Source organism: Nycticebus coucang, chromosome 4, assembly GCF_027406575.1.
Source record: "Nycticebus coucang isolate mNycCou1 chromosome 4, mNycCou1.pri, whole genome shotgun sequence".
Taxonomy (NCBI): domain Eukaryota; kingdom Metazoa; phylum Chordata; class Mammalia; order Primates; family Lorisidae; genus Nycticebus; species Nycticebus coucang.
Genome location: NC_069783.1, coordinates 120493467 through 120737259, shown reverse-complemented (window position 1 = coordinate 120737259; position 243793 = coordinate 120493467). Strand labels below are relative to the sequence as shown.

The 243793-nt window shown below is 45.2% G+C and overlaps 5 protein-coding genes, 1 long non-coding RNA gene and 1 pseudogene across 9 annotated transcripts; 5 read left to right on the top strand and 2 right to left on the bottom strand.

The window, feature by feature from the left end:
- The first annotated feature begins 576 nt into the window (after positions 1-576).
- Positions 577-20280, top strand: HRK (harakiri, BCL2 interacting protein). The gene is made up of 2 exons (XM_053587466.1): positions 577-908; positions 18312-20280. The coding sequence occupies exon 1, from the start codon at positions 577-579 to the stop codon at positions 850-852; it is 276 nt and encodes a 91-aa protein (XP_053443441.1). The 3' UTR covers positions 853-908; positions 18312-20280.
- Positions 20281-26900: 6620 nt separating this feature from the next.
- Positions 26901-104131, bottom strand: RNFT2 (ring finger protein, transmembrane 2). The gene is made up of 10 exons (XM_053587461.1): positions 103964-104131; positions 103406-103464; positions 96467-96933; positions 93612-93688; positions 89456-89556; positions 77789-77942; positions 39538-39687; positions 37433-37498; positions 37176-37277; positions 26901-27960 (listed from the first exon to the last, which is right to left on the bottom strand). Exons 1-10 carry the CDS (start codon positions 103985-103987, stop codon positions 27826-27828), a joined length of 1335 nt encoding a protein of 444 aa, XP_053443436.1. The 5' UTR covers positions 103988-104131; the 3' UTR covers positions 26901-27825.
- On the top strand, positions 28050-28817 carry LOC128583315 (small nuclear ribonucleoprotein Sm D2-like). The gene has a single exon (XM_053587465.1). It carries the CDS (start codon positions 28461-28463, stop codon positions 28815-28817), a length of 357 nt encoding a protein of 118 aa, XP_053443440.1. The 5' UTR covers positions 28050-28460.
- LOC128583317 (uncharacterized) lies at positions 48030-55086 on the top strand. Its single transcript, XR_008379443.1, has 3 exons — positions 48030-48601; positions 54371-54522; positions 54835-55086. It is a non-coding gene; the product is annotated as an uncharacterized LOC128583317 (long non-coding RNA).
- A 1889-nt stretch (positions 104132-106020) lies between the features above and the next one.
- SPRING1 (SREBF pathway regulator in golgi 1) lies at positions 106021-131527 on the top strand. 3 transcript variants are annotated; one of them, XM_053587462.1, is made up of 5 exons: positions 106024-106252; positions 125359-125515; positions 128417-128568; positions 129001-129114; positions 130974-131527. In XM_053587462.1, the coding sequence occupies exons 1-5, from the start codon at positions 106139-106141 to the stop codon at positions 131055-131057; spliced, it is 621 nt and encodes a 206-aa protein (XP_053443437.1). In that variant the 5' UTR covers positions 106024-106138; the 3' UTR covers positions 131058-131527. The 3 variants fall into 3 exon arrangements, with proteins under 3 accessions (XP_053443439.1, XP_053443437.1, XP_053443438.1); XM_053587463.1 differs by having other exon boundaries at positions 106062-106316; XM_053587464.1 differs by lacking the exon at positions 125359-125515 and having other exon boundaries at positions 106021-106316.
- On the bottom strand, positions 110959-112972 carry LOC128583313 (dual specificity protein phosphatase 1-like; annotated as a pseudogene). Its single transcript, XR_008379442.1, has one exon. The product of XR_008379442.1 is annotated as a dual specificity protein phosphatase 1-like (transcript).
- Positions 131528-187100: 55573 nt separating the features above from the next.
- On the top strand, positions 187101-187959 carry LOC128584515 (high mobility group protein B1-like). The gene has a single exon (XM_053589445.1). It carries the CDS (start codon positions 187159-187161, stop codon positions 187804-187806), a length of 648 nt encoding a protein of 215 aa, XP_053445420.1. The 5' UTR covers positions 187101-187158; the 3' UTR covers positions 187807-187959.
- The last annotated feature ends 55834 nt before the right edge of the window (positions 187960-243793 follow it).

Below are 243793 nucleotides of genomic sequence, written 5' to 3'. Positions count from 1 at the left end.
GGCCCTTCCATAAGATCTTGAATCCACCCAACTCCCCAAACAAAACAACGCCTCGGAGTATTTTTGAATAACGCAACCGAATTCGGTATCAGCTCCATCCAAAACCGCAAACAAGCTTGCTTCCCTCGCCAGATCGGAACTGGAGCTGAATTCAGGAAAAGAGGAAGGAGAAAATCTTCACTTCGCGCTCCTCCGGGGCCCCTCAAGACCCCCAAAGCCGAGGACCTACGCCGCGGGGCGCCTTCTCCATCCTAGCCCGCCGCGCACCTAGTCTCCCAAACCGCGCGCCCCCTCGCTGCCGGCGCCGTTAGGGTTAAAAGTTACCTCTTGGTTTCTTCTGCCTGCAGCCCCCCCACCCCCGCGGGGCCGGATGATGTAACCCCCCCCGCCCCCCTCCACCATGTGACACTTTAATTAATAATAGCGCCGTCAGCACAACAAACGCACAACACAAGGAGAAACTTGGTGTCCAGGGGAGGCCCCCGGCGGCTGGAGAGCGGCGGCCGCGGGCGCTGAGGCCGGACGGAGAGGAGGCGAGGGGTGCCCGAGCGCGGGGAGGGAGAGAGGTCAGCGGTCATGTGCCCGTGCCCCCTGCACCGCGGCCGCGGCCCCCCGGCAGTGTGCGCCTGCAGCGTGGGTCGCCTGGGTCTGCGCTCGTCCGCCGCGCAGCTCACAGCCGCCCGGCTCAAGGCGCTCGGAGACGAGCTGCACCAGCGCACCATGTGGCGGCGCCGCGCGCGGAGCCGGAGGGCGCCAGCACCCGGCGCGCTCACCACCTACTGGCCCTGGCTGTGCGCGGCCGCGCAGGTGGCGGCGCTGGCGGCCTGGCTGCTCGGCAGGCGGAACTTGTAGGAACGCGGGGCTTCTTGGTGGGGCCGGAGCCGAGACTCAGCCGGAGCGAGCAACAGGTACGCGAGCGAGCGAGCGAGAGCCAGGGCGCGGCATCTGGGCAGTGGAGACGCCGGGCTGACCCGGGAGCGGGAGAGTGGCAAGTTTGGCTTTCTTCTCTTCTCTTCTCCGTCTCCCCTCTCCGTCTTCCTGTTCCTTCTTTTGCAAAGATCTCAGTCCTCCTCTCCTGCCTAGTCACCACCTCTCCTAACAAGTGCCAGGCCCACGGTTTCTGACTTCTCCGTCTGACTTCTTCAGCGCTCTTGCCAGCGCTCCCCCCACCCCAGCGCAGTGGCTTGGAGAGGACCTCAGCTTCCATAATCCTCTCCAACCCCACGAGTAAACAAACACGCAATGCAAGTAAAATAAAAATTGTTTGTTATTAGAACCTAGTTATAAATCATGCCAAATAATTATAATCTGTTGGGGTTTCAAGAGAGGTTTCCCCTTCCAAGCAACTTGCCGTTCTTGAGTCACTACCGTCTCCATCGCCTCTGCTCCCAAACCCCCTAAGTGTCACTTCTCGCGTTACCGGTCCCAGTCCTCTGGCGCCCCAAGCTCATCTCGCGACTTCTTCTCCCACTAGGTTTCTGGCCCATTCTTTCTCCCCAAACTCCACCCATTGGCAGTTTTCTTCTGCCCTGCCAACTTTGCTACTTCTCTAGAGAGGTGTCCTGTTTAAGGAGCTTGGCCTATTCGGCCCCCTACGGTTGTCGCTGCGATGAAAAGGAGTGGGCTGAGATAAGTAAACTCCAAGGAGAAGTCTTAATGAAGGAGCATTTTCTGAGCTCCTTCTGGGTTCTGGGCACGGTTCAGGGAGGCAGTGTTTCCAGAGCTTGCTGTACGCTAGAAACCGCGCGCAGAATGGGGGAATGGGAAGTGGCTATTGAGTTCCTAGTGAGTTTGATATCTGTAGGAGAAAGTTGCTAGGCTTTTGCGGTGGGGGGTGGATTATTGAGCACTCGGTGTGTGCAAGGCACTGTTCTAGGCACTTTGGGGAAGCAAAAATGTAAGGATCGTCTTTTCGGGTTCTGTACTAGAGAGGTAGCTCTGCAAAGAGTGAGAGAGTGGAGAGAATCAGGCTGTGTCCACCTTAGGTGAGGGTAGTACGGGAAGGTGAAGATCTGTGGTGACTTAGCCAGCCGCGCTGGGTCCCTGTCGCCCCGGGCCGGGCCGTGAGCCGCCGACACCCTGGGAAGCTGGCGCGGCGCCCGCAGGCGAGGCCAGAGCGTCTGCTCCCGCTGGGAGAGGCGGCAGCCGGAGCGTGGGGGGTGACAGCGCCCAGGGAGCTGCGGGGGTGCGCGGGGTGTGAGCCGGGAGCGCAGGCGACAGATGTCGCGTGGGCCTCGCAGCCTAAGCGCTGGCGAAGAGAAGCGCGCGCTTTGGAGTGCTGTTCGCCCTACTCTTGGGCTCCGGAGGTCCCATCAGCTGCCCGAGGCTTCCTGGTCTGGAAGAAGCCAAGCTGGGGCTGCCGAATACCAGGCGAAGGAAGAACAATTTGCAGGAGCGCAAGGAGCAGAAAAAAGGAGTCGAGAAGCCCAGAGGCGAAGCTCAAAGCGCGGAATCTGGGAAAAGGCAGAAAAAGGTGGGAGGAGAGGGGACCACACACACACACAAAACGGACGATGAAATGGGGCGGGCGGGAAAGGATGAAAAAGAGAAAGCGCCTAGAGAACAAGTTGCAAAACAGTTGGAAGTGAATTATAAGAAGAGATGGGGAGTAAGTTCCAACAGAAATGGGGAGAGGGCTGAGACACAGCTTCCTCCCGGCTTGGGGTCCGGGCGAGATTGGAAAAGCGCTCCCTTCCCGGGCCCAGGCGGGGCGTGATGTCGGGCGCCTGGCGGGAGGCAAAGGACTCCGGGCCAGAGCCCGACTGTGTGCGCCTGTGTAAGTGTGTGAGTGTCGGGGCTGGGAGTGCTCCGGGATCTAGAAGAGGAGGCTGTGGCAGGGCGAGCAGAGTGCACCCCTCAGCACCCCGGGTGAAAGCTGACAGATAATTGTCGAATTAGAGTTTATCCTCCGCCCTTACCTTGCTTCTGACGCAGAGTTAGTTGCATGCTGCGTCTACACTCCGGGACACCGCCTCCCCACGCCTCTGGGCGCTTCTCCCGCCTGCGAGCGTCCCCCGCAGCCACGCCCTCCGGGGTTCTCCGACCTCTGGCGCCCTGACCTCAAGATGCCCCAAGCGCACCGCTTTCCTCCAGCGCCTCCCCTCACGCCCTCGGGACACCGGTAGAATTACAGGCCATCCCCTTCCAGCGCTCCCATCCCGGGCTTCTCCATACTCCGGGGCTCCCATCCCTAGCCGGGATAGGTTCTCTCCCTGAAGCCTACGTCTGCCCTCAGAATACTGGTACTCTGAGCAGCTCCAGCCTGTCTTGGGCTTTTTTGGCTTAATTTCCATCTTTTCCCATCTCTGGAAAGTTAGGTAGAAGTGAAAGGAAGACTACTGGAGAAAGACAATTTGTTGAATTCCAAGCTGGAGGTTGGACACTCTCCACTTTCCCTGCCCTGGAGGAGAAATGGGAACCTCACCTTCCGCTTTCAGCTCTTCTTTTAGGTGTTCGGGTGTGCTCAGCTGTATGTAGGACCAATCCCTCCAGCCAACTTGTTTTGAGCCCCTGCTGTGAGCTAGCAGTACTCTTCTTAGAAGTCATCATTTTTAAAAAAGGAACAAAACCTGAGATTCACTATTCCCATACGTAGAACGGGGACGATAATTAATGTAGGTGCTATTGAGAGGGTTAAGTGAATTCATATACAGAAAGCTCTAAAACAGTGCCTGATGCATCAGAAGTGGCTATAGATGTGAGCCATCGTGATTATTATTGCGCATTTCAATATCTCTCTTTCCCAAAGTAGTCAACATCTTACCATTTTTATGACTATCAGTTCCTCGCCATTTCTACCTTTCCTCTTCAGAGATCACTATCAGACATGTCAGTATCTTATAACGGATAAGATGCTCTTAAGTGCCCAGCCACTTGCTGACAGTGTGAACTTGGGAAAGAACCGGCACTTCTCTGAACCTTTATCTGTCATCTGGAGCTGTATTCTTCTGGGGTTGCTGGGAGGATAATAAGAGAGCATCTGTGTAAAGTGTCCAGTGCAGTGCCTGGCTGTTAGCTGACTCAATAGAGGATGCTCTAAGATGATTAATGCCATTCTTATTATTTCAAAGGGGAAACTGAGGCAGGAAGCATCCACCAGCAAAGTCAGAACTGGAATTGGAACTTCTGGCTCTGAGGGCATGCAGCTCTCCCCACTTGGGGGCACAGGGGAAGAGGAAATGTGGGGCAACAGGCAGAGGGGGTGGTGGACAGTGAATTCCTGCGCTAGTGAGATTACCTTCTGGAAAGAGCCCCAGAGGAGGCTGGGGAGGCCATGAGGCAGGAAGGGTGTGATTTAACCAGGCTCTGCTCAAAGATACAGGAGAGAGGGAACAAGACTCTTTATGGTTAACGCTGGCTGGTGGGGGAGTGGGAGGGAGGGAGCAGAGCATCTTGGGAGGGGCAGGAAGGGAGAATGGAGCTGTGGAATCTGCTTGGGTGAGAGGTTGGGGGCGGGCAGAATCCTGCCTCGGGATCAGGGGCAGGGGAGGAAGGAGGACTCAGCAGGCCCACGAGGTGAGAAGGTGGTCAGAGGCAAGGAAGATAATGGGCCAGCGGGAGCCTACTTTAATGAATTAATGACTGCCTGGCCTGCCAGCCACACATGCTAACTGGTTCTTGGCAGGTACTTTGGGGATTAAGTGGTTAAACCTGGAGGCGCATCCCTCCCAGCCTGCGGCACCCCTGCCAGAATTACTTTTAGAGCTAGAAAGCTTGGCCTTCTGCTTGTAGAGGAGAGAGAGCCAGCTAAGCCCAGGGAGGACAGCTGTTGGGGAGGCACCCCCTGGGAAGGGGCCAGATGTGCAGGACGAGGCAGTCTTCCTGCCACATGGTCCCTGTCTGCAGTCATGGGCTTGCCTACCGAGCGAGCGGCCATAGCACAAGTGACTGAGCCAGAGATGTAAAACAGCCACACCCGGGGATAATTAAATGTGCCCCCAGATGTGAGCTGGGAGGATTTGGCAATCACACTTCTGTTTTTTGAAAAGTCAATTTTTCAGACCTACCTTTGGCAGGTAGGGTGGGGTAGGGGGTTCTGTTTCCTCAGTGGTCATTACCAGTGACCATGTGATGAGATTTCACAGGAATAGTGAAGTAATCCAGTGTCCCTGGCCCATGGCAACTTGCTTGTCACATAGTAAGTGCGCGATAACAATGTGCTGAATTAAAGAATGCACAAAGGAACTGTGCAAGATAGCTACTAATGTTTCCCAAATCCAGATTCTTTCACTTATTCAACTACTAATTATTGAGTGCCTTCTGGGTACTGTGAATGTAGGAAGGACCAAGACACAGAAGCCCTGACTCTCGGGGAGTTTACATTTTAGTGGGAAGAGACAGACAATAAATAAATAAAGATCATTCTGGTTACTATTACTATATAACAAATTACTCCACAACTTAGTGGCTTAAAATAATTATTGCCATCCCTCAGTTGGTTCAAGGACCTCTTCCCCCAAGGATACCCAAATCCAAGGATCTTCAAACTCCTGATATAAAATGGTGTTGTATTTGCATATAATCTAAACACATATCTTCCAATATACTTTAAATCATCTTTAGGTTATTTATAATGTTTAATACAGGCTAGGCCTGCACCTCCTGCCTATAATCTTGGCACTTTGGGAGGCTGAAGTGGGAAGATTGCTTGAGGTCAGGAGTTTGAGACTAGCTTGAGCAAGAGTGAGACCCTATCTCTACAGAAAATGGAAAAATTCACCAGGTGTGGTGGGTCCCACCTGTAGTCCCGGCTACTGGGGTGGCTGAGACAGGAGGATCATTTGAGCTCAGGAGTTTGAGTTTGCAGGGAGCTATGATAATGCCAGTACACCCTAGCCTTGGTGACAGAGTGAGATTCTGTCTTGAAAACAAACAAATAAATACAATGTAAATGCTATGTAATCATTATACTGGGCGGTGCCTGTGGCTCAAAAGAGTAGGGCATCAGCCCCATATACCAGAGGTGGCGGGTTCAAACCCCAGCCAAAAACTGCAGAAAACAAAAACAAACAACAAAAAAAGTCATTATACCATTTTGTTTTGTTTGTTTGTTTTTTGCCAGGACTGGGTTTGAACCCACCATCTCTGGCATGTGGGGCTGGTGCCCTACTCCTTTGAGCCACAGGCGCCACCCTTGTTTGTTAGTTTTTAGAGAAAGAGTCTAGCTCTGTCACCCTGGCTGGCTTGCAGTGGTATGATCATAGCTTATTGCAGCCTCAAATTTCTGGGCTCAAGTGATCCTCCTACCTCAGCCTCTTGAGTAGCTGGGACTATCGGTGCCCACTACCACACCTGGCTAATTAATTGCTTTTGTTGTAGAGGGAGTCTTGCCATGTTGCAAAGACTGGTCTCAAACTCCTGGCCTCAAGGAGATTGAGACCAGCTTTTCCTGCCTTGGCTTCCCAAAGTGCTGGGATTACATCACCTAGCCTGTATTTTTTTAATGTGTGTTATTTTTTATTGGTGTATTATTTTTTAATTTGTTTTTCCCAATGTCTTTGATCCAAGGTTGGTTTAATCTATGGATGTGGAACCCATGGATACAGAGGGTTGAGTGTGTTTTATTGTGCTTACACATTCTGTGAGTTAGGAATTTGGTTAGGGCATATTGGGGGTGATTTCCCTCGTCCAGGATGGCTGAGGGCTGGAATCATGGGTGAGGAGGCAACCTTATGTATACATCTGGCTGTTGATGCTGGGAGTCCACTGGTGCTATCAGTTGGATCACTTATACCCAGCTTCTTGTTGTAGCTTGGGCTTCCTCACAATGTGGCAGCCTCAGAGTAGTTGGTTTCTGACATGGCATCTCATAGCTTCAATCAAGTGTCCTGGGAAATCAAGTAGAAACTGCTTTGTTTTTTCTGACCCACCTTCAGAAGTCATTTTGGTTAGAAGCAGGTTATGGTGCAGGGGAACAGAATTAGACCCCACCCCATGAGAGAGGGCAAAATTCTAAAATTCTGGAATAGCACATGGGTCTAGAGATATTGTGGCCATCTTCAGATTATGTAATCTAACACATAAATAATTTCAGAAAGTGCTAAGGGCTCTGAAAGTAATACAGATATACTTCCCTGACCCATTCTGAGGGAGCCCCTCCCTGAGAAATTCATCTATACAGATGAATAGAAAAATTGGCCAGGCATGGTGGTGCACTCCTGTAGTCTCAACTACTTGGGAGGCTTAGGCAGGAGGATCACTTGAGCCCATGTGTTGGAGGTTGCAGTGAGCTATGATGATGACCTTGTACTCTGGCCTGGAGAACAGAGGGACATCTTGTCTCAAAAAAAAAAAAAACAAAAAAAAAAAACAAAAACAGATTGCTGCACTCCATGCTTTTCCACTGGATCTGATGTGGCCCTTTGTGGTGTGATTTTCCTGACCACCACTTGTTAGCACCATAGGCTCCCTGACTGATAGCTGATCGCTTTCCCCACGTGGTGTACCCTTTCTAACTGGAGGAGAAATGTGGAGACCTGATCCCTTTCTGTGTCTTCCCTTTCCCATTCTGAGGGAGCTCCATCCCTGAGAAATGCTCTCTAGAAACCTCTAAGTCTCCTAAGCATACCACTGACAGTGCCAAGTTGACAAAACCACATATAGAAAACTCATTCTGCAATCTCACTAGACTTTTGATCTCTGAACAGTGATGGGTTCAGAGTTAAACATGATAAATACTATATTTTGTATTGTTTAAACTGCGTCTCCTAGGTAATGTGCAAATGTTCCAAGAGAAGACAGCTTTCCTGGATGCAGCATGCTTAAAAAAAAAAAAAGTGCCAACTCCTTTTGAGAAACAACAATTTCTACTTTGAAGTCATGTCAATGAAAAGATGCATAGGCACTTATAATTTTCCTAATGAAGATCAATAATTCAGATTTTTTTTTTTTTTTTTTGAGACAGAGCCTCAAGCTGTCACCCTGGATAGATGCTGTGGCATCACAGCTGACAGGAACCTCCAACTCCTGGGCTCAAGTGATTCTCTTGCCTCCGCCTCCCAAGTAGCTGGGACTACAGGCACCCACCACAACACCCGGCTGTTTTTTGGTTGCAGCCTTCATTGTTGTCTGGTGGGCTGGGCTGGATTCGAACCCGCCAGCTCAGGTGTATGTGGCTGGCACCTTAGCCGCTTGAGCCACAGGTGCCAAGACAATAATTCAGATCTTAAAAAATCATTTTTATCTTATTACCCATTAATAGTTTGGTCTATTTCTTTCTATAACAAAATGCATGGATAGGTACTTAAACAAATGGAATCATCCTAAATCTGTCAGCTGCCGTTCTCAGTATATCATAGACATTTCTCTATACCTTCTAATATTTTTCTTTGACACAATTCTTGGGATTGATTGGTTTTGCATTATTTGGCTATTCCATTATGTGCATTCCCAATCTGCTGTTGTTGGGCATTGAGATTGTTTCCAACTTGGTGAAGAACATCTTTGTGAATAATTCTTGGTGCACATCACAAACGATCTTCCTTCCCTTCCCTTCCCCTTCCCCTTCCCCCTCCCCCCCTCCCCTCCCCTCGCCTCCCTTTTCTTTCTTTCTTGACAGTCTCACTTTGTCACCCTCAGTAGAATGCCATGGCATCATAGCTCACAGCAACCTTAAACTGTTGGACTCAAGCCATCCTCTTGCCTCAGCCTCCTACATAGCTGGGACTACAGGCTCCCGCCACAATGAGACGGGGTCTTGTTCTAGCTCAGGCTGGTCTTGAACTCCTGAGCTTAGGCAATCTGCAAGGTTCCATTTTCAAAGACAACCCTGACTTGAAATATTTCAACCTGTTGGCTGACTATGGAACCTAATCCTTGATTTAGAAAATTGAACCACTGGTAACTGTTGATCTTATTCACCAATATTTTATGCTGAGGCATGGCAGCCGGGTGGAAAGTGATATCAATTTTGGAGTCAGGATGACTTTTGGATAAGGTCCCCATCTGCCATTTATGAGTTGTATGACTTTACACAGATCCCTTTACCTTCTTAGCCTCAGTTTCCTTATCTGGAAATTTGGAATAACAATAGCATCTGGGCTGAGTGTGGTGCCATCCCAGCTACTTGGGAGGCTGAGGCAGGAGGATCGCTTGAGCTCAGGAGTTGGAGGCTGCAGTGAGCTAAAATCATGCCGCTGCTCTCCAGCCTGGGTGATGTGGTGAGACCATGACTCAAAAAAAAAAGAAAACAAAAAGACAATAATAATAACATCTGTGTTAAGAGAGCCTTAATTATAAGGGGGCTGCCACAGCCTCAGCCCTCTCTATGTGTGAGTGGCCTGGAGAACCAACTCTATCTTATCTCAGTAATGAGCTCCTTATATAAAGCAAACATTCTATAATCTAGTCTAGCACAGTACAAGACTTGTCACTGATGTTCAGAAAATGGTGAATGACAACATGTGATATGCGGATATGTGTTATATTGTATTTGGTGTAAAATACAATGGTGAAGATGGTGGGCCCATCTTCAGCTCCCATGGTGGGAGCTAGGGACTTTTCTGAGCCTTTTTCTTAAAGCAGTTAATCCTGTCTGCCCCAGTCTATGACTCACCATTGAGTCAATGCCTTACTGCTTAAAGCACTTCATCAGGGCTGGGAGAACCTTCAGGCTGGGGCCTCTCAGCCTGACAATGCTGACCTCTAGGTCCTGTAAGGTGCAAGCCACATCTGTTTCATCCATGATTGCATCCCAGCACCTGGGCATGGTGTCGGGCACAGAGTGGGGTGTTCACTGAGTACCGAATGGAGGAATGAACAAATGCGTGCATGAATGAATGTTGGAGAGGACTGAGGGAATTTGTGAACTCTCAGAAATGAGACCAATAATGCCAGCTGATTTCATACTCCCGTGCTTCCCCCTCCTTTAGAGAGAACCCATAGTTTGTGTTCAATTCTCATCTTCGTGAGCCAAAAAGGTTACTATTGTAGAAACATAGCCAGACCTAGATAGGACTTTACAGACCACCTAACCCATTTCCCTCACTGGACAGACAGGGAAATTAAGGCCCAGAGACAGCCACTGAGGGTTAAGAAGGGGCCAGCTTAAATGCCATCTTACTAAGAGTATCTGAGTACCTAAGGCAAAGGTTGAAAACAGGAGATCTCCCAGCTGAATTCAGCCTGTAGTTGAGTTTTGTTTGACTTGCATCTTTTTTTTTACCCTGACACTTAAAACTCAGGCATGTTAGCCAGGTGTGGTGGCATGCACCTACAGTCTCAGCTACTTGGGGGAGGCTGAGGTGGGAGGATCACTTGAGCCCAGGAGTTCAAGACCAGCCTGGGCAACAGAGTGAGACCTGTCTCAAAAAATATTTATATATACCAGACATTTTGATGTGGAAGTCTGAATTTCCAGGTTTTTCTTGAAAAATGGAAAGGTCTAACAGCACTGAGCCTGTATTCCCATGTGGTAGCAAACAGGATGGAGATGAATGTCAGAAGCTCCTTCAGATGGTACACAAACACTCCAGTGACACCAGCCCTTCCTGGGCACACTTGACTGTTGTGTTATAGCTCATGCCCCCTGATTTAGGGGACCCCCTCTATACCAGACTTCCTTTGATGTACACACCCACCCACACACGTATCCTATTTTAAATACATGAGCTCATACTGTTCATGCTGTTCTGTAACCCGCTTTTCCCCCTTGCTAAAAATAGATGGTTGAGATCTTCCCATCATCCTTTTCAATGGCTGCAAGGTGCTCTGCTGCTTGGGTGGACCAGGATTTCCTTATTAGGTCACCTCCCCCGGGACATTGACATGGTTGCCCATTTTCTGACAGTGGAAACAGGTTGTCTTGAAGATTCTTTTTTGGAGACAGAACCTCAACCTATTGCCCTGGGTAGAGTGCTGTGGCGTCACAGCTCACAGCAACCTCAAATTCTTGGGCTCAAGAGATTCTCTTGCCTCAGCCTCCCGAGTACCTGGGACTATAGGTGCCTGCCACAACGCATGGCTATTTTTTGGTTGTGTTGTCGTTGTTTGACAGGCCCGGGCCAGATTCGAACCCTCCAGTTCTTGGTGTATGTGGTTGGCGCCTTAGCCGCTTGAGCTATAGGCACCATCCCAGCTATGTTTTTGTTGCAGTTGTCATTGTTGTTTAGCTGGCTTCGGCCAGGTTCAAACCCACCAGCCTCGGTGTACAAGGCAGGTGCCCCATGCACTGAGCAACAGGCGCTGCCTGTCTTAAACATTCTTGTTTGGACAACTTTGCAAATAAAAAGTGAAGTTGCTAGAGGTGAAATTGTTGGGTCGAAGAACATGCATATTATAACTTGATACGTGTGGGCAAGACTGTTTCTATAGGCTGCTGTTCAAGAAGGGTCTGCTCCTTTTATTTGGTGTTGATTCTGTGCTGAGCTATTTTTCCCCAACTCCCAGTGGTTTTGCCTTCTGCAAAGTCATGTCAGTTGGGCGTCCAAGGCCCACATGCCCTAACTTTTGTATTTGGGTGGGAGCTATGAGTTCTTGAAACTTTGGGTAATCGATGACTATTCACTAATAGCAGGGGGGCTGGGTCAGGGGGAGCAAATAAACTTCTTCCAAAGGTTGTCAAATGGCCTCTTCCTTTCCCTCGCACCCAAAACCTGGCCTTCTCAGCCGGGCATGGTGGCTCACACCTGTAATCCTAGCACTCTGGGAGGCAAAGGTGAGTGGATTGCTTGAGCTCACGGGTTTGAGACCAGCCTAAGCAAAAGAAGGACCCCATCTTTACTAAAAAATAGAAAAACCAAGGCAAGAAGATCACTTGAGCTCAAGAGGTTGCTATGAGCTATGATGTCATGTCACTCTACCCAGGCGACAGCTTAAGACTCTGTCTTGGGCGGCGCCTGTGGCTCAGTCGGTAAGGCGCCGGCCCCATATACCGAGGGTGGCGGGTTCAAACCCGGCCCCGGCCAAACTGCAACCAAAAAATAGCCGAGCGTTGTGGCGGGCGCCTGTAGTCCCAGCTACTCGGGAGGCTGAGGCAAGAGAATCGCTTAAACCCAGGAGTTGGAGGTTGCTGTGAGCTGTATGAGGCCACAGCACCCTACCAAGGGCGATAAAGTGAAACTCTGTCTCTACAAAAAAAAAAAAAAAAAAAAAAGACTGTCTCAAAAACAAAACAAAAAACAAAACCTAGCCTTCTGCTCTCTTCAGGTCTCTTACCAGACTTTCCTAAGTCTCCAGATTCATAACTGGCCAATGTGAGCTAAACACATGGAAATTTAAGTGATAACACAGATCAGAGCAACCTTGGAGGATTCTTCATGGAGAACTTTTACTCCAAATCTTAGGCACTAGGACCACTGGTGCCATTTGAACTTCTTGGTCAAAATCAACCTGTTGAAACCAAAGATGGAAAAGCTGAGAGACTGCCATCTTTATTGTCTCTTATCCACTGTCACTCAACAGACATTTAATTGAGCACCTACTATGTGCTGGGCATTATACTGGGTTCTGGGGACATATGGTAGGAAAAGATAAAAAATGTTAGGGTGTCTGTCGGCGTACAGAAAATATTCTGGGAAGCTACATAATGAGCTGTTTAACAACAGCTGCCTCTGGGAAGAGGAGAGGGACTTAGAGGTAGAGTGAAAGGGGCTTTCCTTTCATTTTTATATTCCTTCCTGTTGTTTGAATTTGTAACTTATTTGTGCCAGTAATAAGAGCATAGAAAATGTATTTTAAAAAATTGAAAATTGGGGCCTCTTAGGAGGGAATCCAAGAGTCCTAGCTATTCTGAGAGACAACGGAAAAAGGGGGATGAGCGTCCTGCCCCGTCCAGTGCTGCAGTGGGGTTCAACCTTCCACAGCTTCTGCCTTCTGTGACTGGAGCAGTGTGATGTCACTGCAGCCAGGAGGCGGCACTGTGAGGGTTCCTGTCCTCCTCTGCCCGCCTCCCCCTCCAGTGATCGCGAAAAAAATGGAGTGTTCTTTGGGCGATAAGAGGAAACAGGGATACCTTTTCAAAGGCATTTTATGAATCTCTTTACTTGTGAGCTTTGGTTGTGAGTCAGCCTCTGAGAAAGTTCTTTATGAGCCAGGTTTGAGAGAAGGCATCCCAGGGGCAGGGCAATGGCTCATAGTGGGTGGTGAACTTGATGTCTTTAAATTACTTTTAAAAATTGTACAAGCACTACTTACTGCTCATTAAAAAAAACACTATATACATGTAATATAAAATAAATTATATGGAAGTAAAGCATATATAAAGTAAAGCACTGCAGGTGTCCTTATATTCTGGATTCCCCCACATCCTCTCCCCTGTGGGAACTTATAGTCTGGGCTATAGTAATAATAATAATAATGAAAAACAACAAACGCAGACCTTACTATGTGTCATTACTTGTAAGTGCTTTGCATCTGTTAACTTTGCATCTGTAAATACTTCTTCATATCAACACTATGAGATTTGCACTATTACTGTTACTGTCTTTTTTCTACCTACAGAAACTAAGACCCAGAAAAGTTAGCTAACTGGCCCAAAGTCACACAGGTTTTATGTGTCTGGATCAGGACTTCTTTTTTTTTTTGAGATAGAATCTTAACTTTGTCACTCTGGGTAGAGTGTTACAGCTTACAGCAACCTCAAACTCTTGGGCTCAAGTGATCCTCTTGTCTTAGCCTCCCCAGTAGCTGCAACTGTAGGCACCCACCATAACCCCCAGCTATAGTTTTTCTATTTTTAGTGGAGATGGGGTTTTGTTCTTGCTCAGGCTGATCTTGAACTCCTGAACTCAGGTGATCCACCCACCTTGGCCTTGCAGAGTGCTAGGATTACAGGTGTGAGCCACTGCGCCCAGCCTGAATAGGGACTTTGATTCAGACATCTGGCCCCAGAGTTTGTGTTTGTAACTATTACATGATTTGGCTTGTCTACCACTTCTTTTTTTTTTTTTTTGAGGCAGAGTCTCTCTTTGTCACCCTGGGTAGAGTGCCATGACTCACAGCAACCTCAAACTCCTGAGATCAAGTGATCCTCCTATCTCAACCTCCCGAATAGCTGGGACTACAGATGCATACTCAACGATGACCAGTGAATTGTTCTATTTTTTGGTAGAGAAGGGGTCTCGCTCTTGCTCAGGCTGGTCTCAAACTCCTGAGCTCAAGCAGTCTACCCACCTTGACCTCCCAGAGTGCTAGGATTGCAGGTATGGGACTTGGTTCTGGGGCGCCCATGCGCAGGAAACACGTGCTCGTTGGTGCTCTCCACAGGTCTGTTTCCAGTGTTCACGTTTCCCTGTAGATACCAACCTGTAACCTATATGTAAATGGATTCAGGAATTCATCCACTTAGTAGCCCCAGGAAGTCTTTCGAAAGATTCACTGTAGGCTCAATGATTTACAGGTTGGAAAAGTGAAAATTAGTTGCTAATCTTACCTATTTTTTTTTTGGCAAGAAAACGCCATTTTTTCCATGATCACAGCTTAAAAAATAGTTTCTCTCCTCTCTCTCACGCCATCATTATTGTCCCTTCATCATCGCAATCAACTAGCACACCCTACACAACCTCAATTCCTATAACTTTCTGATGCAATTTCCTGCTCATCATGCTTCTCTGTCTGAGCTATGCTTGTCTCTGCCTTTGGCTTTGCTTAGGCCCTTTCCCCACCTAACCTATCCTTCCTTCCTCCAAATATGAAAAAAAAAAATATGTGTGTATCTTCAAGGCCCAGTTCAAATCCTGTGCCTGCTCTGGAGCTTCTTTGGTGATGTTACCTCCCAACCTGACTTCTGGGCTATTCAATACACCTGCTGACAAAGGTTATTTACAGTGCTGGCCTCCTGTGTGACAGGTCTTTGCAGGAAGACTGGAGACAAATTGAGGGCAGGCACCTGGTCTTATCTGGTCCACAGTGGCAACACTTAATAGCACATAGTGGGTGCTTAATAAATGTTCCTCTCTCTCCTTCCATCCTTCCTTCTTTGCACCCATGCTTAAGGCAGCTTAATTATCTTAGGCTGATGCTGCTGATTCCCACTGACTTTTATTCTGTCTATTTGTGGCTACAAACCAAACAAGTGAGCCTTTTTAGTGGTTACAAAAGCTGGTTTTCATAAACTAAGACAAATGTGTTTATCAATTGAATAGATTGATGATTCTAATTTAGTATTCTATGAAAATACAGGGAGCCTGTGCAACAGTGCAGAATTCCTCGTATGCTCGTGCCCCCATGAGGTAGCGGGGAGCTGGAAAATGGGCAGGGCGCAGAGGTCTTTTGTCTTCACAGGTCAAAAGCAAAGCGTTCGAAGTCACCGATTTGGATCCTTGTGCCTGTTTGCTCACACAAGTCTATGTGTTTATGACGTACCTCTTTCACGCAGTCAGATACGTTGGTTAGGGCCCAGAAAAAGTCAGGGAGTATCCCTAACCTGAGTAATCGGAGTTTAGTAAAGTCAATGGCAAAGGTGTGGGCAGGGTCTAGGAAACCAGCAGGGATGGTGCAGCACCCCAGGGTTGGCACTGGAGGGGAGCTGTTACCACCCTGGCCTGAGGGAGGCAGGGAGGGAACAGGACCCAGAGCCTGAGGCAGGCTGTAGGTGTACCAGAATCTCCAGGCAGGGGCCGTGGCCGATTTCTGACTCACAGGAAAGGAGCTGGAAAACAAATACCTGGATTTCATTTTCCCATTCGTGTCTCCTGTTCAAACCCAGCTGGAAGCCAGATCTGGATCAAGGGGACCTGTAGGTGCAATTCAAACAAGTCGACATCACAGACTTTCTCCACCTTGGTCGTAATGAATTGATATCTCCTTCCCACTTTCTCTCCTGTATCACTTGGTTTGTATTAGCCACATGGTGTTTCTTTTTTTTTTCTTTTTGAGACAGAGTCTCACTCTATCATCCTGGGTAGAGTGTCATGGTGTCTTAGCTCACAGCAACCTCAAACTCTTGGGTTCAAGTGGTCCTCTTGCCTCAGCCTCCTGAGTACCTGGGACTATAGGTGCCCGCCATGATGTCCAGCTAATTTTTCTTTTCTTTTCTTTTTGCATTTTTTGGCCAGGGCTGGGTGTAAACCCACCACCTCCGGTATACGGGGCTGGTTCCCTATTCCTTTGAGCCACCCCAAATTTTTCTATTTTTAGTAGAGATGGGATCTCGCTCTTGCTCTGGCTGGTCTCAAACTCCTGAGCTCAAGCAGTCCACCCACCTCAGTCTCCCAGAGTGCTAGGATTACAGGTGTGAGACACCACGCCCAGGCCCACGTAGTGTACTTCTTTTTTTTTTTTTTTTGTAGAGACAGAGTCTCACTTTATCACCCTTGGTAGAGTGTCGTAGCATCACACAGCTCACAGCAACCTCCAACTCCTGGGTTTTTTAGGCGATTCTCTTGCCTCAGCCTCCCAAGTAGCTGGGGCTACAGGCACCTGCCACAATGCCCAGCTATTTTTTTGTGTTGTTGTTGCAGTTTGGCAGGGGCCGGGTTTGAACCCGCCACCCTCGGTATATGGGGCTGGGGCCCTACCCACTGAGCCACAGGCGCCACCCCACATAGTGTACTTCTAATATGACCTGCTTTAGATTAATGTGTGAAATGTTTCCAGTCTCCTCTGCTAACTTGTAAACATAAAATCCACCCACCTTTCAAAGGTCAATGGCTTTTTAGTATATTCACAGAATTGTGCAACTGCCTCCAAAATCAATTTTGGAATATCTTCTTCTCCCTACAAGAAACCCTGTACTCATTTTCCCAATTCCTTCCACCTTTCCCCAGCCCTAGGCAATCACCATTCTACTTTCTGTCTCTAAAGATTTTTTTGTTGTGAACATTTCATATAAATGGAATCACACAATATTTGGCCTTTGGTGTCTTTCTTTAAGATTTATCCCTCTTGTAACAAGTATTAGTACTTCATTGCTTTTGATGGCTGAATAATATTCCATTGTTTGGATATATCACATTTGACTTATTCATCAGGTGATGGACATTCGGGTTGTTTCCACTTTTTTGCTATTAATAGATTATGCTGCTATGGACATTTATGTACAAGTTTGGGGTGTTTTGTTTTCAATGCTCTTGGATATGTGCTATTTTTCTTACCATGTCTGGGGTGTCTCATGTTCTTTCCTGGCTAGTGTCCAGGTACCCCTCAATACTTAGCAGGGTCTGCCTCTTTCTCTCAGGAGGAGCCTTTTCTGTCCCCCTGTCTCCCTCATGAGCTTGCCTATGCCCTGGACTTCCATAGCATATGCTGTTTGCATATGCTGTCATGATCAATTTCTTCTCATCTCCCTCTGTTGGCTCTGAGCCCCTCAAGGGCAAGAATTATGTCATTGGATCTGTAGCACCTGGTGTGGCTTGGCATGCTTGGGAATGAATGAATGGATAAATGGATGAGCAAATGAATGAAAGGGAGCAGAGACTGTCCTACAACTCTTGATCCTAGGTTTAGGATGAAGGTCTTGTTCCTAATCTGGAGGAGCAAAAAGATAGTGTGGCTCTAGAGTCCTTTTTCTGAATCTCAGAAGATGCCTATGTAAATACCTAGGTCTGAAAACAGAGAGAGATGCCTGGGTATCTCTGACAATTAGGTTCTCAAACTTGCCTCTGTGTGCAGAACTGATAATAATGTTGCAGAAGTTCATTGAATTGTGTGCCAAAATCGTCAACTAACTGTGAGAAGCAATGGCAGACCAAATAAACATTGATGCAGAAATAGGAAAATCTTCACCGATAATGTTGGTATGAGAAAGGTGTGGCTCTGGCCTCACGACAATGCACCAGCTCACACAGCATTGTCTGTAAGGGGGTTTTTAGCCAGTAAACAAGTAATTGTATTAGAGCACCATCCCTAACTCACCTGGTCTGGCCCCCAGTGACTTTTCTCGTTACCCAAAGATAAAGGAAATAGTGAAAGGAAGACATGTTGATGACATTCAGGACATCGAGGGTAATATAACTACAGATGTGATGGCCTTTCCAGAAAAAGAGTTCCAGCATGGCTTTGAAGGGTGGACTAAGCACTGGCATCACTGCATAGCTTCCCAAGGCAAGTACCTTGAAGGTGACTGTAGTGATTTTCAGTAATGAGGTATGTAATACTTTTTCTAGGAGGAGTTTGTGAACATACTTGTCAGACCTCATATATATGTGCAAATATCTATTTAGGGAAGGGTGCTACACGGACAGTGCTACATGGGGGAAGGAGCACTGCAACTAGCTTTGGGGGTGACCTTTCCTTCAAAACCAGAGGTTTGCATTCTGCAGCTCCCTGCTCCTCTCCTCTCCCTCTCCTCCCCCTCCAGACTTCGGGCCCACTGCACTGACATCACCCTCAGCAGCTGTCTGCACTGACCAAAATACAAATCTCTATTTCTGCAGGTTGGTGAAAACCCTGTGTCCTTGGAGAAAGCTGGTTCCCGTTTTCCAGAGGGGGAGCCCAGAGCTTGAAAGGCCGTGGTTGGCACTTCGAGAAGGAAGTGGAGAATAAAGACGGCGCCTGGAGCAATAGTAGAAACACAGAATGGGACTGGGGAAGCCCTTTGGAAATCCAGCTGCAGAAACAGACACCCCAATGCTATTTACATACAGCTCTCTCTCTCTATATATATAAAAAAAGGAAAATATGAATATTATTTATCAGTGCATGCCTTGTTGAGGACGTGGTCCCCTTCCCTTTCTGCACCTTGCGATGTGAACTTTGATACTCTGTAGTGTCTGGGGCACCAGAAGAGAGATGCCTGCTGTGTACTTAGAAAATTTGCAAAGACTGGTGGGAATTAGCCCCAGCGGCAGCCAACTGCCTGGGGATAGACACTGGTGGAGTAAGAGGTCAAATTGCAAAAAGCATGATAGGAAAAAAAAAAAATGACTTAGGGCTAATTTTGTAGGGGCAGTCTGGGACATCCTCATTTCTTGACACATCCTGGCCTCTATCTCTATGCCTGTTTAGATAGATTGCTAGATCCCACCGTCACCTCAAGAGAAGTGGGATTTTGTTTTTCCTACCGATTTGGTGTCTTTGGTGCTTCACTTAAATCTTGCTGGTGCTATGTGTGTTCTTGCTGGTGCTGCCATGGTATTCTGTTGACTGACCTGGAAGGCCAGGGGACAAGAGAAATTTCTATTTTGCTGTTTTGGATTCTTTTTTTTTTTTTTTAAGGGATGAATTGCAAAGTGCCACCTGAGAGTGTCTCCTCTTTCTCTATGTGGGGATGACTATCCAGAGGTCTTTGGTAGCAAACCTTGGGGTCCAAGAGTGGGGCTGGGAGGGGATGGCACTGAGGGGCATGTGGTTATGAGATGGAAAGTTGACCTCATGCATGACTCGGTTGCTCTCCTCCATCCCCACAGAAGTCCCCTGCGGGTTGAGCCCATGCCCTCCCCCACTCCCCAAGGGGATTTCAGGGTTTAGGTTTTATGGATTAAAGAGCCAAGAAATGGCTACATTCTGGTCAAGGGTGATTTATAAGCAAGGGATGTTGGGGGAGGTAGCGGGTCATTTAAATGAAATGCACCAGCATCTTGCTGATTGACAGAGGTCTGATCCCCCCCCCCCCCAGGATAAGCTATTTTCAGAAGTTTCTAGAAGGGCTAAACAAAGATGTGTGCTGGACTGAGACTTGGCTGCAAAGACTCTTCAGGGAGTAGTGATTATTTTTTGCTTTCATTAAAAAAAAAATCTAAATAAACAGGTATTATCCCTCCATGCAGGGTACCACACACTGCCATTTTCAAAGCTGAGGTGATGAGGTGTCAGGCTGCAGATTTAGATAGGCGTTCTCCATGGCTGGATTTTCAGGTCACCCCCCAATACCTATGGACAGGGGGTCCAGTGAACTAGTTAGCAGGTACCCCTCCGGGTCTAAGAAGCCAGCAGCACCGTCAGCAGTTGTGAAGGTACATGGGGCTGACATGGCAATTACCCCACAACCCCCATATGCTTTGCTGAAAATGACCAGGTGCTTTGAAATGTACAACCTCTCTGTGCTTCTGCAAGCCGGGGGCTGGGTTTCTTTGTTCCTTCTTTTTCTTAATCCATACCTTCCTTATGTTTTCCTAAATAGCCCTTTAAAGAAAAATGCAGCCCATAACTACTGAAGCCAAGGGAAGGCCCCCCGCACCATCCCCCAGCTTTGAAGTAAGCAAAGCAAATAAATAAATAAATAAAAATCTTATTTCTAGAGAACTTATTTCCCCTTGTGGCTTGCACCCTGCCCTCCAGGTTGCTGTTTGCAGGGGACTGTCATTTAGGTGGGGGCTGTGGAGAATAGCAGGCAATATCCCCACCAAACCACGAACTTAGAAGGAGAAGTTATTAGAATGGTATGAAATACTGTCTCTGCTTCTATTTGATCACTTTCCTAGCCAGAGACTAGAGTCTTTCCAGCTCATCTCATTTTCCAGGGAGGGGTTTCCTTTACTACGGCTGTATACGATCATAGTTCTCTGCTTCTTTGAGAGCCATGCCTTCAAAATCGTGGGGTCGGTCGTACCGACCCACCTAGACACAAGAGAAGGATAAAGGTGAGAGGATCCCTTTTTTGACCCTGCCTTGCCTACTAGCTTTATGATATTTCCCCCTGGAGGATCCAAACTCCAAATGCTGGGGTTGGCATTTCAGGGCGATTTTGATTTCAATGAAGCCACTTTGCTGAGAGAACTGAGCACCCGTGACCTCCCGATGGAGCTTCACAGCCAAGTCCCTTGTACATATTCTCATGTATTACTAGAAACCGTGTATTTATCTAAACCTGGCCTTTTCTTGCACATCATTCGAGTGCACTTCTCAGCTGCCCCGATTTTTGACAAGGGGTTGTTTTTAATGCTTGTTTTTATATGAGATTTGACTTCTTGATGGACATTTGTATTAGGAAATTGAAGCATGATATATATGTATATATTGTCTCCACTATCTCTCCTGTTGCATTACTTGGATTGCATGAGATAGTGGGGTGGTTTTCTTTTTTTCTAAATATTTACACAGTGTGCAAAGTGCTGGCAACGTCCCTCCCTCTCTTCCCCTCCTTTTCTCCTGCTGCCAAGGAGTCATTGATTTTGATTAGCTTCACTGCAGAGCGTCTGGGAAGAGAGAGAGAGAGAAAAAGAGAGAGGCTGGTTTTGAAATAAATTTTAAAAGAGACCTCATATCAGGTTTCAGCAGACAGCAGTGTGTGTGTGTGTGTGTGCGCGCGCGCGCGCGTGTGTGTGCCTGCGCGCACACAAAGCAGGGGGAGGCCTCTGAGATCATCGTTTAGGTGGCTCACTGCATAATGAGGTGGGGAGACTTTGCCTATTTATTCCTGATGGTGTTGCTTGCTCCAGAGGGTGAGGGTCCAAAAGCCACAGGGGCTGGAGCCCCCTGGGGCCTCAGCATTCCAAATTAGATCCATTCCCATCTGGAAGCTTCTCACCCCCAGAAGTGAATAAGATCTCTTTTCAAATTTGGGGTTCCATTTCCTAAAACCTTTGTCATACACTTTAGCTTGAGCAGCCATTTCTCTGAGGAGCCCATTAGCTCCCCTGGCTGCTGTCCATGGTCCTAGGCTGTGAGCACCTTGTAGCCTGGAGCCCAATGCCTGGTTTTATTGTTGTTGTTGTTTTTTTTTTTTTGTAGAGACAGAGTCTCACTTTATGGCCCTCGGTAGAGTGCCGTGGCCTCACACAGCTCACAGCAACCTCCAACTCCTGGGCTTAAGCGATTCTCTTGCCTCAGCCTCCCGAGTAGCTGGGACTACAGGCACCCGCCACAACGCCCGGCTATTTTTTTTTGTTGCAGTTCAGCCTGGGCCGGGTTTGAACCTGCCACCCTCGGTATATGGGGCCGGCGCCTTACCGACTGAGCCACAGGCGCCGCCCTATTTTGTTGTTTTTTTTACCTCCCTCACTGAGATACTGGAGACCTCTTTTCCACTTCTTCCAGTGATCTCATTTTTCTTTCTTTCTTTTTTTTTCTATTTTGGTGGAAAACATAAAAGGTGATTTCAACAATACTATCACAGAACAATAAAACTGTGATGGGTTTTTAACAATTTGTGTAGCCGATCTCAATGTACCCCTAACTCTATTATCATGTTTCTGATAGTGACAAAATATCACTCTCTCTTGCTGAGAAATGGGGGAGTCCTCTCCCACCCTCCCACCTCCTACACAGTATCTTTTAGTGATACCAGTTCACCATTGTGGTCTTTCTTGAGTGTCTATCCACCTGGTATTAGAAGCTGCAGAGACCAGAACAAAGTCTTGTTCCTCTGTGTTGATACCAATTTCTTTTCTGACAGTTTCCTTAAGTCAGTCCAAGCCAATCAGAGGATCAGAAGTTGGTTAGAGGGTAAGGGCAACCGTCTGGACACTCTGGCCTAGTCCCATGAGAACCGATTGGAACTCCCATGAGGGAAGGAAGTTGATGTCACCATTTGTCATTTTAAAGCTTCTTTTTAAAATTTTAATTCATTCACATAACATTATTGAGCACCTACAATGTGCCAGGTTGTAGAAATCTGTCTCAGAAGAGACTTTCTTACTCATTGTAAAGGAGCAGCCCTGCTTGGAACCAGATGATGGGAAATGTCCCTTTTCCAGTCTGGTTTGTAATTTTTAACAGATTTGCCCGGTCATCAAGTGACCCCTAGCCTCACTGGCAAATTGTTTGGTATATAGTATTTACTGAGAGCCATGCTATCAGCAGAAGGTGATTAAAAACCCTTTAATTTAGACTCATTCCCAGCATGAAAAGATTGGTCTTTGCTGCTGTATGCAATCATAGAGGCTGCCTTTTACTGTGTGCTCACCACTCCCAAACACTGAGGAGCGCTTTACACATCTGCCCCTCGGTGAGTCCTCACGCCTGCCTGAGCAGATAATATTGTTGTTATTCCCGTTTTACAGCTGAGGAAGCTGAGGCTTGGAGACGTTGAGCAACTTAGCTGGAGGCCACACAAATAGTGAGTGGCTGAACCAAGATTTGAACTTGAGTTTGTGTGACCCCCAAGCCCATAAGCTGACTGTGACACTGGATCCCTTCATGAGGAGGTCCCATGGCATTACTGTTTCAAGGGCAAACATGGGCATGTGGCCCAGCAGGAAGCTGGGGAGCCTGACTTGGGTCCACTAGAGAGTGTCACATTTGGGGACATTTGAGGATGGGTTAGATGATTTCCTTGGGGAGTTTATGTATTCATTCCCTCCCCTGTGTTCCTGGTTTCTATAAGGTCCGGGGGAGGAACATCTAATTTGCAAAGATAGCTTATCCTACTTACTTCCTAGGGCATGGGAAGTTTTTCTTACCTCCTTCCTGCCCTCTGCCCCCACCCGAACCCCCAAGTTCCCCTTCCTCCATGGTCTTTTGCATTATAAGCGGCAAGGAGCCTGCGTGCATGGCAGGGATGGCTGTGAGGGTATCTGGAACCTTGAGGAGGCCTCTGGCCCAGCCAGAGAGGCAGTAAACTTGGAGCCATTCTATGCTGGATTCTGACATTGTTGACTCATTGTGCTCTTTTCTAAGAGGAATTTCATACCTTGGAGACGCTTTGTACATATTTATAATAACTTTATTAAAAAATTGGTTGTGCACTTCTAGCCAAAGGTCTGTGTGTTTTCATTTTCTTTTTGGAAGGTTGGGCCTCAAAGACTATGGAAGTATCTGGCTGTAGGGTAGAGGGAGAATCCCTGCCCCTGGACCCTACACACCCCCCAACCTTCCCTGGGAAGAAGGCCGCACACTTAGCTCCCCTCCACTAATGCTTAAGTACCTTCCCTAAGGGAAGGACTGGCCTAAAACATACCCATGTGTTGTGCACCAGGTTTGGAGAACTTGTTTGGTAGTTCAAGGTCAGTGCACAAAACCATAATTTATGTAAGGCATCACATAAATAAGCTAATGAGCCTACAGATTCATTTCTCCAAAAGTGGTCAGATAAGCCACTCTGGGTTGGGTAGGTTCCCTGCCTTTACCTGGCAGAGATATACAAAGCAACCAGGTCTATTCTCTTCTTAGTATAATCCAAGGTTGAGTACAGGTTGTTTTTTTAGATAATAATAAACCTTCCCTTTTCCTTTGGACACCTGCCCCTCCCCCACACTCAGCCCTACTTAGAGGGTCTGATCCATCCTCTCCACCACCTCCATCCCTGCTTCCAGGGCTGCACACCCAACCCAGGCCTCGTCAGTGCTCCACATCCCACAAGCTAGAGCAGCTGGTTTGGAAACAAATAAATGAGCTCCCTGCTGGAGCTTTGGGAATGCTGATGCTCTTTGCTGGAGTTGATAAACCGGTAGAATGGACAGGGAGATGCTGGCAGCTATCTCACCACCACATGGGATGCAACCACCTGAAACCACACTGTCTCCAAGGGATGGGGAGAGAAAATTCCATACTGGAGCCCCTGAATCCAGCTGTACCTGAAACCCACACTGTTCCATGACTCAAATAAAGTCATTCTTTTGTTTAATCCATATTTGAACTAGTTTTCTAGCAACAGTAACCAGAAAGGTGTGCCTGACAACGTATTCACGGCTGGTGCCTTAATGTTGCCCTGAGAGGATTAGTTGTCACCTGATGCTATTAAATTTGAGTCTGTTTCATAGACTGGTGCTCAGGCAAACCCTTCTTGAATCAGCCGACACACATTCTGGCCCCTGTAACAGGCACCTTTCGGATCCCTTTTGCCAGGTCTGTGTTCCCATCCTGCAGCTTTGTGTGCTTTGCTGGCACCTGAGACACACAGGGGTCTCCTCAGGGGAGAGCCTGTAGTGCCTGGAAGGTCTAAGGCTTGACTTGTGTGTTCGTCAGCACAAATGCTCCCAGTGCCACAAACTGTGGGGCTGGGACTTCACCAGACATCACCCACTAATTTGGCTTTGTTCTCTTCCTTCTCTGGTTCACTCATGATGTCCTTACTGGTTTTTCTGGTGAGCAGTTACAAACAAAGCAGGTGCACCTCCACAGGCTCTGCTTTAGCAGAAACCAACGTTCAGATAACCACTCACTCTGCAAAGTGCTTCTTCTCATTTGATCTAAAATAGTTACACTTGGCTTCAAGAGGGGGCAGGAAACTCAAGATCACAAACATAAGTGGCATCAACTGATGATATTTATTGGCAGAATAGGACTTAAGGAAACATGAAAACACTGAATGCAGCTGCATGTTCTAAAGCAAAAATCCTAAAAGATTCCAGAACTTGCATTAACATTTCCACCTTCCAATTTCAAGTCTTTGGCAGCGTGGCTGCTCCCCTAATGCACTGTGTATTCTCTTTTGAAGGTGTGGAAACTATTATATCCAGGCCCAGAGCTCGCCTCTTACTCTCTTACATTTAGTATTCCCAGGATCTTTTACATGAAGTGGACCATTTCTAAGGACTTTGTGGAACTTGAGTCAGTGAATCATTAAATATTAAGAACAGGATACTTTGAACCAGATGCTCATGAATCTTGTTTATAAAATGCCATTGTTCTTTTCCAGTGAGGACTCTTGCTGCTTTCACACTAGTGTTAGGGGATTTATACAGCCGGGGCTGGGAAAATTCTGTATTAACCAATGTTCCCTGCCAAGCAGAAGTTAAATCCTCCCACCCAGGAGAAAACCTCATAGGGGATGTTCTCCCAGAGGGGGAGAATAAAATCCTAAACTGTCACATCTGCCCTGGAAATGTCCCCCACATGTGACATTCTTTATAGTATCAGAGACGTGGTTCATTGTTTGCACAATGCTAGAGAATGTTTTTTTGGGAGGGTGGAGGAGTGGTTTGGGAAAAACCATTGGCATATTTGCCAGTAAATTACATTGTTCATTTCCTTGGTTCCATTAGATTATACACCAGGTTTTGTCACCCCAAAGGTGGCTACTGGGAGATAAAGTGACTTCCCAAAGTCACACAGAGTTTGGAATCAGAATTCCAGGTCTGACTTTCCATGGATTTCTCTATCTGCTCCATCACACACATGCACTTTAATCTGTCTTCTCCAGCACCAATTTCTTGTGCCTGCCTCTTTGATAGACTCCACAGGCAGGATGCTCTTTCTGATAAAAACCAGCTGCAGAAGTTCCTGTTGTCTCCCTTCTGTTCTTCCTCAAAGCAGGAAGACAGAGCAGCCACATGCACCTGACCCGGTTTCCTTCCACTTCGCCTTCCTACTTGATTATCCAGACAAGTGGGATTGTAACATCATGGCCATTGCCATAGTAACAGAGCTTGAAAGATGCCACAATGCCCTGGAAGAGAAGCCTTGCTGGGTACCAGGAAAGAGGCAGGGATGCCAAGCAAAGGAAAGAGTCCTGGCTCAGCGGCACACAGGGGCAGGGGTCCTGAATCTACAAGGGGGAGGGGACGCATTAATATTGGCTAAGAATGAGGTGGCAGGGAGGCCACTCCATTTCTCCTGGAGCTTGCCTGAGAATCTGTTCACTAGCCACATTCATTGTTCTCTCTGGAAGGCTGCCAATGCCGCCCATTGTGCTGAGGTTGACAATAAGAGATCAGAGTCCAGACAGGGATAGGGCAGACAAGATTCTGGTGGCTTCGCTATGGTCCCCTGAGCCATCTCATCCCAGATTTGAGAGCTTCCCAGGTGGAGAAGCAGCTTTGCCATAGAGATTACAGAAGCACCGGTTGCTACTGGACTCTAGGCCATCACCCTGGCTTGCGGAATAATCCTTAACACGGATCATCCTTTTTGCTCTGAAGGCTACCAGGGGAAATGGCAGTGTCCACAGGAGCCCATGGCAGGACTTAGACTTGAGTGAGGGAGCAGAGGGAGAAAAGTGGCAGACCAAGTGGTGCTCACATCTGACACCCACAAAGCTGACCTTTTCTGATTTCCAAATGGCATCAAGCACCCCAGCCAAAACCCAGGAAAATAGCCATTTTAAAGGCCAAGTTTTTCTGCAGACCCAGCCACAAGTTGAGTTCAGGAGCTGGAGTTCACTGTTCACATTCCCAACACAGTCTGTATCTAACATACTATGTGCCTGAGTCCCTCATTCTTAACCAGGGAGGGGCATCGAAATCACCTTGGGTGCTTTTAAAAACCATGTCTGCTGGGCACCATGCCTGGAGTGTCCGCAGGGCAGGTCAGCATGGTGATCGAAAGTGCAGGCTCTGTCAGGCACGCTGGAGTATACCTGTAGTCCATCCCATCTACTCAGCAGGCCAAGGCAGGAGGATCACTTGAGCCCAGGAGTTCAAATCCAGCCTAGGCTACATAGTGAACTCTCATCTCTTAAAAAAAAAAAAATAGAAGAGTACTAGCTCTAATGTGTGACCAGGCCTTTTTGGGGACTCAGTCCCCCACAACTAGCTGGGTGACCCTGGGAAAGTGACCATACCAAGCTCTATGCCCCAGTTTCCTCACCTGTACAATGGGGAACCCAACCGTACCTCCATCACAGGGCTGTGGTGAGGATGGGAGGTGATCTGAGCAGGATGCGTGATGCAGTGCCTGGCACACACTAAGAGTTTGGACCACTGAGTTATTATAGGTATATGGTGGGACCCAGCATCTGTGTTCTGAACACACTTCACAGTGATTCTAACCTGCCTGGGCCATTGCAGGGAGGCCGTGATCTCAAGCCTCCCCCCCAGGCTGCAGCGTCAAGCACCAGGTACTGGGTTAAAAGAACCAACAGGTGGGAAGTTCATGTATTACCAGGTCCTCGACTTGAAGAGGGGATGGGAAACCTCCCTGGGAGGGGACCAAGTCTAATTAGGAGGACTTCCCCACGTGTAGGGGAAGGATGCACGAACTACATTGCAGACGAGGGAGGAAGGAGAAGGTGGAGAGGACAGGCAGGGGCCAGGCTTTGTGGTCAGAGGTGGTGCACGGCAGGAGGCAGGATGTGTAGTCCAGGAAGCCCCCTGACCCTTCAGTGCCCCCCGGTGTCCCTGGCATTTGGCCCTAATACACCTGGAAGTGTGCTGACGTGGCGCCGTCCTTCCAGCAGCGCAGGGTGTCCACGGCGACCGAGCGGCAGAGCGGGCAGGTGCGCTCGCGGTCCAGCCACAGGCAGAGGCACTCCTCACAGAACACGTGCTGCGGGGACAGCAACCAGCACGATCAGGACTGGGGACCAGGTGTCTGCCTTGGGCGCAGGAGCTAGAGACATGCAGCGAGCAAACCAGACAACTCCTGGCAGACAATCCCTGCCCTTGTGGAGCTTGTGGGACAAGTGGCAGCCCGAGTCTCTAAGATGTCCAGTCTATCAGTAGTTAAGCACCAAGATGAAAAAGCAGAGGAGGAGAAGTGGGGCGTGCTTGGGAGGGTCATCATGGTGACAATTGGGAAAAACTTGCAGGAGGGTGAGGCGGGAGCCCTGAGGCTGCAATGTGAACAGCAGCAGAGTGTGGTGAGCCTGGGGCAGGGGAGAGGGAGAAGAGGTCGAGAAGCAATGTGGGGTGGAGGCCTTGTAAGGACTGTGACTTTTATTCTGAGAGAAGTAGAGAGCCATGGCAGGACTCTGAGCAGAGGAGTGCTCTAATGTTATCTGCCATTTAAAATGATCCCTTTAGGGACTTGAGAGCACCGCCACCACCATGAGCCTCCTTAACAAGCCCAAGAGTGAGATGACCCCAGAGGAGCTACAGAAGTGGGAGGAAGAAGAATTTAACACTGGTCCACTCTCTGTGCTCACACAATCAGTCAAGAACAACACTCAAGCACTTATTAATTGCCGCAATAATAAGAAACTCCTGGGCTGGGTGAAAGCCTTTGATAGGCACTGCAACATGGTGCTGGAGAATGTGAAGGAGATGTGGACTGAGGTCCCCAGAAGTGGCAAGGGTAAGAAGAAGTCTAAGCCAGTCAACAAAGATCGCTACATCTCCAAGATGTTCCTGCGTGTGGACTCGGTCATTGTGGTCCTGAGGAACCCACGTATGGCTGGCAAATAGGGCCCTCTTCCCCGCTGACAACTTGCTCCCCCCCCGCCCCACCGTCCTGTGAAGGCCTGCTCTTTGTGATGGGAATAATAAAGCCCTGTGGGTTTTTTTTCTAGTGAAAAAAAAAAAAAAATGATCCTTTTGGGCGGCACCTGTGGCTCAAAGAGATAGGGCGCCAGCCCCATATGCCGGAGGTGGTGGGTTCAAACCCAGTCCCGGCCAAAAAAAAAAATAAATGATCCCTTTGCCTGCTGGGTTAAGAACAGGACGTGGAGGGGAAGAAAAAGGCAGAGAGATTGGAAAGACCAACAGGTCCCACCACTCTCTGTCTGTGTAACTTGGACAAATGACTTAACCTCTCTATGCCTCAGTTTCCTCATCTTTAACATGAGGATTGGAAGTTAACTAATATGTTAAAAGCATTTAGACATGACAACCAAACACAGCACACAATTCTTGACTGGGTCCTGGATATGGGGAAAGACCGTAGCTATCAAGGACATTTTGGAGGCCTCTGGAGTAATTTGAACATGTATCACATATTAGATGATATTTTAAATCAATTTTAAATTTCCTTGGAGTGATAGCAGAACTGTGGTTATGGTAAAGTATGACCTTGTTCCTGGGACATGCACGCTGAAGAATTTACAGATGACAAATCAAAAATGTCTGCAACCTACTCTCGACTAGTTTAGGGGAAAACATTCCTGTCAAGAAAAGGCAAAAGTGGTAAAACGTTAATGATTAGTAAACCTAGCTGAAGAATAGAAGGGCATTTATCCTAATACCCTTTAACTTTTCTGTAGGTTTGAAATTTTTCAAAATAAAATGTTTGAGGAAAATGATCATATAAAAATCTAAGCAATATGTTTTTTGAAAAGTAAAAAAAATAAATAAATAATAAGAAAGAAGGCACTTGGAACAATGCCTGGTAAATAGTAAGTGCTATATAGGTATTAGCTGTTATCATAGTAATATGTATTATCTTTTGCCTGTTTATTATTTATTATCTGTCTCTCTATCACAGGCTATAAGCTCCTTATAAACCCATTCATTCCTAGCACCGTGTACAGTAGGGGCCTCATTGTAGACAGTGCTCTGAAGGAGAGTTCCACAGTGCTACGGTGACAGAGAGACCAGTCTGATCCAGGGAGAGGGACATAGGAACTGAGGCCTGAAGGATATTTAGCATTTAGCTGGGTGAAAAAAGGGGGATGGAGATAGAACATTCCAGGCTGTAGTAAGGTGGATGTAGAGGAATGGGGAGAAGAGATTCATCCACACAGAGCTCTGAAGAGCTTACCAGATTCTCACCATGATCTGAAGGGCAGGACCCAACCATCAGCAGGTCCAGCAGCTTCTAGAAATTCCTACCACAGCATCCAAAGCCTTCTATGATAGTCCTTCTCCCACTTCGGCCTCATCATCCTGGGGTACCCAGTGTCACTGACATGCCTGTGACCTTCAACTAAGGCTTTGTCACAGCCTTTGCACAGGTGTTACTACCTGCCTGGGAGGCCCTTTCTCTGTCCTCACTTGCCAGCTGGGTGGAAGCTGACTCCTTCTAGAAGACCCACCCAGGCAGTCAGCCCTCCCTGCTCTGCGATGTCTCCCAGCCCATCCTCGTGCTATCTCCTGCAAATACATCTTCTCTTCTACTGTATTCCTTCTTGTGAAGACCTCTCGCACTGCACTGTACTCAAGTTTCTAGAATTTTCTGAAAACTCATTTATTTTGTTCCTTAGATTAAGAGGTTTCTATAGGCAGGGACCAGGTTTTATTGCGAGCACGGTTCTTGCTCAGATGCTCAGGAAATGTCTGTTGAATGAACGAATGAGGCCTAATTATGCTACCCTGGACAGAAGAGGTACTTACATAGAAGAATGGAACACAAGCTCTGCTCAGCGGAAGCTGTAAACTTGAGTTAGGTGTGTGGGAAACAGTCACTGAACATACTGGTTTGTTCATTCATTCATTCAACACATTCACTGAGGCAATTATACCTCTAATTCAGTAGTTCCCAAATGTTTTGGTTCCAAATCCCCTTTATAATCTTTAAAATCAGTGATGACCTCAAAGAGCTTTTGTTCATGTGGGTTGAATTTGTCCACGTTGACCATATTAGAAACAGAAAACAAACATAGTTAAAACATAAGAATATACAAGCACATATTCATTGGCCACCAGAGCGAGGACTTTGGCACAGGTTGTCTAGCCTCAGGAAAACTCCATTGTATGCTCATGAAAGAAATAATGTGAAAAAGGCAAATAATGTCTTAGTATTAGTATAAAAATACTTTTGACCTCATAGATCCCATGAAAGGGACGCTCAGGGGTACCATGGCCAATGGCCATACTTTGAGAACTGCTGCTCTAACTGCTTGTTCAACATCTCTGCCCTGGGCATCTCAGGGCACCCTGTCCTCTGGGTGGTAAACTCCATGAGGGCAGCAATTGCTATTACTGTATTTTCACTGCCAGCCCTGAGCAGGCACACAGTAGGGGCGCCCTCCACGGCACTAATGAATGAATGCAGATCTGGGAGTTCCCAATCTCCTCCGAGGACTGGGCAGGACAGCAATGTCAGAGTTGAAATTAAACACTGACCCTGAATATAGGTAGAACATGCTGATTTTCAAAACCCACACAAATTCATCTCATTTGACTGTATTTAAAACCTGCAAGCTGGCTTGGTGCCTGTGGCTCAAGCAGCTAAGGCGCCAGCCACATACACCTGAGCTGGCAGGTTTGAATCCAGCCAGGGCCCGCCAAACAACAATGACGGCTGCAACCAAAAAATAGCCGGGCATTGTGGTGGGCACCTGTGGTCCCAGCTACTTGGGAGGCGGAAGCAGGAGAATTGCTTGAGCCCAGGAGTTGGAGGTTGCTGTGAGCTGTGATGTCATAGCACTCTACCCAGGGCGATAGCTTGAGGCACTGTCTCAAAAAAAAAAAAAAAAAAAAACCAACAACCTGCAAGCTGCCCAGGGCAGGGGCACAATGAATTGTGTTGCTCAGAGTTACAGGCTTAGTGCTTGGGATACTTTCAGTGTTTGATAAACACCAGATGTGTAAATGAGTGAACAGTGGAAAGAGAGGCAGCTGCCAAGAACTCTGATCCCAGCTCAGGCCTTCTTTCATTCCAAGGAAGCCATGTGCACAGGCCTATCTGTCCAGAGCACAGCATATTCCCAGGAATTCCTGGGAATCAGCCTTTGGGAAATTTCTTTCTTTCTTTTTTTTTTTTTTCTTTTGGAGACAGAGTCTCAAGGTCTTGGGCTTAAGCGATTCTCTTCCAACACCCAGCTATTTTTTGGTTATAGTTGTCATCGTTGTTTAGCAGGCCCGGGCTGGATTTGACCAGCTCTGGTGTATGTGGCTGGTGCCCTAGCTGCTGAGCTACAGGTGCTGAGCCAGGAAATTTCAAAGTAAGAAACCAAGCCATGTGGAAAGGGCATGGCCTATGGCATTGTGGATCTGCTGTCCAGGATCAGCAGGACCTCAGGCAAGTCCATCCTGTCACCTTTCTGAGCCTCCTTGTCTATTAAATAGGGTTTTCCCTACCAAGTTGTCTATAAGGACAGGAATAGACAAGGAATATAAAGCATCAGGTGTGAGGAACTTGTAAGCACAAAATCAATAGGAGTCACCAATCTCTTGCCCTCCCTCCTTTATATCATACAACACACAAAAAACCAACCCCTAGTAACCAAGAAGTGGAAAGAAGTTTGTACTCTAAAGAGACTCTTGCAAAGGACCCCTTTAAATAATTGAAGCTTCTCATTCTGTGTGTAGAATGCCCTTTCCCTGACCTGCAGTATCCTGGCAGGAGGCATATCCCATAAATATGTGTTCAACTAGGCAAGTGTGCTCTATCACAGAAGGGAGTTCTCACCTTGAGACATGCTCAGCATCTGCTTACGTAGCTTCAATCAACAATCTGCTTTTCAGGCTCTAGCTTGGTGTGGGATGGGGAACAGTGACACACTGAGCTTAATTTGATGACTCTTAGAGGAGATAAGATGTTGCTTTAGCCTAGTGGGCTCTTCATCCACTCACTCACCCATTTGTCCTTCTTTGTTCAGCCATTCATTTATCCACCCATCTATCCATCCCCCATCCATCTGTCTATTCACTCACCTGCCCATCTGTCTATCCACCCATCTGTCTGTCCATCCACCCACTCATCCATCCATCCAATATTTACTGAGCCAGTACTGTGGCTCTGCTAAGCAAGATAGATGTGGTCTCCACTCTCAAGATGCAGAGGGGCAACAGCTACCCAATGAACTATTCAGGAGGAAGCAACATTAAAATTTGAGTTATTCAGGGTGGTGCCTGTGGCTCAAAGGAGTAGGGTGCCAGCCCCATATGCTGGAGGTGGCTGGTTCAAACCCAGCCCCCGCCAAAAACTGCAAAAAAAAAAAAAAACTGAGTTATTCATTCATCCTTCATTCATTCAATGCATTTAGTAATCGGCAAGGTCCTTTCACCTGTGCAAGTCCTCTCTGCCCTTCCAGGCCCAGCTCAGAGCAGCAGAGCAAAGCTGAGTTGTATGCTTAGCCTGGTCATGTTTCTGGTCTTCTACCAGCACTGTTCATGGCTGTTACTCACTGTTACTCTGAGATCAGGAACAATGGTATCTTGTCTGGTCCCTCCCAAGAATCTCTCAGCCAGCTTTGGGAAGATATGATGGTATCAAGAGGACAGAAGAGAGGTAGACAGACTGAAGCTTAGAGAGATTGCCACACTTTCACCTTCACATCTTGTTCATATAATCCATGCTACTGAGAAGGAAATACAGATGGCTCTGAGACATATGAAAAGATGCTCAACCACGCTCATCATTAAGGAAATGCAAATTAAAACCGTGCTGAGATAGCGTTTGTCACCTGTCAGATTGGCAAAGCTCAGAAGTGGCTTGATAATGCCGTGTGTTGGTGAGGGGGAGTGAGGGGCTGTGTCACGCTGTGCACTGGGAATGTAAGTGGATACACTCTTTATGGAGGGCAATTTAGCAATATCTGTCAAAACTGTGTACCCTCTGACCTAGTAATTCCACTACTAGGAATTTATCCTTCTAAGAGCTTATGCCTTAGAAATGGAATGCGTATCCATAAGAACTAATATTTATTGAACCCTGACCATGTGCCAGGTGTAGTTCTAAATGCCTCACTCGAATTAACTTATTTAATCAACCTGATGGGCCCAGGTAGGTGCCATTGATTTCTCCATTTTTCAGATCATTTGTGACAGCCATATTGGTAAAAATAGAAGATTATAAGCTACTAAATGCCTCTCTATAGAATGGTTAAAGAAATTGCGGTCTATCCATAAAATGGCATGTTATATAGCTATAAATTAGGGTAAAGAGAATCTCTATGACAGATTTTCAAGTTTCAAAGGCAAGGTGCAGAAAGCAGTGTGGGTAGAACATGCTATAACTTATGTTTTCTAAAAGAAGTGGCCGGGTGAGGTGGCTCACAACTGTAATCCCAGCCCTTTGGGAGGCTGCGGCAGGAGGATTGCTTGAGCCTAGAAGTTCAAGACCAGTCTGAGCAACATAGAGAGAACCTGTCTTCTACAAAAAATAAGAAAAATCAGCCAGGTGCATGCTTATAGTCTCAGCTACTTGGGAGGCTGAGATAGGAAGATCGCGTGAGCCCAAGAGTTTGAGGTTGCAGTGAGCTATGATCTTGTGCCACTGGACTCCAGTCTGGGTGACAGAGTAAGATCTTTTCTCCAAAAATAAATGAATAAATAAATAAATATTTAAATGTACACACACAGTGACAGGCCTCCTTTTAAAAAATATTATATTTATTTATTTATTTTTTGGAGACAGAGTCTCACTCAGTTGCCCTGGGATTGAGTGCCCTGGCATCATAGCTCACAACAACCTCAAACTCTTGGGTTCAAGTGATTCTCTTGCCTTAGCCTCCTGAGTAGCTGGGATTACAGGTGCCCGGCACAACGCCTGGCTATTTCTTTTTTTTTTTTGGCCGGGGCTGGGTTTGAACCCACCACCTCCGGCATATGGGACTGGCGCCCTACTCCTTGAGCCACAGGCGCCGCCCAATGCCTGGCTATTTTTTATAGATGGGGTCTCACTCTTGCTCAGGCTTGTCTTGAACTCTTGAGCTCAAACAATCCACTCGCCTCAGCGTCCCAGAGTGGGATTACAGGCATGAGGAACTATACCTGGCCTATTATTATTAATTAATTTATTTGTTTTGAGACTGAGTCTTGGTGGTGCCTGTGGCTCAAAGGAGTAGGGCACTGGCCCCATATGCCAGAGGTGCCGGGTTCAAACCCAGCACCTGCCAGAAACTGCAAAAAAAAAAAAAAGAGAGACTGAGTCTTACTCTATTGCCCAGGCTATAGTGCTGTGGCTTCTGCCTAGCTCATAGCAACCTCAAACTAATGGTGACCCATGACTAATAAAACTAATAAACCTCAAGCTCCTGGGTTCAAGAGATTCTCCTGCCTCAGCCTCCTGTGTAGCTTTAGACACCGACCACAATGCCCAGCTAATTTTTTCTATTTTTAGGAGAGAAAAGGTCACTTTTGCTCAGGCTGGTCTTGACTCTTAAGCTCAAGTGATCCTCCTATCTCTGCCTCCACAGTGCTGGGGACACGCCTGGCCTTTTAAAAATTATTATTTTTTGAGACAGAGTCTTACTTTGTCCCTCTCAGTACAGTGCCATGTGTCATAGGTCACAGCAAACACGAGCTCTTGGGCTCAAGCAATTCTGTTGCCTCAGTCTCCCAAGTAGCTGGGACTACAGGCACCTGCCACAAGGCCCGGCTACATTTTTTTTTTTTTTTGCAGTTTTTGGCCAGGACTGGGCTTGAACCCACCACCTCCAGCATATGGGGCCAGCGCCCTACTCCTTTGAGCCACAGGTGGTGCCCTAGCTATATATTTTTTCAGAGACAGGGTCTTACTCTTGCTCAGGCTGGTCTCAAACCTGTGAGCTCAGGCAATCCACCAGCCTTGGCCTCCCAGAGTGCTAGGATTACACACTGGCAGCATGAGCCACCACACGCGGCTTAAAAATTATTAAAAAAAAAAAACTTTTATTTTGGAATAATTTTAGGCTTATAGAAAAGTTACAAAGATAGAACATAAAAGCCCTATATGCCTGCTCACTAGGTTTCAGTTTCCCCTAATATTATCCTCTTGCATTGCCATGGTACATTTGTTGAAGCTAAGAAACCAACACTGATGGATTACTATTAACTAAACTCTAGGCTGTATTCGGATTTCATCCAACTAGTTTTCTATTAATGTCCTTTCTCTACTCTGGGATCGGACCCAGGTCCATATTGCATTTAGTCATCTTGTTTCTTTAGTTTCTTTTTTGAATTTTGATTCATGCAAATGTATTGTCAATTTAAAAAGAAATAAAATTATAAACAACTCTTCCCCTCAAATCCCCAAATAGCAATAACAAAACAATTTTTGCTGATGCTTTAACAGGGACCCCACCTCCTGTCTCCTGACCCATGCACTATGCTTATGGCTCCTGCAGAAAGCGTCCCCAACCTGGAATGCACTGCTTTCTGTGCCAGTCCCCCGGGACATTGCATGAATCTCTCTTATACAGCACTTATCACTGCCTGCCTTGTTTCATAGTTATTTATGTATGTGTCTGTCTCCCCAAGGAGAGTGTGATCTTCCAAAGGACGGGACAGAATCTGTGTGCCCTCTGTCTTTTCTCCCCTGTGTCTGAAAGGATGCTTTGACCCCATACACATTTGCTGAATTGACACCTACACTCTGATGTTAGGTGGAGGAGGAGGGAGGGATGCATTTAGGGAGTTAAAGAGGATGGACAAGTACTTCCCCCATGGACTGGTGACCGATGACTAATAAAAAAACAAAGTGGCAACAATAATTACCTTGATAATAATAATCATAATACCAGAGACCTTTATGGCCAAATCAAATTTTGTTCTTTCCGTTGCTGACTGCCTTTAGTTGCAATAATAGCTCTGTGAAGTAGGTATTATTACTAATATATTTTATACATGAGAAAAAAACAAGGCTTACGGAGATACAGTGACTCACTCGAGGCTCAAGAATGCTGCTAAAATTCACACTTGGGATATCCTGACATTGCACTGCACTGCATTTGGCATTTTTACATTTTACCAATGAAACTGAGGCTCAAAGAGGTGAAGTGATCTGCCCAAGGCCACCCAGCCAACAAGAGATAGAGCTGAGATTTGAACTTGGGTTTAGCTGACTCCAGTCTTGACCAGATTGCTCCCAAAGACCCATGCCAGTGCCTGAGGGCTGGTCATGGGAAGGGTCTTGTTGTGCCCCTGCCTCAGTCACCAATGGCCCAGCCCGAGCCTGCTCACCTGGCAGGGGAGAATCAGAGGATCTCGGAACTCAGCCTGGCAGATGGCACAGATATCGCCTGCTTCTGTGCACTGCTGCCCGGTGGCTCGGACTCCATAGTTCTGTTTCAGGGAGGGAAAAGACAAACACAGCTATGGATCTTTGTGGGAGCCATACCCTCAGAAGCACTGCAACTTGTGGGGTAGGGAAGGGGGTGCTGCTGTTTCCAGCTCCGGGTTCCTGTGACCTCAGTGAGGACCACCCGAAGTCAACTCACCTGAGAGGTGCAGAGAAGCTTCAGGGCTTTCCTAACTCCACCCACTCGGCCACAGATGTCGAATGACTGAAAGAAGAGCAGGGTAGTGGCTGAAAAGTATCCAAGGATCTCTCATGACCTCTGCACAATCTCCCCCACTATCCCCTCATCCCTGTCTTGACTCAAAACATTTTCAGGTCTCTTCTTCCCATTTGAAACTCTTCAGTCCCTTCGGCTTTGCTTGGCTTTTGTCTTGCTGCCTGACAGCAGTAGTCTGCCAGCTACCTCGACTGGGATGGCAAATGCATGGCACGCGTACTGCCCCTTCTCCCTCCCAAGCCCAGGGCAGGCATTGCTAATCAATCACAGCACTCTTCCTTTGAGCTCAGCCAGGGCCCGATAATGCTTCTCCATATAGCACTCAGTCAGCCACTGTGTCAATCAGAATCAGGAAGCAGGATAAGCCCAAGGGTTGACATTGCATGGATGGCTTGGCTAGTCCTACTGTGAGAAATGAAAGAGAAAAAGACATGCAATTCCTCCAGGATTCTCTAAAGCCAGAAATAGAGAAGGAAAAAGAAAGAGAAGGATGTGTTTACTTTTAGAAGGTAAAAAACCCTGGTTTTTACTAATGATGAAAAGAAAGCACTGCATGCTGATTTGAGGAGTTGAGGTGATTTAAGAGGATATTCTTTCTTGTTAAATTTTTGTTAGAGACAAGGTCTTGCTCTGTCTTTGAGGCTGGAGTGCAGTGGCATGGTCATAGCTCATTGCAGCCTTGAACTCCTGGGCTCAGAGGATCCTCCTGCCTCAGCCTCCTGAATAGCTAGGACTACTAAAATTTTTCTGTGTTTTTTTTTTTTTTTCTGTTGTTGTTTGATTGTTTATTTGTTTGTTTTAGAGTCAGGATTTCACTAAGAGATCCTATCCAGGTTGGTCTGGAACTCCTGCCCTCAAGTGATGTTCTAAGAGGGATACTATTTTTGAGGAAAGAGGGATAGAAAACAAATTCAGCAAAAGTGTAGTTAAAAGCTCCTGTTTTAGAGGCAGCCCACCTGAATTTGATGCTTGTTCCGTAATCTTTAGCTGAGTGACCTTGGGCAAATAACTTCATCTCCCTGAGCCCCAGTTTACTCACCTATAAAATAGGAATAATCACAGTATGTACCTTGAAGCATTGCTGTGATGATGACTATGTGCAAGAACACCACACGGTGAGCTTCATAGGGAAGAAACTAGGGTGGATTCAACCATAAAACGTACTGATATCTACTACAATGTGGACGGCCCTCAAAAATACTATGCTAAGCTAAAGAAGCTAGACACAGGCCGGGCGTGGTGGCTCACGCCTGTAGTCCCAGCGCTGTGGGAGGCCGAGGCGGGTGGATTGCTTGAGCTCAAAGGTTCGAGACCAGTATGACAGCAGTGAGCCAGGATAAGACCCTGTTTCTACTAACATCAAAAACAGCCAGACGTTGTGGTGGGCGTCTGTAATCCCAGCTACTGGGGAGGCAAAGGGAAAGAGCATCGCCAGAGGAAGAAGAAAATGAACAACAACAACAAAAAGAGTACTTCAAACGAAGAAGAATGAACAAGCAAACTGAAATTTAAAAAAAGAAAGAAAAATAGCCGGGCGTTGTGGCGGGCGCCTGTAGTCCCAGCTGCTCGGGAGGCTGAGGCAAGAGAATCGCGTAAGCCCAGGAGTTGGAGGTTGCTGTGAGCCGTGTGACGCCACGGCACTCTACCGAGGGCGGTACAGTGAGACTCTGTTTCTACAAAAATAAATAAATAAATAAATAAAAATAAAAATAAAAAAAGAAGGAAAGAAAGAAGCTAGACACAAAAGGTCACGTACTGTATGATCCCATTGACATGAAACCTCCAGAAGAGGGAAATTCATAGATAGAAAGCAGATGAGTGGTTGCCAGGGCCTGGGGGGAGATGAGGGGAAGAGGTGGTTGCACAACACTCTGAATCCGCTGCATGCTGTGCCATTGCATCCTTTAACACGGTCAGTGGTTAATTTTTATGTTGTGTGAATTTTACAATTAATAAAAAAGAAATGACACCAGCAGGGGGATTCAGGCTTCCCAGTGGCGTAGCCCCTCTCCCCCAGGCTGCCTCACCTTGCAGAGGCTGTAGAGAATGATCAGGACCCCTCCCAGGAAGTAGCTGTTGGAGGAGTCATCACCCATGATGTATTTGTACCACAGCTGGATGGGGACGAGAGAGCGGAACAGCTGGCTCAGCTCCTCGATGACCAGATAGAACTTTCCCTGCAACCACATGGAGAGCATCAATTATTATTAGCAGTAAAGACCCAAAGGACCAAGCTGTGGGGCCCTGGCCCCAGGCAGTAATGACATTCCAGGTCACAGGCAGGCCATTAATCAGCTTTGGAAAGCACTCAGGCCAGCTCCTAATGGGGCTGTGTTATGGCCTGGGAGACCAGGCCCTCTGCCCACTGCCCTTGCCCCCTGCCTGCTGCCCTCACCCGCCACCCGCCAACCCTGGAAGACCAATGTGCTGAAGGTCAAGTTTCAGGGTAGGAGGGACTCTACACCTTTGGCACAGGGCTGCAGGGTGGTCTTGCTATGGCTGGGAGGGCTCAAAGCCAAATGTGGGGACATAACCCCTGCCCTTATACCCAGATCACCCTTGTCATTAGAGGGCTGATTCAGGCATCACAGGCGACTGCTTCAAGGCCCCAGCAAGAGGGGCACAGAATGGAGGTAAGAGTGAGGCCAACAATGGGGAGATAAACGTTTTCCCCAGCTCTGTCACCTACTGTCTCCAAGGAGACAGAATGAATACGTGGTGGGTACTCACATTGGGCCAAGTTTGAAGCATCTTTTTTTTTTTGAAACAGAGTTTCATCTGTTGCCTGAGCTAGAGTGACATGGCCTCAGCCTAGCTCAACAGCAACTTCAAACTCCTGGGTTCAAGCAATCTTCCTCCTTCAGCCTTGCAAGTAGGTGGGCCTACAGCCGCTCACCACAATGCCTGGCTAATTTTTCTGTTTTTAAGTAGAGATGGGATCTCACTTTTGCTGCGGTTGGTGTTAAACTCCTGAACTCAAGGGATCCTCCCACCTCAGCCGCCAAGAGTGCTAGGATTACAGGCATGAGCCATCGTGCCCAGCCTGAATCATCTTTTAATGCGTGTTTGTGAGTCTCAGTTTCTTCATCTACAGAATGGGATCCACAACCCCCACTTCATGAGGTTGCTTTGATGGTTCAAGGAGATGAATAGGACAAGTACCCAACACTGTGCCTGGTGACAAATTCCATTTTCCTTCTTCCCTTTGCCCTTGGCCAAGTCCTTCGAGCTTTCTATGGCCTGTACACAGAGATGTTAATAATCCTGGCCTGTCCTGTCTAATAAAGTTGAACACACACCTACCTAACAACCCAGCAATTCCGCTCTAAGATATTTACCTGAGAGAAATAAATACATTTGTCCTCGTGTATACAAATGTTCTTAGCAGCTTTATTCATAAAATTCCCACACTGGAAACAGCCCAGACGTCCATCAAAGGAAGAATGGATAAACAAATGATGGCATATTTATACAATAGGATATTACTCGGCAGTAAGAATCAACAAATGGCTGAGATATGCAGCAATGTGGACGAATCTCACACACATTATGTTGAATCAAAGAAGACAGTCATAATAGTACTTATTGCATAATTCTGGTTTATGTAAACTCTAGAATAGGTAACGTTTACCCGAGGAACTGAAACCAGACCTGTGGTTGCCTGGGGTAGGGGTGGGGGAACTGACTTCAAGGGGCACCAGGGAATTCTGGGAAGCGATAAAAATATTTTATGTCTTGACTGGGATCGTGGCTACATGGATGTGTACATTTGCCAAATTCACTGAAATATATGCTCCAAATCTGTCCATTTTATTGTATTTGAATTATATCTCAATAAAGCTGATTAAAACAAACATACAAACAACCCTGCCCCAGGCATCTGTAACCATAAAAAGGTGAATGATCTTTGTGCCAACAATTCTATTTCTAGCAGTTTATCCTAATAAAAAAATCAGGGATATATGCAAAGATGTATCAATAGAAATAGTCACTGTGGCATTCTTTATAATAATAATAAAAAAGTAACAACAATGCACAAAAGAGGGTCTGATTATGTTCTAGATCTTTAATGGAAAGCCATACAGCCATTAAAAATTATCCTGAAAAATTGCTGGATGCAGTGGCTCATACCTGTATTCCTAGCACTTTGGGAAGTGAAGGTAGGAAGATCATATGAGGCCAGGAGTTTAAGGCTGCAATGAGCTATGATGGCACCACAGCACTCTAGCCTGGGTGACAAGAGTGAGACTCTGTCTCTTGGGAAAAAAAAAAAAAAAAGAAAGAAATTACTGTATTCTAAAACATAGCAACTTTATGGTGTAGAAACCAACCACACATCATGTTACCCAAGTGATCAAGGTTAACATCCCCAGTAAGGAGTTATACTGACATTCTGAATGCCTTAATATGATGACTTAATGAGGACACAATATCACTTGTGTGGTCTTCTGGCCCAAAACCTCATAATTTCAATCTAATCATGAGAAAACAAGAGATAAATACAACAAATTGAGGGATAGTCCACAAAATAACTGCTCAGTACTCTTCAAAGGTATCAAGGTCATGAAGCATGAGGAGGCCCTGAGTTGAGGTGTGGTGTGGGCATGGAGGGCTGATGAGGAATATCCAATAAAAGGGATCTCCTAGGCTACCTAAAGTGTGGTCCATGCACTGGCAGCCATTCCAGCCATTTGTTGGAAATGCAGACTCTCAGGCTTTGTGCCAGACCTCCTGAATCAGAACCTGCAATTTAACAATGTCCCCAAGTGATCTGAGTGCATGTTCATGTTTGAGAAGCACTACTTTAATGGATGAATAATAGCTAGACTAGTGAAGGGAAGGATCGTTAGCTGGTTGAGAGCCATCTTGGTAGAGAGCCTCCTGCTCTGTCTACCTGGCATCTTGGTAGGTGAGGACACAGCCACCCCACAGAAGGTCCCTGTTATCTCTGGGAGCCCCTGCTTGCTGGAGTCTGGCTAACTGGTCCCTTCTGTGTTCTTCAGCAGCTTGGTTCGGTGGTTAAGAGCACAGCTGTAGGACCATGAGAGCCTAGATTCAGACCCAGAATCATCACCTACCAACTTTTGTTTAGTCTGGGTCACTGTCTTTTGATCCTCAAATTCTTAGGCCCCTTAGCTATGGGCTGGTCTCTGGTCCAAACTCCAAACTTCCCATCTGCTCTTGGGTAGATCTAGAATGTGGGTCAGTAAACTTTCTCTACAAAAGGCCAGGGAGTGAATACTTTGGCTTTGCAGGACTTTTGTTCTCTGTGGAAACTACTCAGTTCTGTGGCTACAGTGGGAAGGCAGCCTCAGACAATAGGCAAGTTAATGGGTGTGGTTGTGTGCCAATAAAACCTTATTTATAAAAAACAGGTGGCAAGATGTTTTTCCCCCAGTTTGCTGACTTCTGGTCTAGACTATCAGAAGCTGATATGTCAAGTCATGATGGGGTCTCCAACACATCCCAGAAGTTCCCAGGAGGCATGGGTACCAGATTCTTTGCCCTTCTTTCAGAATGACACCAAGCTCTTCCCTTGCAGATGGAATAGGGATGCCTCTACTCTTTGTCACCTCCTACAAGAAGCCTTCTCTGACTCCTTAACTAAATCAGGTGCTCCTGTTAATCCCTTTCAGACTACCCTACATCACTCCTTCAGGGCATGTTTCACCGTTTGAAAAAATTGTTTTAGTATCTGTCTCTCCCACTAGACTTTAAGCTCCTTATGGGAGATTATTCAGTTCTGAGTGTATCCCCAGCATCTAGCTTATAGTTGACACTCATTCAATAATGGAAGAATCTCTTTTGTTTTTTCTTTTTCTTATTGAAGAGGCGGTTTGACTCAGTTGCCTACACTTGAGTGCAGTGGTGCGATCATAGCTCAAACTCCTGGCTTCCAGTGATCCTCCCACTTCAGTCTGCTGAGTAGCTGGACTACAGGCACATACCACCACTCCCAGATAATTTTTTTGTTTTTTGTATAGATGGAGTCTTGCTATGTTGCTCAGGCTGGTCTTGGGCTCCTGGCCTCAAACAATCCCCTGGCCTCTGCCTCCCAAAAAGCCGGGATTACAGGTGTGAGCCACTGTACCTGGGTGATGTGGGGGGGCAAGGGGCTCTTGCAGCTAATGATTCTACTCTCATCACTTACACCAACTTTCTCGAGTTTGCTGATGGAGAATAACAGCTGGAAAAAGGAAGATCAAAGAGAGAATGTCTCTTTATAAGGAAGCACTCATGACACAGAAAATAAAACTAAGGGAGTGAGCGTCTATGAGGCGCCACATTAAAGGTAGCAATTAGCTGCTGGGAGCGGGGCGGGCCACTTTGAGAAGGAGATTAAACCACCAGGGAAAACTGGGCATATTCCAGTGAAACCATCTCTCACTAATTAAGCAGTTTTATAATTCCAGCTTTCTTAAGCGTGTTATTTCTGACGACCACCAAATGGAATGTGTGGTTTCTCTAGGGTGTCAGAGAACAAGGAAAGCAATCAGATCATGAATCGTCATGCCCCCTGCCACCATGAAGGGGGAACAGTAGCAATTGTTGCAGGACTTGCCTGGGTACAGATGGTTTTCTGCTTGGCTTCTGATAAAGGGGGCGGAGGCAGTTGCATTGGGAAGGCAGATTCTATTCTGACTTCCTCCTTGCTAGAATGGAGGGTGGGACAAAAAGTGAAATGGGAAACAAGGAAACAACAGAGGGCTGGCTGCAGAAGAGGGTGGTAAATGAAGGAGAGTGGGATACCGAGAAGCAGAAAAAGCGAACAGAGAAGAAGAATTTTTTAGAAGAATGCAGCCACACCGTAAAGACTTCTGGGAGTGAGAAGATGGACATAATCGGATACTTGTTTGCAGCTTTGATGTACAAAGAATGTAAAGAAATTAAAGGTCTTTATTTCTATATCAAGATTAATAATGGATATTTATAAAGTTTTGCCTGTTTATGAATCTCTTTCATACATATTTTTTCCTCTATGAGGCAGGACAGCCTGGAGGTTAAGAGAATGGGATTTGGGATTTCAAGGTTAGATCTACTACCTAATAAATTGGTGTAATTTTTTTGGTACCTAATTTTGGGGCAATAATTTAACTTCTCTGAGCCTCAATTGTCTCATCTGTAAATGGGGTTGAATATATACATACATATCTACACACATACATATAGATAGATATGCATGCGGGGGTATGCTGGCAAAGCAGGTCTCCCAATTTGTGTGTTTGCCAAGTTTTGTTGGTCCAAATATTTCCACAAGCTACCAACAGTTTAATAACTGCTTGCTAATTTCTTGAAAATTTAACCATTCCTCTGAGCATGGTGGCTCACACTTACAATCTTAGCTGAGGTGGGAGGATCACTTGAGGGCAGGAGTTCGAGACTAGCTTGAGCAAGAGCAAGACCCCTGTCTCCACAAAAGATATAAAAAATCAGTCAGGGCTCGGCGCCTGTTGCTCAAGTGGCTAAGGCGCCAGCCATGTACACCTGAGCTGGCGGGTTCGAATCCAGCCCGGGAGGCGGCGCCTGTGGCTCAAGGAGTAGGGCGCTGGTCCCATATGCCGGAGGTGGCGGGTTCAAACCCAGCCCAGCCAAAAACACACACACACACACACAAAAAAAAAAAAGAATCCAGCCCGGGCCCGCCAAACAACAATGATGGCTGCAACCAAAAAATAGCCAGGCGTTGTGGGGGGTGCCTGTGGTCCCAGCTACTTGGGAGGCGGAGACAGGAGACTCGCTTGAGCCCAGGAGTTTGAGGTTGCTGTGAGCTGTGATGCCACAGCACTCTACCCAGGGCAACAGCTTGAGGCTCTGTCTCAAAAAAAAAAAAAAAAAAAAATCAGTCAGGCATGCTAGTGCACGCCTATAGTCCCAGCTGTTCAGGAGGCTGAGGATCACTTGAGCCCAAGAGTTTGAGGCTGAAGTGAGCTATAATCATGCCACTGCACTCTAGTCTGAGCAATACAGCAAGACCTTATCTCTAAAAAAAATAAATAAAAATAATAAATAAAGGGGGTGCCAGTAAAAAGAGGCTAGAGGCTGGGCCCAGTGGCTCATGCCTATAATCCTAACACTTTGGAGTTGAGGTAGGGGGATTGTCTGAGCTCAGCCTGAGCAAGGGTGAGACCCTGTCTTTAAAAAAACCCAAAAACTAGCCAGGCATTGCAGCAGGAGCCTGGAGTCCCAGCTACTTGGAGGCTGAGGCAGGAGGATCTCACTTAAGCCCAAGAGTTTCAGGTTGCTGTGAGCTAGGACAACTAAATGAGACTCTTTCTCAAAAAAAAAAAAAAAAAAAGAAAAGAAAGAAAAAAGCAAAGGAGGCTACCAAAGCTAGCACAGGGCCAGAAGGAAGTCTGCATTTCAAAGCCCCACTTCAACACTTCCTTTCCCAGGAAGGTAGGCTGTAGGTCTAAATTTTGATAATGATGGGGCTACAAGAATACTATAGCTGACAGAGCTCCGCAGTAAAGGGCTGAGCTGAGGAGCAGAGAGGTCCATGCTAGGTCTTCTCCATCTTGAAAAGGCTGAGAATGAGGTGTGGGGACCTGATCGCTTCACAGCAGCACGGCCAGGAGTGATAGGAGGAGAAAGGAGTGTGATGGGGAGCAGGCTGAAGACAGAAAGAAGGCTAGAGAGGAAGGCAGGAAGAGAGGGAGGGAAGAGGACAGAAACAGGAGGGGGAAATGGGGCTACGGGCAGAAGAGAGAAATGACAGAGTTAGAGGTCAGGGAAAAACAAGACATTCAGGAGTTAAGAGTCTAGGCCAGAAGGATGGAATCACAAAGCACATACCGTGCACATCAAATGCTCTCCTGGTAGGTAGTTATGATCAATTCCCATTTCTCAGGTGAGAAAGCTGAAACACAGAGGCAGGGGAGGGTAGGACAGGGTGAGAGCCTAAGCAAGTGAGAGAATGACAAGAGAGAAGAAACTAGCAGAAAAAGGGAAGGACTAGAGGTGGCTCACAGTTTAGTGCTGAAAGTTTCTCTGTAGAACACTCGGTACTTGCAGGCTGTCCTAAACTCTGACTCTGCAATTATTAAATCCAGTTAACAGGAGAGGAAAGAGAGTCTCAAAGAGGTAAAGCACATTGTTCAAAGCTGCTAGACAGCAGTAAAGCCAGAATTTAAATTCAGCCTGATATTCTGCTTGCTGCTTTGAGCTACTGTGAGCAACAGAGAAATGGAGACCCTAGGAGATGAAGTGATATGTGAGGAGAGAGAAAGAAAAGGCACAAGTTCGGGGAAGAGAGGGAGGGAGAATGAAAGAGGGATGATAAAATTCAGAATGATGGATACCCTTGGTTAGGGGTACTGACCAGAAGGAAGGACAAACCAGCTTTCCTGGTGCTGTAATGCTGTACATCTGTGATGCCCAACCCAGTAGTCACTCTTCAATGTCGCTATTAAGCACTTGAAATGTGCCTACTCTTAACCAAGATGTACTGAAAGAAAAACAAGTAAAATATCTCTTTAAAATTTTTACATTGATTACATGCTGAAATGATAAATTTCACTTCATGAACATACCAGGACATAAAATACATTATTAAAGTTAGCGTGACCTGGGGCGGCGCCTGTGGCTCAGCGGGTAGGGCGCCGGCCCCCTATGCCGAGGGTGGCGGCTTCAAACCCAGCCCCGGCCGAACTGCAACAAAAAAATAGCCGGGCGTTGTGGCGGGCACCTGTAGTCCCAGCTACTTGGGAGGCTGAGTCAAGAGAATCGCCTAAGCCCAAGGATTTGGAGGTCGCTGTGAGCTGTGTGACGCCACGGCACTGTACCGAGGGCAATAAGGTGAGACTCTGTCTCTACAAAAAAAAAAAAAAAAGTTAGCATGACCTGTTCTTCTTGCTTGTTTAATGTGACCACTGGCAAATTTAAAAATTATCTATGGGCAGCTCAGCGCTTGTGGCTCAAGCGGATAAGGCGCTGGCCACATACATCTAAGCTGGAGGGTTCAAATCCAGCCCTAGGCCCTCCAAACAATGACGGCTGCAACCAAAAAATAGCCGGGCGTTGTGGCGGGCGCCTGTAGTCCCAGTTACTTGGGAAGTGGAGGCAGGAGAATCGCTTGAGCCCGGGAGTTGGAGGTTGCTGTGAGCTGTTATGCCATAGCACTCTACCCAGAGGGACAGCTTGAGGTAGCTGGGGGACAGCTCAAAAAAAAAAAAAAATTATCTATGGGACACCCATTATAATTCTTTTGGATAGCACTGTTGAGATACTGATTTGGACGATTACACATGTTTGTAAAAATTCATTGATCTTGTATATTTATAATTAGAGCACTTTACAGGATGTCAGTTTTAGCTCAATTAAAAATAAGAAAGAAGGAAAAAAAAGGAAAGAGAAGACCAAGCTGGGATCAACAGAGGTTGAGCGCGCAGCAGGTGGGGGGCGGGGCTCTTGGGGGCGGATCCGGCGACTACACGTTGCCGGGCAACAGGCTCTGTCGGTGACGTCACCACCCGGCGGCCATTAACCACCCCCACCCCCCCACAGTCGCCCCGGGCACCGCGGGTGGCTGGGCTGCCCGCCTCCTCCTCGTCCTCCCCTGGGCCTGGATGAGATCACCGTGTCGGGCCGCCGGCTGTCCCTGCGCTTCCAACAAATCGACTCCTCGGCGAGCGTCGGCATCTCATGATCTCATGGCCCCGCGGGACGGCGCCGGCCGATGAGGTCACATCCCCGCGCCCCGGGCTGCCCCGCTCTGCACGCCGCCGCCTCCCGGTCAGGTCTCCTGGCGCCCTGCGCCAGTACCGAGCCTCCTAACCGAAGGCTTTTCGACCTCCGCGGACAAAGAAGGTCGCAGCTTGCGAAAGGCACAACTGCCTTTTCCATTCTTGTGACGCGTCTTCGCGCGCCCACTGCTCGTTCTCTTGTTTGAACATTTCACCCCTAAGGCCACGTGTCCAGCAGGAGGGACCGCACCAGCGCCCCCAGACTTGAGGTCAAGAGCTATGCGGACTTGCCCGCATGATTTCACAGCCGCTGCGTTAAGAAAGTTCTACAGCTAGCCTTGTCTTACAGAAGAGGGAACCGCCCCAGGTTACTCGTCTAGTGAAGGGTGGCACAGGGACTGGAACCGAGGTGATGTGAAACAGCTTTTCGACTCTCCTTTCCTTCTCCCGAACCTCAGCACCTTTTCCCCGGTTCCTCCTTGTGTGGTGGGATCAGTGGTAATGGCCAGGCTTTCTGAGTGCCTGGAACGTGCTGGGGACTGAAACGCCCATTAGAGAGGGTATTATAAGGACCATTTCCCAGATGAGAACACAAGGCTCAGAGGAGTGCAGAAGTGACTTGCTGCAAAGTTGGGATTTGTACCCAGGTGACTTTACAGCACAGTGCTTCCATTCCTCTACACCACCTTCTGCAGAAAAAGATGAAGCCTTCCTTTTGATAGTGGACAAATATGCCTTCCCTTCCCCAGGCTCAGCCATCAAACAAGTTAAAGAGGGTCTAGTGAGACCCTATTAGAGGGCTTCACAACTCATTTGACAGCAGCAGATTCTCCATCACTTAGAGACAGCTCACTCACAGTGATCCTCAGCCGATCTCCAGTAAGATACTTACTCAGCCAGGAGCCACCACACTTACTGCAGTGCCTCACCGGCCTGTTTCTAAGGGCAGAGCTGGGAGGGGGGTTTTGCTAACTCCACTTTGCAGATGCAAAGTGGAATTTTTGGTTTTTGTATTCAGAAGCAGATGGCAAGGAAGTACAGGTTTCAGGTTTGTCCCAGAGAAATCCCTTTCCCATTTCCCTAAATGAGTCTTCCATGAATTCTTTTTCTTTTTTTTTTTTTGTAGAGACAGAGTTTCACTTTATGGCCCTTGGTAGAGTGCCGTGGCATCACACAGCTCACAGTAACCTTCAACTCCTGGGCTTAAGCGATTCTCCTGCCTCAGCCTCCCTAGTAGCTGGGACTACAGGCGCCCACCACAATACCCGGCTATTTTTTTGTTGCAGTTCGGCTGGGGCCGGGTTTGAACCCACCACCCTTGGTATATGGGGCCAGCGCCTTACCGACTGAGCCACAGGTGCTGCCCTGAAATCTGAAATTTTATATTTTTGTGTATTTTTGTTTAATGGTGATCTCCCCAACGAAATGAGAGCAAGGACTCTGTTTTGGTCTGTTTCATTTGACATCATATCCCTACACCTACACAGTGCCTGTCATAGATACAGTATGACATGAAAATATTTTTGGAGTGAATGCGAAGAATTAGTGACTTAGGCTGTTGGGCAGTGCTGATATTCAAAACCCAGGTTTGTTTGAGTATAAAGTTTGGGCTTACCCTGTACTATGTGGAAGCCCAAACCCCTTGCTACCTTATTTTACTCATAAGACCTTCTGATGCTTATCCAGAGCTTATTAATTTGAAGTGTACTGTAGTACACTGACAAGCATCATGTCTGGTTTTCCAACAAGTCTTTGTTAGCAGAGAGGAGACAGAGGTAGGGGAAACTTAGTAGGAAACTTGGTATGGAAGGGAGAAGGTTATACATGCTTATGCCAATGCCTGCCCTAAGAAAGGAGACATAAAAACTGAAACAAGCAGACGAAAGGGAAACAAAGGAATGGTAACCATAACACTAATTTCTTACAGGCAAAGGGAGAGAAGGAGATGAGCAGAACCCAGGAGGTATGAGGGTTTCTAAGAAACTAGTAATTGTCTACTTTTTAAGCTAGATACAAGGGTATTTTGTTATTTATTTTGGGTTTTATACATTATATGTGTTATTTAAAAAAAGCCACAAGCTGAAAGTTTGCCAGCTCACTTTTAAAATAGACTATAATAATCCCATGAGGCAGGGGGAAAATTACCGTTCTTACCACTTTGCAGATGAGGGAAACTGAGGCTCGGTTTCATAGAAGTTCACCATTTTGCCTAAGATTACAGAACTCATATGTGGCAAAGCTGGGGTTTGAATCTGGTCTATCTGATGTCAGTGGGGCTGCTCCTACCCATTACCACCTCCCCCATCTGCTAGCTGGACACCATTAAAGATCAGAGCTGATGAAAATGTGTGTCACCCTCTCCCACCCACCTCCAAGTTTCTACAAAAGTTTTCTCTCTGTTCTTCTGGCTTCCAAGCCTAGGATTATGATAAGGTCAGAAAGCATGCTGATGGCTGGGATTGGCCTCTGATGCTGTGGCCCCAGGGGTCAGCTGACAGAAAGCCCTTGGGGCTGGGCTGAGGTTTCAGAGTAGTAGCTAGGCTGTGAGTAGAAACCTGCCATGAAAGCAGCAGTCAGGTGCCCAGTTTCATTGGGGGTGGTCTCCTTGATCTAAGAAGATTGGCCACATGAACGGGAAAGGCCCAGTCCATGTGCCCCAGCAACTGTGCTTTAGAAGTTTTCTTACAAACAAGGCTCTGCCCCCCAGGACCCAGAAGAAGCCTAATTATAAGATGTTGATGATTAAGCCCAAAGTGGCCTGGGATCCTGTCAGCTTTGGAAAGGCAGCCTCTTCCCTCTGTCCTGGTCTCAGGTGGATGGAGAATTTCTATGTCTCCGTGTCAGCTACATGTTAGGCACAAACATTCTGGGCTGAAACTGCCCCAGCCTAGCTGCCTCCCAGAACACCGGGGGTGGGGTGGCAGGGCAGGGGGACGGAGGAAGGGTAAGAGACTTGAGATAGGCAAACAGTGTCTCTTTTCCTGGTAGTCCTTTAGATGGCTTTGAACTTGACAGATAGGGGCCCTAACTGTGGATATGTCCTTTTGTTGGGAGGGTGAATTTCCCCAAGTCACATTACCTTTTTGGACCTCAGTTTCCTCATCTGCTAAATGGGAGATGTGGTAGGCTGAATAATGGCCTCCAAAAGATGTCCATGTCCTGATCCCCCGAACTTATGAATTTGTTAACTTACATGGCAAAAGGAATTTTGTGTTAAGTGCAGATGTGATTAAATGAAGGCCCTTGAGATGGGAGATTATCCTCAGTTATCCCAGTAGGCCTAATGTAATCACAAGGGCCTTATAAGGGGGAGGCCAGTGGGAAGGGTGAAGGAAGAAGGTAATAGGAACAGAATTAGGAGAGATGGGCTTTGAAGATGGAGGGAAGGGGCCAGAGCCCAGGAACACAGAAGAAACCACTCTGCTGACATAATGACTTTAGCCCAGTGACACTGACTTTGGACTTCTGATCTCCAGAAGTGTAAGATAATAAACTTGTCTGTTTTTTTTTTTTTTGTAGAGACAGAGTCTCACTTGTTACCCTTGGTAGAGTGCCGTGGTGTCACACAGCTCACAGCAACCTTTAACTCCTGGGCTTAGGCAATTCTCTTGCCTCAGTCTCCTGAGTAGCTGGGACTATAGGCGCCCACCACAACGCCCAGCTTTTTGTTGCAGTTTGGCGGGGGCTGGGTTTGAACCCGCCACCCTGGGTATATGGGTCCGGCGCCCTACTGGCTGAGCCACAGGCACCTCCCCCCCTTTTTTTAGAGTCTCACTTTGTCACTCTTGGTAGAGGGCCACGGCATCATAGCTTACAGCAACTTTAAACTCTTGGGTTCAAGGGATTCTCTTGCCTCAGCCTCCCGAGTAGCTGGGACTACAGGCACCTGCCACAATACTTGGCTATTATCAGAAACGGGTCTCCCTCTTGCTCAGGCTGGTCTCAAACCCATGAGCTCTGGCAATCCATCCATCTCAGCCTCTCAGAGTGCTAGGATTACAGGCATGAGCCACTGTGCCTGGCCCTAAACTTTGTTGTTTTAAGCTACAAAGTTTGTGGAAATTTGTTACGGTACCACAGGAAACTAATAGTGCTCACTGTCACCAGGATAGTCTCTGAATGGAATGGGCAGAGCATCCCTGAAGGCTGGCTTCCATGCAGGATGAGAGCCCCACTCCCTGGGGCTGGGAGTGGCCTCTGCTTCTGTAGTCCCTGCCACCTCTCTATGTCCCTTACCACCAGGACAGGCTACATAATTGGCAATGCCTGGTATACAATTAAAATGCAGGACTCTATGTTAAAAAATTAAGAATTTTAGACAGTGATAGCAGAGCATTAAGCCAACCATGGGGTCCCTCTGCATAGGTTTCACATCCATGAAGCCACCTGCCGACTCTTCTGCTCCAGCCATGCTGGCTTGCTATTCCTTGAACTTGCAAAGCATGTTTGCACTGCAGGGCCTTTGCATATGCTATTGCCCCTGCCTGGAATACGCTCCCCCAGATATCTGCACAGTGCACTCCCTGGCTTCCTTCCAAGGCTTTTCATGACTGTTACCTTCTCAACAAAGCTGTCTGTGGCCACTGTCTAAAAGAACAGCCCTTACCCTTTCTTCTATTCCTTGTTTTTTCTCCACCTGACATATTGCTCATTTATTTCAGCATCTTGTTTATGCAAATCCCTTGGAAGTAGATACTCTGCTTATTCACTGACCTAGTTCTGGGCCAGGCACAGAGTAACAAACAGGTAGTTAAAAAATACTGAATGAATGGGTGAATGGATGATTGTAAAGAGCCCAGGACAGTGGCTGGCACATAGTGTGTGCATGTGATTGGCTTCTGCAATGCTGCAATGACAATTACTATCATCATTTACTCCTGGGAATGACAAGGTAAGGAGTGGGGTCATGATTTCCAGGGTGCTTCTTCCTCTGCTTACCTTGCTTTTTCACTAAATAATAAATTGATGCTACCACTTGCTGAACTGCAGTGATCAAAAGCCTTCATTCACATGCATGATCCCGTTTAATTCTCACTTCAATACAATTACTACCCCCATTATACAGATAAAGAAATTGAGGCTTTGAGAAGTCTCCTGACTCACCCCAAGTCCATGGCTAATAAGTAAACAGCCATCATGGAACCTGTTTTGTTTGACTCCAAGTCCAGTAGATCTTTTCAATTGAATTCACACTACCTGTTTCAGAGGAAATATGTTTTTGCAACACTCATTAATTAATTACTTTAAGTGTATTTGTTTTGAGCATCTACACTGTGCCATGTACCCTGCTGGGAGTAAAATAAAACATACAGCACACCTGATCTCTATTCTCACCAAGTGTGAAGTCTGGGGGGTGGGGAGGACAAACCAGCAATCACAACATCACATGATGCATTCAAAACAGAAGTAGCCTAGGGGCCATGGGAGCACACAGATGAGTCACCCAACCCCACCCCACCTGGGGCCAGGGATAGGTCCAGGCTTCCCAGTAGAAGTGACATCTAAACAGAGGCCTGAAGATGATGGAGTTGGGGCCAGGAGACTGTTCCCAGCAGCAGAGAGAACAGCCACTGCAAAGGCCTGGAGGGAAGAGGACAAAAGTGTGCTTCAGGTGCTTCAGCAAGGCAGGGCAGGCACTGAGAGAAGTTCAGAACCTCTGCTGACAGATGGAATGTCAGGCTGGAAAGGGGGAAGAGCTAGCCAGGTGTCCAGAAGGACTCCCTTGCCTCTGAATGGCTGCAGCATGATAGACAAGGTGCTGAAATCCTTAGGATGATGGTTTCTTCATCTTAAAATGGAAATAGCTCTAGACACAGGAGCCTGGCTGTAGGAACACCCTTGCTCCGTGTCACCTAGTGTGGGGACAAGTCTGTTCTCAGCAACACCAAGTCCCAGGGGCCTGCAGCAACCTGGTCAGTCTGCAGGGGAACAGAGAGCTGCTCTCCTCTGCCACGTCCCCTGCCTCGGCACACCTCTGTGATATTCATCAGCATACATTGTAGATAAGGATGCAGCAGGCAATAAGTCTGGGTTCCCTCTGTCCTGTCCTTGTGCTTTGGTGTGTCTCTGTTCCCTTCCACAGGAGGCAGGGTCTCTGGTATTATCTCAACAGCTAAAACTGAGCAGAGCCTGAAAGCTCTGTGCTAACCCTTCTCATGACCTTGTTTGCTCCTTGCAGGGCTCCTCCTTGATGTGGTGATGTCATCTGCATAGAGATGAGGCCACCGAGCTCAATACTGCAACCTCACTCCCCTGAGGATCCACAGCTAGTGGCAAAACCAGGATTTGAACCCAGGCCACCCCAAGACTGGGTCTGGGGCTGACGCACAGGTAATTAGTGAGGACAGCGCTTCCTTTCTTCTTTTGTGCTTTTGAGGTTCTGACCTGGGCACTTCTGGGGCCTGAGAAGAGCCAGAGACTTGCAAAGCCTCAGTGGGCTGCTCAGCTGTGGGCAGTGGGGCCAGGGGTTGTGAGAAACAATGCAAAAAAAAAAAAAAGAGCAAACATACACCCAGTGAGTGTCAGCATGTGCCAGAGACTGCTGAAAGCACCTCCATCTGCATTGCATCCATTTATTTTTTAGCTCACCTCCCATCTCTCCAAGCCCTGACAGGTAAACAGGATTATTTCCTTTCTTTACAGATGAGGAAACTGAAGCTCAGAGAAGAGAGGCCAGAGCCGATGCTGATGGAAATGGCAGAACCAGGATTCAATCTCAGATCCACCTGGCTCCAGAGTGCAAGCTCTTTCCAATCCACTCCTTTTTAGAAAAGCTGAGAGTTAGGGTGGCGCCTGTGGCTCAAAGGGGTAGGGCACCGGTGCCATATGCCAGAGGTGGCAGGTTCAAACCCAGCCCTGGCCAAAAACCACAAAAAAATAAATAAAAATAAAGAACACCATTCTAAGAAAAGCTGAGAGTTAAGAAATGTCATCAGTGGGTTCCTGTGGGCCACGTCTCAGTTCTGACCCTCAGGGAAGAAGGAACATGTGGGGGAAGTGTGGTAGCAGGGCATCCCCACCCACCCCGGTGGGAGCAAATAGCATGAGGCTCACCGAACTCCACTCCCTTCTCTCCTCCAAGGCCACCTCAGGGAGCACTGCTGCCTGGCTAATCGCTGAGCTGAAGAAAAGCAAAGTAATCAGCAGTGAGCTGGCTAATTAATCCCCGCAGCACTCCAGAGTAGGGGTTGCTGCCGCAAACCTACCATGTGGTTTGGAGAGGTGGGCTGGTGGGGAGGGAGGTGTGTCTGAGAACCACAGACTTGGGCCTCCTGACTTCACACTAACCACTAGCATTTGCTCAGCCCTTCATTTTTGAGTCACTGCAGGCCTACTATGTGCCACCGCGCATAGCATGAGCATGGCAGATGTCCTCCCTGCTGTCATTTAACTTAGAATCTAGTGGGGAGGAGGCATTCAAGAATAACCAGGAAAAATGCACCCAGCAAACTGTCTCCCATCTCTGTGCTGTCGCTGTGGCAGTCCTTTCTCCCTGGCGTGCCCTTTTGGCTTCACGTTGCCTGGCCAACTCTGGCAACTGCTTTAAAACTCACTTCTGGGCGGCTCCTGTGGCTCAGTCGGTAAGGTGCCGGCCCCATGTACTGAGGGTGGCGGGTTCAAACCCAGCCCCAGCCAAACTGCAACCAAAAAATAGCCGGGCGTTGTGGCGGGTGCCTGTAGTCCCAGCTGCTTGGGAGGCTGAGGTAAGAGAATCGCTTGGGCCCAGGAGTTGGAGGTTGCTGTGAGCTGTGTGAGGCCACGGCACTCTACCGAGGGCCATAAAGTGAGACTCTGTCTCTACAAAAAAAAAAAAAAAAAAAAAAAAATAAAACTCACTTCTGACGTCATCTTCTCTAGGAAGACCTGGCCGGGGTTAGCGTAGGTGCCCCTGCTCTGCTTCCCCAGAGGGACCCGTAGACGCTGCCTTCCTGCCTGCTCCCCCTGGACTGTGAGCTGCGAGCTGGAAAGTCCTGAGTCGCCATGCCTGCCACCCTGTTGGTGTCCAATAAACATCTGCAGAATGAATACATGAGAGGATAAATTGTGTGACTGGAACAGGTGACCTTGAGAGCCTGGCTTCCTCAGCAGGTCATTCTGGTTGAAGAGTGTGTTAACAAGAGATGCAAAATGTGGAGAGGCCTCTGCAATGTCCAAACTTTGCATTAAGCACCTCACGCAGGCCAAAGCCTTTCCCCAGGAGGCTGGTAATGCATTAAAGTTCTCTTCACCTGCAAGAATGGAAACTGCCTCTGGCCTGATTCAGCTGAAACAAAAAGGGGGACGTTGGGAAGATTCTGGATTATCTCAGACTTCAGAGAGATGCTGGCCACAGGAAGGGTCAGAAACCTCAAAGTGCAAGTAGAGGGACCTCCCCTTTCATCAGTGCTTCTGCACCTTTTGTAGGCACATGAATCGCCCAGAAATCTGGTTCCAATGCAGACTCTGATTTGGCAGTACTGGGACATAACAGTGATTCTGCTCCCAGGTTCGGAACAAACGAATGCTTGGCTCTAACCTCCCAGCTTCCACATTCCTCAGCTCCTGGCAGTGGGTACCGAGGGGTCCAGCTTAGGTCAGGTGCCTGCCCAAGACTGTCAGCCACCACGAGCAGGGGAGGAGGGAGAACAGTAAGGCCCCAGCCATCATCCTGTGTATCCAGTTTTTCTCAGAAAAGGGGTGGCCTCAAGGATGGGGCAGCCATCCTCAGAGGGGTTGATGGCAGCTAAGATGGAGCCAGCCCAGCTCTCCAGACAGGGACTCCTCTGAGCTGGAGAAAGGTATCATCTTTCAACCTGGAAATCGATTCCAAAAGCCCCCAGTGCTGGGGGGAATAGGTATGGGGGATTGGGGGTGGGGGACAGGGGGCAGGAGAGAGGGAGGGAGGCTTTAACTAGCAGCTGTGTTCCTAATTTCCCCTGGAGGAGGCCTGGCTGCCCCTCCTCCGTGCTGAGTGTTTGCCATTAAAAACAAACAGTATCATTTGGTTCAATATAAAATGAATTAAAGGAAATTAAACTGCGAGGGCCATGTGGCAATCCTTGTCCTCCATTGTCTGAGGCCATTTTTCATCTTCCCCAGTGGGAAACAACAGCTTGTAGGGTGTGGAGCTGGAAAAGCCTAGATAAATAAATAATGCAGCCCTCTCTTTTACCCTCCCCCCTGTGGAGGGCGGGTGGGGTTTGGGAAGTCCCAGGTGCCTGCTGGGGCTCAGTCCCTTGCTGTTTCCCCTCGGCCTGCGGAATGCAGCCTTTGAGAGTCTCCCAGGGAACAGAGTGAAGGGAAAGGCACAAACAAAACAGGGACAACATCACGAAATGATGTGCAGGCCCTGGAGACACAAGAAGGAGGGTGGCTGGGTGCCAACGGTGTGGGGTACCTGGGTCAGCGAGGAGCAACTCTGGGGTCCTTGGGCTCACAGAGAACAGCTGCTGCCACCATGTGAGTTGGGGTCACCAAGTCGGGGATGTGGGGGTGAGGGTGGTGGGCAGACAGGTAGGACTACACAAAGGTTAAGGGTACGGCTTCTGCGCCCAGATGGCCAGCATCCAAGTGCCTGCCCTGCCACTTACTCACCCTTGACAAGTTACTTGCCTCAGTTTCCTCATCTGCAAATTGGCGGTAATAGGACTATCTGCCTCATGGGCTCATTGTGAGGATGAAAGGAGTTCATGTATATGAAGCACTTGCAACAGTGCTAGGTACATCAGCTGAATTATCATAGAATATCAATTATTCTGTTATTATCATGGATTCCTGGGAGGGGCACCCCTCTGTGGCCTCTGGAAGACCTGGCTCTTTAAGTTATAGCTCTGTGACAGACTTGCTGTGTGACCCTGGGTATGTGAACACACCTTGCTGAACCTCCCGTGAGGGATAATCACCCTGGGACAGAGACTGCTAGTGACTCTCATGATCCTTTCTCCCTTTCCTCTTTCAAAATAAGAATCTGGATTTTTCCTTTGGGCCATTGGCACCAGCTGCAAGACGATGCTGTCAGTCTGCCAGGCAGCGTATGTGACTGCGTGGTGGCCCATGACATCTCAGTGAAAGTGACTGGAGCAATTTCTGGGAAGTCACTGAAAAAGGGAGTGGAACACTCATGAAAGAAGATGCAAAAATCCTTATGAAATAGTAGTGCACAGAATCCAGAAGCATATTCAAAGGCTAATACATCATGATCAAGTGGCATTCATTCCCAGGAATGCAAGGATTAATAGGAAGTCTAATAACACAGCCTTCATAGTGACAGATTGAAGGAGAAAAATCAAATGCTTTTTGATCAAATTCAACAGCCCTTTTTGATTTTAAACATTTTAATAAGTTTGACTAGATGGGTACTTTCTTGACAAGATAAGACATCAGCCTCGCCCCAAAGCTGGCATGTCATTTAAAAGGGGTCTATGATGGTTAGTTTTAATTGTCAATTTAACTAGAGAGGCTATAGTATTCAGTTAGAGCAATCGAACACTAACCTAGGTGTCGCTGTGAGGGCATTCTGTAGATGTGATTAACATCTATAATTAGTTGACTTAAATAATGGAGACTGTCCTTGATACCCTGTGTGGGTCTTAACCACTCAGCGAAAGTCCTTAAGAGCAAAACTGCAGCACTGGGCCAGTTGTGGTGGCTCACGCCTGTAATCCTAACACTTTAGGAGGCCGAGGCAGGAGATCACTTGAGGCCAGGAGTTTGAGACCAGCCTGAGCAAGAGCAAGACTACCTCCTCCCTCAGCCATCTCTACTAAAAAATAGAAAACTTAGCCAGCCATGGTGGCACACACCTGTAGTCCCAAGTACTCTGGAGGCTGAGGCAGGAGGATCATTTGAGCCCAGGAATTTGAGGTTGGTGTGAACTATGATGATACCATTGTACTCTAGACTGGGTGAGACTCTATCTCAACAAACAAACAGAATAGGGCACCGGCCCCATATACCGGAGGTGGTGGGTTCAAACCTGACCCGGGCCAAAAACTGCAAACTGCAAACAAACAAACAAACAAACAAAAAACCCTGCATCATAGGCTCCTGCCTGAGAGTTTCCAGCCCCCACAATCATGGCTGCCAACTCCTTGCAATAGTAGCTTCATGTATCCATATCCTACTTTTTTTTTGCAGTTTTTGGCCGGGGCTGGGTTTGAACCCACCACCTCTGGCATATGGGGCCAGTGCCCTACTCCGTTGAGCCACAGGAGCCACCTTTCATATCCTACTTGTTCTGTTTCTCTGCAGCACCCTGTCTGACACAGGGATCCTACAGGCATTCCTGTTAAGATCAGCATGAATACAAAACTGCTCACTCTTGCTTCTGTTAGGCAAGGAAAAATCAAATAGCACCGAGTGACCCGCCTGGCAGTGAGCAATGGAAGAAGCGATGGAGCCTGGCTATGCCCCACATTTAAAACCAGAACCTCTAAAAAAGATCATTTCTTAATCTTTCTTTTTTTTTTTTTTTTTTTTTGTGGTTTTTTTTTTGGCCGGGCTGGGTTTGAAACCGCCACCTCCGGCATATGGGACCGGCTCCTTGAGCCACAGGCGCCGCCCTTAATCTTTCTTGATAATGTTCACATGGCCCTCCTTGAAGACAAGGGATTTCAAGGTAATGCTAAACACTTAAAAACAGCAACCTGTATTCAGCCCTGGAGAAGTGTAAATTGCTATAGCCTCTAGAAGAACTGTCTGAATTCGCCAGATAAAGCTAGAGGTACTCAGTGCTAAAATCCGGCAATTCCATTTCTAGGTGGCTGTGTTAGAGAAATTTTTGTGCACGGGGACATTATTGTACTATTTATAATGGTAAAAAAAACATAATCTAGGGCGGTGCCTGTGGCTCAAAGGAGTAGGGCGCCGGCCCCATATGCCGGAGGTGGTGGGTTCAAACCCAGCCCCGGCCAAAAAAAAACTGCAAAAAAAAAAAAAAAAATCTAACTGCTTATTAATGGGAGAATGAATGAATAAACAAAGGAATGTTATACAGCACCAAAAAATGAATAGACTGGGCGGCGCCTGTGGCTCAGTCGGTAAGGCGCCGGCCCCATATGCCGAGGGTGGCAGGTTCAAACCCAGGGCCAAACTGCAACAAAAAAATAGCCGGGCGTTATGGCGGTGTCTGTAGTCCCAGCTACTCGGGAGGCTGAGGCAAGAGAATCTCCTAAGCCCAGGAGTTGGAGGTTGCTGTGAGCTGTGTGATGCCACGGCACTCTACCGAGGGCCATAAAGTGAGACTCTGTCTCTACAAAAAAAAAAAAAAAAACGAATAGACTGAGAGTGGGAGCTACACACATTAATAAAGATCAGAGGTCCTCCACCTTCAGTGTGCATCCAAGCATCTGCAGGGCTGGTAAAGCACAGGTTTCCAGTCATGGCTCTGGGGTGTGGTCTGAGGATCTGCATTTCTAACAAATCACCAGGTAACACTGATGCTTCTAGTCCAAGGACCACACTTCACGAAGCATGAATATACACAAACCTCGAAAAGACAACCTTATGTAACAGTACAAGATGCAAAAGGATGTCATTGATGTGAATGTGTTACACACAAAAACCAATACCATACTTTGTTTCTGGCCATACATGTGTGTAGTAAAAGAACAAGCAGAAACCTCTACAGTGGAAGACAGAATGCATAGATTTTAAAGGAGGTGGCAGAGATATTCCCCAAACATCATTTAATTTTCCTCCAGGCCCACAGGAAGACAACTGTTTCCCACGTTCTCCTGCTGTTAGGTGCCTGATAAAGTCTCAGCCAATGGAGGAATGCGTGCACAAGTGATCCACACAACTTCTTTTTTTCTTTTCTTTCAGGTTTTCTTTTTTTTTTTTTTTGGCCGGGGCTGGGCTTGAACCCGCCACCTCCGGCATATGGGACCGGCGCCCTACCCGTTGAGCCACAGGCGCCGCCCGATCCACACAACTTCTTCGTGCCAAAATTCTTTCTTGAAACCCTCCCATCTCTCTTCCCTTCTTGGCTCCCTGGGTGTTGAGGATTTACTGGAGTCTGTGTGGTCTCAACCCCCAGCTATATTAGCAACACCTGGGAGTTTATAAGAAATCAGAATCTCAGGGTCTCACCTGGATCTAGTGAGCCTGACTATCTGAGGGTGAGGCTCAGGAATCAGTGTTCGAGTAAGCTCTCCAGATGACTTTTATGTCCATTTAAAGTTGGGATACACTGTCGTAGGGCAACATCCTGGGGCATGGTGATTTCTTTCCATGGAAGAAGCCTGGATCCGTAAGTGATCACATGAAACAGAACACCTCAGTTGACTTGCAACGGACTAAGGTGAATTAGAAATAAAATTCTCAGCTATGCCTTTGAGGCTTGGTGTGGTATCCTCTAATTAATAGAGGGGAAAGCAATTAATACAGAGGACGTAAGCGTGGGGGCACTTGATGGGCTTAAATTTCTTTAAAAGGGGAAGATCTGGGCATTGCCTGTGGCTCAGTGAGTAGGGCGCCGACCCCATATACCGAGGGTGGAGGGTTCGGACCCAGCCCTGGCCAAACTGCAACAAAAGAAAATAGGGTGGCGCCTGTGGCTCAAGGAGTAGGGCGCTGGTCCCATATGCTAGAGGTGGCGGGTTCAAGCCCGACCCCGGCCAAAAATCACAAAAAAAAAAAAAAAAAATAGCTGGGCATTGTGGCAGGTGCCTGTTATCCCAGCTACTCAGGAGGCTGAGGCAAGAGAATTGCCTAAGCCCAAGAGCTGGAGATTGCTGTGAGCTGTGACACCACCACACTCTACAGAGGGCAAAAAAGTGAGACTCTTATCTCTACAAAAAATAAAAATAAATAAAAGGGGAAGATCTGAAGCAAATATGGAAAAAGTTAACATCTTTTAACTTTGAATGCTAGGTAGAGATCTTTGTTATATATTATTTTCTGCACATGTGAAATGTTTTATATAGTAATTAAAAAATATTCAAAAACAACCTAAACATAAACAATTTCAGATCTATACAGGTAAGTACTGACAACTGAAACAAAGAGGGAGAAGACCACAAAGTGCCACCCAAGAGGCAGGTGGTGTTAGCTGCACCCTTAGGACTTTATTTGTCTCCCCTGCTGGAATAATTAAACCAGGTGCTTCCTCTGCTGTTGTGGACATTTCTGATGAGAGTTGGACTAGCTTCCTTTTCTGACAACTCCAAGTGGTATGATCGTCTGTGTATTAGTTTCTTATGGCTGCTGTAACAAATTAGTCCACTCTGGGTGGCTTATTCTCTTACAGATCCAGAGGCCAGAAGTCTGAAATCAGTTTATATGGGCCAAAATCACGGCTGGGCCATGATCTCTCTGGAGACTCTATGGAAGAAGTTGTTCTTTGGCTTTTCCAATTTCTAGTGGCTGCTGGCATTGTTTGGCTTGTAGCCACACCACTCCCATATCTGCTTCCACCCTCATGCTAACTTCAGGGTTAGTAAACTTTTTCTTAAAGGAATAGACAGGAAATATTTTAGGTTTTGTGGGTCATGCAGTCTCTGTCACCAGTAATCAACTTGGCCATTGTTGCATGAAAGCAACCATGATGTATAAATGTGGCTGTGTTTCAATAAAACTTTATTTGCATAACTAAGAACTGAGCCCACAGATTGTAGTTTGCTGACTCCTGAACTAGATTCTGCAGTGCATTATGCATCTCCATAAGAGGGCTCTATGGTTAATAAGTTGGGGAAATTGGGCGGCGCCTGTGGCTCAGCGGGTAGGGCGCCGGTCCCATATGCCGGAGGTGGCGGGTTCAAACCCAGCCCCAGCCAAAAAAAAAAAAAAAAAAAACAAAAAATGTTTTTAAAAAAAAAAAAAAAATAAGTTGGGGAAATTAAGCTAGAGAACACAAAGAGAAAGGAGTTTCTTGACTGCAGGACTTCTCACAGCCTTTACTGTTATTTGTGTGTGTGTGAGTGGGTGTGAACGTACAAAGCATTTCCCAAAGGTATTTGACCATGGAACACCTTCTTATAAAATGCCTATTAACATCTCCCTGAGGGCCCAGAATCATAGTTTGGTAAATGGTATTTTTACTACCTCTTAGAGCATTAGTATTTTTACCCTGGTTTTTTATGATCATGATAAAAAAAAAATGGTACTTTTATTACCATTTATGGCATTCCAAACATTACCAAATTATAATTTAATAAATGATGTTGCTTGTCTTTCTTGTTTACATGCTCTAGAATTTTGGTTAGATTCTGACTTTATCACTCACTTTAAATGGATGACTGCTATCACCCTCTGTCTTCCTTAGAATAACGATAACTAACCAGCTAGGACTTGATGTGTTATTTTATTTAATTCTTACCACAGTATTATGAGGTAAGCCCTGCTACAACGCTATTTTTATTTTTATTTATTTATTTATTTTTTTGTAGAGACAGAGTCTCACTGTACCGCCCCCGGGTAGAGTGCCGTGGCATCACACTGCTCACAGCAACCTCTAACTCTTGGGCTTACACGATTCTCTTGCCTCAGCCTACCGAGCAGCTGGGACTACAGGCACCCGCCACAACACCCGGCTACTTTTTTTTGTTGTTGCAGTTTGGCCGGGGCTGGGTTTGAACCCGCCACCCTTGGCATATGGGGCCGGCGCCCTACTCACTGAGCCACAGGCGCCACCCTACAACGCTATTTTTAAAGATGGAAACACTAAGGGTCCGTGGGGCTAATAAAGTTCCAGAGGCAGAAAGAAGGTGGTGGAGCTAGAATTTGAGTCTAAGTTTTAGAGTGTGTGCTCTTTCCCTTCATGCTGCCAAGAAATTGCTGTCTACATGTTCTAGAATCTTCTTGGCAACATCAGAGAGGAAGATAAATTTTGTAAAAGCATAAAACCCACCAAACATTAGATAATATTAATATTGCTAATGAGTAGAATCTTTGTTGCTCGCTTTCTGTTCTGTTCCAGTAAAACTCTTATAATGAGTAAAAAAATCAATATCTTCACTAACAGCTATACGCAGGCAGAGCACACTACTATAAAATTAACTGGCTTCTCTGCTCACCTGCCAGGTGGCTTTACTTTGTGGCCCTCAGTTTTTTCATCTGTACAATGGGAATAATAACAGTATCTATGTCACAGTGTTGTTAAGACCAAAAGAAATAACATATGCGGAGTACTTCACACATGGATAAACACCCAAGATGCATTAGCTATTATTCTTATTGTCTCAAGTCACCCCCTTTAGACCAGATGTGAGTCCTACTTTATCACCTATCAGCTCAGTGACCCTTCACAAACTAGTTAACTTCCCTAAGCTCAGTTTTTGTTTTTTTGTTTTTTGAGACAGAGTCTCACTGTCACCATGGGTAGAGTGCTGTGACATCAGCCTAGCTCACAGCAACCTCAAATTCCTGGACTCAAGTGACCCTCCTGCCTCAGCCTCCCAAGTAGCTGGGACTACAGGCACCCACCACAATGCCCAGCTAGTTTTTCTATTCTTTTTAGTAGATCTTGCTTTGCTCAGGCTGGGCGAAGCAAACTCCTGAGCTCAAGGGATCCTTCTCATAGAGTGCTAGGATTATAAGCATGAGCCAGCACACCTGGCCATCTAAGCTTCAGTTTTATCTGCCAAATGGGTTTAGGCAAACTTAGCTACCTTCCTCATAGGGTCATTGTAAGGACTTTTCTAAGAGGTTGGTCAGTGAATGAGACAGACATATCTCTGCCCTTTGAAACTTACTGTCCAGTGGAGGAGAGGATGACCCAGATAGTTATGGAGCAGTAAGAGAGAGGAACTTGTGGGAAAATAAATGAAGGGAACTAATATTGTGTTAAGGCGACTAGGGGGAAGTGAAATCTAAGCTGGGTCCTGAAGAACCACAAAGTCATAGCGGGCTGTGCAATCCAAACTGTCCCAAGTGTCCTTACAAGAATCCCTTTTAAAAATCCCTAATACATCTAAACAGTTTCCACAATATGCACACACAGACTTTTTTTTAAAAAGTGGGCTGGGCATGGTGGCTCACGCCTGTAATTCTAGCACTCTAGGAGGCTGAAGTGGGTGGATTGCTTGAGCTCAGGAGTTCTAGACCAGCCTGAGCAACAGTGAGACCCCATCTCTAAAATATAGCTGGGCCTTGTGGCAGCACCTGTAGTCCCAACCACCCAGGAGGCTGAGGCAAGTGGATCACTTGAGCCCAAGAGTTTGAGGTTGCTGTGAGCTATGATGCCACGAACTCTACTGAGGTTGACAAAGTGAGATTCTGCCTCAAAAAATACCAAAAAAACAAAAAGCTAACTTTTATACAGGGTGGACATAAAGTTCATGTCCAATTTAAAACAGTTTAACATAGTAAATTGCACACAAATTTTATGTCCCTTTTGTATATTGCATACTATAAACTGGGCAATTGCATTCTCTCAATCACCCTCTGATGTAATGTGGTGAGCACCCCCCAAAATCCCCCATCTTAAAGCCCAGGACGGTGAAGATGAAATGTCATATCTAAGTGATATTATGGGCCACAAGACACAGGGGATTTTCCAGATGTAATTAAGGTTACTAATCAGTTGACACAGAGTATGTTAGAAGGGAAATTGTCTCAATGGATCTAATTACTCAAGCCCTTTAAAAACAGAGGGTTTTCTCCATCTGGGGGGTAGAAGAGGAAGCCAGAGAGACATCAGGCACAAGAAGGATCAGCATGCTGTTTCTGGCTGGAAGATGGTGGGGGCCACAAGCAATGACCACAGAGTGGCTTCTGGGTGCTGAGAAGGACCCTGGCCGGCAGCCAGCAAGGAAGCAGGAACCTCGGCCTTACAACCACACAGAACTGAATTCTGGCCATCAACCCACATAAGCCTTTTAATAGATTTGTCTCCAGAACCTCCAGGTAAGAGCCTAACCTGGATGACGCCTTGATTTTAACCCTTCACAGAAAACAACCAATCCTGCATGTACTGCTGACCTACAGAACTGGGACTAATAAATGAGTGGTTTTTTTTTTTTTTTGTTTGTTTTTAAGCCACTAAGTAAGGTCTTGTTAGGCAACAAATAAAAATGAATACCAATAGGTACCATTGTTTCATTTTATAGATGAGGAAATGAAGGCAGGACAGGTGAAATACCTTGCTAAGGTCACAGTGCTGGGAAGTGGCAAAGGGTTTCTCAAACAGCGTTTGCACATGGACTCTAGGGTTCATGCTTTTAACCCTTATGCTGTGGTTTCTCTATGTATTTACCTGGAATGATCTCTAAGACAGAGGGGTCGGTAATAAAAGCAAGTGGGAGCCGTGTGTAGAATATTACTATCTGCATACTTGAAGGTGAGTAGGAAGAATGTACTTGTTTTTGCTTCATATCACAATAGCTATGAAAAGATTCAGGGATAATGTACCTTCTGGAAGGAGAAATGTGTGGGGGCAGAAGAATAAAGGAGACTTTTCACCTTATCTTGGTTTAAAGTTTTCACCGCTGGACCCTGTGGTACAAAGTTGGGCACCATCTGAATAGAAACCAAAACACTTTCAAAAGAGGAAAGAACACAGATAAGCTGGCCTGTAGTGTATTCATTTCCCAGGGCTGCCATAACAGAGTACCACAGACCAGGGGGTGTAAACAACAGAAATTGCGTTTCTCGCGGTTCTGGAGGCTGGAAGGCTGAGACCAGGGTGTCTGCAAGGTTGGTTTCTTCTGAGGCTGTCTCCTTGCTTCTGTAGGTGGCTGTCCTCCCTTTGTTTCTGTCCATGTCCTCATCTCTGCTGCTGATAATGATACTTGTCATGTTGGATTAGGGCCTATCTTCGTGGCCTCACTTTAACTTACTTACCTCTTTAAAGACCCTCTCTTCACATATAGCCACATTCTAAGGTAGTGGAGACTGGATCATCAACAGATACTTAAAAATACTTTTTTTTACTTTTCTTTTAGAGATGGGGTCTTGCTCTCTTGACCAGGATGGAGTGCAGTGGTGCAATTAGCTCGCTGCAGCCATGTGGAAAGTGGGCTATGAGACAGGAGGGCCCTCACAGCCTAGGGAACATTCAGGAATGAGCTCCCAATTGCTTCTCTTCCATTCCCAAAACAGCCATATTCCTTTCTTCACGCTCCCTCTGCCAGAAGTCACAGAGCTCTTTCTTTGTCTTGTTAACTATGCAGAAATCCCCTAATCTTTCCCTTCCCTCTCCTTGTCATATGCTAACACAGTTAAGTAGTAATCATTAAGTCACACAGTTCTTCCTTCGTTTTTGTTCACTATGCTGGGATCCTCACTGGTCTTTCCCTTCTTGCTTCTTGTCATATGTTAACGAGGTTGAGTAGAATCCATTAACAACATAATTTGTCTTTATTAAGGTCATTTACATTTTCCTATTGTACTGTAAAAGCAAAACTATGTCTTTTGTTTATGCTATTTCCCCCTGGACAACCCTGTTCAGATACTATAAAATCAAGCTGACTTTGTGCTTTGGTGCTGGCTGCAGCCATCAGCTCAGTCAGTCCTCCGGTCCCATCTTTTGTCTCTGTGTCTTCTCTTGTGCTGTATTTTCCTCATTCCCCACCCATTCCACTCTGGTTCGCTTCCCTCTCCTGCACTGGGCGACACAGCCTCAAACTCCTGAGCTCAACTGATCCTCCCACTTCTGCCTCCCACCTCCTCCCCAGTACGTGGGACTATAGGCATGCACCAATATGCTTGGCTACTTGAATTTTTTTTTTTTTTTTTTAGAGAAGGGGTCTCACAATGTTGCCCAGGCTGGTCTTGAACTCTTGGCCTCAGTTTGAATGTCAGTCTCTCAAAGTGCTAGGATTACAAGTGTGAGCCACCATGCCAAGCCTCAACATATAAATTTTAGGAGATGCAATTCAGCCCACATCATTAGGGGAGCCAACCCAGGGCCATGAAGCAACATTGAACCCAGAGTTTCTCACCTTCAGCACTATTGCTATTCGGGGTGGGCTAGTTCTTGGTAGCAGAGGTGGGTGTGTGTGTGTCCTGTACATTGTGGGATATTTAGCAGCATCCTTGGTGTCTATGCACGAAACACCAGTAGCACACCTCCCTGCCTCCCACCGTGACAACCAAAAATGACTCCAGCTGGGTATCTGCCAAATGTTTCCCTAGCTGGGAATCTCAGCTTAAACTCCTTCTAGCTCTGCTGTGTGGGGAGTTGGGACAAGTGCGGCTGGCTCTTGGTGAAGTTTTTGTTTCAGGGATGTCTTTACACCTGCACTGCCTGAACCTAGGTTCTACGTTTAGGCCTTGAACACTCACACCTGTCCTGGTGTAGAGTGATGTCTGCTGGGGGAGGGGAAGAGAAGATGCCTCAATGAATGGAAAACTGCTTTGAGGGCAAAAGTGGTAGGCCCGGAAAGTGTAGGGATTTTTTTTTTTTTTGAGACAGAGCCCCAAGCTATTGCCCTGGGTTGAGTGCTGTGGTGTCACAACCCACAGCAACCTCCAACTCCTGGGCTTAAGTGATTCTCTTGCCTCAGCCTCCCACGTAGCTGGGACTACAGGTACCCGCCACAACACCCGGCTATTTTTTGGTTGTAGTTGTCATTGTTTGGCAGGCCCAGGCCGGATTCAAACCCACCAGCTCTGGTGTATGTGGCTGGGGCCTTAGCCACTTGAGCTACAGGCACCAAACCAGAAAATACAGGGATTTTAATGGCACAAAAAGCCCCATGAATCCTCTTAGCTTTCGTGTCCACAAAAACCACTTTCCTTACTTTCGTAGGCAGCCTCCCCTGTGCTTACAGAAAAACCAATAGGAATGAGAGCTCATGGAATCTCTCATCCAGGGATTTCACTGCTCAGGCTGAACTTGAACTGAGTTAAGACCATTTAGGCACAGAAGGGCTTTTTCCTCCCAAGCCTTAAAGAAAAGGCAGTAAGTTGGTCAAATGCGGCATTTATTTGAGGAAAACCTTCTTTGTTTTTGATACAGCTAGTTCTGTTAACTACCCAGCAAGTAGATGCCTGGCCTTGTACCTAATGGTAATCCTAAGAGGATGAAAATGACTGTTCGAAGGATGAGGAAGCTGGCAGCTCAGAAGAGTGCTCAGGACCACCCAGGCAATAGGTCAGGAGGCCAGGATTGGTACCCAGCGTTGCTAATTCAAGGTCTATGTTCTTTCTACTTTGTGGTGCTGCCTCCCTCAACAAGTGATGTGCCAGAGAATTTTTAGAGAAGTGGCTACCTTTATGTTTCTCCATCTGAGGCTGAATTAAACTGTCCTAAGAATGTTCTAGAACAGTGCTAAGGAATGGAACTTTCTGCACTGATGGAAATGTTCTGTATCTGCGTTCCCTAACACAGCAGCCATGAGCCACTTGAGCACTTGAAATGTGATTGGTGCAACAGAGGAACTGAATTTTTATTTATATTTATTTATTTATTTATTTATTTTTGTAGAGACAGAGTCTCACTGTACCGCCCTGCGGTAGAGTACCATGGTCACAGCTCACAGTAACCTCTAACTCTTGGGCTTACGCGATTCTCCTGCCTCAGCCTCCCAACCAGCTGGGACTACAGGTGCCCGCCACAACGCCCAGCAATTTTTTTTGTTGCGGTTTGGCCGGGGCTGGGTTTGAACCCGCCACCCTTGGCATATGGGGCCAGCGCCCTACTCACTGAGCCACAGGTGCCGCCCGAATTTTTATTTATTTTTTAAGACAGAGTCTCACTCTGTTGCTCTGTATAATGCCGTGGTGTTATTGTAGCTCACAGCAACCTCAAATTCCTGGGCTCAAGCAGTCCTCTTGCCTTAGGCTCCTGAGTAGTGGGGACTACAGGCGCTTCCCACAATGTCCAGTTATTTTAGGACATGAATTTTAAATCTAACGAATTTATATTCAGAGAGCCACATGAGGCTTGTAGCTACCATAGCTCTGGAATCCTGGGCCAAGAGGAATTCATGTTGATGAAGGGAAGAGACAACACGGACAAGTTAGATGTCTAATAATTACTACGCTGGGGTGGTGCCTGCGGCTGAAAAGAGTAGGGCGCTGGCCCCATATGCCAGAGGTGATGGGTTCAAACCCAGCCCTGGCCAGAAACTGCAAAAAAAAAAATAATAATAATTACTACTCTGAATAGAGGGAGTTGTTAGACTGTATGATACATTTCTATGGATGTTTCTGGGACAGGGGATTTGTTTTCCTACTAGGGTTGAGTTAGGTTAACATAAAAACAAGTTTCAAAATGGAGACTGGTAGCTCACACCTGTGACTCCAGCACTTTGAGAGGCTGAGGCAGAAGATTGCTTGAGGCTGGAAGCTTGAGACCAACCTGGACAACATAGTGAGACCAAAAATTAGCCAAGCATGATGGTGTGTACCTGTGGTCCTAGCTACAAGGAAGGCTGAGACTGGAGGATTGTCTGAGCCCAAGAATTCACTGCTGCAGTGAGCTATGATCACGCCACTCCACATGACATAGCAAGACCCCTGTATCTAAAATAATGTATTTTTTAGAAGTTTCATTTGAAAAGAATTAAGCAAAGGTTATGATGGTATCTTAACTCATTTTTATATTCTTGGAATCTAGCGTTGCCCCTGTAAGCAAATAGTCCCTGAACAATGTCAGTGGAATTGGTAAGGCTGGGGCAGGGGGCAAGGAGAACTCTATGTAGTGGGGAAGCAGTAGGGCTGGTTTTAAACCCCCTGATAGGTAATTAGCATGAGGCTCCTCATGCAGCCTGTGGTATCTCTGGTGCCCTCCCTGTGAGTCAAGAGAGACACAGTGGTCCTTGTTCACGTAAGTTCCCATTTTAGTTGGGGCAGGGGAGACAGAAAATAAAGTAACCCGATTTGATTATTTCAGATACTGGTACACACTACAGGATATACTGGACACTGGAGTTGATACATGAATGATGGGAAGGAGATAGCCACGGGGACATCCCAGGAAAAGCTGGCCCAGGCAGAGGGAATAGCACGTCCAAAGGGCCTAAGAAGGAAGGTGGCGGGTATGTTGGGGGTACTGTGAAGTCTCCAGGACGGCAGGTCCAGAGTGGGCAGTAAGGTGGGATAGGTGTGACAGAAGCCAGACCAGGCAAGCCCAGAACATCCAAGTTGCTGACAAGTTATCTGGATTTATAATGACAAGTGGCAGCTTTAGACACTGGCCCAGCATGATGGTTTGGGTTCAGGTTGATGATCAGTGGTCACCATCTCTAACCCATCTTGGCTGGCTGAAGGGGAGGGACCTCCCTAGAAGACCCAGATGTGACGATTCCCTGTGGACCTGTGATGGGAGGCATGTGGGAACTGGCACTGGCAAAGAGATAATTAAGAAAAGGCAGAGGGCGGCGCCTGTGGCTCAGCGGGTAGGGTGCCGGTCCCATATGCCGGAGGTGGCGGGTTCAAACCCAGCCCCGGCCAAATTAAAAAAAAAAAAAAAAAAAGAAAAGGCAGAAAATGAAAAGATGCCTGCGAAATCCCCGCATGAGGTGGCTCACCCAGTCTCACATGTCAGGGCCATCAAGCAGACCCAAATACCCAAAGCCCTTCCAATATAATAATTATGATATCAAAAGCCAACCCACCCTCTCAGTGGATGGCACGGAGGCCCAGGAAAGAGCATCTGTGCTGTGAGCCATTAGGGGTCCCTGACAGATGTGTCTCCCCCCGCCCCCACCCCAGCTGCAGATGAAGACCCGTCCTTTTCTTCTCCCCAGACAAGGATTGATGAGGATTCCGAAGAGCACTCAGACAGGCAAGGGAAGGCTGTGAACCTTTTCCAAGCCTGCAATTTATCTTGAGGAGACTATTCACATCACTTTTTACAGGCTGGATTACGCTCTGACCTGGCACATTAATCTCAGGGAATAAAATAATAATAATCAAAAAAAGGGAGCTGGACAGTTGCCAGGGATGCATTAATAACTGTCGCCCACAACTCAGTGGTGCAGGGAAGGGGTGCTATGCCCTGTCCCGCCCCTTTGTTCCCAGCAGAGTCTGTTTCAAGGAGAAGGAGGTGAGGTAGCTTTGGCCTAGACTTGGGGGACTTTATATAGCCGGCTTATGAGGATTTGACTCCTAAATTAACTCTGAGGAATTGCCCAATTTCAGGGAACTCATGTGGCAAGGAGTACAGTCTAATAACTCAGAGCAGGGGTTCAGGAGTCAGACTGCCTGAGTTCAAATCCCTGCTTAACCACTGATGAGCTGTGTGACCTTGGGCTACTTCCTCAACCTCTCACTACTTTCATTCTGCTGGGATTATAAAATGCAGCCATTGTGGGAAGCAGCTTGACAATTCCTCAAAAAGAAAGACCACATGACCCAGCAATTTCTTGACTAGCTATTTACCCTGGAAAATTGTGTTCAAATAGATGCTGGTACATGAATGTTCATGGAGGCACTATTCACAATAGCCAAAAAGTAGAACCAGCCCAAATGTCTATCAACAGATGAATGGCTAAATAAATTGTGGTCCATTCCCATGACGGAATATTATTCAGCCATAAAAAAGGAATGAAGTGTTGATATCTGCTACAAGATGGAGGGAACTAGAGAACATGATGTTCAGTAAACGATGCCAGACACAAATGGCCACCCCTCCTATGATTTCGTTTATATGAACTACAGGAGAACCTCTGTGAGCTGACCATCCAAGGAACTGTAACAAACTGGCTGACACACAGGGGTGGTCAACGTAAGGGACTAGGCTACTGGACTCAGACGTACATGTGGTGCATGCCTGGTCTATGAAAACAGGCCAACTTAAGGAGGTGGTCAACTATGGATGTTCTACTGTGTACAGAATAGGTAAATCCACAGAGACAGAAAGCAAATTAGTGGCTGCCGAGGACTCGCGGGGCTAGGGAATGGGGGGTGGCTGCTTTGTGGATGCAAGGTTTCCTTTTGGTGTGATGAGAATGTCTTGGAACTAGACAGAAGTGGTGATGGTTGCACAACATGGTGCATCTATGAAATGCCATTGAACGGTATACTTTAACATGATTAGCCATTAATTTTATGTTATATAAATTTTATCTCAAAAAAAAAAAAAAATCTCAAGGCAACAGCACTTGCTCTGGAAGCCTAACATCAGAGGGAAATGAATCAGCCTTGCCTGTCCATGTGAAGGGCCAGCCTCACACTAACTGTCACTGTTGTCACCACGAGGTTTAAAATCTTTGGCAAGTTATTTAACTCAGTTTCCTGTCTGTGAACAGAGATATTGACAGCATTTACCCTCCCAGGAATGTCAAGATTAAACTACACAATGTCTTTAGCAGGCTATACACACCACAAGAATAGGGATTTTTATCTACTTTGTTCACTGATGTATCCTGAGTGCCTAGAACAGAGCCTGGTACACAGTTGGCATTCAGCAAATATTTCTTGGGCAAATGGCACTGCTTAACACACTGCCTTATAACTGCCCAGCAACATTTAGCCATATTTATTATTATGAGTTTGGCTGCCAGATTTTTTCTGAGAGGCCCTACATGGTCTTTTCTAGCACAGGGAAGTGAGTACTACTTTCATGTACTTGATGACAAAGCTGTTTGGAAACCTACCAAATATAGGAGGTTTAGCTGAGCTGAAAATGGAATCTAAGCTCTCACTATTGCTATTGGGGGGGTGGTGAGAGTTCGTACAGCTGGCTAACTATCCATCCATCCACTCTACCCCCATTTACCCATCTAATCACCCATCCACCCATCCGTCTGTCCATCGATCCAACAATCCTCCATCCAAACATCCATCCATCCATCCATCTAATCATCCATCCGTCTGTCTGTCCATCCATCCATCTATCCACTCATCCATCTATCCATCCAAACATCTTCCATCCATCCATTTGTCCATCCATCTATCCATCTGTCCATCCATCTACCCACCTTCCCATCTGGCTATCCAATTCATCTAGATACCTGTATATCTATTCACCAATCCATCTACCCATTCAAACAAACATACATACTTAAATATATATACATACACACAAACATACTTACACACACACACAATGAATGTTTCTGAGTACACAGCAGATGCTCGCGATCCACCGGCAAATGAGCCAGAGGCATTCATCTCCTGTTGTCACCTACGTTACAATTGAACAGAAAAGGCAGACAATTACAGTTAGGGTGGTGGGAGCTACAACGGGGGACACATCGGGTACTGTGGGAGTCCCCAGTGGGGGCACTAGCTCTAGCCTGACGGTGCAGGAATGTTTCCTAAGAGGCAGTCCCATCTGCAGAAAGAACAGGGGCTATCAAGATACGACAAAGGTGGGGGAAGGTTTTTGAGGCAGGTGTGTTGGCGGGTGCCAGGAGGAGGCAGGACGCTCTCGGCCCATGCTGGAAGCTGGCTCTAAACTCATAATAATAAACATGGCTGGTTGCTCAATGTCTCTGTTCCTCAGTTTTCTCATCTGGAAAGTGGGATAGGAAGAACATCTGTCACACAGGGATGCTCTAGAATGAGGCAAGTTGGTAAGTGTAAAGTAGTAAGGTGTGGCTGAAGCACAGGGAACAGAGTGAGGGGGAGAGAGGGAGTGGGGTGAGTGAGCTTCCAGACAGGGAGGTGGCGCTGTGCGGGCTGCAAAGCCTCACCTCCCCCTTCTCCAGGTGACAACTAACGACCCTTCATTTCATCCACACATCATGTCTTTTTATCTTTACGGCATCTCAAGAAGGGTACTGTTAACATCTTGATTTTCCAAGGGAGTAAACATGCTCAGGGATATTAAATGACTTGCTCAAGGCCCTGGGGCTGGAAAGTGGCAGGTTAGGAATGAGGAATGGCCTAGGCCTTCCAGCACTAGGTTCATCTGGAAGATGATCTTCTGGTCCTCAGGAATGAGGGAGCCTTAGGAGGTGGAAGACTTGGATTATTTATTTATTTATTTATTTATGTAGTTTTTTTGGCTGGGGCTGGATTTGAACCCACCACCTCCGGTATATGGGGCTGGCGCCCTCCTTCTTGAGCCACAGACACCGCCCTGGATTTTTTATTTTTGAGACAATTTCACTGTTGTCCCAGGCTAGAGTGCCATGGTGTCAGCCTAGCTCACAGCAACCTCAAACTTCTGGGCTCAAGTGATCCTCTTGCTTCAGCCTCCCAAGCTGCTGGGACTGCAGGTGCCTGCCACGATGCCCACCTAATTTTTTCTATTTTTAGTGGAGACAGGGTCTCTCTCTTCCTCAGGATGGTCTTGAACGCCTAGGCTCAAGCAATCCTCTTGCTTCGGCCTCCCACAATGCTAGGACTGCAGGTGCCTGCCACAATGCCCACCTAATTTTTTCTATTTTTAGTGGAGACAGGATCTCTCTCTTCCTCAGGATGGTCTTGAACGCCTAGGCTCAAGCAATCCTCTTGCCTCGGCCTCCCAGAATGCTAGGATTACAGGCGTGAGCCACCATGCCCAGCCAAGACTTGGATTTTTATTCTGATTCTATAACTGACCAGTTGGCTGTTTCTTTTTTTTTTTTTTTTTTGGTTTTTTTTTGGCCGGGGCTAGGTTTGAACCCGCCACCTCCGGCATATGGGACCGGCGCCCTACTCCTTGAGCCACAGGCGCCACCCAGTTGGCTGTTTCTTGAACAAATTCTTGTCACCTCTCTTTCAGCCTCCCTGTAGTCAAGAAAACAATAGCCATTCATGAAAAGATGCCAGGAACCTGTGACTGTGACTTTATTTTTAAAAAGGGGTCTTTGCAGATGTGATTAAGGATCTTGGCGTGGGGTGGATACCCTGGGTTATCCAGGTGGACTCTCAAATGCAGTCACATGAATCCTTGTATGTGGTAAGAGAGAGGGAGAGGGGACTTCATGCACAGACAAGGAGAAGGCCATGTGACCATGGAGGCAGAGACTGGAGTGATGCAGCCACCAGCCAAGGGATACCAGCAACCACCAGAAGCTGCAAGAGGCAGGCACAGATTCCCTCCAGGAGCATCTGGAGGGAGCACAGCCCTGTTGACACTTGAAGATCTTTCCCCAGTGATACTGATTTTGTATTTCTAGCTTCCTGAACTGTGAGAGAATAAATTTCTGTTGTTTCAAGCCACCAAGTTTGTGGTAATATGTTATCGTAAACTAAAATTCAGTTTTTCATCCAGAAAGTGGCAATAATAAATTCTATCTCACAAGGGTGGTGGTGGAAGCCTTAGAAGAAGTAAGAATATAGGGAGGAATCTAGACAGGATCCAGGATGTACTAAGTGATGAGTAACCATTAACTGCCCTCCTTATCTTGTCCCAAACCCACTACAGCTTGTGCCTGAAGCTGTTAAGACCTGGTCATCCCAACCCTACCATGGTCCAGCTGTATGACAAGCAGGACCTGATCTCTCGGCTTCCATGTCCTCATCCATCAGTGAGAGTAACAGTACCTACCTCAGAGAAATACTGAGAGGCTAAGTGAGCTCATTCACATACAAAGTGCCCTTAGCATAGTGTCTCAGGTACACAGTTGGTGCTCAATAACTGCACAGTATTATTGTTAGCTACTATTATTCCAGGCAGTCAGTGGTGAGCTAGTTTCCTGGTGTGCCTGGATTCAAGTCTCTTCCCTTCAATGAACTTCGATAAGTTTTCCTGTCTTTTTTCCATCTGCAGATAATACACTGGAAGACACAGAGCAGGGACTGAGTCTAAACCCAGGGTCTCCCTCACAGCACTCACTCACTCACCTGTTTACAGAGCTCTCTGGGTGCCTGATGATGGGCTAGGTCTTGTGGATACACTGGTGGGCCAAACAGACTTTCAGGACAGAGGGAAGGCAGAAGGGAATGTAATAATCACACAAAGGGGTAATCACAAAGGTGGCCAAATTCTGAGTTTTCTGAACTGGCTAGAGGGCTTCTTTAATTTTTTTTTTTTTAGAGACAGAGTTTCACTTTGTTGCCCTTGGTAGAGTGCTATGGCATCACAGCTCACAGCAACCTCCAGCTCCTGGGCTTAGGTGATTTTCTTGCTTCAGCTTCCTGAGAAGCTGAGACCACAGGTGCCCACCACAATGCCCAGCTATTTTTGTTGTTGTTGCAGTTTGGCCGGGGCAGGGTTTGAACCTCAATATATGGGGCTGGTGTCCTACTCACTGAGCCACAGGCGCTGCTCAAGAGGGCTTCTTTTTACAGAATGGAAAGCAGAAGGCCTCAGTGATTCTTTAGTGTGTCTACATTGGTCCAGATTCCCTTTGAGTCAACTTACAGAGCCATTAGCAATCATAATATCCTACAGGTGATGTCTTGCCTTAGTCCTGCTCAGTTTTCTGCATTCCATGGGCTGCTTCCAAGAGCTCTTCATTCTAACACCTGCCAGAAGGTCATTTGCTATGGAAAACTGCATAACTGCTACCATTTCCCCCTGGAAGCCACAAAGAATCAAAACCTGCCTATTAAGGCCATCCTTCCCCAGGAGAAGCAGAACCCAGAGTACGCTAACATGTTTGTTTTCCATTCTCAGGTGACACTCAGATGAAAATTATACCAATGGCAGATTTGAACAATGTAACTCAGGAAAAATGTACTTGGAGGGCAGAGGTATGACAAGAAGGTGGTGATAACACAGAACCACACTCAGCTTCAAGGAATTATAAGATGGGGCTCTGTTTATTTTCAGCACTGACATCAGCCCTGCCCTCTCCCTGATCTCCCCTGTGAGATCAGGGCTACCTGGTATCAGCAGCCGGTGCCTACCTACCTTGGACTTGACAGCCAGGATAATCTTGGGCAAGGCCACAATGAGGCACTTGAGGGCGATGGTGATATACTTCAGCACAAAGTCTGCAATCCCCACGATCCACAGCAGGTCAAAAAAGTCCAGAGTCTCCAAGTTGGGCTTCAGGAATATGAGGCTGGGGAGAGGGTTCAGAGAGTCAAGATGTTCACACAGGTCCAGGCCCATAGCAGTTTCTTCTACTCATTTAGGAGCCTTGTAAAATCACATGTAGCAAGACTCTGAGCTGGGAGTCACACACCCGTGTCTTTCCTGAGCCTGCTATTAAACTGCTGTGTGGCCTCAGGTGGCTCGCTTAACCTTTCTGAGTCTCAGTTCTCTTTTTTTTTTTTTATTTGTTTTGTTTTGTTTTTTGTAGAGACAGAGTCTTACTTTATGGCCCTCGGTAGAGTGCCGTGGCGTCACACAGCTCACAGCAACCTCCAACTCTTGGGCTTCAGCGATTCTCTTGCCTCAGCCTCCCGAGCAGCTGGGACTACAGGCGCCCACCACAACGCCCAGCTATTTTTTTGTTGCAGTTTGGCCGGGGCTGGGTTTGAACCCGCCACCCTTGGCATATGGGGCTGGCGCCCTACTCACTGAGCCACAGGCGCTGCCCGAGTCTCAGTTTTCTTAAAGGTTAAAAATGATGAGATTGGCCAGGAGCATCATTAAGATCCCTGTCTTAGCCCTTTTTGTTTTGCTATAACAGAATCCAAGGCTGAGTAATTTATAAAAAAAAAAAAAAAAGAGGTTTATTTAACTCACAGTTTGGCAAGCTGGGAAGTTCAAGAGCATAGCCTTGGCTTCTGGTAGGGCTTTTATGCTGCATCATAGCATAGCAGAGAAGGTCAAAAGGGAGGTGGACGCGTGTAAAAAGGCAATGAAACTAAACAAAAACCCCAAGGGGAGTCCTAGCTTTACAACAACCCACTCTCTGGGTAGTAATCCATTCCCATGAATCCAGTCAACCAGAACAAGAACAGCACCAAGCCATTCATGAAGGAACTACCCTGCCCCCACCGTGGCTCAAACACCTTCCACTAGGCCTCACCTCCTTTCACATTGGGGATCAAATTTCAACATGAGTTTTCTTTTTCTTTTTTTTTTTTTTGAGATGGTGTCACTTTGTCGCCTGCTGTATTGTGCTGTAACATCACAGCTCACAGCAACCTCCAATTCTTAGGCTTAAGTGATTCTCTTGCCTCAGCCTCCTGAGTAGCTGGGACTACAGGTGCCTGCCACGATGCCTGGCTTTTGTTGTTGTTGTTGTTGCTGCTTTTTAGCTGGCTGGGACCAGGTTTGAACCTGCCACCCTCAGTATATGGGGCTGGTACCCTACCCACTGAGCCACAGACGCCACCCTCAACATGAGTTTTTTTTTTTTTTATTATTATTATTATTTTTTTTTGGCCGGGGCTGGGTTTGAACCCACCACCTCCGGCATATGGGACCGGCGCCCTACTCCTTGAGCCACAGGCGCCGCCCTCAACATGAGTTTTGATGGGGACAAAGCAAACTATAGCAGTGCCCTCCAGTTTCATGGGTCCACAACAGGTTTTACAAGAGGAGGTAAAAGGAAGGAAGGAAAAAAGGAGGAAAGGAAGGCAGGAAGTAAGGAGGGCAGGCCAACACTACGAAGGTGGGAGGGAAACTGAGGTGTCAGGCAGGCACTGTGCTAAGCTCTTTGCTCCCTGTGTCTCACTGAATCTTTGCAACAGTCCTTTGCAGTAAGCAATGCTTATTCTAGTTTATAAAAGAGGCACTGAGGCTTGGAGAGGTGAAGTAAATTGCCCAAGGTCACACTACATAAGTATAAAGGTATTAGTATCAGACAGACTTGAACTTGAATCTAGGCTTCTCTATTTGCTGAACCCTGGGCAAGTAAAGTTTTCTCTGTAAGCCTCTGTGTTCTCATCCATAAAATGGGAATTGTTTCTTCCCTCACAGTGTTATTGGCAGGATTTGATGAGATATTAGACATACTATAGACCCTGCCATGTAACAGTGCTGATGATAATAACAATTCTATAAAGAAGCCACTCTTATTCACCCCATTTTTCAGATGAAGAAACTGAGGCACAGAAAGGTAAAGAACCGTGCATAACGTTCTACAAATACTAAGGGACAAAGGTGGTTTGGAACTCAGGCATTGTGGCTGGAGTAAGTGTTCTCTATCCTCACTCTGTATCAGTGCTACTTGGAGTGTGTAAACCCATTTATTCATCTGTGACCAGATAACTTAAATCTCACACTTAATTTCTGTACTTTCCTCATTGGAGACAGACAAGAAGCAGTTCTCAAAGTGGCAGTGGTCCATGGACCATGCTTTGAGTAGCACTGCTCCCCACCACCCCAGAGGGGAAGGATATTACTTGTAATCCTAACAGTAGCTTTTCACATCATGCAGGCCCAGCTCTATGTATTTTACACATCTTAACTCATTTCGTCTTCCCAAAGACTCTACAGAGATCCCAATCTGACCTGAGGATGCTAAGGTGCTAGAGGTGGAGTCACTTGGGATATGGAGCTAGGATTGGAACCTGTACCCAATCTGCCCTGGTTTCCTTTGCTCCTTTCTTCTGGAGGCCAGATTAGAGCCTCCAGGTGAGGACCAGACTGACTCTGAACTGTCTTCTCCAAAGCAGGAACAGTGCACTCAGCACAGAGCAAATGCGTTCTATATGCTTTGGAAATGCTCTGCTGGGCTGGCAGCAAAGTGTGCAAAACAAAGCGATTTTATTCTAGCATCCTAGGAATGGATTGGTCTGCTTTTTTTTTTTAAGAGTAGGGCAGAATCAGTGACAAGAGTCTATTCTGGCTCCCAACACCCCCAGGAACCTTTCCACATCACAGCCCCGTCTCCCTGGGATTCCTCACCTCCAAATTTCAGTGGCCATTCATGTGGTGACATACGGAGAGGTCTGTGGCTCTCAGCTTCCGTTTTGGACTTAATTTTGCCGTTCCTTGGGGATGACTGGCTGACTTTTACGCTGCGCCAAATCTTTTATGCTTTCACAATCGCAGTAAAACAAAGATGGCCTGACGCTTTCCATTTTACCTCAAAGACACCAGTTGGAGTTCATTCATCTATCTGGGTTTTATTCCATCATTTTAGTGCTGCTGCTTCTTATTTTTTTTTTGGCTTTTAGTAGGGGGATGCAAAAGTGCTTTTCTACAGATTCATCATCAAGTACACTTATTTCCAAAGTACTCTATAAACTTTGGACTGATATATTTTATTGTCAGTTTCGCTCCTCCTGAGGCACCACCACCAATAATTACAGTAATTAACCATAAAGTAATATTAATTATGGTATGATTATGTGTCCAGGGTTTTATAGTTTACTCTCATGTGTATTATGACATTTGGCCTTCCTAATTAGCCTGTTTGGGTAGATAAGGCAAGAATTAATTTGATCCTGGTTTTATAGATAAGAAAACAAGGAAAGATTCAAAGAGGTTACATTACTAGCCAAAGGGCTCAAAGCTGGTAAGTGGCAGAATTAAGACTCTCTGATGTGGGCTGTTGAACTGCAAATCCCAAGAAGATTCAAGCTCACTGAAAAGGGCCACCTCCGGGGTGAAAACTCCCCTTAGGAAGGGCTTCATGAAGTCTCAGTTGCCACACCTGTGAAATGTGTCACTAGGAGGTTAAGCTAATGGTTATTTGGTGTCACATATAAACACTCTAGACTAGTGACTTCAGTAAGGACAAGGACTCACTGCTGTGGTTTGTTTGTTTGTTTTTGAGATGGAGTCTTATTTTGTTGCCCTCGGTAGAGTGCTGTAGTGTCACAGCTCACAGCAACCTCAACCTCTTGGGCTTAAGTGATTCTCTTGCCTCAGCCTCCCAAGTGGCTGGGACTACAGGCACCCACCACAATGCCCAGCTATTTTTTTGTTGTAGTTGTCATTGTTTAGCAGGCCCAGGCCGGGTTCAAACCCAGCCCCAGTGTATATGGCTGGCGCCCTAACCACTGAGTGACAGGCACCGAGCCTCTGTGGCTTTTTTTAAGCCACTCTCTCTCCCTTTCTGTGCTGCTGGTTTGACTCAGCCCACACTGGGGGGCACAGAGGTCTGAGCCTACGAACATGCCCAGAATATGGCATGAGCTGGAAATTCAGCCAAGGTTCTGGGAAACTCCACCTCCTACACCCTCCATTTGTGCTTTCACATTTGGGACTGTGCAACTAATGCCGTGTATGAGATGTGTGTTGATGTCTTCAAACTAAATCCACAAATTGCCTTTATGAAGTGGCCTCAGAAAGTAGTGAAACTCCTCAAAGTCCATTTTCATAACTGATGGGCAATGAAAGCTTGACTTGAATTTTGACCCTGTTCTAGAGGTCCTCACTGGTCAACCCTCCACCCAACTCCTGTTTTTTTTTTTGTTTTTTTTTTTAATTTTTAAGAGATGGGGTCTTGCTTTATCTTCCAGGGTAGAGTCTGGTGGCATCATCATAGCTCACTGCAGCCTTCAACTCCTAGGCTCAAGCGATCTTCTTGCTTCAGTCTCCTAACGGGGTAGGACTACAGGTGCATGCCCCGGTAACATTTTCTTATTCGGTGATTCCCGTCTTTAAAAAAAATGAAGCTAAATTGCTTGGCACAGTGGCACATGCCTATAGTCCTAGCTGCTTGGGAGGGTGAGGTAGAGGATCATTTGAGTTCAAGGCTGCAGTGAACTACAATCATGCCACTATCCCCAGCCTGGGTGACAGAGTAAGACCCTGTTTCTTAAAAAAAAGGATGGCCAGGCACAGTGGCTCACATTTGTAATCCTAGCATTCTGGGAAGCTGAGGCAGATAGATTGCTTAAACTCAGGAATTTGAGAACAGCCTAAGCAATAGCGAGACCCTGGTCTCTCCTAAAAATAGAAAAATTAGCCAGGTGTTACGGTAGATGTCTGTAGTCTTGGCTACTCAAGAGGCTGAGGCAGGTAGTATTGCTTGAGCCCAGGAGTTTGAGATTGCTGTGAGCTAGGCTGATGCCATAGCATTCTATTTGGGGTGACAGAGTAAGATTAAAAAAAAAAACAACAACAAAAAAGAGGCTAAATCTAAATTTATTCCACTTACAGGATTGTTCTTTATTCCTAATAAATTCTTTGGTGACCCAATACATTTTTATGAAATGATATTGGTGGTCATCCTTTCCTAATTGTGGTAAAACACACACAATGTAAAATTTACCGTCTTAACCATTATCATGGTAACAGTTCAGTGGTTGTAAGTACATTCACATTGTTACACAATCGTTACCACCATCCGTCCTCTGAATCTTTTTCATCCTGCAAAACTGAAACTCTGTACCCATTAAACAATAATGCCACATACCCACCTCGTGTTTATCCATTCATCCATCTGACAATGGACACTTGGATGCTTCTACCTTTTGGCTATTGTATGATGATCATTTTATTTATTTGTTTTATTTTAATTTTTTGAGATAGTCTCACTTTGTTGCCGTTGGTAGAGTGCCATGGCATCACAGCTCACAGCAACCTTAAACTCTTGGGCTTAAAGATCCTCTTGCCTCAGCCTCCCGAGTAGCTGGGACTACAGGTGCCCGCCACAACACCCAGCTATTTTTGTTGTTGTTGTTGTTGTTGTTGTTGTTGCAGTTGTCATTGTTGCTTAGCTGGAATGGGCCAGGACTGAACCCGTCAGCCTGTGTGTATGTGGCTGGCGCCCTACCCACTGAGCTATGGGCACTGCCATTATGATCATTTTAAACATGTTTTTAACTGCAAAAAACAAGCTGGTGTCTACATGGTGGACTCCTGGACTTTGGGGAATGTTTTACTGGTTTGTGAAATCTCCAAGTTCGGGATTTATAAAATATTATGTTTTGATACAGATCTGTGACTCTGTCCATTCTTTTTTTTTTTGAGACAGAGTCTCACTTAGTCACTATTGGTACAGCGCCTTGGTGTCTTAGCTGACAGCAACTTCAAACTCTTCGGCTCAAGTGATCCTCTTGCATCAGCCTCCCAAGTAGCTGGGACTACAGGCGCCCACCAAAACATCCAGCTATTTTCTAGAGACAGGGTCTCGCTCTGGCTCAGGCTGGTCTTGAACCTGTGAGCTCTGGGAATCCACCCCCCTTTGGCCTCCCAAGTGCTGGGATTACAGGCATGATCCACTGAGCCCAGTGACTCTGTTCATTTTTATATCCTCTATAAATAGTCCTCAATTTCTGTAAGGTGGCTGCCTTTGGGGCACATGCTGAGCCGGCGACCCTCTAACCTGAGATGTGCTTGCCACTGCCATCCCCAGGGAAATTGTCCACGTCCCCAGTGGACTGTAACCTGGACCTCTTTGCCATGACTGTGTGGGCCAGGGTAGATCTCCAACCCATAAAAAGCCAATCAGGGGCTCATTCTTTTTTAAGTTTTTTTTTTTTTTTTTTTGAGACTCTGTCATCCATGCTAGAGTATCATGGCATCAACCTAGCTCACAGCAACCTCAAACTCCTGGGTTCAAGTGATCTTTCTGCCTCAGCCTCCTGAGTAGCTGGGACTACAGGCACCCACCACAATGCCCAGGTAATTTTTCTATTTTTGGTAAAGACAGGGTCTTACTCTTGCTCATGCTGGTCTCAAACTCTTGACCTCAAGCGATCTTCCTGCCTCAGCCTTACATGGTGTCAGGATTACAGGTGTGAGCCAAGAGAATAATATTCTCTTTATTATTAAAGGTGAAATACAGACTGCCAGTGAAAAGCTAAATCACACCAAGAGCTAACCATCAAATTCCAGAAACGTCTCTGGTTACTGCCCATTTCAAGCCTGGTTGGTCAGCTTTTCCAAAGATTGTCTGAGCCCCTGTATAGCGTAATAATCCCTAAGATAAACATGTCTTGTTTGCTTAAACTAGAAACCCAGAGGGCCCTAGTAGGTATGTTTTCTTGACACAGACGTGGGCACATACATAGGAAATATCAATAAGTGCTACTTGCTGATTTAAAGTGATATGCTTGGTCAGGCGCAGTGGCTCATATCTGTAACCCTAGCTCTCTGGGAGGCTGAGGAAGGTGGATTGCCTAACTCAGGGGTTAGAAACCAGCCTGAGCAAGAGCAAGAACCAGTCTCTACTAAAAATAGAAAAAAATTAACTGAGGGCCATGGTGGGCACCTGTAGTCCCGGCTACTCAGGAGGTTGGGGCAAGAGGATTGCTTGAGCCCAAGAGATTGAGGTTGCTGTGAGCTATGATGCCACAGCATTCTATCCAGGGCAACAGAGTGAGACTGTGTCTCAAAAAATAGAAACAAAAATAGCTATATGCTTATAAATAAGAAAGTTATAATAAAATGGCATGTTATGCACATTAAACTTTCATAACAAATCTGTACCTACTTGTATACTGCAGGGAAAAATGTTAACAGAGTTGGCTTTTAGGGGAATAGTACTGGAGGTGATTTTGATTCTATTTTACATGTTTTCCAACTTTTCCATATTCACAATAAGTTACTTTAGGAATCAGAAAAATACATTGCTTTAAAATTTCTGAGGTGTTCACTTATTCATTTGACAACATTGGTAGGGTAGCTGCTATGGACTAGGCATTGCAGGACTCATTAACCAAAAAAATGGGAGGCTGACCAGCAGCCCCAAAGAAACTTAGGAAGAAAAACTTTTACTCTGCTCATGGGGGTGAGTGAGATTCTGCCTGCTTGGTTTATGCCAGAGATCTGTGAAGAAAGCTTCTTTGCCTCAAAAGAATTTCCAGGGACGTGGGTGCCAGAGTGATGGGGATATTTTAAGGAAGCTGGTGACATGTTGAGGCTACAAGATCCATTAAATTTTGTGGGCTCTGCCTCCCCCCTCAGCCTGCACATTGCACAGAACTCTGAGTTAATTCGCCACACGAGAAGAGGGTGCCCAGGTCATGGGATGTGTATCTCAGGGAGGCGGGACAGGGAGCCCTATCTCCTTCTTCCTGACATTTTTATCCCTTAACATTCTACAAGAACAAAAAGCACCGCTATTATTTTTTTTTTTTTTTTTTTTTTTTTTGTAGAGACAGAGTCTCACTTTATGGCCCTCGGTAGAGTGCCATGGCATCACACAGCTCACAGCAACCTCCAACTCCTGGGCTTAAGCGATTCTCTTGCCTCAGCCTCCCAAGTAGCTGGGACTACAGGCGCCCGCCACAACGCCCGGCTATTTTTTGGTTGCAGTTCAGCCGGGGCCGGGTTTGAACCCGCCACCCTCGGTATATGGGGCCGGCGCCTTACCAACTTGAGCCACAAGCGCCGCCCAGCACCGCTATTATTATGTTAAAAAAGTGCCCATTACAATAGATTTGTAAGAGACAGATAATTCTAAAGTAAAAAATAAAACTACAAATCTGATACCTAGAAAATCACTATTAATATCCTAGGTTGGGAATCAGCAAACTTTTCCTACAAAAGAACAGATGGTAAGTATTTTTGGTATTGTTGGCCATACGGTCTCTGCCACAACTCTTCCACTCCGTCACAGTGCAAAAGCACTCATAAACGAGGACACATAAATGGATGGGCATGGCTGTGTTCCAATAAAACGCTATTAATAAAAATAGGCGGATGGATGTAGTATGCCAACCCATGTTAGTGTGTATCTTTGTGATAAAAATATACATATAAACATGTAACTTAAATAATATATATATATATATTTTGCAGTTTTTGGCTAGGGCTGGGCTTGAACCTGTCGCCTCCGGCATATGGGGCCAGCACCCCACCCCCTTGAGCCACAGGCACCGCCCCTAACTTAAATAATTTAAAAAAGCTATTACAGGGTGGCGCCTGTGGCTCAAAGGGGTAGAGCGCCGGCCCCATATGCCAGAGGTGTTGGGTTCAAACCCAGCCCTGGCCAAAAAAAGAAAAAAGAAAAAAAGCTATTACATTCATAATATGGGAATAAAATCAAAGACAGTCACACATCATTTAACGACTCGGCCGTAGTCTGAGAAATGGTCATTAGGCAACTCCGTTGTGGGAACATCACAGAGTGCACTTTACATAACCTAGACGGTGTAGCCTGCTACACACCCAGGCTGGGTAGTACAGCCTCTCTCTCCTGGGCTACAAACCTTCACGACATGACATGTGATGTACTGAATACCACAGGCAACTGTAACACAATGACATGTATTTCTGTATCTAAATATATGTGAATATAGAAAAGGTACACTAAAAATATAGTATTAAAAATTAAAAAATGGTACACCTCTATAGGCCACTTGCTGTGAATGGAGCTTATGGGAATGGAAGTTGTTCTGGGTGAGTCAATGAGTGAGTGCGGAGGGGACATGAAGGCCTAGGACAATGCTGTCCACTTAGCCTATGCTAAACTTATTTAAGATTTTTGTCTTTAATAGTAAGTTAATCCCTTAGCTTACTGTAACTTATTGACATTATAAATTTTAACATTTTTTGACTCTTTTGTAATAATGCTTAGCTTAAAACACAAAGACATTGTACAGCTTAAAATTTTTTTCTTTCTTTATATCCTTATTCTATAAGCTTTTTTCCCCCATATATATATATATATTTTTTTTTTTTTTGATACAGAGCCTCAAGCTGTTGCCCTGGGTAGAATGCTGTGGCATCACAGCTCACAGCAACCTCCAACTCCTGGGCTCAAGTGAGTCTCCTGCCTCCACCTCCCAAGCAGCTGGGACTATAGGCACCAGCCACAACGCCCGGCTATTTTTTGGTTGCAGCTGTCATTGTTGTTTGGTGGGCCCGGACTGGATTCGAACCCACCACTCAGGTGTATGTGGCTGGCGCCTTAGCCGCTTAAGCCACGGGCACCGAGCCATTTTCCCCCATTTTTAAAGGTGTTTGTTAAAAACTAATACACACACGCATTAGCCTAGCCCTGCACTGGGTCAGGATCATCAGTATCACTGTCTTCCACCTCCACATCTTGTCCCACTGTAAGGTCTTCAGGGGCAATCATGCGCACAGAGCCATCATCTCCTATAGTAATGATGCAGTGATTTTCAACTGGTGTGTCGCAGTGTTGTGCCATGAAAGGACCATTAATTAAATTATTTTCTTTTTTTTTGTGGTTTTTGGCCAGGGCCGGGTTTGAACCGGCCACCTCTGGCATATGGGACCGGCGCCCCACTCCTTGAGCCACAGGGGCCGCCCAATTAAATTATTTTCAAAAGACATTCAAAGCACAGTAAGTACAAGGTTGACATAAAGTTCATGTGCAATTTAAAATAATTTAACATATTAAATTGCACACGAACTTTATATCTACCCTGTATATTCTTTTTGTACTCTTTTTTTTTGATCAACATTATTTAAGGGTGTCACAGAAGTTTAATTATAGGTTCAAGTGTGCTGTGAGATAAAAAAGGTTGAAACACACTGGTAACATGCCTTCTTCTGGAATGCTCCCGAAGGATCTGCCTGCAGCTGTTTTACAGTTAACTTTGGTTTTATAAGTAGAAAATGTACAGTCTAAAATAACAATAAAAAGTAAATTCATAAACTAGTAATGTAGTCATTTATGATTATCATCAAGTATTATGTACTGTGCGTGGCTGTATGTGCCACAGTTTTGTACGACTAGCAGTGCAATGGGTTTGTTTACACCAGCATCACCATGGACACGAAAGTAATGAATTGTGCTATGATGTCATTATGGCTATGAAATCACTAGGCAGTAGGAATTTTTCAGTTCCATTGTGACCTTATAGGACTGCTGCTGTACCTGCCATCTGTCATTGACTGAAACATCATATGTGGCACATCACTGTGGTACAACAGGCTAAACCAAGCAAACTAAGTTTCTGATCCCTAGTTCCCACCAAGAGGCAGCTATCATCTCTGGTTTCTTCTGTGCCCTTCCAGAAATATTCTGAACCTGCATTGCTCACACAGTGCCCATTATTCTGAGCACGTTGCTGAAGGATCTTAGGTGAAGGATCCTGAAACGTGGCTAGTTGGAATTGATATGGGCTATTATATGTCAAATACAAAGCCAAATACAAAGTCAGATTACAAAGACTTCATGTGAAAAAAAGAATGTCAAATATCTCATGAATCATTTTTATACTGATTATTGAAATGACAATATTTTGGATGTATGGGGTAAAATCTATTAATAAAATCAATTCCACCTGTTTCTTTTTAGTTTTCTTTTTCTTTTTTTGAGACAGAGCCTCAAGCTGTTGCCCTGGGTAGAGTGCTGTGGCATCACAGCTCACAGCAACCTCCAACTCCTGGGCTCAAGCGGGTCTCCTGCCTCTGTGTCCCAAGCAGCTGGGACTACAGGTGCCTGCCACAACGTCCGGCTATTTTTTGGTTGCAGCCGTCATTGTTGTTTGGTGGGCCCGGGCTGGATTGCAACCCGCCACCTCAGGTGTATGTGGCTGGCACCTTAGCCGCTTGAGCCATTGGCGCCGATCCTCATTTTAGTTTTCTAATGAGCAACCAGAAAATGTCAATTTACATAAGTGATTTGCTTTATATTTCTATTAGAGAGTGCTGGTCTAAGCACATGTGTGTAGTAAGGACAGGGTGGAATGTAGAAGTTACAATGTGACATGGAGCTGGTGTATCGTTTTCAAGTGAAGAGGTGAATGCCCCAAGCCCAACAAAGCTCTCCCACTGTCCGGCTGTGGGGTCCGACCCCCCGCTCACCTGTTGTACAGCTGTTGGGAGCTGAATGTATAAAGCACATACAGGGTGTTCCCTGCCAGGAAGGCCAAGATCCATAAGATGACCAGCACGGACCTCTTCTCCTGGAGACAAGCAAAACACCCGTGATACCGAAGGCACGCATGGCAGAACTTTTAAGAATTTTACCTTCCAGAATGTTCCCTGACGGATGACAACTTTTCACTTTGTCAAAGTTTTGGAGAAAGCAGTGCTGAAGATGAAGGGAACGGTGCTGGCCTCAGTCCACCCCCCTGGGACCCAAGGGCTGGTCACAGAAGGCAGGTGAGCATCCCGGTTCGCAGCACAGGTTTCCCAGCTGGAAGGCCTGAGTTCAAATCCTCAGTCTGTTGTGTGGGAGTTGTCTGACCTCAAGCCAGTTACTTAAATTCTTTGCAGTTCCCTTTCCTCCTCTGTGAAATGGCTCTATCTTTGTATCTACCTTATGGAGTTGTAAGAATTAAAGTACATAATACGTGGTTAGGAATGGAGGCACAGAAAGGTTAAGTAACTCTTGTTCAAGGGCATGTGTTTCAAGCCTTTGACTTCATTTGAAATTGGGGGTATCGTTAAAGATGAAGCCAAAGTTTTTAATGCAAACTTTCAGTCTGGTACAAACTCATAGTTCAGGCTTGGTAAGGGACAAGACCTGGATTATTAAGAGTTTACAACCCAGCAGGAGATTCAGATCGAGAGGCTGGAAGTTTCTGCTCTCTTTTCTTCTAGCACAGACTTCTAGGTCACTGCCCTGGACTGACTGTTTAATGGAGGGTCACACTGACAGGATTAAACTCAAGCTATTATACACATAGCTGTCAAAACCCTTCATAATCCAGCCCCATTTCTCTTCCTTTAGCTTTGTTCCTCTTTAGTCCTCAGGAAAATAAACAGCAAAACCTTCTTAGTTTGCTGTCTCCCCAGCGACTTCCTAGTCTGACAGTGACCTTAGGAAATGTCTAGAAGAGGTACAGAGGTCACGGTCATCCTGTAGACCCTGGGAGAAACACGCAGAGCCCTCTGCTGTTGACTCTCAAAAGTTTGTCTTTTCCTGGACCAGGAACGCCTGTATTGCTGGAATAAGATGAGGTCATAACTTTCCCAGTGTAACCTTCCCTGTGGTTTCGGTAAATGCTCAACACATACTGTCTCCAGACACACAGCTCAGTGTGCCCTGTGCACTGTTAGGATGCGCATTTCCAGAGAGTGGACGACATAAATGCATCTCCATCCACCCATTATTCCAGGAGTGGTCAAGGTTAATGATGCTAGACGCCACCTCCAACCAACCAACTGCTCTTATCAATGTGATTAATCCATTCAGCAGCACTTTTTACCTCAATAAATAATAAATCCCAGTTTAATTCTCTGTAAGTCTAAACCTAAAGGTGGAGTAGGAGGAGGGAATTAGCAATGCCACAAGAAGACAGAATCTGAAGGACAAAGGGGTAATAAACTGAGATTCCTATGTTTACTGAGAAAACATGCACACACAGGCAAATTATCACCTGTGTCCTTACAGGGTTCAAGGGCCCCTGGATCAAACATCCTCTCAGCCACTAAAATTCAAGTCAAGGCAACATCTGGATATTCCTACATTTAAGGGAGATCTAGCTTCTAAAGCCTCCTACTAGGGTGTTGAGTTAACCTGTAATTTTTTTTTTTAACTTTTTTTTTTTTAATTTTCTTTCTTTGCAGTTTTTGGCCAGGGCTGGGCTTGAACCCGCCACCTCTGGCATATGGGGCTGGCACCCTACTCCTTTGAGCCACAGGCACCGCCCTAACCTGTAATTTTTTAATAGCAGCAGAAAGTAGACTGTATGAAGATGAGCTGGGCATGGTGGCTTACACCTGTAACCCAGTTTGGGAGGCTGAGGTGGGAGGATCTCTTGAGGCCAGGAGTTTGAGAACAGCCTGAGTAATATAGCAAGACCTCATCTCTACAAAAAATAGAAAAATGAGCCAGGTGTGGTGGCACGTGCCTGTAGTCCCAGCTACTCACGAGGCTGAAGCAGGAGGATCACTTGAGCCTAGGACTTTGAGGTTGCAGTGAGCTATGATAATGTCACTGCACTCCAGCCTGGGTGACAAAGCAAGTCTCTGATAAAAAGAAAGCAAATAAATAAACCAAAAAAAAATGATGAGACTAAGGGTCAAGAATCTCTTTTTTTGGCCGGGGCTGGGTTTGAACCCGCCACCTCTGGCATATGGGACCGGCGCCCTACTCCTTGAGCCACAGGTGCCGCCCTAGGTCAAGAATCTCTTATGGCCCCAAACTATGGATCTCAATATGCTCTTGCACAAATGAAAACTGAGCTGCCCTTCATGCCCTCGGGGGACCCAGTGCTTTAAAGAAAGCAGAAGACGCTCAGCGCCTGCAGCTCAGCGGCTAGGGCACCAGACACATACACTGGAACTGGCAGGTTTGAATCCAGTCTGGGCCTGACAAACCAAATGACAACTACAACCAAAACAGCTGGGTGCTGTGGCGGGCACCTATAGTCCCAGCTACTTGGGAGGCTGAGGCAAGAGAATTGCTTAAGCCCAAGAGTTTGAGGTTGCTGTGAGCTGTGATGCCACAGTACTCTACCCAGGGTGACACGGTGAGACTCTGTCTCAAAAAAAAAGGAATGCAGAAAATGCTATAGAAGGCTCAGGGAAGATGGCAATTGTTATAACACCACCTTTGTAGTAGAAAGCACAAGCTCTTTGTTTGTTTATTTCTTTGTTTTTTTTGAGATAGAGTCTCACTTTGTCACCCTTGGTAGAGTGCTGCAGCGTCACAGCTCACAGCAAACTCAAACTCTTGGGCTTAAGCGATTCTCTTGCTTCAGCCTCCTGAGTAGCTAGGACTACTGGCACCTGCCTGCACAATGTCTGGCTATTTTTAGAGATGGACGGGGGTCTTGCTCTTGCTTGAGCTGGCCTTGTACTCCTGACCTTAAGCAATCCACCAGTCTCACCTCCCAGAGTGCTAGGATTACAGGCGTGAGCCACAACACCGGGGCTGAAAGCACAGGCTCTTAAAATAATAGCTCAATTAAATGTTCTCTATATGTCAGGCATTTTGCTAAACACCTTCTCCGTGTTATCTCATTTAAGCTTCTCAATGGGTCTATAAGTTGGTGTACATAGTCCCTTCCCTTCACCTGGGCCTGCAGGTGGGTGGGATTTGAACTTAGAATGAATGCAGGCTCTGGGCTTAACGGCCTGGGTTCAAATCCTGATGCCACCACTTGCACTGGCTGTATGACTTCAGGCAAGGAACTTTAGTGGCTGTAAACAACTCTTTCCTCACTGGGAAAATGAGATAGTAATTTTGTCTCCTCACCAGGTTGCTGGGAAGAATCTGCAGAGATAGGCAATGGGCTCAGCACTGTGCCAGCACACAGCCAGTGCTCTGCAGACATGGAGGACATTCAGGGGCAGGTGCTGGAGCTATATGTCCACTCAGCAGCATCAGCAGGATGGCCTTACACATAAGGATGGGCTGGAAGTGAGCTAACAGGCTGAATGTCAGGAGGGTCAAGGGATTAGGCCCAAGGGGCATTGGGAAGAAGAAAGGTGCCAGACTCTATGGAGGGCAGGAGAGAAGGATGGAGCATCTGGGGATCTGCCCAGGCAGAAGAGTGGCCTCCTAAAGAAGTCCACATCCTGAACCCTGGAAGCTGTGACTACACTAGGTCACAGAGCAAAGGGCAATCAAGGATGTGGATGGAATTAAGGCTGGAAATCAGCTGATCCTGAGATGGGAAGATTCTCCTGGATTATGAGGCTGGACCCAATGCCATCACAAGGGATCCTACAAGTGGAAGGAGGGGGCAGAAGAGGAAAGTACAGGGAAGCTGTGATGGTGGAAGGATGGTCACAGGGACGCAATGTTCCTGGCTTGATGAAGGAGGAAGGGGCCACAAGCCAAAGGATGTAGGCAAGCTCTAGACCCTGAAAAAGGCAAAGATTTTCCCCTGAAGCCTCCAAAAGGAACACAGCCCTGTGTCCACACCTTAATCTTAACCTAGAGAGACCCACTCCAGGTTTTGGGTCTACAGAACTGTGAGAGAACAAATTTGTGTTGTTTGAAGCCACTCAGTTTGTAGTCATTTTTTGCAGCAGCCACAGGAGACTATTTTGCCAGGTGACTCACCTTCAGGGAGACCTGTTCTCGGAGCATGGAGTTGGCATAGGCAAAGGTGCTGGCCATCCCAATGCACACGGCGATGCCTGTGGGACAGAGTAAGGGCTGGTGTCACCCACTTAGACTCAGCAGTCAGGCCCAGCCTAGGACCACGAGCAATGCTGAAAAAAGACATACCCCTGGTTCCCTTGGAGTTGCAGAGGAGAGAAAAAAAAATCCCACTTCTGGGGGATTTAGGCTTCCCATGTAAATCAACTGGGATTTAGGGGTAGGACTTAGGCCTCTGTGAGAATACTTCATAGCTGTCGTCCCCAACCCCTGGACTATGGACTGGTACCGGTCATTGGTCTGTTAGGAACCCGGCCACACAGCAGGAGTTGAGTGGTGGGAGAGTAAAGCTTCATCTGTATTTATGGCCAATCCCCATCACCCAAATCACTGCCTGAGTTGGGCGGCGCCTGTGTCTCAAAGGAGTAGGGCGCCAGCCCCATATGCCAAAGGTGGTGGGTTCAAGCCCAGCCCTGGCCAAAAACTGCAAAAAAAAAAAAAAAAAAAAAATCACTGCCTGAGCTCCACCTCCTATCAGCTCTCTCCTCCCCTCAACTTCTACCCACCCCCCCGTCCCCACCCCCATGGAAAAACTGGTGCCAAAAAAGTTGGAGACCACTGCTTTACAGCACCAGATTTGGAGCTTGAGCTTATGCAGTCTGATAAGGTTCAAATCTCAGCTCTGCCACCTTCTCTCTATAGGCTTCAGTGAGTCACCGAATCTTGCTGAGCCTTAGTTTTCTCATATGTAAAATGGACATAGCAATAACACCTCATGGAAGGATAATACTTACAGGAACATCATTTCTAGCAGTTAGCAAATGGTGCCTCTAATTATTTCTACTTTCAAAAAAGAATCTGAGGTGTGTTATTTGCAATAAAAACACACAGAAAAAGACCACAACACCATGGGAAATTCAAGTTCAATGTTAAAGGTAAGAAAAAAATCCCAGCTAATAGGTAAACATGACCCAGGCAGATGAGAGAACAGAACTGAATTTTATTCCACAAGTCATTTAATTGCCACAATTTGCCTGCTTTTTGTAACTTATAGAAGGGATTCTGCTTTCATGTGATATGCTTGAAGCTCACTTATTCTTTTAACAGATGTGTATGCAACCTATTTTCCAAGATCTCCTTTGTAAAAGGTATACCTCTTTACTGAAAACATAAAATAAAAATGAATGATCCCACAATCCTTTTTTTCTAGTCTCCTCTTTGATTAAAAACCAAAAAAAACAAAACTGCCAACTGGGCTCAGTGCCTGTAGCTCTGTAGCTCAGTAGCTAGGGTGCCAGCCACATAAACCAGGGCTGGTGGGTTCTAACCCAGCTGAGGCCTGCCAAACAACAGTAACACTACAACAAAAAAAATAGCTGGGTGTTGTGGTGGGCGCCTGTAATACCAGCTACTTGGGAGGCTGAGGCAAGAGAATTGCTTAAACTCAAGAGTTTGAGGTTGCTGTGAGCTGTGATGCCATAGCACTCTACCGAGGGTGACATAGTGAGACTCTGCCTTAAAAAAAAAAAAAACCCTGGGCGGCGCCTGTGGCTCAGTTGGTAAGGCGCCCGCCCCATGTACCAAGGGTGGCGGGTTCAAACCCGGCCCTGGCCAAACTGCAGCCAAAAAATGGCCGGGCGCTGTGGCAGGCGCCTGTGGTCCCAGCTACTCGGGAGGCTGAGGCAAGAGAATCGCTCAAGCCCAGGAGTTGGAGGTTGCTGTGAGCTGTGTGAGGCCACGGCACTCTACCGAGGGCCATAAAGTGAGACCCTGTCTCTACCAAAAAAAAAAAAACAAAAAAAAAAACCCTGCCAACTGAAAACAAAAATGACCACCTTCAAGAATAAAGCTCAACATAATATTTTGCCAGAATTCAGAGTAAGGAGGATCATGCTTTGAGGAACAAAAAGGGAGGGGCTGATAGGATAGCCCCCCCAGCAAGGAAGGTAGAGTGACCCAAGTCAGCTGGAACTTACCGGAGAGGAGAAAATAAGAAACAAAGGAAGGCTAATCGCCTCTGGATAGTTCCTTATGGGAAGTGGTAGGCCAAGGTAATTCTTACCATCCAGCTGGCTACAGGACTAAAACAACAGCCCACAAGCCCTCCAGGTACCTCCAGGGTACAGTGACATCATGAATGATAACAGTAACAATAATAACAATAGTATACTAAAGACTATTAATTGAATGTTAGGTATGTGTCAGATACTAGTGTAAGCACATTACGAATCATTATCTTACTTCTCACCAGTAACAGCAATAGGGTAGTATTTACTGAGCACTTGCTACGTGCCAGGCTCTACATTAAGTATTTTAATGTGTTAATAATGAATAGCATAAAAATTAACAATCTACACTTGCCCAGCATTTTCTCTTGGCCAGGTCGTGTCCTAAGTGCTTTTACATATGTTTACTTAAATTTAAGTGATCCGTGAAGTCTATATATTATTATAACCCCCATTTTACAGATGATGGAACTGAAGCCCAGAGAGGTTAAATGACATACCCAGTGTTACACAGCTTGGGAGGGGCAGAGCTGGGGTTCAGACCCAAGCAGTCTGAGCTATTAGTTACTATGCTAGCTGAGGAAGTTTCTATCACAACTCCCACTAGACAGATGAGGAAGCAGGCTCAGAGAAGTGAAGTGACTTGCCCTAAATCACACAGCTTAATTGGCCAAGAATTGAACCCAGTTCTAACCTGAAGCCCTTTGCACCATGAGGGCCTTTGCTGCCTTCTCCAGGTGCTACAGATGAGGACATCCCCACCCCACCTGCTGCAGGGGTCAGACGTGTCCCCAGTCCCCAGGGACTCACCAAGCTTATGCTGAAAGCACACTTTGGCCAGGAGGATCAGGATGAAGGGGAGTCCCTTCTGGAGCCAGCAGATGACAGCCTTCAGCTCGGACAGGGCAGGGGCAGGTGTCCCAGGCTGCTCATCGCCACCCTCCTCTGTGTGGCCACGGTGGTCCCCGCCCATGTGCTGCAGCAGGGAGCTCCCGCGGTGGGTGCCGTGGTGGAAGTGGTGGTGGGGCTGGCGGTGGTGGTAGGCGCCACCCTCGGCCCGGCCCCCGCCCTCCTCCCTGGACGCGGGCATCTGGATGAACACGTCCCCGCCACCTGCCGAGGATCCTAGCACCAGGCTGGACGGGAATGAGCTGGAGGGAAGGCTGCCGGTTAAGCCCGAGAAGAGCGCTGGTGGGGAGACGGCTTCTGCCTTCAGGCTCTCAAAGACGCCGCCTTCATCCACACTTGCCTCGGAGCTGAGCGCCTGGCTGCGGTTTCTGGGTTGTGACCAGGGAAGAAGTCAGGACCCCAGTGGAGGAGGAGGAACAAGCATCCATAATATAAGGTGTCCCAAAAGTTGCCGTAAAGTCACCACACGTAGGGAGAACGGAACATCCATAATATAAGGTGTCCCAAAAGTTGCCGTAAAGTCACCACACGTAGAGAGAACGGGAAATGGTGGCTAAATGTTAACTTGATGTACGAAATACTCATTACAAAATTTTAGAAAATATTTATGAAATATTTCCTATGTATTGGCCACCTCTTTGTAAAATTTTGTAATGAATATTTTGTAAATTAAGGTACATTTAGTTATGCTTTCCCATTCTCCCTAGGTGTAGCAACTTTAGGGGAGACTTTGGGGATACCCTGATAAGTCCAACTGTTTGGTTCCCCCTCAAATACACTATGTTGAAGCCCTAACCTTCAGGACCTCCAAATGTGACCTTATATAGAGAAAAGGTCCCTCAAGAGGTAACAAAGTTAAAATGGGTTTCCATGGCTGGGTCCTCATTCAGTAGCACTGGTGTCCTCTGAAGAAGACATTAAGCCACAGGCACTGGTGTCCTCTGAGGAAGACAATTAAAGACATAGGAGGAGACGGTCACCTACTAGCGCAGGAGAGAGCCCTCAGGAGAAACTAACCCTGCCGATACCTTGAGCTGCTAGAACTTCCCCAAAGGAACTTCCATTGTTTAAGCTCCCCAGTCTGTGGTACCCACTTATGGCAGGCCTAGAAAAATAATACAAACAATAATAGCAATAGAGTCCTAACATTTACTGAAAACTTACTGTGTGTCAGATACTTTTCTGAGTGCTTTATGTTGATGAAGTTACAAAATCCTCTTATCTACTCTAGAATTAGGCCCTACTAATATCTTCACTTTATACATAAAGAAACTGAGGCACACACAGAGAGAAAGGAACTTGCTCAGAGTTGCAGAACTGGCAAGGGATGGAGAGGGACAGGGGAAGGAATGGCTTGAACTCAGGCAGACTGACTCTAGAGCTGACTTTCGTAACCACTGTACTTCATCCCAAAGGGAGCACAGAATTCTATAATTTCTAGCATAAGCTTAGAAACTCAAAGGTCTCTAGCTCTGGAATCTTCAAGTTCAATGACACCTACTTCCAAGAAGGAGTCACATCATGGCTGGCTTTTGGTGAGCAGCAGAAATTAAGGTTTCTTTGGGAAGAAGACAGTAGAGATGCCCACATTTGAGTTCCAACTCTGCCCTTTCTAGGGGCCCTCCAGTTTTGTCACCTAGAAAATGGGCATAAAAACCATTCCTGCACAGAATTCCTGGGGAGGGGCGTCACAGTAAAATACCCTTTGCAATAACAGGTGCTCAATACAAAGGAACTATCATCTCTAGTTCATATGGAAGACCTGCAGGGCCAAATTGTTTTTTCTAGTTCCAAGCGAGGCCTTCTTGGGTTGCAACCAGGGAAGGATTCTATGGCTCTTTCATAGCCACTGCTAGAAAAGCAGGAAGCCCAGAGTTGCAGACGCTGTCTTTCTTCCCTTGCACTCATCCCTTTTCAAATGGAATCACTGCATGGAAACTCAGCTCTGCCGCAGATCCAAGTGGAACTGATCTGCTCAATGTGCATGGCCTGGGGAGGAGGAGGAAAGGCAGAGCCTTCCCTGCCTCTCTCACCCTGCACGCACCTCCACAGACTCCCAGGGGACTCCAGTGATATCATGGGCTTACAAAAGCAAGGCCTGCACTTCATTTACCTTCTAGATCCCACCTCTCAGGGCACACAGTAGGTGCTTAATTTTTGTTTTGTCCACCCTCAAATTCACTATGTTGAATACTAGATTATCATCCAGTCACAAAATGGAAATGGGGGGAGGTTTGACATTGCTTTGCCACTTGATCCTGTTTATTACCCACTCACAGACCAGGACAGATTTCTTTTTGAGACACTCTATTGCCCTGGGTAGAGTACTGCAGCCATTGGAGCTCACAGCAACCTCAAACTCTTGGGCTTGAGCAATACTTTAGCCTCAGCCTCCCAAGCAGCTGGGACTACAAGTGCCTGCCACAACTAGTTTTCTATTTTTATTGCAGGTTTTATTTATTTTTGGCCGGGGCCAGGTTTGAACCCGCCACCTCTGGTATATGAGGCCCTACTCCTTGAGCCACAGGCACCACCCAATTCTCTGCTATTTTTAATAGGGTTAGGGGTCTCATTCTTGCTCAGGCTGGTCTTGAACTCCTGAGCTCAAAGGATCCACCTGCCTTGGCCTCCCCGAGTGCTAGGATTATACGCTCAATGTGCATGGCCTGGGGTGGAGGAGGAAAGGCAGAGCCTTCCCTGCTTCTCTCACCCTGCACACACCTCCACAGACTCCCAGGGGACTCCAGTGGCCAGAGCCACCACCTGGCCCAGGATAGCGTTCTTTTTTTTTTTTTTTTTGAGACAGAGCCTCAAACTGTCGCCCTGGGTAGAGGGCTGTGGCACCACAGCTCACAGCAACCTCCAACTCTTGAGGTCAAGTGAGTCTCCTGCCTCAGCCTCCCAAGTAGCTGAGACTACAGGCACCCGCCACAACGCCTGGCTATTTTTTGGTGTAGCCATCATTGTTTGGCGGGCCAGGGCTGGATTCGAACCCACCAGCTCAGGTGTATGTGGCTGGCGCCTTAGCTGCTTCAGCCACAGGCGCCAAGCCCAGGATAGCATTCTTAGAACACACTGTATACAGTCAGAACTTCGTATCCAGGATTCAACCAACCTTGGATCATGGATCAAAACCCACATAAATGGAGGGCTGACTGTATTGGACATTTTATATAAGGGACTTGAGCATCAGTACATTTTGGTGTCCAAGGGTTGTGGTCCTGGAACCAAGCCCCTGTGAACATAGGGGGCTGACTAAATCCAATTAATTCACTAGCCCACTAAGATCTCTCCAATGGCTTCCCTTGGTGTACTCCTTCTAGCAGCTGTTTCATATAAGACCTATACAGAGGTGTAAATATAATTCCCATTTTACTGGTAAAGAAACTGAGGGCCAGAGATGAAATTACCACATGCCCTAGGTTATTTGGTCTCCAACCTCAACTTCATCATGTGCCTCTTCTCTCCACTCAAGGGCTTCCTATCTTAGGCTGCTGTCTTCACCGGATGTCTCCCCATCCTCGCTCTGTAGCACTTAGTTAACATATCCCCATCCACCAGATCTTAGGTGCAGTCTCTCTTCCTTGCTGGGGACTCCCTTGCCTTCCAGACAATAACAGCTCCTTGACCTTGTTCTCATTGTATCCTAACCTTACCTGCACAGGATCAATCCCAGTCATCCTTTTATTACTCATCTTTCCTTTGGGACTGTGGCTGTCAACACTGGCCACACGTTGTAATCTTTTGGGAGGGTGGCAGTTTGAAAAATACAGGTGCCTGACCCCATGGGAGACCCATTGAATCAAAATCTTTGTGGGTAGGCCCACCATCTCAAGCTCCTTGGAGCCCCCCAGTGATTCTAACACGCAGTTGGTGCCATACACCTAAAGCTTTTGACAGGGCCCTGCTCTGCAACCTCAAAGAGCATGAGTGCATCTCTACCACCCGGCGCCATGTACCTGGCACAAAGAACGTGTTCAGTAAACAGTGTTTGAAGGAATGAATGAGTGGGCATACTAAAGGCTCTGAGAAAAAAAATTCTACTAAAAAACATTAACTTTGTTAAAATCGCTGTTTCACAAACTTTAAATTTGACCACAGAATTATTTTTCTCCAGGGAAAACCAATTTACTTCTTATAGAATACCTGAGAAGCACAGCGCTGGGCCATGCTGGCCTGGCAGGTCAGGTTTGGTTTCTCTGGGTTCACAAACTAGACCCAGAGGTGTGTTACCATAAACCTGGTGCAAGGGACTGAACAGAAGATGGCTATATCCTTTCCCTCCCCACACCATGCCCTTTCCCTGCTGGCTCCTAAAGCCCAGGAAATGTGTGGTCCTCCTCTCTCCGGCTCTGGACAATAACAATGATGATATTAATAATGCCAACAACAACAAACACCATGGCTATGATCCTCAAGGGGCCTTTGAGCTTTTTCTGCATTTTAAGCAGGAGTCCTGGCAGTTGCCCATGTTGGCCCATAAGGAGGCCACTCTCTCTCCTCTACTGCCTATGGGGCCCTAGAAAGCCCTCCTCTCCCTCTGGAGGTTGCCAGCACTTTGAGTTCCCTGGGCTCAGAGGGCCTCCAGGACAACCAGGGAAGGCTCAGTGCACCAAGGGGCTTTTTATAGCTGGACTCCCTTCCCTGGGCCTCTCGCTTGCATGCGGCCAAGATTTCAGTCTGAACGGGAAAGATTATTCCTCAGGGGGACAGAGGCTAAGCTTCCAATTTAACCACTTAAGGGCTAGAGCTTGAGGCCAAACCAGGAGGATGAGTGTATATGCCCAGATAGGAGGTAACCAAAATGTGGCACTTAAAGCACAGATGCTGGGGGACAGATCCCAAATCTCAGCCCTGCCAACTTCTTGGCTGTGTACTTTTAGGTAATTTACTCTCTGAGCCTCCATTTCTTCATCTGTAAAAGGGATAAAAAACAGCCCGGATCTCATCAGGCTAATGTCGGGGCAGCACAGCATAAGCACTCAATACACAGTGGGCACTATTCTCCTGCCATGGTCCTTGCCCCTCAAAGATCTCTAAGTTCCCTTGAGAGCAGGTGGCAATGCTGTCAGAGGCTGAAAAAGCTCCAACAGGCATTCTTATCATAAGCTGGATGCTGTGTTTCCTCCCTTCATCTGTAAGCAACTCAGAGTTTTATTATCTGTCATTCATGGATGGAGAAGCTGAGACCTAGGGGTAAAACTGCTCACCAAAGGCGCCATAGGTGGGAAGAGGCTGAGCTGAGATTTTGGCCAAAGGTCTATGGCAGGGCTTTTTCCTGCAGAACAGGCAGACTCAGACGCAAAATGCAGTCCCAATGCCAGGACTGTGGATATTATTTGTGACCTTGCAGCCCACCCCAGTGTTGCAGTGAGCCAGGAATGGGGCCAGGAATGGAATGTGAGGGAGGAAAAGCTTGGCTGCCTGCTCCTTGAATGTATGTGTTAGCTCAGGGGGTTCCAAGCTGGAGACCGTCCCAACCTGGGAAGAGGTCCCTATGTGTGTATTCTCCTAGGTTTAAATAGACAGAAATTGCAGCTCATGAGTGTTTTGATCTTTTTTTTTTTTTGTAGTTTTTGGCCGGGGCTGGGTTTGAACCCGCCACTTCTGGCATAGGTACTAGCGCCCTACTCCTTTGAGCCATAGGCGTCACCCTTGACCATGGTTTGTTTTTGTTTTTTTTTGTGATTTTTGGCCAGGGATGGGTTTGAACCCGCCACCTCCAGCATATGGGACCGGTGCCCTACTCCTTGAGCCAGAGGCACTGCCGACCATGGTTTTTAAAAAATTCTATATTTATCTATTTGGCTCCCATTAATCATAGGGCCAAACTAATGGCCAGAACAGTTTATATCTCCCCTGTGATGGAGGGTCCATAACCCCAACCACCTCCTCTGTCTGACTCTCATACATGGAGCCAATATTTCTCCTGCCCTAAATCACCCAAGGCCAGCCATCAAACAACTAGAGACCACCCCGATACCCCAGAGCCCACTGACATTATTCAAACTAGCCAATCCTAAGTTGTTTCCCTGGCCCTGCCTTTTCTTTCCCGAGGGGAACACGATAAAGGTTGTGGCCTATACTTTTCCACATTCTTTTCTGCCTTCTGGCCAATGTTGGCGCTCTCATGTGGCCCTACCTGGTGTGACATACCCTCTCCTTTTGGGAAGAGAGGGTATTTCACAATAAAGCAATAAAAAACTCATCAATAAAAAACTCATCTTTTAATGTGATTGTCCTCTCTGTGCTGTTCCTTAGCCTATGGTCTGTCCTCCACAGAGCCACATGTTGAAACCTAACCCCATGTGATGGTATTAGAAGGTATTGGGAGATGGCGAGGTCCTAGAGGTGGAGCCCTTGTGAATGGGATTAGTTCCCTTATAAAAGAGATTCTAGAGTGACCCCTCATCTCTTTACCATGTGAGGACATAGCAATATGAACCAGATAGTGGGTCTTTAACAGACACTGAATATCCTGGGGCCTTGAGCTTGGTTTTCTCAGCCTCCAGAACAGTGCAAAATAAATGCTTGTTTAAACTACCCAGTTTAACCCAGTTTTAATACCCAGTTGCTGGTATTTTTGTTAGCAGCCCAAACAGACTGAGATACTTCTAAAAATTGAAATCTCAGAGGAATAATCATTGATACAATGAGTCAAGAGCGTCACCTATCACACAGGCTTTCAGAATTGCCACAGAAGCAAGAGCAAGCTATTATGCATTGAGTATTCAGTATAAGGACATCACTTAGTAACTCTGACAGGTAGGTATTATTCAAACCAGTCTTGGGTTATCCCTCACCAGAGGCCTCAGATAGAACAAAGCAAAGGATGCTTACCTTTCAGGTGGAATGTTATCCGTGTTACTGCTGTGGCGTCTCTGCATTTTCCTTAACACCTGAAACCCAACACATGGGTGAGCCAGAGTCGCCCAACACTCCCATTGCTGTCAGATTACCAAGGTAACTGTAAAAAAACAGTCCTCTTATCTTATATCTCTAGAACTCTCTGACATTTTTCAACCCCTGTTTTAAATCTTTTATGCCATTCAGTCCTCAATTCAACATTCCATCCCATGAAGAAAGTGTTATCAACCCATTTCTCAGATGAGAATGGTGAGACCCAGATGTGGAAGAAGTACTCATGTAAGAGGAGAAAATAGTGCACTATTGGATGAAGTGCAGTGAGCAGACTGGCAGTTAGGAGGCATGGATTCTACATTGATAACTGCCCCCTAACTTGATGTGTGATCCTAGATAAATCAGTAACCTCTCTGTGGTTTCCGATCCCCCATGTGTTACACGGGAAAGGGTGGAGTGGTCAAACCCAAAGCTCCCTTTCAGGCCTCACATTGAATAAAGTAGTGATACAGACGTGAATTCTCTCAGATATGTCACCTGATTCACTGTGAAGAGCCACATGGACTTCAGAACTCCATGTTGATAACACCTGAAGTGAGCATTCAGGCTCCTGATGGGGATATAACTGCTGGATTTCAGGCCTCTCCCTCTTCTTCCTCTCCAGAGGGAAGCACAGGTGAGGGCAGTTTACCAGAGATTCCAAACCTGGATGAAGCAGAACACTTGGGTGAACAATCCATGGGATGCCTTCAATATGACAGTAAATTTTAGGACGTCATTGGAAGCTATAAGCAATTATTCCATCTGCTCAATATTTCTGAGTAGCCTCTCATTGATCCCTCTTTGGGACTCTTAATGTATTTTGTCCTATTGTCAAACTGAGTCCTGATTGGGGAACACAAAAAATTTGTTTTAAACTCTCCAGTGGCTTCCCATTGCAATCAGAATGAGACCTTAGCTCTGTACATGGCCTACAGTTTGCCCCAATGTAGCCTCATCTGTTTTCCAACCTCCATCTGCACAGGCATTTCTATTCCTCTAACATGTCAGCTTGTCCCCGGCTTAGGGCATTTGTACTTTCTGTTCCATCTTCCCGGCATGCTTTTTCCTCTGAAGGTTGCATGACTAGCTCCCTCAGGTCAACTGTCACCTCCTCCCAGAGGCCTTCTCTTCCAATTTTCCTGACCCCACCCCCTACCAAATATCACCTGTTCCATATTCTTCATAGCACTTACTTATTGACATGTTTGTTTATTTATTATGATGTCTCCTATTGGAATGTAAATGTCATGAAAACAGTGATCCTGTCTACCTGATTTGCCCCCTATCACAGCCCTGTGTGGCACAGAGTAGCACTTAGCAAGCATTTTTTCAATAAATACATCAATGGGTCTCCCAATTACCTTTTCCTAGATCCCTTGTGGGATCCCTTGTCCATCTTACACCCTAGGGAAGAACTAAGGGCCAGATACTTTCCATAAATAGATTTAGCCTCCACTAATATTTTCTTGTCCCAGAACCAAAGATGGGACCTGACTCTTAGTTCAGGTACCATAACTAGCTGTTGAGTAACTTCCTAATTCAGACCAGGTTTGGTGAGGGGGCAGTGCTGGTGCCATTTGGGCCACTGATTAGAAAAACAACTCATCAGTTAATTCTCAGTTAATTCTCCTTCTTCTTTTGAAAAATTATCTAAGAAATAGGTCAGCAGCCCCACCTACATGGGGAAAAAAGCTCATTACATAAACATTGTTCAAGACCTTGCAATCTCAGGTCAATATCCTCCTCCAACATCCCCCATCACTTGCAAAGTATTCCAAAATCTCCATCCACAAATTTGACACAGCATCAAATACTAAAGAATTTTACTACTTTTGGATGCTTGTTTTCGAAGGGGCATCATATTCTCCGTTGGAAGCAGGCCATACATAATTATTCCAATACCGAATTCTAGAATAAATTGTTGCATGCAGGATGCATTGGAATGAATGAATGAAACGCCTTTTAATCCCCTGCGCCGTACATCGCTCTACATCCCAGTGACCACACCGAGACTTTCCAAGGCTTGCGCTGTTTTAAGTTGCGCCCTCCGGCCGTTGCATGACTGCACCGAAATGCACGCAACGAAGCATCTCCTGTACCACTTGGACTGGAAGCAGGCAGGTGCACTGCGGACACAATGTCTATGTCTCCAGAGCTTTTCATTCCGGTAACCGACACAACGCAAAACGCTGTAGGACTGCAAGGGCAGGGGACTACACAAACTATGCTGGGAGAAAAAAAAATAATCGTGTTCTCTTTTTTACCTGCCGACAATTCAGCAATCACAGCCGTATCATTCACGTCCAGCCGAGCCAATCACTCGCTCGGCCCGGGCAGCACGTGACTTCCTTTGCTTCCGGCCTTTACTCCGGTGGGCGCTCTTTGTTGCTAGGCCGGGCGCTAGGACCCGGGTACTATATTCCCGCCCACTCACAGGATTGCCTGCCCCTTTTTTTGGGCTTCAGCCAATAGTAGGCCGCCGCTCCGCCGGGACCAATGGCGAGGAGATATTGTGGGGCCAATCGGTGAGGCACGAACAGGGCGGAGGTGGGCCTCGGGGGTGGAGTCACGTAATGCTGCGCGCGCCGGGGCGGCTGGCTGCCGGGAGCTGACCGGGCCGCGGGGCCGGCGGCTCCTGGGAGGAATGAGGCTACCAGGCACGTAGGGGCCATGCCGCCCGGACCCCGGGCCTGCCGCGTTCTGCACCCCGGCCGCCGCGTCCCACGTCTGCGCCGGGATGGTGAACCTGGCGGCCATGGTGTGGCGCCGGCTTCTGCGGAAGAGGTGGGTGCTCGCTCTGGTCTTCGGGCTTTCGCTGGTCTACTTCCTCGGCAGCACCTTCAAGCAGGTCAGTGGCCGCTCGCCTGCCCTCTTTCCCCCTCCTCCCTGCGTTGTCTCCAGCCGCCTGGCTTCCGCAGCGCCGCCGCCTGTGCGTCCGAGGCTCGAGAGAGGTAGACATTCCTGTCCGGGTCTCGGGATAGGTTAGGGACCTGCCGGTGTTGACGGTCCCTGGGGCGGGAAGGCGTTGATGGGCCAGGACAGAGCTAGGACCCCAACCTTGGGATGCGGGCCCTTCAGCTAAGGTTATTGCCTCTGTTACCGCCTATGTGCTTTTCACCTGCTAGGTCCGGTGCTAAGAGGGGGCGTGGAGTTTCTCACTTCATCCTGGCAGCTGTCCTGGGAGAGAAGTGGGTGTTCTGTATTGCAGCTGGGAAACCCAAGATTTGAAGAGGTAGACACAGCTCAGCCAGAAAAGTGGCCAGGGCGCGAAGCCAGCGCTGGCGTGGCTGCCTGTCGTTTAATTTGGCGGTTCTGTGGTCCTCCTCAGTGATTCAACAGGACACTCAGGGTGCACTTTCTGGGTATTACTTAGTTAGGTGGAATTTTTTACACCCCACCACTCCCATCGTTTTTCTTCCATGTGAAGATTTTGGGGAAGAAATGGCAGGGAGTTTCAGTGAGAAATACTACCCAAATTTCACTAATGAGTTTGTTTAGAAGTCCAGCCAGGGTGCTTGGGTTTTTTGAAAGGGTAAGCCTACCCCAGAGTGCACCCGATTGCTCTGGGTAATGCTGTTGTCCTGATCAAGTTATTAGAAGCTTCTTTCTTCAAGCACAAGAGTCAAGTTTGTAAATATATAAATGAATAGAACATGAATAAAACATACAGTTACTCTAGTGGTAGTCCTTCCTTCCTATGAAAAAGGAGAATAGGGAATTGTATCCCACCTTCCACCTTAGGCAAACAGGCTAGTGTCCTAGGGCTCTTTAATTTGCTATGATGTGTGGGTAATCATGTGAACTAGCTGGCATCCGCGAGTTGTGTTTTTAGGCACATCACAGACACTTTCTCACAGTCAAATGTTGTCTGTCCCTCCTGTGCCTAGTGGACCCCTGAGTTGTGTTGTGCATCTGGATTTGGTTCTCTGCCTTCCTCTGTACCTGACTCAGTGATTTCTGGGGCCATTATTTAAATGCCAGTTGTATACTGTTGACACCCCAGTCTAGGTCTGCTCAGAGCTCCCCCAAATTCATTTATTGCCTATTTGATGTGTATTTTTCCTCAATTTTTTTTTTATTGTGGCAGAATAATTAGGACATAAAATTTACTATCTTAAACTTTTTTTTTTTCTCTTTCCAGTTTTGACCAGGGCTGGGCTTAAACCCGCCACCCCCAGTATATGGGGCTGGCCCCCTACTCCTTGAGCTACAGGCGCTGCCCTATCTTAAACATTTTTAAAGTATGCAGTTGGGTGGTATTAAATGCCTTTATAACATTATGAATCACTTTCATCCATGTCCATGATTCTTCATCTTGTAAAAATTGGAAGTTTATACTTATTAAACAATCACTCCTCTTTACTCCTTTCTCCTACCCCTAGCGATCACCATTCTACTTGATGTTAGTTGTGTTTGTGCTTAGCCAAAACAACTCCTGATGCTCATCTGCCAACACTTGTTCCTCCTCCATTCTTTCCAAACTCACTAAGTGGAATTACTGTTCACCAGGTATTTCAGACCACAAATACTTCATTCTCTTCTTTCTCTTTCTCCCTGCATCCAAAACATTAGCTCTGCCTCCACAGTGTATCCCAAATCCATTCACTATTCAGCTCTCCCAATTGTTAACTGCTGCCATCCTAGGCCAAGCCACTGGCTTCTTTTGTTTGAACTATTGCAATAGCCCGGCAACAGCCCACTGCTTCCTTTATTGGTTTTTTTTTTTTTTTTTTTTTTGCAGTTTCTGCCCAGGGCTGGGTTTGAACCCGCCAACTCTGGCATATGGGGCTGGCACCCTACTCCTTTGAGCCATAAGAGCCACCCCTTTCCTGTCTTTTTATTTATTTGTTTTTGGACAGGGAATAGCTTTGTCTCCCAGGCTAGAGTAGAGTGCAGGGGTGTCATAGCTCATTATAACCTTAAACTCCTGGACTTGAGTGATCTTCCTGCTTCAGCCTTCCAAGTAGCTGGGACTACAGGTGCGTGCCACCATGCCCAGCTATAGAAAAATTTTTCTGTTTTTTGTAGAGATGGGTGTTAATCTTGTAATCCTCCTGCCTCATTCTCCCAAAGTGCTAGGATTATAGGCTTCAGCCACTGAACCCAGCCCCTTTCTTAATTCTGTAGCCAGCAATAGGGATGATCATCTTTTTTTTTTTTTTTTTTTGTAGAGACAGAGTCTCACTGTACTGCCCTCCGGTAGAGAGCCGTGGCGTCACACGGCTCACAGCAACCTCTAACTCTTGGGCTTACGCGATTCTCTTGCCTCAGCCTCCCGAGCAGCTGGGACTACAGGCGCCCGCCACAACGCCCAGCTATTTTTTTGTTGCAGTTTGGCCGGGGCTGGGTTTGAACCCGCCACCCTCGGCATATGGGGCCAGCGCCCCACTCACTGAGCCACAGGCGCCGCCGGGATGATCATCTTTAAAAAGATGGGATTGTGGTATTCCCTCATGTATGATTCTTAGATAAAACTCTAAATTCTGTTCCTGGATCGCCACATGGTTGAGTCTTTTTGTCATTTCAGATCAGATAATTGTTACTGCTTTAGGTCATAGTTGGTGATGCTGGGTAAATACTTCAGTTTCTTACCCATAGACTTGCTTTATTTCCTTGGTAGTAGGAATCACTAACTGAATGTTTCTTTCTCATTTACTTATTTATCCAAGAGAATATAATTTTCTTGAGAACAGACACCTTGTCTGTCTTGTTCTCAGATTTTCCAACTCCTAGTAAATTTCCAAATCACTTCATGAGAATCCAAATTTTGGTTGGACAAATAGTGAGTCTTTTTAACTGAGTCTTTTTTTGGGACCGGGAGACAGAATCTCACTTTGTTTCCCTTGGTAGAGTGCAGTGGTGTCATAGCTCACAGCAACCTCAAACTCCTGGGCTCAAGTGATCCTCTTGCCTTAGCCTACTGAGTACCTGGGACTGCAGGAGCCCAACACAATTCCCAGCTGCTTTTTTTTTTTTTTTTGTAGAGACAGAGTCACACTTTTATGGCCCTCGGTAGAGTGCCATGGCATCACGCAGCTCACAGCAACCTTCAACTCCTGGGCTTAAGCGATTCTCTTGCCTCAGCCTCCCAAGTAGCTGGGACTACAGGCGCCCGCCACAACGCCCAGCTATTTTTTGGTTGCAGTTCGGCCGCCACCCTCGGTATATGGGGCCGGCGCCTTACTGACTGAGCCACAGGCGCCGCCCCCAGCTGCTTTTTTTTTTTTAATTTTAGAAATGTGGGGGTCTCGCTCTAGCTCATGCTGGTCTCAAACTCGTGAGCTTAGGTGATGCCCTGTCTCGGCCTCCCGGAGTGCTGGGATTATAGGCATAAGCCATTGTGCTGGCCTTCCTGGTTGTTTTTTTTTTTTTTTTTTTTTTTTATAAACAGTTCATTATATTTGCCTCAAGTATTGTTTATGTAAAATAAATTAAATAAAACAGGTAACAATGACGTCCCCAAACACAGTTCCATTTCTTTACTCCAACCCCCAGAAGCTCTCATGAATTCAGTGTATATCCCAATCAGCCCACTAAAAGGAATTTTACATGCTTACATATCTATTCTTAAACAACCCAGTATACTATCTGTTTGTTTTCTAATAATTTATATAAATGACATGTAGATTTTATTCCATGGATCTCTATTTTCTTATACACATGTACTATGTGTCAATATTATATAGATATTATATGTGGATGTATTATGTTACACATAGGTACAATCCGTTCCTTCTAATGACTGTTATAACAATTTATGTCATAAGAGAATATTATGATAATTCATATTACAATATAAATATACTTTATCAATTTTCCCTTTGATAGGCAATTCAATTGCTTCCAATTTTTCATAATTACAAGCAATAGTACAATAAGCTGAAGTTTTCAAAATAAATCTCATGTTTTTGACTCATAGATCTTCTATGAGTCAGATGTTGTTAAACCAGAATGTCCGGTGTTAAGGATATATTGGCTGCACAAAAATAGCCAAAGCCAAATATGACCCTGTCTCCAAATCCCAGAACAACGAAGTGGCTCTATAATGTATCCTGCAGTTAGAGAGGACTCTAGAGGATAACTGCAGTGGCCCATAGAGTTTAAATCTGACTTGGATAAAATAGAGATTCAAAGCAGATGACCTTTTAGGAAGCAGGCTGGGCAGATGCCTTTAGCTATAGGCCAGAAGCAAGTCAATTCTCTCTATTGCTGTTTATAGCCTATTTGAATCCTTGAGGGTTATTGATGTTAAATGAACATCAGAAGATGTATGTTCAAATACAAAAAGAAGATGTATGTTGACTGCTTCTAGTTTACCACGTTTGCTGCATATGTATTAACCTACTTCTTTTTTTTATTCATATTTAAAAAAATATACATATATTTTATTTATTGAGATACAGTCCACATACTATACTATACCGTTCTCTGTTTAATACAGTTCAGTGGTTTTTATTATTATTATTTTTTTATTTATTTATTTTTTTCAATAGAAATGCCATAATTTATTCCATTGTATAAAAAAGTCATCCTTACGTAACAAAATGTCTTCTTCGAAGAAGAAATATATTATTTCAGGTCATAAATAATCAGCAAACATACAACTGTTGACAACTAAAAAAAACCCAACACTGGTGTTTTCTATCAGTGCTGAAAACAAATCTGCTTAGGATATATTTACAGGATATTACAGTACTCAAAACACAAAAGTTGAGGTATTTGGTTCTTCTAGGAGTAGACAATGACATTTGTGAAGGCAGACCACCTACACAAAAATAAATAAGGTATATACTCATCACGTAAGTATGTGTCGTTGGGAATGGTAATACTGGTAGGTATGTCAAGCATGAAGAGACTCTACAAAAAACAGGGGCAAGAAAAAGAAACCGGCTCACACACTGAGTCCTTTCTCTTCTGCCCCATTTTGTCAGAGGGACTTGATGTACCCACTGTATATTGGTCCCGAATGTGCTGAGTTCAGCAAATGTCTTGACACCAAGTCATCATTATGACTGCTTTTTGGAACCCAGTGGAACTCGGGTGAAATTAAATAAATAAAGACCAGCCCTCGTGAGCCCCCTCCCTGGAGTTATTGCATTTCTCCTCTCAAAAAGGAGCCTGGAGTTCTGGTGGTATGTGAAAATCTTCACCTCCCGTGGCCTTTCAGCAGCTGGGAGAGGTTGTGATGGGGCTCTGAAGGTAGCTCAGTGCACTGTTCGTGGGGTGAACAGGGATGGAGACAGGGAAGTTGAAGACAGTCGTGGTGGAGGTGCCTCGGTCAAGCACAGCCATGGCAGGGCTCCCAGCCTCTGCTGAACAGTGTGGAGCCAGCACCTGGGACTCAAACTGCAGCAGCCGGCCCATGAAGCTGAAGTTGGGGGAGATGATGCTTCGCCTCTGCTTCACAAACTCAAAGGCTTCATCCAGCTTGACTCGGTTAGTCCTCATAAGGTAAGCGAGGCAGATGGTGGCTGATCGGGAGATGCCTGCCTGGCAGTGGACAAACACCCTTCCTCCGGCATTCTTGATGGAATCTGTGAAGTCGATTGCTTCATTGAACCATGAGCTGATGTCCGCCTTGTGGTTGTCTTCCACAGGGATGCTCTTGTACTAGTAGTGACCCTCAAAATGGTTGGGACAATTGGCGGAGACGTTGATAAGGCAGTGATGCCCAAAGCGTCCAGCATGTCCTTTCGGGAAGCGTGATAGGCACTGCCCAAGTAGAGAAAGGGCAGGATCTCCACTGGGCCACCCTGATCATAGAGTGGGGTGCTGCAGGAACTGCAGCCAGATTCTGTGCTGTCAGGGACGCTAGTACTCAGGGGATGGCTGAGCCCCATGGGGGTCGACTGTTTGCTGCACAGCTCCGGGCAGGAAGCCGAAAAAGCTTCATATCCTCCTTTGAGGAAGAAGACTTGCGCGGCTTGCGCCTCGCGGCAGAGCGCGCCGGCGGCTAGGGCCAGGGTGCCATCGGGCTTGGCGCCGTCCAGGGCGGCGCTGCGCTCGTCCAGCAGCACTACAGCATGGTAGGCGCCGGCCAGCAGGCGGCCACGCAGCTCGGCGTTGGGCACGATGTGTTCCAGGCCCATGGCGCCCTTGGCCCGGCGCCGCACGATGGTGCTGAAGCGCACGTTGACAGAGCCGGCGATGTGGCCGGCGTTGAACGCGAAGAAGGAGCTGCAGTCTAGCAGCAGGCACTGCGCCGCGCACTCCCCCAGCAGCGTCCGCAGGCCTCCGGCGTCCAGGATGCCCACTTCCATGACCATGGCCGGCCTCAGCGCCCCCAGTGTGCACGTTCTTCTGTGCTTTGTCTGTCCTCGGAAGCCAAGTGCGGGGCGGCGGCTTTCGAGGAAAAGCCGGACCCTGCCTCTCTTTACGCCGAACCAAAAACTGCCTTTGGACTGAACGAGATGGGAGCGTCCCGCGGGTCTTCAGCCGCCTAGGCTTCTCAGCCGTCCCCTCGACTGCCTCTCAATTCGGTATCAAACTTACAGCCCGGTAGTCCTTCGCAGTCAGTGGTTTTTATTTTATTTTATTATCATTTTTTTTTGTTGTTCTTGCAGTTTGGCCAGGGCTGGGTTTGAACCCGCCACCTTGAGTATATGGGGCCAGGGCGCTACCCACTGTGCCACAGGCACCGCCCCAAGTTCAGTGGTATTTAGTAGTCATCACCACTATCTAATGAACATTTTCATTATCTTGCCCCAAACTCCATCCCCTTTAGCACTCCTTGCTCCTCCTCCCCTCCCCTCAGCCCTTGGCAACCATGAATCCACTTTCTGTAACTCTGGTCTTGTCTGTTCTGGACCTTTCTTATTGACAGAATCATGTCTAGGTGGTCTTTGGTCTCCGGCTTCTTTAGCTTAGCGCAATGCTTTCAGGTTCGTTCATGTTGCAGCGTGTATCAGTATTTCACCTTTTTATGGCTGAATCATATTCCATTTTGTAGATACAGCAATTTTGTTTATTTTGTTCGTTGACTGATGGACATTTGGGTTGTTTCCACGGTTTGGCTATCACGAGTAATGCCGCCATGAATATTTGTGGGTAAGTTTTTGCATGGACATACGTTTTCCGTTATCTTTTTTTTTTAAAGTCAGCCTTTTTTTTTTTATTGTTGGGGATTCATTGAGGGTACAATAAGCCAGGTTACACTGATTGCAATTGTTAGGTAAAGTCCCTCTTGCAATCATGTCTTGCCCCCATAAAGTGTGACACACACCAAGGCCCCACCCACCTCCCTCCTTCCCTCTTTCTGTTTCCCCCCCATAACCATAATTGTCATTAATTGTCCTCATATCAAAATTGAGTACATAGGATTCATGCTTCTCCATTCTTGTGATGCTTTACTAAGAATAATGTCTTCCACGTCCATCCAGGTTAATACAAAGGATGTAAAGTCTCCATTTTTTTTAATGGCTGAATAGTATTCCATAGTATACATATACCACAGCTTGTTAATCCATTCCTGGGTTGGTGGGCATTTAGGCTGTTTCCACATTTTGGCAACGGTAAATTGAGCTGCAATAAACAGTCTAGTACAAGTGTCCTTATGATAAAAGGATTTCTTTCCTTCTGGGTAGATGCCCAGTAATGGGATTGCAGGATCAAATGGGAGGTCTAGCTTGAGTGCTTTGAGGTTTCTCCATACTTCCTTCCAGAAAGGTTGTACTAGTTTGTAGTCCCACCAGCAGTGTAAAAGTGTTCTCTTCTCTCCACATCCACGCCAGCATCTGCAGTTTTGAGATTTTGTGATGTGGGCCATTCTCACTGGGGTTAGATGATATCTCAGGGTTGTTTTGATTTGCATTTCTCTAATATATAGAGATGATGAACATTTTTTCATGTGTTTGTTAGCCATTCGTCTGTCGTCTTTAGAGAAAGTTCTATTCATGTCTCTTGCCCATTGATATAAGGGATTGTTGGCTTTTTTCATGTGGATTAATTTGAGTTCTCTATAGATCCTAGTTATCAAGCTTTTGTCTGATTGAAAATATGCAAATATCCTTTCCCATTGTGTAGGTTGTCTCTTTGCTTTGGTTATTGTCTCCTTAGCTGTACAGAAGCTTTTCAGTTTAATGAAGTCCCATTTGTTTATTTTTGTTGTTGTTGCAATTGCCATGGCAGTCTTCTTCATGAAGTCTTTCCCCAGGCCAATATCTTCCAGTGTTTTTCCTATGCTTTCTTGGAGGATTTTTATTGTTTCATGCCTTAAGTTTAAGTCCTTTATCCATCTTGAATCAATTTTTGTGAGTGGGGAAAGGTGTGGGTCCAGTTTCAGTCTTTTACATGTAGACATCCAGTTCTCCCAATACCATTTATTGAATAGGGAGTCTTTCCCCCAAGGTATGTTCTTGTTTGGTTTATCAAAGATTAGGTGGTTGTAAGAAGTTAGTTTCATTTCTTGGTTTTCAATTCGATTCCAAGTGTCTATGTCTCTGTTTTTGTGCCAGTACCATGCTGTCTTGAGCACTATGGCTTTGTAGTACAGACTAAAATCTGGTATGCTGATGCCCCCAGCTTTATTTTTGTTACAGAGAACTGCCTTAGCTATACGGGGTTTATTCTGCGTTTTGTATGGAACCGGAAAAAACCCCGTATAGCTAAGGCAGTTCTCTTCCTGGTTGTTTTTTAGAGATGGTGGTCTCGCTCTAGCTCAGGCTTGTCTCTGACTCATGAGCTTAGGTGATTCCCCCCCCACCTGAGCCTCCCAAAGTGCTAGGATTACAGGAGTGAGCCACTGCACCTGGCCCAGACTTTTTTTTCTTTGTCTGGCATGCTCCTGCTAGCTTTTCATGTCTTGAAAAATTAGCTCAGATACTGTCTGCTCTATGTTGTTCCCTACAGCCACCTTTTAAGTACTCCAACACAGCATCTTCATTTTTAATATTGCATCATGCGTCACTTAAGGACAGGCAGACAATGTGTCACTGGGCAATTTCATCATTAGGATCTTAGAGTGCACTTACACCAATCTAGATGGTGCAGTTTATTGCTCCAAGGCTCCAAACATGTATGGCATGTTCCTCTGCTGGATACTGTAGGTAGCTGTAACACAATGAAAAGTATCTGTGTATCTAGACATATCTAAACATAGGAAAAGTACAGTAAAAATATGGTATGAAAAATAAAAACTGGTGTACCTGCATATGGCGTTCAACCATGAATGGAGCTTACGGGACTGGAAGTTGCTCTGGGGTGAGTCATGAATGAATGGTGAGTGAATGTGAAGGCCTAGGACATTACACTACTATAGATTTTATTATAAACACTTTGCATAGGCTACACTAAATTCATAAAAAAAGACTTTTCTTCAGTGATCTTTGCTTACTGGAACTTTTTAACTTTACAAACTTTTAACATTTTTTAAAAGCTTTTTCACTATTTTGTAATAGCACCTAGTTTAAAACACAAACACATGTACAGCTGTACAAAAATATTTCTTGCATCATTCTATATGCTTTTTTCTATTTAAAATTGTTTTTGGTTTGGTGCTTGTAGCACAGTGGTTATGGTACCAGCCACATGCACTGAGGCTGGTGGGTTCCAGCCTGGACTGGGCCAGCTAAACAACAATGACAACTGCAACAAAAAAATAGCCGGGCGTTGTGGCAGGCGCCTGTAGTCCCAGCTACTTGGGAGGCTGAGGCAAGAGAATCACTGAAGCCCAAGAGTTTGAGGTTGATGTGAGCTGTGATGCCATGGCAGTCTTTTGAGAGCGACATACTGAGACTCTGTCAAAAAAAAAAAAAAAATTAAATAAATAAATAAAAATAAAATTGTTTATGATTTTTACACTTTTTTTGTTAAAAACTAAGACACAGACACACCCATTAGTGTAGGCCTACCTAAGGTCATCAATATCACACTGTCTTCTACCTCTACATCTTGCTTTCTTTTGTGTCCTCAATAACACTTAAATACTACAAATATCCTACAGATTTTTTTTTGGGGGGGGACAGAGTCTCACTTTGTTGCCCTCAGTAGAGTGGCTTGGCGTCACAGCTCACAGCAACTTCAAACTCTTGGGCTCAATCGATTCTCTTGACTCAGCTTCCCGAGTACCTGGGACTACTGGCAATCTGCTACAACTCCCAGCCGTTTTTAGAGACAGCGTCTCACTCTGGCTCAGGCTGGTCTTGAACTCTTGAGTTCAGGCAATCCACCCACTTTGGCCTCCCAGAGGCATGAGCCACTGCGCTCGGTCCAGATTTATTCTTAGTCATTATATTGTGCTCTATATTTCCCTATCTGTGAAATTGACCATCTTACTGGTTTTTGATAATTTGACTGTTTACCCTCTTTTATTGCTTTATCATTTTCTTTGAGCATTTTATCGTTGAGTATCTTTTTGTCACTTTATAGGAATTCATTGTGTTTAGGGGTATTATTCTTTTTTGAAGGCTCAGGTTGGGAAATGGATTCACGTCCACCAGATTTTAAAGCCCACATTCTTAATTCATACCCTTTGTGCTAAAGATGAAACAGGTGACATACAATGTTTGGTTTTGCTTGCAGTGTTTTTTTAATAGAATTAAAAATGTATGAGATTTCATATAAATCCTTTCTTCCAACTTCTCTTAAAGTCCCAGGAGATTTGTGAGCACTAGGTCTACATTCTGATCTGGCAGCAGTCAGAAGGAACTGAGCCAAGCTGCATCCTTTAGGTTCTGGGATCTGCTGTTTCCACTGGCCAGTCAGTCCCTCCTGTCTCCTGCCTGACCTCTTGTGTAAGTTATCAGAGTTGTTACAGGGGGGGTTGGTCATCCTCTGGGCACATGGTGGGATCAACTCTCACCTTTGAAGGTAGGAGTGGCCATGTGGCCTGCTTTGGCTCATATAATGTAATTATATCCAGGCACAAGCTTTGGGCTGTCCTCGTTCTCTTCCCCTGACACAGCGATCATGGAGACCTACTTGAAGTGAGGAGAGGGGGCCTCCTTCAGCCTGAGAGATGGGCGAGAAGAACCCTGAGGCTCACCCATGTCAGACTTGTAGCATGAGCAAGAAACAATCTTGTTAAGCCAATGCAGTCTAGTTTCTGGGAATAGTCTAGCTCCTCAGTTTCCAGAATATGGTCTGTGGTTCCCTGAGGGTCCCTGAGATCCTTTCATGGGATCTGCATGGCTAGAATTATTTTCAGATTAACACTAAAATGTTACTTGCTTTCTTCACTGTGTTGACACTTTCATGATGGTGCAGAAGTAGTGGTGGGTAAAGCTGGTTCATGGCCCCAGGCTGTACTTGTAGCCATTGTATTCTTCACTGCCGTACTTTCCGTTAAAAAAAAACAAACACTACTTTCTCCCTAAAAGTATGTTAAAGGGGGAAAAACCCTACTAATTACACTTAAGAATGAAGCAGGCAAGATTACTAGTTTTGTTAAATCTTGATCCTTAAGTACATATCTTCTCTGTATGATGAAGTGAAAAATAACAAGCACTTTTCTACATAGTAAAATATGATGGTTGTCTTGAGGAAGAGCCTTGGCAATTGCGGCGCAAGCTGAACAAGTCACATTTTTCCTGAAACACCATTTTTACTTGAAAGAACAACTGATAAAACTGTAGTCAGTCAGATCTGGGTATTTGGGAGACATTTTCTTGAAAATGAAATGAAAACATCTGACACTATTTGCCAAAGATAACATTTAAGCTTTCAAGTGAAAATTAGTATTTTGGAAAATGTGTGTCTGCTACCCTGAGCTTGCTAACTTTCTCAACACTTAAAGATTAGATCACTGGTGATATTAACAAATATGATTTTTTTCATATAATGAAAATGTGTCAACATTTGGGAGATCTGCATAAGATCTGTTCAAAGTGCAGGATAGACTCATGGATTTTATTTTGCCAGTGTAGAAAAAATTCATTGAAACAGTTTCAGATTTCACATTGTGCTGAATGAACTGGGTTTTTTGGGTAAGTTTTATTGAGATATAATTCTCATAGCATACAGTTCACCTGTTTAAAAGTATACAGCTCTGGTTTTAGTATGTTCTCAGTTGGTAGCCATCATCACAATCTTATTTGAGAACATTTTCATCATTTTTCTGTCCCTGTCCCTGAGTCCTAAGCTATCATGAGTTTGCTTTCCGTTTCTGTAGATTTGCCTATTGTGGATATTTCATATAAATGGAATCATGATGTCTTTTGAGACTGGCCTTTTTACTTAGTGTCATGTTTTCACAGTTTATCCAAGTTGTAGCATGTATCGGCACTTCATTTTTATGGCTGAATAATAGGCTTTTGTATGCATCTGTCACGTTATGTTTGTCCGGTTGTTGTTGAGGGACTTTGGGGTTGTTTCCACCATTTGAGTACTATGAATAATGTCTTTATGGAAATATATTTACAAATTTTTTTGCGTGTGGACATTTTTCTTGGATATGTACCTAGGAGTGGAATTGCTGGGTAGATGGTAACTCTTGTGTTCAGCTTCTTGGGGAGCTGCATGACTGTTTTCCAAAGTGTCAGTACCTACAGTGAACTTTTAAGAAGCAACACTTGTCATTCCAAAGTGTCAGTACCTACAGTGAACTTTTAAGAAGCAACACTTGTCAACACAATATTTTAGTGTGGTATTTGGTGTTAGGGATGCTATAGTATTAGTATAATTATCTGTGAAAGTTATTAAAATACTTCGCCCCTTTCTGGCTACACATCTGTGTGACGTAGATTTTATTCATTTGCTTCAGCCCAGACAATATATCGCCATAGATTGAGTGTAGAGGTAGATGCGAGAACCTAGTTGTCTTCCACTAAGCCAGACATTAAAAAGATTTGTAGAAAAGTGAAGCCAGTGTCCCTCTTCTCACTCATTTTTTTGGGGGGTGGGGGGGGTGGAGACGTATTTTGTCACAGGAAAGTGAACATATAATGAGCTATTATTTTTAAATAAGTACTTCATCTAAAATAAATATTTTAAGAACTTACATTGTAATTTTCAATATGGTGAATATCAATAGCCATAACTCACATAAACCCACATATTGGGAGCCTTGGTAATTTAAAAGTTTTTAAAACATTTATGTATGTATGTTAGAGATGGGGTCTTACTGTGTTGCCCAGGCTGACTTGAACTCCTGAGCTCAAACAAGACTCAGGATACCACCTTGCCTCAGTAGTTTTTAAATACAGTAATTTAAAAATTTATTTATTTTTTAGAGATGGGGTCTTGCTATGTTGCCTGGGCTGGACTAAAGTCCTGAGCTCTGACAGTCCTCTCATCTCTGGAGTAGGGGGTCTTCAGTAATTTTTAAGAATATGAAGGGTTCCGAGACCACAAACTTTGAGCCCGACTACCCCACCCCATTCTGACTGATACTCTCCTACATGCATTTTTTTTGCTGCTTTTGTGAGGTTCTTGCTTCAGTTTTGGTAGAGCTGCTACCACCATGGTTTGGGAGTTTGCTTCATCTGGTCTAGCCTCAGGCTTTTCATTTGTAAAATGGAGATGGTGAGATGGAGCATACAGGGCTGGAGGTGTTTACTATTGGTTGAGAAGAGGCTACAAAAACTTGAAAGCTCCATGTGGTCCTTAGCTCTGCTTCAGTGAGACTATGAACTCATGGAGCAGATGGGGCAGCTTTTTGCCTAGAGAATAGTTGATTATCCTCTGCTGCTTTGAATTCCTCTTTTCTTTGGTTTTCATGTTAATTAATGCTTTGGGGGATAATTTAAATTGTAGAGATGGGAGGCAAGAGAAATTAGTGATGACGGTGAGAATGCCATTGGGGGAGAGGGTTGGGAATGGTGAGTGGTGCCAGGTGACTTGGATGCGTTTATTTAACAAATGTTTAGTGAATATCAACTGTGTGCTGGGCACTGTTCTGCTGGTGATGGTGATAGAGTGTGGGCAAAGCAGGTAAAGTCCCTACTCTCCGAGAGCACGTATTCTGCTAGGGGGTGAGGAGGAGAGACTACTGCAAAATGATTTCAGGTAATGATTTATGATACGAAGAAAACAAAACAGGATATGATCGAGAGGCAGGGCAGGCCTAACTATGCGAGCATTTGACCTGAGATTAAAGAAATTCCAATCTTGCTGTCAGAAGGGGCCTTCGAGGTCCTCTCATGTGACTAAATATTCTCATATTTGTTCAAGTGGTGCAGTTCCCAAAAGTCTCAGGACTATTTGCATAACTCCTTGAAAATACATTAGCTTTAAATTAATTAAGTATGTGAGTTGGTGTCAAGTCATATACTGTCTAAAGTGAAGTATGGTAAGCATTGGTAATCTGGTGTTTTGTTTCTCTCTGATTACTAAGTTACATACGTATTTCAGAAAGTTTCTACCATGTTGCCCGAGAGAGGAGGGGAACAGTGACCATAATCTCACCAACCAGAGGGTTCCATGTTTCATATATATATTGGGGCATATTTTCTAATCTTGTCTTTTCTAATACTTTTTATTCATATAACAGGCATATTTTTTCTTCACTTAACATATAAGCATTTTCCACATCTTATCACTAAAGATTTCTACTTTCAGGCTGCTACACTTAACCATTCCCCAAATATTAGACATTTGGAGTGTCTTCTGGCTTTTTCTCCCATCCCTTTTGTTGAGCCTCCTACGCAGATCTTTTATGGATAGCAAAGCTGTCCTACTTTACTCCTTACATGGGGCATTTATATCATTTGATCCTATGATAACCCCCTGAAAAATACACAGCATAGTTATTTTAAAATCAAGGGCAAAGTAACACATATTAGTAAAAAAAAAAAAAAATTTCTGTAGCTCCTTACTATTATAAGAAAGTTCCTGGCTTGGTGTTTGTAGCTCAGTGGTAAGAACACTGGCCGCATACACCAGGGCTGATGGGTTTGAGCCTGGCCCCTGCCAAACAACAACGACAACAATAACAACAACAACAACAAAAGCCAGACGTTGTGGCGGGCACCTGTAGTCCAGCTACTTGGGAGGCTGAGGCAGAGAATTGCTTAAGCCCAAGAGTTTGAGATTGCTGTGAGCTGTGACACTACGGAACTCTACCGAGGGTGACATAATGAGACTGTCTCAAAAAAAAAAAAAGAAGAAGAACCCATATATGTTTTGCTCGTTTTGCTCGTTTTGCTCCCGCAGTGTACTCTGTATGGGTGTTGGTCATAGTATCTACAGTGATTGATTGCCTGATTTATCAATAGCTCTGAAGGCTCTTTGAGACTGGAGACCTTAAACTACCTTTGTTTATCCTTAGCATTTTGTAAGAATTAGATGCCTTTGAATCTTGAATAAAAAAAAATGTGTATATACAAGGGACAAAGCTTAAAATTGAGATAACTTGCTAAGGTATGTGGAACAGTTTAGGAAACTGTTCAAAACCCCCTATCTGATGGAGGATACCCTCAACACCTCTTCAGCACATACTTTACAAGACTGGGCCTTGAGAAAAGCAAATGCTGCCATTAGGTTATCTCTGCCTCATACTCACACTCTCCTTTTGGCAAGGACTTGAATATTCATGTTGCAAACAAGTTCAAGTGCTGGGAGAATTGCTTTCCTGTTTACCAGGAATGTAGTTATGTAGAAGAGGTCCTTCCAGGATGCAGTCATCTGTGAACTCATGTTTTCTTTCAAGAAGAGTAACAGGATAGCTTGGGAGTAATGTTAAGAGCACTTTTAACCTTGTAAGATCCAGTTTACTATACTTTAATCAGCCTCCTTATAGTCTTCATGTCTATTAATTTATCTAGGGCAGCATTTGCAGCTCAATTTAGTTTGCACATAGCTTGATTATGCCGTTAACTGATAGAGTCCCGACAGAGCAGAAGAGAATGAATTTACAGGTAGTTAAGCAGTGTGCACCTAAGTGATTTGTTCCATAGTCCCAAGACGCCTGCACTTAGCTCCTCTTCTTGCACTAACAGAGAAATACAGATGTTGTTTTTGTATAACTTGTCCTGTTCCTGCTGGTGCCAGTTCTTTCTTCTAAAAGAAAGGGGAGGGGCAGAACAGAAATTAAAGCGACCTTCAAGGACGGCTTTATACTCAGTAAATTAAAGAACAAAATCCAGTTTTGGTGGGGTTGTGGTAAAATTGTGAACATTGTTATTTAGTTGCTGGTCAAATATTACCAGCAAATGATAGATAAAATTTGGGGGAAGTTATTTGGCACTGTATAGCGTTTGCTACAAATTATTCAAGAGACTAAAAAGAAAGCTCCACATTTTATTGCAGTACTATCTATGATAACAACAACCTGGGCCTAATGTTGATCTATAGAGCATGTGTTTACTAAATTATGGCACATCAACATGATGGATTATTATGTAGCCTTGAAAATGTGATTACCAAGATAATGTAGGTACTTGGAAATGTTTACTATCCAATTAGTGTCAAGAAGAGCTGAATGCAAAGCATCCTAATTTGTATAAATGCTGAGGTCAAAAGCTAGAAGTTAATATACAAAGACAAATATGATTTTATTTAAATGATGGGATTGTGGACAGTTTTTGTCTTTAATGTTGATAATGTTTTCTTTCAAGTAACATTTTATTTCGGAATAATTATAGAATGAAAATAAAGTTGCAAGGATAGTACAGAATTACCCATAGACTCTTTAGTTTCTTCTGTTAATGATAATCATGTTTTTAATAATGTTATGTTATTTTAAATTAAAAATAAGAATATTCTAAAAATAATTAAAATCATTTTAATAATCTTTTATATGTCCCTCCCATATAAATAGTTTGTGGTATAGTAGGTTCCCCTTATCTGTTCTACGACCCCCAGTGGAGCCGTGAAACCCTGGGTGTGTAGTACTGAACCCTGTCTCTGCTGTTTCTTCCGTCGGATAACTCAGTGGCTACTCAGTGACTAATGTTTGGGTAGCACGTACAACATGGGTGTGCTGGACAAAGAGATGATTTACATCCCAGGATTTTATTACGATAGGCAGAATCGTGCAAGATTTAAAATCTTCTAGTTGTTTATTTCTAGAAATTTCCATTTAATGTTTTTGGATCACAGTTAACTGCAGGTAACTGAAACTACAGAAAGTGAAATCGCAGATAAGGAGGGACTACTGTGTAGCTTTTCATTCCTTTATCTCAGCTGTTACAGATTTCCACGTGCACATTATTAGAACTATCATACTATCATGTCTGATGATACGCATGTTACTCTGCACCTTATTTTTTCATTTAATAATACACTGTGAACATCTGCGATCTGCAACCCTGTCTCTGTATTAAAATCATCTAGGGGGCGGCACCTGTGGCTCAAGGAGTAGGGCGCCAGTCCCATATGCCGGAGGTGGCAGGTTCAAACCCAGCCCTGGCCAAAAACCACAAAAAAAAAAAAAAATAATAAAATAAAATAAAATAAAATCATCTAGGTACTTTGAACATAGTGAGTCCTAGGCCTCATCCACGGAGAATTTTTCCTATTTGGAGATGGGCTTGGGAATCAGTTTGTTTTCAGCCCCCATAGTTTGTGTCTGTTTGATTATAATACAGTAGTATGGGTATTAGTTCAGTCATTTCTCTATTACTGGGTTTTCAGGTTTTTTATGCCATTTAAACAGTGCTGTAGTAAATATCGCTGTGCACCCAACACAGTGTTTTCTATAGGGCGGATCTCAAAAATGTTTGCTGGGCCAAAACGTATATAGATATCTATTTTTTAAATATTAATAGCTCTTCCCACATTACTTTCTTAAATCTTAGAAGTACAAAGCTTTTTATCAAATTTTCAAGGGTAGTCTTTTTTACTTAAAAAGTAACATATGACAGATCATCCATAGTGCTAAAAACCACAGAATTCTGTTAAGAGTGGCAGGTGTTTAAAGTACGTTAGAATCCTTTGAGAAAGAAGTCTTTTATAATTGTTTTGTTTTCCAATCATCAGTTGAAGCATTCCGAAGATGGCTGTCTTCTGCTTGGCTGTTTTCTGGCACCTGGGCACCTCCCTTCTTAGTCTTTTTAGTGGTACAGAAAAGGTAGTTCTGAAAGCTGCCTCCTACCTGAATCGCCTCCAGGGCCACTCTTCCCTTTGCCTGTCTGGGTGAAGGGCTGGCTGGCTAGTGTGTGTTCTGTAAAGAAGCATGTTGTAGGGCTACATACTCAGTGTTCCTTCCTGGAAGAAGCTTGCAAGTTGACATGCTTCATTTCGCCCCTACAGTCACCTGCCTGGTGGAGCTTTCCCATGTGTGTTTCGCCTGAGTACCTGTTACTGCAGGTGAAGGGACGTCGTGCTGTAGATGACAGGCACAAAAAAGTTCCCTCTTCTCTTTTAAAAGTATATTCAAATTTCCTATTCTGTTCCGTGATATATTTGTTTTAACATGAAAAGTATTTTAAATGACTTGCCATCAGGGAAAAAAGTTTAAAACTCTTTACCCTTCAAAAAAAATTTTTTTTTTTTTTGAGACAGAGTCTCACTTGTCACCCTCGGTAGAGTGCCGTTGCGTCACTGCTCACAGCAACCTCCAGCTCTTGGGCTTAGGCAATTCTCTTGCCTCAGCCTCCTGAGTAGCTGGTACTACAGGTCCCTGCCACAACACCCGTCTATTTTTTGTTGCAGTTTGGTCGGGGCCGGGTTTGAACCCGCCACCCATGGTGTATAGGGATGGCACCCTACTCACTGAGCCACAGGCGCTGCCCCCCCCCTCAAATTTTTCATAAAATTACCACTTCGGTACACATTTATAATGTATACATCATCCAGGGACCATGAGCATAGGTATGCCAATTTGAAGAATAGCCTTAATTTAATACTTTTTCCTACGGGCTTATTTTACGACATTGGCTCAACTTGTTTATACCAGCAGAGTGAAGATTCCTATAATGCAAGCTTTTCATATTGTTTGTCCTTTTACTATAGTTTGTATGAAAAACTGGTGAAGAAAAGGTACTTTAACCTTCTCATTTATGGTCTTCTTCTAGGAAGAGAGGGCAGTGAGAGATAGGAATCTCCTCCAGATTCAAGACCACGATCAGCCCATTCCATGGAGAGTGCAGTTTAACTTGGGCAATAGCAGTCGGCCGAGCAATCAGTGCCGGAACTCCATCCAAGGGAAGCACCTCATCACGGACGAGCTAGGTGAGGCTGGCTGCCTTCCTGCCTGGCAGCCAGGAGGAGATGGGACACCTGAGGGGACCATCTGCAGAGTTTCTGTTTTAATAGGGATTCCTCTACAGTACACTTACCCTTGTCCATTTCTAACATTTCTTACATCTTTTTGTCTTTCGTACCTAGTCGTCATTCAGGGTTCTTTTCAACATCAGATAAGCTTGGTTTGATGACTGTAACTCTTCAGAGTTCCGCCTGCCTACAACTTAACAGTGCCATCATTATGTCGTGCATTGGTCCCTGTGCCACTTGTGGATAATCTCCCCCATCTCAGGGTTTTCTCATCTTGCCAGTCCTTTTTCCCTCATCTTGATGGTGAGCTCTGTAGGATAAGAGCTCAGTTTTCCTCTTTGACAACTTGAATAAAATCTGTATAGTGTCAGCACTCAGGAAATGTAATTGTTAACTGATCAGATAATTTCAAATGAATTATAAGCGCATTCAAAATGTATTACTCTTACAGTGAAAACATAAGTCTGCTTCATAAGGTTTTCTTGTGTCCTTTTGAGCGATCTGAAAGATTCCTGCCTGGATGGGGCAGTCAGACTAGCCTCTAGCTGTTACTTACCACTTGGAAGTTGCTCAGTGTTTCCTAAGAGACTCCTGCTAATGCTTACCCTGTCCTGAGTGTGCTCGTACACTGTGCTGGGCACTGGGCTAAAAGGTTTCCTTGACTATCCCATTTGATTTTTGCAGCAGTCCTATGAGGTAGGCTCCAAGAGGTTAAGGAGCTTGTCCAGGATTGCCAAAGGCTTCTTTTATTTATTTTTTTGTATTTTTTTTTTTTTTTTAAATTTCAGATTAATATGAGGGTACAAACAAGTTACCGTGTTTGCATTTGTTTGTTAAAGTCCCTGTTGTACTTGTGTACTGCTCTCAGGAAGCGTGCCACAGACCGACCCTTAGCCTGTTCCTAGTAGGTAGGAGCTCACCAGTCCTGCTCTCTCCTCCCTCAACATGAATCGAATTGAGTTTTTCTCTTCTCCTGGCTTCATATTAGTATTGAGTACATGGGTACTTGCCTTTCCATTCTTTTTTTTTTTTTGTAGAGACAGAGTTTCACTTTATTGCTCTCAGTAGAATGCCATGGTGTCACACAGCTCACAGCAACCTCCAACTCCTGGGCTTAGGCGATTCTCTTGCCTCAGCCTCCCGAGTAGCTGGGACTACAGGCGCCCGCCACAACGCCCGGCTATTTTTTTTTGTTGTTGTTGCAGTTTGGCCGGGGCTGGGTTTGAACCTGCCACCCTCGGTATATGGGGCTGGTGCCCTGCTCACTGAGCCACAGGCGCCACCCCACCTTTCCATTCTTGTGATACTTTTTTTTTTAAGTTTTTGACCTTTATTTCTGATCTCATTCTTGTGATACTTTATTAAGAAGAATGTGTTTCAGCTCTATCCAGGTTAATGCCAAAGACTTTTATAAACCAAAAACACAATATCATTATCACAGCAAAAAAAAAAAAAAGTAACAATTTCTCCTTAATGTTAAACATCCAGACAACATTCCAAGTTCCCTCATTGTTTTATCTATTGCTTTTTCTTTTTTTTGGCCGGGGCTGGGTTTGAACCTGTCGCCCTTGGCATATGGGGCTGGCACCCTATTCCTTGAGCCACAGGCTCTACCCTGCTTTTTATTTTTCAACTGATGATTTGCAAATAATATAGTTCTTCTTTCTTTTTTACTTTTTCTGCGAGAATAAATTTTGCCCTATTTTTAAAAAGTCTCGGAACAAATGGAGTATGAAAATGACAATATTAAATAATTAATAACAACAAAATGCACCGGTTTCCAGGTATGTGGACTCTGGTTCTCTTGAGGCCTCAGTTACCCAAGTCTTACCCGAGGGCCCTTTTAGTTTCTTAATCCTTATTCTACTGGTGCCTTCTGCTTTTGCACCGACTTTGTTTTCTAGCAACTTTCTGAAAACAACCTTATCCTTCACCAAGTCCTGTTCTCTGAGGATTAAGAAGCTGGGGCATTTGGAATAGAGTGATGCTGGGAGCAGCTGCTTTGCACCTGTGGCTCACGCGTGCACCTGGGAGTTTCCCAAGGGCCAAGTGGGGGCCCTCATGGACCGAGCCTTACATTTTTCTGCCCCACTCTCAGAAGGATGTAGAGAAATGTCTCTTTAGTAGCTCTGAGCAATAAATGAACTTTTGGAAGCAGATTTTCCCCCTAATATTGAGCTTGAATTGACTGTATTGGAGAGAGAGTGAGTATATCCAGTGGTTGATATTTATAAGAGGTAAAAGGAGTTGAGAGGCCTTCTCTTCCTTGGGTGTTAGAGCACTGCATTCCCTAATGCTGAAGGGCAATTTAAGTCCCTGCCATGTTCATGTATAAACAGCTAAGTGTGACTATTGCTATTTTGAAAATCCTCCAGATTACTTGACAAGTAGCAAGCATTTAAAAGCTATATTTGTACAGAGTAGTTTGTTAACTCTAGAAGGATATTACTTTTGTGAATGAGATGCCTAGGTTTTTCCTTTTTTAAGTTTTTGCTTAGAAAAGACTGACATTTTTCTTCAGGCACAAATAAAAGATTGGCTTGCATAGGTCAAACTCTGCAAGGAAAGGAAAGGCGCTTGCCATGGTGATGAACTCACACATGTGCCAGCAGACTGAACAAGAATTATGGGGAGATCTTGACGTACAGCCCGGCGGTAACATGGGAGTCCCATTTCCCGTAAACCATTGCATGCAGAAAGCAAGGCCTCCTCACGGTACATCTGATTCTGGCTCTTTGGTGCTTAGGATGCTCCAGAGTCTGTTCTTTGTGGACAGCACTTTGATTGCTGCTTCATCACCCCTGGTATAGTGTTGGGGGAGCTGCTGCTTTTGTGTTAAGGGTAGTCTCTGACTTGCAGGATACGTTTGTGAAAGGAAGGATTTGCTGGTGAATGGCTGCTGTAACGTCAATGTCCCGAGCACAAAGCAATACTGCTGTGATGGCTGCTGGCCCAACGGCTGCTGCAGCGCCTACGAGTACTGTGTCTCCTGCTGTCTGCAGCCCAACAAGGTATGGAGAGTTGCTCCTTATTCTGCACTTCCTTTTCTCTCTCAGCCTTTATTTTATGATGAACATTAGACTCTTCATGTGAGGTTCATTTGCAAATAGAACTTAGAAAGGAACTTTGTAGGTGTCAGAAATAATGCTGCACCATAACCTTTGTGTTTAAGGAAAGGAGGTGGTTCTCAGTTCCATGACCGTTCTTTTGCAAAATGGACCATTGTATTGCTAATCAGATGTCTAATGAATAAGATACCCAGCATTCCTGCTGGCTGGCTCTCTCCTTCTTCCCTCCCTCCCTTGCTCCCTGTGTCTCCCTCTCTTTCTGTCTGTCTCTCTCTTTCCACCCCATCAGCATTCTCGTAGTTCAGGAGAGATAGCCAAGGTCACCTTGTGCTGGCTTAGGTAATTTATTACAGGCACTAACTTTTGTTTCCATAGCAACTTCTCCTGGAGCACTTCCTCAACCGGGCAGCCATGGCATTCCAGAACCTCTTCATGGCAGTGGAAGATCACTTTGAGTTGTGTCTGGCCAAATGCAGGACCTCATCCCAGGTCAGAAGCTGTGATGTCTCTAGCTGGGGGATGGTGGGTTAGATGGAAACCAGAAATATACGCTGGGGTCCTTTTGATGGGGTGATATGGCAAAGAGATACAGTTGAAGCCCTGTCACTTTGTTTGGTGTGCGGATAGCATTTAGAATATTTAGATTTTTACAAATTAGGGGAAGGAAAGCATTTATAGTAAATCAAGATCTAATCAACTTGTACCTCTCCTATCTAGTTGGCACATTTGTACTTTATATGGAAGCTTCAGATTATTTTTAAGTCCGAGTGGAGTCCTAATAGTCCATCCAGCTCCTAAGAGAAGTTCTATTCCCTGTCTTTGACTAAAATTTGACTGAGGCTATCTAGTAACCACTCCCACGTAGAGTAGGTTTGTTTTGGGATGTGTTGTGGTTTATTTTAGGACTCAAGGGGATGGGGCAGGTGAATGTTTAAAAATTCACAAATAAATCTGTAGGTTGTCAGGCTCTCAGTGCGTATTAGCATGCTATCATTAAATGCTTTGTTCTTTGGGCATTACATGTTATTGCACCTGCTCCTGAAAGCGTCTGGAAGTCTTTTGCCTTTCCATCACTCTGTGTCCTGGTCTCTCTGCTATTGTGGGTGGGCACTTGTCATAGCTCTCTTTGTATAATCACCAGACGTGTTTATTATACGAGCTCACTTCTGGCTCCTAGTCATGGTGTCTGAGATTTTACTGGCTCCCTCTGAGCTAGCTGTCTCGTTTGTCATTCTTGGGAGTTCTGGTCCCTTTGCCAGGTTTTTGTAGTCCACCTTTTGATTTTCTGTCCCCTTTTTATGTCTCTGGTTTGTTCCCGGAGCATTGAGTATCATTGGGTAAATGTTTCAGGGATTATAATGAGTGTTTGAAAGCATGAAGAAATTCCTGATGGTCTTGTTTTGCTGGAAGAGCTTTGCACTTGAATGGGCTTTAAAGGAAATGTGGAGGAAGGCAGAGCACATGACTCATTTTGATTCAGACTTTCTTTCATTCTGAGAAATGAATGCTAGAAAAGGCAAAGGATTTTCTTTCCTCAACCGATAAAATTCAGAAATAATTTCTCTTTAGTGAAGCTACTATACATTCTGACTTTTTTTTAATTGTAAAAAGAGATTCCCCAATTGCCATTCAGTTTGTTTTGATATCAGTATCCCAAAAAAGAGAAGATCTGGCTATATGTCTGTTACATTGTATTAATATTTACAGTGTAGCTGCTTAGCATTGGTCTTGGGCTAATTAATGAACTCTAGCCAAAAATTCAAGTTGCTTGTATGAAAACAAAAATTGCTGCAAAGTTAGCCATTGGGAATGACCGTCTGCTCTAAAGCATACTTCCAATTTGCTTAGCCAAATGAAGCTGTGTGCGTTGTAGGATTTGGCTTGTACCTCAAATTTTTAGGTACATAAACTTTATGAAAGCAATTCGAAGTGTGTCTGCTTGGTGTCGAAGGGGTTCCATACCAGGAACTAGGTGTCTTTGGAGCACAGGGTCAGGTGCAAACCACCAGTTGAGTCTGAATCTGTGTTAGGTGACGTGAAAAAAAGTAGTTGTCCTGAGTTGCCCAGGTCACAGCTAAATTGTTAAAAGCTCACTGGTGTACATAAAAAGAAACAGTTAACGCAGTGATGTTTTATGTCCATTTTCATGCTCTTCATTGGCATTCTCTGTTGAGCGTTGTTCTTTGTTCCAGAAAGTGTCTTGGAGCCTTTAGGGACATTTGGAGATGGACTTGGCCAGCCTCCTGCAGGGACAGTCTGACAGCAGTCCTGCTCGACTCGCTTTCTGAGAGGGAGGTGTGTGACACTCGCCTGCTCTCACCGAGCTCTTGTCTTCCTTTTGCTAACAGAGCGTGCAGCACGAGAACACCTACCGGGACCCCATAGCAAAGTACTGCTATGGGGAAAGCCCTCCCGAGCTCTTCCCCGCCTGACGGGCACAGCAGACTTGCTCCAGCATGGGCGAGGAGGCCACGCCAGAGGACTTGCCTTTTGGAGCCAGACTTCAGAGCTCAGGCTGGTCCACTTGGAGAAGACAGAGGCAGCATGAGGAAACCTTGGCTTTGACCACTTCTTGTGTTGCAGTCTTTGGCTTCACTCGCCACCCATGCTTACCAGATGGAACTCTTCTGTAAAACAGCTTGGAACCTCCAGCCAGTCCCATTCAGGAAAGATAAAACTGCAGGCGCAGCATGTGGTGGTGGTGTTTTTGGATGACCCAGCCTGGTACCCGCAAAGGGACCTGTGACTCGTGTTCATCAGGGGCCAGGTGTTCACTTCCAGTTTTGATTCAGGCCTTTTCACTGTAAAATTATTTATTGGATTCCTTTGGAGTATTGGGGAAATTACAATGTTTTATGTAGGAAAATGTCTAGCCATTCTACTTGAATATAGTCAAGGAAATCATTTTTGTTGGCTGTGGTTCTTACATTCTTGAGTTTCTCAAGTTAAATCATCCCTTTACCCAGATAAAATGTTTCGTCCTTTGGGCGGCGCCTGTGGCTCAGTGAGTAGGGCGCCGGCCCCATATGCCGAGGGTGGCGGGTTCAAACCCAGCCCCGGCCAAACTGCAACAAAAAAATAGCTGGGCGTTGTGGCGGGCTCCTGTAGTCCCAGCTGCTCGGGAGGCTGAGGCAAGAGAATCGCGTAAGCCCAAGAGTTAGAGGTTGCTGTGAGCCGTGTGACTCCACGGCACTCTACCGAGGGCGGTACAGTGAGACTCTGTCTCTACAAAAAAAAAAAAAAAAAAAATGTTTCGTCCTTTAGGATGGGGTTGCTCTCCCCAGGTAGTGATTTTGGTTTTGGTTTAACAATACCTTCAAGAGTGGGCCTGAACACAACCTGTTAACCATATCCCGATACCTAGAATGATCTAGAAAATCAAAGACACTATTTCGTTCTAATCCTTTGCAAGATTTCTAGCCATTGGCACCACGTGCCTGCCCTGGGGTCTTTTCTAGTGTGTTTTGAATGTGTTCATATACCCAACACGGGAGCAATCTTGACTTGCCTGACTTAAAGGAGTTCTCATTGCCTTTGCCTCTGTTAAATTTTCTGTCACCTGCTCAACAAGGGTATAATGGGAACCTCAGGAAAAGTCAGAGGCAACCTCCACCCCTTGTCCTGTCAGCAGAAACCCTGTGTTAATAAGGCAGTTTGTATGTGGAGGAGAACTTAGTAGCTTGTTGGATGTGTTTGGTTCTTCATTGTTTCCAGCTTCAGGGACTGTAACAGGTATAAACGTTGGTTTCTCTGTGATTTGCAAAGAAGAAAAGAAAATCCAACTTTCCATCAAATGGCTGTCTGTGAGAGAGTCTTAGTTTCCCCTCAGCAGGAGATGTGAATGATGGTCATGGCTTGGAGTGTGCTGTCCTGGGTGCACATGCATCATGTGCTCCCGTTTTCCTGCTGCAACACTGACTGACTCTGGCTCAAGTCCTGGAGTGTTTGGTCCTAAGATCAAGACGACATGCCGCTTGCATAGCTCTTTGATTTCAGGAGTCACATTAATGCGCAACTCTTTCCTAGACTCCTTCACTAACCCCAGGATCGCACAAGGTCTTGTCCACCTTTTTGGTGGTTGAAATTACTGATCTGGGAGCTCGGTGCTAGTTTTATGATAAGTTTTCAACATTTTTTTTTTTTTAATGGAGGTTTTTTCTTTGGGCTATATTTACTTTCCAGTACATTTCTGTAAGAAGTAGTGGTAATTTTCTTTAACTTCCTCCTATTATGTCTTACAAGTATCTTCCCAAATTCTTCCACACCCAAATAAGTTTTCTTATAGAGTATAAATTGTCAGGCAGCTTTTAAATCTTAGATCCCCCAAAATCTATTCTGCTTGTGTTGAACTTTTCAGATTTTATGTGTGTTCAGAAGGACTTAAACTGTGTTGAAGGATTGTGGCATGTCTGCATGTTTTATCAATCTATTCTTGAGTTATCAACACGAAATTTGAGTGTTTATCTTCCCTTGGTTGGGGTTGGTCTTAACCTCTCCTCTCCGTTGATCTTATTTCAGCTCTTGAGCAATATAATGTAGATTTAATGTGAAAATCCTCTGATTTTGTACTTGAATGGCACAGTTTACATTTTCAGTGCTTTCAAAAGTAGTAACTGCAACCTCGTGGTGGAGAGTTAAGTTTGTTTGTATTTCCATTTTGTAGATGAGGAAATAGTGAGAGGTGAAGTGACTTTCTGAGTTCCCACTGAGATTGAATGACAGAACCCAAACAAGAACTTCACCTCTGATCCTGGGTCCAGTACTCAAACCACCGGCTCTTGCCAGCTCCGGTGCTGACTCATCATAAGTGTCTCCCCTGACAGCGTATGTATTTCAATTGTCCAGGTTAGAAGAGGGGAAAGGTGACATAAATAAATACCCAAATTAGGTCAATAATCCAAAGGTCATTTTCATTTGGCCATGAAATATGTTTTTTGCACTTCAATCAGGGTGTGTTCACTGTTTTGAAAATCTACAGCGCTTCAGACTGCATAATGAAACCAGGCCACAGGAGGACCTGGCACATGGGCTGGCTCCCAGGTCCCTCCCTTCTCCGTGTTCTCTGGTATGTTTCTGATTGTCTCTATTGTCGGTTTCTCTAATCTGGGATCTTATCTTAGTTTTGTATGCCCAGAACCTAGCAAAGTGTAATATATATGTTAGAAATTTAGGAAAAGATTACCAAAGGGATGAAAACATCTTTTTTTTTTTTTTTTTTTTTTTTATTGTTGGGAATTCATTGAGGGTACAATAAGCCAGTTACACTGATTGCAATTGTTAGGTAAAGTCCCTCTTGCACTCATGTCTTGCCCCCATAAAGTGTGACATACACCAAGGCCCCACCCCCCTCCCTCCATTCCTCTTTCTGCTCCCCCCCCCATAACCTTAATTGTCATTAATTGTCCTCATATCAAGATTGAGTACATAGGATTCATGCTTCTCCATTCTTGTGATGCTTTACTAAGAATAATGTCTTCCACTTCCATCCAGGTTAATACGAAGGATGTAAAGTCTCCATTTTTTTTAATGGCTGAATAGTATTCCATGGTATACATATACCACAGCTTGTTAATCCATTCCTGGGTTGGTGGGCGTTTAGGCTGTTTCCACATTTTGGCGATTGTAAATTGAGCTGCAATAAACAGTCTAGTACAAGTGTCCTTATGATAAAAGGATTTTTTTCCTTCTGGGTAGATGCCCAGTAATGGGATTGCAGGATCAAATGGGAGGTCTAGCTTGAGTGCTTTGAGGTTTCTCCATTGAAAACACCTTTAATACTAACTCTTGAGTGTTTTTAGGTTACAGAGAATTGGGTAATTCAAAACATTTCTTCCAATTCTGAATCTTTTTTTTTTTTTTTTTTTGTAGAGACAGTCTCACTTTATGGCCCTTGGTAGAGTGCCGTGGCATCACACAGCTCACAGCAACCTCCAACTAATGGGCTTACGCGATTCTCTTGCCTCAGCCTCCCGAGTAGCTGGGACTACAGGCGCCCGCCACAACGCCCGGCTATTTTTTGGTTGCAGTTCGGCCGGGGCCGGGTTTGAACCCGCCACCCTCAGTATATGGGGCCTGCGCCCTACCGACTGAGCCACAGGCGCTGCCCAATTCTGAATCTTTTTATGTGCCATGCTTCTTGTTGGTTCTGTAAAGATAATGTCCTAACAGGGAAAGAAACACACAGATGAGTGTGAAAAGGGCTCTGAGTCAGGCAATATGCAAAGCAGAGTGTGACCTGCCTTCCACAGGACCTGCCACTGAGTTCTCTGATTTTCCAAAACGCAGAGGATGGGACTTGAGAGCAGTGATCACACCTCTTAGCATGCTTACAAAATCTGACTCATATCCTCCTATAAGTGCCTCAGTCAGTGTTGATCCCAAGGGAACCACGGGGAACAGTTACATAATTTGCGCGATTCCAAGCACAGCTTTCCCCATCCTTGAGATTTGCAGATAAATTGTCGGCATTTGGGGATGCTGCTTATTCAGTATACTCTTCAAGTGCAGGACGGAATTCTGCCTCAGAGTGAGGAGCTACGCTGTAGCAAGCAGTGTGGCCTTGCGCCATCTTCCCTCCTCTGCCTGTCAGGCCCTTCATCTGTAAAATGGGATCACAGGGATGCTGTGAGGGGTCAGTGAGCAGGGGACCACTGCATCACAGGAAGTCAGTACCTGCAGCTCGGCGAGTGGAAGTGTCAGGTGGTAGAAATGAGGGGGATTCCGGAGTTCTTGTTATTTTTGTTACTATTTTTTTTTTTTGTAGAGACAGAGTCTCACTGTACTGGCCTCGGGTAGAGTGCCGTGGCGACACACGGCTCACAGCAACCTCTAACTCTTGGGCTTACGCGATTCTCCTGCCTCAGCCTCCCGAGCAGCCGGGACTACAGGCGCCCGCCACAACGTCCGGCTATTTTTTTGTTGCAGTTTGGCCGGGGCTGGGTTTGAACCCGCCACCCTCGGCATATGGGGCCGGCGCCCTACTCACTGAGCCACAGGCGCTGCCTATTTTTGTTACTATTTTTAAAAGAACTCAGGCTAAAGACAAATTTCAGATAATTCAGAAATGTGTGAAGATGAAAATCACAATAATATAAACACATATAATCTAGAGATAAGCACCACCCCCATGAATTTTTCTAGGCAAAAGTGAGAGCACTTTTTTTAAAAATAACCCTATAACGAATATACACGTTATTTATAGGCCTATGTGATCATTTTTTTTTTTTTTTTTTTGTAGAGACAGAGTCTCACTGTACTGCCCTCTGGTAGAGTGCCGTGGCGTCACATGGCTCACAGCAACCTCTAACTCTTGGGCTTATGCGATTCTCTTGCCTCAGCCTCCCGAGTAGCTGGGACTACAGGCGCCCGCCACAGCATCCGGCTATTTTTTTGTTGCAGTTCAGCCGGGGCTGGGTTTGAACCCGCCACCCTTGGTATATGGGGCCGGCGCCCTACTCACTGAGCCACAGGCGCCGCCCCTATGTGATCATTTTTAATGGCCACCTGGTGTCAGTTTCTTGGATATATAATAATATTATTAATCCCCTGTTGAGGACGTTAGCGTATTTCCAGGGTTTGTTGTTTTGCTCTTGTAAAGAGTGCATTGATACCTGCCTTTCCATACGTATTTGCGTGCTTATCTGAATCATTTTCACCAATTTACATTCGCCTGATGTGTGTGGGAGTTAATCGTTCATTGTGCCTGCTCCTGCTGACCCTGTGCTGATTTCTAAACTCTTTGCTAATGGATCTCAGTGTTCTCATTTGGGTTTATTTAATTTCTAGTGAGATGAACCCTGTTTCATGTTCTGATGGGCCATTTATTCACATATAGTGAACTTACCATTCATGACTTGGCCAGTTTATTTTTTTCTTATGGATTACTACAGAGCATTTTTAAATGAAAGAAGCCTTAACCCCTTCTCTTTTCTTTTTCAGTCCTGTATTAGGAGCAAGTAATTCACATATTCACAAACTAACTTCTCCAGTTGATCTAACAGTTTCCAAGCAGGGGCAATTCCTCCCCGCCCCCAGGGACATTTGACAGTGTCTAGAGACATTTTTGTCACAAGGAGGGAGGGGACAGTGCTACTGGCATCTAGTGAAAACAGACGGGAAATGCTGCTCAACATGCTTCAGTGCCCAGGGCGGCCCTGTGAGGTAATTACCTGGCCACAAGCGTGAGAGGCTGAGGTGGAGAAGCCCTGCTCTGGGGTCATCTCTCCCCCTTAGGCTCAACAGAGAGAGCTCCGGGTGGCAGCATGCAGACTACTTCATTATTTCCTGCCCCCGCTTTCTGCTGTGCTGAAGTGCTGCTGATTAAATTACCCTGAAATCCCCACAGGACATGTTACTTCCTAGCAGGTCTCCACCAGCCCAGTGCTGCCTCAAGGAGCGTCATTATTACTCTGCCCCGTGGTCCTCAGCAGCTCTGCCAAGGGCAGCCAGCCTCCATCCGCAGAATGGCCTGGAGACTCAGGAACACCCCCTTCATCCCTGGCAGGGTGGCTCTCCCCAGCACCTTTGCATGGAATCACTTTGAGCATAGGGGTTGGGGAAGAGCTGTGGGTCTGTCATTAAAGATTGCATTTAGAAAACTAGTCATTCTGGGATCTCACGTGAGTAAATAGTAATGATAAAAACAAGATAGATGATGAGAGGAGCTTTTCCTGTGTGGCATGCTAGTGCTTTGCCTTCCCTTTGCAGAGCTTTGCAGAGCCCTTTTCTGTGTGTGTTATTTTGCAGTTATCATAGTGTGAGTGCAGTTCTGTGCACGGGCCCCCATCCTTTCTCGTAGATTTGTGATGTTCCTCACCCACACTTTCACAGATGTGTGGCCCTGCCTGTGGTGGTCCGCCGCTGCGCCGGGCAGCTGAGTGCTCGTGTTCCTGCAGCCAGTTCCACGTCTCAGCAGAACCTCCACTGTCTTCCCTGGTGTAACATGATGAGTAGTTCCTGATGTTAGAGTTGAACTGCTGGACTGTATGAAATGAAAGTACAGCCTTTAATATTGTGGTAAAGAAAACAACTTGCCAGTTACGGTCAAAGCAGTTAATTACTCCACTCTTTTGTCAGGAGTCCACTTTTACCTCAGGACCCATGCCTTCTGAGACAAGAGGAACCCAAACATGCTGCTCTTAGAAACGTGTTGTTCATAAGTGGGCATTTTCAAAGTTTTTGACAGGGTTGTTTCTTCTTGGAATTTTTTAAATTTGCAAATGTTTGATGCAGTGTAGAGTAGGTAAGCTTCTGATACTCTTGCATCCGGATATCCCAAAAAATCAAAAGTGGTGTTGGCCAAAGGAGAGATCACCATTATCGGTAATTCAAGATTCCAGACTCCAGACTTTCTTGGCCACATTTCATTACTATTCTTAAGGAAGAGAGAGAGAGAGAGAGAGAGAGAGAGAGTGTGTGTGTGTGTGTGTGTGTGCGCGCGCGCGCGCCTGTCCTACAGGAAGTGGGACTTCATTTATTTATTTAGAGACACAGTCTTACTTTGTCGTTCTTGGTAGAGTGCGTGGCACCACAGCTCACAGCAACCTCCATCCAACTCTTGGGCTCAAGTGATTCTCTTACCTCAGTTTTTCTATTTTTAGTGAGAACAGGGTCTCAATCTTGCTCAGGCTGGTCTCAAAATCCTGAGCTCCCACAATCCACTCCCCTGGGCCTTCTGGAGTGCTAGGATTACAGGTATGAGCCACCATACTCGGCCCATTTTATTAAATTGTACTGGAGAATGTCAAGATTAAAATGTTGAATAAATATTGAATCAAAACATTGATATTTCCTGAATAAACATTTGATTAGTTGATGCTTATTTGAATGGTAAAGGTGATTCCATTACACATGCTTTTTTGGGTGTGTTCCTGTGCATGGGCCGTGCGTGTGTGTGTGTGTGTGTGTGTGTGTGTGTGTGTGTGTATGTGTAACAACAGCAGGGTGAAGTATGTGAGTAGCATCTTCATTTTATTGACAAGAGCACAGGCATTAATGACCAGAGTAAATTAACCTCTCTGGCTTTGGTTTCTTCATTTGTCAGTTGAGGGTGACTGCTAAGGTATCTTGCAGGTCTAAGATGCTGATTTCCGTGACTAGCCAAAAGCAAGACCAGAGCCTCTCTCTCCCTGTGGCGTGGTCCTGGGCTCTGATTGTCCTGAGGCAAGCTAGTCATCTGGGGCCCTTTTTTCTCAAGCCAGGGCATCCTCACCTCTTGAAGATTTCAACAGGGGCTTGACCATTTTCTGCCTCTTTCTCCTCAGACTTTAGAAAGATAACTGTATCCTTTTCTGCTGGGACTTACCACATATTGCTGCCCTGCACCTGTGAAAACAGCAGCTGTGTGTTCTCCACCATAAAAACGGCTGCCTTTTGGCAGTGGAGCACACAACTGTACTATGTTGCTGTTCCTTAATGCAGTGCTAAATTATTTAGGTGCCCTTAACCCGAGGTACCCAGAGCATCTTGGAATTCCTAAGCAGGGCTTCTGTAGGCATTGCTCAGTGAAAAATTTTCCTTTCATTGCTTTTGTGATTACCAGGCAGAAGCTTTAAGACATACGAACTTAACAAAGAAATTAAATTGTGCCAAATTAGATTCCAAGCCCCCAGAGATAACCACTAATTAAAGTTCCGATGGAGAGTTCAGCTGTATTTTTGGATCTAAACGTGTATTTTGGTATGTAAATAAAGGTAGAATCCTGCTGCATGTATTATTTTAAAATAATTAGTTCCCATTAGATTGATTTAATCCAATGATAGCTCATTCATTCACTGAGCAGGATCCTCCTGCCTCAAAAACGGAAGCCCAGTTTGAGGTTAAAACCCTTTTATCACTGCACGTGAGTTCGGCTGGGCTTTGCTGCATCCTTTTCCCTTGTCTGGTTTTACACAGTGAGGAAAGAAGTCTTTTTGTTCTTCACAGATAAGTGATAGGCATTTACCGTGGCCAGAGGTGACCTGCTAGGCATGCGGAGGACGAAACCTGCCACGGCAGGCAAGGGCGTCTCCCGATTCACCTCCCTCTGTCCTGAGAGCTGAGAGGCAGATCAGGAAAACTCCACTCCAAATCTCTGAAGCACGTCATTTATTTAGTGAATTGCTAAGTGCAGCCATTAAAAAAATAGAAAGGAAGGGAGCTGTAGACTGTCTTACTGGGTGTCTGGTATTCTGAAGAGATTATCTGAGCTCAAGGTAGCCCAGATTTTCCCCAACACTGTCCAGTGTCTGGTTTCAAGGGTACTGAGGTTTTAAAGGTGCTGCGAAGAGCTTCGTGGCATCCACCAGCGGGCAGTGTTTGGGGTTGTAAACTGCTGTGCTCTCTGCTCGAGGCCGAGGGCACAGGGAGTCCCCATCACGTGCTGGACTCAGTTTCCCCTGGGAGGTTTGCATCTGGACAGCACTTTGAGGTTTGATCCTTGAGCCCCATCTGAGACATCCATACCTGCTTGGGCTTTGCCTGCAGCCTGCCCAGCGCCAACTCGGAAGGCCGAGATAAATAGCCTTGCCTCAGCTTAGCAGTCAGCTGGGCTAATTTATTTGACACAAATAAGCTCATTGACCTGATTTAGCATGGGAGGAACTACACAGCCGAGTCAGATGTGATCTCACAGCCCTTTCTTTTCACCGCAGCCTTTTCAGACCTGAAGGTTGGCAATGTAGTCAAGTGACGCTGGTGGGTGCTACTTCAAGGAGAGAAGACGGGGAGATGCAAAGCGGAGACGGCAAGGTGGCGCTGGTGACACGGACACCAGCAGTTGCTTTCTGGGCCACTTGGTGGCACCAATTTCATAGGTTTTCTGTCCCCCATGTGATCCTTGTCTAGAGATTGCAGCCAGCCGTGCCTGTGTGGAGCTCCCTCTCCTGAAAACAATGAAGCAGTTTCTGTAGATGGAGAACCATCTAGTGGGTAATGACTAGTGAGGACTCTTCCTGGATCCCGACAGTTGTGTGGACGGGGCCTCAGGAAAGTAGCCCTCGCGGAAGTCTACTACCTATTTCTTTCTATGGCTACTTCTTTCTTCCTGTGCTAATGGATGGGTTTCTTAATCATTCTCACCTAGACAAAGAAAAGCACTTGTGATGCCCTGAATAGATGTCGGCTCTGCACTCTCACTTGTAAACTGCCCAGTCTTCTGAGGTGCAAACATCCTTCCTTATTTCCATTTTATAAAGGAAGACTTAGAGGCCTGGCTAATTGCTGCTGAAGGTTACACCATGGTAGGATTCACCTACAAACTCCAATCCCCAAGTGACCTCAACACTCAAGGCACAGGCAGGGTCAGTGGGCAGTGTGCTGTCTGGGCACATTGTGACAACATTGCCTGTCTTCTGGTCACTTCCTGTGGGCAGCTGCTGTGCTAAAAAGGTTTCTTAATTTAATAATCCTAATGAGCACCCTTACAAGGTAGGTGAGTAGGTTTTCTTATCCCCATATTAAGGAAAAGAGAGCTTAAATACTTTCACAGGCACGCGCCGTCTGAGTTGTTCAAACCAGGGTGGTAATTCGAACACAGATCTTCCTTGCTCTTGAACTTGGGCTTTGAACCCCTCTGGTGTATGTGCTGCATTGGAGCACTAAGGAACAGGGCCCAGGTGGAGAACAGGTTTTGCATTTGTCTTGAAATTTGCTGTTTGGCCTTGGGATTGACTCATTGATTTGAATAATTTTTTTGTTTGTTTGTTTGAGACAGAGTCACAAGCTGTCACCCTGGATAGAGTGCTGTGGTGTCACAGCTCACAGCAACCTCAAACTCTTGGGCTTAAGTGATCTTGCTTCAGCCTTCCAAGTAGCTGGAACTACAGGCACCTGCCATAACACCTGGCTATTTTTTGGTTATAGTTGTTGTTGTTTGGTGGGCTGGGCTGGATTTGAACCCGCTAGCTCCGGTGTATGTGGCTGGCACCCTAGCCACTAGAGCTATAGGTGCTGAGTCTAAACAATTTTTTTTTTACCTTTTTCTTGCTGGTGTCTGCCAGAAAGGGTTGAGGAGGGTTTTTTGTTTTTGAGACAGAGTCTCCTTTGTTGCCCTCGGTAGAGTGCCATGGTGCCACAGCTCCAACTCTTGGGCTTAGACAATTCTTCTGCCTCAGCCTCCCGAATATCAGGGACTACAGGGGCCCACCACAATGCCTGGCTATTTTTTTTTTTTGTTGTTGTTGCAGTTGTCACTGCTGTTTTAGCTGGCCAGGGCTGGGTTCAAACCCACCACCCTCGGTATATGGGGCTGGCGCCCTACCCACTGAACCACAGGCGACGCCCTAGGAGGTTTTTTTTTTTTTTTTTTAATATTCTATTTTTGAGTCAAAGTGTCACTCTATCTCCCTGGGTAGAGGGCCAGGCATCATAGCTCACAGCAACCTCGAATTCTTGGGCTCAAGTAATTCTCTTGCCTCAACCTCCTTGAGACTCTGTCTCAAAAATTAAATCCAGGTGCCAGTTTCATGTGGACATATGTATTCTTTTAGTCTACTTAGGTATATATAAGCATGGAATTGCTGGCTTGAGTTTGGAAACTATGTTTCACTTTTTTTTGAGACTGGGTCTTTCTTTGTTGTCCTTGGTAGGGTTCCATGGCATCATAGCTTACAGCAACCTCAGACTCTTGGGCTCAAGCAATTCTCTTGTCTCAGCCTCCCAAATAGCTGGGACTACAGGTGCCTGCCACAGGGTGCAGCTATTTTTAGAGTTGGGTCTCGCTCTTGGTCAGGCTGGTCTCAAACCTGTGAGCTCAGGCCATCTGCCCACCTTGGCCTCCCAGAGTTCTGAGATTATAGGTATCAGCCACTTCGTCCAGCCACTGTGTTTCACTTTTGAGGACTTGCTAGACCATTTTGCTAAGCAGTTAATACCAGTGTACATTCCCACCTGCAATATATGAGGATTCCAAGTTCTTCACATCCTTGCCAACACTTGTTACTGTCTGATTTTTTTTTTAATGTGACCATCCTAGTGAATGTGAAGTGGTAACTCGCTGTGCTTTTGACTTGCTATCCCTGATGGCTAAAAATGGTGAGCACCTCTCTGTGTGCTTATTGGCCATTTGTGTGTCTTTTGGGGGAGATGTCTATTGAAATCCTTTGCCCATTTTAAAATTAGCTTATTTGTCTTTTCATTTTTGACTTGTTAGAGTTCTTTATATATTCTGGATCTGATTTGCAAATATTCTCTCCCTTTCTACGGCTGTGTCTTCACTTTCCTGATGGTGTTCTTGGAAGCATAAAAGTTTAATTTTGATGAAGTTCAATTTGTCTAATCTTTCTTTTGTTGCTTGTACTTTTGGTGTCATACCTAATACCACTTGATTTTTAATGAATGATAATTTTCCTCGGATATGCCTTAAGGGGATAATTATTTGACTCTAATTTGCATTGAGTTCTTTGATGTTTTTATGCTGGGGACTGTCTGGACAGGCCATCTGCAAATTTCATCAGATCCCTATAGCTGTTTTAAATACATCATGGGTCCAGCTTACTTTTTTTCGCCCTCACAAATGTGTTTTAAGGTGTTTGGACCTCTGCAAAGCAATTGACAAGGTTCACCCTTCTCCAAGGAGCCCAGGTTCAGATGCCCCAACATCCCCGTTCATATCATTGGCAAGGGTTGCACTAAAGCAACCTTTCAGGACCACGTCGCCATCTGCTGGTGACTATGAGCAAGTGCAATGCCAGGAACCCTGAGGTTCCACAGTGGCTTTGCTTCTCTGTTGCTTCCTCACAGGGGATGGTTAAACATCATCAGCTAACTCTTCATTTTGGCCTACTCCCATTGCTGTGAAAGGTCTTTGCACCTTTGGACATAGTGTTTAAATAATAAACCACTTGCTAAAAATGGAATCTGTTTTCTACAAGGCAGGGAAGTTTATGTGCTGCTTGTTCCGCAGCAACTCTAGGTAACTAAAAATGTTATTGAGTGGGTAGCAATACCTAATCTCAAGTGAAAAAAGGACAATAGATGCGTATCATTTCTTATATCATACTGGTGATATTAATATCATTTATATTCTTCTAGCCCCTGATTCTCCAGAATCCAGAACTCTCTCTGACATGTCATTATTTTGGCTTCTCTCAGCCGCTCCCCCAAGTCTATGCACGGCCCCACTTCACCAATGAGGAGAAGGAGGCCCCGAAAAGACAAATGATTGACATTTAATTGTTTTCTGGAACATCAACTTTTTTTTTTTTTTTAAATGAATGATAAACTAGTCAGGGTGTAAGATCATTAGGACCTTTGTATAGTGTCTTATACTAGGGAAATATTTTAATAAGTATTTATTGAATGAAAACAATCAATCACTTTTGTGTCCTGAATTTTTTGTTTGCTTGTTTTGGAGATGGGTTCTCACTCTGTCACCCAGGCTGGAGTGCAGTGACATCATCATAGCTCACAGCAACCTTGAACTCCTGGGCTCAATCCTCTTGCCTCAGCCTCCCAAGTAGCTGGCACTACAGGGGCCCACCATGATGCCCAGCTAATTTTTAAATTTTTTGTAGAGACAGGTCTCGCTGTGTTGCCCAAATTGGTCTCAAACTTCTGACCTCAAGCAGCCATCCTCCTGCCTTGGCTTCCCACGATGCTGGTATTACAGGCATGAGCCACCGTGCTTGGTCAACTTGTGTCCTGAATTTTGACTCACTTTTCTTTCTTTTTTTTTTTTTTTTTGAGACAGAGTCTCACTTTGCTGCCCCGTGGTAGAGTGCCATGGTGCCATAGCTCACAGCAACCTGAGACTCTTGGGCTCAAGTAATTCTCTTAACTCAGCCCCCTGAGTAGCTGCAACTATAGGCACTTGCCACAACCCTCGGCTATTTTTTTTTTTTTGAGACAGTGTCTCACTCTGGCTCAGGCTGGTCTTGAACCTGTGAGCTCAGGAAATCTGCCTGCCTTGGCCTTCCAGAGTGCTGGGATTATAGCATGAGCCACCGCTCAAGGCCCTCACTTTTCTTTTTACAACACCCAACTACTCCTGTCCTAAACGTCTCAGTTGTTTCAATAAATATTTGTAACATTATTCAGTGAGAACATGTATATTTACAACATTTGGTTTTTGACGAAAGGGATAAAAATGTGATTTTTTAGAAGTACAGAAAGCCTTGTACAAAATGTCCCTAGTAGCACTATTCGCAATAGCCAAAAAGTAGAAACAATGCAAATGTCCATAAATGAATAACAGATAAACAAAATATGGCCCATTTATACAATGGGGTACTACTCAGCTGTAAAGAGGAATGAAGTACTGATTCATGCTGAAATATGGGTGAAAACATTATGCTAAGCCATAAACAAGCAATCAGTCACAAAAGGTCACACATACTGTATGAAATGTCCAGAATAGGCAGATCTATAAAGATAGAAAGTAGATTAGTGGTTGCCTGGGGGTGGGGCTGGGAACCAGGAATAACTGCAAATGCGCATGAAGGATGTTTTGAGGGGTAATGAAAATGTTCTAAAATTAACTGTGGGAATGGCTGACCCTGAATATACTAAGAACACACATATGCGTGAGGTTGGGGTAGTTGAGCTGGGTGGGTACAGCCAGACAGACCTGGGCTTACACCCAATTCTGCCCTTACTAGTGGGATAATTTTACACTGATACTAAACTGCTCTGAAGCTTGGTTTCCTTATTGATAACATACACCCTTCTCACAGGCTTTTCTTAGATTAAAAAGATAATATATGTAAAGTTTCTTACAGTGTGTTCAACAAATATTTGCTTCAGTTTCCCTACCAATCCGAGAGTCTATGATTTGGGGGGCCCCAGGCTAGGGAAAGCACTTTCAGCATACTAAGTCCTTTTGCCTTTGGAAGCTCCCAGTGGGCAGTGTAGCTGAGTGAGTCCACAGTGTAAAGTGAGGGTCTGGACTAAGCGAAAATCCTCACGAGGTGCAAGTACCTGCAATTTCCTATTTCAGTGCCCTAAGTCAGGTTCGACTTGGCCTGTTCTGTCCTGGGTTGCAAGATCCTGATTCCGCAAATGGTGATTTGTGAGTCTGTGGGACACACGCATTTTCCTGTAACTACTTCTGAATTGTCAGGGCACCTCTTCCTTCTCTGACTGGTGGGCCCCAGCACTGTCTTCCCCAACTTATTCATTAGCACACTAAAAAAAATGTTTTTTACCCCGTGGGGCCACAATGTTTTATTATGTCAGGTACATTAACTGCCATGTGAGTTGTATTTAACTTATGTAGCTTTGAGCCCGGGACTTCATGAAGCATGTATCTCACCCACTCACCCATCTCTCTTTTTTTTTTTTTTGAGACAGAGTCTCACTTTGACATCCTCAGTGGAGTGCTGTGGTATCACAGCTCACAGCAACCTCCAACTCCTGGGCTTAGGCGATTCTCCTGCCTCAGCCTCCCGAGTAGCTGGGACTACAGGCGCCCGCCACAATGCCCGGATATTTTTTGTTGCAATTTGGCCGGGGCTGGGTTTGAACCCACCACCCTCAGTATATGGGGCCGGCGCCCTACCCACTGAGTCCCGGCACCCACCACCCTCAGTATATGGGGCCGGCGCCCTACCCACTGAGTCCCGGCACCGCCCTCACCTATCACTTGATGTAATAAAACACCATGTCCCTAAGGGAAGAAAAAAATGCGTTCTAGTGTGGCAGTCAAAGTGCAAGAGATGTGTAAATTACAAATGCTTCCTGAGTCCCCAGGCTCAAAACCAGTGTGAGTTAATACAACTCAGGTGGCAGTTAATGTGTTAGGTCCTGATTTGCAGAGCAAATTAGATTGTTAGTGCCTTTGGCAGTGTGGTTTTCCTATACTCTCTGAAAGCCCTTTGTCCTGGGTGAGTGAGGCCCCTTCAAGTTACTACATGTACACAATGTATCATGTAAAGCCAGAAAAGGGTGGGTTAAGGCACTAGGAGAAAAGGTAAGGGTATCTAGAAACATCTCTGCCACCCCCACACTGATAACACATTGGCCCTGCCTCCAGACACCTCAGGATCCAGATGAAATTGACCCCTTACTGACCCTTGACCCCTCCCCAATCCTAGATATCCAGGTCATGATCTCTACCTGACAACCAAAGGTTGGTGTTTTACCTCAAGCCACCTGCGTTTAGAAGGGGGTCTACCCAGTTGGAAGCTGAACATGGACTTTCCAGATACTTTGGGTGGGGGAAGCTGGGGGGTGACAAGAGAGGGCTGACCTTGCAATTCCTATAGAAGTGAAATAGATAGAGAGGTTCTATTGGTTTTGACATTGCCAAGCTCTTGCTTTTACACTGAGGGAGTAAAATCAGATTCCGTGTCCTCGAATAACCTTTTTACTGAGCAGAGGCACTTATTTGGAGGTGTCATCTGGGGCTCAGTGTTAATAACAGCAATAAAAACTATATAGAAACTATAAGACAAGGAGAGCTGCCCAGCCAAGAACTGGGATGGGGGCTTCCATTCTGTCCTTGATGGATGAAGTAAACAGTGTCTTGTGACAGTGTTTTTTTTTAGAGACAGAGTCTCACTTTATCACCCTCAGTAGAGTGCTATAGCGTCACAGCTCACATCAACCTCCAATTCCTGGGCTTAAGCAATTCTCTTGTCTCAGCCTCCCAAGTAGCTGGGACTACAGGTGCCTGCCAGAACGCCTGGCTATTTTTTTGTTGCAGGTTGGCTGGAGCGGGGTTCAAACCCACAACCCTCAGTATATGGGGCTGGTGTCCTACCCACTGAGCCATAGGCACTGCCCTTGTGACAGTGTTGACAATGGGATTTTTTTTTTTGAGACAGAGACTCACTCTGTTGCCCCAGGCTAGAATGCCGTGGTGTCATAGCTCAGAGCAACCTCAAACTCCTGGGCTCAAGTGACCCTCTTGCCTCAGCCTCCAGGATCTATAGGTGCCTACCACAATGCCCAGGAGATTTTTCTATTTTTAGTAGAGATGGTATCTTGTTCTTGATCAGGCTGGTTTTGAACTCCTGAGCTCAAGCAGTCCACCTGGCTTAGCCACCCAGAGAGCTAGGATTACAGGTGTGAGCCACCGTGCCTAGCCAACAGTGGGATTTTGAAAAAGTGAAACGCAATATGGCCACTTGTAAAACAGGCAGTGTTTCCCATTTTACAAATGAGGAAACAAGCCAGAGATGACTCGACTTACCCAGGACTGAGGAGCTAGCAAGGAGGAATGTAGGATTCAGCCCCAGCACCTGCCCGTACCAGTCCACCACATGGCCTCCTAAACCATGGCACAAGGGCTTAGGTGTGGAGTGACTTAAAGTAAAGATCATGTGTGCTCTTTCTCAGGCTCTTTCCTGCCTTCTGCCTAAAGCATCCACACATCGCAGCCAAGTACTGCCCTCGAGGACCCTGTCAAGGTATGGAGAAGGCTTCCTTCCCTGTGTAGAACTGCTGGTTCTCAGGTTTTGACCTAGAGTGAGGAATCACTGAAGTCCCATTGATCAGTGGTCCCCAACACTCTTGGCACCAGCGACCGGTTTCACAGAAGACAATTTTTCCATGAATAGGGGTCTTACAGGGGGGTGATTTCGGGATGATTTAAGAGCATTACATCTCCACCTTAGATCATCAGGCATTAGATTCTCATAAGGAGCATGCAACCTAGATCCCTTGCATGCACAGTTTATAGTGGGTCCACACTCCTATGAGAATTCAATGCACCTGCAGATCTGACGGGAGGTAGAGCTGGGGCTGTGGGCTGTGATGTGAGCAATGGCGTGTGGAGTGGCTCTAAGTACAGATAAAGCACCTGCCTGCAGATCACCTGCTGTGTGGCCCAGTTTCCAACAACAGGTGGGTTGGGGACTGCAACCACTGATGACATAGACACCCAGAGATGGATGAGTGAAACAATTCTTGGTCAGGGCTTTCAGGGGCTGGGAGTTTGAATTGCTGAGGTGAAAGATCATAGTTATCTTGATGCAAAGAAACAGCTTACTGCAGAAGTCAGCAAAATTTTTATTATAAAAGGCCAAATAATAATTTTTTTTGGCTTTATAGGTCCATCTGGTCTCTGTTCAATGGCTTAACTCTGCTATTGTAGTTTGAGAGTAGCCAGAGACACTATGTAAACCAATTGCCATGGCTGCTGTGCTACAATAAAACTTTATTTACGAAGACAGGCTGAGGACCAGATTCAGCCCTCAGATTATAGTTTAGCCTAGTGAACCTTAGCCTAGTGGACCACGTTTCTTTCTTTCTTTTTATTTTTAGCAGTTTTTGGCCGGGGCTGGGTTTGAACCCGCCACCTCCGGCATATGGGGCTGGCACCCTACTCCCAACAGGCGCCATCCCTTAGTGGACTACCTTTAATTGCTCAAACCTCATCTTACGACCTGAGTCCAGAATCTTTTAGTTGGAAACTTTTTCTCAAAGCTCCCAGGCAGGTTGCTAAGAACAATAAAAGGCTGCCTTCTGAAAAAGACCTTGACCAAGTAGAAGCAACAGGAATTGGGATTTTCAACTCTACAACAGATGCTCAGAAATGACGATTCTACTCTCTTATTATTGTCCCTCGATGGAAGGCTGGGTGTTTTAATTAGCTAATGTTGGCAAATTGCTTTAAAGAACATTGTAAAATGTTTCGTGCTCTAAGTGCCAAGAGTCTTAATTAGCTTTCCTTAAAGATACCACCTGGAAGTGTGATATTTTGTTGCTTGAGGTCCAAGCCTGCAAGAATAACCTGCAGATGAAGAAAAAAAAGGGTTTTAAGCAAATATTACTGAATAAACGTATCTCTGCACCAACATCCCATTTTCTTCCTTCTGCTGAAGCTGATCTCCAGCATCTGGGATATTAAACCCCACAAATGGAGGTGGTGATGGTTGTTGTTTTTCCATGACAGGCTGGTGGCGACGGGGGCATGAAACAAATTAACCCATTCATTTGTTGCTGCGGATGTGGCCGTTAGGATTTTTAGCCTGTGCACAGGAGGCCCTGCTCTGGCATGTCAAGGTTACAGACAGGAGGCGGCTGGCAGCCACTCAATCATACTGCAGGGCTACCTCTCAGGTAGCTCGGTCAGGGAGAGATGTGTGCATGCTCTGTCGCTCCTAACAGCTGGATAAATGAATATGCTCTCCAATGCTCTTGTTTCATGTGGCGGCGGCAGCGACAGCAGCAGCATCTGATCTGTGTCACTGTCAGAAGCTAGTGAGATGTAGTTAATATGGACCTTCGCCACCGAGATGCATTGATTTGGAATCTCTGGCCTCTGACGGAGTCCCTGCTGCTAATAAGTTGGTGGGGCCGGGCCCTGTGTGACAGTAGGCAGTAGGGTCAGCGGAGGGAGAGGGTGGATTCTTCAGCCTGGCACTGTCAATATTGGGGCCAGATGATTCTTTGTGGTGGGGACTGTCCTGTGCTCTGTAGCATGTTGAATAGTATCCCTGACCTCCATGCGCTAGAGGCTGGTAGCAGCCTTCATCCCAGCCATGATAACCAAAATGTCTCCAGACATTGCCAAGTGTCCTCTGGGGGGCACAGTCACCCCTAAGTGAGAGCCACCAGGTTAAGGGTTAAGAGTCCCTTTTCTCGGGGACACACTTGGAGCAGGGACCTCATAGGAAGTTGGCTCCAACTGTCACATTAAAATTAAAAAAAAAAACCCACAATTTTTTTTTAGAGACAGTCATACTCTGTTGCCCATCATAATTCATTGCACAGGTGTTGCCACCATGTGTGGCATTCCAGGTGTCACTCGGGATTCCTTCTGCCTCACAGCCTAATCTAATCCATTAGCACTGAGGTCTTCAACCCCTGGGCCAGAGACCCATGGTCTGTGGCCTGTTAGGAACCAGGCTGCACAGCAAAAGGTAAGTGGCAGGCAAGTGAGTGAAGCTTCATCTGTATTTACAGCCGCTCCCCATTGCTCACATCACTGCCTGAGTGAGCTCCACCTCTGTCAGAAGACAGCGGCATTAGATTCTCATGTGCGTGTGAACTCTACTGTAAACTGTGCACTGGGGGGATCTAGCTCAGGGCTCCCACTGATTCTTCATTATAGTGAGTTGTATAATTATATCATTATATATAATGATCTATGTATATCAATCAATATATATCATTATATATATTATGTAATAATAATAGAAATAAAGTGCACAATAAATGTAATGCGCTTGAATCATCCCGAAATCATCCCTGGTACCAAAAAGATTGGGGACCCCTGCATTAGCAAGTCTCAGAGCATAGTGCCTCACTGGTATACCTTCTGAACGGGACGACGTCTTACCATTCTGCCACTTGTCTGAGTGATGCCAGTGGTCTCCCAGCTATACCCTGGCTCCTCATGGCTCCCTGCAGGTTGGTGAGAGTTAATTGTCCCTGATGGGCAAGCTTTTGTGAATGGAAGGCCTGGGGAGGGGAGGAGATTCAGAGAACTCTAACTTTTGTTCATGGGTACATTGACAAGGTCCTCTGTGGCTCCAGCTGGTAGCTGGCACCTGAGGGTGGAGCGCAGTAGCCCTTTGGGGAAACCTGACTTCCAACTGAGATTCTCCCACCAGCTGTGTGACTTTGGGCAAATGACTAAACTTCCCTCAAACTCAGCTGTCCAGTGGAGATGATATCTAGCTCTCTCTTTTGTCATGAGAATGAGAGCAGTGTCCCCCTCCTGGCCTGGCCAGCCTGAGCATTCCCTGAGGAGTTGCTTTGATCACTTCTTCTTTATTGCACCCTGGCCCAGGGTCACCTGCCTCCTCTCTTGTCCTCTGTCCTCTCATCCTCTCCAGTCCTGCTCCCACCAACTCTTCTGTGTCACCCTCACCAGTGAACACCCCCCTCCTCCCAGCATGCAGATCTCATCACTGTGATTACACCGTGTTAGCCACCGTGATTGTTCTATGCCTTGGCACCTCATTACTGAAATAAAGTTAACATTAATGGGAGTCCTGCAGCTAATCCCTCTGCTCACCTCTCCTGAAAATGCATTCCGGTGATTAGCAGGAGAGACACATGCATATATTCATTTTAAAACCGTTCCCCTCCTCCCTGCTCTCCGCCCTCCCTTTGCCTCTACCCTCAGACAACTACTGCGAGATGGAGGCCAGGGGGCCTTTTAGCTGCCCACGGGCGGAGGGTGAGGTGGGAAAGCCAGTCTGAAACAGGGCCTGGCAGGGCTTGGGAGAGCAGCTAACTTTCCTCTCTCTACAAAATGAAACATATCCGTTTCCTCTGGGCAGGTGCAAGTAAAAACAAAACCAACCAGCAAAACAAATAGGCTTTGGCGTGGGCTGGAAGGGGTTGTGTGTGGGGTGGGGGTGTGTGTCATGGCCCTGCCCAGCTAGGAGACTGGTGCAATGGCTCAGACCTTCTGTTCCTCAGTTTCCTCCTCTTTTGAAGTCTGGTGGTTAAGAGCATCCTAAATTTCAGTGCCCCGGGAGGATTATGCCGGAGCCGGATCATGGAAAAGCCGGCCTGGGCATCCAGTACTTGGGAGGTTCCCCAGGGACCAGGGTGGGATAAGCCCGCAGGGACCCTCTTAGCCCCCCCTTTCGCCCCCACGCAGGATGTCCCCTGTCATGGGGTGTGCCTGGGGAACAGGTTCCACTCAGGCGGTGCCGTCCTGTGCACAACTCCAGGAAGACTAATCGCTCAGTGGTGTATTATCATTTTTAAGAACTGCTGGCCCCGGGGAATCTGCAAACCTGCCGGCCGACACTAAATGATGGTCCCGTAGGCCTCGGGAGTGGGGCTCCTGGCTCAGGGACCCGGCGGCGCGGCGCTCCTAGGCTGCGTCTTCCCTGTCCTGATGAGAAGTGGGGGCAGGTGACCCCCATGCGTGCGGCTCCCACTGACCGCCGCCAGGAAACCCGAGCCGGCCGCGGTAGAGGGAGGCGTGGGACCGCCTGTAATGAGATTCACAGGCGCCTCTCCCCAACCCTCCGTGTCAAGGAGACATTTTCAAAAAGGTTTGACACGGCATCCCCGCAGAAACCTTTGCCAAAACCCAAGGTGGAGGCCCCCCGAGTACTTTAAGCCGGCTTCTGTTAACGGAGCGGTCCGTATGCAGATTCTAATGTCGCCGCTCCAGGGCCCCGTTAAGCAGCTGTTCCCACAACGAAGGACAATAGCCCAACCCCACCCCTTTGAGAGCTCCGGTGCCAATTCTTTGATCAGTTTTCACTTCGGATCTGGAGGGCATGTTACAAAGTGCTTTGGGCTGTCTGCCAACAGGCACCCTCACTGGCGCATGACAACAGCCCAGAAGTGTCAGTGTTGGGAGAGAGACAGAGCTCACAGGATGCCTTTTAAAAAATAATTATATTTGAATTTTAAAAGCAATCTTCATATATGTAAGTAGCTTCATTTATATGGAAAACTATGCCGGGTTCCTCTAACCCTTTTAATATTTGATGGCGCATCAGCTTCCTTCACAGTTGGGATAAGCATTCTGGGGCTTCTTGGGGACTTTTTTTTGACTCCTGGGTTAAGGAAAGATAATAAAAGGGTTAGATGCTGTTATTTCTCCCCTGTTCCTCTCTGTTCTCCTCCCCCTGCACCCCAACCAGGTGCTTTGTGGCCAAATCCACTGCAGGGGATTTGAGGGCGTAAAGTGGGGAATGAGGAGCTGAAAAAGAAATTTTATTTATTTTATTTTTGTCGTGTTAAAATATATGTAACATAAAATTTGCCATTTAAACCAGTTTTAGGCATACGATTCAGTGACGTTACATTCGCACGATAGTGTGACCATCACCGACATCTGTCTCTAGAACTTTGTCCCAAACTGAAATCCTATAGTATCCATTAAACAATACCCATTGTCTCCTCCCCGCAGGCCCTGACAGCCACCATTTTGTTTTCTGTGTCTGTGATTTTGACTCGACTCGGTATCAAGTCTGAGTGGAATCATCTGATTTCTTTCACTCAGCGTAACATCCTCAAAGTTCATCCGCGTTGCAGCATGTGTCAGAATTTCCTCCCTTTTTAAGGTTGAATAATATTCCGTTGTATGTATATCCCACATTTTGTTTCTCTGTTCGTCTGTCCATGGACGTTTAGGTCATCAACCATTTCTTAAATCTTACAGGTTGCACCTAGCCATGGTAGGTGTTTACCTACTTGTGGATATCCCATTTAATTTTCACCAGTGCCATTTGATGGTTGAGAAGAGGAGGCCTAGAGAGATGAAGACCTTGATCAAAGTAAACTGTTATTAGTTGGTGGGACTGAGATTTGGTTTTAGGATGTCTGATTCTAAAACTATGGTTGTAAATGTTGGCCTGTTCCAGGATTGCTTAGGAGAATCTGTTAAACACAAAGGCTCTGTCTTGACCTATTCTGATTCAGACAGTCTGGAATGGGACCCAGGAATGTGTATCTTAACAAGCTCCCTACTCTAAAATAGGTTATCAGAGAACCAGACCTTGCTAAATATGCTCTAGGGTTTTGAATACTATCCTACACAACTTCATTCCTAAGGTTATTGGAGGCAGCTTCTCAAAACACATTTTAAGATAAGATAAACAAAAGTTTTCTGAGTAAAGGGAGAATTGGGAGAGACTTAGCCATGGAATCCATAAAGATTTCACACACAAGACCATGCGTAAGTGCCTACAGTTTGGCCTGCGTGTTCAACTCTGAGCTTCTTAATGGCCCAAGTAAGGAGTGAAATAAGACCAGCCACAAGACATATAGAGTTCATAATTTAAAACATACCACCAGAAGCACAGCTAAGGCATGCATTTTGACCTGAGGTCTTCTCATTAAGAAGACCCAGTGCTGTATGGTATAGTCACCAAGGGCCCTGAGCAGTGCCATAAAAGTATCACAGGTCTATTTCTTCAGGGTAAGAAGTAGGATGCCAAAGAATAATTCAGTAAAGACAGACCTGGAGAAAATAGAGCTGAACTGCTTCTAGTCTGCTTTCCTGCAGGGTGTAATAGAGCTAGTTTGCATCTAGCCTTCCCTGTCCTGCCACCATGCCCCAGAGAGAGGAGCTTAGTGAGGAGAGGGGGAGGAGGCTCTGCTTTAATGACTAGGATGCTTGTTTTTAAAGTTTGCAAAGCTCTCCAGTCTCCAACCACTGGCCAGTTTGGCCCTTCTTCCTTCGGCATGCAAGAAAAGCTGCTGTCTGGTTGAGTGAGCTCTGCTATAAATCAAAGTGTCACCACTTAGCCAGTAGAAGTGATTTAATTAATCCACTGTGTTGTCCCCTGAGCATCACTTCACCTGACTGCTAATCAACTTCCATCAGCAGGAGGAAAATACGGGCCCCCTTTTTCTGAGCCGCATTGCATAAGATGAAGGAGCAGAGGGCGGGGGAGAAAAAAGTTAATTGCAGCAGGGAGCTCAAACTGTCACAAGAAGAAAGTCTCTTGTCTGGCATCTGCAGGCTGCCTCTTTATACACTGTCATCCCCGTCTCGGGTGAGCTGCAGGAGAGGACCACTTTTTATTGATATTAATATAGACATTATCTATTGTCCATATCTATTTATCAGAAATAATGTCTTGCCTGGAGACCATGACAGCTGGCATATTGCAAAAAGGAACTGTTCTTTTATCATGCACCCAGTATTTAGGCCTTAAAAACACACACACAAACCCTTCATTGATAATCAGATAAGACCGTGAGTTTATGTATTTATCTCTTGGGCATGGGAACATTTTTTGACAGATGACGACCCCAATTTCTGTCATTCTGGTAAAATAAATGCAAGTCATTTCCCTGCAATGTAATTAGGCAGGTCGAGTTAATGCTAGAGTGTTTTGAAGGTGAAATGATTTCTTGGTGGTGAGGGTTACCAGTTCAAGGTCCTCGAAAACTTCTTTAAGAGTCTTAAGTTTTTTTGAATCTCTGCGTGAATGGTGGATAATCCATTTTAGTGATAGCAGAAACCAAAGCAAACAAGGGTGAGGGAAATTTCTAGGAAGTTGCATAGCTGGGATGGGCATCCCAAAACTGGGATCCATCTCATGCTGGGGAGTGGGAGGAGGGAGGTGCCCCAAATTCTGTTTTAAAGCATAGGTTTATCTGGAATTGTATTTTTTTCTGATTACTGAGCAGAAAGCTTATAGAAAGTCTCTTTAACAGAATGAAGACCAGAAAAAAAATCTTTTATCTGATCTAAAATATGACATCTTGCATCAATTATACATCAACTTGTTTTCCCCCACCAGAGGAAACCTCCCCCGCCTTTTGTGTGGGTGAGTCGTCCTGTCCATCGGTGGGCAATATTTGCCTGCCCAGAAGCACTGTGTTTCAGCACATATGTGCTTGAGATCTGAGAGCCTCTGCTCTACTAAAGTTGATGGACATGACTTTTAAAGGAAAAAGAGCTCTGCAATGTAATTCGGCTAACATGGAGTACCTGCGGTGTTCCATACACGTTTATTTACACATGGCCTCATTTTGTGCATTATGATGGTCGAACCAGGGCCACCCCTGGATACCTGATTGACTGCCTTAGTTCTCTGTTGTGATGAAGTGGAATCTGTTTAAAATGGATATCTAGGGCAACCTTAAAGGGAAAGAGCTGTCTGTGGTTTGTCCAGCTGCAAGTGGGTTTGTGTGGTCCTCCCAATACTAGGGGGCAGTGCCACCTCCTACCTTGCCTAACTCGTGGCTTCTCTAGGAACAGATTTCTTCTTGTCTGGGCAGGAGGAGCCGGTGGTTCAGGCTTCTCCCACGCTGAAGCCAGCTCATGGCCACCCAAAGCGATTGCCCGTTTCTTGCAGAGGGGGAATACTGTTCCCTGCCTCTGTTGCTTTTCCAGGGAATAGTGTAAAGAGGGCTGAAATTGGAGCCCCTTAGAGCTGGGTGAAATTCTAACTGTGCTACTCGTTGCATGTCTGTATGTGCTGCTCCCTGGCCTCAGTTTCCTAATCTGCAAAATGGGAATGCCCTTCTCCCAGAATGGACATCGGGATGAAATGGGATGATACATAAAAATGCCTTCAGCACATCAGCAAGCACATGGGAGCCTTCTTGCCCTTTCTTCCTTCCTCCTCCTTCCATCCTCCCTTCCTTCTTCCTTCACTCCTTTATTTCATTTCTTTGCTATAAAGCACTCCATTCAGCAGTGGGGACTCAGATCCCAGAGCCATGCATGCAAAGACCCAAGTGCTGCCATGCCTGCCCCGTCCCTCAGAGCTCAGGGTGCTGGGACCCCCTGAGTTCCCACCCACTCAATGGGCTATTACAGACACTGGGGACCCTCTCTTTTCATGGGTTTCCATCACGGCCATCAAACATATTCCAGGCTGATGTTGGGCCTGCAGGGTCCAGCCAAGGAGGCATTCATGTGTTTATTTTTACTTACAGTCTAGAAACATCTGTTCTGACATTTTCCAGGTCACAGACTGGAAGGGAACAAGGTTGATATTTCTCTGATGTTGATGCCTGAGTGCATCTATAATTGGAAAACAAAACGGTACACCTTACCTCTCCATTTCATCATAAGCATTCCATTTAAAAGAGAAGGCAACGTTATTAAGCCCAGGGGTGACATCGTATGTAAACAGGTATGCCTTAAACGAGGTCTTGTAAGTGAGAAATGGCAAAGGTCTCTGTGACTTTCTTTTAGACAAAAGACCAGCCCCTGGGAGTCAACCTTTCTGCTTCCTTGGATTGGAAGCGTATTTTCTTTTTCTCAGGGAACAAGATGATGATGAAAATGATAAAGTTGGTACCTAGAGGTTCAAGTAAGGGAAGGCAAGCAAATGCATTCATTTAATAAACATTTGCTGAGTACCTACTCCACCCGCATCTGTATTAAGCAATAAATAAGACGTACCTCTTGCCATCACGGACTTCACAGTCTGTGGGAAGCAGATTGACGTGTACCATAATTATAGTCAAAGTTATGTGTGTCACTATGGGCAAATGAATTAATACCACTGGAATACAGAGGTGGGGATGTATCCTGAAGGGTTTGATGAAATGTTTGTTAGGTGGAAGAGGAGGAAGGAGCTTAGGAGGTAAAAGGAAGACCTATGAAAAGTTTTTTTTAAAAAAGTAAAGCTATCAGGCAGTGCCTGTGGCTCAGTGAGCAGGGCACCGGCCCCATATACCAATGGTGGTGGGTTCAAACCCAGCCCCGGCCAAACTGCAACAAAAAAAAATAGCCAGGCCTTAAAGAAAGATGGAGACTTTACCTCTTTCATGTTTACATGGATGGAGCTGGAACATATTCTTCTTAGCAAAGTATCTCAGGAATGGAAGAAAAAGTATCCAATGTACTCAGCTCTACTATGAAGCTAAATTATAGCTTTCACATGAAGGCTATAACCCAACTATAACGCAAGACTATGGGGAAAGGGCCAAGGGAGGGGAAGGGAGGGGGAGGTTTTGATGGGGGAGGGTAATGGGTGGGGCCACACCTACGGTGCATCTTAGAATGGGTACAGGTGAAACTTACTAAAGGCAGAATACAAATGCCTACATACAGTAACTAAGAAAATGCCATGAAGGCTACGTTGAACAGTTTGATGAGAATATTTCAGATTGTATATGAAACCAGCACATTGTACCCCTTGATTGCACTAATGTACACAGCTATGATTTAACAATAAAAAAAAAATAGCCGGGCATTGTGGCTGGCGCCTGTAGTCCCAGCTACTCGGGAGGCTGAGGCAGGAGAATCGCCTAAACCCAGGAGTTGGAGGTTGCTGTGAGCTGTGATGTCATATTACTCTACCAAGGGTGATAAAATGAGACTCTGTTTCTTAAAAAAAAAGTAAAGCTATCAAATAGCATCATTTAATTACTATATGCCATATTATATGCCAAGCAGTATGTTAAATTCTTTAACGTACATTGCCTTATTGCATCCTCTAACATCCTGCAAGAAGCAGGTGGTGTTATTCCTGTTTTACAGATATAGCAATTACATGACATCAGGAGAGACTGAATTGGTTGGTCAAGGTCATGGGCTAATGAGTGGTGAACTGTGACTCCCAGGTCCACCTCTCCCCGCGAACTCCTAAGCTTTACCCCTTAACTGTGCTGCTTGGTATGACTCGAATATAGAAGATGAACTTGGAGCTGTCTCTGTGTGTGTGTGTGTGTGTGTATAGGACGGAATGCAAAGGACTTTCATGCTGTGTTATGGAGTTTGGACTTTTTCCTGTAGGCAGTGGGAAGTCAGCAGAGGATTTTAAGTGGATATTGATTCTGCTACCAATGGGAGATGGATGGGAGAAATACGCTGTGTCCAATTGAAGCCTGGAATCATGACCACCCATTCGATTCTGGTTCAGCCTGGTATGGCCGGATGTTTAGCTGATGGAACCAGCTTCTCAGAGAGGACCAGCTCCCCTTGAGCCCAGTGGAAAGGGCCTCTTCCTTTTCTTTATTTTTTTTGGCTTGGATACACTTTTTTGTTTTTTTGCTATAAAATTCACATAAGGCATATACTTTTAAGAAGATTAAGTGGTATGACAAGAGAAATGGCAGTAAATGTTCCCTCCCAGACCCTGCCTCCTTCTTAGATGTAACCACTGTAAATAATCTCTTGTGTAGCTTCCCTGAAATTTTCTATTCCCATGTGAGGATTTACATGCATATAGCCTACTTTTTCAATTTTAAATTTTATCTATTTTTGACCAGTCTATACGTGCACATGGTCCAACATTCAAAAGAGTTTTACAGAAAAAAAATCTCTCTCCCGTCCTGAGCCCAGATACTCTCGTCCAGTGTCACCATTTTTTTGGGTTTTGGCAGAAAGTTTCTGCGTATGCAAACTCATTCTTGCTTGTGTTATTCCTTTCTTTCCTTTAAGGCCAAGAGCTACATAGCATGCTATATACACTGTTTTATTTCTTGCTCTTTTGCTTTGTAATAATAATTTTTAAAACTCTAATATTTAGATAGTACTCAATAGATGGCGTAGTCTGTTGTATATAACAGAATACTTCAAACCGGGTAATTTAAAGAAAAGGAATTTATTTCTTATAGTTATGGAGGCTGAGAAGACCACAGCTGGCGAGGACCTTGTGGCTGGTGGGGACTCTCTGCAGAGTCTCAAGACAACCATATAGCTGAGGGGCTGAGTACAAAGTCTCCCTCTTTGTACAAAGCCACCAGTCCCACTCCCACGATGACTCATAGATCTATTAACCTATTCATCCATTAGCCCACAAATGGATTAATCCATTCAGGAGGGCAGAGCCCTCATGATCCAGTCACCTCTTAAAGGCTCTACCTCTCCATGTTGCCACATTGGGGATTAAATTTCAACATAAGTTTTGGAGGGAACAAATATTTAAGCTGTAGCACTAGGGACCATACATTTTTCAAAGTGCTTGCTATGCATTATCCCAATTTTGTTTTTTTAGGGGCAGGATCTTGCTATACTGCCCAGGATGGCCTTGAACTCCTGGGTGATCCTCCTGCCTCAGCCTCCCAAGTAGCTGGGATTACGGGTGCATGCCACTGTGCACAGTTTGCATTATCCTATTTAATCTTATGATGTGGACACTGTTATGTTCTGAATTTCACCAGGGAGGAAACTGAGGCACAGAGAACTTGAGTGACTACCCTGAGGCCATCCAGCTAGTAAGTTAGCACTGACCTTGTGGATACTGAGTCTCGTCAAGGCTAGTCTGATGAGGTTTGGGTCCTGCTTTTCTTGGAGTATAGTACATACAGATGTCCTAATTTACGTTGTGGACATGTAATGTCAGTTACTAATTCATTTGCCTATTGATGGTGGTACAGACTGCGTCTAATGCCCTCCTGTGAGTAGTGCTGCTGCTGAAACATCCGCGTACATACATCTTGGAATGTTTGAGCAAACGTATCTGTAGAATAAATTCCTGGAAGTGGACTTGCTAGTCGTGTGGCACGCATACTTTGAATTTTGGTAGATATTGCTAAATTGCACTGTGAACACCCATACCAATTTATGGTTCCCCAAGAATGTATGAAAGCATTGGCCTCACACCTTCACTCACTCCGGGCACTGTCTACCTGCTTAATTTTTGCCAGTCTGACTGCCGAAAAATTAGCTCATTTTAATTCGCATGCTTTATGAGCGATTTTTTTCACATGTTTATTGGCCATTTATATTTCTTTTATGAACTGGGTTTTTTTTTTCCCTTTGCATCCTTTGCACATTTTATGTTTTGGCTTTGTCTTACTTGTGGAGATATATAACAGCTCTTTGAATACTAACGAAATGTGTTACAAATACTTTTCCCATATATTGTTTGTATTTGTAATTTTTCACAACATTTTTTGCAGTTGGATGTATTAGTCTTTTCTTTGTGGCTTGAGGGTTTTATATTTGCCTTTTCTTCTCCATGATTATATATTTTTTAATGACTGATTTTTTTTCTTCTCAGCCTTTTTATGGTTTTAACCTTTTTTTTCTTTTTTGTGAGACAGAGTCTCACTCTGTCCCCCTCACTAGAGCACGTGGTGTCACAGCTCACAGCAACCTCAACCTCTTGGGCTTAAGCGATTCTCTTGCCACTGCCTCCCAAGTAGCTAGGACTATAGGCACCTGCCACCACAACCAGTTAGTTTTTTTGTTGTTGTTGCTGTTGTCATTGCTGTTTAGCTGGCCTGGGCTGGGTTCGAGCCCACCAGCCTTGGTGCATGTGGCCAGCGCCATAACCACTGTGCTACGGGCGCCGAGCCTAGGGTTTTAATTTTTATTTATTTTTATTTTTAAACTTTTTATTATTTTTTTATCTTTATTTTTTTGTAGTTTTTGGCTGGGGCTGGGCCTGAACCTGCCATCTCCGGCATATGGGGCTGGCGCCCCACCCCTTTGAGCCACAGGAGCCTCCCGTGTTTAAATTTTTAAATTGAACTCTAATCCAAATTTTTTTGGAATAAGAAGTGATGTAGGAGTTCTGCTTAATGTTTTGGCTTTGGAGGAAGCTTCCCTGGTACCCAGGCTTCACTAGACTGGGCCGAGAAGTGGCAGGCGCCAGGAGGACTGTTCTCAAAGGGAGGTTCAATGCCGCAGCAGGCAGGGACTACACCTGCAGAAGCTGCCAGAACCCAGAACAGGAAGCCCTTCTGGGCTGATTCTACTGGAGGGATAGGGGCTGCTCTGGGGTGTATGTCTGGGCTAGTCCTTCCTACTAGGCCAAGTGCAGAGACTCTACAAACAAGAGAGGCACAGCTTATCTCCATCTTCCCAGTGCAGACCCATGCACATAGTAGAGGCTTGAGAATTGTTACATTGTGTGGAATAAACCAATTCTGACCCAGCTCTGCTGCTGGAAACTTCAGCATGTTCTGTACCTTCGCCTCTCTGACCCACTTTCCCCTTCATACCTACCACCAGGGGCTGTTTTCAGGAATTTTCTAGAATAAAGGGAATAATGGATGTGTTTGCACTTGGTGGACCCCAGTGGGCTCTACAGATGCAAAGTTTAAATTATCAACACCTCTTTGTTCCTATTAATGTGTTTCAGATGTGTCCAGCCTTTGGCCTTCAATCTAGTGGGTACTAAAGCAGAACCACGTTCTTATGAAATTTCTTGGGCAGCACCTGTGGCTCAAAGGGGTAGGGCAACAGCCCCATATGCCAGAGGTGGCAGGTTCAAACCCAGTTCTGGCCAAAAACTGCAAAACAAAAAAAGAAGAAATTTCTTTTAGTGAGTAAAGTATTTCACTTAAGCTTTAAGCATTGCAATTTATCTCTTCATGGGACAAAAAGTGTTTTTTTTTTTTCATGAGAAAAGACAGCTTCTAAACATTTTTGTTTTCTGTGTGAGTTCTTATATAAAGTGATGTTTGCCACTATCTCTATGTTCCTGCTGTTGGAGAAGCTAGAGATGGGCTTGGAACAGCAAGGTCTGTGCCAAGGAGAGCCAGGTAGGTGTACAAAGCAGAGAAGGGAGCTTGCTGGTGGTTCATTTGGAAGAAAGCCCTGGGCATGCAGGCTTTATTTGATCCTGCGTGAGACCCAGGTCTGACTCAGTTTCTCCCACTAGGTTAAAAAAAGAGACCTCACACCAAAAAAAATATCAATCTAGAATAGCTGCCTCGATGGGTGGTTGATTCAGAGAATAGATTTTAGAATCTCATCACCTAACTTTGAGTCCCACCTCTACCATTTACTATGTGACTTCCAGCAACCAGTTAATTTGTTTGGGCCACATAGGGTTGATACTGTGCCCACTTTATGGCAGGTGAGACGATATAATTAAGATGCTTAGAACAGAGCCAGGCACACTGCAAGTGCTTAATAAATGTACCTATTATCATCTTGAAAGATTTCATTGGGCTATGACAGCCTGTTTATGTATTGAGGTGTCTGGGTAACAGTGTGATAGTAGGTGCTATGGAAACCAGGGACAGTGAATACTCAAAGAAATTAGTGGGATGGGATGGTCTTCAAAGAACACGTGCTCTCAGAGGAGAGATGCCACACACACACACACACACGCACACACGTGTGCGAGTGCACACACTGGGAAAGACTGCAGGTGGGGGTTGCAACTGCAAGGCCTCCCACAGGAGAGACACGTACTAGTCAGCCCTCTGCACCCACGTGCTTTCGCGGATGCAACCAACCATGGGTTGAAAATATTCAGGAAAAGAATTCAAAATAACAAAAAACAACATAACTACAGAAACAATACAAATAAAAATATAGTATAACAACAATTTGCATAGCAGTTAAATTGTATTGGATATTGTAGACAATCTCATTTAAAGTGGAGAATGCGTGTAGATTATATGCAAACACTACACCATTTTATTGGAGAGACTTGTGCATTTGAAGATATTGGTATTCACAGGGGTCCTGGAACCACAGCCGCATGGACACTGGGGGATGACTGTGTATATACATGTGTGATGTTAAGTTATATAGGCATGATCCTTTTCTTTACAGAGTAACATGCCTTCTCCAGTTGATGTTCTCACATTTGGTAGAAGCCTGGCTACAGAAAAACGGTTCTCTACTGTAAGAGAAACAACAGACTGTTCCTGTGACTGATAAATGACAGCTGAGCCTGGGTGCAGAACCAGGGAGCAGTGGGGTCATGTCACCCGGGGCTGAGTGGCCCCATCTCAAAGCACAACTATTCATAGGGATGGAGCTCCTAAAATTTCAAGAGAAAGCAGAAGTCAAGAATTTTTGGCTTCCCATTTTTTAACATTGAGTAAAGTAATTTTAAGATGATATACTGGCCTGACACAGCCTGCCTATGGAGGTGAACTTGGCCGTGGGCCTGCACTTTGCCACGTGTGAGCGTGGCCCATCTAATGAGAGGACATTACTGCAGATGAACATGCAGGGCAAAGTTGTCACATGACAGGTGTTGCCTGGCTAAGCAATTTCACTTTTCTAAATCATTAAAGCATTCTATCATCGCAAAGTCCATGATTCTAACTCACAGCAGGGCTGCCACTATCCTTCCACACAAAGCTGCCTTTTAGGAAAAGAGCAGATGGAAAGTGTGGAGCATCTTTATACACTGTTAGGTCGAAAGAAAGATCTTCAAGATTTGTAGTCCAGAAACAAACTCTTAAATTGGTGTCAACTTTTTTTTTTTTTAAGAAAAACTACTTTATTGATGTATGACTGATATAAAAAAGCTGTACATATTTAAGGTATGCAACTTGATGTGTTTGGAGCTAAGAATACCCCTGTGAAACCATCATCACAGTCAATGCTATAAACTTATCTGTCACCTCCAAAAGGTTCCCCCTGGGCCTCTTTATTAGTATTATTTTCTGATGAGAACACTTAATATAAGATTTACACTCTTTGCAAAATTTTGAGTGCTTAATATAGTAGTGTTAGCTGTAGACTCTGGGCTGTATAGTAGATCTCTAGGGTGAGGACTTATTCCTCATGCAAAACTGAAATTTTTTTTTTTTTCTGAGACAGTCTCACTCTATCACCCTGAGTAGAGTACTGTGGTATCATAGCTCACAGCAACCTCAAACTCTTGGGCTCAAGTGATCCTCTTGCCTCAGCCTCCCAAGTAGCTGGGACTACCTGTGCTCACCATAACGCCTGGCTAGTTTTTCTATTTTTAGTAGAGACTGGGTCTTGCTCTTGCTCAGGCTGGTCTCAGACTCCTGAACTCTTGCCTCAGCCTCCCAAAGTGCAGGCATCACAAGTGTGAGCCACTGTGCCTGACTAACTTTGTAGTCTTTGACCAAAGACTACACCCTAATTCCCTTTCTCTCTTCCCAGCCCCTGGCAACCACCATTCTACTCTTCGCTACTTTGAGTTTGACAATCTTAGGTTCCCCATACACATGGGATCAGGCAGTATTTGCTGCTTTTTGTCTGGCTTGTTGCACTTGGCCTTATGTCCTCTGGGTTCGTCTGTGTTGTTATACATGGCAGGATTTCCTTCTTTTATAAGACTGAGTAATATTCCATTGTATGCATGTAGCACATTTTCTTTATCCTTTCATCCATCCAACTCTTTTTTTTTTTTTTTAAGTTTATTTATTTATTTATTTGCAGTTTTGGCTGGGGCCGGGCTTGAACCCACCACCCCTGGTATATGGGGCCGGCACCCTACTCCTTGAGCCACAGGTGCCGCCCTCATCCATCCAACTCTTACGCCGCTTCTTTGTCTCGCCTTTGTGAGTAATGCTGTAGTATGCGTGGGAGTGCAGATATCTCTTCAAGATCTTGATTTCAATGCTTTTGGCTGTGTACCTAGAAATAGGCTGTATCACCTCATTCCTGTTGGGTGGCTATTATTGAGAAAACAGAAGATACGTATTGGTGAGGAAAAGAGAGCACTGTTGGTGGAAATGTAATTTGGTGTAGCCATGATGGAAAACAGTATTTTTTGAAGTTCCTCCAAAAATAAAAAATGAAACTACCATATGGTATCAATTGGTTTTTGACAAGGCTACAAAGACAATTCAATGGGGGAAAAATATTCTTTTCAACAAAGCCACTGGCACAATTGGATAGGTATGTAAAGAATGAATTTGGACTCCTACTTCTTACTATACACAAAAATGGATCGAAGACCTAAATGTAACAGCTAAAATCATAACCACACTTACAAGAAAACATAGGACTAAATCCTTGTGATTATGTATCTAACACACATAATGGTTTTTCAGATATGACACCGAAACCACAAATGACTGAAGAAAAAAATAAATTGGACTACACAAAAATTAAAAAAAAAAAAAAAAAACCTTTGTATTGTAAATGATACCACCAAGAAAATGAAAGACAGGTCATAGAATGGGAGAAAATATTTGTGAAACACAAAGCTGATAAGGGAGTTGTATCCAGAATACATAAGGAAGGTTTACAACTCAATAATAAAAAACAACTCCATTGAAAAGTCAGTGAAAGATGTGAGTGGACATTTCTCCAAAGAAGATAGGAAAATGGCAATAAGCGCATGAAAAGATGTTCAGTATCACGGGCCATTAGGGAAATGCAAATGAAACCCACACTGAGACAGGCTTCACACCGGCTGGGATGGATATAATAAAAAGATACACTGTAACAAGTGTTGTCAAGGATATGGAGGAATCAGAATCCTGAGACATTGCTGGTGGGAATGTTATATAGTGCAGCTACTGTGGTAAATGTTCTGATAGTTCTTTAGAAAGTTAAATGAACAAAGTGTGTCATGTCCATACGAAGGAATAGCATCTGGTAATGAAAGTAAGTGAAGAATGTGGTACCGACACAAATTATAAGAAGAATGAACCCTGAAAACATCATGGTAAGTGAAAGAAGCTGTCCCCAAAGACCACATATTATATGATTCTATTTATATGAAATATACCCAACAAAAGGAAAGTCATGGAGACAGAAGGTGGTTGGAGGAAAGGGGAACTTGGGACTAACTGCTTTGGGTATGGGGTTTCTTTTAAGAGAGACAAGACGCTCTAAAATTAGATTGTGGTGATGGTTGCACAACCCCATGAGTATACCAAAGCCATCAAAATCGCATGGTATGTAAATTATATCTCAAAATGCTGTTTAAAGAAAAGCATCATACTGTTCATGTTTTGGTGATCTTTGCCCCCTATAGAGACAATATTGGTCACATCCCTGAATACAAAGCACAGCTGATGATTATGACCTGTTAACTGCATTTGCAATTGGTAGCCATAGGCAAAGTAATCCCAGTTCAGATATCCAGTACTGGCTCGCCATATCTTTACTGTATTATTTACTACTGCAATATGATATTCCAAATCCACAGCTAGCACTATGAACGGTCATGTTAATTTTAGGTCTGTGAGGGCAGGGGAATTTTAAGAGTGCCAGGGCCTCTTCCTATAATCTGCCTAGTTCCAACAAAGGGAAGTGCTGGCTCCTGTCCCACCAAGCTGAAGTCCAAAGTGAACCCAAAGGAACTTGGCACATGGCCACTGGTGCATCCTGTTTGCTACCAGTTGGGGCATGTGTGTGTGTGTGTGTGTGTGTGTGTGTGTGGTTAAGTTTTTCTTTTTGTGTGTGAGTGAGGCCTCCCTTTTACCCTCTGTCCCCAAGCCTCCAGGGGCACTGGAACCCCAGGGATGAGAAATAATGAAAAATCCTCTCTATCTTTGCCCAGTGAAAATGGCGAGGGTAGCCAGTTGGCAAGAAGCAGGCTCCTCTGCTGGCAGTGTCTTCATCTGCTGCCTCTTACTGCTCTCTGCCGCACCCCCGGCATCAAGCCGTGGCGGGATGGCTCTGTCCGCGTTGTAAAAACTGTGGTAAGGCGGTGAGTGCTCCCCGGAGCGTTGCCCCCGGTCCCCCTGGCCTGCAACAGCAGCGCATAAGTTGCCTAGCATGCCTTTTAGTGAACGTAAGAATTCATGAGGTGCGGCATAAAGGCCTGAATAACCTTTACCCTGAAACCTGTTTGAAACTTGTTTGTTGAGTTGAATGGTTAATTGTTGCTTGAATGTCCTCAGAAACTAAGAATAAACATAATGACTTACTAATCCATGACTTCATCTATACAATGGAGACTAAATGTCTCCAAGGGAACACGTTCCCACCATAAAGGTCAGTTAATTGAAACAATGTATCAAGAGAATGCAGGGATGATAAGTTAAGATGTTCCTACCAGATACCCGCTCCCTCCGGTCTCTTATCTCTACCTTATGTCCCTTTGAAACTGTTTCTTTGAAATAAGTTTTCTATAAAATTGCTTTCTCTATAATTTTGTCACTATACACTTAAAACATATACATAATTCACTATCAATTCACTAACAACATAAAAATCATAATCAAATATAAAAATATAAAAATACAAAATGTGAACAAAGCAGTTTTACAAAGAAAGAAGGTTTAAACATAGATAAAGAGAAGTAAAAGAGTAACTGCTGATAAGCAGCAGTCCTTTGTTCCCCCTTACGGGCAGAAACATTGTCTAAGAAAAGACAGTTGACTACTCCCATCTACAAAACTCGATAAGAACTTTGTAAGCATCAGCAAGTCATAAAAATATCTTTTGTAGTTTGTAAGACATTGTCAAAAATGTATAAATACCATGCCTAAAAATCAGTAAAGTACAACTGCTTTCTTCATCATCCTTGGTGTGTGGCAGTTTGTCATTTTCCTGCGTCGCCCTTTCAATCAACCTGAGCCGTTCTCGCCCTGAAAGCCCTCGGACTGAGACTCATTCGACTGGCGGTCCGCGGCAGCTGGCGCCTCGAACAGGGACCTGAAGGACAGGTGATCTTTCTTTTTCTTTCTTTCCTCTCTTTTTCAGATTGAAGGCGACTCTCACCAGGGAGCTGCAGTCCCGCCGGTAAAGGCTGACCGGTTAAGTGTGAGTAATCCGCAGGACAACATGGGGCATACATTGGGTAAGGAAGAACACATGCTCAGTGTCATGATACAGCGTTTATTAGAGAAAAATGGTTTTCATGTGTCTCTCAAACGGTTGGAGGAGCTTATACATTTCATAAGGTTGGTAAGTCCTTGGTTTCTGGAGGAAGGCTCTCTCTCTCTCTCCGATTGGAAAAGGGTGGGACGCGAAATGCGGAAATACATGCAAGAACATGGGGAGAAGGTCTTGCCCCCTCAGGCTTTTCCTTTATGGTTACAAGTTAGAGAACTTTTAGCTGACAATACCTTTTTAGAAGCATTTATAAGAGAAACTGATTCGGAGGTTGGTGATCCTGAATCTAAAGGGGCACCGATTCCTGATGAGGTTCCCCCCGAGGTTCTTAAAGATCCTGAACCGGTACCAAACACTGAGAGCGTTGTCCCTTCGGCTCCAACGCTCAAAGACATTCTACCACCACTCCCACCGGTCGATAATTCCTCAGACAGTGACGAGTGGGATGTGGTCGATGAATTTACTAAACCAGATGAGAGGGACAGAATGAATGATTTTATTCACCCCCGCCGAGCTTACCCGGCTGTTCGTGTCCCAAAAGTCACATCTAAGACAACCTCACAAGCTCCGCTTCCCCGCGTACCTCCTTGTCTCCCTCCGCCGCCCGCGGGCTTTCAAGCGGCGGTGCGAGAAGCCCGTCAGCAGGGAGATTTTACATTTGCTTTCCCGGTACGCTTTCCCACTGAGGATAGGGCACCACCCACCTGGGAACCTCTGTCGTTAAAGACGCTTAAAAAACTGCAACAGGCTGTCCGTACATCGGGAGCTTCTGCCCCTTATACCTTACAAATTGTGGAATCAATTAGCAGTCAATGGCTTACCCCGTATGATTGGCAGCAAACGGCCAAAGCCACGCTTTCCCCAGGTGATTATATTTTATGGAGAACAGAGTATGAAGATAGATGTAGAGAAAGTATTAATCAACATGTAGGAAGAAAAGCACAGCCCACGCTGTCCATGCTTCTAGGGACAGATGAATTTGCTTCTTTTGAAAATCAAATTAAACTACCCCGACAATTTTTAGAGATAGTCAGCCATAATGCAGTCTCCGCTTGGCGAAAAATACCTCCTCCGGGAACCAAGGGCACAACTTTAGCAGGCATAAAACAGGGTATGGAAGAGTCCTATCCTGACTTTATTTCTCGCCTGGAAGAAGCTATTAATAGAATGCTTCCACCATCAGAAGGCACAGAATTATTACTCAAGCAATTGGCTTGGGAAAATGCAAATACGCTGTGTCAGGACTTAATACGTCCACTCAGGAAAACAGGTACCTTACAAGATTATATTAAAGCATGCATGGATGCCTCACCAGCAATTGTCCAGGGAATGGCGTTTGCTGCAGCTATGCGGGGTCAAAAATTTAGTTCATATGTTAAAGGTGCTTTTGATAGAGACCCCAGTAATACATGTTTTGGGTGTAATCCCCCACATGACTTACCCACTTGTTATAACTGTGGGAAGCCAGGTCATATACAGAAGGATTGTAAGAAATCCACCGGTGCTAATAATAATAATAATAAGTCCCGTGGATTACCCCCGGGACCATGCCCTCGTTGTAAGAAGGGCAGGCACTGGAAAAATGAATGTAAATCTAAATTTCATAAAGATGGAACCCCCTTGTCAGACAAGGGTGCTAACTTTATTGATACCAACCAGACAAAAAACTAGATAAGGGGCGTTCTCCTAGCCCCAACTCCAAGGGAGAGTCTCCTGCTTCTACCGCAGTACGACCTAAGTTAGAGCCCACATCTACTGTTAATTGTATACCACCTGAATGGACAATTCATGATCTCCCACGTGGGACTCCTGGCAGTGCAGGTTTAGACCTTGCCAGTTCTAAAGATATAATCATATCCAAACATGATGGTGTTGTGTTAGTTCCCACAGGAATAAAAGGAAAGTTATTGCCAGGTACTGTTGGTGTTATATTGGGACGAAGTTCCAATTACACCAAACATTTTGAAATTGTTCCAGGAGTAATTGATTCTGACACTGAAAATACAATTAAAGTCATGGTAAAGTCTCTAGTAGAAACTACACAAATTCATAAGGGACAAAGAATTGCTCAGTTACTATTATTGCCATATATACCACTCCCCACTTATCACTTACATGATGCCAGGGGAGAGGGACAGTTTGGATTTACTGATAAAGATTGTGTGGCTCTTATACATGATTTATATGATAGACCGATGTTAAAAATGAAAATAGAAGGCAGGCCCATTAAGGGCCTGATGGACACAGGCGCTGATGTAACCTGCATTGCTGCCTCCGACTGGCCGAGATCCTGGCCGGTTCATCGAACTGGGTCTTCTTTAGTTGGTCTCGGTTCTGTTTCTGGTGTCATGCGTAGTACATCTCATTTGTTATGTGAATATAAGGACAAGAAAATTTACTTTCAACCTTATGTGTTACCCTCTCTACCCTATACTTTATGGGGACGAGATCTTTTACATGTCCTAGACATGAAACTAGTCACAGGGGATCGACTGAACGATCAGTGTTTTTCATAGGGGCCACTGCAGAAAACTATGCCTGTAAAATAAAATGGTTAACAGATGTTCCTGTGTGGGTTAGTCAGTGGCCCCTAACAACAGAAAAGTTACAGGCATTACAAATTTTAGTACAAGAACAATTAGATAAAGGTCATTTAGAGGAATCCACTAGTCCATGGAACACTCCTGTGTTTGTCATTAAGAAAAAATCTGGCAAATGGAGACTTTTACAAGATTTAAGAGCAGTAAATGCCATTATGGAAGACATGGGCTCCCTTCAACCTGGGCTTCCGTCTCCTGTAGCAGTACCAGAACAATGGTCACTTATAATTATAGATCTGCAAGACTGCTTTTTTACTATTAATTTACATCCTGAGGACTGTCCTCGTTTTGCTTTCAGTGTTCCTTCTCTAAACTTACAGGAACCGTTTAAAAGATATCAGTGGAAAACTTTACCACAGGGCATGAAAAACAGCCCTACCTTATGCCAAAAATTTGTGGCGGCTGCATTAGCAGCACTGAGAAAACAATTTCCTAGTGCTTACATAATTCATTATATGGATGATATCTTGCTAGCTCATCCTGAGCTGCCAAAAGTACAGCTAATGCTAGAAAAGGCTATAGAACAATTAACTAAATTTGGCTTAGTCATTGCCCCAGAGAAAATTCAGAGAGATAAACCATTAAGTTATCTGGGACAATGGATTCACTCTGACTATATTGCACCTCAAAAGGTGCAAATAAGGAGAGATAAATTACAAACTCTTAATGATTATCAAAAATTACTGGGAGAAATAAATTGGATTCGACCTTTTCTGAAGATTACTACGGGAACCCTTAGTCCTTTGTTTACTATCTTACAGGGAGACTCTAATCCCCGTTCCCCTAGACATTTAACTCCAGAAGCCTTGCAGGCTTTACAAGTTGTTGAACAGGTTTTAACTCAAGCTAGGGTTAAACAAATTAATTATCAAAACCCATGGTCTTTACTCATCTTTTCTACTGAGTATACTCCTACAGCTTGCCTATGGCAGGAAGGTATTTTAGAATGGATTCATTTACCACATGTTCAGACAAAGATTGTTGCTGATTATCCATACCTGGTGTCTTTATTAATTGATAAAGGAAGAAAAAGATCACGGGAATTATTTGGTAAAGATCCTCATGTAATTGTAACTGCTTATAATAAAACTCAAGTGGAACAACTATTTCAAAATAATGATGATTGGGTATTGGCCTTACAAGGCTATGCAGGTCAAATCTTATACCATTATCCTAAACATCCTTTAATTGAATTTACAAAAACAATTTCACTTATATTTCCTCTTATGTGTTCCAAACAGCCTCTGTCTGACGCAATAACCTTGTTCACAGATGGCTCCTCTACAGGTCGAGCTGTAGTTTTTAGCCCAGGCCTGTCTCCTCTTATTAAAGAGGTCACACAAGCCTCTGCCCAACAAACAGAATTATGGGCTCTAATCTCGGCCTTTAATAATTTCAAACAAAGGTTTAACTTGTACACAGATTCAAAATATATTGCTTCTCTTTTTCCAGCTCTTGAAACTGCTCTTTTAACAGGAACCTCAACTATTCTACCTTTATTAAAGAAACTACAAACTTTAATTCAGCAAAGGAATAATCAATTTTATATTGGTCACATAAGAGGACATACTAACTTACCTGGCCCTTTGGCCCAAGGAAATGCCACTGCAGATTTATTAACACGTACTATAGTGGCATCAGTGGCCGACGCTGAAGAAAGCCACGCCTTACATCACCAAAATGCTAACGCATTAAGAAAAATGTTTCAAATTACTAGAGAACAGGCAAGACAAATAGTCTTGAAGTGTAAATCCTGTCCTGTTACTCATCATCCTTTAAAATTTGGTGTTAATCCTCGGGGTTTACGCCCCAATGTATTATGGCAAATGGATGTAACACATGTGTCTAGTTTTGGAAAATTACAATATGTACATGTTACTGTTGATACTTTTTCTCATTTTATCTGTGCCTCTGCAAGACCTGGCGAGGCCTACAAAGATGTTGTACAACACCTATTTTACTGCTTTCAGCAGCTAGGTGTTCCTCATCAATTAAAAACAGACAATGCTCCAGCTTATACCTCTCGAGCATTTGAACAATTTTGTATACAGTGGAAAATTGCTCATTCTACGGGGATCCCTTATAATCCTCAGGGTCAGGCGATTGTTGAAAGAACTAATCAAATATTAAAATTACAAATTGAACGCCTTCAAAAAGCTCATAAATATTTCTCTCCTCATCATATTTTAACCCATGCTTTATTCGTCCTAAATCACCTTAATGTAAACTCCAACAATTTAACCCCTGCTCTCTCCCATTGGCAGCCACAATCGGCTGCCACCCTTCCTAAAGTTCTTTGGAAAGATTTATTATCGGGCCAATGGAAAGGCCCTGATGTATTGTTAACCTCCGGACGAGGCTATGCTTGCATATTTCCACAGGATGCCGACTCTCCCGTCTGGATTCCAGACCGGCTCATCAAACCGGCTCCTCCGGAGACCCCGGCGCAGAAGACAACGCCTGCGGCGGATGAAGATCCTATCTGCACAAATGAGGACGACTGTGGAAATTTCACCGAAACCCTCCAAGACCACGTGGACACAGATCCGTGCCCTGGTGAAACAAGCTAAACAACTTCTCATATCTCAAGGAAACCCTCTAACTCCTACAATGTACTTTCTTGCGTTTCTATCACTAATCTCTACTCCTAAGGTAGAAACTGCAGCTTATTGGTCTTATGTGCCTAATCCTCCTCTGCTACACCCTGTGGGCTGGCTAGATCCAGACCCCATAAAAATTCTTTCTAATAATTCAATCCGCTTAGGAGGTTTAACTGACTCAGACTCCAGACATCATGCTGCGGCTTTGATTAATTTCACTGGCAAAGCCGACTCCTTGCCTATTTACTTTACTTTAAAAGGCAAAACGCCTCCTTTTTGTTTACCCACAAGTTACAGAGTCTTTTTATCTGATGCTCCAGATCCTCATGATGCAAATAGACGTTATGTTTGGGAATATGAGTTACAAACTATTGGAAGTCCTAATTATAATGAAACCTGTTTATCTGTTAACTCATTACCTCTCCCTAACTGTAAAGAAAAATATAGAAATAAAAATCAATTCTGGGAATCATCATTAACTAAAACACCTACTTGGCTTTCCTGTGGATTCCCAAATGCTGCCAACAAGCATTCTCCTATAAATTCAAACACAGTCATCTGGGATTATTCTCCTACTTCTTGTTTTGATCATAATAAATATTTCTCGAACCAATTAGATAAATTTCATCAGTATCAGTGGTCTGGTACTCCCCAACCAATACGACGATGGTTCACACCTGGTCTAGTTGAGCCCATATGGGTAGCTCAAGACAAAAATAAAACTCAAATACACTATGATTTATTTAGACTTGTTGCTGCATCCAACTTAATTTTAGAAAAGAAACCTAATATGCCAAAACCAAATGCAATGTCAGTAAGAACTTGTGTTGGATATCCATATGCTCTACTTTTAGCTCCAAATAAGTATTTAACTATTACACAATCTAAAAACTCTTATCATATTTCTTGTACCGCTTGTAAAGTTACAAATTGTCTTACTTCTACTGATTTATTCAATGACCGCTTATTTAATTCTGTTTTAATTGTTAAAAGACCCTCTTATGTACTATTACCTGTTGATTTACAAGATGATCCTTGGTATGATAATTCCGCTTTACAAGTTTTACATACTGTTAATCAATTAATTCGACCTAAGAGGTTTGTGGCTGCTTTGATTCTCGGTATTTTAGCTTTAATTTCTATAGTTACAACATTTGCTGTAGCCACTACTGCTTTGGTTCAAGAAGTTCACACAGCTCACTTTGTTAATTCTCTCAGCAGCAACATAACTCTAGCTTTAATGACTCAAGCCAGCATAGATAATAAACTTGAAGCAAAACTTAACATCCTAGAAGAAGTAGTTTTAGCCTTAGGACAAGATATAAAGTTTATACAACATAAACTTCAAACCAGATGTCATTCTGCCTTTCCTGCTATTTGTGTAACTCCTTTACCTTATAATATGTCCACTTCCTGGGACAAAACTAAAGCTCATCTACAGGGTGTCTGGAAGGACAATGATATTACACATGATTTACATACTCTCCAAAAGGATATCACTGCCATCAGTGAAGCTCATTTACCTAGCACTTCTCTTGATTCACTGGCTCAATCCCTCTCTGACAATCTTAAATCTTTAAATCCTGTGTCCTGGATTCAGTACATTGTGTTTATTGTCATTATTGGATGCTTGATATTCTGTGTTGTTTTACTGTTACCTTGTCTCCTTCGTTGTGTCTTTTCCTCCTTAAAGGCTGTTCGCCAAGACCTCTTTGAGCTACGTTTCATTAACAAAAAAGGGGGAAATGCCGCACCCCCGGCATCAAGCCGTGGCGGGATGGCTCTGTCCGCGTTGTAAAAACTGTGGTAAGGCGGTGAGTGCTCCCCGGAGCGTTGCCCCCGGTCCCCCTGGCCTGCAACAGCAGCGCATAAGTTGCCTAGCATGCCTTTTAGTGAACGTAAGAATTCATGAGGTGCGGCATAAAGGCCTGAATAACCTTTACCCTGAAACCTGTTTGAAACTTGTTTGTTGAGTTGAATGGTTAATTGTTGCTTGAATGTCCTCAGAAACTAAGAATAAACATAATGACTTACTAATCCATGACTTCATCTATACAATGGAGACTAAATGTCTCCAAGGGAACACGTTCCCACCATAAAGGTCAGTTAATTGAAACAATGTATCAAGAGAATGCAGGGATGATAAGTTAAGATGTTCCTACCAGATACCCGCTCCCTCCGGTCTCTTATCTCTACCTTATGTCCCTTTGAAACTGTTTCTTTGAAATAAGTTTTCTATAAAATTGCTTTCTCTATAATTTTGTCACTATACACTTAAAACATATACATAATTCACTATCAATTCACTAACAACATAAAAATCATAATCAAATATAAAAATATAAAAATACAAAATGTGAACAAAGCAGTTTTACAAAGAAAGAAGGTTTAAACATAGATAAAGAGAAGTAAAAGAGTAACTGCTGATAAGCAGCAGTCCTTTGTTCCCCCTTACGGGCAGAAACATTGTCTAAGAAAAGACAGTTGACTACTCCCATCTACAAAACTCGATAAGAACTTTGTAAGCATCAGCAAGTCATAAAAATATCTTTTGTAGTTTGTAAGACATTGTCAAAAATGTATAAATACCATGCCTAAAAATCAGTAAAGTACAACTGCTTTCTTCATCATCCTTGGTGTGTGGCAGTTTGTCATTTTCCTGCGTCGCCCTTTCAATCAACCTGAGCCGTTCTCGCCCTGAAAGCCCTCGGACTGAGACTCATTCGACTGGCGGTCCGCGGCAGCTCTCCTCTCTCCTTACTGTTATCCTCTCTCAAACTTGACATATTTGCTAGCCAGGGAGAGTGCAAGTGGTGGTGGTGGTTTAGAATGTGCTGTGTGGAAAGGCACCTCTCCCTATGACCCTGGCCAGCTTCCCTCCACAAGAGCATGAAGGTCAAACTCAATCTCACCTCCTTTCCCCTAGAGCATCGTCCTTGCCCTGGGCTTCAAGTTCAACCCTTTCCCCAAGTTCACAAACTCATTCTATTCCCCCACCCCTCCTCTGAACTTAGAGGTCAGCTCCCCTTCCTATGGCTTCACACTGGACTGTCACTTAGCGGCTTCCGGTCTGAATAGGAAAAGACCTTCTAATGAAAGTCCCCTTCACTCCAGGGGCCCTTGGGCAGTTATGCCCTTGGCAAGTTCCGGAAGCTCTTAAGCAATTGACCTGCACATAATTACAAAATGACCTACCAGACAAGGAAATGTTTGTTTACTGCTAAATCTCTGCTGACTCTCCCCATCTCCCCCCGTGCCCCCCCCCCAGGGGAGAAGTTTGGCACCACCAACTCTCCCGAGTCCATTGTGAGTCTTTCCTGTTGGCTTTCTTGGGCCTGTCCCCTCCCCTCTGGCCTGCAGTTGAAAGTAGACGAAGGGTGCAGGCTGAGCATCTTGCTCAGACGGCCCGCAGCACATGCTTACTGAGCACCTACTACCATCAAAGCGCTGTGTTAGATGCTGTGTTGTACAGTTACACTTGCCGTGGTCCCTGCCTCCGTGGAGCTGGTGGTTTAGGGGGACAATGTAGTGATGCTAGTGGGTCCCTTGGTCAGAAGAGGGACCCTCTCTGACCCTTTTCTCACTAAAAAAAATTTTTTTTGAGTATATGGAAGTGGAATGGGAAGTTAAAAAAGGAAGCAAATAAAGTTTTTCCAAAGATGTTGTGAAGGGCCCTAATCCCAAAGTACCCCAGCAAAACAACTTCAGCGACTGTGGTGTATACATGTTGTAAGATGTAGAGAGCTTTTATGAGAATCCAATTCTCAATTTTGAACTACCCATGAATTTGGAAAAATGGTTTCCTTCTCCAAGAATGAGAACAAAAAGAGAAGACATCCAAAACATAATTCTGAAGCTGCAGGAAGATCAGAGCAAAGAGAAAAAAAAGCATAAAGACATTTACTCAGGCTCAGCCCCTGGGGCTCAAGCGGCTAAGGCACCAGCCACATACACCTGAGCTAGAGGGTTCAAATCCAGCCCAGGCCTGCCAAACAACAATGACAGCTTCAACCAAAAAAAAAAAAAAAAAAAAAATAGCCAGGTGTTGTGGCAGGTGCCTATAGTTCCAGCTACTTGAGAGGTGGAGACAGGAGAATTGCTTAAGCCCAGGAGTTGGAGGTTGCTGTGAGCTGTGATGCCACAGCACTCTACCCAGGGTGACAGCTTGAGGCTCTGTCTCAAAAAAAAAAAAGACACGTACTCAACAGAAACATCTTTAGGCCAAGGAACAAAACAATATGTCGATAGTATTTCAGATTGACCATTTCTGTTGCTTAATCAGTTCTGCCTTCAGAAACTAAATGACTTTCAACTGTGGGGATAGATAGAAAAGGACTGAAGTGCTCACTACTCAGGGTGACTTGGAAATTTTAATGCTTGTATAAATGTCATGTAATTAATTTCCAAAGGAGTATGTATTAAGTAAAAGTCTGTAAATATATTAATGAGGCCAATTTTTCCAGCATTTATAATTATTTCTTTCACTTGTTAGGAAGCTTTTGTTATGTATTTTCTGTTAATAGTACTTAAAATTGCAACTTCTAAACACAAAATAAAAATAAAATATTTATAGGAGGAAATGATTGATAAAAATTTTTTTTTTTTAATTTATAGCTTCATTTTTTTTAAGTCCAGGCTGGACTCATCATTATTTAGTCAGTATTATACTTTTTCTTTCTTCTGATTTTAAAAGAAATTAAACCTTTTTTCACAGGCCACTAAAGGTACTGCTGTTGCGTTGTGCCTATGTGAAAAGGCTACCTTGAGGATAAAATAATGGCGTTGAGATCTGAAGGATAAACAGGAGTTAAGTCTGTGAACCACGTGTGTGTGTATGTGTGTGGGGGGGTCTAGTCAAGGCAGATGGCACATGCAAACGCCCTGTGGTTGAGGGAACTAACACTTTAAAGAGCTGCAGGTGTAGTTCAGGGAGCGCAGTGAGACCAGAGTGAAGGCAGGACCTTGTGACCTTTACCCCAGAGAAGTAGGAAATCATTAATAAGTTTCAAGGCAGGGGATTAAATAATTTTTTTTTTTTTTTAGAGACAGGGTCTCAATTATCCTCGGTAGAGTGCTGTGGTGTCACAGCTTCCAGCAACCTCCAACTCCTGGGTTTAGGTGATTCTCTTGCCTCAGTCTCCCAAGCAGTTGCAGGTGCCCACCACAACGCCTGGCTATTTCTTTGTTGCAGTTTGGCCAGGGCTGCGTTTGAACCCACCACCCTTGGTGTATGGGGTGGTGCCCTACTCACTGAGCCACAGGTACCGCCCATGGATTAAATGACTTTTGAGGGTATCCATAGGGAAAGCTGGCCAGAAAACCAGGATGGCCCCCAATTTTCCTTGTGAGATGCAATCAACAGACTGAGGACCAACTGGGATCGATCAGGCATTGATGCTACCCAGATTATGAAGAATTTGAGACATGTCTGCTGATTTGTGATTAGCAGAGAAGATAAGACAATGTTTCTCCCCAAACTTTGTTATGTCCCCTATCCTAGGTGGGGTTGGTCTTGGGAGATAGATTCTGAGGCAGACATGTGTGCAGATTTATGGGAGTGGGTTCTCAGCAAAGACACCCCTAAGGAAGTGAGGGCAGATGCGATGTAGATGGGAGGTGAGCCCACAGGCACTCCCTGGAACTGGGATGGCCATTCAGAAATGTCACAAACAGAGGGCAGGGAGCCCAGCCTTTGCACTCTCTTGGATGAGGGCTGCCCCAAACAGGATGCAGAATGGGGAGCCAGATGCTGTCCCTTGGAGAGACTCAGCCTTTCAGCAGCCAAAATTATGGGCCCCTGGGGAATGTGCTCCTCAGCCCCTGAGGAGGGGATGCGGGCAGCTCAGGAACCTCCCCACCCCCATCAACCTCCAGGCAACAAATACCTCCAATGAAGTTTAGCCTGGAGGCCCTCTGACTCTTTTATTTGTTGGTTCTCCTGCTCATGGGCTAGAATTTCCCACTGAGCCCCAGAGCTCCCTTCCTTGGCTAATTTTGTTCACCTATCCAGCTCTGTCCATATTAAAGAAGCTCCCCTCAAGTGCAGACTGTCCAAGTTTATGTTGGACAGAGGTCAAGGAGGACCCTGCTTTCTCCTCCAGGGAGCTTCTCTCCGAGGCAGTGCTCTTTGTGGAGTCTGATGAGTCTTCAATTCTCCCAAGGTTGCTCTTCTCGGGGATGAATCTGGGGGAGGAAGTTAGTTAAGCCCAAGTGAGTGGTAACAGCTTCCCTGCAACTGGGCATGGTGAGTCTGGGGAGATAAGACTCCAGGCATCTTTGGCTGGTGGGATCTGCCTATAATCATCCCTGTGAGGATACGGGGAGTCAGAAAGGGACTTCTGGATCCCAAGAGGAGGACAAAAACAGTGGAAAATTGGCAAGTGGTTGCGTGTGTTCGATTAACCTAATCCTGCTGGCAGCCGTAAGTACAAGCAGCAGTGAGGCTACAAACCGGAAAGGCCTTACCTGTGAACTGTTTCAGTGTTTTTGGACTTGGCACTCAGTTGAACTGCCTTGGAGAGAGCTTGAGCAGGAGTGCAAAGAACTTTGGGCATTGTCTGGGGCCCCAGACTGAGCTGCTGAGCTGGACAGAGCTAATAGTGTTCGGCTGTGGGCCACAGGGAGCCATTGTGAGAGAACTGCCCCAGCAAGCTCCACCCTCAGGGTTGCAGAGCAAGGATCAGGTGGGAGCTAGTAACCTATTGACTGAGCAGCCTAAAGGCAGGAACTAAGCTGCCTTACAGCCTTAACCCTCAGGAGCAGAGTGAGACCAGTTTTGGCACACTGGAGCCTCGGGCTGTTGCCCTGGGTAGAGTGCTGTGGTGTCACAGCTCATAGCAACCTCAAACTCCTGGGCTTGGTGCCCACCGGGCCCCTGCATGCCCTGACCAGGAACTGCGGGAGCAGCGCAACCCGGCATCCTCCCTCCTGTACCCTCCCTGCCTCCACACTTGCCTGCTCATCTGGCCAGGGACTCCGGTAGCCGCATGCCCTCTGGAGCCCTCCCTGCCTCTGCGCAGAGTCCTTCTCCTGGCCAGAGAATCCTGGAGCCTTGGGCTCTCTGTGCCAAAGTCACTGGGTGCCAGGCACTCCCAGAACCATGCACACCACCTCCCACCCTGTTGCTGGATCTGGGTGTGTCACACTCTGGAGCTGCTTCCACAACCAGAACTCCCTGGCTGGGGCAGCCCCAGAGGAACTATACAGGGTCACTCCCTACAAAGATCCAGCAACAATAGAGTGATCCCACTGGGGTCTAATCTTGGAGAGGCACCTCTGGCAACGGTGAAAAACAATCATGAGGCAAAATCAACAGAAAAACTCTGGCAATATGAATAATCAGAGTAGATCAACTCTCCCAAGGATCAATGGGGCAGAAACAGCACAAGATCCCATGCACAAACAAATAGCTGAGATGTCAGAAATCAAATTCAGAATCTGGATAGCAAATAAGATCAAATTAGAATTCCAAGCAGTAACCCAAAAGATATCTCAAGAATTCAACAAATTCAAAGACCAAATGACCAAAGATTTTGACACATTGAGACAAGAAGTTGCAGCCCTCAAAGATCTGAGACACACAGTAGAATCCCTCAGTAACAGAATGGAGCAAGCAGAAGAAAGGATTTCTGTCATTGAAGACAAAGCTTTTGAATGCTCCCAAACTCTCAAAGAGAAAGAGAAATGGAGGGCAAAAACAGATCACTCTCACAGAGAGCTCTGGGATAATTAGAAGAAAACTAATATTCATCTTATAGGGATCCCCAAAAGCGACGAAGTGGCTTCACAAGGCACAGAGTCTCTTCTCCATGAGATTATGAAGGAGAAATTTCCAGACATGCCAAGAGATTCTGAAATTCAGATAACAGACAGTTTCAGAACTCCAGCACGACTCAACCCAAATAAGACATCCCCCAGACACATCGTAATCAATTTCACTAAAGTTAATATTAAGGAGAAAATTCTGAAAGCAGCCAGATGAAAGAAAACCATCACCTACAAGGGCAAGAATATTAGAATAACTGCAGATCTCTCTGCTGAAACCTTTCAAGCTAGATGGTCATCGACTTTTAATCTCCTAAAACAAAATAACTTTCAACCCAGGATCCTATACCCAGCTAAACTGAGTTTCATTTATGATGGAGAAATTAAATACTTCAGTGACATTCACATGTTGAAGAAATTTGCCATAACTAAACCAGCTCTCCAGGATATTCTCAGACCTATCCTCCATAAAGACTAGTGTAATCCTCCACCACAAAAGTAAACCCACCCAGAAAATTTTGATCAAATTCCAACTTCCACAGTTGCAAAAGGATTAAAAATGTCCACCGGACTCTTGAAAGGTTTATCAATATTCTCAATTAATGTGAATGGTTTAAATTGTCCTCTAAAGAGGCACCAGTTGGCTGACTGTATACAAAAACTCAAGCCAGATATCTGCTGCATACAAGAATTGCATCTTACATTAAAAGACAAATATAGACTCAAAGTGAAGGGATGGTCATCTATACTTCAGGCAAATGGAAAGCAGAAAAAAGCAGGCATTGCAATCCTATTCCCAGACACAGTAGGCTTTAAACCAACCAAAATAAGGAAGGATAAGGATGGACACTTTATATTTGTTAAAGGTAATACTCAATATGATGAGATTTCAATTATTAATATTTATGCACCCAACCAGAACTCACCTCAATTTATAAGAGAAACCCTAACAGACATGAGCAACTTGATTTCCTCCAGTTCCACAGTAGTTTGAGATTTTAACACCCGTTTAGCAGTGCTGGATAGATCCTCCAAAAAGAAGCTAAGCCAAGAAATTTTAGATTTAAACTTAACCATTCAACATCTGGACTTAACAGACATCTACAGAACATTTCATCCCAACAAAACTGAATACACATTCTTCTCATCAGCCCACGGAACATACTCCAAAATCGACCACATCCTAGGCCACAAATCTAACCTCAGCAAATTTTAAAAAATAGAAATTATTCCTTGCATCTTCTGAGACCATCACAGAATAAAAGTTGAACTCAATAACAACAGGAACCTGCATATCCATACAAAAACATGGAAGCTAAACAACCTTATGCTGAAGGATAGTTGGGTTATAGACGAGGTTAAGAAGGAAATCACCAAATTTTTGGAACAAAACAACAATCAAGACACGAATTACCAGAACCTCTGGGATACTGCAAAGGCAGTCCTAAGAGGGTAATTTATAGCACTGCAAGTCTTCCTCAAAAAACGGAAAGAGAGGAAGTTACTAACTTAATGGGACATCTCAAGCAACTGGAGAAGGAAGAACACTCCAACCCCAAACTCAGCAGAAGAAAAGAAATAACGAAAATCAGAGCAGAATTAAATGAAATTGAAAACAAAAGAATTATACAACAGATCAATAAATCCAAAAGTTGGTTTTTTGAAAAGATCAATAAAATAGACAAACCTTTGGCCAACCTAACCAGGAAAAAAAGAATAAAATCTCTAATTTCATCAATCAGAAATGGTAACGATGAAATAACAACAGACCCCTCAGGAATTCAAAAAATCCTTAACGAATACTACAAGAAACTCTACTCTCAGAAATATGAAAATCTAAAAGAAATCGACCAATACCTGGAAGTACGCCACCTACCAAGACTTAGCCAGAATGAAGTGGAAATGTTGAACAGGCCTATATCAAGCTCTGAAATAGCATCAACTATACAAAATCTCCCTAAAAAGAAAAGCCCAGGACCAGATGGCTTTACGTCAGAATTCTACCAAACCTTTAAAGAAGAACTAGTGCCTGTATTACTAAACCTCTTAAAAAATATAGAAAAAGAAGGAATATTACCCAACACATTCTACAAAGCAAACATCGCCTTGATCCCCAAACCAGGGAAAGACCCACCAAGAAAAGAAAATTATAGACCAATATCACTAATGAATATTGATGCTAAAATACTCAATAAGATCCTAACAAACAGAATCCAACAACACATCAAAAAAATTATACACCACGACCAAGTGGGATTTATCCCAGGGTCTCAAGGCTAGTTCAATATACGTAAATCTATAAATGTAATTCAGCACATAAACAAACTAAAAAATAAGGACATGATTCTTTCAATTGATGCAGAAAAAACTTTTGATAATATCCAGCATCCCTTCATGATCAGAACACTTAAGAAAATCGGTATAGAAGGGACATTTCTTAAACTAATAGAGGCCATCTACAGCAAACCCACAGCCAATATCATATTGAATGGAGTTAAATTGAAATCATTTCCACTTAGATCAGGAACCAGGCAAGGTTGCCCATTGTCTCCATTGCTCTTTAACATTGTAATGGAAATTTTAGCCATCGCAATTAGGAAAGAAAAGGCGATCAAGTATATCCACATAGGGTCAGAAGAGATCAAACTTTCGTTCTTCACAGATGGTATGATCGTATATCTGGAAAACACTAGGGACTCTAGTATAAAACTTTTAGAAGTGATCAAGGAATACAGCAATGTCTCAGGCTACAAAATCAACACCCATAAATCTGTAGCCTTTATATATACCAACAATAACTAAGCTGAAAAAACAGTCAAGGACTCTATTCCTTTCACAGTAGTGCCAAAGAAATTGAAATATTTGGGAGTATACCTAACAAAGGATGTGAAAGATCTCTACAAAGAGAACTATGACACTTTAAGAAAAGAAATAGCTGAAGATGTTAACAAATGGAAAAACATACCATGCTCATGGCTGGGAAGAAGCAACATGTCTATACTACCCAAAGCAATATATAATTTTAATGCAATTCCTGTTAAAGTTCCATTGTCATATTTTAAAGATCTTGAAAAAATAATACTTTGTTTTATATGGAATCAGAAAAAAACCTCGAATAGCCAAAACATTACTTAGCAATAAAAACACAGCAGGAGGAATCACGCTTCCAGACCTGAGACTGTACTATAAATCGATAGTGATCAAAACAGCATGGTACTGACACAAAATCAGAGAAGTAGATGTTTGGAACAGAATAGAGAACCAAGAGATGAACCAAGCTACTTACCATTATTTGATCTTTGACAAGCCAATTAAAAACATCCAGTGGGGAAATGATTCTCTATTTAACAAATGGTGCTGGGTGAACTGGCTGGCAACCTGTAGAAGATTGAAACTGGACCCACACCTTTCACCATTAACTAAGATAGACTCTCACTGGATAAAAGATTTAAACTTAAGACATGAAACTATAAAAATACTTGAAGAAAGTGCAGGGAAAACTCTTGAAGGAATCAGCCTGGGTGAATATTTTATGAGGAGGACTCCCCGGGCAATTGAAGCAGTATCAAAAATACACTACTGGGACCTGATCAAACTAAAAAAGCTTCTGCACAGCCAAGAACATAGTAATTAAAGCAAGCTAGAGACAGCCCTCAGAATGGGAGAAAATATTTGCAGGTTATACCTCCAATAAAGGTCTAATAGCTAGAATCCACAGAGAACTCAAACGTATTAGCAAGAAAAGAACACGTGACCCCATCTCAGGGTGGGCAAGGGACTTGAAGAGAAGACTGACGCACGATCTACAAACACATGAAAAAAAGCTCATCATCCTTAATCATCAGAGAAATGCAAATCAAAACTACTTTGAGATATCACCTAACCCCAGTAAGAGTAGCCCACATAACAAAATCCCAAAACCAGAGATGTTGGCATGGATGTAGAGAAAAGGGCACACTTCTACACTGCTGGTGGGAATGCATACTAATACGTTCCTTCTGGAAGGATGTTTGGAGAATACTTAGAGACCTAAAAATAGACCTGCCATTCAATCCTATAATTTCTTTACTAGGTTTATACCCAGAAGACCAAAAAATCACAATATAACAAAGACATCTGTACCAGAATGTTTATTGCAGCCCAATTCATAATTGCTAAGTCATGGAAGAAGCCCCAGTACCCAGTGACCCATGAATGGACTAGCAAATTATGGTACATGTATACCATGGAATATTATGCAGCAAAAAGAAAGATGGAGACTTTACCTCTTTCGTGTTTACATGGATGGAGCTAGAACATATTCTTCTTAGCAAAGTATCTCAGGAATGGAAGAAAAAGTATCCAATGTACTCAGCCCGACTATGAAGCTAAATTACAGCTTTCACATGAAGGCTATAACCCAACTATAGCACAAGACTATGAGGACAGGACCAAGGAAGGGAGGGGGGAGGTTTTGGTGAAGGGAGGGTAATGGGTGGGGCCACACCTACGGTGCATCTTAGAACGGGTACAGGTGAAACTTACTAAAGGCAGAATACAAATGCCTACATACAATAACTAAGAAAATGCCATGAAGGCTACGTTGAACAGTTTGATGAGAATTTCAGATTGTATATGAAACCAGCACATTGTACCCCTTGACCGCACTAATGTACACAGCTATGACTTAACAATAAAAAAAAAAGAAAAAAAATAAACCCAAGTGAGTTACTCCCAATAGTGGCATGGTGTTTCAGACACTCTGGTGGATGTGTAGAGAAGATGGGGATGGTGATGTTAAACCAGCATGTCCTACACTTGCCTAGTGATATCATCTTGTGACAAGTGGGATGAAAGGAGCAGGCCGGTCTTTCCCTTCTCCTTTCTGTGTTCTGTAAGAAATCTGGCTGCGAGTGGCCTTTTCATTTACTCCCTTCAATCTTGGGTTGTATTTGCTCCTGACAAAGTTGAGCCTGGTTAAGGAGATGGTTGTTAGTGAATCAACTAGATGTAAACTCCTCCAGGGTCCAAACCATGTCTTGTATTTGTCTCTTCCATGTCCCCCGAGTGCCTGAATAAGACAGCATGCTAAGGTCATGTATTGATTGTCCCACGGGTGAAATATTTCTTGTATCTCACCCTAACTTTGTCATCCAGAATCTCATTATTAGTATATGTTCCTTGGATGTTTATAATAATTTCTTATTTCACCTTCCCATCCATTCTATGGACTTCTCAAATGTTTGTGTCTGTAACTTTCACTTTTTTGGCTTGCCAGTTTAATGGGGCTTCTTACATTTGCAGCAGGAAGTCCCAGGATTCTGATTTTCCTTGGGGGTGTGAAATTGAGATGGCAGCTCATTCCTCACCCATCTTCTTATCCTCGGTGTCATTCACAAAGCTTGGCTCTTAATAGGTGTGCAAAAATGTATGTTGTGTAGTGAATGAATGAAAAGAAGGAATTTCTACAGCTTGCATGCCTCTGCCTGCTTCTAGCTCTCTCTAATATCCGCCAGGATTAATTCTTCTTACTCCAAGTGAAATTCTTCTATTCAGCATTTACCTGCATTTGCTGCAAAATCCTCCCCCCAAAAGCAGTCCAGAAGCATCCCAAAGTCAAATGAGTTTGAGGAATGCTGCATATTCTTTCCATATTTAGAGAGAAACCACCCACTCTGGCATTTAAAATCTCTGAGACATCCCACATTTAGAGGCCTGTTTTGTTCTGTTTAATGACAAATTTCCCAAATTTATTTGACCATAGAAACTTTGTTGAGTACATTGAGCTCCATAGAGACAGCGCCAGGGCAAGTGAGAGCCGGACGGGCACTGGGCGACTCTGTGCCTCGCTGAGGAAAAATAACTAAACATGGGCAAAGGAGATCCTAAGAAGCCGAGAGGCAAAATGTCATCATATGCATTCTTTGTGCAAACTTGTCGGGAGGAGCACACGAAGAAGCACCCAGATGCTTCAGTCAACTTCTCAGAGTTTTCTAAGAAGTGCTCAGAGAGGTGGAAGACCATGTCTGCTACAGAGAGAGGAAAATTTGAAGATATGGCAAAGGTGGACAAGGCCCGTTATGAAAGAGAAATGAAAACCTATATCCCTCCTAAAGGGGAAACAAAAAGGAAGTTCAAGGATCCCAATGCACCCAAGAGGCCTCCTTCGGCCTTTTTCTTGTTCTGTTCTGAGTATCGCCCAAAAATCAAAGGAGAACATCCTGGCCTATCCATTGGTGATGTTGCAAAGAAGCTGGGGGGGATGTGGAATAACACTGCTGCGGAGGACAAGCAGCCTGATGAAAAGAAGGCTGCAAAGCTGAAGGAAAACTACGAAAAGGATATTGCTGCAGACCGAGCTCAAGGAAAGCCTGATGCAGCGAAAAAGGGAGTCGTCAAGGCTGAAAAAAGCAAGAAAAAGAAGGAAGAGGAGGAAGATGAGGAAGACGAAGAGGATGAAGAGGAGGAGGAAGATGAAGAAGATGAAGATGAAGATGAAGATGATGATGATGAATAAGTTGGTTCTAGCGCAGTTTTTTTTCTTGTCTATAAAGCATTTAACCCCCCTGTACACAACTCACTCCTTTTAAAGAAAAAAATTGAAATGTAAGGCTGTGTAAGATTTGTTTTTAAACTGTACAGTGTCTTTTTTGGTATAGTTAACACACTACCGAATGTGTCTTTAGATAGCCCTGTCCTGGTGGTATTCTCAATAGCCACTAACCTTGCCTGGTACAGTATGGGGGTTGTAAATTGGCGTGGAAATTTAAAGCAGGTTCTTATTGGTGCACAGCACAAATTAGTTATATACGGGGATGGTGGTTTTTTCATCTTCAGTTGTCTCTGATGCAGCTTATACGAAATAATTGTTGTTCTGTTAACTGAATACCAGTCTGTAATTGCAAACAAAAAGTTGCAGCTGTTTTGTTGACATTCTGAATGCTTCTAAGTAAACACAATTTTTTTTATTAAAAAAAAAAAGAAGAAACTTTGTTTTTCAGAGCATCTCTTGGCACTAGTCTTCTAGGATTTGCAAGTTTAATATGTATCCCTTGTATCCTTAGTTATAATATATAATAACACCAGGCCTGATGCCTCAGTGGAATTATCTTAGCTGGCAGCACTTGAATGTATATTTAGGTCATCTCTAAAAATAAACGGTCAATCCATAAAAACATGCATTAGTAATGTATATATTATGCACAGAAGTGGACATGTTAAAATGACACACATATGTACACATCAGTGCATTCTCACAGATGCCCACAATACCATCCACTGGTAGATCCATTCACATGCTCATTCAGTCATTCAGCAAACATAGACTGCTCTGAGCTCTGGAATTATAGCAACAAACAAAGCAGACCTGGTAACTGAGCAGAAAGGGGCTTACCTTCTCTGTGTGGATATAAAGACATGAACTGATAGGCAACTCCCAGCACAAACTGGGAGAAGCGTGTCAACCTTCCTCCTCCTCCTTTACTTAAAGGAGACTGTTTGGATTTTTAAAGGTTCCTTCCCGCTCACAAATAGATTGTTCTATGAAATAAAATTATTTCTGTGGAAGCAGGAGCTTGCCTTAGATATGCTCATTTTATAGAAAGAATGTGTTCTGGACCTAATTTATAAAATTTTTAATATTTAAATAGATAGTAATCCCTTTATATTATTTTCTCAGGTGTTTAAACGTCATTTCTAACTGGTCTTTAAATGCACTGTGATATGGAACGTTCAGCTTTAAAATCCTTCTCAACCATAGTAGGTACTGGATTTCCCCCCGCCCAGCAAATCTGCATTTGTTTTTTTAATTTTATTTCTGATTAATATGGAGGTGCATACAATTAGGTTACATAGTTTGCTTTTATATGGTTAAAGTCCAACTTATAGCTATGTTCTTCACCTAGAAGGTGTCCAATATACCCAATATTCCCATTATTTACCCAACTCCTTCCCTCTCACCCTTATTTGAAATCAATTGTTTTTTCTTTCTCACGAGAGCCTGTAGTTAATCTACTAGTTCCAATTTAGTACTGAGCACATGTGATGCTTGTTTTTCCATTCTTGTGATACTTCACATAGGAGAATGTTCTCCAAATCCATCTAGGTTGTTGCCAAAGAAAGGAGATCATCATCTTTTTACGGCTGAATAGTATTCCATGGTCTATTTATACCACAGTTGGTTAATCCATTCGTGGATTGAAGGGTACTTGGGTTGTTTCCACGTCTTTGCCACTGTGAATTGAGCTGTTATGAACATTCGAGTGCAAATGTCCCTATGGGTAAAATGTCTTTTTTTCTTTTGGGCAGGTACCTAGTGATGGGATTGCAGGATCAATAGTAGGTCTACTTTTAGTTCTTCGAGGACTCTCCATACCACTTTCCGCAGAGGATGTACTAGTTTGTTAAAGACTGGTTTTTGAATCAAAGCTGAAACGCACAAGGATAGCAGTGGAACAGAGAGTGAGGAGAGATTCTCCCAGTATCACTCAAACCCTCGGGACCTCTTTTAACTAACTCTTCTCCCCAAATCTGTTTTCTCTGGGAGTGGGAGATATGGTGAGTGATCAGGGAAATATCAAAAAAGCTTCAGGTGATTCAATTAATAGATCCTCTTCTTCTGGTTAGGAACCTAGAACCCACAGAGGGAAGAATCATCCATCTGTGCGATGGAGAGAGAGACATCACCTGCAGGAGTCTGCTTTGCAAGTACGACTTTGTTCCTGTTGGGTTTTCCTGAAGCAGGGCACACCTGCAGGGTACTCTGGGGCTTGCAGATATGTCTGCCCCTTACTTGGACATCTGGCTGCAGCTGCTTGCTCATTTGAGTAGCCTTCACGAAGGAGCGGGAGGAGGAAGGATAGACAGCTCACTCATCTGGTCTGCGTGGAAGGCAGCAAATGCAGATGTTTGCAGCAGCAGATGGCAGACCCCAGCAGAGCTCCCCACAGCCCTCCTGGCCCCCACATGGCCAGGGGAAGGACTGGGGAGGGGAGGCTGTCTAGGCCCCTCTGAGCTGCAGCCTCCAACAGCAGAGCCCACCTCTGCCTGTGGAGCAGGCTCACCTGCCCGCTCCTCCCTGGCCCAGAAGGGGCGTCTCCGAGAGCCCATGCTAGCTCCAGGCTTCCTACAGCTCCTGAATGACTCTTGTTCAGGGAATCCAAAGCAAGGGATTCAAAGTTAAGTTTCCAACACATAAACTTTGGAGGCATACATTTGAACCATAGCACCTGGTTAATTATAAGAAAAACATTCCTCTAGAGGTAAACAGCAGCAAGGTGGGGGGGGGATATGTGAGGGGGTACAGGGATGTGAGGTGATGGGTGGAGATGGGGGCAGCAGCTTCCTCCCTCTCCTGTGCTCAGGGCAGAACATTGCTTACCCATCACCATCTCTCCCCCAGTGAGCTCTGCTGTACCTCAGAATCCTCCTTAACCCAGCTCTTCAGGAAACTGCCCTGAAGAGGGAGAGCTGCCTTGTGGGATGCCAGTCCTGGCTCTGACTCCACGGCCTCTGGAGGAGCCCCTGCCCACGTAGGGCCGGAGTCATCCCAGCTGGAAGAGAAGCTGCCACATCCTGAGTGTTGGTTCTTTCTTCCTCTTGGGCTAAACTTTGAAGAGGTTGGTGACAAGCCACAGGACCTTGCAGCGGCTGAGACAGAAACCCAGAATTCCCTACTCCTGGGTTCTTTCCCAGCCTCAGTGTGGAGCCTGGGGAATGTAGGAGATTGTCTACACTGAACTGAGAGTGAAGGTTCGGGATTGGGGAGGGAGGGGGGGCGACATCCTAAGTGATTAGGGCAATGACAGCAGAGATGGTAAAAGCCACCCCCTGCAGAAGGTTCGCACAGACCAGGCTGCTCGGAGCACTTAACCGCATGGTGGTTCCTGCAACAACCCTCATGACAAATCCGTACTGGAACCTCTGCCGTCATTCCTGGGCGAGTCTTAGCCAGGGCAACTTGTGCACCCAGCCGCCTGTCTTCCTCCTCTTACCACTGCTCCAGGGCCAGGATCAGACCTCAGACAACCTGGACACAGAGTCCCCGCTTCTAACCACCACAGTAAAACAAAAGAAAACACACTTTTTCACCTACTAGACTGCCAACAGATAGTAGATCTGATACTATGAAGACTGCTGAGGCCCTGGTGAGGCATCTGTGTAGCTAATTACCTGCAGGGAGGGAACAGAGGGCTAGGATTGGGACAGAGGTTGAAGATACTTTCATCCTTTCTGTGTTTATTGGGTAATGCAGAAAATAGCCATGCATTATTTGGATTGATAACTCATTAGGGGGGAGAGAGAGGAACAGGAGTCAGAGAAAGAGAGCCAAAGACAAGAGAAGTGGAGCATTCTCAGAGTCTAGAACGCCGACGCCTGCCTCTGGGCATGGCCTCTTGGTTGCAGAAACTCTGGCAGCTAGGAGTCTTGGGGAAGCTCACTCTTGTATTCAACTCACACTTACTTTCTGAGGACCCTTAGGTTCTGGGCTCTGTGCCGGGCCCTTTGCTCTTTCCAAGCAAACCCCCCGGGGGTGTATCCTGACAGCACTGCTTTACTTTTCTGGAGTCTGGTGCCCCACTGGCAATAAGGTCACAGCTATAAGGGAGGAGGCTGCTCACCCCTCAGCTCGGATTTGTGATAGGCTGTTCCCCCAGAGCAGCTGCTGCAACAACATTTACTTTGTACGGCGGCCAAGAGAGAGAGAGTGAGAGAGAGAGAAAAAGAGACAGAGCGCACGAGCGCATGAGCCTACCCCATTCCAAAATGTTTCTGACAAAATCTGGCACTCCTGGTTCTAATCAAAATACTGAACTTTGGAACAAATTAACATTCCACAGCCCTCGCAGGGAAGGAGAATTCAGCCGAGACGACTTCAGTTCACAACCACAAAAATAGCTTCTCCTGGGGAAGACACATTCTGCTAACAAGGTCACTTTTGTTTTGCTTCCCCTGCCATCTGGCTGAGCAGCACCAAGGGGCTGGCTTTGGTACCAGCTTATTCTGCGGAGGGTGGATGGGAGCCGGGTGGCACTGCAGAAGGCTTCTGAGCCTCCTGGCAGAGGGTGCCGGCACAAAGTTACCTTCAGACATCCCCAGAAAGCACACGGGCAGATGGAGCCTGGGTTTTACCCAGTCCGACGCTGCTAGATAGCAGACAGCAACAAGCAGGTGGGAATCAGGGCCCGTGGCAGGATGGGAAAGCTATCTTCGTCTTGCAGAACATTCCAGGACTCGACGTAAGGCTCGCTCCAGAGACTTGGGAGTCTGAGTTCCAGAAGGGGAACAAAGAAGCATGATTTTGTTTCTTGTTTTTGTTGTTGTTTTTTTCGTTCTACTTTTACAGTTCAGCCTCTTGCAATGATTGATCCTGTGACCTCGGGGATATTTGATCACCTACCTTGGCCTCAGTGTGCTTATCTGCAGAATTGGCATCACCAGCGCAGACCTCATGCAGTGGTGAGGCAGATGGAAAGACAGCAAATGAAATTGTCTAGAGGTGCCTGGCTGAGGTTCTCAAGAAAGAACGTGCTAGAAATCCGAGCATTGTAGGAGGGCTTCCGGGTAGACAATTTAGCAAGATCCCATGTATAACAACTTCCAGCAGCACTTTCACACAATTCCAGTGATCTACCTAGAGGCATTCTGGCTACAAAGATGGTGCTGCTTCTACAATACTAGTGATTTTTAATCTTTTAGAATAGGATGGGAGGCAAGGTGCAGAGGCTCATGCTTATAATCTCAGCACTTTGGCAGACTGCGGTGGTGAAAGGATTGCTTGAGCCCGGGAGCTCGAGACCAACCTGGGCAGCACAGTGAGACTCCATTTCTACAAGAAAATAAAAAATTAGCCAGGTGTAGTGGTATGCACCTGTTGTTCTAGCTACTCAGGAGGCCCAGGCAGGAGGATCACCTGAGCCCAGGAGTTTGAGGCTGCAGTGAGCTGTGCTCATACCACTGCACTGAAGCCTGAATGACAGAACAAGACCCTGTCTCTTAAAAGAAGGATATAAAACCATAAATATACACCAAAATATCACATACAGGCTCAGTGGTTAGGGTGCCAGCCACACACACCAAGACTGGCGGGTTTGAACCTGGCACGGGCCAGCAAAGCAACAATGATAACAACAACAACAACAAAAAATAGTCGGGCATTGTGGCAGATGCCTGTAGTCCCAACTACTTGGGAGGCTGAGGCAAGAAAATCACCTAAGCCCAAGAGTTGGAGGTTGCTGTGAGCTATGACGGTATAGCACTCTACTGAGGGCAACATAGTGAGACTCTTTCTCAAAAAAAAAAAAGTCGCATACAATTTTAAGGGGTTCATGACCTACTAAAGCCACCCACATCCTAGGAGGAGTCCAGGGGTCCCAGAGGTCCCAGAACAACTGCTGAGAGGTGGGGACATAGATAAACCTTTTGCTAACACAGAGGAAGAAGCCTTAGAATGAACGAATACCTCCCTACTCTTAAATCAAGGAAAATAAGCTCATTAGAACATCTCCTTCAGGATTTTATTATTCCCAAAAAAAGGTAGATAAGGAAAGTGATTTTAAGGTGACTTGAATCTGGTCTCTGAAGGTTTAGAGGAGGTGTGAGGGTAGGTGAAGGCCCCAGGACCTGTAGCTGGGTGAGAAGGGAGTCCCAGGGCTCGACAGACAGTCACAGATGGCCCTTGAATGGGAACCAAGTCATGACTCTGGCATAGGATTTCAAAGGTTAAGAGCCCTAGGGCCATTTGCATGTGTTCACTGGTGTTAGGATGGAGGCCAGCCCTGCTGCACTGAAGTTCTGTTGGCAGCTGAGGGGCTGCCCTCTCCAAGTCTCACAGGGAAGCCTTGGCACTCTCTGCCCCACCAAGCATAGAACATCTCAGGACAGGCCGAGGTGCTCACCCCCAGCCTAGCACCTGTTCATCCACTCACTTTTCTTAACTTGCACCTGCAGTGGAGTCTCCCAGATCTCAGACTAACTTTGCTTACTTGGAGGTCCTACAGAAAATGCCTGCTTTTTCTTTTTTTTTTTTTTTGTAGAGACAGAGTCTCACTGTACCGCCCTCGGGTAGAGTGCCGTGGCCTCACACGGCTCACAGCAACCTCTAACTCTTGGGCTTATATGATTCTCCTGCCTCAGCCTCCCAAGCAGCTGGGACTACAGGTGCCCGCCACAACGCCCGGCTATTTTTCGGTTGCAGTTTGGCCGGGGCTGGGTTTGAACCCACCACCCTCGGCATATGGGGCCGGCGCCTTACTCACTGAGCCATAGGCACCGCCCTAAAATGCCTGCTTTTTCATGTTCATGCAACAACTATTTATTGAACCTTCTTTATACGCCAGGCAGTATGCTTGGCTCTCGGTATACAGCAGACAAAAATGAACCAGGGCTCTTACCCTCAAAGGGCTTTTAGTCTTGTGGGGAGCTTGACATTTAACACATAATCACTCCAAGGATGGGATGAGGGTGGGTTTGGGGCAGAGATCAATGTTCTAGGGGGAGAAATATGGGCCATAGGGACATCTCAAAATAGGAAAGAATGCTGGTGGCTCCAGCATTTTCTATGTCAATTATATAGAAAATGGTTCACTTTTCTTGAAGTTAAATTTAAAATAGCACTTTATGTGCCTCTGAGGAAAGGAGAATTGTCCAAGTCAAAGAATGGATGAGAAAGGAGCTGATGAAGACCGGGGCCGGTGGCTGAAGCCTATACCCGGCCCCCTTTGGACCCTGCCCTTGGGAAAGAACCTGGCACATCCAAAAGGAAGGATGCTCACGCAGCAGGAAATGTTGAGCTGGGGAGAGCAAGTGGTGCCAGATGAGAAGGGAGGCACTAGAGGCCAAATGTGCAGGGTGGAATTCCCAGAGTTGGGTTCCTGGGTGGCCAACATCAGGCTTCTTGCAGGGACTCCTTGCAAATGCGGTGCTTGGGGCCATCTCAGATGCTGAATCAGCATCTCTGGGCAGAGCTCGGGGTCTGCTTTGTGAGCAAGCGCCCTGGAAGATTATTTTATGCAAGGGGGTTTGTAGTCCACGTTAAGGCTTTCTGGATTTTATCCCAAATGCAAAGGGAGGCCACTGAAGAGTTTGGACCAGAGGACTGATGCAGTCTGTTCTCCAGATGTTTTGCCTCTTCAGTAGGAATTGTGTGGAAGGAGAGAGACCGACCACGTGGGCGCCCAGGGCAGGAGTCTACACTGCCTTCCTTGTTCCTTTGCTTCCCAGTCCCAGGGCATCTGGGCATCTAGCCCCTCATGCAGTGGTGCCTGGACCCCAGAAAGACAGGGGCAAGACACTGGCTCCAGGCCGCTCATCTCGGGTTGTCTGCTGTTACCCTGATGTCTCACATGAATTCTCACCGTTGGCTGTCCAAGGATTTCTCCTCCCTGCCATCTCACCTGGCCAGACGGTTTGCAAAGCATTAGGCCTGAGAGTAGGGAGGAAGCTTTGTGTGGTTTTTGGGGTTTCTTCTGGCCCTCTGAGCCTGTGGCATGAGGTCAGCTTAGGTGGCAGGGACTTACTCAAGTTCCCCAAAGTGCATCCAGGCACACCCACGAAGGCTCCCAGTTTGAAGGAGAACAAAGAGGAACCCAACCCGTCTCAACACTTCCCAGTCAGAGGCTGTACAAAGCGGCCTGTGATTCAGTGGCTGATGCTTACTCCAAACCAGCCTCCCTCTTTCAGATAAAGGGTGAATTTTTCAGTCTCCCCGCATTAGGAGAGACCAAGAGAGATAACGCTGCAAATCGCAATCAGAGTTTCCTGCCGCACAGCACACAAGATGAGAATTGATCTCAAGCCTTTTAGTGTCATCATTTACTGAGTGCCAGGATGACACACACATAAGTCAGCAGAGGAAAACTCGGAATCCTGTTCTCCAGCTGCCTGTCAACAGAACGCCTGAATAATGTGGACAGCTCAAGCCACCAGCCAAGCTTCCTTAGGCTCCAAAAATATCAAGGAGATCTTTGCTTCTGGCTTTGTTATTCCTCTAATCACCTTTATTGAGGGATAATTTACATGCTATAAACTGCACCCATTTTAGGTATATGGTTTGATGTTATGACAAATGCACATACCCAGGCAACACTCAATATATAGATTACTTCTGTAACCACCCTAAATTCCTATGAGCCCCTTTGAAGTCAATCTCCCTTTCAGTTCTGACCTCAGGCAGCTACAGATCTGCTTTCTGTCACTCTAGTTTTACATTTAAAAAAGTTCATATAGGGCGGCGCCTGTGGCTCAGTTGGTAAGGCGCCGGCCCCATATACCGAGGGTGGCGGGTTCAAACCCGGCCCCAGCCAAACTGCAACAAAAAAATAGCCGGGCGTTGTGGCAGGCGCCTGTAGTCCCAGCTACTCGGGAGGCTGAGGCAAGAGAATCGCTTAAGCCCAGGAGTTGGAGGTTGCTGTGAGCTGTGTGAGGCCACGGCACTCTACCGAGGGCCATAAAGTGAGACTCTGTCTCTACAAAAAAAAAAAGTTCATATAATGAATCATACAATATGTCCTTCTGTGTCTGGCTTCTTTTACTGGTTTTTAAGATTCATTTGTATTGTTGTGTCTATCAGTCATTTGTTCCCTTTTATTTTTATTTTTTGCAGTTTTTGGCCAGGGCTGGGTTTGAACCCACCACCTCCGTCATATGGGGCATGTGCCCTACTCCGTTGAGCCACAGGCACCGCCCCCTTTTAGTTTTTATTTTAGTTATTTTTTTGAGAAGGGATCTTGCTCTGTGGTCCCAGCTAGTGTGCACTGGCGTCATCGTAGCTCACAGCAACTTGAGACTCCTGGGCTGACGTGATGCTCCCGCCTCCAGCCTCCCCAGTAGCTGAGACTACAGGTGCGAACCCAGCTAATTTACTTAACTTTTGGTAGAGATGGGGGGTCCTGCTCTTGCTCAGTCTGGTCTTGGATTTATGACTTCAAGTGGTTCTCCTGCCTCGGGCTGCCAAATTGCTAGGATTATAGACAGGAGCCACCTTGCCTGGCTGCTTTTATCTATTGTTGAACGGTAATCCGTGATCTGTTTATCCATTCACCTGTTGATGGACATTTGGGTTGTTTCCAGGTTTTGGATATTATGACTAAAGCTGTTATAAACATTTGTGTATAAGTCTTTGTGTGAACATATGTTTTCATTTCTCTTGCGTAAATATCTAAGAGTAGCTGGATTGTAGGGTAGGTTTATATTTCCTTTGTAAGAGACTGCCAGGCCTTTTCCTAAAGTGGATGTACCATTTTTACATTCCCCCCAGAGTTCTAATTGTTCCACATCCAAGCCGATACATGTTGGTCTTTTACATTTTAGCTGTTCTAATGGGTATTTGTTGGTATCTTGTTGTGGTTATTATTTGCACTTCCTTAATGACCACTGTTAGGCATTCTTTCATGTTCATATTGGCCATTCACATGTCTTCTTTCAGGAGAGTCTTATCTTTTTTTTCTGAGACAGAGTCTCACTATGTCACCCTGGGTAGAGTGCTGTGACATCACAGCTCACGGCAACCTCAAACTCTTGAGCTCAAGTGATTCTCTTGCCTCAGTCTCCCAAGCAGCTGGGACCACAGGCTACTGCTACATGCCTGGCTATTTTTTGTTGTTGTTGTTGTTGTCATTGTTGTTTAGCAGGCCTGGGCCGGGTTCAAACCTGCCAGCCCCAGTGTAGGTGGCTGGCACCCTAACCACTGAGCTATGGGCGCCAAGCCATTACCTTCTTTTTATTTATTTATTTATTATTAAATCATAGCTGTGTACATTAATGCAATCATGCGGCATCATATACTGGTTTTATATACCATTTGACATATTTTCATCATACTGGTTAACATAGCCTTCCTGGCGTTTTCTTAGTTATTGTGTTGAGACATTTACACTCTGCATCCAGTAAGTTTCACATGTACCCTTGTAAGATGCACCGTAGGTGTGATCCCACCAATCACCCTCCCTCCGCCCCTTCTCCTCCCCCCCCGCCCCCCGCCCAGCCATTATCTTCTATCCATAAAAAAAAATTAGGTTGTGGGCGGCACCTGTGGCTCAATGAAGTAGGACACCTGCCCTATATGGTGGTTCAAACCCAGCCCTGGCCAAAACTGCAAAAAAAAAAAAAAAAATTTAGGTTGTTTGTTTTATGGTAAATTTGTAAAGAGTTCTTTTTAGATGGTGGTTACAAGTTCTTTGTCAGATAGAAGTATTTTCCTGAACCCATGGCTTCAGTTTTCATTTTCTTAACTATGTTTTATACTAAGCCAAGTTTAAAATTATGATAAAGTCTAGTTTATTAATTTTTTCTTTTATGGCCTGTGTTTTGTGTGTTTTATTTTAGAAATCTTTGCCAACTCTAAGATTACAAAGATTTTCTCCTCTGCTTTCTTATAGAATTTTATAGTTCCAGAACTTACATTAAAATCTATGACCTTCTAGTTATTTTTTGTGAGCCTCATATTGTAAGGTTTAATGTTCATTTTTCTCCATATATTCAGTTGTCTCATCCCTATTCATTACAAAACTTTCTGGGTGGCACCTGTGGCTCAGTCGGTAAGGCGCCGGCCCCATATACCGAGGGTGGCAGGTTCAAACCCGGCCCCGCCGAACTGCAAAAAAAAATAGCCGAGTGTTGTGGCGGGCACCTGTAGTCCCAGCTACTTGGGAGGCTGAGGCAAGAGAATCACTTAAGCCCAGGAATTGGAGGTTGCTGTGAGCTGTGTGACGCCACGGCACTCTACTGAGGGCCATAAAGTGAGACTCTGTCTCTACAAAAAAAAACAAAAAAAAAAACCAAAAAACTTTTCTTTCCTCACTGAATTATTTTGATGCCTTTGTAAAAAATAAATTGGTCATGAATCTGTGGATGTATTTCTGAGTTCTCTGTTCTATTCTATTGATTATTTTTTTCAACCAATTTTCTTTTTTTGTTTGTTTGTTGTTTTTTTTTTTTTGTCTGTCTTTTAAACCCAAAACTGCCCTGTCAGGTAAGTTCTCCAACTCCGTTTTTCTTTTTTTTTTAAAAAATTTCTTCGTCAGCCAGCTGTGGCACTCTGGGAGGGCAAAGGGGAGGATTGCTTGAGCTCAGGAGTTGGAGACCAACCTGAGCAAGAGTGAGACCCCATTTCTACTAAAAATAGAAAAATTAGGCAGGCATCTTTAGTCTCAGCTGCTCAGGTGGCTGAGGGAGGAGGATTGCTTAAACTGAGGAGTTGGAGGTTGCTGTTAGCTAGGCTGATGCCACGGCACTCTAACTCAGGCAACAGAGTGAGACTGTCTAAAAAAAAAAAAATTGCTTTGTCTAATCTAGGCATTTGCATTTCCTCATAAATTTCAGGGTCGGTTTGTCAATTTCTGTAAAACGCCTTGATAAAATTTTGGTTGAGGTCATATTGAATCTCTTGATCTATTTGGGGAGAAGCAATATCTTACTAATTTGATTCTTCCCATCCATGAACATGGTATAGTATTCCATTTATTTTAGTCTTTTAAAATTTCTTTTAGCAATATTTTGTAGTTTTTCTTCTGCAGGGTTTGTATATACTTTGTTCAATTTCTTTGATTTTTTTGGTATTTCTAGGTATTGTATTTCTTTATTTGTTTCTAATTGTTGTCACTCCTCCTTTTTTCCCTTCGTTTTCAGTCATCTCTTTCTTCCTCATTGTAACTTTAAATATTAAATATTAAATATTCCTTTCATCTTTGCTACTACTGATATCCAGGTTTCAGTAGATCCCAGATGATGGTTTAGTCAAGGTTGGGCATTGATGCTATGCTGCAGTCTCAGAGTTTGGCATGATTCTCAGCTCATCAAACCATCTCCCCTCTGTGACTTTCTTTCTTTTTTGAAGCCCTCACAATCACACTTCTTCCACGAAGGGATATGACAGGTTCTCTTATATCTTTTCAACATTGATCCTCCCTGTACTCACCACCGCACTGATTACCACTGCCCAACTGTTTGCTTCAAATGAAGACAATTTGTATTGCTTAACTCCCGTGTGCCTGTATTAGTTTCCAAGGGCTTTCATGACAAACTACCAGCAACAAGGTGGCTTAACACACCAGAAATGTATTATCTCACAGTTCTGGAGGCCAGAGGTCTGAAATCAAGGTGTTGGCAGGGCCACACTCCTGCTGACACTTGCCTCTTCATAGCTCCTGGCGGCTCCTGAGAATTCTTGCAGCACTTCCATTTTTGATTCCATCGTCATATGACGTGTGTGTCTGTATCTCTTTTTCTCTTCCTGGAAAGACACTAGTCATATTGGATTAAGGGCCCACCTTCCATAGTATGACCTAGTCTTGGTCTGCATGACCCTGTTTCCAGATCTGGTCACACAAGTGTCAGGCACTAGGGATTAGAATTTTAACATTTTTCTGGGGCGAACACAATCGATAGCAAGGCCTTAGCTCTTTCTTTGTCTGGAATATTCTTTCTAATTTTGTTCATTCAAAGTTCATCTTCTTGATTATTTTTGAATGCCCCAGGAGAAACAATATCACTTCTTTGTCTATCTTTATAACATTTCTGCACTTCCATTAGAAGATCTATCACATTATACACAACCTGAGGGCCAAAGCCACCTTATTCATCTGGGAGTAGAGCTCAGTGTCCTGGAATTCCACTTAGACCTCTTCCACAGAGTCGCTCTTCCCTCTGTGGACATTTCCTGGTCTGTAGATATGTAGATTAATGAAAAAGATGAGAAGCTTTGGGGACTCTGAGGTTATTTTTCTATTTTAGGAATTTTCTCATTAAGAATTACTATGAATGAACATTTGGGGTCCTATGTGAAATTCTCCTTTTTAATTGACTGCAATATGTTCAAAATAAAAAATAAAAATAGTCTTTTAATGTAAATAAAGTACAACTGGGTTTCTCAGCCTCGGCACTATTAATATTTTGGGCTTGGTTATTTTTTTTTTTTTTTTCAGTTTCTGGCTGGGGCTGGGTTTGAACCTGCCATCTCTGGCATATGGGGCCGGTGCCATACTCCTTTGAGCCATAGGCGCCATCCAGCTAGGTTATTTTTTGTTGGGCAGGGGGATGTCCTGTGCATTGTAGACTGCTGAGTAGTAGCCTACTCTCTGTTTAATTAGGTGCCAGCAGCATCCTCCTTCTCAGTTGTGACATCCAAAATGTCCCTAGATATTGCTGAGTGTCCCCTGGCATAGTAAAATCACTGCTGTGGAGAATCGCTTTAGAATATCATAAGGGAGTTGGAAATCTTAATGTAAAATTTTAAAAACCATCCAAAATTCTTTATTTTGTTTAATTTTTAATACTTCCTACCCTTAGACCATTGGCAGTCTGAGCAGATCACACAACTTGGCTTTTCCCTACTCTGTGTATCTGGGACCTGTGGGTGGCCTTGTTGACGTGGGGGAACAAAATTATTGTCTGTGCTTAGTATAAAGACTTAGGCACTTGAGGAAGGTGAAAAAGGAAACCCGTGCTCTGATATGCACAGCCAAGCTCACTTCACACTTGCTGCCCTAGAAGCTTCCAAAGCCCTGGCTGAATTCCCCTCCAACTCTTTGAGCTAGAAGGGATAAGATTGTGGTTTTAGAAAAAAAAAAAAAAGACCAAAAACCAGGGCTGGAAGTCATCTGGAGAAGATTTAAAAACAGTATGCGGAAGGGAAAGCTGGAGAAAGGACCCAGGCGGTTACTCTAAGCTCTCCAGAACAAGATGAACTTCCTGTAGGGGTTTTTGAACAAAGGAACCAGCCCTCCATGCACCAAGTTGGTGGGAAAGCTGCTCTCATTCACAGGCAGATCAGATAATGACTTTTTGAAGTGTAAGTTCTGTTTTGTGTCTGGAACAAGGGAGGAGGCAGAGCTTTGGAACTGGCCTGCATGGACTCTGCCTGCTTTTCTGAGCTCTCATCTTTGGTTTCAGTTGGAAAGCTGCATCAGCTGGGGTGCTGATAAGCTCCCCCTTCTTTCGGCTGGCTGAAGAGCTGAGAGAATGTTGCATCTGAATGGGGACCCTCCCTTGGGTTTTTCACTCCATGATGTAGGTCCCCCAAATCATGGAATATGTATCACCTATTCCTCTCGTGCTTTAAAACAAATCAAGGTAAAATTCACATAACATAAAATGAACCATTTTAACACTTCATTCCCTTTTTGATCAAGCCCTAGTGACCCCGAAGCTGCACTCTATCTCTATGGATTGGCCTATTCTGGGCATTTCATATGAATGGAATCGTATAATACGTGACCTTTTGTTTCTGGCTTCTTATGTGTAGCACAATTTTTGAATTGTATGTGGTACCATGTGTCAAAAACTTTGTTCTTTTTAATGGCTAAATAATAATTCATAGTATGGATAGACCAGATTCTGTTTATCCATTCATCTGTTGATGGGCATGTGGGTTGTTGCCACCTTTTGGCTATTGTGAATAGGGTTGCCGTAAACTTTCCTATCTCTCATGTTTTGTTTTGGGTTCAGCAGTGTGATCAGAGCTCGCTGCAGCCTCAAACTCCTGGGCTCAAGTGATCCTCCTGTCTCAGACTCCCAAGTGTCTGGGACTACAGTCATGTGCCACCATGTCCAGATAAGTTTTTAATTTTTTGTAGATAGATACAGGATGTTGCTGTGTTTCCCAGGTTGGTCTCCAACTCCTGGCTTCAAGTGATCCTCCCACCCTGGCCTCCCGAAGTGCTGGGATTACAGGCATGAATTTTCAGCCTCCAGCTTGTGTCCTAACTTCTTAGCCTGACACCCATCATGAGGCCCCTTCTCCACCCCTCTGACCCCCACACATGCCTCCTTACGGCCCTATCACATAGAACTACTTACAGTTCTTAGAATTTGAGCAGATCTGCTCCAGCTTCTGAATCTTTGCATAGGTGTGTCCTTGGCTTGGGATGCTTTCTTTGTCTCTTTTTACCTCTACCTTTACCTCCTACCTCTTACTTGTCCTTAAAGATTGAGATGAAAAGTCCCCTTTACTGACTTTCCCCGAACAGCGTGACTCATTTTCCAACTCAGTGCCAGGCTGACTTTGAGGTGGGGTGAGGGAGGGGAAAACAGGTGAGATCACAAGTAAACAGGCCCAGGGACCCAGACATTTGTACAGCCCAACACTCCTCAACAACAGGGACGTGGAGGGCACAGTGCTATGAATGGTGTTGGGGTGTCAGGGACAGTGGCTTTCTGGTTTCAGTGGGACAGGATGGTAAATGCATTCAGGTCTGCTGGCTCCCATTGTGTTCCGGAAGCTCTTTCTGCCCATCTCCCTAACAGCTCTTACTGTGTCACTGTGTCACAGTCTGTTATTCCCCTGTCCCCTGTAGCAGACACAGAGCGCCTGAGAGGGAGACCCTGTATTATCATTTTTGTACACCAGCAGTCACCTGAGAGCTTAGAACATACAAAATGAACCCCAGGGAGCAAAGAGGCTGGATTAAATTTCTAAGACATATAACATTATATACAACTATTAGTAATATTACTTATTCTATTACTAGAATTTATTTGTATCAAAATAAATATATAGCCTATGGGGTTACTAAAAATAGAAAATTCCTGAAAATAGGTACACTTCCTAAGGACACCAGGCTCATTCTTGTTAATTGAGCCTAAGAGATTGAGTCTTTTGGGTTTTGTTTTGTTTTGTTTTTAATAGCTTTATTGAGGGCGGCGCCTATGGCTCAGTGAGTAGGACACCAGTCCCATATACTGAAGGTGACGGGTTTGAACCTGGCCCCGGCCAAACTGCAACAAAAAAATAGCTAGGCATTGTGGTGGGCACCTATAGTCCCAGCTACTTGGGAGGCTGAGGTAAGAGAATCGCCTAAGCCCAGGAGCTGGAGGCTGCTATGAGCTGTGACACCATGGCACTCTACCGAGGGCGACAAAGTGAGATTCTGTCTCTCTAAAAAAAAAAAAAAAAAGCTTTATTGAGATATTCACATACCATATAATTTACCCACGTAAAGTGTATGGTTTAGTGGTTTTTAGAATATTCACAAAGTTGTGCAACCAGGACCAACCATTTGCCATCATTTCCCCTTCTTAGCCTCTACCCCACCCAGATAGACAATACTTTTTATTGAGTCTTTTTCTTTCTTCGTTTAAAACTTTAACAGATTTAGATTGGATACAAGTTGAATTCCATTACAGAGTGTATATTGCGCAGTGGTGAATAGACTGAGTCTCCAATACTCACAGCCTTAGACAGCCCTCCCACCCCCAGCTTTGATGTCAGGTTTGAACATCTGTGTTAAAGAAGAGAGATTTTCTTTCCAGGCAAAGAGTGAGTGAGGACGGGCTGTGGAAGACAGGAAGGAAGGGACAGCAAGCATGGGGCAGAGGCAGCAGGTATATATAATACTGGGACGGTCTGGCCTCGCAGATTCTAGGAAGAAAAGAAAGACGGCGCAGAGAGATAAACAGCAAGAGAGAGGGATGAATCTGAAAAGGGTTCCTTTGGGAAAGTTTGCAGGGTTTGTTTCTATCAAAAGAAACAATGAAGTCATGGAAATGAGATGGCGCCAGGAACATTCCTAGAATGCACGTTCCCAAGGCTGTGCGAGTTTCATATAAGCAGCAGCAGCAGCAGCAATGTGTCTGGGTGACCTGTCTCCAATTCTCCCCCAGCACTTTCAAGGAACGTGATAAACCCCATCCAATGGCCCCGATTCCACCTCCTGTCTCTTATGTGAATGAGGTAAGCCATCTGCCTGTTGGATTTTAAAACTCCTAATGTAACAGGCTCCCGAACATGTACAAATGTCTCCAGTCCCCATCTTTGTCCACTGCATTCAATTAGAAAATAAATAAATAAACAAAGCAGTCCATTTGGAGAGCTTTCCTTCCCTCTGATGGATGAAGGTTTTTCTTCTGTAAGGCAGAAGGATGGTGCTGAAAAGATGGCCACATCTTAATCCTCAGAGCCTGTGAATGGGTGTCTGACACAGCCAAAGGGACCTTGCAGATGCGATTAAGTTAAGAGCCTAGAGATGCGGAGATGATCTGGGATTATCCAAGTGGGCCTGACACATCATCACAGGGTCCTCATAAGGAGGAGGCACAAGGGTCACAGTCAAAGAAGACCGTGTGACAGGAGAAGCAGGGGTTGGAGTTAGGCAGGACACAAATGAAGGGCTATGGTGACCTCCAGGAATCAGAAAAAGCAAGGAAATGGATTCTCCCCTCTAGCGTCTGCAGGGAAGGCCCATCTGCCGACCCATTTTGTACTTCTGACCTCCAGAACTGTGAGAAAATAAATGTATGTTGTTTAAGCCATTCAGTGGGTACCACAAGGGCAGTAGGAAACCAATACAGATTTCCACCTTACGTCTGAGTTTCACTTTGAGGAGTTTCCCTATTGCCGTAATAGCTCAAAACTACCGATATGGCCGAACGGACCATCATGTCTTGGTGCCTAAGAGATAGGCCTCATGGTCCTTCCCTAGTGGATGGAGAACTACCGCTTAGAGCAACGTCTCTTAACCAGAGGAGATTTTGAGCACCAGGGGACATTTGGGAACGTATGGGGACACTTCTGGTTGTCACATATAGGGGTGATGGTGCCGCTGGCGTGTGGTGGGGAGAGGCCAGGGATGACCTTCTGGGGGCTCCCGAGGGCGATGGCGTATCAGTGCTCTCTGGTGTACTTGCCATTGGGTGCTCAGCCAATTGTTGGCAAATGAATGACACGTGTGTGTGTGTTTGTGCGGGGTGTGTGTCTGGTACATACGTGGCGTGCGTATGTGTGATCTACTTTCATTGTGATCAACTTCATTGTCCAGACACCACCACCCTCCCCCTCCAGCCAATCAGGAGTAACCAATTTTCTCCAAACACGTGCTGTGTTTTCTCACTGTGTTCCACTCACCCCTCCTCCCACTTCCTTCTTCTTTCCTGCGCGCCTCCCCCACACCCAACCCTAATTAACTGCCAGCTCCTCTGTGTTATCACAGCACTTCCCTCTGTCACTGCAGCTCTCTGATCAGAGCGTAACTCTATTCCAGCTCCGGCATCAACACACATCTTGGCACAAATATTTGTGGAAATACTGCAGAGAACACACCTATCTGAACAGTGGCTTAACTAGCTTGTTTGTGGAAAGTAGTTGCTTAAAACAGTTGGAGGATGGGGCACATCTCGACCAGGATCATAAACCCAGGTAGCTCTGTTACCTTGCTGGGGCAGGTCGCCTAACACGGCAAGCCTTGGTTTCTCATCTGTAAAATTGGGATTCAGAGCACTCATCTCAAATTAAGCATTAGATGAAGACTCTAAGTAAAGTGTGTACCACCAATGTACGTATTCATTTTTACATTTCCTCATGGATGGTGGGAGATGAAATAAAAGATTTGGGATCATTTCTTAAGGACTTTGTAGTCTAATCATTGGCTAAGAAAGGCACATGGAAAAGCCCAGATGACAAAAGTTTTTCTATGAATCTGAAAACTAGTCTTTTGGGAAATAATGAACAGTCCCAAAACATGGTGACTTAAGACATCTATCTTCATAGAATGTCGTATGGTTCTGTGGGTTGACCTGAGTAATCCTCTGTGCTGTTCAGTGATCTAGACGTTTGTGGATGGTTTCTTCACTGCAGCCTCAGTTGAGATGGCTCAAACAGCTGAAGCTGGCCGGCCATTTCTCTTCCCACGTGGCCTCTTTACTTGTCTAGCTTGAACTTCCTCACACATGGCTGTCTCAGGACAGTTGGACTCTTACATGCCGATCAGCTTCCCCCAGAAATCCAGGAGAGCAAGTCTTCTTATGAACTAGCTCAGGAATCAGGCACCATCACTTCGGCCATATTCTGTTGGTTACACAGGCCCAGCCCAGATTCACAGGCAAGAGGACCACGTAGGGAGGTGGGCACCCATCAGGAGGTGTGGTTTGCCAGGACCCCTCTTGGCAGGTAGCCACCACTGTGTGATTTCAGGGTGTTCACTTACGTTGTTTCTCAGACACTTCATTATTAGCATCTGTAACCTAGGAATCAGAATATAGTCTACCTAACCTAGGTCAGATGAAGTTAGACAATTCTGGTGAGAATTCTCTGAAAAATAGTGTGTTTTATAGATGTAAGGGGTTATTATTATCTAGAATGGGCTCATCAGAAGGTCTTCAAATAAGAAACAAAGGCAAAAATCTTTCTAGGTACAGTGACTTATGTCTGTAGTCCCAGCACCTTGTAAGGCTGGGGTGGGAGGATTGCTTGATTAGGAGTTAGAGGCCAGCCTAGGCAACGTGGCAAGACCCCATCTCTACAAAAACATTTAAAAAATCATCTGGCTAAGTTTTAAATTATTAATTAATTAAAATTAATTCATTTTAATTATGATGGTGCATACCTGTAGTCCCAGCTACTCAGAAGGCTGAGGCAGGCAGATAACTTGAGCCTAGGAGTTTGAGATTACAGTGAGTAATGATTACACCTCTGCACGCCAGCCTGAGTGACACAGCGAGACCCTGACTCTTAAGACAAAAAAGAAGGAGAGAGAGACAAGGGATGACTTGGCTGAGAGTTACGGATAAAATGCCAAAATATTTCTAGAAATCATTACTGGCATAGATTGCTAAGTCTTCACTTAAGATAGTGATTAAAATTCTAATGCAGATATATTTTTAAATATCCCTTGTTTGAGGAATCATACCTAGAAGCCACTTCCCAAAGAAAGACAGCAAGAAATGCTGAATTATTTCAAGTTGAAAGAGGGAGGGAAAGTACTTTTTATTCTTTATGATGCTTCTTCTTCTTGTGCTTCTAGGTGTTCATAACCAGTGTGACAGAGTTTGATTGCAATGACAGCGTGTGCTGTTTTTGTCTGTTAACTTTCTGCAGTTTCTGTCATCTTAGCAACAAAGAAGGGTTGGTGGGAGAAGAGTGGGTGGAGGGTTGCACAGGTAAGCAGCAAAATGACTCCAGGAAGGAAAAAGTCAGGCGCGATGAAGAGCGTTTAGGAGAAACCTAAACATCTTTATCAAAGTTAATTTTGGACCGGACAGGCCTCTTCTCTGCATTCACCTTGTATTTACAAATCTAGATGTGATATGGAAAACATGCCCACTTAGAACGGAGCATATCCTGCACCAGGGCAGACATCACTAATCAATCATCGCAACCCAGTTCTCCAGGCAGCCACTCCCTGTTGATGAATTCTATCTATAGCATCTGTGCTGGATGATAAGCCTAAAACATAAATTTTACAGCATTCATTAACTTACTTAATCCAAAAGACTTTTTGACCTATTTATACCCTAGCTGAAACTAACTGTTCATTTACTATTTTAGTAACAACTGGTTTATTTGCAACTCAAAGATGGCACCTCCTGTTTACTCACTGTGCACCAACCTCTCTACCTTACATTTTCACCAATGTTAGTTTTCAGGGTAACTGGCATTCATCTGAATGAGATGCCAATCAAAAGAAGGGTTCAGTTGCTTACAAAGTGTTTGAAGACGAGAGCTCTAGCCAGTAGTATTCTCAGAGACAACTGAGGTGTGGTGCTCCATTAGTTCACCAAAGTTTATTGCTATGTTTATTGAGTTACTGTCAGATGATTTGGGGAATGCAAAAGAAGTTATTGCCCTCAAAAACTTACACAGGCAGTCCCTGAGTTACAAACATCCGAATTATGTACAACTTGCACTTATAAACAGAGGCTATTACTGGAAGTCCCCGAGTTACAAACATCTAACTGATATATGGCTCATACTTATGAATAGAGGCTATTACAGTTAATAGGTAAATGTACCTGTTGCAACTAACATACAAATTCACCATAAGAACAAACCTCTAGAACCTATCTCATTCATAACCTGGGGACTGCCTACACTCACAGTGTTGGCAAGACAAGCACACACAATCCAGTTAAGGAACAAAAAAAAAGCAAGTAAAAACAAACTCTGTATGTATGTGAATCTGTGGACAGGAAATAAGAAAGCATTTGAACAAATATGGCAAAATGTTAATACATTGGGTGTGGGCAGAAGGTATTCAGAGATTCCTTTCTTCAACCTCACTATGTATTTGAGACTTTTCATAATAAAAAGCTGAAGGGTAGAATAAAATTCAAAGAATAGATGTATATTATTTATTTATTTAGAGAGAGTCTCACTTTGTCATCCTCAGTAGAGTGTCGTGGCATCAGCTCACAGCAACCTCAAACTCTTGGGCTCAAGTGATTCTCTTGACTCAGCCTCCCAAGTAGTTGGGACTACAGCCTGCCACAACGCCTGGCTGTTTATAGAGACAGGGTTCTCACTCTTGCACAGGCTGGTCTACAACCGGTAAGCTCAGGCAATACACTTGCCTCGGCCTCCCAGAGAGCTAGGATTATAGGCGTGAGCCACTACGCCCAGGCCATGTTATTATTATTATTATTTTTTAACTTAATCCATGAACTCTTTACCACTTTTTATTTTTAAATTTTTTGTTGAGGTATAATTCACATAACATAAAATTTATCCTTTATGGTGTACATTTTAATGTTTTCAACATGTATTTACTATATTGTGCAATCATTACCACTAATTCCAGATTTTTTTCTATCACCCCCAAGAGGAACTCCGTACCTAGTAGCAATTTGCCTCAATTTCCTCTTTCTCTGGCAACCACTAATCTACCTTTGGCCCCTATAGATTTGCCTGTTCTGGACATTTTGTGTAAATGGAATCATACAATGTGTGGCCTTTTGCATCTGGCTTCTTTCACTCAGCATAGTGTTTTCAAGGCTCATTGGTGTGTGGCATGTGTCAGCGTTTCACTCCTTTTCAGGGCTGAATAATAGTCTATTACATGGACATACCACATTTTATTTGCCCTTTCATCCATGGACGGATATTTCTGTTATTGTTCCCTTTTGGCTATTTTGAATAATGCTGATATGAACCTTTCTATTTAAGTTTTTGTGTGAGCATATGGTTTCAGTTCTCTTGGGTGTGTATGTGGCAGTGGAATTGCTGAGTTATTTGCTAAGTCCATGCTTAGCATTTTGAGATCCTGTCAGACTGATTCCCAAAGTGGCTGCACTCACTTTACATTCCACCCAGAGCTGTTTAAGGTTTCCAATTTCTCCACAACCTTGGCAACACTTGTTATTATCCCTTCACTTTTGTAAAATAGCCATCCTAATGGGGATGAAGTGAGGCCTGACTCATTGCAGGTATTTTTATTTATTTATTTATTTTTAGAGACAGAGTCTCACTTTATCACCCTTGATAGAGTGCCATGGTGTCACAGCTCACACCAACCTCCAACTCCTGGGCTGAGGCAATTCTCTTGCCTCAGCCTCCTGAGTAGCTGGGACTACAGGTGCCCACCACAACGCCTGGCTATTTTTTTGTTACCGTTTGGCTGGGGCCGGGTTTGAACTCATCACCTTCAGTATATGGGGCCGGTGCACTACTCACTGAGCCACAGGCGCCGCCCTCACTGCAGTTTTCAGTTGCATCTCCACCACTTCTGTTTTCTTTTTCTTCTCTCTTTTTTTTGAGAGAATGTCTCACTATGTCTCCCTAGGTAGAGTGTATGGCATCATCATAGCTCACAGCAACCTCAAACTCTTGGGCTCAAGTGATCCTCTTGCCTCAGTTTCCTAAGTAGCTGGGATTACAGGTGCCCACAATGATGCCTGACTAATTTTTCTATTTATGGTACAGATGGGGTCTTGCTCTTGCTCAGGCTGATCATGAACTTCTGAGCTCCAGCCACCCACCTGCCTTGACCTCCCATACTACTAAGATTATAGACATGAGCCACCATGCTGTGGCCACTTCTATTTTCTATTTTAATTCTTACGGATTTAGGAGAAACCGTCAGCTGAGCTACTGAATCTACAAAACCAGCAGGCATCTTAAAAGGATGCATTCTGCAATTGCATTGATTTCTTTCTTAACAATCACCTTCTTGTGTTCTCTTGAGTTATTGCTTGAGGCTTGTGTCTATTTTCTATGGCTGCGTTAACAAAAGATTATAAACTTAGAGGCCTATAACAACACCCACTTACTAGCTCACAGTTCTGTAGGTCCAGCATGTCATAGCTGGGTTATCTGCCCAGAGTATCACCTGGCTGAAATCAATCTGTTGTCTGGAAACTCCAGACAAAACTCCATTTCCTGGATCATTCTTGGTGATGGTGGAATTTGGTTCCTCATAGTGTAGAACTGAGATCTTGTTGGCTGTTAACTGGGGCCACCCTCTGTTTCTGGAAGTTGCCCACATTCTTCATTGCCTTCCATCTTCAAGCCAGCAAAGTGGCAGGTTGAATCCTTCTCATTCTTACAAGTTTTGACTTTGCCATCTGGGACTTCAAGACCCAACTTTGAAAGGCTTTGATTAGGTCAGGGCCACCCAAATCATCTCTGTATCTTAAGGTCAACTGATTTGGGGCTTTAATGATATCTACAGAATTCCTTCCCAGCAATACCCAGGTTCATGTTTAAGTAACTGAGAAAGGTGTCTCTATGGTAGGAGCTGGGAATCTTGGTAGAGTCTTCTACTTTCCACAAGGCTTCTTCAAAATGTTTTAATACATCAAGCAGGCAAGCAAGCAAGCAATTCCAGATTTATAGCCAACACTGGCTAAAAATGAGTTCCCTTGTCATACTATTTAAAGTATGACAATATTCTGCAAATCCTTTGGTATTATCTATACTGATCCTTGTCGACTATTGAATCGATGGCTCCTCTTGGCTGCAGGGACTCAGAGCGTGTTGATCAGGATCTTGCTGAACCTTGACAAAGTGATAAATTGCATGCTTATTTCCTCTTGTGATTCTGTGGCTCTTGGAAAGGACTCCCCTTCTGATGTGCCCAATAAAATCTCCTTTGATGTGCCAAATATAGACATTTAAACTTCTAAGGAATTTTAAGTGGAGAAAATTAGTATCTGTCCATATTGACACAAGCATGGTTCTTATGTGTGCACTTCATGGTGGATGTCAGCTCTAGGAAATGCTCTTTATTCTTGGCCACGCTATGTCTCTCCCCTAATAGTGTAGCTCCCACATTCTGAAATGGGAATAAATTTCCCCTTGTTGTGTTAAGTAGAATAAAGTGGGAACACATGTGAGTGGTAAAATGACTTTGAAAGAGAAAGCCAACAGGCACTAATTCCTATTGCCAAGGTCAAGTCAGAAGGGGCTAGAAATTCCTTTCTTTTAACACTGTCAAGATGTGGTCTAAAATGGGCATTTTCCAGCATGTGTTCCTGGGACACCACTTTCATCAGATGAAGGATAGGTGTTAAGTGGAAAGGGTTCTGGGTTCAAGTAGGTCTGCCATTAAAGTGTATTATAAATCTCCTAGGGTAGTCGTGATTTCCAAACTCACTTACAGGTTGAACACCCATTAGGTTTTCCATTTAGAAAAGTTCATGTTGGATGAATTCTTGGATTCAAGAAAGTGCAAATGTCCGCTGGCCTGTTTGCTGCATCAGTCTATACACGGACGTATCTCCGCGTGTGAGTCACAAGTGCATACACATGGATCACAGATATACATATTTGGGTTATAGATATAGATAGCCATGTTTTGTTACCTCAAATGAGTTTCCCAGTGGGATTATTTCCTAATCCCTTCATGACTATTAATACCCTTGTCAATATGTGGCCTTAGAAGTAACCGCAAATGCCTCAATAAAAATTTTATATCTAGTAGAGAAAAGAAGGAAATTAGTATTTCCTGATTATCCCCAATGCAATGCGGGCATTGTGTACTTTACCCTAATTAAACTTCACAATAGCCCTGCTGAAGTCAGTGTTATTACTGTAGTTCATAAACAGGGGCCCTGAAATGCAGGGAGATTAAGCAGTTTGCCAAAGGTCACACAGCTTGTGACCAGAGGGCACTTGGCTCCTATAGTGTCTGACTCCAAAGCCCACCTCCCTTCCCAATATACCATCCTGTCTCTCTGCCTTTGTTGCTGATATATTTTAATTTATGCTGTGAATGTGTATACTGAAGTTGGTGTAGATCGAACCTTTCAAATTGAGTTGTATTTTCCCATTGATCAGCATTACCAGAGCAGAGATGCTTCATCTTCATTCCAAAGTCATCTTCAACCCAGAGAGGTTTCCCCCACCTCTTCCCTATTCTCTACAAAGTGATGAATGGTCTGAAAACACAATTCTATAAGGCTCTGTGCAATTTCTATGCTTCATAAAGACAGGCATGCCTTTTCATTTATTTGTATCATTCTGGAGAGCTTCAGAGCCAGACAGGCTCCTCTCAAGTCACTTGACCTTTAATAAGTGAGTTCACTTCTGTTTCCTCAATCTGTAAAATGGGAATGATGATGCTCGTGGAGGCTGTTGCAGGGACAATGCTGGAGAAATGGGATAATGAATGTGAAGCTTGCACAGGAGTGCTTGGTAATTATTAACTTCTCTTCTACTTCATATCGGAGCTTACTTAATAATGGCAATTAAGATAAAAACAGAAATAAGTATCGTCAGGGACACCATTTAAAGATCAGCACCTGTCTTCCCATAGTCCTTATCAATTTCACTCCTACTTCCTTTATGGCTGGTCGGTTCCAATTCAGAGTATACTTGAAAATTCAAGTAAACACGCACATACATGAATATTAACCAAAGAACAAATATTTGTGAAACTCCCTTGGCCTTTCATGTTTACCTTCACTCTGAGAAACGTAGTTAGCAGAAGTAACAGCACACAAACAACAACAAAAAAAGACTATTCCTATCATCTAGGGGAAGTTAAGACTCCCAGCTGGCCATGGTGGGTTCTCAGGACTCGCTGTCCTAAACTGAGCAAGAGACACTGGCATTTAAACACAAGGTATTTTTACCTAAACATGTGTCACTTTACAATGCTCTTATCATGGTGTCCCTGGAGCTAACGAGCATGGTGCCTTGCCCAGATTAAGACCATTTCATCAAATTAATGAATATTTACAGAAACATGCTCAATTCCAGTTCCCTCCATATTTAACTCCAAATGAGATGAGCAGGTTTTGTTTTGCGTCCGAAAATAGTTCGGCTCCTGGAAAATATTTTCTCAAGGAGCATGGTGGAAGATGAAATAGCCTGACTTTGCTCAAAGTAAAGCTATGCCAATATTTGCGACCCAGGCTCACCAGCACTGAACTTCAGCTATTTAAGACAGACTTTGGTTGATGGCTTGGGGGATAGAGCAGTGGAGTGTCACACTTCCTCCTGAAACCCTCCACTGGCTCTACACCAGTGATTTTCAACCAGTGAAAATGTTTAAAGATCATTAATTAAATTATTTTGGAAAAAAGTTCAAAGCTCAGTAAGTATATTCCTTTCTTTTTTTTACTCTTTTTTTGATCCACATAATTTAAGTGTGCCATGGAAATTTAACTATAGGTTCACATGTGTTGTGAGATAAAAAAAGGTTGAAAAACACTGCTCTATACCCTTGCACGCACACATACACACAGACACAGATAGCTCTCCCATTCAGACTCATCAGCTCTCCAGTTCACTGATACCTCCTTCTGGAGGGTCAACAGGGAGCACAAAGACAATCTGGAAAACTCCAGGCCTTTCCACCCTCTCAATGCATCCTGCACCCACTGTGTACACATTTCCTGGCCCGCTGCACCTGTTCCGGCATGTCCCCCATCACTGGGCCATGGACGGCTTTGCTTTGCACACACTGAAGCCCGTGCTTCTCCAATCTCGCACTCGATTGCTTTTATGGGTTCTTTGGCATGCGTCCCCCCGATGGCATAGATTAACCCCATTTACGGCAAATTCTGCTCAGAGCCTGGTAAGGCCAGGCCTGGCCAGTGAACTGCGCAGCCTGGGAAGGAGTGCTTTGCATAAAGCCCATTAAGGAGGTGACAGCTGAGCCTCCCTCTAATAACTCACAGTGGCAGATCCGGATAAATTGTCCAGGGTTTTTCATATTTGGAGTTGTCAATGGATTGGGCTGGGCCGAGGGGTAGGGGTGGGGGAGGCTGGTACTGGGAGATGCAGTTTCCCTTTTTGCTAAGAGGGGATTTAAAAATAGTGTCTCAAAAAATCGTTGCAAACAAGAGACCACGGGGACACTTCACAGAGACACAGAGAGGATGTTGCTATTTCTGTTTGCTGCTTCAGTTAGCACAAAGAGTGGTTTAAAAAATGGGGGCGCGGGGGCAGGGCAGAAAGGACTGTAGGCTTCTGAAGCCGGGGGCTTCTCTCTTAGGACCAGCGTCATCTACCCATATGCTTTCCTCCTGCCCTGGGCAGGAACGAGTAATAAGACAGGATTCTGGATATCATGGAACTGCCACTTCCCTCCTGAACATACCTCTAGTTCCTTTCTTTCTTCTCCCCCCCCTTTTTTTTTTTATTAAAAATAATTTTTTTGAGTCAGGATCTCAATATGTCATTCAGGCTTGAATGCAGTGGTGTCGTCATAGCTCACTGGAGCCTCAAACTCCAGCGATTCTCCTGCCTCCTAAGTAGCTGGGACTACAGGTGTGCACCACAATGCCAGACTAATTTTTCTATTTTTTTTTTTAAAGACAGGGTGTTACTCTTGCTCAGGCTGGTCTTAAACTCTTGGCCTCACGTGATTCTCCCAGAGTGCTGGAATTATAGGCATGAACTGCCATGCCCAACTTTCTAATTTCCTTTTTCTTTTGAAACATTTATCATTATTTATTGCAGTAAAATATGAGCTTGGACAATTAAGTTCTAGAACTTATCCTGGAAAAATTGCCATATACCTCATTGCTGAGTGTCACTGTGGTCACCTTGGAGATAGTCCCCTGGGGCAGCCAGGCACTGACACCAGTACCTAGTCCACTCTTGGAAGCACTTTTGGAATTCTTTTTCTGGAATGACCATCAGAGCTGCCACTGTATGAGGTATAACAATTAAATTTGAGATCTCATCCTAGAGAAAGTGCTTTCAAGTGTGGACAAGGTGCTGGCGTGGGTGCATAGCTGCCCAAGGGGCATATAGCAATATTCAGCAATGAGGTTTGTAGCACTTTTCCTTTTTTTTGAGACAGTTTCACTATGTCACCCTCAGTGGTTCTCAGCCAGTGGAGTGCTGTGGCATCACAGCTCACAGCAACCTCAAACTTTTGGGCTTAAGCGATTCTCTAGCCTCAGCCTCCCAAGTAGCTGGGACTACAGGTGCCCGCCACAACACCTGGCTATTTTTGTTGTTGTTGTAGTTGTTTAGCTGTTGTTTAGTTGGCCTGGGCTTGGTTCGAACTGGCCACCTTGGTGTACGTGGCTGGAGTCATAACCACTGTGCTATGGGCGCCAAGCCAGCACTTTTTCTAGAATGAGTTGTGAACTTAATTGTCCAGCCTCCTATGCATACATACAACTTGCCCTTTTAATCCTTAGTAAGTGTATAGTTCTGTGGCATTAAGTACATTCATATCACTGTGCAGCCATCATCACCACCTAACCCTAGAACTCTCATCTTCCAAAACTGAAACCACACACACATTAGACACCAACTCCTCACTGACCCCCTCATCTCCCTTGGAAGTCATATGTCATGCTGGGTAATGTCTTTGTCAGACTTCAGACAACAGATGATGGCTCTGTTATGGTGGCCATATATCCCCATTTGCCGAGGACGGTGGTTTGTACCTGATGTCCAGGTGTAATTATTAACGACACATTCAGAAAGATCCTGTGTTGGGTGAGATGTTATGCGGTCGTGCTATTTATGGAGATAGCTGTAAACTGGGATCATTTGAGAGAAGATGAATGAGATTGGAAGATAAAACTGATAGACCCGGGCGGCGCCTGTGGCTCAGTCGGTAAGGTGCCGGCCCTATATACCGAGGGTGGCGGGTTCAAACCCAGCCCCGGCCAAACTGCAACCAAAAAATAGCCAGGCGTTGTGGCGGGCGCCTGTAGTCCCAGCTACTCGGGAGGCTGAGGCAAGAGAATCGCTTAAGCCCAGGAGTTAGAGGTTGCTGTGAGCTGTGTGAGGCCACAGCACTCTACCAAGGGCCGTAAAGTGAGACTCTGTCTTTACAAAAAAAAAAACAAACAAAAAACTGATAGACCCTGGGGAGATTCCAAGGGTGATGGGGGATCCAGAAATGACAGGCAAATGTCCTAGCCTTTGGGGTTTGACCAGAAAAGGACAAAGAACAGGATTTAGGTTCAAGAGTTCCCTGGATGCTGAACCAACAACTTTTATTGTGACTGGTTGATCTGAGGCAGTGGTTCTCAGCCAGGGGAGGATTTTGCCCACCCAGGGGACTCTGAGCCATGTCTGGAGATGTTTTTGATTGTCACAGTTGGGAAGGGGGGGGCACCTAGCCTCTAGTTCTAAAGGGTAGCGACCAGAGAGGCTGCTCGACACCCTACAGCACACAGCACAGCTCCCGATCTCCCATCACAGAGAAGCGCTGGCTCATGATGTCCACAGTGTTGAGGGGCAAGACCCTGGGTTCAGAGATGCCAGGAAGGAAAGGAAATGGACTTTGACAGGAACAAGGGAGGATGGAGACAAAGAAGTGACAGATACTCCCTGCAAGGAGCAGCGGACAGAGTCTGGGAATGAACTTGGCTTTTCCTCCTGCCTTTCCAGTGACTTTGGTCCTTTTCCCAGATCACTCAGTGTCCTTTTCTGTTTGACTCAGGACCTTTGTGCAGTGGGGCCAACGTGAGTCTCATCTGTGTGAAGTATTGGCTGCTACACAGGCACTTTGAGACGGTTAACATGCTCCGGCACTGGTGTGTGGGTCCTCCTGAGCCCAACTGGGAAAGGGGCAGCCCCCACCCACCCCGACCCCAGGGAAAAAGTGTGGTTGTGTGTTTGTTTACAAGGCAACCCCCAAATGCACTTCCCCCTAACACCAATCACCACCACACTACACTGACCCTGAAGGACTCACTGTGTTTCAATCATCAATCCATGTTCCTTGAACACCCAAAGGACCCGTGGCTTTCCCAAGTCCTGTTTTGTGCCTGTTAAGGCGTTCTGGGAGAGTGACAGGATGCAGGGAAGACACAGCCCCAGCCCGCTTGGGTCCTGTTTATAATGGGGTATACTTTAATATGGGCACGCATCCTCACACCCAATTACGTAATGGTCTTGGTTGCAAGTGCTCACCTGTCTGGTCTGAACTCCATTTGCAAATGCTCCCTCTTGGCTTTCTATAAATATTCATGAACGATGAGGTCAGATGAAGCAGTGGAATTCAGCAGAGGCTCATTATTAACACAAAACACAGTGTCCTCCCCACCTGGGGGGACACCCAGAGGGTCAGGCGTAAGATCACATTTCAAAAGCTTAGAAGAAATAAGTCTGAGCTTAAATTAAATCAGGCTGTAAGAAAAAGTACAAGATGTTAATTAAAGGGGGGAAATTCTCACTGGGATTGGTGGCTCATGCCTGTAATCCCAGGACTCTGGGGGGCCCAGGTGAAGGAATCACTTGAGGTGCACGAGGAGTTCAAGACCAGCCTGGGCAACATAACAAGACCCTGTTTCTACAAATTAAAAAAAAAATTAGGCAGGTAGTCTCAGCTACTTAGGAGGCTGAGGCAGGAGGATCATTTGAGCACAGGAACTGGAGGTTGCAGTGAGCTATGAGGGCGCCATTGCACTGCAGCCTGGCTGACAGAGTGAGACCCTACCTCAATAAAGGGGGAGGGAGCCGGAAATCTGAGCCCCAGGATACATGTGCAGTTTCCTCAGGACGCCCCTGCTCAGATGCATTCTTTCATGACAACTTCCCTAAGTGCAGTGTAGACTGGCGAATAACCTTTACGCCAATAAAAATATTTGTGAGATACTTAAAACAAAAACAAATTGGTAGGCCCACCTAGAAGGCTGGCTTACATCTGATGAACTGGAAAATCAAAATGACCACAGAATTCACCTTCCGACAGGGGAAAGGAAATAATAAATACCCAAAATTATTTTCATTAGTCGGTGGGTCACACATGAACGGCTTCCACTGCTGGGGTTGATCAGCCCTGGCGTAGGTCTTTGGGCCCTGGGCAGGGGGGAGGGGTGGACTGCCTCAGTTACAGAGAAAATAGATGACTAGCCTGGTGCCAATTAACCTCCCTTTAATTGATAATTAATTTTAAAACCTATTTACTCTCCCTGGAACAGCTGAGACTTTAAAGAGACCACTGTGAAAACAAATGGAGAATAAAGTCATCTCTAAGGAAATGAACGGGACCTCTCAGGGAATGCAAGATCAGGCCTTTCAGATAGACATTTTATTAAACTATTCTGCATGTTCATGAAGGTGACAGACCAAAGTCATAGGACAGGTGACAGCTGCCTTCTAAGTTTGCCCTTCATTGCCACCGCCCCCTTCCAAGTCCCTGGTAGGGTGACAGAGTGTCCCAGTGAATCAGGAACGAAGGGGTTCCCAGGACAGGATTTTCAGTGCTAAAAATGGGACAAGCTTGTGCTCTCTTCCCTCAACCCAAAAGCCTCTAGACCAGACCAGTGATTTTCAACATTTTTTTTTTTTTTTTGAGACAGAGCCTCAAACCGTTGCCCTGGCTAGAGTGCTGTGGCCTCACAGCTAACAGTAACCTCCAACTCCTAGGCTTAAGTGAACTCTCTTGCCTCAGCCTCCCAAGCAGCTGGGACCATAGGCGCTTGCCACAATGCCCAGCTATTTTTTGGTTGTAGTTGTCATTGTTGTTTGGCAGGCCAGGGATGGACGTGAACCTGCCAGCTCCGGTGTATGTGGCTGGTGCCTTAATCACCTGAGCCACAGGCGCTGAGCCTAGACCAGTGATTTTCAACCTTTTTTTATCTCATGGCACCTATAGTTAAACTTCCATTGCACACTTAAATTATGTTGATAAAAGAAAAAGGTTTAAAAAAAGAAAATACTGTGCTTTGAACTTCTTTCAAAAATAATTTAATGATCTTTAAAAAATTTCATGGCACACCAGAGTGTGTCAGCACATTGGTTGAAAATCGTTGCCCTAGATTGATTTTTTTTTTTTTTTTCACTTCTTGTCTCCTTTGGTCTCCAGTCATCTGGTTCAGTCCCCTCTCAGCCCTATTAGGAAATACTCTCCAGTTTCAACCCTGCGGTTAAAATCTTCCCCCTTTGTTGCTCTTTAATCTCAGGACTCTACCGAATGGCAAGATTAATTATCACACTCCTTCCTTTGTCTACTTGTTAAAAAATGGGGTTTTGTTTTTTTTTCTGACTCTAAAAGCAACTAGAACATGCCTACCAACAAAGAATACCAACACACACAGAAAATGCAGAAGAATTTAAGAGAGATTATAAATACACAGATAATAAAACAGAGAGAGCAGAACCGAGGTCACCCTAACTCTGAGCTCCTGGGGAAGCACTTCAATGTTTTTGTGTGGATCCTTTAATAATCTTTTTTTTTTTTTATTGTTGGGGATTCATTGAGGGTACAATAAGCCAGGTTACAATGATTGCAATTGTTGGGTAAAGTCCCTCTTGCAATCATGTCTTGCCCCCATAAAGTGTGACACACACCAAGGCCCCACCCCCCTCCCTCCGTCCCTCTTTCTGCTTTTCCTCCCCCCCATAACCTTAATTGTCATTAATTGTCCTCATATCAAAATTGAGTACATAGGATTCATGCTTCTCCATTCTTGTGATGCTTTACTAAGAATAATGTCTTCCACTTCTATCCAGGTTAATACCAAGGATGTGAAGTCTCCATTTTTTTAATGGCTGAATAGTATTCCATGGTGTACATATACCACAGCTTGTTAATCCATTCCTGGGTTGGTGGGCATTTAGGCTGTTTAATCCTTTAATAATCTTTAAAATACTGAAGTCACAAATCTTTTGGTTGCTGTTGTACTTTATTCATTCACTCTTTGATGGCCTGGGGCAAATAGAACTGTGGTCTCCACCCTGTCTCCACTATGATTATTCACTATATTTGGAAGAAACCCAAGCCTGGAGATTCTACCATTCCTAACATAATCTGATGATATTTTGACATTTTCTAGTCTTGCTAGGGAAAAATGCATCATGGCCTGTCTACAATTCAGTCCAAAGACCGTTCTGGGGAGCTGAGAGAGTGGACTGCTGAATGCCACATGTGACTGTGCTCTGGCTGTGACATGCGCTCCATTGGAGGGCTCTCCCTGGCCGCGGTCTAGACCTATTGACTGGTTCGGGTACTCCAGCAGGGTTTAAATTTCTAAACTGAAACTTCTCCCCAGTGGGGATCTCTGAGTTTCACAGAAGGGTCTATGATTCAGTACACAGTAAAAGATCCGTGACTCTGAGTTTGAAACCCTAATTCTCTTGTGAGATGTGGCTGCAATAATATTTACCAGAGTCTGGCAGGGGGATTGGTAAAACACCCATGTGCTCGATGAGTGCAGATGCCCGTTACAAACCGCAGCCCAGTCAGCATTACCTGATTGAATAATGGGATCTCAGGACTCCAGGGAACCCCTAGAAATGGTCCTGCTTTGTACGCAGTGAACTTCCATAATACTTTCCACATGTTTGCACACTCATTTTAATCCTCCCGGCCTTTCTTCTTCCTTCCCTCTCTCCCTTCTTCCTCTTCCCTTCCACCTTCCCTTCTTCTTCTCCCTCTCCTCCCTTCCCCTCGTCCCCTTCCTTTCTTTCTCTTCCCTCCCTTTCTCCTTCTTCCCTTCCTATGAGACGGCTCTAGCTGACAGCACGGACTATGAAGCTAGAGTATCTGGATCCATACTCTGATTTACCAGCTGTGTGTACTCGGGCAAAGCACTGGGTTCTTCATGGAAGAACCTTGGACCACACCCGAGTTAATGCTAAGAGATGCGATGACGAAGGAAGGAGGCTGTTGGGTTCACCAGAGAGACCAAGTCCATGATGGGAGGGGATGGGGCTGAAGACTGAGGCCCCGGCATGGCCCATGATTTGTTCAATCACATCCATGTAAGGAAACCCAATAACAACTCTGCACAGTGAAGCGCAGCGGAGCTTTCTTATTGGTGAGCACACTGCTGGTCCCTGGATCCCTGGGGACAGGCACAGGAACTCTGGATTTGCCCCATGCATCTTCGTTTGCCTGGTCCTGATTTGTACTCTTGCAATAAAGCTGTAATCGTAAGTATGGTGCTTTCCTGAGTTCTGCAAGTTATTCTAATGAATTCTTGAACCCAAAGATGTTGTGAGAACCCTGCCTCTCCCCAGGTTTTTTTTTTTTTTGAGACAGAGTCTCACTATGTCACCCTCAGTAGAGTGCCATGGTGACACAGCTCACAGCAGCATCAAACTCTTGGGCTTAAACAATACTTTTGCCTCAGTGTCCCAAGTAGCTGGAACTACAGACACTTGCCACAACACCCAACATTTTTTTTTTTGTTTGTTTTTGTAGTTGTCATTGTCATTTAGCAGGCCTGGGCTGGGCTGGAAACCATCAGCCTGAGTGTATGTGGCCAGTGCCCTACTCACTGAGCTATGGGCACAATCAGCCTCTCCCCAGTTTTATAGCTGGTTGGTCAAAATTGCAGGTGGCCTGGGGACCCAACTTGTGGCTGGTATGTGAGATGGGACAGTCTTGTTGGAAACCATGCCCTTAAAATTGTGGCCACTGACACTAACTTCAAGTGGTTAGTGCCAGAATTGAATTCCAACAGATTGTTGTTGCCAGAATAACATACCCTTTCTCTTTCTTTTTTTTTTTGTAGAGACAGAGTCTCACTTTATGGCCCTCGGGTAGAGTGCCATGGCCTCACACAGCTCACAGCAACCTCCAACTCCTGGGCTTAAGCGATTCTCTTGCCTCAGCCTCCCGAGCAGCTGGGACTACAGGCGCCCGCCACAGCACCCAGCTATTTTTTTTTTGTTGCAGTTTGGCCGGGGCTGGGTTTGAACCCGCCACCCTCGGCATATGGGGCTGGCACCCTACTCACTGAGCCACAGGCGCCGCCACCCTTTCTCTTTCTAAATGTCTGCCCTAAGCACCTCAATCTCTAGCATCAGAAGCAAAGACAAGAGCTTTCTTGTCTTTGAGGCAGCTAACCAGCTCCCACAACTGTGTAGTGTCAAATCCCTATAACACACACAAAGATATGAGGTCTGACAATTAACTTGTGAACTTGCCACCATGCGCTTACGTTGCCAGCACTATACAGACAACTCGGTAAGGGTTCATAACCTTGGCATATCAGTGTCTCACAGCCATGTTAATGTTGACAAGTGGCAGCATCTTGCTGAGTGGCTCTCATTATTGTTGTTGCATTTTCTGTGTGCCATGGCAAGAACGTAGAGCTTGAATTGAAGAGAGTGGAAGAGGCAAGAGTGGAAGTGAAATCAGAGACATGTTAGTCCAAGTTTATGGGGATAATGCCATGAAGAAAACAACAGTGTACAAATGGATAAACATTTTTCTGCAGGGAGGAGCAGTGTCAGTGATAAAGAGAGATCAGGGAAGACAGTATGAGCAGAACTGAGGAAAACATTGCAAAAATTTATTGAATTGTGCATCACATTGTTGGCTGTGAGAAGCATAGCAGACCAAGTAAACACCAATAGAGAAACAGTTAGGAAAATCTTAACTGAAAATCTCCGCCAGTGACTCAGGGCTCTTGCACTGTGACAGTGCACCACCTCACACGGCACTGTCTGTGAGGGAGTTTTTAGACAGTAAACAAATAGCTATACTGGAACACTCTCTCTGTTCAGCTGATCTGGCCCCCAATGACTTTTTTCTTTACCTGAAGATAAAGGAAATATTGAAAGGAAGATATTTTGATGATATTCAGGACATCAGGGTTTATACAACAACAGCTTTTATGGCCATTCCAGAAAAAGATTGCTTTGAAGTGTGGGCTAGGTGCTAGCGTCAATGTGTAGCTTCCCAAGGGGTGTACCTTGAAGCTAACTGTAGTGATACTCAACAGTCAAATATGTAGCAATTTTTCTAGGATGAGTTTGCAAACTTAGTTGTCAGACCTTGTAGGCATGCATATATGTATACATGCACAGGTATGAACAGTAGCCCAACCTCTCTGACTGGACCCTTAGTGATACACTTGCCACATCCATTTGCCTCTCTGCCTCCTCTATCCAGAACATTCCTCACCACCGACCCAATCCTCCTACCTTCGTCATTTATTGCATTCCCGCCATTTGAGAGTCCCTGGAGTGACAGAGAGGGAATGATGCTGTTCAGTTCTACATACACCAAGTAGGTGACTATAAGAACTGTGCCACTGAGGAAGCCCAAACCGCTGGCAAGTCTGGGCAGGCTTTGAGGACATTTGGGAGACATTTCTATGGGCTGGAAATTGTGGGGGTTGAGGATTTGGCAAGAATATTTCCTTTCTAAGAATTTTTCTGATAAGGACCGGCACTGTGGCTCGCATCTATAATCCCAGCGCTCTGGGAGGCCGAGGCAGGCGGATCACCTAAGCTCAGGAGTTCGAGACCAGCCTGAGCGAGAGCAAGATCTGGTCTCGAAAAATAGCTGGGAGTTGTATCAGGTGTCTATAGTCCCAGCTACTTGGGAGGCTGAGGCAAGAGAATCGCTTGAGCCCAAGAACCTGAGGTTGCTGTGAGCTATGACGGGGCTGGGGTGGGAGGTGGGCTGGGTGACAAAGTGAGACTGTCTCAAAAAAAAAAAAGAAAAAGAATTTTTCTGATAATTAGTGTCCAATCGTACAACCATGAAACTGTGTGCAATTTTTCTCCTTCTCTGATTTCCCATTGTTTTAAGTATCTATCTGTCCACCCCCTCCTGAATTGTCATCGCAATAATAACAGTTGCCAGGCTCTTGCTACATAGTATCTTTAAAGCCTTCAGTTCACATGTTGGTATTATTGTCTCCATTTTACAGATGGGAAAACTGAGGCATGTAAAGCTGCCTGCCTTGGGCATTGAGCCACACAAACGGGTTAGGTGGCAGAGTTGAGACTGGAATCCAGGTCTCTCTGGTGTAAAGTCCAGGCTGTGCTCTCACCTTGGTCTCAGCACCTTCAGCACGGAAAGAAGACCCCTGACGCACAGCGGTGCACCCAGCAAGGTGGCTGCTGCCTATGTCTATGGGATTCATTTCCTCCCCCACTGCCCTTTAACTGGCTCCTTTTCTTGCTGGCGACAAGAGGGAAGAAAGGCTCTCTTGCTTGTCCCTGTTTCAGGCAGATCACTGGATATTTTTAGCACCTAGAAGTCTCCGAATACAACAGGCTCAGATTTTGAACTTGCCTTGTCAGCCCTGCCTCCCGAGTCCTCCCGCAAGAGGTTTACAGTGGACTCTCGGCAGCTTTGCTGATGCAGCCGCTGGTGTTTATAACCACAATCAAGCACTCCAAGAGCCCCAGCTCTGATTTCTTACCCATCTCCATCGTGTAACAGAAGATTTTTCAATTGAGTGTGCTCGCCTCATGCACATTAGTTTTAAAATAGCTCTGGTCCAGCTCTGATGAGGGCGTGCAGCCCTCGCCCAGGGATTTGTACTTGAAGTCATGGAAATCCATTTATTTTACCTTCCTCCTTCTCCCTCTTTGGGGGATTTTAATACATCACGCAGGAGTATTTCTCACGCAGCAGGGAGAAGACTTGCTTTGCATGGAAGACAAAGACCTGCGTGTGGTGTTTATTGATGGAGAGGCACTACATTTGGGCTCACCGTGGGCATGTCAGGATTAGATAATTAGGGAGCTCCTTAGTGCTTACCCTGGGGGTGTCAGCTGGAAGTCTCCTGTCTCCTGGCGATCTGCCTGTAATTTAAATGCTGGATATGGGGTTGGCAGAGGGAAGGCGCGTTAGAGGAGCGTCACCTTGCTAGGTTTAGGGCAGCAGGCAAGAGGAAGCATGTCTTGATTTGCCTTGAGCCCTATATATCGACAACGTGAGCTCACAACTTGCCCTGCCTCCCCTCTAGGAGGACCAGTCTGCAGATATCCAACCTGGGGGGCTGGTAGGGACAGGAGGCCACACCTACATGGACCATGTCCAGGATAAAAGGGAGAAAGCTATGCAGGCTGACGATGACCTAACTTCAGATGAATCATCGTCTCTTGTCCTGCATTGTCCTGTCCTCAGGTGACCAGGCATCCAAAGCCTTTGAGTCAGAATGGCTGGGCTGAAAATCTAGAAAGCTGTTTACAGGGTGTTCCAAAAGTCACCCCTGAAGTCACCATATATAGGGAAAGTGGGAAACTGTAGCTAAATATACCTTTATTTACAAAATATTCATCACAACATTTTACAAAGTGGTGGCCAGCAAGTAGAGAATATTTTGTGAATATTTTATAAAATTTTGCGATGAGGCCAGGCACAGTGGCTCGCGACTATAATCCCAGCACTCTGGGAGGCTGAAAAGGGAGGATCCCTTGAGCTTAGGGAACCAACCTGAGCAAGAGCAAGACCCGTCCCTACTAAAAATAGAAAAATTAGCTGGGCATTGTGGCAGGCACCTGTAGTCCCAGCTGCTCAGAAGGCCTAGGCAGGAGGATCGCTTGAGCCTAGGAGTTTGAGGTTGCAGTGAGCTATGATGACTCCATTAACAGGCAACAGAGTGAGACTCTGTCTCAAAAAAATAATTTTTTTGTGATGAATATTTTGTATAAAAGGTTCGTTTAGCTACATTTCCCCATTTTCCCCTGCGTATGGCAACTTTAGGAGTGACTCTGGGGACACCCTGTATTTTTTTTTTCTCTTTCTCTTCCCTCTCCTTCCCTCCCTCCTCCCTTCCTTCTCTTCCTTCTTCTCTTCATTCCTCCCTTCCATCGTAGGGAGGAACCCACATTTATTTACTAATCCTCTGTTGATGGATATTTAGCTTGTTTCCAGTCTTTGGCTGCGACAACTCATACTTTTGTGAATAAGCTCGTACGTGATCATTTGGTTCCTATCCCAGTGCATCTGTAGGCTGAAATCCGAGAAGTGGAATTGCTGGGGAAAGGGTGTATTCATTGTCTGTTGCTGCTGTAACAATTTACTGTGAACTAAGTGGCTTAGGACAGCACAAATTTATTCTCTCCCACTTCTGGATTTACTGGGCCAAAATCAAGGAGTGGGCAGGTCTTGTTCCTTCCACCACCTCCGGGAAAACTCTCTCTCTGCCTTTTTCAGCTTCTAGTGGACACAGCTATTCTTTGGCTTGTGTTTCATTGCTTCTCTCTCTCTCTTTTGAGACAGAGTCTTAGTCTGTCGCCCTGAGTAGAATACAATGGCATCAGCCTAGCTCACTGGGCTCAGACTCCTGGGCTCAAGAGAACCTCCTGCCTCGGCCTCCCAATTATCTGGGACTCCAGGCACCCACCACCATGCCTGTCTGATTTCTCCATTTAGTAGAAACGGGGTCTCACTCTTCATTCTTGTTCAGGGCTGGTCTCAAACTCCTGGCTGCCAGGGATCCTCCCATCTCAGTCCCCCAGAGTGCTAGGACCCCAGGAGTGAGTCGCGAGCCCAGAGCCTGTTGCTCCTCTTCTGAGGACTTTGCTGTGATCTCTCCTCTGTCATCGAGTCGCCCTCTGCTCTCTGGCTTCCTGTCTTATAATGATCTCTGTGATGACAGCAAGCCCACTGGGGTAAGCTTGTCTTTCCCTCTCAAGATTCTTCTCTGTTTTGAGAGAGAGGGTCTCATTCTGTCACCTGGCTGGAATGCTGTGGCGTCCTCACAGCTCACAGCAACTTCAAACTTTTGGGCTCAAGTGATCTTCTTCCCTCAGCCTCCCAAGTAGCTAGGACAACAGGCGCCCGACATAACACACAGTTAATTGTTTTGTTTCGTTTTCTCTGTTTTTTTTTTTTGTTGTTGTTTTGTTTTGAGACAGTCTCATTTTGTTATCCTCGGTTTTCCTTCACCCTCAGTAGCGTGCCTTAGTGTCACAGCTCACAGCAACCTCAAACCCTTGGGCTTAAGCCATCCTCTCGCCTCAGCTTCCCAGGTAGCTGGGACTACAGCTGCTCACCACAATGCCCAGGTATTTTTAGAGACAGGGTCTTGGTCTGGCTCAGGCTGGTCTTGAACCTGTGAGTTCAGGGCAACCCACCCACCTCGCCTTCCTAGAGTGCGTGAGCCACTGCACCTGTAGAGATGTGGTCTCACCCTCACATTGGCTGATCTCTCATGCTTGTGACTGAGGATATATGTAGATATGGAAGAGAGCCATTGGTATTTTTATTTTCAGCACACTATCTTTTCACATCCTTTGCCTGTTTTGGGGGGTGGGTGTTGGACTTTTCTTTGGGTTTGTCACTCCTTACAGCAGCGGTTCTCAGCCTGTGGGTTGTGACCCACAGGAACTATATTAAAGGGCCATGGCATTAGGAAGGTTGAGAACCACTGCCTTAGCGGAAAATTAGCCCTCTGAGGTGAATTGCAAATGGTGATGTTATGGTTAACCCTTTTTACAGATGAAGAAATTGAGGCTCAGAGACCTTAAATAACTTGCTGAAGGTTACCAGATGATGGATGGCAGAGTCAGGATGGAAAATATCCTTGACATTGAACTTGACTCATGCTGTAGTCTTATACAGACTGCAGCTAAGTGTGGATTATTTCTTTGTCAAACTGCACATTAGGAATAATAAACCTCTTAGGTTGGGCCACGCTTTTGCCATTTTCCAGTAGCTTTCATTTGTGTTACCTCACTTTTACTCTCCTATGTATCATTATCCTATTTTACACATGGGGAAACTGAGGGTCATAGAGGCTTAAGAGCCTGGCCACTGACACATGACTAGTGTGTGTCAAAACCCAAGCTCAGAACTCACCACTGGCCCAGCACTTGTTTCCCTATGCTGTCAGCCTCCTAAGTCTTTCATGTACTACCTCAAAAATTGTTACCCTATCTGTGTATACTGGTATGATTCTTTATTTACTATAATATTTTAAGTGACTGACATTTTGACAACTTAACTTCATTCTGATCAATAACAGTGTAAAACTTACAAATTTGATGTGACCCTTCTCTTGGGTCCAGATTCTACGTATCTAAACATTCCCATATACCACCTGAAATCCTCTCTGCTTGTTCCCCATAAGTGGTACAAATACCACACATTTCAGAAACATGGCATTAAATTTGTAAGACCTGATGGAAGATGAGAGGCCCTCATAACAGCCTCTGCCCCTTAATCAAGTACATATTAAAGGCCACCCTGAAGAGGGAGATAGGGGTCTTCTCAGTTCATAAAGCAGGCAACAGAGGCTCAGAGATGTTAGGTGGCTTACCCATGGTCACACAGCCAGGAAGTGGCAGAACTGGGGATCTGTGCCCAGGACTTTTTGACTCAGAAGCTTATCCATTTAGCTCAGTCCTGCAACATCCCAGGGCCCCTTGGTCTCGGCACTAGCTTGCTGTTGCAAAACTAGTCACTAGTTGGTGACAGTAGGCCAGGACTGGAATCATCTAAGTGAGGCATTTGACTGTTTGGTTCACCCACCAAATGATCAAAGCGCCTTTCTCTTTTGCCTTTAATTGTTTTAGCAGCACAGCCCTTCTATGAAGTGAGCAAATACAATTAACCCATTTACAAATGAGTAAAGGGGAGAGGTTACACGATTCCCTGAAGTCCCCCCAGAAAGTGAGCACTACAGCCAAGAATAATAAATAATATTATTTTAGGAGACTCAAACTCAATGAACCTAAGGGCTTCCTGGGGCGCCTGTGGTACTCCGACCGTCAGAAGGCACTTCCCGGCCTTGACCCTTCAAAATTAACACTTCCCCACCAGGGCGGAGGTCTCGGAGCAACAATGATGTCTGTGAGTTATTCAAATTGTCCATGTGAGCTCAGACCACCACAAGCACTTTCTCCCCATTATTCTTTTCAGATCATAGCTCGATTAATTTTTCCATCAACAGAACGACACTACCTATTTTGTAGTGGTAAAAATAATACAGGTTTTGCCTAATGGAAGGCTTCCAGGGTGACTGTAAAGATGAATGGATTAACATTCAAAAAGCACTTTTGAATCCTAGACAGGCTGAAGAGGAGGGCAATTCTATTGTTATTCATCCTAACAATAGTAATTGATAGGGGGTGTGGAGAAGGGGGGCTGTTCCCTTGATACCCTTTTGATTTTGCTACTAAAAAGTGGTTGAACAAAAGGTTGCTATTTCCCATAGGTGGAAAGGCAATGTGTACCCTCTGATCTTCAATTTGGCCTTTTCCTGGTGGTCTCAATGCCTCTTTGCAGAATCTAGTGACCAATATGACTTCCACAACCAGAGCGGGCTCTTTTGCACTTCCTTATAGTCAGCAAACTGTCAAAAGGATGCCGTACCTCTGAGAAACAGCTGGGTTGATTTCTTTCTTTCTTTTTTTTATTTTGAGACAGAGTCTCACCTATTAACCCTCCGTAGAGTGCTGTAGCATCACAGCTCACAGCAATCTCCAACTCCTTTGGGCTTAGGCGATTCTCTTGCCTCAGCCTCCCGAGTAGCTGGGACTACCGGTGCCCACCACAACGCCCATCTATTTTCTTGGCGGGTTGTGTTTGAACCCGCCACCCTCAGTGTATGGGTCTGGTGCCTTATCCCCAGAGCCACAGGTGCTGCCCATAGCTGGGTTGATTTCTTTGACAGCCATTCAATGTTTTAAAATTTGGAGGGCAGGCCAAACTTGGTGGCTTGCACCTGTAATCCTAGCACTTTGGGAGGCCGAGGCAGGAGGATCCCTTGAGGCTAGGAGTTTGAGACCAGCCTGAGCAAGAGCAAGACCCCATCTCTTAAAAAAATAGAGAAATTCATCAGGCATTAGTCCCAGCTATTTGGGAGGCTGAGGAGGATCACTTGAGCCCAGGAGTTTGAGACTACAGTAAGTTGTGATGATTCCACTGCATTCCAGCCCTAACAACAGAGTGAGAGCCTGTCTCAAAAAAGCAAGCCAAAAACAAACAAAAATAACCTTGGAGGGCAGTTTCCTGGATATGTGCATTTTACCAAGAGGGAAACTGAGGATAGAGTTGGGGAGTGTCTCTGATTCCAGGCGCGATCCCAGATCGGCTGAGCTATTGTTTTCACTATATCCTACCTGCCAAAGAAAATGTCACTGTGTCAACCCACCCATGACCTGGTCACTCACGTCCTGAATGGAAGCCAAAAATGACCACTGTGGCCCCTAAGAGCCCCCTCCACCCACATTCTTGCTGTTATGATAAGAAGGTTCATAACAATCATCTCTTAATTGCAATACCTCCTGTTGGCCTGAATAATGGTTGAAATCTTGTGGGCACTGTTGGATGGGCATTAGGGGGTGTTTATGTTGTGCCTTGAGCAAAGGAAGGCTTTATCCACACCAGCATCTGTTCCAGAGAAGTCTGAAAAGCTCAATTATTCAGCAGAGCGCGATGGAAAAATAAAACCCCAGACCGATGTGTTTGAGGTCATCCTTTGGCTCATCTGAACACAGGGAGCCGGGACTGCCGGCCTTTTATTTTCATTGGCTTCCACTGTTACCTGAAACTCTCTGATCTTAACTCTAATTCTAGAAATACCTCTAGTTTTTCTTTAAATGTACATATCACTAGATATAAGTATTTTTTTTTTTTAGTGAAAAGCTTTAAAGTAAGAAAATGGCTTGCCTCTTATATCTTTGAATTGACTAAGTTTCAATTAATAAAGTTGGATTAAGCAGGGAAGCCAAATGGGGATTTGCACCGAGGTGGGAGTTTTGCTCTGAGCCCTGGAGAGCCAGGTGGAGCTCTGGCCCCTTAGCTGTTTCCTCTGACCAGCAGCTGACCAGCAGCGATTCCTTTGATATCCCATCTTGTGTCCTGTCCAAAATAAATGATGGAGCGAGGCAGACTCCAGTAGCATGGAGAGACCGTCTGCTGGTGCCATCTGATGCCTCAGCAGGCAGAGCTGCACAGTCCTGGGATGCAGAGGCCACCGGGGCAGATTTATAGGCTGCAGGTGGGGAAGCCACCTTGCCCTTCACACAGGAAAACAGCCTATGGAAGGGAGTGCTTTTTACTGTCTCAGGTTCCTGTCCCCAGAACTCGTGCCAGGAGCTTGCCTGGACTGCTGATCCTACAGGAAGTTGCCTGTGTGATAGATTACCACCAACTTGCTGTGTGACCTTGGGCAAGGCACTTCCCCTCTCTGAGCCTACTTTTCCTCCTAGGGCAACAGAAAGGGCATCATCATCATCATCACAGTTAATGAGAACATCCTAGACGTTCTCTTAGTGGTTGGCATAATTATCCTCATTTGCAGACAAGGAATTGAAACCCAGAGAGTTAAAGTCACTTGCCCACATCCCAGAACTGGTGAGCAACCCAGCCAGAATCCATGCTCAGTCCCTCTGACTCCAGAGCCTAAGAGTTTAACCCGCCACATTATAATATCAAGCGCTTTCTGCACAGTCTCTCTGTGAATCCTCAAAGCGACCATAGGAGGTCAATGCTATCATTACCCACATTTTATAGATGAGCAAAGGTCTCATAGCATCTTTTCCACCTGTGAAAAATCTATTATTTTTATGTTCAGGAGGACAGTGACAGAAACATAAGATTAGGAAGGTCAGTGCTCAGACTTCCTGTTATCTGAAAAAAAAAAAAATGATAGAGCACATAGAATAAAGAGCAGATGAAAGAAGAGAACTTTCAGAATCCAAAGTCCTTGGCCAGGCCTTTTCCGAATCAGAACAGCCTTTAATTGCTGCAAGCCTAGGAGGGAGGCTCTGTCCTCAATGCACCTTATACAGAGGAGGAGCTGGAGAGGCTCAGGAGATGCCCCAGGTTTCAGAGCTCTGAGCAGAACCACGGCACTTGAACCTGAGCTTGTCTGAGCCCAAAGCCCTGGCTCCGAGCCCTTTGCCATCCATCCCACCTCCTGGCATTGACTGTCACTCTCTCCTCTGGCCACTTGGGTCCTTCCAAGTCTGCAGAGTCTCTGTATACCCTCTGACGCACATGCCTTCTTTTACCCAGAGTGTCCCTTCTTCACTTGTCTGTTGGTTACCTCTTTTCCCAGCCATCTAGTCAGCACCAGCTCAGGGATCATCTCTCATAAAATGTCTTTCCTGGCCCAGAGTGGTGGCTCATACCTGTAATCCTAGCACTCTTGGGAGGCTGAGGTGGGAGGATCGTTTGAGGCCTGGAGCTCAGACCTCATTGCTATCAAAAATAAAAAATTAGCTGGGTGTGGTGTTTACCTGTAGTTGCAGTTACCTGGGAGGCAGGAGGATCACTGTGAGGTTACTGTGAGCTAGGCTGATGCCATGGCATTCTACCAAGGGCAACAGTGAGACTCTGTCTCAACAAAAAGAAAAAAATCGTTTCTATTATAAAGACTGCAACCTTCACTAAGTCCTTGCTTACGTGCCAGGTGTAGTGCTGGGCAGTGATACCTACCTCATTTGACCCATCAACCCTCCTAAGCGGATGTTCTTGTGATCTGCATCTTTTTATTTTTTTCATGAAGAGTCTCACTCTGTGGCCAGTGATACCTACCTCATTTGACCCATCAACCCTGCGGATGTTCTTGTGATCTGCATCTTTTTATTTTTTTCATGAAGAGTCTCACTCTGTTGCCCCAGGCTCGAGCGCTGTGCTGTCATAGCTCACAGCAACCTCAAATTCCTGGGCTCAAGAGATCCTCTTGCCTCAGCCTCTGGGGTAGCTGGGACTACAGACACCTGCCACAAGGCCCAGCTGTGATCTACATCTTCCTGGGTGAAGGCACAGGAACTCAGAGAAGTTCAGTACCTTCCCGAGAGCTCCTCGGCTAGTAAATACTTGGCCTAAACTGTCATCAGTAGGAGAATTCACCACGGGAGCAAGAAGTCAGAGTGATGATAGGAAGAGGTCACCAGCCAAAGAAAGCTGCTGGCTTCTAGAAGGCTAAGAAAGCAGGGAAATCGATACTCCCCGAAGCCTCCCAGCGGAGCCCTGCTGACACTTTTATTTTAGACTTCTGACCTCCAGAATTGTAAGAGATTGAATTTGTGTTGTTTTCAGCCCCTGTGTTTGTCTCATTTGTCACAGTCATCGTGAGAAACTCACACAGATGGAACTGCTTTTCCAGAAAAGGGGCTGTCACTGTGTCATCGGCACCTTAACCCAGGGCCTGGCATGCAAAAGTGCCTGGTTCGCTGAGGACGTGTGGTCTGGGCATCACTGGTGTTCAGGACCATCTGAGGAGTTCAGACCCCTTTCTAGAACGTTGGCTTTTAATTCCGGATCTTCGGCCTGGTCTTTCTGATCCCCCACTGCCAGGGTGGTGAGAAAAATCACTCCCACTCACTGTACATGTCCTGTTCAAATGAATGGCCCTTTTCTGTCCAGATAAGGGATTATTGTTTCCAATTATTTGTGCATCTCTATGGAAACATTCCCTTAAAATATTGTACATCAACTCGAATTTTCCACCAGTGATGCCTTTGGAACATCTGTCTGTGACCACAGACTTGGTTAACTCTGAGGCATGGGGTGCTCCCCCTCACCCCCGTCCCTCAGTGATGAATTAAGGAATGGAAAATTGGCTTCTAGGCAGCAGGAAGCCTGAGCACTGGCCTCAGGCCCGCCCTGAATGCTCTCTGTGACCTTGGGCAAGTCACCCCACATCCGCCAACTTCCACTTCCTTACTTATAAAGGGAGAGATTGAACCAAATAATCTGGGATAGTCCTTTCTGCTCTAAAATTCAATCTTCTGTATAATCTCTTAGAAATGTTACTGCTCTACCTACTGCCTGGCTGTAATGTCCACAACTGTCCCTTTGCACTCTGTGTCTAAGGACTATTGAGCTACCCACGGTTTTTGACATAGAATAATTAATAATAATAATAATAATAACTGACTTGTGCTTTCCATTTGATATTCTTCTGCTAGGCACTGCATTTAATCCTCACTGACCCAGGGGTAGGTGTTTCCATCCTCATTCTACATATAAGTAAATTTAGGCTCAGGCACGTTAAGTAGCTTTCCCCAAGACACTCAGGAATAACTGAGCCTTCTGTTTGGGGAGCTGGCAGTCCTAACCACTAGAGGGTACACCACCTGGAACATACATTGTTGGGGCCCAGTAAGCATTTGAAGCATATTGAATGAATGACTGGATCTCTAAATCATTCCAAGAAGAAAAATAGATATCGTATTTCCCTCTTGGTATCTGACTATACTTCTTAGGGCAGCCAACCCCAAGCCAAGGGTACCTGTAGGATGCTCCTGGTTGGTTAATTGCATGCCCTGCTTTGGGGTCATGGCTGCAGAAGTATGGCCAGATCTGAAGAGGTTTGGACTGACCCTTTGAAGCCAGAAACTCCAGGAGGAGAATGTCTCAAATGAATGTGCTTTATTACTTTCGGCTCAGCTATCACTATTGACAGCATCAATTTCTCATTTGTAAGCTCATTCTGAACTTGTGTTCTTAACCAGACTGCCTCATTAGTTACATATATACTGATAACTTCAGTTCCACTCATTCTGGAATGGTCCGGGAGAGAGTTTTTTTTTTTTGTAGAGACAGAGTCTCACTTTATGGCCCTCGGTAGAGTGCCGTGGCCTCACACAGCTCACAGCAACCTCCAACTCCTGGGCTTAAGCGATTCTCTTGCCTCAGCCTCCCGAGTAGCTGGGACTACAGGCGCCCGCCACAACTCCCGGCTATTTTTTGGTTGCAGTTTGGCCGGGGCTGGGCCTGAACCCACCACCCTTGGTATATGGGGCCAGTGCCTTACCGACTGAGCCACAGGCGCCGCCCCCAGGAGAGAGTTTTAACGTAGCCAATGGCTTCCTGCCTCTCAGCCCAGCTGCTACCACCAGCAGCCTCGACCTGATTGCCAAGTAGAAACTTTAAGAAGAAAACCTCAGATATTTCAAGGAAAAGCCACCATCATTTTCCTGATCCATTTCCCTCTTCTATTAGTTAATTAGGAAGCAGAGAGAAAACACAAGCTTTTGCACCTGTACATCCTGGAAAGTCTTTTCTTAGCACATACCTTTGCTTGAAAGGTCTAATTTTTGTTTAACAGAAAACTAATCCTAAGTCTTTTCTAGAGCTGTCCTGGATGGTGGTCTGTGTGGTTTCCAGAAAGGCATGGGGAGAAATGTGCCTTTAGATGTTATTCTGGCTTCTTAGAACAGAGTCATCCTTTCAACCTTTTTTTGGGAGCTCACAGTGTACATGCTAATCAATTAAAGCAGTGGCTGTCACCTAGAGGCAGTGTTGTCCCCCAAACCCCCCAGGGATAGTTGGAAATGTTTGGAGATATTTTTGGTTGTCACAACCAAAATATCTGAGGAGTGCTACTGTCATCTGCTGAATAGGGAACAGGGATGCTGTTCAACATTGTACAATGCAGAGGATAGTTCCCCTTCCCCAGCAAGGAATCTTCTAGCCATAATGTCACTAGTGTGAGGCTGAGAACCTCTGAGCTAGAGAAGACAGAGTGTGCTCTGCAGGGCAGGGGTCAGGAAAGACCTCTGGAGACGGACATTTGAGCAGAGACGCAAGGAGAGAATCTGAGGTCTCAGAGGTGGGGAGGCGGCACTCAACCCTCAGGCTGGTGAGAGCTCAAACATCGTGAGGGAGATGTAGGGATTTCAGCCTAAGTGCTGTAAAATGCCTTCTTTTAATCTTCCAAAGGGTCTCCCTGGCTTCATGGAGACCACCCACCCTATGGGGAGCCACGGGGAGCCAGCACCAGTTGGGAGGCTGCTGGTGTCACCCAAACAAGTGATGTAATGCTGAGGTTGGGAAACACTGATCAGAGGTTTGTATAGATGCCCTGTATCTAAAACGTTGCCTGGTTTGTGTGTTGGGGGGAGCTGGGAACTCACAGCCACAAAGACATGGCTCAGGTCCCCAGCAACTTGCAGCAGCATCAGAATACAAGTGCAGGCACAAATTCGACTGAAGAATCTGATGAATGGTATTGGTAGCAAATATTATAGGCATCGATGGCCATTTCCATGTAGTTTTCAGGGCTCCATTCAGTTTTAGGGCACCTCATAGCCATTTATTTAATAAATACTGACTTAGCACCTTATATGATGTACCAGACCTGGGCTAGACATTGAATTTTTAAAACTATGTAATAGGAATGGAAGTGGAGAAAACCCAGGTTTGGGAGTTGGATGGATCACTCTGCCCTGCCACTTGCCAGCATGTGAAGTCAGACAGTGTGCATCTTCCCCTCACTAAGCTGCAGGCACATGAACTAAATTCTGGAGAAAGATAATAGTATTGACTTAAGGGGTTGTTGAGAGTTTGATAAGTCACTTGGCACCATCTGGTAAACAGGAAAGCCCAACAAACGGGACCAGTGATGAGACACTGAGCCTGTGGCCTAGGACCTCACAGCCAGAGGAGAGAACACCAAAGAGGCTGCAGTTTAATCTCACTTTTTGTTGTTAAATCACATTTTAGCTCATCCTTTACTGGAATGTATATATATAAGATATATATATATATTTTTTTTTTTGTGGTTTTTGGCCGGGGCTGGGTTTGAACCTACCACCTCCAGCATATGGGACTGGCGCCCTACTCCTCGAGCCACAGGCGCCACCCTATATAAGATATATTGTTAAGAGAAAAGAAGCATATTGCAAGAACGTATGCAGAGGGCGGCGCCTGTGGCTCAAGGAGTAGGGCACCGGCCCATATGCCAGAGGTGGCAGGTTCAAACCCAGCCCCGGCCAAAAACTGCAACAACAACAACAACAACAACATCAAAAATACAATAAAGTAAACCAAGAAAAGTACAAAGAAAATCATTAAAAAAAAAAAGAAAAAGAATGTATGCAGAGCATGGGTTCCCTTTTTATAAAATAAATTGTATATATTTATAGGAATATACAGTAGAGTAAGTTACAAGCAACATACATAAATGTACATATATCATAGGATGGTCTAGGATTTAGGATTTAGTTACTGCCCCAGGATCGGATTGGCCATGGAGATGTTAACTTCGAGTCTGTGAGAGAGATAGTCATGCTGTAGTTACAATGCAACAGTAGCATTTAGTAGCCAGGCTACTAACTATCCTGTGTGCGCACCTTTCCTCATCTCACATGAATAGACTGGGGCTGAGCGACTAGTTCCGGCCATCGGGCAGTGAGCATGTCTATGAGTCCTTTCTGAGACGATGTCACGTACCTATAATCTCAGCTATTACCAAGACTAAAGTGGGAGGATCACTCGAGCCCAGGACTTTGAGACCAGCCTGGGCAACATAGTGAGACCCTTGTCTTTACAAAATAAATAAATAAATTCTTTAATTAATTTAAAGTAAAAGCAGGTGGGATGGGAGCTTCCTGTGTCTCTCTTCTGCTGCTTCTGTGACTCCGGAAACCACATGCTGAGATGGGAAGGGGAGATCCACTGACCTGCTTCAGACTTTGTGTAAGTGAGAAATGAACTTGTTATGAGCAACTGTGATTTGGGGATTTATTTGTACTGCAGCATAGTATACCTATGCAGACTAATTCTACAAATCACATTACTTATGTACAGTTGGATGTTTCTCCATTCATTATTTTTTAAAATAAAAAGTTTATTAAAAATTAAACTTTTGCTGTGATACAGACCATTCCTACAATTCTAAAAATATAAAAATTCCTGAAAACACCAATTGTTAGACTTGGGATTAACCAGTCATGAAAAAAATCTAAGCATTAGATGCCAATATATATTGGTGACAATCTATATACTTTGGGAGAAGGCCAAAGTTTGGAAGACTTCCAATATAGTTCGGGGCACTTGATGGCTTAGAAAGGAAAGGGAGAATTAAAACATTCAGGAGGATAACACAGAAAGCGCTTAAGGCTGTGAAATCGAAGACAAGTTTCTTTTGCAAGACTGGGTCTGTGTGGGATGTGGGTTGCCTCTTACTCCTTTAGTATCTTTTTAGTCAAAATGAGACTAAGATTTGTCCCTCCTGGTTGCAATTGTCCTAACAAAGGAAAGTAGCCTGTTTGCTGGATCTGAGCCCATCCGGACTGCTCTGAAGCCTCAGCAGCATTTGTGTCTCCAGAAAGAGATTTTAGTGGTTGCTGCGCAAAAATCCTCAGAGCTGTTTCCAGATCCATTCCCTGGCCGCAATTTAAGGATAGAGTCTGCCAACCATTTGTGAGGCTAAGTGGGTGGAGGAAAAGGCAAAAGGAAGGAGCCATTTCTTAGTACCCGTGGGGCCTAAATGAGAAGCAATCTTCAAACGGTTTGACTTTTTAAAAACATCACTTTCGTGGTGACATAAACTCACCCTCTGATCTTGGCAACGGAAGAACCTCTTGAGATAAAAATGCTGGGTTACTCTGCCACTCGCTCACTTCCATTAAGGCCTCTGTATATTGCGGCCTGACTTCTGGCCCCTGCAATTCTGAGAGTGGAGTCCCAAAGGCCAACAGAAATATTCAGATTGGCAACCATAGGGGCTCCTTAACTCTCACGCTCCTAACCTAACTCTTTTGCCAGATTTGGCTTCCGGGGGCCCCCTGTCTCTGTCGTGTGACTTTCCCCCTCTGTTTGGTGGCTCTAATTGTACTCTCCTAGTCTTCCTCCTGCCTGCTGCGAGACTCCTGTGAGTTTCTTTTGATGTCTGCACTTAGTGTGACCCTAAGCTCATGCCTGTCCCCAAAGCTCTTCATGAATTCTCTTAAAATCTGTCTGCATACCCGCCTTCTCACCGACTTCCTGCAGCAGGGCTCACACAGGGCCCATGTGCTCTCAGCTGTCTTGTAATTCTTAACTCATTTTGAACAAGGACTCTGTATTTTCATTTTGCTGTAAGCCCTGCAAAATACGCAGCTGGTCCTGCCTGCAGAAAACTCACACTATCATACTTTCCCCAACAGAAAAGTATTTGGGCCAGTGACTTAATTTCTCCACGTCTCAGTTTTCTTGGGTTATGAGATGAATTGAATGAAATCACACTCAAAGCTCTAAGCACAGGGCACAAGGCACTGGTCATCACTGTTTCTTGCCTCTCTCCTCCCTTGGGTTGGTTTTCCTCTTACTTCGGTGAAAGGGATTACCAGTCTCCAAGTCAGTCCAAATTGCAATCTTTTAATTGTTGGCTCCGCCCATTTACACTCTGCCCCGCCAATCAGGCATGGGTTCGTCTTTATTCTGCATTTGAAATTTCAGTAGCCCCGTTCTCCTCTTTCCTCTCTGCAGCCGCTGTGCAGCCTTAGCTTACAAGGACTGTTGCAATAGCTTCCTACTTAATCTTTGTGCCTCTTTTCTTTTCTTTTTTTTTCCAAAATAGGGAAATGTGATCCAACAGCAGCTGAGATTAAGTCAAACTAGTCCAACAGGAATTTCCTCAAATGCCCATTAGTCCTTGGGATGCAATATGCTTCCCTGAAAGAGGGTGGCAAAATAAAACCAACATCAGTGCCTACTTTTGTGCCAAGTTCTGGACACACATTTTTACATTTAATCCTCACAAGGACACTATGAGGTAGATATTGTGACCTCGCATTTTACAGATAAGAAACCAAGGCTCGGAGACATGACCTGGCGTTGAACAGTGTGCAAGTGGCAGAAGTGAATGTGGACCCAAATCTCTCTGACTTGAAAGGACCTATTCTCCTTTAAAAAAAAAAAAAAAATATATATATATATATATATAAGCAGAAAAACTGATAAAAAAAAAATCCAAAAAGGCCCTGTAGTTTAGCTGATAGTAAGAAACCGATGTGAGTTTCCTGGTTTTGATCAGCTTATCATAGTTATGTAAGCTGTTAATATTAGAAAAAGCTTGGTGAAGGTTATGCGGGAACTTTGTACTATTTTTGCCCCTTTCTTGTAACTCTAAAATTATCCTGACAACTTATGGAAACTGTGGGATTTGTGGGTAATGATGTGTCAATGTAGGTTCATCAATTGTAACAAACGTACCACTTTGGGGGATGCTGATGGGGGGAGTGTGCGCGTGCGGAGGCAGGTGGCATACGGGGAACTCTCTCTGTGTCTTCTGCTCCATTTTGTTGTGCGGATCTCAAAAATGAAGTTAAAAATTGCTGCGAAAAATAAAATCAATTACAAAAGACAGGAACTACCTTCTCTCTCTGTACTCTAGGCTCTCTGTGCCTTTCACCAAACATCCCAACTGTGTTATCCAGAATAATCCCCTGCTCCCTGGACACACACGCATTCACAAGCAGGCTCACACAAGTGCTCACACCAACTCCACCGTGTCTTTGCATGGGGGATGTCACAGCTGCAGCTCTGCCCTCCTCTAAGGCATCAGTAGGAATTGTGAAAGGAAATAGTTAACAGGGTGCACATGAATTACACCAGTAGCTGTGTTCATGGACTCGCCCCTCCTTTCTGGCTACAAAAATGCAACGCTTATTACTTGCAACTTACACACTGCAAGAAATGCCTCTCCTACCCGCCTCCTCTGAATTGCCTCCCCCTCCCTCTTTGGGTTGGCTTGTAACCTTGATGATCCAGCCAAATGAGTTATTTGAGATGGAAACGTTAATTTATTTGAGCAGATGGGTATCGACGCTGCTCTGTAAAAAGGTGGCGATACGCCGTATTGGCCCAGAGTGTGGCAGATGAAGTCCTGGCTGCATGGCTGAATCACCGAGTGTGAACGGAATCATATGCTAACGGCACTCAGGGAAATGCCTATTTAAGCCGAAGCCCTTCCTGAAAACAAATCATTACCCCCCGATTTTTGTTTTAAATCAGGATTTTCATGGCTCTCATTTGGCGGAGGGTCTAAAAAACCTGAAACTCATTATTTCTCAAAGTGTGGTCTGATGACCGCCCTCCTCAGAGTCACCCAAGGGCTTATTAAAAACCCAGATTTGTGGGACCCACCCTCCCTGACCTACACACTCCCACTCTCAGGGGTGCAATTTTAACAAGCTCCCTGGGGAATTGTCATGGACCCAGGTCACTGAAATGGTGCTGTCAAACTGCCCAGGAAAATCTTTTCAAAACAAAATAAAACAAGGCTGAATAAGCCTTGGGATTTGGGGGTGGGTTTTCTGTTGTTTTTTCTTTTGACTTCCCTCTATTTTTACAGATTGTGTGCCCCCCCCCAAATTGCACCTCTTTTGCAACTGGTAATAAATGAGAAGGATGAAAAGGTAGCACAAAGCGATTTTCTGTGTGTGTGCTAAAAGCAAAACACAGTTTAGAAATTTTAGGAATTTCCAAGGATGGAGTCTTCCTAGCCTCTCTGGCCTTGGCAACTGAACTTGGAGGAGCTTTTCTCCTCAGATACCCTCCTCCCCACCCTTCCCCGCCGCCCCCTTCTCTAAGTGTTACAACCAATTTTCTCTTGAATACATGTAGTGAGGAAGCCTCCATAACTTCCCAAGGGACCTTACTTATAGGGGAAAAGCACAACGGGGAGATTTATGGAACGTCTGTAAAATACGTGTGTAGAAACGCACAACATTCTGATCACTACCAAGGAAAAAAAAATGGACAGTTTCTTATTAGTCAGTTTCATGAGCATTTTTTTATGGGATTTTAAAATTAATTAATCTTTTCCCCCTTTGTTAGGAATTCTTGGCACAGACACAAGTCTGGAGAAGGGAAACATTGCCCATGGGCTGTACGTCCAAACTGTCAGGTTTTCAACCCCAAATCTCTGGAGGCAAGGCCAGATTTCAGGCGCTTCTCCATGACGTGGGGAGAATCTTGTCAGTGTTCGAAGGAAAGGAGTTATTAGTAGAATTGCCACCACTGCCTCTAACAGCCTTAGTGCCACTGGCAAGTGCCATATGGTCCCAGACAGCCTCTTCCCTGAGCTGTCTCTACACCCAGAGCCACATTCAGGATAGAGAAGAGCGTGCGGTGTGCGCTGCGCTGTGCCAGCTCCGTCTACCTCCCCAGCTCTTGTTCAACACAGGAGCATCGTTCAGGCATCTGGTTTTTCTCAGCCTCACAGGTTCTAGTCTTTCCCTGGGGAATTTGCAGCCTAAGACGGGAACCAAATGGAATTTCCCGGTTGTAGGAAGGGAATTTGGGCTCTGCGTCCGCTCTTGTCACCAGCTCATTTCGTGTTCCTTCTTGGCTTCAGTTTCTTCAACCATAAAATAAAAATCCAGAAAAATCTGGTTTAAAGGAGTGTTGTGAAGACTAGAGATATTATGTAAACCAGTAGCTCTAAACAAGAAGCAACTTTGCCCTGTTCCTTCCCCCACCCCAGCGGACATTTGGCAAGGAGACAGCTCTGATTGTTATAACTTACGGGGAGGAGGTGCTTGTTACTGGCACCCAGTGTGCAGAGGCCAGCATAATGCACAGGACAGCACCACCCCTCCCCGCCCCCCATGAAACCCTGTTATAAAGTACCTGGCAAACAGTCATTGATTAAATTATGATAATAAAAAACGGATGTGCAAAAAGGAACATAGTAAATGTATTAAAAAAGCCTTAACTATAATTAATAGATCCAAGATCATTGGTAGCTACTTCCTGGAATGTCTCAGAGGATTCTAAGGCTGCAAACAGACACAGCTAGACAGTGTCATGATTGATTAGTGATGTCTGCCATGGGCACGGCAGGGGGAAGAGGCAGCGTGAGAGCAGTGTATTTTCTGACCCTGGACTGTATGATGTCTAGCATCTGTTTCTCCTCTGACATTCTGTGATTCTATTGCTGTTGATTCCGTGAGTCTATCTTCAAAGTTCTGTAGTCAGCATTATTTACAGAATATTTAAGCAGCCCAGGCTCCT

Coding starts and splice junctions, on each gene's coding strand:
- HRK (XM_053587466.1), top strand. CDS start 577: ATGTGCCCGTGCCCCCTGCACCGCGGCCGCGGCCCCCCGGCAGTGTGC.
- LOC128583315 (XM_053587465.1), top strand. CDS start 28,461: ATGAGCCTCCTTAACAAGCCCAAGAGTGAGATGACCCCAGAGGAGCTA.
- RNFT2 (XM_053587461.1), bottom strand. CDS start 103,987: ATGTGGCTCTTCACAGTGAATCAG. Junction 103,465..103,963: donor GGCTCTTCACAGTGAATCAG/GTGACATATCTG, acceptor GTTGGGTTTCAG/GTGTTAAGGAAAATGCAGAG. Junction 39,688..77,788: donor TCCTGGCTGTCAAGTCCAAG/GTAGGTAGGCAC, acceptor ATGTGGTTGCAG/GGAAAGTTCTATCTGGTCAT.
- SPRING1 (XM_053587462.1), top strand. CDS start 106,139: ATGCCGCCCGGACCCCGGGCCTGCCGCGTTCTGCACCCCGGCCGCCGC. Junction 106,253..125,358: donor CGCCGGCTTCTGCGGAAGAG/GTGGGTGCTCGC, acceptor GTCTTCTTCTAG/GAAGAGAGGGCAGTGAGAGA. Junction 128,569..129,000: donor GCTGTCTGCAGCCCAACAAG/GTATGGAGAGTT, acceptor TTGTTTCCATAG/CAACTTCTCCTGGAGCACTT.
- LOC128584515 (XM_053589445.1), top strand. CDS start 187,159: ATGGGCAAAGGAGATCCTAAGAAGCCGAGAGGCAAAATGTCATCATAT.